Genomic DNA, 288,358 nt, shown 5'->3' with positions numbered 1-288,358 from the left:
GTGCTCAGAACATGTTGCAAGGACGTCTGTGTAAACCCTAAAGCACTGTGGAATTAAGGATGCAGTTAAATGGCTGTATTGATCGGACTACAATGCACGGACTGGCTGGTGGCTCTGCCGACCGGAGCGTGACAACCTCATGGAAATACATGAAGCTGGCATGGTCAGGTTAGGCTAGCCACCAGCCAGTCCGGTCCGATTTATATAACCACTAGCTGAAGAGCCCGGCGTTGCCTGGGCATAGTAAATATCTGTGGTTAGTTATAGCACCTCACTTCTCTTATTTTCCCATCACGCCTCTCATTTTCCCAATCACATCTTTCATTTTCCCCCTCACATCTCTCATTTTCTCCCTCACTCCTCTCATTCCCCCCTAACACTTGTCATTTCGACCTCACATCTGTCATTTTCCGATCACTCCACTATTTTCCCTCACTCCTCTCATTTTGCACTCACACCTTTTCATTTTCACCTCACACCTCTCATTTTCACCACAGTATATACGTGTTTGTCATCTCCCTTATATATAGTATAGACCTGTATGTCATCTCCTGTATATAGTATATACCTGCTGTGTGTCATCTCCCCTGTATATAGTATATACCTGTATGTCATCTCCTTCTATATATAGTATATACCTCTGTCATCTCCTCCTGTATATAGTATATACCTGTGTCTTCTCCCCTGTATTTAGTATATATCTGTGTCATCTCCTCCTGTATATAGTATATACCTGTATGTCATCTCCTCCTCTATATAGTATATACCTGTGTGTCATCTCCCCTGTATATAGTATATACCTGTGTGTCATCTCCTCCTGTTTTAGGCCTCGTTCACACGTTGTTTACTCAGTATTTTTACCTCAGTATTTGTAAGCTAAATTGGCAGCCTGATAAATCCCCAGCCAACAGGAAGCCCTCCCCCTGGCAGTATATATTAGCTCACACATACACATAATAGACAGGTCATGTGACTGACAGCTGCCGTATTTCCTATATGGTACATTTGTTGCTCTTGTAGTTTGTCTGCTTATTAATCAGATTTTTATTTTTGAAGGATAATACCAGACTTGTGTGTGTTTTAGGGCGAGTTTCGTTTGTCAAGTTGTGTGTGTTGAGTTGTGTGTGGCGACATGCATGTAGCGACTTTTGTGAGATGAGTTTTGTGTGGCAACATGCATGTATCAACTTTTTGTGTGTCGAGTTGCATGTGACAGGTTAGTGCAGCAAGTTGTGTGCAGCAAGTTTTGCGCATGGCGAGTTTTTGCGCGTGGCGAGTTTTATGTGTGGTTCCTTTTGAGTATGTGCAAGTTTTGTGTGAGCCAACTTTTGCATGTGTTGCAACTTTTGTGCATGTGGCAATTTTTGCACGTGTGCAAGTTTTGCGTGTGGTGAGTTTTCCATGAGGTGAGTTTTGCACTTGTGGCGAGTTTTGCGTGAGCCTAGTTTTTGCATGTGGTGAGTTTTGCGCATGGCGAGTTTTGAGCGGCGACTTTTGTGTTTCGACTTTTATGTGGCGAGGTTGGTGTATGTGTGGTGAAATGTGTGCTGAGGGTAATATGTGTTCAAGCATGTGGTAGTGTGTGGCGCATTTTGTGTGTGTTCATATCCCCGTGTGTGGTGAGTATCCCATGCCGGTATATGCTCTTTGGCGCCATCGCTCTCATTCTTTAAGTCCCCCTTGTTCACATCTGGCAGCTGTCAATTTGCCTCCAACACTTTTCCTTTCACTTTTCCCCATTATGTAGATAGGGACAAAATTGTTTGGTGAATTGGAAAGCGCGGGGTTAAAATTTCACCTCACAACATAGCCTATGACGCTCTCGGGGTCCAGACGTGTGACTGTGCAAAATTTTGTGGCTGTAGCTGCCACGCCTCCAACACTTGTCCTTTCACTTTTTTCCCCATTATGTAGATAGGGGCAAAATTGTTTGGTGAATTGGAACGCACGGGGTTAAAATTTCGCCTCACAACATAGCCTATGACGCTCTCGGGGTCCAGACATGTGACCGTGCAAAATTTTGTGGCTCTAGCTGCGACGGTGCAGATGCCAATCCCGGACATACACACATACATACACACACACACATTCAGCTTTATATATTAGATCTCACTGCATCCTAAGCAAGTAAAATAAATATTAAATAAATTATTACATAATATTGGCCTAACTCATATTTTTAAGAATTCATATCACATTAACATTTTCCTTGTTTCACAATGTTTGCTTTCTACTTTTATCACAAGTAGTGTTGAGCATTCCGATACCGCAAGTATCGGGTATCGGCCGATACTTGCGGTATCGGAATTCCGATACCGAGATCCGATATTTTTGTGATATCGGGTATCGGTATCGGAAGTGTAAAATAAAGAATTAAAATAAAAAATATTGTTATATTCACCTCTCCGGCGGCCCCTGGACATCAGCGGGAGGATCCAGCGTCCGGCACGGCTTCTTTCTTCAAAATGCGCGCCTTTAGGACCTGTGGTATGACGTCCCGGCTTCTGATTGGTCGCGTGCCGCCCATGTGACCGCCACGCGACCAATCAGAAGCCGCGACGTCATTCCTCAGCTAAAGTCCTAGAATGAGCGCCTTTTAGGACCTGAGGAATGACGTCGCGGCTTCTGATTGGTCGCGTGGCGGTCACATGGGCGGCACGCGACCAATCAGAAGCCGGGACGTCATTCCACAGGTCCTAAAGGCGCGCATTTTGAAGAAAGAAGCCGTGCCGGACGCCGGATCCTCCCGCTGATGTCCAGGGGCCGCCGGAGAGGTGAATATAACAATATTTTTTATTTTAATTCTTTATTTTACACTTTAATATGGATCCCAGGGCCTGAAGGAGAGTTTCCTCTCCTTCAGACCCTGGGATCCATGAGGATACATTCCGATACTTGATGTCCCATTGACTTGTATTGGTATCGGATATCGGTATCGGCGATATCCGATATTTTTCGGGTATCGGCCGATACTATCCGATACCGATACTTTCAAGTATCGGACGGTATCGCTCAACACTAATCACAAGTTCTTCTATAATTTGACTCTTTCAAATTTTCACAATAATCTATTAAACAATCTGACAAATCGCAGACAATTGATTTTTTACACAACTAATTGACATTCCAACTTAACGAATTTCCATTTCCAATCAAACATTTTTTTGATAAGTAGCGCAAGGCACAAACAATATATATATATATATATATATATACATATGTATATATATATATATATATATATATATATACAGGGTGGTTCAAAAGTAGGTGGACAGTATGTGTAATAGGGTTATGAAGGGGGAGATTCATCAAACATGGTTTTTGGGGTTCAAAGTTCTGACCACACATCTAGATAAGTTTCTTGGGGGGTCTAGTTTCCAAAATGGGGTCACTTGCGGGGAGTTTCTACTGTTTGTGTACATCAGAGGCTTTGCAAACGCAACATGACGCCCGCAGACCATTCCATCAAGGTCTGCATTCCAAAACGTCACTACTTCTCTTCCGAGCTCCGATGTGTGCCCAAACAGTGGTTTACCCCCACATATGGGGTATCGGAGTACTCAGGACAAACTTTTGGGGTCCAGTTTCTCCTGTTACCCTTGTGAAACTTAAAAAAATGTTGCTAAAAGATCATTTTTGTGACTAAAAAGTTAAATGTTCATTTTTTCCTTCCATGTTGCTTCTGCTGCTGTGAAACACCTGAAGGGTTAATAATCTTTTTGAATGTGGTTTTGAGCACCTTGAGGGGTGCAGTTTTTAGAATGGTGTCACTTTTGAGTACTTTCTGTTATATTGACCCCTCAAACTGACTTCAAATGTGAGGTGGTGCCTAAAAAAAAGTTTTTGTAAATTTTGTTGTGAAAATGAGAAATCGCTGGTCAACATTTAACCCTTATATCTTCCTAACAAAAAAATGTTGTTTCCAAAATTGTGCTGATGTAAAGTAGACATGTGGGAAATGTTATTTATTAACCATTTTGTGACACACAACTCTCTGGTTAAACAGAATAAAAATTCAAAATAAATAATAATAATAAATCAAAATAAAATGTTATTATTTTCTGTCCACCTACTTTTGGACCTCTCTCTCTCTCTCTCTCTCTCTCTCTCTCTCTCTCTCTATATATATATACAAGAAGTAAACACATCATGTTCGGAGCCCACTCCCTGGGCCTAAAAGGCTGAAAACTGTCTCCTAATTGGCCAATTAGGAATAATGTTGCATAGTGTTGACTGTTTCGTTACTTCATATTGTGTACAGAACTAATTGTAGTGAAAGCAAATGAATGGGGTAGATGGGGAAACAAGGCACTAGAAAATAATTATTTGGAGTGTTTCTTTATGGTACCTGTACTGTCTATTTTGTTTTAGTCAACAGCCTCTGAAGCAGCACGAAAAAGTGGTATTTGTCATTTTCATACAAACTTGATAATGGCATTAATTTATCTTAATGGTCCATTCTATTGTTGTAAATAGTAAAATTAGCTGAAATTGTCTTGCTTTTGCTGGTTTGGATGGCTCCAGAGGGCCCCACGCAGCAGATGAGTAGATAATTTGGTGTGCTTGACAGATATCCAATAATTTGCTATGTGGAACATGAGTAATGCTAGTACCATTAATGTCCATTTTCCTCAAAATTCATTACTGGCCTTTTCCCTTTTATCTTTTTAATGCTTAGGCCATTTCTCTCTGTTTCAAGTGGCACCACAAAGCCTATTCATATATTCAGCTGGCTATTAACATTCTGTTCTAGGGGAAGATTTTATGGAAAAACAACTCTTTATGGAATGATTAGAATGGTGGCGCTTTATGGCAGTGAGCAGACACAAAGGCGCGCTTACAGGCATTACAGCTCCTAGTTAACATTAAATAGGCAAATGCAACTTAACATAAATTTAAATACCCTTTTATGCCAACAGGGTGGGCTGCTGTTTGTATTGGATGGCGTAAAGTCCCCCATATTGGATCTTCTTTTTTTAATTTTCAAAAATGACAGTTTTAAATTAATTTTATAACATCTAAAAGTAATTTTAAAGAAAATAAATAATCACAAAATAAATGCCCACAAAAAAATCCCAAAATATGGCACCTGCCCTATGATATGCAGAATGGCGTTGGAAGAAAACGCATTAGCAAGATGATTTCACTGCACTCAAACAAGCTACACTCACACTCAAATCAGCTTTCACCTCTGCTAAACAGGCCTATTTCACATCACTCCTTCTCCTTTATCCCACAACCCCAAACAGTTGTTCAACACCTTTAACTCCCTCCTCCGCCCACCACTGCCCCCCCCGACTTCCTTAATCTCTGCCGATGACTTTGCCACACACTTCAAAAATAAGATAGACCAAACTAGGCAAGTCTTTGTTGTCTGACCACCACAACCCCTTTATATGCCAGACCAAAGCCCTAACCCCATAACGTCCCTCTCCAAAATCACTGAAGGACAGCTTGCTCATCTTCTCTCCAAATCACACCTCACCACTTGTGCACTTGACCCCATCCCACCCCCTCCCCAACCTCACCACTACATTAATCCCATCCCTAACCCATCTCTTCAATCTATCACTAACTTCTGGTACCTTCCCCTCTGCTTTCAAACATGCCACGTTCACACATATCCTCAAAAAGCCTTCCATTGACCCGAGCGCTATGTCCAGCTATCACCCCATATCTTTGCTCCCATTTGTTTTCAAACTACTTGAGCAGCACGTCCATGCTGAACTTTCCTCTCATCTTGCATCTAACTCTCTCTTTGACAACCTACAATCTGGCTTCCGTCCCCACCATTCCACCGAGACTGTCCTGACCAAACTTACAAATTACTTACAGCCAAAGCTAACAGACAATTCTATATACTCCTCCTTCTAGATCTGTCCTCTGCCTTCGACACAGTTGACCACTGCCTCCTACTACAGATCCTTTCTTCCTTTGGTGTCAAAGACCTCGCCCTATCCTGGATCTCTTCATACCTTACCAACTGCACATTTAGCGTTTCCTACTCCCATACCACCGCTTCATCTCGCTCCCGCTCTGTTAGTGTCTCTCAAGGCTCTGTCCTAGGACCTCTTCTCTTCTCATTCTATACCCTTGGCCTGGGACAACTCATAAAGTCCTATGGCTTTCAGTACCATCTATATGCCGATGACACTCAGATCTACCTCGCTGGCCCAGATGTCACCTCTCTGCTCTCCAGAATCCCAGAGTGTCTATCAGCTATATCCTCCCTCTCCTCTCTCTCCCTCAAACTCAATGTCGACAAAACCGAACTAATTATCTTTCATCCATCTCGCACACCTTCCCTACCTGATCTATCTATCACAATAAATGAATTCACACTTTCCCCATCCTGGTAATCCGCTGCCTCCGAGTAACCCTTGACTCTGCCCTGTCCTTTAAACCGCACATCCAAGCTCTGGCAACCTCCTGTCGCCTCCAGCTCAAAAATATTTCCAGAATCCGTCTTTTCCTCCACCCTCACTCTACCAAAATTCTTGTGAATGCCCTAATCATCTCCCGCCCTGACTACTGCAACATCCTCCTTTGTGGCCTACGCTCTAACACTCTCGCACCCCTCCAGTCCATCCTTAACTCTGCCTCCCGACTAATTAATCTCTCTCCTCACTACACTCCTGCTTCCCCTCTTTGCAAATCCCTTCACTGGCCATCCATAACCTCTTTCCTCCATATATTTCCGAATTAATCTCTCAATATCTTCCCTCACGTCATCTCCAGTCCTCCCAAGACCTCCTCTCCTCCATGCTTATTCGCTCCTTATCCAATCGCCTCCAAGACTTCTCCCAAATATCCCCCATCATCTGGAATTCTGTGCCCCAACACATCTGGTTATCAACCACATTTGGATCCTTCAAACGGAACCTGAAAACCCATCTCTTCAAAGAAGCTTACAACCTGTAATAACCACACAACCACCTAAATACCATTGGAGCTACTGCAACCCCCGAACTACTATCTCCTTCCCCACAATCCTGTAGAATGTAAGCCCGCAAGGGCAGGGTCATCTCCCCTCTGTACCAGTCTGTCATTGTTAGTTTTGTTTACTGTAAGTGATATTTGTATTTTGATGTAACCACATCTCATGTACAGCACCATGGAATTAATGGTGCTATATAAATAAATAATAATAATAATGATAATAATATGGTCTAGTGTAGGGGTCTCCAACTCAGCCAGGTACATGGGCCGCTCATAGAACAAATATGAATGCAAGTAATTTGGGCTAAAAATTAATTTTGCAATTGGTTTTCATTAGAAATTTTGCACAATTTGCTTTCTATAGCTTGTATGTCTGTTGTCCACTATGCTGGTCAAATGGGATAGTTTGTAAATCTCTTATCTGTCTTTTTCTGAGCATATTTTAGTTTATTTATGAAAACAGACTACATCAAAGTAGAATTTACAGAGAAACAAAGAGCCTGTAAAAGCCAAATGGTGAAAAAATTGTTTAAATGCATTTAAGTAAAAAAAAATTATCCACCGAGGTACATCTAAGGCTACTTTCACACTAGCGTCGGAATCTCCCCGTCGCAATGCGTCGGGCAGATATTCCGACTCTAGCGTTTGACGCACTGCACAACGGGTGCAGCGGATGCATTTCTCCAGCGCATCCGCTGCCCCATTGTGAGGTGCGGGGAGGTGGGGGCGGAGTTCCGGCCGTACATGCGCGGTCGGAAAAAGCGGTCTGTCAGGAGCAAAAAACATTACATGTAACGTTTTTTGCTCCCGGCGGTCAGCCACAACACGGCGCAACCGTCGCACGATGGTTGCGACGTGTGGCAAAGCATCGCAATGCATCGCTAATGTTAATCTATGGGGCAAAAACGCATCCTGCAAACAACTTTGCAGGATGCGTTTTTTTGCCATAAACGACGCATTGCGACGTCTGGCAAAAAACGCCAGTGTGAAAGTAGCCTAAGGCTACATGCTCACGATGCATTATACAATGTTTTTGTCCACTGCGTATTTGCATGCAGAGAAAAAAAATAACAGTGTATTACAATTCCAGCAGTGGATGAGATTTTGATAAATACTTTTTTTCGGTAAATCTGCTTTTTATTTGCATATTTTCCCTGTAGACTTGAACGACGTGCAAAAATTACACAGATGAAATACTCATACATTATTTTAATGTGTTTCCATTGCGGAAACACAGTCAGAAAGTATGTAATTCGCATATGACTATATCAATAAGACTTTAGGAAAATTAGGTCACTGAGCAAAATAAACTAGTTATATTAACTTCTTCCCTATTCTTGATCAAAAAAATAATAGTATTCCCACCAGTGACAAGGTGCACCCAATAAGGATGGTCCTAACCTTTCATAGAAAAACTTTACCATGTGTGAAAAATGACCTCAGTCTGAATTAGGGCATTGGCACTGGTGGGATGGCTTTCATAATGACCTTAATTGAAACCAAACAGCCCCCATTATAGTTAAGCTATATTAGTTTCCATGACTATCCTTGGGTCTGACATTTAAAATATGAGACGTCAGGGATGAATATCACTATTTGTCTCTTGTATTGTCTAAATGGTCCTCAAACAATGATCGATTCTATACTTTGAAGTTACGCTCCCTGTTAAGCCTCACCCCTAAAATACACCTCATTTGTTTACTTTCGCTGGTATCTGTGTTTCCTCCTCATCCTGCCCATTGCCCAGCCAGTGCTAGATGAGTATGCTGGTACATTGACCCAGACCACTACATTCCCCTTGCACGCTACACAGCCAGAATGTGACCCTGCTGAAAGTCAGGTTCCCCTTCCCGCATACTATACCACCTTACACGGGGACAAAGAGGAAGGTGCAGATGAAAGTGCAGGTTCCTTCATCAGGTGGGGGGCATACTCGTTGGCGACGTCACTGGCACAAAAGTGTCGCTGCCGGTGGGAGGCACCCCCACCGTGCAAACACACCGCCGTAATTTGAGGGGCCCTGTGCCAGTGCCAATGCGAATGAGTGGGCCCCCCCTGCTTGCTCAGGATCACAGCACTTGCAAAGTTGAAATACTTACCTCTCCCTGCTCCACCGCCGTGACGTAGTCCACGTTTCCTGGGCCCACTAAAAACTTGAACCAGCCCTACCCCCCAAAACTTTAGCCAAATGACCCCCAATTTCCAATGCCTAACTATTATTATAAGGTGAATTAAGATTGACAAGCTTCAGTAACAGGAATGGATGTTTTTGCCATTAAAATGGGCACTGTAGGTGTTTTCCTGGCCTCTACTCACTGCCGACTATGCTCCCCCATTGACTTGCATTGGGTTTCGTGTTTCGGTCGATCCCCGACATTTCGCAATAATCAGCCGATTTCACTCGACCCGACTTTTAAGAAAGTCGGGTTCCGCGATCCTAAAAAAGTAAAAGTCGCTCAACCCTAGCCACCACTACACCCCGTCTCACTGGAGGATTGTCCTGTGTTTTTTACGTTAAGCTTCATGCTCCTTTCTCTCTTTCCATTGTAATATCAGGCATTGTTTATATTCCTCCCAGGTGAGGACTCCGATATAGGATCCTCCCGTTTGGGCCTCCCCAGTGGACCCGCTCAACCTGGCTCTCGAAGCGTCCCATCGGAAAATCACCCCCTCAGGGCTACGTCGAGCGGAATGCCCACGGTTGCCAGGAGCGGAATTAGTGTCTTGTCGATGGTGTTGGGAGTCACTGCAGCAGGAGCAAAGGCTGGGGTCTGGTCACAGTCTGGGAGAGGGACTGTCACTGAAGCGGGATTAATGGCTGGAGGGAGAGCGGTCGCTGGAGTTTGACTGGCCACTGGGGCAGGGTCGCTTTCCTGCATCTGATGTGGTTCGATGGATGCCGATCCGCTCCGCTGATGATGATGCTGGAGTCAGCTGCTGCCCGGACTGCAACTCTTCCAGTACGATCTTCCTGCACAGGGCCGACTTCCATTTCTTCACTGCGGTCAGCTCTGCATCCAGGAGCTGGTGGCTCAGCTCCTCCACCTGCGGCTCCTGGAAGTTTGGATCCTCCAGCAGCGGTGAGTTCGGGTCCTCCTCCAGTGGCTTGAGCGGTCCTGGGTCACTTCGTCGTCGTTCAGGTACCCGCTGGTCGCCATCCCTGCTCCTGGATCTGCGGCTGCACACGCACGCTGCTCCTCCATTTTCTGGGAGCGGGACTCCTGCTTCTCCTTGTTCCCACCATTGCAAATCAGGAGACGAACCTCTTTGGCAGATGGGTAGGTCTTCATCGAGTAATAGCATTCGTGGGTGGTGTTCATCACTGTTCACGCCACTTTAGTAGTCTCCTCCCATGATGGCACGCCCTTCTTCTCCGGCGCTCCTCGTGGCGCTGTAATGGTGGCGGTTTTGGCGGCAAATCACGGTTCATTAGTCATACAGTGTTTTAGCACAAATCATGGTTAGGCACAGTTCTGGCACAGTCTCTAGGCGCACATGTCTCAATTTTCAGGCTTTAGTAGATCCTGTTTGTGACGCCAAAGTTGTATCACCCCCATGGGACCTTGGGGTACTCGGTACCGGGTCCTGCGGTTCACAGGGGGATGTCATGGTGGCTAACTCGGTCCGTGGCCCTGGGGGATGTCCGTGCAAAAGGGAAAGGTCTTTAAAGGGATAAAGTTTGTGTTCGCGACGCCACCTGTGGTATTCGGTCAGGGTGACCGACGCTGCTTTAAGGGGTCCGCTGGGGTGATGCTATGGCAGCTAGATGGTATACCTTCCCACAGGTGAAATATGTCCCCAGGGCTTCCTGGAGTGTAGATGGTGGATGGTGAGAGGCACAGAGAAGAACGAGGACACAAGGTTGCAGTCTCTTTACCTTTACTGAAGACTTCAGCATCCACAGTCCAGGGTACCGGATCACAGGGCAGACAGAGTCTGGCCAGTTTGGAGGCAAGTTCAGAGTCCCCTTGTCCAGGTGGAAATCAGTAGCCTTCCCTTGCACTGCAGTGGTGTAGTCCCTTACTGCCTATGGCTTCACATAAGGGTCTCACAGATGTAGTGTCTTTCTCTCTGTCCCCCGTAGTCTGATAAGACAAACCCGTATGACTGGTGGCTTGAGGCTGTTTATGGGGACTCTAGCACGCCCTGGCCTCCATGGGTTGCCACCATGCCTCCTGGGTGTAGGGCGGACAGGTAACTTGCAATTAGCTGTCTGGCCGGTCTTTGGAGCAGAGCATAAAGGTCCTTACTCCCTCGGTGTTCCGGCCACCGGGATTCTGTGCCTCAGAAGGAGGCAGCCTGTGTAGGGCTGGTCCCCTTCTGGTATCTTCTCCTTTGCTACGAATTCCTTCACGCTTGCTGCAATACAGTTCTGCCTTCTGAATGTCTCTTTCTGGGAGCTGCAGCTCTGAGGGCATGCACAGCTCCTTGGACCCTCTGTCCACCTCAGACTCTGGTCTGGAACTTACTAACTTTCCCTACAGACTACCAGTTATATATATATGGGAAGTGACCTAATAAATAGGAGCAAAGCTTCCCCTGGTGGCCTGGAGTGTGAAATGTGTTGCATGTTTGTGATGCCTGGATGCAGTTATCCTTCTTTGCCTCCAAACGTAGCATCACTCTCCCCGAGAGGAAAGCAATACCACTGCGACGACCAGGACCTGGTGCGCCACACATGCATGGGGCTATTTCTCTGCAAATGGACCAGGACGACTAATCCATGTACATAAAAGAATGAATGGGGCATCATGAGATGTTGAGTGTAAACCTCCTTCCAACAGCAAGGGTATTGAAGATGAAACGTGGATGGGTCTTTCAACATGATAATGATCCCAAGCACACTGCCAGGGCAATGAAGGAGTGGCTTCATAAGAAGCATATGAAGGTCCTGGAGTGGCCTAGCCACTCCAGTCTTTGGAGGGAGTTGAAAGTCCGTTTGCTCAGCGACAGGCCCAAAACATCACTGCTCTAGAGGAGATCTGCCTGGAGGAATGGACCAACATGCCACCAACAGTGTGTGCCAACCTTGTGAAGACTTACAGAAAACGTTTGACCGCTGTCGTTGCCAACAAATGATATATAACATAATATTGAGATGAACTTTTGGTAATGAACAAATACATATTTTCCACCATAATTTCCAAAATAAATCTTGCCAAATCAGACAAGGTGATTTTCTGGATTTGTTTTCTCATATTATAGTTGTGGTCTACCTATCATGTCAAGTACAGGCCTCTCTCATCTTTTTAAATGGGAGAAGATGCACAATTGGTGGCTGACTAAATACTTTTTTCCCATCTGTTTCTCATCAGTCCATAAAACCTTTGAAGAGCCTTTCATTAGATATTTCTTGGCCAAGTCTTGAGCTTTCCATGTCTGTGTCTTGTTCAGTGTCTCTGAGCACTGAACACCTTGTACTTCTGTGTCTTGCTCAGTGGTGACCAGGTTTTAGCCTCTTTTACCTTGGCCATGTCTGTGAGCACTAATCACCTTGTACTTCTCAGCACTCCAGGGAGGTTGCAGTTTTGAAATATGACCGCACTGGAAGATAATTGGTTGCTTCACGTTTGGTTCTTCTCAAATCTTTGGCAGTTAATGTTGTCATTTATTCTCAATATTTTTTTTTACATTCCTGTTTGATGGTTCATACTATATGACCTCCCCCACAGCTTAATCTACACAGTATAATGCCCCCACATTGTATGTGGTTCCCTCTAATGCGGTAACTGGAAGTTAAAGGAAACCTGTCAGCAGGATTGTGCACAGTAACCTGCAGTGTCAGGTCGGCGCCAATATACTGATTAAAATGACACCTGGGGATGAAATCCGACTTGTGGTTGTTGTTTAAAAAAGTTATGGCTCAGGCAAAGAATTCCAGATTCTCACTGCCCTAAAAGTAAAGAATACTCTTCTATGTTGGTGGAAAAACCTTCTTTCCTCCAGACGCAGAGAATGACCCCTTGTGACCATCACCTTCCTTGATATAAACAGATCCTCGTAGAGATATTTGTATTGTCCCCTTATATACTTATACATGGTTATTATATCGCCAGTCAGTCGTCTTTTTTCTAGACTAAATAATCCTAATTTTGCTAATCTCTCTGGGTATTGTAGTTCCCCCATCCCCTTTATTAGTTTTGTTGCCCTCCTTTGTACTTGCTCTAGTTCCATTATATTATTCCTGAGCACCGGTGCCCAAAACTGTGCAAAGTACTCCATATGAGGTCTAATCAGGGATTTCGTACAGAGGCAGTATAATGCTCTCATCATATGTATCCAGACCTCTTTTAATGCACCCCATGATCCTGTTTGCCTTGGCAGCTGCTGCCTGGCACTGGCTGCTCCAGGCAAGTTTATCATTAACTAGTATCCCCAAGTCCTTCTCCATGTCAGGTTTACCCAGTGGTTTCCTGTTCAGTGTGTAATGGTGATATTGATTCCTTCTTCCCATGTGTATAACCTTACATTTATCATTGTTAAACCGCATCTGCCACCTCTCGGCCCAAGTTTCCAACTTATCCAGATCCATCTGTAGCAGAATACTATCTTCTCTTGTATTGACTGCTTTACATAGTTTTGTATCATCTGCAAATATCAATATTTTACTGTGTAAGGGTATGTGCACACATTGCGGATTTGGCCCTGTGGATCCACAGCAGTTTTCCATGCGTTGTACAGTACCATGTAAACCTATGAAAAACCAAATCCGCAGTGCACATGCTGTTGAAAATTCCACCCAGAAACGCAGCAGATTATTTTCCGCAGCATGTCAATTCTTTGTGCAGATTCCGCAGCATTTTACACCTAATCCATTATAGGATTCTGCAGGAGTGAAAACGCAGGCGAAATCCGCACAAAATCCGCAATAAATCCGCAGGAAACCTGCAGGGAATCCGCAGGTAAAACGCAGGTCATTTTACCTGTGGATACTGCAGAATCCGCACGGAAAAATCCGCAAACAAATCCGCAACATGTGCACATACCCTAAACCTTCTACCAGGTCGTTAATAAATATGTTGAAGAGAATAGGTCCCAACACCGACCCCTGCGGTACCCCACTGGTCACAGCGACCCAGTTAGAAAATATACCATTTATAACCACCCTCTGCTTTCTATTACTAAGCCAGTTTGCGATCACATGATCACAGGCTAACAAAGGGGACTAACAAATACAGAGAAAGGTGAAAAAAAAAAGTTTTAAAAAATATGAAAAAAATACAAAAAATACAAAAGTTCAAATTACATCCCTTTTGCCCCAATAAAAATAAGACAAAAAAATACGCACACTTGGTATCAAGTTTGTAAATGTCCGATCTATCAAAATATAAAATAGATTAATCCGATCAATGAATGGCGTAACAAAAACAAGAATCTAAACAGCAGAATTACATTTTTTTTTGCCAACACAACATTGCAATAAAATTCAATAAGAGGCGGCCAAAACATTGTATCTACTCCAAAATTCTATAAATGAAAACGAAAGCTCGGGGTGCACAAAATAAGCCCCAAAATTGAAAACGTTACAGGTCTCGGAAAATGGTGAAAGAAGCCAAATAGGTTTTTTTATTCAAAAATGTCTGAATTGTTTTTCACCACTTAAAAAAACCCCAATCATTTGGTATCTCTGTACTCGTACTGACTTGGAGAATCATATTGCCAGGTCAGTTTTACCGTATAGTGATCATGGTAAATTAAAAAAAAATAAACAACTTTTTTGCAATTTCAACACACAAAGATTTTTTTTTCTGCTTTCCAGTGCATCATTTAGCAAACAAAATAAATGGTTTCATTCCAAATTACAACATTTCATGCAAAAAAACAAGCTCTCGTATGGCTATGTGGACGGAAAATTAAAAAAAAAAGAAGATGGAAACGAAAACGAAAACGAAAAAAAAAAATGGAAAATTGCCTGGTCATGATGTGGTTAAACTTTACTTATAAAAGGCTTGAGTTTCCAGTTTCGGAACCTGCACCCTACATTTATAGCACAAGGTCCTTAACAACAGGCACAACATACTTAGTTAAAAATGCTTCTTCTGACTATGACTTTGGAACTTGAACTGTTGCTGGACAAAGGGTAATGCCCCCCAATATGTCATTTTCCAATTTACCAGGATAAAAATCTGCCCTTCAGCATGCTCTAACATTTAATAAAGCTCCTTTTTCCTAGCAGAACTGAAGAGCAGCTTCATATTAATTTGATTTGAGATGTCCATGTCCAAATAATGCTGCACGGTGCTACAGACACATTATGTATCTATTTGAAACAAAGATTATCTCTTGAACTAGTTTATTACCCGCTGTGAAGTGCCCTGTTTTGTTCAATTAACTCCACTCTGAGTCAACTCGGGCACCGCTGTTATTAATTTCAATGCTCGGATGAAATGCAGTACATCATCTGTAATTGCAGGGTCACTGTGTAAAGAGGTAGTAAAAGCTTTTAATCGGAGGTATTTTGGGATTGGTATGATACGGAGTCCATTTAAAGTCTTGTAAAGGTGCACATATTCAGAAAGGATGGAGATGATGAGAACATCGGCAAACGCAAATGTCCATACTTAACAAAATGGATTTCTGCATAAACCAGAACTGCAACATTTGTTTTTCTGAAAACTGAGCACAATGGATGTGAAATAAATATTCAGGGTAATGGATCGGGTTATAGGAAAATCCCATGATGTAAAAGAGAAATCATTATACACTCTGTTCTCTTGTCTCACCATGCTTTGTTCTTACTACTTAACTTCAATTTAATTTGCATTCTGATACATATATTTTATATATGAATATCCATTATATAGTGCTTCGCGGTAAGATGAAACCCCTTCCCGGGACAGCTGATTTTAATTTTTGCTCTTTTATTTTTTTTCTTTGCTTTCTTATACATTGTCATAGCCATATGAAGACTTGTTTTGTTGCATGATGAGTTGTAGTAAAGCTAAAAAAATCATGTTGGCATTGCATTTATTTTACCATTACATCCCATTTGGATTTTTTTTCCTCGTTTCTAGTAATGTACCAGAAACAAGGAAATCATTTCCAAATAGGATGTAATGGTAAAATCAATGCAAATCCAACATGATTTTTTAGTTTTATTGGCATTCATTGTGCAGTAAAAATGACCCAATAACATAAATTCTCCAGGTTAGGACAATTACAGCAATACCAAAACTACATACTTTTTTTACCACTTTTAAAAATCCAAAACTTTGTAAAAAAAATTACCAACTTGTGTGGCCATTTTTTATTTTTCATATTTTCAGAGATTGGAAAAAGGGGTATGATCAGAAGTTTAAATCATTTTAATATTTCTATTTAGATATTTAATAATTATTTTCACGTTGTTAGCTCTTCCTAAGGTTTCATTCAGATTTCCGTGTTGCATGTGTGTTCTTGCACTTTCCTCCTCTTCTTCCAAAAGCCCAAACTTTTTTTAAATTTTTCGATAGTCACATAAAAGCTTGGTTTTCGAGGCACAAGTTGTAGTTTTGAATGCCACCAATTGTTTAAACATTCAATGTAGTGAAAAATGGGAAAAATTAAGTGAAATTGTAAAATAAATGCAATTCTGTCATTTTTTTTGGGGGGAGGGTGCATATATTTTTGGCGTACATTCCCTGTGAAAAATGACTGTGAATTGTGATTCTTCAGGTCAGTACAATTATGGTGATACAAAAGAAGATTTTATTTTTTTTAAATGAAGAAAACCATTCTGAAATTTGTTTACATAAATGTTTTGTGTCATTTTGAGAGACCAGTAACATTTTTTTTTTCAGTCTATGAAGCTCTGCAAGGATTTGTTTTTTTGTGAGGTGAGCAGACGGTATAATTAATACCAATTTGAGTGGATATGATGCTTTGACCTTTTAATATTTTTTTTTTTTTTTTTTACGGATGAGTGGTGAGTAGTGAGGAGCGGGCATGCTCGCCCACTACTCTGTATTTGTCCGAGCATCTCACTGCTCGAGATGCTTGGAGCTCGCTGAGTATTTCCGGTGTTGCTCGGCGAGAGCTCGAGTCCCAGTCCTGCATATTTGGCACTCTGTAGAGAGCCAGTGAGCATGCAGGGATTGTCTGCCACACACTGTAATGCTGCAACCATGTTGGTTGTGGCATTACAGTGATTGGCTGGCCACACAGCATCATCACGTCTATATAAGACCTGGCACCGCCATGCTCGTCACATTCTACTACGGAATCAGGCAGTGTAGGGAAAGTTGCTGCTGAACTAGGGAGAGTTGCTGCTGAGCTAGGGAGAGATTTGCTTGGTTGCATAGATATTAGTGCTAGGCAGGCAGTGTATGTAGCAGACTTCAGTGCGTATAGCAAGAGGGTCCATTCCAGTTCTGCCTGTTGCTGCTGCTATTACAGATATTTGTAGACATAGCCCCAGGTATCAGAGGCCAGGAATAATTTTGTTTTGGATCTTAATTCTTACTATTTGCTTAAAAAGCAATCCAGAGAACACTGTTTTTCTGCTCCATTCGCTTGTTGGCACTGCAGAATACAAGCAGATCCTTTCCATATTACATCGCTAGAAATCCAGCTATTTCAAACTGTGTTTTTTCCATCACACAGATCACATAAACGTGCGCTCAAAATTTTGCCATTTCTGGCCTCCCTTTAAATTTTGTTGCAGTGTGTTAGCAAAGTGATTGACACCAGTTTGCTGTTCAAAATAGTTGACTACAGCCATCTATTTCAAACTGTGGGTTGTCCGTCACACGGATCACATAAACATGTGCTCAAAATTTTGCCATTTCTGGCCTCCCTTTAAATTTTGTTGCAGTGTGTTTGCAAAGTGATTGACAACATCTTGCTGTTCAAAATAGTTACCTACAGGCCAGCTATTTCAAACTCTGGGTTGTCCGTCACACAGATCACATAAACATGCGCTCAAAATTTTGCCATTTATGGCCTTCTTTTAAATTTTTTTGCAGTGTGTTAGCGAAGTGATTGACACCAGTTTGCTACTCAAAATAGTTACCTACAGGCCAGCTAGTTCAAACTGTGGCTTGTCCGTCATACGGATCACATATAAGTTCGCTCCTAATTCAGCCATTTGTAGTAGAGGTGGAAAATATTGTCCTCCATTTAAAATACGCAAGGCGCGTGCAAGGGATGGTTAACTGGACATAATGGTAATGGTACATGCAGAGGCCGAGGGCAAGCTGAAACTGTGCCACAACAAACACCCACATCTTCTCGCCCAACCTTCCTGTCCCCATTACGGGGGGACCACAGCACACCACTATTGAACCCAGAGCAGTGTCAAAAGGTTGTTGGTTGGATAGTGGATAATGCTTCCAGTCACTTTGCCACCACCACCACCACCACCACCACCCTGTCTTCCAAATGGTCAATTCTCAGTAGCTGTGAGTCTGAACTGCATATTCCTCACCTTGATCCTGGAGACAACTTGGACACTCTGAAGAGCTGTTCACTTTTCCATTTACAGATTTGGGACTCTCACCAGGCCAACTTGAAGAGGGGCAAGAGGAGATCGCATGTAGCGATGCCCAAATATTTGAGCAGCCATGGTCACACGAAGGCGACGGTGTGAAAGTGTCACAAGGGGTGGACGATGATGAGACACATTTGCCAGAAAGTCAGGAGGAGGACCAGGATTTGGAAGTGGAAGATGTGGTGGATGATATAGTGACTGACCCAACCTGGAAGGATGACATGCAGGACACAGGGAGAGGGAGTCGTAGCACCCCAACAGGCAAGAAGAAGAAGTGTGGTGGCCGCAGAGAGAAGGCGGGCAACTGTTCACCGTAACACCAACACGAGGGAAGTTGCCAGTCCAACTGTTAGGTCTTCCCGAATCTGGTTATTTTTTAACCCCTTAAGCCCCAAGGGTGGTTTACACGTTAATGACCGGGCCAATTTTTACAATTCTGACCACTGTGCCTTCTTGAGGTTATAACTCTGGAACGCTTCAACAGATCCTGATGATTCTGACATTGTTTTCTCGTGACATATTGTACTTCATGATAGTGGTAAAATGTCTTTGATATTACCTGCGTTTATTTATGAAAAAAATGGAAATTTGGTGAAAATTTCGCAAGTTTCCAACTTTGAATATTTATGCCCTTAAATCACAGAGATATGTCACACAAAATACTTAATAAGTAACATTTCCCACATGTTTACATCACCACAATTTTGGAACCAAATTTTTTTTGTTAGGGGGTTCTAAGGGTTAAAATTGATCAGCAATTTCTCATTTTTACAACATCATTTTTTTTAGGGACCACATCTCATTTGAAATCATTTTCAGGGGTCTATATGATAGAAAATAACCAAGTGTGACACCATTCTAAAAACTGCACCCATTAAGGTGCTCAAAACCACATTCAAGAAGTTTATTAACCCTTCAGGTGTTTCACAGGAATTTTTGGAATGTTTAAAAAAAATGAACATTTAACTTTTTTCACAAAAAATTTACTTCAGCTCCAATTTGTTTTATTTTACCAAGGGTAACAGGAGAAAATGAACCCCAAAAGTTGTTGCACAATTTGTCCTGGGTACACCGATACCCCATATGTGGGGGTAAACCACTGTTTGGGCGCATGGCAGAGCTCGGAAGGGAAGGAGCGCCATTTGACTTTTCAATGCAAAATTGACTGGAATTGAGATGGGACGCCATGTTGCGTTTGGAGAGCCCCTAATGTGTTGTGAATTCTGTTGTTAAGCTCCCTCCTGTGGTCATGAATGGTAGTTTGGCTGGTTCTGTCCATGGGCTTCCTCTGGTGGTTGTGAGTGGGGCTGCGGCTTCTGAGGTTCCTTCCACAGGTGACAAGGTTAATTCGTTAGCTGGCTGCTCTATTTAACTCCACCTAGATCATTGCTCCATGCCACCTGTCAATGTTCCAGTATTGGTCTAGTTCGCTCCTGGATCGTTCTTGTGACCTGTCTTCCCAGCAGAAGCTAAGTTCCTGCTTGTTTTTCTCTGTTTGCTATTTTTTTCTGTCCAGCTTGCTATTTTGATTTTTGTCTTGCTTGCTGGAAGCTCTGGGACGCAGAGGGAGCGCCTCCGCACCGTGAGTCGGTGCGGAGGGTCTTTTTGCGCCCTCTGTGTGTTTTTTTTTGTAGTTTTTTGTGCTGACCGCAAAGTTACTTTTCCTATCCTCTGTCTGTTCAGTAAGTCGGGCCTCACTTTGCTAAATCTATTTCATCTCTGTGTTTGTAATTTTCATCTTAACTCACAGTCATTATATGTGGGGGGCTGCCTGTTCCTTTGGGGAATTTCTCTGAGGCAAGGAAGGCTTTATTTTTCTATCACTAGGGCTAGCTAGTTCCTTAGGCTGTGACGAGTTGCATAGGGAGCGATAGGAGCAATCCACGGCTATTTCTAGTGTGTGTGATAGGATTAGGGATTGCGGTCAGCAGAGTTCCCACGTCTCAGAGCTTGTCTGTATTATTAGTAACTATCAGGTCATTCCGTGTGCTCTTAACCACCAGGTCCATTATTGTCCTCACCACCAGGTCATAACAGTACAGGTGGCCCAAAGTATTAATGCATCTCAATAGAGGGATAAGAGAAGTTCTGAGACCATTTTTTTTTCTTTGCAGTGTGTTTTGTCTCTCTTTTCCCCTTTACCTCTGGGTGGTTCAGGATACAGGTGTAGATATGGACATTCAAGGTCTGTCCTCTTGTACGGATAATCTCACTGCAAGGGTACAAAACATTCAAGATTTTGTGGTTCAGAATCCGATGTCAGAGCCTAGGATTCCAATTCCTGATTTATTTTTTGGGGATAGATCTAAGTTTCTGAATTTCAAAAATAATTGTAAATTGTTTCTTGCTTTGAAACATCGCTCCTCAGGTGACCCTGTTCAACAAGTGAAAATCATTATTTCTTTGTTACGTGGCGACCCTCAAGACTGGGCATTTTCCCTTGCGCCAGGAGATCCGGCATTGCGTGATGTTGATGCGTTTTTTCTGGCGCTTGGATTGCTTTATGATGAACCAAATTCAGTGGATCAGGCAGAGAAAATCTTGCTGGCTCTGTGTCAGGGTCAGGATGAGGTAGAGATATATTGTCAGAAGTTTAGGAAGTGGTCTGTACTCACTCAGTGGAATGAATGTGCCCTGGCAGCAATTTTCAGAAAGGGTCTCTCTGAAGCCCTTAAGGATGTCATGGTGGGATTTCCCATGCCTGCTGGTCTGAATGAGTCTATGTCTTTTGCCATTCAGATCGATCGACGCTTGCGTGAGCGTAAAGCTGTGCACCATGTGGCGGTATTATCTGAGCATAGACCTGAGCCTATGCAATGTGATAGGACTTTGACCAGAGCTGAACGGCAAGAACACAGACATCGGAATGGGCTGTGTTTTTACTGTGGTGATTCCACTCATGCTATCTCCGATTGTCCTAAGCGCACTAAGCGTTTCGCTAGGTCTGCCACCATTGGTACGGTACAGTCGAAATTTCTTTTGTCCGTTACTCTGATTTGCTCTTTGTCATCCTATTCTGTTATGGCATTTGTGGATTCAGGCGCTGCCCTGAATTTGATGGACTTGGAGTTTGCTAGGCGCTGTGGTTTTTTCTTGGAGCCCTTGCAGTATCCTATTCCATTGAGAGGAATTGATGCTACGCCTTTGGCCAAGAATAAGCCTCAGTACTGGACCCAATTGACCATGTGCATGGCTCCTGCACATCAGGAGGATATTCGCTTTTTGGTGTTGCATAATCTGCATGATGTGGTTGTTTTGGGGTTGCCATGGCTACAGGTCCATAATCCAGTATTGGATTGGAAATCTATGTCTGTGTCCAGCTGGGGTTGTCAGGGGGTACATGGTGATGTTCCATTTTTGTCTATTTCGTCATCCACCCCTTCTGAAGTCCCGGAGTTGTTGTCGGATTACCGGGATGTATTTGATGAGCCCAAATCGAGTGCCCTACCTCCTCATAGGGATTGCGATTGTGCTATCAATTTGATTCCTGGTAGTAAGTTTCCTAAGGGCCGACTGTTCAATTTATCTGTGCCAGAACACGCCGCTATGCAGAGTTATATAAAGGAATCCTTGGAGAAGGGTCATATTCGCCCGTCGTCGTCACCATTGGGAGCAGGGTTCTTTTTTGTGGCCAAGAAGGATGGTTCTTTGAGACCTTGTATTGATTACCGCCTTCTTAATAAGATCACAGTCAAATTTCAGTACCCTTTGCCGCTGCTGACCGATTTATTTGCTCGGATTAAGGGGGCTAGTTGGTTCACCAAGATAGATCTTCGTGGTGCGTATAATCTTGTGCGTATTAAACAGGGCGATGAATGGAAAACAGTATTTAATACGCCCGAGGGACATTTTGAGTACCTGGTTATGCCATTCGGGCTTTCCAATGCTCCATCAGTATTTCAGTCCTTTATGCATGACATCTTCCGAGAGTACCTGGATAAATTCCTGATTGTGTATTTGGATGATATTTTGGTCTTCTCGGATGATTGGGAGTCTCACGTGAAGCAGGTCAGAATGGTGTTCCGGGTCCTTCGTGCGAATTCTTTGTTTGTGAAGGGGTCAAAGTGTCTCTTTGGAGTTCAGAAGGTTTCATTTTTGGGTTTCATTTTTTCCCCTTCTACTATCGAGATGGACCCTGTTAAAGTCCAGGCCATTTATGATTGGATTCAGCCGACATCTGTGAAGAGTCTGCAAAAGTTCCTGGGCTTTGCTAATTTTTATCGTCGCTTCATCAGTAATTTTTCTAGTGTTGCTAAACCGTTGACTGATTTGACCAAGAAGGGTGCTGATGTGGTCAATTGGTCTTCTGCGGCTGTGGAAGCTTTTCAGGAGTTGAAGCGTCGTTTTTCTTCTGTCCCTGTGTTGTGCCAGCCAGATGTTTTGCTCCCGTTTCAGGTCGAGGTTGATGCTTCGGAGATTGGAGCAGGAGCTGTTTTGTCGCAAAGAAGTTCTGATGGCTCGGTGATGAAACCATGTGCCTTCTTTTCTAGAAAGTTTTCGCCTGCTGAGCGCAATTATGATGTTGGCAATCGAGAGTTGTTGGCCATGAAGTGGGCATTCAAGGAGTGGCGTCATTGGCTTGAAGGAGCCAAGCATTGCGTGGTGGTCTTGACAGATCACAAGAATTTGACTTATCTCGAGTCTGCCAAACGGTTGAATCCTAGACAGGCTCGTTGGTCGCTATTTTTCTACCGTTTTGATTTTGTGGTTTCGTACCTTCCGGGCTCTAAGAATGTGAAGGCTGATGCCCTGTCAAGGAGTTTTGTGCCCGACTCTCCGGGTGTTCCTGAGCCGGCGGGTATTCTCAAAGAGGGGGTAATTTTGTCTGCCATCTCCCCTGATTTGCGGCGGGTGCTGCAAAAATTTCAGGCTGATAGACCTGACCGTTGCCCAGCGGAGAAACTGTTTGTCCCTGATAAATGGACTAGTAGAGTTATCTCTGAGGTTCATTGTTCGGTGTTGGCTGGTCATCCTGGAATCTTTGGTACCAGAGATTTGGTGGCTAGATCCTTTTGGTGGCCGTCTTTGTCGCGGGATGTGCGTTCTTTTGTGCAGTCCTGTGGGACTTGTGCTCGGGCTAAGCCCTGCTGTTCTCGTGCCAGTGGGTTGCTTTTGCCCTTGCCGGTCCCGAAGAGGCCCTGGATGCATATTTCTATGGATTTTATTTCGGATCTCCCTGTCTCTGAAAAGATGTCGGTCATTTGGGTGGTTTGTGATCGCTTCTCTAAGATGGTCCATTTGGTACCCTTGCCTAAATATCCTTCCTCCTCTGATTTGGTGCCGTTGTTTTTCCAGCATATGGTTCATTTACATGGCATTCCGGAGAATATCGTTTCGGACAGAGGTTCCCAGTTTGTTTCGAGGTTTTGGCGATCCTTTTGTGCTAGGATGGGCATTGATTTGTCTTTTTCCTCGGCTTTCCATCCTCAGACAAATGGCCAAACCGAACGTACTAATCAGACTTTGGAGACATATCTGAGATGCTTTGTTTCTGCTGATCAGGATGATTGGGTGTCCTTTTTGCCTTTGGCTGAGTTCGCCCCTAATAATCGGGCCAGCTCGGCTACTTTGGTTTCGCCGTTTTTCTGCAATTCTGGTTTCCATCCTCGTTTCTCTTCAGGGCAGGTTGAGTCTTCGGACTGTCCTGGTGTAGATACTGTGGTGGATAGGTTGCAGCAGATTTGGACTCATGTGGTGGACAATTTGACATTGTCCCAGGAGAAGGCTCAACGTTTTGCTAACCTCCGGCGCTGTGTGGGTCCCCGACTTCGTGTTGGGGATTTGGTTTGGTTGTCGTCTCGTTATGTTCCTATGAAGGTTTCCTCTCCTAAGTTTAAGCCTCGTTTCATTGGTCCGTATAAGATTTCTGAGGTTCTCAATCCTGTGTCATTTCGTTTGACCCTTCCAGCTTCTTTTGCCATCCATAATGTATTCCATAGGTCGTTGTTGCGGAGATACGTGGCGCCTGTGGTTTCATCCGTTGATCCTCCTGCCCCGGTGTTGGTTGAGGGGGAGTTGGAGTATGTGGTGGAGAAGATTTTGGATTCTCGTATTTCGAGACGGAAACTCCAGTACCTGGTCAAGTGGAAGGGTTATGGTCAGGAAGATAATTCCTGGGTCTTTGCCTCTGATGTTCATGCTGCCGATCTGGTTCGTGCCTTTCATTTGGCTCGTCCTGGTCGGCCTGGGGGCTCTGGTGAGGGTTCGGTGACCCCTCCTCAAGGGGGGGTACTGTTATGAATTCTGTTGTTAAGCTCCCTCCTGTGGTCATGAATGGTACTTCGGCTGGTTCTGTCCATGGGCTTCCTCTGGTGGTTGTGAGTGGGGCTGCAGCTTCTGAGGTTCCTTCCACAGGTGACGAGGTTAATTCGTTAGCTGGCTGCTCTATTTAACTCCACCTAGATCATTGCTCCATGCCACCTGTCAATGTTCCAGTATTGGTCTAGTTCGCTCCTGGATCGTTCTTGTGACCTGTCTTCCCAGCAGAAGCTAAGTTCCTGCTTGTTTTTCTCTGTTTGCTATTTTTTTCTGTCCAGCTTGCTATTTTGATTTTTGTCTTGCTTGCTGGAAGCTCTGGGACGCAGAGGGAGCGCCTCCGCACCGTGAGTCGGTGCGGAGGGTCTTTTTGCGCCCTCTGCGTGGTTTTTTTGTAGTTTTTTGTGCTGACCGCAAAGTTACCTTTCAAACTAACAAAAGCACAAGAAACAAGAGCCATCAAAATATCTGCACACCACCAAAGTTATGATAAAAATAATATAAGCTTTATTGGGAACATAATTAAAAACATCTAAAATCACACATAACCTCCGTGCAGATGCCCCTGTGAACACTGTATGCCAAAATATACATAGATATATAAACGTATGAAATCTTCCAGACGTGTCCCTGCCCTCTGCACTTAATATTATTAATGTAACTATATATAGTCAAAATTTGAAATGAACACGCTGTATACAACCATATAACAACATATATGCACACAGTCAAGTATAATACAAGCCACACAGCATGCAAATAGCATGCAACACCCCACCACAATATGCAGCTTCCAGCAAAAAAACCTATGGACCCAGAGGAGCAGATAAAATAAACTGCCCTAGATATCCAAAGAAAGGGACAGGGGAAGATGTCCAAATATATACCCTGAAATACCCTGCATAGTCTGATCCTAGGAGTGGTCAAAAGGTGAAAATAGTGCTGGAGAAAGCACCATAGGATAAATCCTGCTGCAGGATGCTGTGAGGCTGAATAGTCACAGGGCAAATGCGACCGGAGGAGAAGCCCAACGCGTGTCGCTGTTCTAGGACAGCTTCGTCAGGGGAAGTAGTGCAAATACCCCCAATAGCGCTTAAATACCTTATAATCAATTGTGTGGTCAGGTCTGGTGTGTGGCTGGCAGAGCATGGGGGCCGGAAAACCGGAAGTGACTCACCAGGAAGAAGGGAAAATGAAAGTGTCCTGAATAACACACTGCACATGTGCCAATGGAAGGTCAAAACAGCTGAATGGATACAGGCAAAAAGCCTGAAGAAACGTAAGTGTTTATGACAGCGCAGCTCCCGGGAGCAGATGTGGTGACAGTCCTGCGATGCATGACTGTCAGCACATCTATGGGCACAAGAGGGGAAGCATACTTGTACAGTCCATAGAGAGAGGCAGCAAGTACACAGCAAGGAAGAGAAAGCCGAACAAATCCTATAAGATTAATATAGAACCAGAAGATTAAATCCTGAAAAAAGATTTTATGATTATGTACATATGTATACCAATAAATAAGCACATATATAGATCATAGTGTTATAACATGAAATAAATATATATATATATATATATATGTATTCCGGTGTGCAGACTTCATTAGAACATACAGTACATTGAAGACAGAATTAAATACTATCAAACTATGCTGAATCAGATTATTTCATCAATATATATACAGCATCCTCACAATATATATGGATAACACTTCCATGATATGATATTACACAGGATTACAGGCGGATACTTCAATTGTCCTGTTATGTAGTATATGGTCCAATGGGGAGGAGAAGAATTGGATCCCTCTCCCTTTCCCCCATATAATGTTCCATTTAGGTCCAGAGTCTTTTCCTCTTCTCCGAAGTTTTGTAAAAAAAAAAAAAAAAAAAAAAAAAAACATATAAATTCTTCTCCAGACTTCCATATCACAACCAGAGGGAGTCGATGCCACTCAATATGCTGTTCGGGAAATGCATAACTCTATTCCAAACGTCCACCACCACCGCAGAAATCCTGAAGAAGAATAGCCGAGTTATCCCAAAAAACCTGTAAAAAGGAGGTCCTCGTTAATTCCATGGGGCGCCATAGAGTGGAGCTGGTAGATCCAACGGGATTCTACCTGTAGCAATTTCTTATGCAATGTGCCACCCCTATCGGAGGTCCTCAGATGTTCCAAACCAATAACTCTAGTATTGGTATAACTCCCAGCATGATGCGTCAAGTAATGAGCCGCCACCGTAGTAAGGGTCTTACCTTTGCGTCTATCAGCCACCGCTGTATTGATCGTGGAAAAATGTCCCTGAATCCTCCGGCGCAGCTCCTGTGTGGTCTGGCCTACATAGACACGAGGGCAAGTACATATGATGGCATAGATAACATTAGATGTTTTGCAATTAATGTAGGACTTTAATCTATGTGGCGTCTGATCTGTTGGGTTAATAAAGGAATCTCGCGTGGGGTGCATATATGTACATACCGTGCAATTCCCGCACGGAAAAGAACCTTTCAGGACAATACCACGATTCAATTTATGAGTGGGCCTAGAATAATGGCTCCTCGTAAGTATGTCCCTAAAATTGGGAGCCCTTTTTGCGGTCACTAAGGGTCGTGGGCTGATCACCTGTGCTGTTTGCGTGTCAGCAGTCAGGATTCTCCAGTGATTGTTCAGGATGTCCCTTACCTGGTTCCACTGAGTATGGTATCCGGTAATGAAGCGCACAAATTTGTCCGTTTCCTTCTTTGTAGGGACCAGTAAGGTGTCCTGTGTCTGTATTTTTGCTCTCTGATAGGCCCGAGAGATACATTTCTTGGGGTAATTCCTCCTCCTAAATCTCTCTGTAAGATCATGGGCTTCCCTACGAAAATCCTCGTCATCGGTACAGTTTCGTCGTGCCCTGAGGAATTGTCCCCTCGGAATGCCATCCCTCGTATGTTTTGGATGGAAGCTACGATACTCCAACAGACTATTAACCGCTGTGGGCTTGCGATAAAGACAAGTAGATAATTTGCCATTCTGACATTTAACCTCAAGATCCAGAAATTGCACTGCAACAGAAGAAAACTGGTGAGTCAAAAAAATATTAAAAGGATTATGATTGAGGACGTCCAGAAATTCCAGACATTCCTCAATAGAGCCTGACCAAATAAAGAAAATGTCGTCTATGAATCGCGACCAATGCCGTACCTTATTGTTGAAGAAATTGGAGACAAAGTTACCTTTCCTATCCTCTGTCTGTTCAGTAAGTTGGGCCTCACTTTGCTAAATCTATTTCATCTCTGTGTTTGTAATTTTCATCTTAACTCACAGTCATTATATGTGGGGAGCTGCCTGTTCCTTTGGGGAATTTCTCTGAGGAAAGGTAGGCTTTATTTTTCTATCTCTAGGGCTAGCTAGTTCCTTAGGCTGTGACGAGTTGCATAGGGAGCGTTAGGAGCAATCCACGGCTATTTCTAGTGTGTGTGATAGGATTAGGGATTGCGGTCAGCAGAGTTCCCACGTCTCAGAGCTTGTCTGTATTATTAGTAACTATCAGGTCATTCCGTGTGCTCTTAACCACCAGGTCCATTATTGTCCTCACCACCAGGTCATAACACTAATGTGCCTAAACATTGAAACTCCCCACACGTGACACCATTTTGGAACATAGACCCCCTAAGGAACTTATCTAGATCACTTTGACCCACCAAGTGCTTCACAGAAGTTTATAATGCAGAGCCGTAAAAATAAAAAATCATATTTTTTCACAAAAATGAGCTTTTCACCCCAAAATTTTTATTTTCCCAAGAGTAAGACAAGAAATTGGACACCAAAAGTTGTTGTGCAATTTGTCCTGAGTACGCTGATACCCCATATGTGGGGGTAAACCACAGTTTGGGTGCATGGCAGAGCTCAGAAGGGAAGGAGCGCCGTTTGAATTTTCAATGCAAAATTGACTGGAATGGAGATGGGACACCATGTTGCGTTTGAAGAGCCCCTGATGTGCCTAAACATTGAAATCCCCCACAAGTAACACCATTTTGGAAAGTTGACTGTTGTGAATTCTGTGGCTGAATTCACTCCTGTGGTCACAAGTGGTACTGCAGCTTCTGAGCTTCCTCCCTCAGGTGTTCTGGTGAGCTCGTTGGCTGTTTTGTTATTTAACTCCGCCTGATTCTGTCTTCCTTGCTCCTTGTCTATGTTCCAGTGTTGGATCTGAGCTTCTGGATCTTTCCTGTGGCCTGCTGCTCTGCTTAGATAAGTGCTTCTTTGCTTTTGTTGCTACTTTTTCTGTCCAGCTTGTCAATTCGTTTTGCTGGAAGCTCTGAGACGCAAAGGGTGTACCGCCGTGCCGTTAGTTCGGCACGGTGGGTCTTTTTGCCCCCTTTGCGTGGTTTTTTGCTTTAGGGTTTTTTGTAGACTGCAAAGTTCTCTTTGCTATCCTCGCTCTATCTAGAATATCGGGCCTCACTTTGCTGAATCTATTTCATCCCTACGTTTGTCTTTTCATCTTGCTAACAGTCATTATATGTGGGGGGCTGCCTTTTCCTTTGGGGTATTTCTCTGAGGCAAGTCAGGCTTGTATTTCTATCTTCAGGCTAGTCAGCTCCTCAGGCTGTGCCGAGTTGCATAGGTAGTGTCAGGCGCAATCCACAGCTGCCTTTAGTTGTGTTTAGGATAGGTTCAGGTATTGCGGTCTACAGAGATTCCACGTCTCAGAGCTCGTTCTATTGTTTTTGGGTTATTGTCAGATGACTGTATGTGCTCTGATTGCTGGCACACTGTGTCACTGGATTGCCTACATAACAGTACAAGAAGCCAACCTAATGATTCTCAATAGAGGGAAAAAATAAGTTCTGACATCATTTTTTTTTCTCAGCTCTGTGTTCAGTCTTTTTTTTCCCCTAGACATTTGGGTGTTTCAGGACACAGGTGTGGACATGGATATTCAGGGTCTGTGCTCTTCAATGGATAATCTCGTTACAAATGTACAAAGGATTCAAGATACTATTGATCAGAAATCTATGTTAGAACCAAGAATTCCTATTCCTGATTTGTTTTTTGGTGATAGAACTAAGTTTCTTAATTTCAAAAATAATTGTAAGCTATTTCTGGCCTTGAAACCTCATTCTTCTGGTAATCCTATTCAACAGGTTTTGATTATTATTTCTTTTTTGCGCGGCGACCCTCAGGACTGGGCATTTTCTCTTGCGCCAGGAGACCCTGCATTGAGTAATGTCAATGCGTTCTTCCTGGCGCTCGGATTACTTTACGATGAGCCTAATTCAGTGGATCAGGCTCAGAAAAGTTTGCTGGCTTTGTGCCAGGGTCAGGATGATATAGAAGTATATTGTCAGAAATTTAGGAAGTGGTCAGTACTCACTCTGTGGAATGAATCTGCGCTGGCAGCTTTGTTCAGAAAGGGTCTCTCTGAGGCTCTTAAGGATGTCATGGTGGGTTTTCCTATGCCTGCTGGTTTGAATGAGTCTATGTCTTTGGCCATTCAGATCGGTCGACGCTTGCGCGAGCGTAAATCTGTGCACCATTTGGCGGTATTGTCTAAGATTAAACCTGAGCCTATGCAGTGCGATAGGACTATGACCAGAGTTGAACGGCAAGAACACAGACGTCTGAATGGTCTGTGTTTCTACTGTGGTGATTCCACTCATGCTATTTCTGATTGTCCTAAGCGCACTAAGCGGTTCGATAGGTCTGCCACCATTGGTACTGTACAATCCAAATTCCTTCTGTCCATTACCTTGATATGCTCTTTGTCATCGTATTCTGTCATGGCGTTTGTGGATTCAGGCGCTGCCCTGAATCTGATGGATTTGGATTATGCTAAACGTTGTGGGTTTTTCTTGGAGCCTTTGCGGTGTCGTATTCCGTTGAGAGGAATTGATGCTACACCTTTGGCCAAGAATAAACCTCAGTACTGGACCCAGCTGACCATGTGCATGGCTCCTGCACATCAGGAAGTTATTTGCTTTCTGGTGCTACATAATCTGCATGATGTGGTCGTGTTGGGGTTGCCATGGCTGCAAACCCATAATCCAGTATTGGATTGGAACTCTATGTCGGTATCCAGCTGGGGTTGTCAGGGGGTACATGGTGATGTTCCATTTTTGTCTATTTCGTCATCCACTCCTTCTGAGGTCCCAGAGTTCTTGTCTGATTATCAGGATGTATTTGAAGAGCCCAAGTCCGATGCCCTACCTCCGCATAGGGATTGTGATTGTGCTATCAATTTGATTCCTGGTAGTAAATTCCCTAAAGGTCGATTATTTAATTTATCCGTGCCTGAACACGCCGCTATGCGCAGTTATGTGAAGGAATCCCTGGAGAAGGGACATATTTGCCCATTGTCATCACCACTGGGAGCAGGGTTCTTTTTTGTAGCCAAGAAGGATGGTTTGCTGAGACCGTGTATTGATTACCGCCTTCTTAATAAGATCACTGTTAAATTTCAGTATCCCTTGCCATTGTTATCTGACTTGTTTGCTCGGATTAAGGGGGCTAGTTGGTTCACTAAGATAGATCTTCGTGGTGCGTATAATCTGGTGAGAATCAGGCAAGGAGATGAATGGAAAACTGCATTTAATACACCCGAGGGTCATTTTGAGTATCTAGTGATGCCGTTCGGACTTGCCAATGCTCCATCTGTGTTTCAGTCTTTTATGCATGACATCTTCCGTGAGTATCTGGATAAATTCCTGATTGTTTACTTGGATGACATTTTGATCTTCTCAGATGATTGGGACTCTCATGTGAAGCAGGTCAGAATGGTTTTCCAGGTCCTGCGTGCTAATTCTTTGTTTGTGAAGGGATCAAAGTGTCTCTTCGGTGTGCAGAAAGTTTCATTTTTGGGGTTCATCTTTTCCCCTTCTACTATCGAGATGGATCCGGTTAAGGTCCAAGCCATCCAGGATTGGACTCAGCCGACATCTCTGAAAAGTCTGCAAAAATTCCTGGGCTTTGCTAATTTTTATCGTCGCTTCATCTGTAATTTTTCTAGCGTTGCCAAACCATTGACCGATTTGACCAAGAAGGGTGCTGATTTGGTTAATTGGTCTTCTGCTGCTGTGGAAGCTTTTCAGGAGTTGAAGCATCGTTTTTGTTCTGCCCCTGTGTTGTGTCAACCAGATGTTTCTCTTCCGTTCCAGGTCGAGGTTGATGCTTCTGAGCTTGGAGCAGGGGCGGTTTTGTCACAGAGAGGTTCTGGTTGCTCAGTGTTGAAACCATGTGCTTTCTTTTCCAGGAAGTTTTCGGCTGCTGAGCGTAATTATGATGTGGGCAACCGAGAGTTGCTGGCCATGAAGTGGGCATTCGAGGAATGGCGTCATTGGCTTGAAGGAGCTAAGCATCGCGTGGTGGTATTGACTGATCATAAGAACCTTACTTATCTTGAGTCTGCCAAGCGCTTGAATCCTAGACAGGCCCGTTGGTCGTTATTTTTTGCCCGCTTCGATTTTGTGATTTCGTACCTTCCGGGCTCTAAAAATGTGAAGGCGGATGCTCTGTCTAGGAGTTTTGTGCCCGACTCTCCGGGTTCATCTGAGCCGGCGAGTATCCTCAAGGAAGGAGTCATTGTGTCTGCCATCTCCCCTGATTTGCGGCGAGTGTTGCAAAAATTTCAGGCGAATAAACCTGATCGTTGTCCGGCGGAGAAACTGTTCGTCCCTGATAGGTGGACTAGTAAAGTTATCTCTGAACTTCATTGTTCGGTGTTGGCTGGTCATCCTGGAATCTTTGGTACCAGAGAGTTAGTGGCTAGATCCTTCTGGTGGCCATCTCTGTCACGGGATGTACGTACTTTTGTGCAGTCCTGTGGGATTTGTGCTAGGGCTAAGCCCTGCTGTTCACGTGCCAGTGGGTTGCTTTTGCCCTTGCCGGTCCCAAAGAGGCCTTGGACACATATTTCGATGGATTTCATTTCTGACCTTCCCGTTTCTCAAAAGATGTCAGTCATTTGGGTGGTCTGTGATCGCTTTTCTAAAATGGTCCATCTGGTGCCCTTGGTTAAATTGCCTTCCTCCTCTGATTTGGTGCCTTTGTTCTTCCAGCATGTGGTTCGTTTGCATGGCATTCCTGAGAATATTGTTTCTGACAGAGGTTCCCAGTTTGTTTCAAGATTTTGGCGAGCCTTTTGTGGTAGGATGGGCATTGACCTATCTTTTTCCTCGGCTTTCCATCCTCAGACTAATGGCCAGACCGAACGAACCAATCAGACCTTGGAAACATATCTGAGATGTTTTGTTTCTGCAGACCAGGATGATTGGGTGTCCTTTTTGCCGTTGGCTGAGTTCGCCCTTAATAATCGGGCCAGCTCGGCTACCTTGGTCTCTCCATTTTTCTGCAATTCTGGGTTCCATCCTCGTTTCTCTTCAGGACAGGTTGAGTCTTCGGACTGTCCTGGTGTGGATTCTGTGGTGGACAGGTTGCAGCAGATCTGGACTCAGGTAGTGGACAATTTGACCTTGTCCCAGGAGAAGGCTCAACTTTTCGCTAATCGCAGACGCCGTGTGGGTCCCCGACTTCGTGTTGGGGATCTGGTTTGGTTATCTTCTCGTTATATTCCTATGAAGGTTTCCTCTCCTAAATTTAAACCTCGTTTTTTTGGTCCGTATAGGATTTCTGAGATTCTCAATCCTGTGTCTTTTCGTCTGACCCTCCCAGACTCCTTTTCCATACATAATGTATTCCATAGGTCATTGTTGCGGAGATACGTGGCACCTATGGTTCCATCTGTTGAGCCTCCTGCCCCGGTTTTGGTGGAGGGGGAATTGGAGTATATTGTGGAGAAAATTTTGGATTCTCGTGTTTCTAGACGGAAACTCCAGTATCTGGTTAAATGGAAGGGTTATGCTCAGGAAGATAATTCCTGGGTTTTTGCCTCTGATGTCCATGCTCCAGATCTTGTTCGTGCCTTTCATGTGGCTCATCCTGGTCGGCCTGGGGGCTCTGGTGAGGGTTCGGTGACCCCTCCTCAAGGGGGGGGTACTGTTGTGAATTCTGTGGCTGAATTCACTCCTGTGGTCACAAGTGGTACTGCAGCTTCTGAGCTTCCTCCCTCAGGTGTTCTGGTGAGCTCGTTGGCTGTTTTGTTATTTAACTCCGCCTGATTCTGTCTTCCTTGCTCCTTGTCTATGTTCCAGTGTTGGATCTGAGCTTCTGGATCTTTCCTGTGGCCTGCTGCTCAGCTTAGATAAGTGCTTCTTTGCTTTTGTTGCTACTTTTTCTGTCCAGCTTGTCAATTCGTTTTGCTGGAAGCTCTGAGACGCAAAGGGTGTACCGCCGTGCCGTTAGTTCGGCACGGTGGGTCTTTTTGCCCCCTTTGCGTGGTTTTTTGCTTTAGGGTTTTTTGTAGACTGCAAAGTTCTCTTTGCTATCCTCGCTCTATCTAGAATATCGGGCCTCACTTTGCTGAATCTATTTCATCCCTACGTTTGTCTTTTCATCTTGCTAACAGTCATTATATGTGGGGGGCTGCCTTTTCCTTTGGGGTATTTCTCTGAGGCAAGTCAGGCTTGTATTTCTATCTTCAGGCTAGTCAGCTCCTCAGGCTGTGCCGAGTTGCATAGGTAGTGTCAGGCGCAATCCACAGCTGCCTTTAGTTGTGTTTAGGATAGGTTCAGGTATTGCGGTCTACAGAGATTCCACGTCTCAGAGCTCGTTCTATTGTTTTTGGGTTATTGTCAGATCACTGTATGTGCTCTAATTGCTGGCACACTGTGTCACTGGATTGCCTACATAACAGTTGACCCCCTAAAGAGCTTATCTAGATGTGTTGTGAGAACTTTGAACCCCCAAGTGTTTCACTACAGTTTATAACGCAGAGCCGTGAAAAAAAAAAAAATTTTTCACAAAAATTATTTTTTAGCCCCCAGTTTTGTATTTTCCCAAGTGTAACAGGAGAAATTGGACCCCAAAAGTTGTTGTCCAATTTGTCCTGAGTACGCTGAAACCCTATATGTGGGGGGGAACCACCGTTTGGGCGCATGGCAGAGCTCTGAAGGGAAGGAGCGTCATTTGGAATGCAGACTTAGATGGATACAGGAAAGAAATATATCTTGGTACCATGTTAGCCAGTAGATAGAAAAATATTGAGAATTGAGAGTCCTCAGTGGTTGATACCTTTTAATGGCTAACTGAAAAGATGGTAACAAATTGCAAGCTTTCGAGACTACACAGGTCTCTTCATCAGGCAAAAACTAAAACAAATTCTGAAGAATCACATATTTATGCACAACATAGCACAGAAAAAAGGGAAAAGCCATGGATAAGACAGGTGACATGAAGCAGAATTACCATGAGTGATAAATAGTTATGTCCATAAATATTGGGCCAGTTCTTAGATAAGGATTGTTTGATTGGGGTCTGGTTCTGTTGTGATGACCCCTCATAGTCTGAGGGGCAAGTTCCTTAGTTGATGTAAAAAGACATAAATCCATGCGACACATTCATTCCTGCAGTGAGAGTGTCAAAGGTCGTCATCAGTTTATATTCCCAGACTCTTCTGTCTCTCTGAGATTTGAAGCTACCTTTTAACACAAGTAATTTCATGTCCATAATGTTATGATTTGGGAGACAAAAATGTATTGCCACAGGTAGATCCATTCTGTTTTCTCTTATTGTGTGGCGGTGAGAATTCATTCTTGTTCTAAGCTTTTGCCCTGTCTCCCCCACATACAGACCCCCAGCTGGACATTTAGTACAAATAATTAGGTACACCACATTAGAAGTGACGCAGCTGAAAGTACCTGGTATCTTGTAGTCCATGTGAATTGGGGATCTTTATCTTGTCCGTGGTCATTATAAATGGACAGGTTTTACATTTTTTCTGGTTGCAAGGAAAGGTACCTGCAGCTGTTGGAGAAGACACGGAGCTCTTGACAATGATGCTTCTTCGATTTGGGGGCTGCCTAAAACACAGTAGTGGGGGTCTGGAAAAATAGATTGTAAGCGGGCATCTTTTTGCAGTAAAGGTTGTAATTTCCGTGCAGCTCCTCTTAGCACCTCCAGATTTGGATTGTAGGTAGCTACTAGAGGTACCCAGTTATTTTCTTCTTTAGCTTTGTAATGTAGCAGGTGATTCCTTGATATTCTGGTGGCTCTTGTGATCTGGTTTTCAATTGTTCTTGGATGGTAGCCCTGGTTCAAAAAGGTCTTTCTGAGGTGACCAAGGTGTTCATCCCTATCCATTGGATTGGAACATATACGATTGTATCTGATGGCTTGGCTGTAGACAATATAGTTTTTTATGTGTTTTGGATGGAAACTGTCCCATTTAAGGTATGTTGTAGTCAATCGACCGTTCAACATACCTTAAATGGGACAGTTTCCATCCAAAACACATCCGCTATGATGTACTATCCTGTCACTGGGAATGAAGTCCCTGGTCACCTCGACGGGATAGTACGTCATATGGGATTAAGGGGTTAAAGACTCTGCTGATAACCCTTAAAAGGCCATTTGCACCACCTGCAAGCCAGCATCAGTAGGGGTAGCAAAACTACCAGCCTGACCACCACTAGCATGATCAGATACATGGCAGCAAAGCACCCAACTTTGGGGACCGGACCCCAGGGTACATGAACAGTGTCACCACTGCTTCTTCCGCTGTTGTGAGTGAAAGTCAATCCGATGTCCATGGTGCATGTGAAGATGCCTCCTGCCCTGCACCTGTCGTTGCACACACTCAACTAGCACTATCAGCAAGCACGTCCACATCCTTGACCCAGAGCAGCGTTCAGTTTCCCACAACCCAGTCCTTAGAAAGCAAGCGCAAATACGCAGCCAATGCCTGACTGCTTGCGCTCAAAATGTTGCCTTTTAGGCTCGTGCAGACGGAAGCTTTCGCAACGTGATTGCGCGGCCGTCCCTCGGTACTCGGCCCAGAGCCGCCACTATTTCCCTCGGTGAGCCGTCCCCGGATTACACAAGCACGTGTCCCACAACATTAGCTGTGCAATGCAGTTACTGTGAAAGTCCACCTAACCATGGACAAGTGCTTGTGGGCAGGGATGGCACATCTCACTGATGGCACACTTTGTTAACATAGTGGAAGCCAGGACCCAGTCCGACCTTGGCATGGAACACATCCTCCCGACACCAAGGATTGCGGGCCTTAGGTCAATCAGGGTTGCCCCCACAGTCTACAGCTCCTGCACCTCCTCCTCTTCAACCTCCATCTCCGAAATGACCACATCAGTCACAAGCTGGAAGCACTGTAGCACTGCCTCAGCCAAGCGGCAACAGGCTTTGCTGAAGCTAATATGCTTATGTGACAAACCATACAATGCTGAAGAGTTGTGGACAGCTCTGAAATAACTGGCAGATCTGTTACTGACACCACTGAAACTACAGCCAGGCATTGTCGTGTGTGACAATGGCTGGAACTTGGTAGCGGCTCTGAGGTGAGGCGAGCTCACAGTACCATACCTGGCCCATGTGCTTAACCTCGTGGTTCAGTGGTTTCTCAAAACCTACCCTGAGCTGCCGGATCTGCTTGTCAAAGTACGCCACCTGTGTGCCCATTTTAGAAAGTCAGCTACAGCTTCTGCCGCCCTTGCCGTGCTTCAGCAGCATTTGCAGCTTATGGCTCACCGACTGGTGTGTGATGTCCCCACGTGTTGGAACGCTACACTGCAGATGTTGGAAAGGATTTGTAAGCAGAAGAGGGCAATTATTGACTACCAGCATCAACAAGGCCGTCAGTATTCAGTTCAGACTCCACACATAAGACCTCAGGAGTGGACATGGATGTCAGACATATGTACCATCCTCCAAAACTTTGAGGACTCCACCAAGATGGTGAGTGGCGATGATGCCATAATTAGCGTCCCTATCCCACTTTTCTGTGTTCTGAAACACTCTCTGCTCACAATCAAAGAGGATGCATTGCAGGCGGAGAACGATGAGATGGAGCAAGGAACCATACAGGGTGATTACACACAGCCCAGCCTCATCTCATCCCAATGTGGATTGGGTGACTATGAGGAAGAGGAGCAGAAGGAGGAAAAACAGAAGCTAGTGTCATGTGCTATAGATGGTTCTATCTGCATAACTGTCATACCGTCTGTTCAGCAAGGGGCATTGGGGTGCATCCAAATTTTTGGCAGCCCTTGCATTCACTGCATAGGCAAACACTATGGGAGACCCACTTCCTAATAATGGGAACATTTTTTCATGAGGCCCTCCTGTACGTCTCGTCAAAGGGGTATTGAGGTGTGTCCAAATTTTGGGCAGCCTTGCCACTCACTACATAGGCAAACACTATGGGAGTCCCACTTCCTAATAATGGGAACATTTTTCCATGAGGCCCTTCTGTACGTCTCGTCAAATGGGTATTGGGGTGTGTCCAAATTTTGGCCAGCCCTGCCACTCACTGCATATGCAATAACAGTATAGAAGACCCTCTGTTTAATAATGGGAACAACAAAGCATAGCCGGCTGTTGGATCTCTAAGAATAGTAAAGGCTGCCTCATGGCCCTATAAAAATAGGCTTTGTGACTCTCAGAGTCCCTCCTTCATAAATGAAACAGGATGTGTCTGATGATGTATCACATAACAAAGAAAGTAGCGTGTAAAGGCAAGGATCACCATTGAATATATAAGATTTAACAAAACTATCCTTATTCAAAATTAGACAAGCAAAACAACACGCAATTTAAAAACAAAAAAACCAAAGGTTTTTAGATGAATAACAACATAGAAGGTCATATAACTACCCTCCAGACTCCTCAATGCGGTTTTATTCCAACTGTCGGATTAAAAATGTTATCTACCTGCTTGTCTGCGGATGTCCGAAACTTTACATTGGTCAAACAAGCAGGAACTGCGCTTGAGGGTGCAACAACATATGTCTAATATTGCTTGTGCCAAAAAGGATAAAGCCCTTGGTAAGCCCATCACGCCAGTGGCATCTCATTCTCTGGATTTTCACAATGGCTCTTATAAGCAACAGCAAATTATTATGGTGTTAGCCAAAATCTCTACCTCTAACAGAGGAGGCAGTAGTACGGATGAACTCCTCAGACGTGAGTTCAGATTGGATTTACAACTTGAATAGCCTGGCTCCAAAAGGTCTGAATGAAGAACTTTTATTTACCGGTTTCTATAAGGAATGATGCTCTTACTGATTTTTAATTTTGGTTGATTTACTTGCTTACTTTTACTTATTCTTTTTCCATTTCTTACACAGGTCCATCATTGGTGATATCACTTTTTTGTCTATGACCATTAAAGTTTTCATTGCTCTTCTCTGGATCGGCCTGCTTCATTTGGACTTCATTTATACATAATATGCATTCTTTGATATGGTTAACTCATTTTGAACTTGTCCATTTGAAATTTGTTTCCTTCACTATGTGCATCTTTTTTGTAATGTTGTTATACTTCACTATGTGCTTCTTTTTTGTAATGTTTTTATACATTACTGTTAATACTTACCAAATTTGGAGAAGTTCACATTTGGACTTTTTACATATCTATCTACCGTCTAACCCAACTCAGACTATGTATTTTCAAAAATTGCTACCTCCACTATGTGGACCTTTTTTTTTACAACTAACGCTAATACTTACATAAGCAATTGGGAAATTTTCATCCACTGCTTCTCTATCTGAACCAAATAAATCTATTTCTTTCTATATATCTGTATAATATCTACAGCGTGTCTCTCGAGTTCTACTTTATACATCTGTGACCTTGCTCACATTCTGTTATGGGGAAACTGTTTTTGTTAAACTTTTTTTTTATTCTTTGCTATATTTTATTGCTTTTGAACTATTAGCGCCTATGCAGGTCGGGTTGCACATGTTTGTGGGGCTTAAAAAATACACGGTCCGTAATCTGGACCGAAAAAATTGGATGCAAACTATGCAATTGTCATGCGGATTCAATGCGATTTTTAATCGCACCATCCGTTTTACATCCGTATGACATCCGTATGCAATGCATTTTTTTTTCTCTGCAGCTATTTTTATACAATCATTTACAGGTCGATTTACAGTGTTCTATGCCACAGAATGGTAAGGTATCTGTAAAAATTGGATGGAATACGGGTGGTCTGTATTCCGTGCGTTTTTTTTCTCGCACCCATTGACTTGCATTGGCGAGACTCGCAGCAAATTGCAGCATAAAAAGCAATCAAAAAATGTCACGTGCCCGAAAATGGTACTAATAAAAACGTCAACTCGTCCCGCAAAAAGCAAGACCTCCATAACTCTGTGGACCAAATTATCGAAAAATTATGGCTCTCAAAATGTGGAGACGTAAAAACAATTTTTTGCAATAAAAAGCGTCTTTTAGTGTGTGACAGCTGCCAATCATAAAAATCCGCTAAAAACCCGCTATAAAAGTAAATCAAACCCCCCTTCATTATCCCCAGTTAGGGAAAAATAATGAAATTAAAAAATGTATTTATTTCCATTTTCCCATTAGGGTTAGGGTTAGGGTTGGGGCTAAAGTTAGGGATTGGATTTGGATTACATTTACAGTTGGGATTAGGGTTAGGGGTGTGTCAGGGCTAGGGGTGTTGTTAGGGTTATGGTTGGGATTATGGTTAGGGGTGTGTTGGAGTTAGGAGTGTGGTTAGGGTTGGGATTAGGGTTAGGGGTGTGTTGGGGTTAGGGGTATGGTTGGGATTAGGGTTAGGGGCGTGTTCGGGTTAGGGGTGTGGTTGGGGTTAAGGTTGGGATTAGGGTTAGGGGTGTGTTTGTGTTAGGGTTTCAGTTAGAATTGGGGGGGTTCCACTGTTTAGGCATATCAGGGGCTCACCACACATCTAGATAAGTTCCTATAAGGGGTCTACTTTCCAAAATGGTGTCACTTGTGAGGGGTTTCAATGTTTAGGCACATCAGGGGCTCTCCAAATGCGACATGGCATCCTATCTCAATTCCAGTCAATTTTGCATTGAAAAGTCAAATAGCGCTCCTTCTCTTCCGAGCTCTGCCATGCGCCCAAACAGTGGTTTACCCCCACATATGGGGTATCGGTGTACTCAGGACAAATTGTGCAACAACTTTTGTGGTCCAATTTCTCCTGTTACCCTTGGTAAAATAAAGCAAATTGGAGCTGACTTAAATTTTTTGTGAAGAAAAGTTAAATATTCATTTTTTGTTAAACATTCCAAAAATTCCTGTGAAGCACCTGAAGGGTTAATAAACTTCCTGAATGTGGTTTTGAGCACCTTGAGGGGTGCAGTTTTTAGAATGGTGTCACACTTGGGTATTTTCTATCATATAGACCCCTCAAAGCGACGACAAATGTGATGTGGTCCCTAAAAAAAATGGTGTTGTAAAAATGAGAAATTGCTGGTCAATTTTAACCCTTATAACTCCCTAACAAAAAAAAATGTTGGTTCCAAAATTGTGCTGATGTAAAGTAGACATGTGGGAAATGTTACTTATTAAGTATATTGTGTGATATATCTCTGTGATTTAAGGGCATAAAAATTGAAAGTTGGAAAATTGCGATATTTTCAACATTTTTGCCAAATTTCCATTTTTATCAAAAATAAACGCAGGTAATATCAAAGAAATTTTACCACTATCATGAAATACAATATGTCGAGAGAAAACATTGTCTGAATAATCAGGATCCGTTGAAGCGTTCCAGAGTTATAACTTCATAAAGGGACAGTGGTCAAAATTGTAAAAATTAGCCCGGTCATTAACGTGAAAACCGCCTTTGGGGGTAAAGGGGTTAAGAAGTAATTTTTGATGCATATATTGATTTTCTATTGCGCAGACGCATAGCGTCTATGTGACTATCGAGTCTTTTTATGACCCAATTATGATGTCTAGTATATTTGTTAAGCATACATAGGCGCAAATAATCGCATGCATGTTACTCCTGGATGCCTGACACTTGCCTTAATGATTTTTGACTATATATAGCTGACAAGTTTTCCTCTCCCTCACTTTCCTCTGAGGAAGCGACACTGTGTGGGGCTCTTCCCCCTCCTCTATGATGTGCCCGGGTGACCCTTCTTCTTAGATTCCAACAGGTCTTTTACAGCCTTATTTGCTCTTTCATCTCCTTCTTTCCCTCAGACTTGTGTTTATTATTTCCCTTTTATAGGGATAGTTAATTACTCTTTCTATTCTCAGGAATTATTATATTCCCTTAAAAGGGGGTTCAATTATTTACAGTCAAAGGAATTATTTTCATATTTTGTAATTTTGGAGTTTTTTTGAGCTTTGTATATTTTGTACTGTTTATATGTGGTTTTATTCTGTATAGTGTGCTTGACCTCAGCACACTCCCGGTGCACATAGTGGAGGAGTCTGGAGGGTTCTTAGATGACCTTCCATGTTGTTGTTCATCTATAAACTTTTGGGTTTTTTAATTGTTTTTAAATCGCGTCTTGTTTTGCTTGTCTAATTTTGAATAAAAATAATTTTGTTAAATCTTGTATATTCAATGGTGATCCTTGCCTTTACACACTACTTTCTTTGTTGTTTGCTCATATTTCTTTGGCATGTGATCCCATTTACTTATTTTTCTAGTAGTGCCCTCAGTTTTTGTCTCTACAATGATGTGCCACACACCACATGGCCAGCTAAGGTTGTAAAATGTTAAAATGACCTTTCCCACAGAATGCATTTGTCTTGGTTGAAAGCAATGGTAAAGTTCCAAAACGGTCTCGTATGTTGTAGAAAGTTCCTTCAATGGAGTTCCGGCATTGAGGAGAAAGGCCCACGTGATTAGCACTCCCACAGAAGAGAATTAATAAAAATAGAGCATTGAGAAAAATATTTCCAAATGATAAATTTAAATAGATAAAAACAGAATAAGAACCCAACGCGTCTCAGCTGCTGACAGCCTTCCTCAGGCACTTGTGTTGTGTTTGTAGGTGTGACTGGCGCCAGCCACCTTAGCTAATCGAATAGTGGTATTCGATCATTTTATTGATCTATTTTTTCATGAATGACGGCAAAAAAGACTTTTTTAAGAAATGTTCTACCATACAGTATATTATAATTGAAAATGATAAAAATTAGAACTACAGCACATATAACAGACCCACATTACATTTTATTAATTTCGTTGTAGTACATCATTCATCAAAGTTTCCTGTCCATATAGCAAACAATATCTATGCCTTTTGAAGAACAGTTTATTTCTTTGTATCACTTAAAATTTTCGCCCTTTGTGAATTGAGTGTGAAAGTTGTATTCAATTACAGGGGGCAAAATATTTTTATGCATCAATTTTTTTTTAAGATTTCATTTCTTGTGGTACATTACATTGTACATCGCGTTTCTCTATCACCAGCTAATTACAAACAATATACCTGAATCATAAAGCCTGGACAGTAGGGTTGAGCGAAACAGATCGGCACTTTTCAAAAGTCGCCGACTTTTAGCAAAGTCGGGTTTCGTGAAACCCGACCCGATCCCACTCTGGGATCGGGTCGGCGGTCAGCGATCTCTACCTAAAAGTCGGGTTTCGTTATATATACAGTGGGGCAAAAAAGTATTTAGTCAGTCAGCAATTGTGCAAGTTCCACCACTTAAAAAGATGAGAGGCATCTGTAATTTACATCATAGGTAGACCTCAAGTATGGGAGACAAACTGAGAAAAAAAAATCCAGAAAATCACATTGTCTGTTTTTTTAACATTTTATTTGCATATTATGGTGGAAAATAAGTATTTGGTCAGAAACAAAATTTCATCTCAATACTTTGTAATATATCCTTTGTTGGCAATGACAGAGGTCAAACGTTTTCTGTAAGTCTTCACAAGGTTGCCACACACTGTTGTTGGTATGTTGGCCCATTCCTCCATGCAGATCTCCTCTAGAGCAGTGATGTTTTTGGCTTTTCGCTTGGCAACACGGACTTTCAACTCCCTACAAAGGTTTTCTATAGGGTTGAGATCTGGAGACTGGCTAGGCCACTCCAGGACCTTGAAATGCTTCTTACGAAGCCACTCCTTCGTTGCCCTGGCGGTGTGCTTTGGATCATTGTCATGTTGAAAGACCCATCCACGTTTCATCTTCAATGCCCTTGCTGATGGAAGGAGGTTTGCACTCAAAATCTCACGATACATGGCCCCATTCATTCTTTCATGTACCCGGATCAGTCGTCCTGGCCCCTTTGCAGAGAAAGAGCCCCAAAGCATGATGTTTCCACCACCATGCTTTACAGTAGGTATGGTGTTTGATGGATGCAACTCAGTATTCTTTTTTCCTCCAAACACGACAAGTTGTGTTTCTACCAAACAGTTCCAGTTTGGTTTCATCAGACCATAGGACATTCTCCCAAAACTCCTCTGGATCATCCAAATGCTCTCTAGCAAACTTCAGACGGGCCCGGACATATACTGGCTTAAGCAGTGGGACAAGTCTGGCACTGCAGGATCTGAGTCCATGGTGGCGTAGTGTGTTACTTATGGTAGGCCTTGTTACATTGGTCCCAGCTCTCTGCAGTTCATTCACTAGGTCCCCCCGCGTGGTTCTGGGATTTTTGCTCACCGTTCTTGTGATCATTCTGACCCCACGGGGTGGGATTTTGCGTGGAGCCCCAGATCGAGGGAGATTATCAGTGGTCTTGTATGTCTTCCATTTTCTAATTATTGCTCCCACTGTTGATTTCTTCACTCCAAGCTGGTTGGCTCTTGCAGATTCAGTCTTCCCAGCCTGGTGCAGGGCTACAATTTTGTTTCTGGTGTCCTTTGACAGCTCTTTGGTCTTCACCATAGTGGAGTTTGGAGTCAGACTGTTTGAGGGTGTGCACAGGTGTCTTTTTATACTGATAACAAGTTTAAACAGGTGCCATTACTACAGGTAATGAGTGGAGGAAAGAGGATACTCTTAAAGAAGAAGTTACAGGTCTGTGAGAGCCAGAAATCTTGATTGTTTGTTTCTGACCAAATACTTATTTTCCACCATAATATGCAAAAAAAATGATAAAAAAGCAGACAATGTGATTTTCTGGATTTTTTTTTCTCAGTTTGTCTCCCATAGTTGAGGTCTACCTATGATGTAAATTACAGACGCCTCTCATCTTTTTAAGTGGTGGAACTTGCACTATTGCTGACTGACTACATACTTTTTTGCCCCACTGTATATATATATATATATATATATATATATATATATGTCATTCAGACACATATATATATATATATATTTATGTTAACTTCAGCGCAATATAGCAGAAAAGCCGGTAATTCAATTACCGGCTTTTCATTTCTCCTGCCAAAACCCGACATGATTTGAGACATGGTTTACATACAGTAAACCATGTCTCATATCATGTCGTGTTTTGGCAGGAGAAATGAAAAGCCGGTAATTGAATTACCGACTTTTCTGTTATATCGCCCTGAAGGAAATGTAAAAAAAAAAAACCATAGACTTACCTTGGGTTTTGAGTTTCGGCCGATACGCGACCCCGACTTTTCAATAGGATCAGCCGATTTCACTCGACCCGACTTTTGAGAAAGTCGGGTTTCGTGAAACCCAAATCGATCCTGAAAAACTAAAAGTCGCTCAACCCTACTGGACAGCAATGGGACTGCACAATTCGTAAAGCCAAATGCAACTTGGTGCAACTACTCAACTCCGACAGAAGTGAATAATGATCAGTCACACAATTTCTATTCAATTCTATGGTATGAGAAATGTGAGAAATACATTATTTCAGGTTACACAACAGTATGTTCTGTAGCACTGACCTTAAAAGCTAGGTTCACAATCATAACTGTATCTCAAATAAAAAAGGAATCAACTGTACACAAATCCTAATTGAGAATAGCATAGAATACATGAAGACCTCATTGGCAAAATACTCTGCCCTTTAAGATGGGACATATTTTGGTGGAACCAGCCAACCATCTAATGTCAGGGAAAAGATATGCCCAATCCTTGTGTTCTCAAAGGAAGTCTGTCACCGCAAAAGTGCTTATGAAACTAGCTATACAGAGAGAGAGAATCTTCAGAGAGGAAAAGGTGGATTGAATAAAGTCAGGAGCTACACGTATAGAATTTTCTTCTTCCTATTTGAAGCTGCTTACTATGGGTGCAGCGTGTGGTGGCCGTAAAAAAGAAGCCAGGGTTCTGACACCGTGTACCAGACTCAGGCTGTGTCAATGCACATACCCAAGCACGCGGGCTGAGTTCAGGCAGAGCATGTTTTTGGCAAATGAGCAATGTTAATTACAAAATGAAGGGAGCCTAACAGTGCAAAGAACCCTTGGCCATGGCTACGATGCACTGTAGACTCCCTTTAAGGGAGATATGCTGCTGCCAGAGTTGTTTGACAGCAATTTACCCTTTTTACTAATTGAGTTAAAATACAAAACTAGCTGTTCATGTGTATGGGCAAGTCGGGGGGAATAGCTATCCGACAGCTATCCTGTTCAACTCATATTACTGGTTTCCATTTAACATGAATGCCAGGAAAAGGGACCCTTCATATGTCTGTGTTTCCGGTATGTGTGTCATCCGTTTTCACACATACCAGAGACATGTATGCACACACACCCATTGCAAGGCTCAAAAGTCTCGTCTCTTTACATTGGCAATCCAGGCTTGGTATTTCCCTCCCCACAAGGTGAAACGGTACCCTTTGGACCCCGATCAGGCACCTCTCACACAGCCAAACCAGATCTCACACTTTACACTGATGAGGAGCAGCACCCCGAAACACACTGTCTGCAAATTGAGATTCTGGTTTGGCTTTTATCCTAATTCATGCAACAAGGCTCGATAAAGGGTCAATATTGTTAGGAGTCGAGTTTCCTCTGCTGCACAGGGGGAATCTCGATCCGTCTCCGCTGCGGTCTCCCATTCTCCTCCAGCCGCAGTGGAGCCTGCTCAGCAGGGATGTCGATCCCAGCGTCTCGCTCAGTCTGACTCTGTGAGAAGAGTTACTGCTGCTTCTCCAGCTTCTGCCTGTAAAGCCTATACTGGTCAGCAGAGAGTGGACTTCTCTGGGACTAAGTCCTTGTCTGCGCACACTGAGCATGCCCAGGGCAAGATCTCCCGTTGGAGATCGAGGGTCATGTGCTCAGACTCTGCAGCGCATTCTATTGGTTCTCTTGGCAGGTCTTGGAAGGGCAAAGTTTCTGTGGCCGCTTCCTGTCCTGCAACTATATAAACTGCGCATGACCGCACGGCCATGCGCTAGTGTACAATTTAATACGTGTGTTTGTTGTGAGTGCAAGTCGTTCTTTAAATACCCCTACCCTATTGTATGATTGTTCGCGTATGGAGTATGGCTGCTATCTAGCGCCCGACTTATCACTCAACGTGTCACACACGTGTCAGCGTCTACTGCTGTGACCGCCAGTGCGGTGCCACGCGACAGTGTGCGCTTCCTGACCCACGTCTGGGTGCTTAGTGGTGCCTGCCAGCACGGCACAGTTCGCACTTCGGTGCCTTAATTATATAATTCCTTTCACACCCAGTAGCGGTGTAGTGCCAGCAAGGGTCTAATCGGACTACAATCCCTGTTGGGGTTTAGTTCGCTGACCACTTGCTCGCGCTCTATGTGCGGTACCGCGGTCCTGTGACGCAACAGGATCGCTTTCTTCACGCTGGGTGAGGTTTAACCCACGTGTGTATACTTTTGAATACCGCCATATTGTCTGTCATTTCCTAGCAGCAGGTTTTACCTGCACGGTGGACCCCGGACTGCGAACGCATCTATATCATCTCTCTTGGTGCGTTCCGCCAGTCCTAACATTACACTAGCGCCAGGGTCTGGCTAGTGATGACAGACAAACAGCAATCTCTGCGGCATATCCAGCAGCTGGAGGGTAGGTTGGCGGCTCTCGAGAGCGCGACCTCAGCTGTGGATGTTACTGCAGTAGCTGTACAGGCTGCCAGCGTGGCTGCAGCTACTATGTCCATTGCCACCCCTGTTCCGACATTATCTCGCCTCCCGCTGCCAGAAAAATTTTCTGGTGATACCAAGTTTTGTAGGGGATTTGTGAGTCAGTGCTCTATTCACCTCGAGCTCCTGGCTAAACGTTTTCCCACAGAGCGGGCTAAGGTGGGATTTATTCTGTCTCTATTGTCGGACAGGGCGTTGGAATGGGCTACGCCGCTGTGGGAGCGTGGCGATCATGTGGTGCAGAGTGCTCCGCTGTTTCTGAGCGCTCTGAAACAGGTCTTTTTAGGACCTCAAGTCACCCATGATACTGCGCTCCAATTGCTGGCATTAACTCAGGGTGAGTCCTTGGTCAGTCATTTTGCCGTCCAATTCCGCACCTTAGCATCTGAGCTGGATTGGTCGGATAAAGCTCTTATCCCCATATTTTGGAGGGGCTTGGCTGACCACGTAAAGGACGCTCTGGCCACTAGGGAGATTCCTGCCACACTGGAGGAGTTAATAACTGTCTCCACTCGAATTGACCTCCGTTTTAACGAGCGGAGGTTAGAGCGAGCCCAGTGTAGGCAGAGGTTTCGGCTGGCTCCTACTTTCGCCAAACCTCTGGAATTTCCGGTCCTGGTTCCTGAGTCACATGAGGCCAGGGAAGTGTCACAAGCAGGATCTAAGTCCCGGACCGCTTGTGCACTCAGGGTCTGTCATGTTTGCCAGCAGTCAGGACATCTAGCCACCAGATGTCCTCAGCGGTCGAGGAAACGTCAGCGTCTAGTGGTAGTAGGTGGAGGTACACTAGACACGGCGACATTTGCCTCTAAGTTGTCCTTTAAGGGGACAATTACTATTGGCTCATTCTCCCACTCGGTAGAGCTCTGCGTGGATTCTGGGGCGGAGGGCAATTTTATGTCTTCTGCCTTTGCCCAACGTCACGCAATACCCCTGGTTATGCTTGCTCAACCAGTAACGGTGCGAGTGGTGAATGGGTCGACATTGCCCTCACAGATAACACACCAGACCATCCCTTTTACTCTGTCCATGTCGCCATCTCATCAGGAGATAATTTCTCTGCTCGTCATTCCGGAAGGAATTGATGAGGTCCTGTTGGGAATACCTTGGCTACAGTACCACTCTCCTCATATCAAGTGGTCCTCAGGCAGAATTCTGGGTTGGGGTGAGTCTTGTGGGGGTAGGTGTCAGAGGGAGTGCGTTCAGGTTGCTACTACTGAGGTACCCGCAGATCTATCCTCTCTCCCCAAGCAGTATTGGTCTTATGCAGACGTGTTCTCCAAAAAGGCGGCGGAGGTCCTTCCGCCTCATCGCCCCTATGACTGTCCTATTGATCTCTTGCCTGGTGCTGAGCCTCCCCGGGGTCGAGTTTATCCGCTATCTCTCCCGGAGACGGAGGCAATGTTACAGTACATCCAGGAAAATCTGGCAAGAGGATTCATTAGGAAGTCAGTGTCACCTGCTGGGGCAGGGTTCTTCTTCGTGCAGAAGAAGAATGGGGAATTGCGCCCATGCATAGACTACAGGGGTCTTAACGCCATCACCGTTAAGAATAAGTATCCTTTGCCCTTGATATCTGAGTTATTCGATAGACTTCGGGGAGCAAGGGTATTTACTAAATTAGATTTGCGGGGTGCTTACAACCTGATTCGCATCCGTGAGGGGGACGAATGGAAGACGGCCTTTAACACCAGGGATGGGCACTATGAATATCTGATGATGCCCTTCGGGCTCTGTAATGCCCCAGCCGTTTTCCAAGACTTTGTGAACGATATCTTCCGGGATATGCTTTCCACCTCGGTCATAGTCTATCTGGATGATATTCTTATCTACTCTCCAGATATTGACTCCCACCGGAGAGATGTTTGCAAAGTCTTCGACCTCCTACGGGCAAACTCCCTCTATGCCAAATTGGAGAAGTGTATGTTTGAGCAGGAGTCTTTACCTTTCCTGGGCTACATCATCTCGGCCCAGGGATTGGCTATGGATCCTGCCAAACTACAGGCAGTGATGGACTGGCAGGAACCCCATTCTCTGAAAGCGGTGCAGCGCTTTATGGGGTTCATAAATTACTATCGTCAGTTCATCCCCCACTTCTCAACCCTGGTAGCTCCCTTGGTATCCCTCACCAAGAAGGGAGCGAATCCTAAATCGTGGTCCGAAGAGGTCTCCAAGGCCTTCACTTCTATTAAGTCCCACTTTGCTAGTGCTCCCATCTTACATCGTCCCGATGTGGATAAGCCATTCCTAATGGAGGTGGATGCCTCTTCCGTTGGTGCAGGAGCAGTCCTCTATCAAAAGGATGCTCAAGGTCGGAAGCATCCATGCTTCTTCTTCTCAAAAACCTTCTCACCAGCGGAGAGAAATTACTCCATCGGGGATAGGGAGTTGCTGGCAATGAAGTTGGCCTTTTCGGAATGGAGACATCTCTTGGAGGGTGCTCGGTTCCCATTCCAAGTCTTCACGGACCACAAGAATTTGGTCTATTTACAGACAGCCCAGCGGCTGAATTCTCGTCAGGCCAGATGGTCCTTGTTTTTCTCCCGGTTCCACTTCACTCTACATTATCTCGCCGGGGAGAAGAACATTCGTGCTGACGCTCTCTCTCGCTCCCTGGTGTCAACTGTGGAGGAGGAGGACGAGCCTCGGCTCATTGTCCCTTCAGAGAGTCTGAGAACCGTAGCTCCGGTTTCGCTTGAGTCTGTGCCTCCGGGCAAGACTTTTGTCCCCATCAATTTGCGTCCGGAGGTTCTCTCGTGGGCTCATTCGTCCAGAGTGGGTGGACACTTTGGGGCAAAGAGGACATCTGAGTTGTTGGCGAGAATGTATTGGTGGCCACATATGGTTCGTGACGTTGGAGACTACGTTCGGGCATGTGTCTCTTGTGCCAAAAATAAGTCTCTCCGTCAACGGCCAGCTGGGTTGTTATACCCTCTGCCGGTGGCAGACAGGCCCTGGGAGATGGTCGGGATGGACTTTGTGGTGGGTTTGCCCAAGTCACGTGGCTGTACTGTCATTTGGGTTATCACTGACCATTTTTCTAAAATGGTGCATTTGGTGCCGCTTCCCCGGCTACCTTCTGCACGGGCCTTGGCAGCATTGTTTGTTAAACACATCTTCCGTCTTCACGGTATACCAGACAAAATTGACAGTGACCTGGGTCCCCAGTTTGAGTCTCGGTTCTGGAGAGAGCTTTGTCGCCTTCTCAGTATCGAGTTGAATCTCTCTTCGGCATATCATCCCGAGACGAATGGGTTGGTGGAGAGAGCCAACCAGACCTTGGTCACATATCTGCGACATTTTGTCTCTGCTAAACAAGATGACTGGGCATCTTTGCTACCGTGGGCGGAGTTTGCTCTTAACAATGCTGTAGCTGACTCCACTGGACAGACCCCATTCCTCCTTAACTATGGTCAGCATCCGCGGGTACCTGTGCCCATGCCCGTGTCTTCCGCCGATTCCAGGGTGGCAGACTGGGCTGTGGAGGCACGGGACATTTGGGATCGCACTCAGGATGCCATTCGGGCTTCCAAGGAGAGAATGAGGTCCTCCGCCGATGTTCATCGGCGCCCCGCTCCAACCTTTGCTCCTGGCGACTTGGTGTGGCTCTCCGCCCGTAACATCAGGCTGCGAGTTGAGTCCACTAAGTTTGCGCCTCGCTACTTGGGTCCCTTCAAGGTTCTCGAACAGGTTAATCCTGTGGTCTACCGCCTGGCTCTTCCTCCACGCTTGGGTATCACCGACACCTTTCATGTGTCCCTCTTGAAACCCGTATACATGTCCCGGTTTTCCGAGTCATCTGCCGGGACATCGGGTTCGTCTACGGACGATTACGAGGTGAACGCTATTTTGGGGTGCAAGGTGGTACGCGGCAAAAAGTTCTATCTGGTGGATTGGAAGGGTTATGGTCCAGAGAACAGGTCATGGGAGCCTGCTGAAAACATTCGGGCCCCACAGCTCATTGCTGCCTTCGAGCGTAGCGAGGCCCAAGGAGGGGGGGGCCCTAGGAGGGGGGGTAATGTTAGGAGTCGAGTTTCCTCTGCTGCACAGGGGGAATCTCGATCCGTCTCCGCTGCGGTCTCCCATTCTCCTCCAGCCGCAGTGGAGCCTGCTCAGCAGGGATGTCGATCCCAGCGTCTCGCTCAGTCTGACTCTGTGAGAAGAGTTACTGCTGCTTCTCCAGCTTCTGCCTGTAAAGCCTATACTGGTCAGCAGAGAGTGGACTTCTCTGGGACTAAGTCCCTGTCTGCGCACACTGAGCATGCTCAGGGCAAGATCTCCCGTTGGAGATCGAGGGTCATGTGCTCAGACTCTGCAGCGCATTCTATTGGTTCTCTTGGCAGGTCTTGGAAGGGCAAAGTTTCTGTGGCCGCTTCCTGTCCTGCAACTATATAAACTGCGCATGACCGCACGGCCATGCGCTAGTGTACAATTTAATACGTGTGTTTGTTGTGAGTGCAAGTCGTTCTTTAAATACCCCTACCCTATTGTATGATTGTTCGCGTATGGAGTATGGCTGCTATCTAGCGCCCGACTTATCACTCCTGTGACGCAACAGAATCGCTTTCTTCACGCTGGGTGAGGTTTAACCCACGTGTGTATACTTTTGAATACCGCCATATTGTCTGTCATTTCCTAGCAGCAGGTTTTACCTGCACGGTGGACCCCGGACTGCGAACGCATCTATATCATCTCTCTTGGTGCGTTCCGCCAGTCCTAACAAATATTGACATTACTACTTCCAATTGGTGGCACTAGAGTTCTAGTCCTCTTCCATTCTGAAGCGGCTATTTTCAAATTATGGGACTGCGCACATGTCTATGTTTTCACATGGACCGTGTGTCCGGGTAACTACTCATGTAGACATGTCCAATTTTTTCTGGCAGCCAAATAAATATCTCAAGCCAGAGATGGTATGTCACTCTCCATAAGGAGAAACAATACCCCTTAGACCCCAGTCCAGAGCCTCTCCCCTAGCCAAATCAGTTCTCATGCTTCTCACTGACGAGGGCCAACAGCCTGAAAACCGTGTCTGCGAATTGAGATATTGATTTGGCTTTTATCCTAAGTCATATTGCATGACTTGTTAAAGGGTTGATTGTGACTTGTAGGATCGCTACTTCCAACAGGTGGCGCTATAGATTTTAAGTCCTCTTTTTCTCAGAAGAGGCAATTTGCATATTATATTTCCCAGAGGAGCATTGCACGGCGAATAAGCCTCCTTACATTGACAAGCCAGAGATGGTATGTCACTCTCCATAAGGAGAAACAATACCCCTTAGACCCCTATAACTCTCAATGACACTTCTGCACTAGTCCATGTTGGCTGACTTCTCATGTTTCAGCTCCTTTCTCAGATGCACAATAGGATTTCAATCGGGGCTCATAGAAGCCACTTCAGCCAAATCCAGTGCTTTGCTCTTAGCCATTCTTGGATCTTTTTAGCTGTGTGTTTTGGGTTATTATGTCCTGTGATTCAGACCAAGCTTTTAACACTGGGCAGCACATTTTGCTCCAGAATTACAAAACAGTCTTCAGATATCCTTGTACCCTGCACAGATTCAAGACATCCTTTCCCAGGTGCAGCAAAGCAGCCCAAAACACAACCGAGCCTCCTCTGTTTCACATTAGGCACAATGTTCTTTTATTTGAAGACACAAAAGAGCACAGTAAGACCAAAAACTCTCTGTTGCAAAAAAAATCACAGTAATAAGCAAGTGCTAGTAAAAAGATGGAAAAAACAGGGTATTTGGTTGATACGTTTTTTGCAAAAAATGTATACTAAGCTGCTCCACCAAACATCAAGGTATACCCATATAGAGCAGTCCTAACTGATGTATGCAATCCCTATGTGATGTATTTAAAAACCTGATCATCTGTATATTGGGGAGTTATCCACCACTCCTTGTGGGCCATTTGCACAAAAGCTCTTTTGTGTCTTCAAGTTTCTTGGTGGTGTGTGAACATGTTTCTACAGACTTGTTCACTGTGCAAGTAGCCCATATGTTTCTGTTTCCATAATTGTTCTCTTGTGTCTACAAGACTGGGGAGTTATCCACCACTCCTTGTGGGCCATTTGCACAAATGCTGTTCCATTCAGCGTGTCCACATGGACATTTCCTCTCCAAACCCTGCTTATTCAGGTAATATACAGATGATCAAGTTTTTAAATACATCAGATAGGGATTGCATACATCAGTTAGGACTGCTCTATATAGGTATACCTTGACGTTTGTTGGAGCAGATTAGTATACATTTTTTGCAAAAAACGTATCAACTAAATACCCTGTTTTTCCATCTTTTTACTATAACTTGCTTATTACTGTGATTTTTTTTGTAACAGTGTTTTTTGGTTTTACTATTCTCTTTTGTGTCTTCAAGTTTCTTGGTGGTGTGTGGGCATGTTCCTACAAACTTGTTCACTGTGCAAGTAGCCCATGTGTTTCTGTTTCCATAAATGTTCTTTTATTTGTATGCTTCACTTTTGTGTCTGTGAAAATACAGCTCTGGCAAAAATTAGGAGACCACCGCAAAATGTTCAGTTTGCCTGATTTTTCTCTGTATAGGTAAATTTTTGAGTAAAATGTAAATTGTTCATTTAGTCTATAAACTTCCGACAACATGTCTCCGAATTGTCAAGCAATAATTTTTTTATTTTTCTTTCTGACAAAGAAAAATTGTCAAAATTGAAAAAAAAACCAATGCTTTCAGACCTCAAATAATGCAAAGAAAACAGGTTCATAATCATTTACAAACAACAATACTAATGTTTTAACTCAGGAAGAGTTCAGAAATCAATATTTTGTGGAATAACCATGATTTTTAATCACAGCTTTCATGCGTCTTGGCATGCTTTCCACCAGTCTTTCACACTTCTTCTGGTGCAAAAATGTAAGCAGTTCTTCTTGGTTTGATGGCTTGTGACTATCCATCATCCTCTTGATTACATTCCAGAGGTTTTCAATGGGGTTCAGGTCACGAGATTGGGCTGCCCATGATAGGGTTTTGATGTGGTGGTTTCTTAATTTTTGCTAGAGCTGTACAGATGATGTGACCTGCAAAAAAGCTCCAGTTTTGTCCTATCTGTCCAAAAGGACATTTTAGCAAAAGCTTTGTGGCTTGTCAATATGTATTTTGGCAAATTGCATTCTCGCTTTTTTAAGATTTGCTTTCAACAGTTGTTTCCTCTTTGGTCGTCTTCCATGAAGTCCACTTTGGCCAAGACAGTGACGGATAGTGGCATCTGACACCAATGTACTTTGACCTTGGAGTTCACCTCCAATCTCTCTGGAAGTTGTTCTGGGTTTTTCGGTTATCATTTGCATTATCATTCTCTTCAATTTGTCTTCAATTTTACTCTTTCAGGGATGTTGGCTACAGTCCCATAGACCTTAAGCTTCTGACTCTCTTGAGACAGCACTCTCCTTTGCTTTGTTTGGTACACGTTCAGTGTGGTACACACCATGATACCAAGCAGCACAGTAACTACATTACACTGTTTAAATAGACAAGACTGACTACTTATAAGTCTGTAGACACCGGTCATGCTAAGTACAGAACACACCTTAGTTTAACATGTCCATATGGTCAAATTGTTGTCAGTCTTTTTTCAAAGGGTACCATCATTGTTGCTAGGTTTTATTTTATTTTTTTGTTGACCCACAATTCAAAAGCAATCTGATTTTCATTAGTTGATATTCAGTAAATTTAAATTGAAAATTACTTTTTTTTTTTTGAGTTTCAAGTTTTCTTAGTGACCATTGTGGGTTTTTCTTGCTTTAACAGAAGGGTACCAACCATTTTGTCCATGTGTGTACTGTATATATTGGTTACTGCTGAAGGGAATAGCATTATCTACTACGCTATTCCATCCCCTATCTTGCGGTATAGTGACTGATACCAGCCACATGGAGGGCAAAACGTACTTGTTTTGACCACAAAGGGGCTAAAATAGCACTATGAATATGCTTGACATGTTCACTTGGAGCTTTATCGGTGTAAAGTCAACATAGTCTAAAGAGTATGACCAGTTTTTTTTAAAGCCTACCAAATGTATGATGGCAAGACATTGGTGAAATATGGAAAAAAAATCTGACTGCGGGATTAGACTACACAGAGTTTGTTTGCTGGCGTTACCATGAAAAAGTATAGGTCTGCACTGAAGCTGTAGACGTAACATAATATTTTCAAAAATAAATATTTTCAAAGTCACTTTATTTCTTTTTAATTTTATCTACACTGAAGCAACAAAAATGGTAACAAAGGTGGACCTTTAAAGTATACTTTATAGTAAAAGCAACCAATTGTAGTTTGAGATAACATGAGTATGTAGCCTACAGATACTAATTCTGCATGGGAACATCATAGAGATCAATAGCATTTCAGTACTTACATCAGCACTGTTAATGGCAGCTGTGGATGCTGAATGAAGGTGATGTCCTTTAAAGATGACCCATCCGCTCTGATGACATTTCTACTTTAGTAAATGCTTGAATTCTACATGAAATTACAAATCTGGCGCAACTTTCCTTAGAGCTCTGTGTTGTGCAGTTCCTCTGTTATTTTTCCCGGAAGTTTATGAATAAATTGGGTTATAGGATGTTTTGCCCCCAGCAGTTCGCCCCCAGCAGTTCACTCCCGGGTACATTTTGACCCCGCACATTTCGTCCCCAGCATTTCGCCCCCAGGATATTTCGCGCTGCACATTTCACCCCCACACATTTCTCTCCCAGCAGTTCGCACATTTCGCCCCCAGCAGTTCGCCCCCGGAGGCCTTCTTCTGCTCATCTTTGCCTGATCTTCTGGCTATGTGGGCTGGCAATCAGTCGCCATGCTGGATCCGGAGGCCACCACGAGTCCTCTCCTTCCCAGCTTCCTCATCTTCTGCCTGATCTCATCGCGGCACTGCGCATGTGCAGCAGTGTCTTGGTGACGGGAGAGGCATCATGTCAGTGAGCGGCCAGGAGACATTCGGCCTCACTGCTGCGGCATTCATCATGCTTCATGGATCAGTGATCCAGGCAAGGTGAAAAGACAGCCAGAAGCAGAAGAAGATCCAGGCAAGATGAAAAGACAGCCAGAAGCAGAAAAAGACATCATGGGGAACCGCTAGACTGCACTCCGTGATCCAAGGAGCTGCAGCTGTGACAGGTAAGTATGTCAGTTTTGTTGTATTTTAGGGTGATAATACTCCTTTAAGGCCAGCCAGAAGAGACACTGGGTGAGCTGCTGAAAAGGCAGCCACAGGAATCCCCAGCAATTGGGGTCCTGTATATTTTACCCCAGGTATGTTCAGGGGGCGAACTACTGGGGGCGATGTTATGATACAGTGGTCTAGGAGCAACATGGAACGAGCTCTGAAGGACGTGGTAACTGTACTGCCCGCAGTCCCTAAGCTCAACACAACACTAGAAGTAGCCGTGGAATGCTCCTAACTCTCCCTAGGCATCTCGTCACAGCCTAAGAGCTAACTACCCCTAAAGATAGAAGCAGGAAAACTATCTTGCCTCAGAGAACATCCCCAAAGGATAGATTAGCCCCCCACAAATAATGACTGTGAGTGGAGAGGAAAAAGACATACACAGAATGAAACCAGGATGAGCACAGGAGGCCAGTCTAGCTAAATAGATAGGACAGGATGGAATACTGTGCGGTCAGTATAAAACACTACAAAAATCCACGCAGAGTTTACAAAAAATCTCCACACCTGACTAAAGGTGTGGAGGGCAAATCTGCCTCCCAGAGCTTCCAGCAAGACAGAATAAATTAACACTGACAAGCTGGACAAACATAGAAAGCACAGAATGGATAAGTTCACAAACTATGGACAGAAAAAAGCAAGCAAAAACTTAGCTTAGCTGAACTGGTCAGGATAACAGGGAACTCCAAAGAGATGTGAATCCAACCAGGAACCAATTACAAGTGGCACTGGCTGAAGACAGAGCAGACATAAATAGCCGAGCAGAAAAGACGATCAGTAGAAGCAGCTGAAGACAGCTAACTCCAAGGAGCAGCCATACCACTTGAAACCACAAGAGGGAGCCCAAGAGCAGAACTCACAAAAGTGCCACTTACAACCACCGGAGGGAGCCCAAGAGCGGAATTCACAACAGGGCGACATGTGCGGGGGCGAAACGTCCTGGGGGCCAAATGCTGGGGACGAAATGTGCGGGGGCGAAATGTACCTGGGGGCGAACTGTGGGGGGCGAACTGCTGGGCGCGAATCATCCAAATCCCAATAAATTGGCAGTTGGTTGTTACCAGTTGGGGAGCTGTGTCTCGAGTGTCAGACACTTTTTAGCTACATGCAAATGTGACTTTATCCTCAATCACAAATTTATATAATAATGAACTAGGTAGATTGGTAAATGAATAAAATGCCGCCTTTGTCTGTACATAGTGATTCAAGTATATAATGCCAAATAATGCTCATATAAGAAGGTGGTGGTCCACTCTTATACAGAGGCCCACCAAGGGATTCTCCTATTCTCCGGATGGCCAGTCCAAGCCTGTGTGTCTCTGACCACTCCATGACATTGTCAGTGCTACCAGCTTCATGCTGTGTAGGGACACGCTCCTTTAATAAGGGGGAATAGAAACACCCAGTTGTCAATTTATCCATATAAATAAGGAGGAACATAGAGAAATATCACAGTGCGCAGTTTTGAGAAAATAATGCAAGACTTACTGAAACAGACAAGTCAGGAGCAGTGACAGATCCTCTTTTAAGGGACCCTATCCACTTAAAAATGCTGAGGAGCTAATTAGATCATTTTATAGAAATTTGGAAAAAAATCAGGATAACTTGTAATTCATTTATTGAAATCCCTGCTCAATTTGTGCTTAGCAGTCATCTGGGAGGTCCTAATCTTCCATATACAGTATATTCAGAGATAGCTTTCAATCACTGATAAGGACCTCCCACTTGACTACTAAGCCCAAAATGAGCAGGGATTTCAGTGAATAAATTACAAGTTACCCTGAATTTTTTCCTACAAATCCATATACAATCTGCTCAGCCCCTCCATCTCTATAACATGCTGCATGTTCGATGTCACAGGTTCCTTTTAAAAGGAAATCAAATGGAATTTTTTTTATAGTGGGTGAGTTTTATGATTATATGATCCAAACATAATTTTATTTTTCTACGCGAGGAGTTTGCTAGTCATCTCTTGGGCTCTGTTCACATTTGCGTTGGGGAAATTTTTGGCCATTCTGTTATTTGTGATGGCAGAAGAAAAATCAGATTGACCCTACTGATACCGATAGAGACTGCCATTGTCATTTTAGATCTCATTTCAGTCGGAGGTCTTGCCACTTGTAGGAACAGATTCACAAAATGATCACATATACTGTATAAATGGAACAAGAGCAGCCTGCACTAAAGAAATACCCCTCGGTGTTGAAATATATGCCCCACAACACTCATCACAGAAACTGTACATCTTTTATTGTCTGGTAGGAACAGGTAGGGAAGCCCCAGGAGTCCCAATCTTGATTGAAGCAATATTACTTGTCTTTATGTCCGACCTTGTAAAAAGTCCACAAACACAAGCACGTCCAAATAGAAATATTGCAGTAAAAATATCAAAAGTTTATCAGACTAACAAAAAAACCACATTCGTTATCAGGTAGGTAAACCTTGAGATGAATCCCCTTGTTCTTTGACAGGATACACTGTATTAAATTGACACCCCCCCAAAAAAAAGAGAGAAGAAACAGTTATTGCACAGTACAAAACCCAGTTATGCAAGTTTTTGCTTTGGCCCTCAATATTGTTTGCATTTGTATTTTGGGGGAATTTTCAAAGCCACCACAGGCAGATGAATGATATAATTCTATCAGGACCCAAATTATTGGCAATGTCCCCATGAGGTAAACCAATAAAAAGGTCCCACAGCAGCACAAAAGTCTATAAAGAAATGCAGCAGGCGTTGGGTGGTGGATTCGGCTTTTACATTTACAGAGAAAAATTCAGAATATTACAGGTAATTTTGTTGCCGACAATGTAGCGAGGGCCATCGAACACTATAACCGTGGCACAAAAGAAAACCCCCCAAAACAAAATATTTTCTCAATGTCTTGACATAACCTCTACGGCAAAACTTTATTGTATATGAGCCGATAGTGCAGCACGATCTACAGACTCCCGTCAACATATGGTTTTATGGCTGGAAGAAAAGCAATGGCGCCTTGATTCTGGACCAGGTGAGCATGTCCGAGTCCCATGTGGATCACTTCTGAACATCTTTCGATGAAGTGATTGACGATGAGATAAGGAACAGCTCTGGACTAGATTGAGAGCACAGAAGATGTATCATCGCGGCATTAGAGAGTTACTTAGACCAGGCTACCGGGCCATGAGATCACGCTAAGTGTGACTTTGCTCCTTTGTTCTTTCAGCATTGGGACAAGAGCCGAGTGGCTCATTCCCACGGTAGATAAGCCATTAACTGCAACAATCATGTCTCCACACCTGTAATAGAAGATACATCACATGTAGTTAGAAATAAGAGGTTCGAAAGTCAATCCATTGGAAAAAAAGAAAATAAAAATAACAACAAACACGGGGAAAACATGCAAATTAGCTCTCTTCTGGAAGGAAAGATATTTATCTTGTTTGCATACCCTAGCGGATGTAACAACCCTATATTTCAAGGTCTAATCCCTATAACCTCTTCTTGTCGGGGCCAATATTCATTTTTGAGCTTTTGTTTTTTTCCTTCCAACTCATCCAAGAGCCATAGCTTTTATTATTTTTCTGTTGAAATAGATCTATCAGATTTTGTATTTTTGGGAGGCAAGTTGTAGTTGTAGTTGAATGGCACAATTCATTTTACTATATCATGTAATGAAAACAAAAGAGAAAAAAAATTACATGTTGTAAAAAAGAAAAAATCCCTATTGTATTTTTGTTTTGTTTTTATGGTGTTAATTGTGCAGTAAAAATGACCTGGCACTATGATTTTATAGGTAAGTATAATTAAATCAATACCAAACGTATATATTTTCTTTTTTATTTATGTGAACAAAATATAAAAATAACAATTTGAGATATATATACAGTGGGGCAAAAAAGTATTTAGTCAGTCAGCAATAGTGCAAGTTCCACCACTTAAAAAGATGAGAGGCGTCTGTAATTTACATCATAGGTAGACCTCAACTATGGGAGACAAACTGAGAAAAAAAATCCAGAAAATCACATTGTCTGTTTTTTTTATAATTTTTTTGCATATTATGGTGGAAAATAAGTATTTGGTCAGAAACAAACAATCAAGATTTCTGGCTCTCACAGACCTGTAACTTCTTCTTTAAGAGTCTCCTCTTTCCTCCACTCATTACCTGTAGTAATGGCACCTGTTTAAACTTGTTATCAGTATAAAAAGACACCTGTGCACACCCTCAAACAGTCTGACTCCAAATTCCACTATGGTGAAGACCAAAGAGCTGTCAAAGGACACCAGAAACAAAATTGCAGCCCTGCATCAGGCTGGGAAGACTGAATCTGCAATAGCCAACCAGCTTGGAGTGAAGAAATCAACAGTGGGAGCAATAATTAGAAAATGGAAGACATACAAGACCACTGATAATCTCCCTCGATCTGGGGCTCCACGCAAAATCCCACCCCGTGGGGTCAGAATAATCACAAGAACGGTGAGCAAAAATCCCAGAACCACCCGGGGGGACCTAGTGAATGAACTGCAGAGAGCTGGGACCAATGTAACAAGGCCTACCATAAGTAACACACTACGCCACCATGGACTCAGATCCTGCAGTGCCAGACGTGTCCCACTGCTTAAGCCAGTACATGTCCAGGCCCGTCTGAAGTTTGCTAGAGAGCATTTGGATGATCCAGAGGAGTTTTGGGAGAATGTCCTATGGTCTGATGAAACCAAACTGGAACTGTTTGGTAGAAACACAACTTGTCGTGTTTGGAGGAAAAAGAATACTGAGTTGCATCCATCAAACACCATACCTACTGTAAAGCATGGTGGTGGAAACACCATGCTTTGGGGCTGTTTCTCTGCAAAGGGGCCAGGACGACTGTTCCGGGTACATGAAAGAATGAATGGGGCCATGTATCGTGAGATTTTGAGTGCAAACCTCCTTCCATCAGCAAGGGCATTGAAGATGAAACGTGGCTGGGTCTTTCAACATGACAATGATCCAAAGCACACCGCCATGGCAACGAAGGAGTGGCTTCGTAAGAAGCATTTCAAGGTCCTGGAGTGGCCTAGCCAGTCTCCAGATCTCAACCCTATAGAAAACCTTTGGAGGGAGTTGAAAGTCCGTGTTGCCAAGCGAAAAGCCAAAAACATCACTGCTCTAGAGGAGATCTGCATGGAGGAATGGGCCAACATACCAACAACAGTGTGTGGCAACCTTGTGAAGACTTACAGAAAACGTTTGACCTCTGTCATTGCCAACAAAGGATATATTACAAAGTATTGAGATGAAATTTTGTTTCTGACCAAATACTTATTTTCCACCATAATATGCAATGTGATTTTCTGGATTTTTTTTCTCAGTTTGTCTCCTATAGTTGAGGTCTACCTATGATGTAAATTACAGACGCCTCTCATCTTTTTAAGTGGTGGAACTTGCACTATTGCTGACTGACTAAATACTTTTTTGCCCCACTGTATATATATATATATATATGTATATATATATATATATATATATATATAATTAATTTGTTTCAGCAATTTCTGAGATATGTAACTTTTGTTATTTTTCCGTTCATAGAGCTGTGTGACGACTATTTTTTTGTGTGGCAAGCTGATGTTTCTATTGATATCATTTTGAAGTGCATAAAAGTTAAAAGTCTTTTTTATGGCTTTTTGTTGCAATTTTGTAAAAATTCTGGTATTTAATTTTTTTTCTCTTTATGGATTAATTAATTAAATGTTTTGATAGATTGGACTTTTGTGGATGTGACAATAGCAAATATACAGTACTGATTTTATTCTATCTTTAATGCGGGAGAAAGGCTTGATTTTGAAATCTCATATTTTTTAAACTTTTTTTTTTACTTTATTTTTTTAGACTGTTTACGTGGACTCAACCCTGTGATTATATTGCAGTATATAGAACAAGTAATGTCCTCCTCGTTCAAGCCACAGGCTTAGCTTGCAGGATGACAAAGATGGCAACTATGACGGCCTTCATCAGGAATCCAACAGAAGCCTGTGTGCGCGCATTGCCAATTGCATAATTTAATTTCAGTCTCGAGTCGTTGCATTTACAGGCAGATTTAGGCTGTGTAACACAGCTGGTGTCTGCCAGGTATGGTGCAGGCTCAGATCCTGAGGCCGCTCCATACATGGAACCTGACGTAGGACACACTGTTATATAATATGATAGAAACGTTTTGCAGGGGTTCTGTGGGAATACAAAAAAAAGGAGAAAGAGGTAATTATAAATAAATACCTTTGATAATTATAAAATCACACTTGTTTTTGTATGGAAGTAATCGTTGTGAAACATCAGAAAGGCCGCTGCCTTGTTACTACTGACAGAGACTTGTCCTAGAAGGTTAGGACAGGTCAGGTCCCTGGGAGAATGTGCTGTAAGAAGATAAAGATCTGCTGCTGTCTTTCGGATGTACTAAAGTGATTACTTCCATATAATAACAAGCTTTATTTGCTAATTAAAGGTATTTAATAACTTATTTCAAGTTACAAATGATTTCTGTTGCCAGGGAACACTTTTAATGGCACTTGCAACATCACTATGGATATTATCCAAGACATACAGCTGCGTGAAAAAGTGTTTGCCCCTTCCTGATTTCCTGTTATTTTACATATTTGTCACACTTAAATGTTTCAGATCACCAAACAAATTTAAATACTAGACAAAGATAACACAAAATGCAGTTTATAAATGAAGGTCTTTATTATTAAATGAAAGAGAAATCTAAACCTATAGGGCCTTGTGTGGAAAAGTGATTGCACCTCCCCCCCTTAAAACAAAGTAACTGTTCTGTAGTTTATCACATCATTGAGAAGCGGAGTTCAAATTCCCTAGCCATACCCAGACCTAATTATTGCCACACCTGTTCTCAATCACAAAATCACTTAAATAGAACCTGCCTGACAAAGTGAAGTAGACAAAAAGATCCTCAAAAGCTAGACATCATGACGTGATCCAAAGAAATTCAGGAAGACATGAGTGATGGAGTAATTGAAATCTATCAGTCTGGAAAAGGTTATAAAGCCATTTCTCAAACTTTGGGACTCCAGTGAACCACAGTGAGAGCCATTTTCCACAAATGGCAAAAGCATGGAACAGTGGTGAACCTTCCCAGCAGTGGCCAGACGACCAAAATTACCCCTAAAGTGAGGCGATGACTCATTCAAGAGGTCACAAAAGATCCCACAACAATATCCAAAGAACTGCAGGCAACACTTGCCTCAGTTAAGGTCAGTATTCATGACTCCACTATAAGAAAGAGACTTGGCAAAAATAGCTTGCATAGAAGCGTTCCAAGACAAAACCCACTGATGAATATTAAGAAGGCTTGTTTTAATTTTGCCAGAAAACATCTTGATGATCCCCAAGACTTTTGGGAGAATACTCTGTGGACTAATGAAACAAAAGTTGAACTATTTGGAAGGTGAATGTCCCATTACATCTGGCGTAGAAGTAACACAACATTTCAGAAAAGGCACATCATGCCAACAGTAAAATATGGTGGTGGTAGTGTGTTGGTCTGGGGCTATTTTTCTGCTTTAGGACCTGGAAGGCTTGCTGTGATAAATGGAACCATGAATTCTGCTGTCTATCAAAAAATCCTGAAGGAGAATATCCAGCCATCTGTTCTTGACCTCAAGCTGAAGTACACTTGGATTATGCAGCAAGATAATGATCCAAAACACAACAGCAAGTCCACCTATGAATGGCTTAAGAAAAACAAAATTAAGACTTTGGAGTGGCCTAGTCAAAATCCTGACCTTGATCCGATTGATATGCTATGTCATGACCGTAAAAAGACGGTTCATGCTCGGAAACCCTCCAATGTGGCTGAATTACAACAATTCTGCAATGTTGAGTGGGTCAAAATTCATCCAGAGAGTTGTAATAGACTCATTGCCAGTTATCAGAAACAATTGATTACAGTTGTTGCTGCTAAGGGTGGCCCAACCAGTTATTAGATTTAGGGTGCAATCATTGTTTCACACAGGGCCCTATAGGTTTGGATTTTATTTTCCCTTAATAATAAAGATATTCATTTAAAAACTGCTTTTTTGTGTTTTCTCGCGTTATCTTTGTTTAATATTTGAATTTGTTTGGTGATCTGAAGAAACATTTAAGTGTGACAAACATGCAAAAGAATAGGAAATCAGGAAGGGAGCAAACACTTTTCCACACATGGTACACCCATCTATAGATAGCTGTTTCAGTGTACTGTACTTGCCCTTCATCTGTGCAGAGCAGGGTTTGCTTGGCTGATTTTAATATCAAATACATCAAAGCTTGTGCAATACTTTGACAAGATAAAACTAATTAAAAGGCATTTTCCATCTATGCTATTTTCAACTTTAGGGCCATCAGCTCTCTGCTAATCTGTCCTATGCAGACAGGTCTTCGTGTGTATAAAAAAACCGCTTGGCAATTTGAGTAAGAGATGTAGTTATGATGCTATAGAATGGGGGGGCACTGCAGTGGGAAGTAGTGGGAAGTAGCCCATTGGAGAACCAAACATAATTCCTAAATTTTATTCCTACTGCAATTTTTTTTTTTACAAAAAGAGCTGCAATTTTTTTGCTACCTATTTGGATTACATAAAGCTTTGTGATGATCACTGCTTATTCCACTTTTTCTCTGAGTGAGAGAAAGGGGCACGTTGAATAAAAATTATACATTTTTATAGAGTTCACAGAGGTAAGGGGGATATTTCAGTAGTTTGACTATATCAATGGCAATTAAGTTTTTTTATTTTATATTTATTTAAAAAAAAATAGGAAAAGACAATCTGGTGCTGTAAATAGATAAATGTGCTGCAGTCAACAGGTGAATGTGCTGCTGTAAACAGGTGAATGTGCTGCTGTAAACAGGTGAATGTGGTACTGTAAACAGGTGAATGTGCTGCTGTAAACAGGTGAATGTGCTGTTGCAAACAGATGAATGTGGTACTGTAAACAGGTGAATGTGCTGCTGTAAACAGGTGAATGTGGTGCTGTAAACAGGTGAATGTGCTGCTGTAAACAGGTAAATGTGCTGCTGTAAACAGGTGAGTGTGGTACTGTAAACAGGTGAATGTGGTACTGTAAACAGGTGACTGTACTGCTGTAAACAGGTGAATGTGCTGCTGTAAATACATGAATGTGCTGCTGTAAACAGGTGAATGTGCTGCTGTAAACAGGTGAATGTGCTGCTGTAAACAGGTGAATGTGCTGCTGTAAACAGGTGAGTGTGGTACTGTAAACAGATGAATGTGCTGCTGTAAACAGGTGAATGTACTGCTGTAAACAGGTGAATGTGCTGCTGTAAATACATGAATGTGCTGCTGTAAACAGGTGAATGTGCTGCTGTAAACAGGTGAATGTGCTACTGTAAACAGGTGAATGTGCTGCTGTAAACAGGTGAATGCTGCTGTAAACAGGTGAATGTGCTACTGTAAACAGGTGAATGTGCTGCTGTAAACAGGTGAATGTGCTACTGTAAACAGGTGAATGTGCTGCTGTAAACAGGTGAATGTGCTACTGTAAACAGGTGAATGTGCTGCTGTAAACAGGTGAATATGCTGCTGTAAACAGGTGAATGTGCTTCTGTAAACAGGTGAATGTGCTGCTGTAAACAGGTGAATGTGCTGCTGTAAACAGGTGAATGTGCTACTGTGAATAGCTGAATTTGCTGCTGGTTCAACAAGAAGGCAGCAATGTTGTTATAAGCACGGTGGCTCAGCGGTTAGCACTGCAGTCTTGCAGCGCTGGGGTCCTGGGTTCAAATCCCACCAAGGACAACATTTCCAATGAGTTTATATGTTCTCCCCATGTTTGTGTTGGTTTCCTCTGGGTACTCCGCTTTACTCCAAAGACATACTATGAGCCCCAAAGGGAACAGTGCTCACAATGTCTGTAAAGCACTGTGGAATTAATGGCGCTAAATAAGTGAGTAAAATAAATAACTTTAAAGTAGCATTCTAGCACCACGCACACGTGCATCAAAGGTGAGCGGTGCAGACGACGTTACTTCCACATAACCTGACAAGGAGCGTGCACAATTGGCAAGTACATTACGCATGTCCTATTCAAGTGGACAGGACAAGAGCATGGTGCCCACGTGTTGGCCGGTGTGTGGTGTTGTAACATCATCTATATATAGAGAAAAGGGGAGCAGCAATCCTCTGCGGTGGTGGCGTCAATTCAATCAAAGTTATTTTCCTCATATGTGATTGTAATAAACACACGTTTTTTGCAAGATATCCAGTGTGTGCCAAAGGTTTTTCCTTAAGTTGTATCATCATCGGCACCAGCCACCTCCGATGCAGTAGTCATCAGCGTCAGGAAACCCCTTTATCTCATGGAAGGCAATGCACCTGATCAAAAAGCATTACCAATCCAAGCAAAGACGGCAGACACACAAGGGTCTCACGTGACCCTTCGGCAGGTAGCTGCCGGACAGCGCCAGTATAAACTCTATATTGTAGTATTGGTCACCAGAAAACCTATATTTGATGAAATGTCAGATTTTTCTTTTATCCTCTCCCTACGTGTGCATTTTTGCAGTCCGCTATACTACTTACACCAGACTGGAGATTTTCTGGCGGCTTTTACACGTGATTGGAGAAAGCGCTATAAATATAGTTACTTTTCTGCCATTTATTAATGGTTTCAACATACAGATATCAGGTGGAGAGTAAAAATAGTCTCTGCTGTTGCAGGTGGCTTCCTCTGCTGAGTCATACTCACTTAAGGCGTCCGTCATAGTACGCAGGTGTCCCCAAAACTATGGTTTTAATGAAGAAGGGCTGATTTGTGTGGTTCTCCTCATAACCACCAACTATGCTAAAGCCCCAGCTGCCCAAACTGCTTCTTCTTAAAATGACATCATGGCAGCTATGCAGACAGCTAAAAAATGAAGAAAAAATATTAGGATATTTACAGTTTGCATTAGCAATGTGAAGATTAACTCTGCATTTATATTATATTTTGGTCAATATGTACTAAACCAATCGAAGAGTAGCTTTCTTCCAGACACAGCGCCACTTTTTTCTGCAGGCTGTGTATGGTATTGCAGCTTTGCCCTTGTTTACTTCAATGGGGCTAAATGTCAGACACAATCCATGGAATACAGAATACAAGCGCAGTATTATGAAAGAAAGCAGATCTGTTTCTTTCTGTCTCTAACTCCGTGTAGGCCACATGTAGTGATAAACACGTTTATGAACACTGTCTTAAAAGAAAACCATGCCTTGTTTCCCATAGCAACCAATCACAGCACAGATTTCATTTTACCAGAGCTGTTTAGGAAATGAAAACTGAGCTGTGATTGGTTGCTATGGGCGACAAAGACAATTTTTCTTTTTAGACAGTTTTGATCTTGTTACGGAGGTCTGCAATATGGTGACCATAGAATTTTCTCATTTTTTTTTTCATATGAAAATAAAATGTGGCATGTTTCATCACATGCTGTATTACACAAATGTGATCCCTAGAGGCATGACGTACAAAAGTCTCTCATAAACAACAATAACATGGTCCCATGAAGACTCTGTGTGACACCACAGGGCACATGGATGGCTCCTTAATGTTGATGGTCAAGTAAATAACAGAACCGTAACACACGGGCCGGATTCACACATCAGTGTGTTGTGGTCCGAGAACGAGGTCCGAGTACACACTGTAATGTTTGGACCGGCCGCGGGTCTCCTGCCCCAAACTAGTCAGCCTCATATAAGGCTATGAAGCTGCTTAGCTCAGGTCGAAAGACCCGCGGCCGGTCCAAACATTAACATCTGTACTCGGACCACAATCCGGCCTCAGTCTATGTTCATACCAGTGTATCAAAGATCATTTGGGGTTTTATTATCCAGAAAAAAAGGACAATTGTTCTTCAGATGGTAGCTGTATGACATCCATTTTTTTACACACCTATTGAAATCTATGGTTGAGAAGCTAATCTAAAAAAATGGATGAGACCAGCGCCATCTGTGATTTTTTTTCCACACCGTCTGTCAATCTGTCTAAAAATGTTCACGAGATTGGTCTGTGTGTGGTCTGCTTTCCACTGTGACCTGTCATCAGCAAAAATGCTATTAAGCTACAGATATGGGGTTAATCTGCAGGAAAATAGCCCAACTTTTCCAACCTTTCATCATATGAGACGCCTTCTGTCCTTTGTAATAATCTAGTGGCCATATTTGAACTGACTAACTTCTGAATATGTTCAGTCACCGCTCTGATTATACAGAGTAATGCCTGTAACCGTGCCCCGGCCCTGACTGACACTGGCTCAGCATTATGGCCGGATGTTACTCAGGGCCGAGGGCGCGGTCACAGCTGCCGCTCTCTATTCTCAGAGCGGTGACTGAACACGTTGCGGGGTGACTAAAATCTGAACGCTGCCGGGGAATGAAGTTCATTTTGTCCCCGCAGCGTTCAGTTAAGTGTTGGGCGTCGGGCAGGTTAGTAACACTATTAACCTGCAGAATAACCCCATAACCCCATATCTGCAGGATAATAGCGTTTTTCTGGTGACAGGTTCCATTTAACATACCCTTACAAAGACACATTACTAACAGTCTGTGTGAAAAAAAAAAATCGCAAATGGCGCTAGATTCGTATTGGCCCACAGGAAAGCCGTTGAATCCCCTGGTGGCCCCTGTGCATGAGTAGGCCCCCAACATGAACGGTGTTTGGCACTGTACACATATATAGACAAATGCAACAACTCATCATTCATTTAACATACTGCATAATTTATTATATAGAACCGAATTTGTGAAAAGGCTGAACAGTTGGGCCTCAGCATCATTGTTACTGGTGACCCCCTGCCACCACAGATATCATTATGGTCTTTTGGTCACTTCATATGTCTGTGTTGTTTTGTGGACATTGGCCCTGATGCATTATGACTGGCGCTTCATACCCCAGTCTTATTGATGGGCAAGCAGAAGATGTGGCTAATTTATTAAGGAGGCACACGTCACTTTATGAATTAGCCACATATCATCAGTGACGTGCGCCTCAGTGCACCTGGCTACCGCTTATTATTTCTTGGACTGGCATCACCTCGCATCCTCTCGCCCCAATTCCTCTCCAGCTTTGCTCATCTTAGTGGAGCTGCCCAAAACTGGACAAAAGTTTAAACATTTTTAAGCAACTACTTGTTGCACCAAATTTTTGCAGGTGTTTTACGTCAACATTCAGGCATAAACACCATGATGAAATGGAGACCTTTGGGCAAAATATCTCCTGCCTTTGCCTGTGGAAACATACCCTTACTTAAATATAACACAAAAGTGCAGCCATTTTCTCCATTTCTTATCATGAAATGTAGATCCTAGATGTGAAAACTGCATTGTTAAAGGAAACCTGTAACCTGATTCATGCTGCCCAAACCACGGGCAGCATGAATCAATGCTGCCTGCACCGTTGCAGCCCGATATATTTTTTGTTCTGATGTGACATAGACAATAAAGTTAGATCTTCTCCAAGTGCAAACACATGTGATTGACAGGTCTCTCCTGTAGCAAGAGATCTGTCAATCAACTAGCTTGGTGCTGGGAAAAGTCATCCGGGGGCTGCGTCTGATTAGTTCAGTCTTGGCTATGCGTCCAAGATAGATCTTCTAACTATTTTCTCTGAAATGCTGGAGTGTTTCAGGAAAAAATATACCTGCTTGCCGTCATGCAGACAGGCTCTGATTCATGCTGACTATGGTTTTGCGGCTTTGGCAGCATAAATCAAATGACAGGTTCCTTTTAAAACAGCGTTCATATACATTTCCATACAAAGTAAATAGAATGTATAAAAACAGCCTGTTCAAGTGGAATAAAATATTCCTGTCTATGCAGCAAATTCAGTGTTCATCTACTCAGGCGGTCAATTATGCTAACAGCCGAGCAGTGCAGACCTCTTTGCTGCAGGCAACCTAATTGTATGCAAATAATAAGCAATAGTTAATGGGAAATATGACTTTTACAGTTACATTTTTGTTTATGCTTATATAAAATGTAAATTGTGTAATCACAGTAAAAAAGCCATCAAATTTACTTTACGACTGAAAATAGATATATATTTTACACCAAAAATATCTTTATATAATACACCGAAAACATCTTCTAAGATTATAAAAAAAAAACAGGTTATTTTTAAAGGCCATTTGGTGAAATATTACAGAAATATTCTTTCCCTTAGACAATGCTTCCAGAGAGCATACCTCTGTAATATGGCTTCTGACGTACATTGCTGCAATTTGTTTTGTTGCATGCTCTATGAAACCTTTATAACAAGACATTGGAAAGTGCGCTGGATGAATGAGCACCGGCTACTCGCAGAACAACCTGACACAGACATCCCTGGCACACGCTGTAAGCACCTTTTCTCCAGTGGTGCTCTAGGTGTGCTGAGCATTAGTGGAGAAAATAACTTTCAGAAGAAAACTTCATCTATTATAAATTCATGCTTAAAATGTATAACTCTATTCTCTATCTTACTAAACAAGCGACTTCACCGCCCTCATCACATCACTATCTGACAATCCAAGATGACTCTCTGAAACTTTCCACTCCCTCCTTAGGCCTAAAATACAAACCCCCATCATCAACCTCAGCACTGAAGATCTGGCCACTTATTTAAAAAAACAAACAAACATATCTATTACTATTTTTTCACCCAATCCCCTAAGAGCCTAGATCCTCTTCCCTCTTGCACATTAAGTTCCTTCCCACCTTCGAGCCTGCCACAGAAGACGTTGTTACCAGGCTCCTCATATCTTCTCGCCCAACAACCTGCACCAGTGATCCTATTCCCTCACACCTCCTCCAGTCCTTCTCCCCGGCTGTCACTGCCCACCTAAGTAAAATATTCAACCTACCTCTTTCTTCTGGAATCTTCCCCTCATTCAATATGCCGTCATTCCTTGACCAGAACTGTGGCGCTAACTACTGACCAGTCTCTAATTTTCCTTCTAGGTCTAAACTCCTGGAAACCTTGGTTCACTCTCCTCTGATCCACTATCTCTCAAATAACTCTCTTCTTGACCCTGTATAATCCGGTTTTTCTTCTAAATAATTCTAGTGAAAATGACATTATTAAAGTCTCTGACAATCTACTACCAGTTAAAGCTAAGGGCTTGTGCAGACGACCATATTTTCGTTCAGAGTGCGATCCGACAACATCGGATCGTACTCAGACCAATGTTATTCTATGGGGTGATGCACATGTCTGATTTTTTTCCCTCAGACAGAAACTGTCCAAAGAAAAAAATCGCAGCATGCACATTTTGCATCTGATATTGGGATCGCACTCAGCCATGCAAGTCAATGAGCATGGTAACATCTGAGTGCAGTCCGACTTTCATGGACTGACAGAATGGAGAAGACGAAGAATTTTTTTCCCATCATCTGAGAAAAATCGGATCACACTATGATTACACTCTGATCAAGCTCTTGTATAACCAGATATGCAAATTGCCTCTTCAGAGAGAAAGATGACTTGAACTCTATAGCGCCACCTATTGGAAGTAGCGATCCTACAAGTCACAATCAACCCTTTAACGAGTCTTGCAATATGACATAGGATAAAAGTGAAATCATAATCTCAATTTGCAGACACGGTGTTTCGGGCTACTGGCCCTTGTCAGTGCAAAGTATGAGAACTGATTTGGCAAGAGAGAGGCTCTGGACTGGGATCTAAGAGATAACCAGAGTGATTTTCTGATGAGAGAAAATACGGCTGTGTGACCCTAGCCTAATGGTCACTGCTCCCTGATGATTCTCCTGGATCACTCAACACTGTGGATCACCAGCTCCTCTTCACTATGCTTCGCTCTAGTGACCTCAAAGATACTGCTTTCTGTTGGTTCTTCTCTTACTCTCTGACTGCTTGTTCACTGTATCATTTGCCAGCTATTCTTCCTCTTACTTTCGGGGTTCCTTAAGGTTCAGTCCTGGGCCCCCTCCTCTTCTCCCTATATACTGCCCCTATTGGACAAACCATCAGCAGATTTGGTTTCCAGCATCATCTCTATGCTGATGACACCCAATTACACACCTCTTCATCATCTATCTTAATACAAAATACAAAATACAAGGGATTGCCTTTCTGCGGTTTCTAACACCTTGTCTTCCGCCTATCTGAAACTGAATCTCTCCGAAACTGAACTTCTCGTGTTTCGTTCCTCTACTAACCTACACATACTCAATAATCCAACTACATTGGATAGTTCAACCATAACTCCCAAGTAGTATGCTCACTGTCTAGAGATCATATTTGACACAGAACTTTCCTTTATTCCCTATATCCAATCACTTACGCACTCATGTCCCCTGCACCTTAAAATCAATTCTGTAATTTGACCTTTTCTCACCTTTGAAAATGAAATAACTGTGGCTCTTATTCTTTCTCATCTGGACTATTACAACTGTCCCCTGATCAGTCTCCCTCGCAATAAACTTTCTCCTCAGTAATCCTTCCTGAATGTGGTTGTATTTCTGTCCAGCCACTACACTGATGTCTCCACCCCTTGTCGTATACATACATGATGCGCCAGCACACTGCGACTAATAAATACATGAACTCCAATATTGCAATATTGCTGTAAATGTTAAAAACATAAGGAATCTAGTTAGCATTTTTTGATCAAAGAGCGCAAAATCCTTAGCACAACAACTCGGCACAAATGGTGACTACCCTGGCACATGCTGCAAGCATATTTTTCTACAGCGGTGCTCCAGGTGCGCCGAAGTCTGTGAAGAAAATCCAATCTGGTCGAAGATTTCATCCATTATAAGTTTATGCTTATACAACTCTGCCCTTCACCTCTCCAGACAAACTTACTTCAGCACCCTCATCTCCTCACTATCCAACAATCCTAAACGTCCCTTTGACACTTTTTATTCCCTCCTCAATCCAAGAGTGCCGGTCCCGAGAATCTGGCCAACTATTTAAAAGAAAAAATTGACTATATCATACTGGAAATTTTCTCCCAATCCCTTCATACCATGCACGGTCCTCCCTCCCCTACTGCATCTAGCTTGAACCAGTGACAGAAGAAGAAGGGATCAGGCTCCTTGCATCTTTTCACCCTACTTCTTGCACCAGTGACCCTATTCCCTCACATCTCCTTCAGTTCATTTCCCCAACTGTCACCACTCACCTATCAAAAAATATTCAACCTCTCTCTCTCTTCCGGTATCTTTCCCTCATCATTTAAACCTGCCACCATACATCGATTACTTAAAAAAACATCCCTCAACCAAAACCGTGCTGCAAACTATAGACGTGTCTCTAATCTTCCCTTCATCTCTAAACTCCTGTAAGGCTTGGTTCACTCCCGTCTAATCTGCTATCTGTCAGATTACTCTCTTTTTTACCCTCTACATTCTGGTTTCCGAGCTTTACACTCTACTGAAACTGCCCTCAGTAAAGTCTGTAATGATCTACTAACAGCTAAATCTAATGGTCACTACTCCATACTGATTCTGCTGGATTGCTCTGCAGCATTCGACACTGTGGATCATCAGCTCCTCCTAACTATGCTCTGCTCTATTGGTCTCAAGGAGTTCATTCTCTCCTGGTTCTCCTCCTACTTTTCTGACTGTTACTTCACTGTATCTTTTGCTGGTTCCTCCTCCTCTCCTTGTCCCCTTAATGCATAGGTTCCTCAATGATCATTCCTAGGTCCCCTCTTCTCCTTGTATACTGCTCCTATTGGACAAACAATCAGTTTGATGTGGTTTCCAGTACCATCTCTATGCTGATGACACCCAATTATACACCTCTGCTCCTAACATCATGCCTGTATTATTACAAAACACCAGTGATTGTCTTACTGCTGTCTCTAACATCATGTGTCCTCCCTATATCCGAAACTGAACCTGTCTAAAACTGAACTCCTTATGTTTCCACCCTGCACTAACCTGCTTATGTCCGACATTGCCATTTCTGTGTGTGGTTCTACCATTACTCCCCAGAAGCATAAAGCAAGGAGAAAAATAAGGAGCATATAGTAAATATATCAATAAAAAATCTTTATTACTACAAAAAAGTAAAAACAGTCATTGAACATCAGTCATAGTACACAGTAACCCACAACATAGCACATGAAAGGGGAAAGAAAACCCCCCCACAACTAACAACCCCAACCCACAGTACAAAATACTGATAATATAAAGGGCGTCACGCAATATGTAACCTAGGAGTAAAGGGAAAAAAAAGGGAGACAACCAAAACAGGGCCTAGAGAGTAAATGAGAAATCTATAATGTCAGCTAAAGAAACCTCTGTAGCCAAAGTGTCACCCCACCCAAAGCGTATATAGGACCTAATCAGCAAAAGATGGAGCGGATCGAAAGTGACAGCCATAGTGGCCCCTATACCCCAAAAATATGCAGCGTATCAGGAACCCAACAGGATGGGGGAACAATGGAGAAATGGGAAGTATGTCACAGCGGGACCAATGTCCGATACAGAGGTATAAGCCAACATGCGGTATCAGCTGGGATAACCCCAGCGACCATGGTGAGGCCCAGGAATGATTGCTTACCCGTATGGGTGGAGGGGAGGAAGATGAGGGGGGATCCCACCGGTGGAAACGCCCCGACGCGCGTTTCGCGGCGTACACACGCCGCTTCCTCAAGGGGAAGTGTAGTGCAGTGAGATAGGACCTGTCTATAACCTCCCTAACCCCGGTCACATGTCCGGGAACTGCCAATCCGAATAGCGCTGTCGGCGCATGCGCATTGCGGCGGAGAAGTCCGACGGGAAGACCCGGCGCCCAGCCGAGTACGGGGGCCGGGGAGGCACACCGCACCGGACATGAAGGGCACCTGTCCACACGCCAAAGCCCACCGCACACAAGGCGATGCGCACGGCCATAAGGAGGCGTGCCAGAGAATCAGGTGACCAAAAAGCAAGCAATGCAAAAAGGAGGTATATAATAAACGGGAGCAGTCCACAGATATACGTATCATAGATAAACAACATATGTACATGGTTACACAGAGAAAAGGTATACATAAATATCTCTATGCCAGTAAAACATCGTAGGTTAGTCCATAATGAAGTCAAAATCGTGCAATGTGTCCTGTGGGTCGCTCCATGGATATTGCAGAGAGACATATGAGGAAAAAGGAAGTCCTTCCAATAATATCCACACATATAGCTGGCACGGATAATTTTGGCAGCATGCCTGCTGTCTTGGGGTCATAATTGATTCAGATCATTTATTCACTCCCCACATCCAATCACTGGCTTGCTCTTGTCATCTACACCTCAAAAACATTTCTAAATTCGACCTTTTCTTACTTTCGACTCTGCAAAAGCTCTTACTGTTTCTCTTATTCATTCTTGTCCGGACTATTATAACTCTCTACTAATCGGTCTCCCTCTTACTAAAATCTCCCCTCTCGAATCTCTCCTGAATGCAGCAGCCAAGATCATATTCCTCACCAACCATTATACCGATGCCTCTACCCAGTGGCAGTCATTGCACTGGTTACCCATCCACTCCAGAGCTCAATATAAACTTATCACTCTCACCCACAAAGTGCTCCACAGTTCAGCACCATCATACATTTCCTCCCTTGTCTCAGTCTTCCACCCTTCCCATGCCCTCCATTCTGCTAATGACCTAAGATTAACATCCTCAATGATCCAAACCTTCCACTCCCATCTCCAAAACTTCTTGCTCGGAATGCACTACCCAGGACAGGATTTGATTAATCCCCAATAGCCACAGTTTTAAGCATGGCCTAAAAATGCATTTCTTGAGACTGGCCTACCGCCTCAACATATTTATCTAACTATCTCTATCTTGTCAATGTAAAATTTTCTTCAAAACCAGGACCTTCGTATCATCTGTTCTCATACCTTTATGCATTTAATAGCCCTCTATGTCTGCACTTTTACACATACTGGTTGGTTATTGGTTCACGCAGTATTACATGAACACTCTTTATTACATTGATGGCTGGACCGTACAATGAAAGCAATTGTTACCATCCACCTTTCGTGTCTCCCCTGTTTCCTCATAGATTGTAAGCCTGCGAGCAGGGCCCTCACTCCTCCTGTATCTGTTGATTTATGTGATTATTGTTATGTCTTTTATTGTCTGTACAAGTCCCCTGTGGAATATGTTGGTTCTATAGAGATAAAATTATTACAATTATTAAAAGCCATCTAACCACATCTGATGGGAGCTTAAACCTAATATTTATCAAACGTGCCTCTTCCGAGCTACAAGCCTACAAATTTAAGGGACAATATGCTCAAAAAGGGGAAACATGGGAGTTTAAGGTAAAAATCTTATAACAGCCTTAATTGAAACAAACAGTCAAACATATATAAACAGACAAGATTTAAAAGATGGGGTAAAAAAGGACACCAATACAGGTGGCACTCAGTACAATATGAAATACCAGTCCAAAGGACTTCAGTCAACAATGTATTTTAGAGACCCCATCTAATACAATGTCCATCCGCCTGCTCCCAAATGTTAATGGAGGGAGGACAAAAATCCATGTAACCTAGCGGGACAAGTAGGACAAGTAGGATCCAGCATTGTATTATCTTGTTTGTATATTACTCACTCATGGCAGCTTGCACCAGTTCACACTTGCTGTATACTGTTCGGAGGTGCTGGTCAATTTTTAGTTTGCCATTGGAGGTTGTGACTGCCTCCATTTCTGACTGTGCACTCCTCACATAAGCCTAGTTTGTAATCAATGCTGGATTCTACCTGACCCTTACATTTGTAGGCTTCTAGTCCAGGAGAGGCACGTTTGATATTTGGTTTAGGGTCCCATCAGAGAAAGGTCACCTTTCCATGGTTGATGGGTATATGTTATTTGACCAATTTATGCACTAAGTACCTTCATTTTTATAAATATCTATAATATAACGCTGGGAGCGTCACTCTGTCCGAAGCCTCTATAGACTTGCCAAGCGCCGGCGCAGTCGGGCCTCACAGAGCGACGCTCCCGGGAGATCGCGGTATGCGTAAGCACTGAACGCATACCGCGATCTCCACCGGAGAGTCAGGGACCGCCAGGAGGGAGGGTAAGTATACTCACCTTTCCCGGTTCCAGCGCTGCTTGCGGCTCCGTCTCCCGGCTCCTCTGCTCCCGGCTCCGGAGGGCGCGGACTGCGCAGGCGCCGATTCCTGCTGCCGGAATCAGCGCCTGCGCAGTCCGCGCTTTCCGGCGCCATTTTCTTGAAGACACACTCCGGCTCCACTGCAGGTGTGTCTTCAAGAAAATGGCGCCGGAAAGCGCGGACTGCACAGGCGCCGATTCCTGCTGCCGGAATCGGCGCCTGCGCAGTCCCCGCTTTCCGGCGCCATTTTCTTGAAGACATACCTGCAGTGGAGCCGGACGATAGGTGAGTATGGTATTTTTTTTTTTTTATATAGCAGCAGCATTCGGGGGCATACACACTGGAGCGGGGGGCATATAATACAATGGTGGCACAGGATGGGAGCAGCACATGACAGAACAGGCGCAGGATGGCAGCAGCACATGACAGAACGGGCGCAGGATGGCCGCAGCACATGACAGAACGGGCGCAGGATGGCCGCAGCACATGACAGAACGGGCGCAGGATGGCGGCAGCACATGACAGAACGGGCGCAGGATAGCCGCAGCACATGACAGAACGGGCGCAGGATGGGAGCAGCACATGACAGAACGGGCGCAGGATGGCCGCAGCACATGACAGAATGGGCGCAGGATGGCCGCAGCACATGACAGAACGGGCGCAGGATGGCAGCAGCACATGACAGAACGGGCGCAGGATGGCAGCAGCACATGACAGAACGGGCGCAGGATGGCAGCAGCACATGACAGAACGGGCGCAGGATGGCAGCAGCACATGACAGAACGGGCGCAGGATGGCAGCAGCACATGACAGAACGGGCGCAGGATGGCAGCAGCACATGACAGAACGGGCGCAGGATGGCAGCAGCACATGACAGAACGGGCGCAGGATGGCAGCAGCACATGACAGAACGGGCGCAGGATGGCAGCAGCACATGACAGAACGGGCGCAGGATGGCAGCAGCACATGACAGAACGGGCGCAGGATGGCAGCAGCACATGACAGAACGGGCGCAGGATGGCAGCAGCACATGACAGAACGGGCGCAGGATGGCAGCAGCACATGTCAGAACGGGCGCAGGATGGCCGCAGCACTTGACAGAACGGGCGCAGGATGGCAGCAGCACATGACAGAACGGGCGCAGGATGGCCGCAACACATGACAGAACGGGCGCAGGATGGCAGCAGCACATGACAGAACGGGCGCAGGATGGCCGCAGCACATGACAGAACGGGCGCAGGATGGCAGCAGCACATGACAGAACGGGCGAAGGATGGAAGCAGCACATGACAGAACGGGCGAAGGATGGCAGCAGCACATGACAGAACGGGCGCAGGATGGCAGCAGCACATGACAGAACGGGCGCAGGATGGCAGCAGCACATGACAGAACGGGCGCAGGATGGGAGCAGCACATGACAGAACGGGCGCAGGATGGCAGCAGCACATGACAGAACGGGCGCAGGATGGCAGCAGCACATGACAGAACAGGTGCAGGATGGCAGCAGCACATGACAGAACGGGCGCAGGATGGCAGCAGCACATGACAGAACGGGCGCAGGATGGCAGCAGCACATGACAGAACGGGCGCAGGATGGCAGCAGCACATGACAGAACGGGCGCAGGATGGCAGCAGCACATGACAGAACGGGCGCAGGATGGCAGCAGCACATGACAGAACGGGCGCAGGATGGCAGCAGCACATGACAGAACGGGCGCAGGATGGCAGCAGCACATGACAGAACGGGCGCAGGATGGCAGCAGCAAATGACAGAACGGGGACGCAGGATGGGAGCAGCAAATGACAGAACGGGCGCAGGATGGGAGCAGCAAATGACAGGATGGGAGCAGCAAATGACAGAATGGAGGCGCAGGATGGGAGCAGCACATGACAGAACGGGGGCGCAGGATGGGAGCAGCACATGACAGGATGGGGGCGCAGGATGGAGCAGCACATACCAGGATGGAGACCATATACCAATATAAATGCTCGCCACCCGGGCGTAGAACGGGTTCAATAGCTAGTATTTTATATGGCAGTAATTCAATTCAAATTTCATCTATTCAGTGTTTGGATACTTGCTAGCCCTTACAGAGTGCTGCTGTATTATCTTGTTTGAAAATTTCCACTTGCAAGACCAAGTCTAACCATCTGGTGTGCTGTTTAACAGCAAAATCCATATTACTTGGAGAAGCACACAGACTTCCAGATCGTAAAAAAAAAGTTTTTATCATGATGCAGACATCTTCATGGGCATTTTTACTTTTTTATTTATTTTTTTAAAACCTAAATACAAGTATTTTGGTTTACAAAATTTTTGGAAATTGGGGTTCATTAAAAAATGTTCACCATTTTGCTTTTAAAGAGAAACCATAACTTTACTTATTTTCTTTCGTAAATCAATAGTACTTGTGGAAATATCAGACGTTGCAATATATCTTATTATGCAAATCCCCTTCTTCCTCCTCCTGGACTGATCAATTATTTTTGAACATTCTGAATTCATGGGTAAACACAGACATATTTTCCAATTACTGAGATAGGAGATGACAGTTGGTGCTCATAAAGTTCTATGGAGAACTGTAACTGTCGCTTCAGGAGAATGTCCGTCTACCTCTAGCTCCTCCCTTCTTTTCCCACCTCCCGTCTCCATTGAATTTTAAAAGTACCAAATTCCATTTCCTATCTCAGTAATGGGAAAATTTGGGTTCACAAAACAGATTTTATCCATGAATTGCGAGTAAAAAATCGATCTAAGAGGTGAAAGAATAAAAATTCTCTGATAAGATATATTATGCTTCTTATTTTCATGTGCACCATTTATTTACAGAATAAAAATTAAACTGACGTTTATTCTTAAAGGCCATCTGTCCTTCCTCATTGCTGGCTGAAAATGAGACTAGCTCAGTTTTGCCAGGGGTTTGTAACACATTTATCTATCTTTTACGGAAATCCTTTCAGCCTATGTATTGCCACAGTCCACACCAAAGAGCTAAACTTTCATACAATCATAAATGAAAATAGAGAAGCTTAATAAAAGAGACATAACAGTTACATATTCTCCTCAAAATCAGCTGATTGATGGATTCTTACTTAAAGTCAACCCTTCACTTTTTAATTTAAACTGACTGAGTACCTCCCTGCTCCACTGATTCTGGAATAGCTTTACCTTGTTCTTCAGTGCCCCTCCATTTCAAAGTTATGAGCCTGTAATATAGAGTAATAATTTTTCCCTTCATCTGGGAATATGCCACAGAACTGCATGAGGAGAAAAAGCAACCGCTCACAGAGAAGGTCCCAACTGTAGCCTGGCAGTATTTCCCTCCTCTGAACCAACAGTATATTTCTCCTTTCTGCTCCCTGTAGACAGAGCTCCTTCCTGCAGTATATCTCTCCTCACAGCCCTCTGTATAGAGAGCCCCTTCCTACAGTTTAACTCTCATCTCAATCCCCTGAATACAGCCCACCTTTAAGTATATTATTCCTCTCAGCCCAATGTTTACAGCCCACTCTGTTGTATATCTTTCCTCTCAGCTCCCTAAATACAGAGCCCCATCTTGCAATATATCTCTCCTCTCAGCTCCTGTTTGCAGTGCATTCTGCAGTATATCTCTCCTCTCAGCCACTTATATATAGAGCCCTGTCCTGCAGTATATCTCTCCTCTTAGCACCATGTATACAGAGTGCCATCGTGCAGTATATCTCTCCTCTCAGCCATTTGTATATAGAGGCCCATCCTGCAGTAAATCTCTCCTCTTAGCACCCTGTATACAGAGTGCCACTGCACAGCATATCTCTCCTCTCAATCCTCTGTGCACAGAGCCCCATCCTGCAGTATAACGCTCATCTCAATCCACTGCATATAATCCACAGTATAGTATATCTCTCTTCTCAGCCCCTGTACACAGAGCCCCATCCAGAAGCATCTGTTCTCTCAGCTTCCTGTATACAGCCAATCCTGCAGTATATCTCTCCTCTCAGCCCCCTGTAAGCCTGAATAGAGAGCCCCCATCCTCCCACAGCTCTCTCTCCTTTCAGCCCTCTGTATACAGCCTATCCTACAGTACACTACTTTGCTTAGTTAGAAGACCGGCACATCATTGATTTTTGGTATCAGCTCTCAGCACGGTGATGAAGGAGGCTATCCCATACAGTAGAAGCAGTGTTCCAGATATGTCCCAGAGCAAGAAGCCAGCTGAGAGAGACCGCACTGCGTATGATCGACCATGGACTTTTGAACTACTAGAGGATTTTTCCAATATAACTGGTGGGTAAATAGAGCCTGGACAGTCATTCTTAGGGGGTAGATATGTGCAAAATGGAGCTGATTTAAGAGTGAGTTATATTAACACTAGAAATTAGCAAATTTCTTCACTTGACTCCGGCCCAGGTCAATGGTACCTGTCGTTAGATGGGAGTAACGCAAATATCTTACCTTCCGGCATCCCCAGCGTGGCTTCTGATTAGCTAGGGTGAGATGTTATCTGTGCATCATGTTACACACATGAGATTGTATCAGCCCTAACAAATCAAATACTGTGTCGGGGACGCCGGAAGGTAAGAAATTTCGAGACTTCCGTCTAGCCGCCAGATACCACTGACCTAGACGCTGGACCAGAGTCTCGTGAATCGATCAGCTCTTCTCTAGTTGGCACAAATTAATAAATACATATCACCCATTCAGTTAATGCGTGATAACTTATCTACACTGGAGAACCCTCATTAAACATTAAAAAGAAATTTCACAAATTGGCTAATAATCAGCCATATTTAGCATATCATGTCATGTACAAACTGCATGCTTGAGGCCTCACTGTAGAGAAAGAATGGCGCTTTCACATGACAATACTACCATCTACCTGGGGAGTCCAAGCCACATGACCCATGATGGAGACCAGCTTGCATCATATTCATTTTCACTGATTGTGCTCATTTCTTCGTTTACTTGGGTTTGTTCTTCTAGGACCTCCACTTCAAGGGCCTTAAGAGTAATGACTGAGGAAGCGGCGCTGGCTTTGAGCATAGCCACTGCTTCACTATGGCTCAGGTTGGTCAGGTCAATGCCATTTATACTCAGCAGGACATCACCTGGGAAAAATAATGTGTCACATAATTCAGACTTTAATTCTCAGCTTCTATTGTAACAGATAACTATTGCACTGCAGATAACATTTATTTAATATTATTGATTGATTGTTCTGTTATATTGAATATGATTTTGGAAGACCAGTTCAGTTATTCTGTGTTTGGCAAATGCTTCTTCAACTATATTGTCTGTAACACCTATAAAACCCAGAAGTGAAGAACTGAAAATCTCTTCAGCAACCTTTTTCAATGCAATAGACCAACGATATGACATACCATACATGTCTTATCCATGGCATCACTTCTCATTTGATAATTGTTTTGGGGACCCTTTTCTTAGGGTCATGGGTGAGATAGCAATTCATACACATACAGTAAGTGTGTAGCCATGTCATCTAGCACAAAGAACTTGGCAAATAGTTGGAAGGCATATGGAATATATAACCTACCATCAGATAAACAACAGAGTGCCATTTAAATAAATAAAATATCAAAAGCACTTATATTGCAACATATATATAAGTGCAGCTATGTAAAGTGGCAATAATAAGTCTATTGACAAGAAAATAAAGCCAAAAATAAATCAATCAATATAAATCTTTATTGAGTATATACAAAAAATCATTAATAAAAAGGCACAGTGAGCTATCACTAAGGGCAACACATAAGCAGTAGAAGGAGAGGAAAAAATTGTAGATAGTAATAAATTTAGCAAAAATACAAAGAGGATAAATATATAATATGTAGTAGCCAATAGGCCAAATATATTGTGCATTATTGCCATCACTATAGCCTTTTTATTAATGATTTTTTGTATATTCTCAATAAAGGTTTATATTGATGTATTTATTTTTGGCTATATTTTCTAGTGGACAGGCTTATTAGGCATATAAATGAGCAGGAAAATTAGTAGGAATGTAGTAGTGTAGCATGCAGAAGAATGTGGCAAATAGTTATTTAGCATATTGAAGAGCTGGGGATGTGTTATTCCGTCATAAATCAGAGATGAGGACATAGTAGAGTGACATATAGCCTGACATGTATAAAGAGTGGCTTAACGTGCATAAGCGATGGGTATGTAGTAGTGTGGCATGTAAAAGCTATGTTGAAGTAGCAGTGTGGTATGTAAAAGTGCTTGGGAAATAGCAGCGTGGCATGTAGAAGTGCTGGGAAAGTAGTAATGTGATATGAAGAAATTATGGTGAAGTATTATGGCATTTAGAAGAGCTGGGGAAGGGGTAATGTAAAGTACAACAGCTTGGAAAATAGTAGTGTGACATGGAAAAGTGCTGGGGAAGAAGTAGTACCACACATAAAAGTACTAGTGTGGCATGTAGAAGAAACAGGGAAGTAGTAGTGCGGCATATAGAAAAGACAAGGAAGTAGAAGGGTGGCATGTAGAAGACATGGGGAAGTAGAAGGGTGGCATGTACAAGAGACGGGGAAGTAGAAGTGTGGCATGTAGAGGAGACGGGGAAGTAGAAGTGTGGCATGTACAAGAGACAGGGAAGTAGGAAATAGAAGTGTGGCATGTAGAGGAGACAGGGAAGTAGAAGGGTGGCATGTACAAGAGTCGGGGAAGTAAAAGTGTGGCAAGTAGAAGAGACAGGTAAGTAAAAGGGTGGCATGTACAAGAGACGGGGAAGTAGAAGTGTGGCATGTAGAGGAGATGGGGAAGTAGAAGTGTGACACATAGAAGAGAAGGGGAAGTAGAAGTGTGGCATGTACAAGAGAAGGGGAAGTAGAAGTGTGGCATGTAGAGGAGATGGGGAATTAGAAGTGTCGCATGTAGAAGAGACAGGGAAGTAAAAGTGTGGCATGTAGAAGAGATGGAGAAGTAGAAGTGTGACACATAGAAGAGACGGGGAAGTATAAGGGTGGCATGTACAAGAGGCGGGGAAGTAGAAGTGTGGAATGTAGAAGAGACGGGGAAGTAGAAGGGTGGCATGTACAAGAGACGGGGAAGTAAAAGTGTGACATGTAGAAGAGATGGGGAAGTAGAAGTGTGGCATGTAGAGGAGACGGGGAAGTAGAAGTGTGACATGTAGAAGAGACGGGGAAGTAGAAGTGTGGCATGTAGAAGAGACGGGGAAGTAGAAGTGTGTCATGTAGAAGAGACGGGGAAGTAGAAGTGTGGCATGTAGAGGAGACAGGGAAGTAGAAGGGTGGAATGTAGAGGAGACAGGGAAGTAAACGTTTGGCATCTAGAAAAGATGGGGAAGTAGACGTGTGGCATGTAGAAGACGGGGAAGTAAAAGTGTGGCATGTAGAGGAGACAGGGAAGTAGAAGTGTGGCATGTAAAAGAGACGGGGAAGTAAAAGTGTGGCATCTAGAAGAGACGGGGAAGTAGAAGTGTGGGATGTAGAAGAGATGGGAAAGTAGAAGAATGGCATGTACAAGAGACGGGGAAGTAGAAGTGCGGCATGCAGAGGAGATGGGGAAGTGGAAGTGTGGCATGTAGAAAAAACGAGGAAGTAGAAGTGTGGCATGTAGAAGAGACGGGGAAGTAGAAGTGTGACATGTACAAAACCTGAGGAAGTAGTTATCTGACAAGTAAGAGGAGTGGGCTGCCATGTATAGAAAATTGGAAGGTGAAGGTCTAACATAAAGGAGAGCCAGGAGATTAGTAGTCTATTATATAAACGAACTGTGGTGGACAAATTTTGCATATAGAAGAGCTAGGTATACTGTACAAGCAAAAATGAAAAAAGGTACCCAACAACAGCGCTTTTCTTCTTTATTAACAATAATCCATGTGAAAACAATATATTAGCAGGGAGAATAGCAGAAAGCATCAGAGACGCTAGGTTCTTCGGTTCTAACTCACGCTTCCTCTAGGCTATTGCTTTATAGCGCTAACATGCATAACATATACACAGTGCTACCTGTTGTGAATTCTGTGGCAGAGCTCCATCCTGTGGTCACAAGTGGTACTTCGGCTGATTCTCTCTGTGAGCTTCCGTTGGTGGAGGAAAGTGGTACTGCGGCTTCTGAGTTTCCTTCCTCAGGTGATGTGGTGAAGTCGTTAGGTACTGCTCTATTTAACTCCACCTAGTGCTTTGATCCTGGCCTCCAGTCAATGTTCTAGTATTGGACCTGTTTCCTCCTGGATCGTTCCTGTGGCCTGCTGCTCTGCATAGCTAAGTTCCTCTTTGCTATTTGTTTGCTGTTTTTTTTCTGTTCAGCTTGTCAATTTGTTTTTTCCTGCTTGCTGGAAGCTCTGGGACGCAGAGGGTGTACCTCCGTGCCGTTAGTTCGGTACGGAGGCTCTTTTTGCCCCCTTTGCGTGGTTTTTGTAGGGTTTTGTGTTGACTGCAAAGTTACCTTTCTTATCCTCGCTCTGTTCAGAAAGTTGGGCCTCACTTTGCTAAATCTATTTCATCTCTACGTTTGTCTTTTCATCTTAACTCACAGTCATTATATGTGGGGGCTGCCTTTTCCTTTGGGGTATTTCTCTGAGGCAAGGTAGGCTTATTTTCTATCGTCAGGCTAGCTAGTTTCTCAGGCTGTGCCGAGTTGCATAGGGAGCGTTAGGCGCAATCCACGGCTGCCTTTAGTGTGGTTGGAGAGGATTAGGGATTGCGGTCAACAGAGTTCCCACGTCTCAGAGCTCGTTCTTGTTTTTTGGGTTATTGCCAGGTCACAGTATGTGCGCTGACCTCTATGTCCATTGTGGTACTGAATTACCTTTCATAACAGTACTGGAGGCCTAAAGTACTAATGATTCTCAATAGAGGGAAAAAAGAAGTTCTGAGACCATTTTTTTTTCTCTGCACTGTGTTTTGCCTTTTTTTTCCCCTAGACATTTGGGTGGTTCAGGACACAGGTGTAGCAATGGACATTAAAGGTCTGTCTTCATGTGTGGATCAGCTCACGGAAAGAGTACAAAGTATTCAAGACTTTGTGGTTCAGAATTCTATGTTAGAACCGAGAATTCCTATTCCTGATTTGTTTTTTGGAGATAGAACTAAATTTCTGAGTTTCAAAAATAATTGTAAACTATTTCTGGCTTTGAAACCTCGCTCCTCTGGTGACCCAGTTCAACAAGTTAGGATCGTTATTTCTTTTTTGCGTGGCGACCCTCAGGACTGGGCATTTTCTCTTGCGTCAGGAGATCCTGCATTAAGTAATATCGATGCGTTTTTCCTGGCGCTCGGATTGCTGTACGATGAGCCTAATTCTGTGGATCAGGCAGAGAAGAATTTGCTGGCTCTGTGTCAGGGTCAGGATGAAATAGAGGTATATTGTCAGAAATTTAGAAAGTGGTCCGTACTCACTCAGTGGAATGAAGGTGCGCTCGCAGCTATTTTCAGAAAAGGTCTCTCTGAAGCCCTTAAAGGGAACCTGTCACCTGAATTTGGCGGGACCAGTTTTGGGTCATATGGGCGGAGTTTTCAGGTGTTTGATTCACCCTTTCCTTGAAGTTCATTCTCTGTCCTCCGTAGTACACGCCTGCGCAAGGTAATCTTGCCTTACGCAGGCGTGTACTACGGAGGACAGAGAATGAACTTCAATCCAATATTTCGGCCAGCATGCAGCCAGCGGGTAAGGAAAGGGTGAATCAAACTGAAAACTCCGCCCATATGACCAAAAACTGGTCCCGCCAAATTCAGGTGACAGGTTCCCTTTAAGGATGTCATGGTGGGATTTCCTATGCCTGCTGGTCTGAATGAGTCTATGTCTTTGGCCATTCAGATCGGTCGACGCTTGCGCGAGTGTAAATCTGTGCACCATTTGGCGGTATTACCTGAGCTTAAACCTGAGCCTATGCAGTGCGATAGGACTTTGACCAGAGTTGAACGGCAAGAACACAGACGTCTGAATGGGCTGTGTTTCTACTGTGGTGATTCCACTCATGCTATCTCTGATTGTCCTAAGCGCACTAAGCGGTTCGCTAGGTACCATTGGTACGGTACAGTCAAAATTTCTTCTGTCTGTTACCTTGATCTGCTCTTTGTCATCGTATTCTGTCATGGCATTTGTGGACTCAGGCGCTGCTCTGAATTTGATGGACTTGGAGTATGCTAGGCGTTGTGGGTTTTTCTTGGAGCCCTTGCAGTGTCCTATTCCATTGAGAGGAATTGATGCTACGCCTTTGGCCAAGAATAAGCCTCAGTACTGGACCCAGCTGACCATGTGCATGGCTCCTGCACATCAGGAGGTTATTCGCTTTCTGGTGTTGCATAATCTGCATGATGTGGTCGTGTTGGGGTTGCCATGGCTACAAGTCCATAATCCAGTATTAGATTGGAAATCCATGTCTGTGTCCAGCTGGGGTTGTCAGGGGGTACATGTTGATGTCCCATTTCTGACTATTTCGTCACCCACCCCTTCTGAGGTTCCTGAGTTCTTGTCTGATTACCGGGATTTATTTGATGAGCCCAAGTCCGATACCCTACCTCCGCATAGGGATTGTGATTGTGCAATCGATTTGATTCCTGGTAGTAAATTCCCAAAAGGTCGACTGTTTAATTTATCTGTGCCTGAGCACGCCGCTATGCGGAGTTATGTGAAGGAGTCTTTGGAGAAGGGGCATATTCGCCCGTCATCGTCACCATTAGGAGCAGGGTTCTTTTTTGTAGCCAAGAAGGATGGTTCACTGAGACCTTGTATAGATTACCGCCTTCTAAATAAGATCACGGTTAAATTTCAGTACCCCTTGCCATTGTTATCTGATTTGTTTGCTCGGATTAAGGGGGCTAGTTGGTTCACCAAGATAGATCTTCGTGGTGCGTATAATCTTGTGCGTATTAAGCGAGGCGATGAGTGGAAAACTGCATTTAATACGCCCGAGGGCCATTTTGAGTATCTAGTAATGCCATTCGGACTTGCCAATGCTCCATCAGTGTTTCAGTCCTTTATGCATGACATCTTCCCAGAGTACCTGGATAAATTCCTGATTGTGTACTTAGATGACATTTTGATCTTCTCGGATGATTGGGAGTCTCATGTGAAGCAGGTCAGAACGGTGTTTCAGGTCCTGCGCGCTAATTCTTTGTTTGTGAAGGGATCAAAGTGTCTCTTTGGTGTTCAGAAGGTTTCATTTTTGGGGTTCATCTTTTCCCCTTCTACTATCGAGATGGACCCTGTTAAAGTTCAGGCCATTTATGATTGGACTCAGCCAACATCTCTGAAGAGTCTGCAAAAGTTCCTGGGCTTTGCTATTTTTTATCGTCGCTTCATCTGCAATTTTTCTAGTATTGCTAAACCATTGAGCGATTTGACCAAGAAAGGTGCTGATGTGGTCAATTGGTCTTCTGCTGCTGTGGAAGCTTTTCAAGAGTTGAAGCGTTGTTTTTCTTCTGCCCCTGTGTTGTGTCAACCAGATGTTTCACTTCCGTTCCAGGTCGAGGTTGATGCTTCTGAGATTGGAGAAGGGGCTGTTTTGTCGCAGAGAAGTTCTGATTGCTTGGTGATGAAACCATGCGCCTTCTTTTCCAGGAAGTTTTCGCCTGCTGAGCGAAATTATGATGTGGGCAATCGAGAGTTGCTGGCCATGAAGTGGGCATTCGAGGAGTGGCATCATTGGCTTGAAGGAGCTAAGCATCGCGTGGTGGTCTTGACTGATCATAAGAACTTGACTTATCTCGAGTCCGCCAAGCGGTTGAACCCTAGACAAGCTCGTTGGTCATTGTTTTTTGCCCGTTTTGACTTTGGGATTTCATACCTTCCGGGCTCTAAAAATGTGAAGGCGGATGCTCTGTCTAGGAGTTTTGTGCCCGACTCTCCGGGTGTATCTGAGCCGGCGGGTATCCTCAAAGAGGGAGTAATTGTGTCTGCCATCTCCCCTGATTTGCGGCGGGTGCTGCAAAAATTTCAGGCTAATAAACCTGATCGTTGTCCAGCGGAGAGACTGTTTGTCCCTGATAGGTGGACCAATAAAGTTATCTCTGAGGTTCATTGTTCGGTGTTGGCTGGTCATCCTGGAATCTTTGGTACCAGAGAGTTAGTGGCTAGATCCTTTTGGTGGCCATCTCTGTCGCGGGATGTGCGTACTTTTGTGCAGTCCTGTGGGATTTGTGCTCGGGCTAAGCCCTGCTGTTCTCGTGCCAGTGGGTTGCTTTTGCCCTTGCCGGTCCCGAAGAGGCCTTGGACACATATCTCTATGGATTTTATTTCAGATCTTCCCGTCTCTCAAAAGATGTCAGTCATTTGGGTGGTCTGTGATCGCTTCTCTAAGATGGTCCATTTGGTACCCTTGTCTAAATTGCCTTCCTCCTCTGATTTGGTGCCATTGTTTTTCCAGCATGTGGTTCGTTTACATGGCATTCCAGAGAATATCGTTTCTGACAGAGGTTCCCAGTTTGTTTCGAGGTTTTGGCGAGCCTTTTGTGGTAGGATGGGCATTGACTTGTCTTTTTCCTCGGCTTTCCATCCTCAGACTAATGGCCAGACCGAACGAACCAATCAGACCTTGGAAACATATCTGAGATGCTTTGTTTCTGCTGATCAGGATGACTGGGTGTCCTTTTTGCCTTTGGCTGAGTTCACCCTTAATAATCGGGCCAGCTCGGCTACCTTGGTTTCACCGTTTTTCTGCAACTATGGGTTCCATCCTCGTTTCTCTTCAGGGCAGGTTGAGTCTTCGGACTGTCCTGGTGTGGATACTGTGGTGGACAGGTTGCAGCAGATTTGGACTCATGTAGTGGACAATTTGACTTTGTCCCAGGAGAAGGCTCAACTTTTCGCTAATCGCAGACGCCGTGTGGGTCCCCGAATTCGTGTTGGGGATCTGGTTTGGTTATCTTCTCGTTATATTCCTATGAAGGTTTCCTCTCCTAAATTTAAACCTCGTTTTATTGGTCCGTATAGGATTTCTGAGATTCTCAATCCTGTGTCTTTTCGTCTGACCCTTCCAGATTCTTTTTCCATACATAACGTATTCCATAGGTCATTGTTGCGGAGATACGTGGCACCTATGGTTCCATCTGTTGATCCTCCTGCCCCGGTTTTGGTGGAGGGGGAGTTGGAATATATTGTGGAGAAGATTTTGGATTCTCATGTTTCAAGGCGGAAACTCCAGTATCTGGTTAAGTGGAAGGGTTATGCTCAGGAAGATAATTCCTGGGTCTTTGCCTCTGATGTCCATGCTCCCGATCTTGTTCGTGCCTTTCATATGGCTCATCCTGGTCGTCCTGGGAGCTCTGGTGAGGGTTCGGTGACCCCTCCTCAAGGGGGGGGGTACTGTTGTGAATTCTGTGGCAGAGCTCCCTCCTGTGGTCACAAGTGGTACTTCGGCTGATTCTCTCTGTGGAGGAAAGTGGTACTGCGGCTTCTGAGTTTCCTTACTCAGGTGATGTGGTGAAGTCGTTAGGTGCTGCTCTATTTAACTCCACCTAGTGCTTTGATCCTGGCCTCCAGTCAATGTTCTAGTATTGGACCTGTTTCCTCCTGGATCGTTCCTGTGGCCTGCTGCTCTGCATAGCTAAGTTCCTCTTTGCTATTTGTTTGCTGTTTTTTTCTGTCCAGCTTGTCAATTTGTTTTTTCCTGCTTGCTGGAAGCTCTGGGACGCAGAAGGTGTACCTCTGTGCCATTAGTTCGGTACGGAGGGTCTTTTTGCCCCCTTTGCGTGGTTTTTGTAGGGTTTTGTGTTGACCGCAAAGTTACCTTTCCTATCCTCGCTCTGTTCAGAAAGTTGGGCCTCACTTTGCTAAATCTAATTCATCTCTACGTTTGTCTTTTCATCTTAACTCACAGTCATTATATGTGGGGGCTGCCTTTTCCTTTGGGGTATTTCTCTGAGGCAAGGTAGGCTTATTTTCTATCGTCAGGCTAGCTAGTTTCTCAGGCTGTGCCGAGTTGCATAGGGAGCGTTAGGCGCAATCCACGGCTGCCTTTAGTGTGGTTGGAGAGGATTAGGGATTGCGGTCAACAGAGTTCCCACGTCTCAGAGCTCGTTCTTGTTTTTTGGGTTATTGCCAGGTCACTGTATGTGCGCTGACCTCTATGTCCATTGTGGTACTGAATTACCTTTCATAACAGCTACCATTATAACCATGAAGATACAACATAAACAGATTTAAAAAATCATACAAAAAGTTAAACACAATACAAGACTTCAGTAGAACCTGATTTATAGGAAAACAGTTAAATCATTTTTATCATTTAGACCCAGGTCTTCTTACCATAACAAGGGGAAGACCATAATAAGATTCTCATGCAGGTCCATGCTAAGTGGATAATTAAAACAGAATGCCTGGGTAAATTGTATCTAGATAATAAAAAAAGATTTCAGTATTTTCCTATAGATCAGGTCTTACTGCAGTCTTGAATTATTAACTTTTCATAAGACTTTTAATCTGTTTATTTTGTATATTTATGGTCACAATAGTAGCAACATGTATATATTACATATGTTAGTGCTATGAAGTAACAAGCCAGAGGAAGCGTCAGTTAGAGGTGAAACAGTCATTGCCAGAGAAGCGTCCTGCTACTCTCCCTGCTACTGTATTGTAGGCACATAGATTATTGTAAATAAGGAAGAAAACCGCCATTTGTGAGCACTATCTTCTTTCTTCTTGTATGGTAATTTAGACTTTGCTGGGAATATTTGACTGTGCACCACCGTAATGGCTTCTGTTTCCTGAGTGCTGTATATATTGGACAGATTATATTCTATGACAGGTGTAGTGTGGATCAAGCTGTTTGTCTTAAAAAAGGGAGCAGGAGAGCCGAGTATGTAGAAGTTCTCAACAGAATATTGAGTAGGTAGATGTCAGACAAATAGAAGAGTTGAGAAGCAGAAGTCAAGCATTTAGGGGTGGAGAAGTTAGAGAAGTTGGAGAATGAGAGGTGTATTCCGACTCTGCAGTGACTGGCACGCAACAACCTCTTTTTCACTGTTGCAGATGAGAATAGCAGAAGTTCCCACCTCATAAATCATGTAAGAAGATTGATTTTAAGAGGAGTGGATAAAAGTCCCATCAGTGATGTCTCACCAGTCTAGTCTGGATGGATTCAGCCCTGTGTGCCTGAATCCTATATAAATTACCAATTATTCCTACCAGCTTGAATTCTACATCTATCCTGTTCTATTTGTCTGCTAAAATGACAAATGTAGATCTAAACCTCGTTTAATTCTGCTGTCTCTCGCAAGACATCCGTGAGGCTGCACGCTGGTTACAAAGATTGGTAGCTCTCCACTTTTACTCCCTCTTCCTCCCGCTACTGTCATGCCTAATGATTCCATGGGAGCTTTCTTCACGGTAATATGCTTTTCATGGCATGTCACACACTGGGCAAGATCCTAAGACAGACAAAAAGAATATCAGTCAAAGGAAGAGTCGCTCAAACAATACATCAATTAAAGTAAGCACTGTACAATAGTCACTGATAGAAGATGCTGCATGTGCAGCTTCCACAACAGTACAGCAATTTACACAGTAACAGTGGATCGGTGTTCTACACTAGTACAGGTCTAGGCCCACAGTGGCCAAAATGGCTAGTAGGAGAGGTCACAGAACATACTGAACCCATACTTCTTAGTCTGATGCCCCCATCCACGCTCGGTGGCGATTATGTCTCAATGTATGGAGGGTTATGAGGAGCTTTCCCCTCGTGAATACACCGGACTCATAAATTATTGACCCCCATGTATTTTCTGATCACTTCTGTAAGTTAAAGAGCACACTATCTTTTCTATGCCTATAGTAGAGGGTCCTCATCCCATGCTGCCTTACGTAGACATGACAGATCTGCTTTACACATTGTATAACATATTCAATGGTCTGAATTCATGAAAGGGTTCGAAAACCTTTTGCCCCAGCGTTATCTGCTTTGGTGCTCTCCAGTGAGACCAGAAGCGATTACGTCCCATTCTGAAGTCAACTGACCAATGGAGGAAGATAGAGGCCATTCAATATCTGGTCACAATGCCATTACACTGAGGATGCAGCAGACCCCATAATACAAGACGGAGGTAGCAGAGGTACTCACATATCTATCATTCAAGGGGGAGCGGGAATGTGCTTAGTATTATAGATGCATAAGGATAAGGCCTGTATCAGGTGCCAAGCACACTGGTATGTGCAGTGCACCATGCTGGCGGACAGTCGATTAATGACACCCATACTATTAGATAGTATTACCTGATTGTACTATTACCTAATATTACAGCCTGTAAGCCGGCATAGTGCACTACACGTATCTGTGTGACTAGCACCTATTACAAGCGTATCCATGTGCATGGTAATATTAATCAGTCACCCCAATTGATATATGCGAGTGAGTGGCTGGTCAGTATTCTGGAACCTGCGTTGCCTCCGCCTTTTATCATGGGGTTATATTGGTATTGTAACTAGGTGTTGGTAAGTAATGCCTCTTTTTTATGTTGTTGTACAACAGCAGGGTCTGTAATCAGCTACAGCAGTCAGGAGACCGGATGGTAAGGCCACGTGCACATGTTCAGTATTTGGTGAGTTTTTTACCTCAGTATTTGTAAGCCAAAACCAGGAGTGGGTGAAAAATACTGAATTGGTGACGTGTTTCTATTATACTTTTCCTCTGATTATTCAACTCCTGGTTTTGGCTTACAGATACTGAGGTAAAAAACTGACCAAATACTGAACTTGTTATCATGACCTAAGCAAGGAAGTGGATATGTAATATAAATATGTAATTCCTTGGGGTCCCAGCACTGCATCAGCCACGAATCAGAGTGAACAAAGTACATGTCCAAATTCAAGTGCGTGCTGGGCTGGCTCCATGTATTACCGGAATAATTGAAGAACAAAGGGGGGACCCTAGTCCTAGTGAGAAATGGGACAACTAGTGACCAGATAATTATCATTGTCCACATCATTGTGTCGATAGGAAATGATTTTGGTGGAAAATGACTTGGAGTAAGAACTGTACTATAGGGCCAGAGTCATAATACAGACCCAAAGACGCTCTACAGAACCGCACAACAGACCAATAGGTCTATTACAGAGCCATACTACAGAGCCAAAGCTCTACTACAGAGCCCTACTACAGACCCAGAGTCCTGCTACAGACCCAGAGTCCGGCTACAGACCCAGAGTCTGGCTACAGACCCATAGTCTGGCTACAGACCCAGAGTCCAGCTACAGACCCAGAGCCTTGCTGCAGAGCCATCCTACAGACCCAGAGTCCGGCTACAGACCCAGAGTCCAGCTACACACCCAGAGACCAGCTACAGACCCAGAGCCATCCTACAGACCTAGAGTCCGGTTACAGACCCAGAGCCATCCTACAGACCTATAGTCCTGCTACAGACCCAGAGCCATACTACAGACCCAGAGTCCTGCTATAGACCCAGAGTCCTACTACAGACCTAGAATTATACTACATCCCCTTACTAACAAGCCAGAGTCATACTACAGATCCAGAGCCATACTATAGACCCAGAGTAATACTACAGACCCAGAGTAATACTACAGACCCAGAGTAATGCTACAGACCAAGAGTAATACTACAGCCTCAGAGTCGTGCTACAGACCCAGAGTCCGGCTACAGACCCAGAGCCGTACTACAGACCCAGAGCCATACTACAGACCTGGAGCAATACTACAGACCCAGAGTCCGGCTACAGACCCAGAGCCGTACTACAGACCCAGAGCTGTTCTACAGACCCAGAGCCATACTACAGACCCAGAGTCCAGCTACAGACCCAGAGCCGCACTACAGACCCAGAGACCAGCTACAGACCCAGAGTCCGGTTACAGACCCAGAGTCCGGCTACAGACTCAGAGCCGTACTGCAGACCCAGAGCCGTACTACAGACCCAGAGCCATACTACAGACCTGGAGCAATACTACAGACCCAGAGTCCGGCTACAGACCCAGAGTCCGGCTACAGACCCAGAGTCCGGCTACAGACCCAGAGCCGCACTACAGACCCAGAGCCGTACTGCAGACCCAGAGCCGTACTGCAGACCCAGAGCCGTACTGCAGACCCAGAGCCGTACTGCAGACTCAGAGCCGTACTACACACCCAGAGTCCGGCTACACACCCAGAGTCCGGCTACACACCCTGAGTACGGCTACACACCCTGAGTACGGCTACACACCCTGAGTCCGGCTGCAGATCCAGAGTCCGGCTGCAGATCCAGAGTCCGGCTACAGACCCAGAGTCCGGCTACAGACCCAGAATCCGGCTACAGACCCAGAATCCGGCTACAGACCCAGAGTCCAGCTACAGACCCAGAATCCAGCTACAGACCCAGAGCCATACTATAGACCCAGAGTCCGGTTACAGACCCAGAGCCATCCTACAGACCCAGAGTCCTACTACAGACCTAGAATAATATTACAGACCCATACTAACGAGCCAGAGTCATACTACAGATCCAGAGCCATACTATAGACCCAGAGTAATACAACCGACCAAGAGTAATACTACAGACTCAGAGTCGTGCTACAGACCCAGAGCCATTCTACAGACCCAGAGTTCAGCTACAGACCCAGAGCCGCACTACAGACCCAGAGTCCAGCTACAGACTCAGAGTCCGGTTACAGACCCAGAGTCCGACTACAGACGCAGAGCCGCACTGCAGACTCAGAGCCCTACTACAGACCCAGAGCCATACTACAGACCCAGAGCCATACTACAGACCCAGAGTCCGGCTACAGACCCAGAGTCTGGCTACAGACCCAGAGTCCGGCTACAGACCCAGAGCCGTACTGCAGACCCAGAGCCGTACTACAGACCCAGAGTCCAGCTACAGACCCAGAGTCTGGCTACAGACCCAGAGTCCGGCTACAGACCCAGAGTCCGGCTACAGACCCAGAGTCCGGCTACAGACCCAGAGCTGCACTACAGACCCAGAGCCGTACAGCAGACCCAGAGCTGTACTACAGACCCAGAACCGTACTACAGACCCAGAGCCGTACTACAGACCCAGAGTCCGGCTACAGACCTAGAGTCCAGCTACAGACCCAGAGTCCGGCTACAGGCCCAGAGTCCAGCTACAGACCCAGAGTTATACTACAGACCCAGAGTTATACTACAGACCCAGAGCCGTACTACAGACCCAGAGCCGTACTAACGAGCCAGAGTTGAACTATAAAGCCAGAGCCGTACTGCAGACCCGTACTAAAGATCTAGAATCTTACTATAAAGCCAGAGTCATACTAAAATGCCATCAGCTCCATATGAAATCCCCTATGCCTCTGTATGGAATAGGAGGCATAGAGGAACAGTAAGGGACCACATACATCTATGGGTTCCAGCTATACAACTCAAAGTTTCACCCAACAAGTTAATTAAACTCTGAGATCTGACAAACCAACAGTAATTGGATAAACTGTGTTGATAACTTCAGAAACTCCTCACCCTGTGTGCACTGGGCCTGTGATGATACACTTGCTGCAGATGGTGATGAGACTGGCTAATGCCGACTTCTCGGGTGATGTTAGCTGCTGGATGCTTTACAGGTCGAGATACCGTTAAATGGACTCGTTCTCCGCTACCCTGTAGTAGAGCACAGGAATGTCAGACGAACCTACACGAATCAATACAAATATCTCTCAATGTGGTTTCTGTAAGAAATATTCTTGCTTTGATTCTTAAGAGCCTGAGGGCAGAATAAAATTCTGCAATTTATTGTCCTACAGAAGAAAGAAATTGTAGAATACTTAGCACAGTATATAGAGAGGCTTTAATTTCAAGGTGATGGATTATCAGACATTCTGGATTATTAGACGGTAAAAAAATCTATTTCTATTATAGCTACAAGAGCCCAAAATAAAATGGAAATATAAAATCTGCTTTTGAGGGCGCACTTGTGGGAAAGTACCGTATATAACCAAGGCACCTGGCTGGTGTTAAAGGGGTTCTCCTATGCAAATAAAGTTATCACCTATCCACAGTAAAGATGATCACTTATTGATCGGTGGGGGTCCAACTGCTGTGACCCGCACCAATTGCCAGAAAGAGGCACTTTAATCCCTGTTAGAATGGAGCGGCAGTGTCCATGTCTGACCGATACTCCATTCATTCCCTATGGGAGGCAGAGCACTCTTGGCTTCTTCTGGCAGCTCCATAGAGAAGGAATGGAGTGGTGTTTGTGTATTTGAACTGCAGCTCCATTTTGTAACAGGTATAAAAGTGCCCCGTCAGATATAAAAATTCTCCCGTTCTACTGATCGGTGCGGATCCCAGGGGTCAGACCACCACAATTATCCGTTATAACCAATCCAGCAGAAATCCGTTGGCAAAAAAGTTGAGCAGATACCACTTTTTAGTTCATTTTTACATAATTGATCTCTGCTGGATTAGTTTTTTTTTTAACATTGATGTCTATGGACAACAGATCCGTTAATTAGCCATCCATTTTTCTTTCATTTGGAACGGATCCTTTTTTCACTTACTGGATCCAGTAAGACTAAAATGTTGTGTCTGCTCACCTTTTTTGCCAACAGATTGCTGCTGGATCCCTTCTATCTAATCACTACTGAACATGCGAGCATAACCAAGTATTAATGTAAGTAATTTCCATATATGATGGGCAGTACTATGAAAATACAAGGATATAGTGGGGAGATCCGTACGCAAGATACGCTGTACGGACCTAAGCAGTGTGGGCAGATCACTCCAGCAACTATTTTCTGCATGATGGCATCAAAATAGGGTAATTAACTCAAGTACAAAATGTCTCTAAATTACATTCCCAGCTTAAAAAGAAAAAGTTTAGTTAGTTACTCTTTAATATTCATTTATATGGGCTAATAATGAACGATCACATATAAGAATGCTCGTTCCCCATCGTCAGCCAATAAAAGAATGCCACCGATCTGCCAACAAACCTGCAAAAGGCTTCTTCCATGGCTGATTCGGTCATTTACCCTACTTTTTTTTCAGGCTCCCCATTGAATCTAATTGAAAAAAAACACACAGTTCGACAGCGTGGGCAGGTGTTTTTTTTTTAAAATCACATCCACTTTGCTTGGACAGATGAATGCAGCAGACTTTCTTCACAAAAAAAATGTGGTTCTTTTGCTACATGGGCACATATTCTAAGTTTCGAAATGAGGTTGTCATACAAGTAGGGAGAAAATTACAGGTAATAACCATAGAGGTGCCTCCTAGGAATGGGTAGAAGAAGTCTATAACAGGGGTGTCAAACTGCATTCCTCGAGGGCTGCAGACAGGTCATGTTTTCAGGATTTCCTTAGCATTGCACAAGGTGCTGGAATCATTCTCTGCAGGTGATTAAATTATCACCTGTGCAATGCAAGGAAATCCTGAAAACATGACCTGTTTGCAGCCCTCGAGGAATGCAGTTTGACACCCCTGGTCTATAACATAGTCAAGTGGAAATCACTTCCATCCAGTCACGATGTTTCAAGTGATTACACTAAATATCCACAGGAATATGTTATACTGTAGTTGATAAGTCACCTAAAATGACAATATGCAGAATAATCTACACGCACTTTGAGACATGATTATTGAAACGTTCCCGTAAGAAACACCACCATTTTTTATCAACTCTTAGAAGAAAAATAAAGCTTTTTGACTTTACACACTTGCTCTGATTACACTGTGTTACAAAGGTTTTGTCCCTCGGACAATTTTGAGTGTTCCTGATAGATTTTTTTCTTGCTGATTTCAGAATATTTCCTACCACGTAAGTTTTTTGAGAAATGACACGAAACATTATAATATTCTGTTATAATTCTAAAAACACGGGTTACACTGCGCAACAAAAGCAATTGTTCACAAGTGTTTTGCAGACGACTTTCGTAATCCGTGATTTTAGAATTACAACACAATTCGTTTCTGAAATCAGCATGAAAAAAATCTATCAGAAACACTCAAAATTGTCCGAGGGACAAAACCTTTGTAACAAAGTGAAACGAAAGTCGTCTGCAAAACACTCTTGAACAAATGCTTTTGCTACTGACATCGATGCACATGTATGTAGTGTCTCGGATGTCATAATGTAGACCATAAACTGTTGTTTCTTAACCCCTTACTGCCAGCTGACCGGCAGTGAGCTGACCTCAAGGCCGCAACATGTCAGCTGTTTTTAACATGTGCCAGCAATAGGCGTGAGCAGAATCGCACCTATTAAGTAGTTAAATGACGCTGTCAAACTATGATAACGGGCATTTAAATGCACTTCTGGATGCCAGTCCGGAAATACGCGCAGTGAGGACCCCCGTCACATGATCGGGGGTCTTCACTGCGTTGTCATCACAACCAGAGGTCTCCTCGAGACCTCTATGGTTGTTGATGGCAGATTGCTATGAGCGCCACCATGTGGTCGGTGTACATAGCAAGCCTGTAATTCTGCTGCATAGAGGTGATCTGAGCATCACCTCTATGTAGGTTTATTGCAAGGTATTGGAAGAAATATTAAATAAAATATAACTTTTAATAATTCCTTAAAAGACCCTATAGGTCAAGAACAAGAAACAAATAACAAATAGACCATGTACCAATAACAAATAGACCGTGTATGTGGAACTCAAAAATAGGTACTAATTAGTTGAATACATTTAGTATATATTCCTATTATTTGTTTGAGCTACTATCAAAACACATAGGACATGTAGGCAAGACAGTTATATACCTTGTGCCACAGTAAAAGCAAAAAGTGCACTTCGATATTCCTATGTGTGTAATAATAACAAGGAACGATTTCACCCAGTGTATATGCCACAGTCTGCGTGTGAGTCAGATCAGATAAACCAGTCCTGGTGGTCCGGGGATGGGGGGAGGAAAATCAAAGTCCTCAAACATATGGGAGATGATGGTGATACAGTCATATCATACCTGGGCATACAAGTGGATGGCTTTTAAGTGTTTGAGGCGTTTTGATGGTAGCTCAAACAAATAATAGGAATATGTACTAAATTTATTCAACTAATTAGTACCTATTTCTGAGTTCCATATACATACATGGTCTATTTGTTATTGGTACATGGTCTATTTGTTATTTGTTGTTTGTTTCTTGTTCTTGACCTAAAGGGTATTTTAAGGAATTATTAGAAGTTATATTTTATTTAATATTTCTTCCACTGCCTTCCTATAAACCATGAACAGGAGTGGTAGCTCTAATTTATATTCATCACCTCTATGTAGCAGAGGCGATCACGTTATGTCAGCTTCTAGCCTCCTATGGAGGCTATTGAAGCATGCCAAAAGTTAAAAGTTAAAACAAAAAGTGTTTAAAAATATAAAAAAAGTAAATAAAAAAAGTTCCCCAATCAAAATAAAAAAAAAAAAAAATTAAAACCTACACATATTTGGTATCACCGCATCCAGAATCGCCCGATTTATCAATAATAAAAAAATTAACATGATCGCAAAATGGTGTAGCGATAAAAAAATCAAAACGCCAGAATTACCCATTTTTGGTCGCCGCGACATTGCCTGTTTATTGCATTTTAATGCAATCAAAAGAACGTATCTGCATAAACATGGCATCATTAAAAACGTCAGCTCGTCCCGCAAAAAATAAGCCCTAACACGGCCATATTGATGGAAAAATAAAAAAGTTATGGCTCTGGAAAGAAGGGGAGCAAAAAACGAAAACAAAAAAAAAAATTGAAAAAAGCTCTGGGCATGAAGGGGTTACAGACTTTTGGAGCACATGTTCGTGTCCAACATATCAGAATCTATAAGATACAATAAAATTTTCTCAGGGGACAAGAACTTCCCTGAAATTTGTTGTGCAGTGTTACACAATCTATGGTGTGCTAGCATCCAGGTTTGGGTATTTCCTTTCTGCAGAACATGGAAGACATGAGAAGGTCGAAAGTAACTGAATGGAAGTTAAAGCGCTTCTCACAAAATTAGAATATCATCAAAGGTTAATATATTTCAGTTCTTCAATACAAAAAGCGAAACTCATATCTTATATAGAGTCATTACAAACAGAATGATCTATTTCAAGTGTTTATTTCCGTTAATGTTGATGATTAAGCCTTACAGCCAATGAAAACCCAAAAGTCATTATCTCAGTAAATTAGAATAATTAAGTAAGCCACATAAGGCCATTGCTAAAGAAGCTGGCTGCTCAAAGAGTGCTGTATCCAAGCATATTAATGGAAAGTTGAGTGAAAGGAATAAGTGTGGTAGAAAAAGGTGCACAAGCAACCGGGATAACTGCAGCCTTCAAAGGATTGTTAAGAAAAGGCCATTCAAACATTTGGGGGAGATTCACAAGGAGTGGACTGCTGCTGGAGTCATTGCTTCAAGAGCCACCACACACAGATAAGATAATGACTTTGGGGTTTTCATTGGCTGTAAGCCATAATCATCAACATTAACAGAAATAAACACTTGAAATAGATCACTCTGTTTGTAATGACTCTATATAATTTATGAGTTTCACCTTTTGTATTGAAGAACTGAAATGAATTAACTTTTTGATTATATTCTAATTTAGTGAGAAGCACCTGTAGATATAGTAAGTCTTGGGTAAAACCTGCTGAAGTTTTAGAAGAGGAGTCTTCTACACCCACGCAAAAAAAGTTACCGATCACATTACGACTAGACAGGTCTAGCCTCGCTCAATTCACTTGTATTGAGTGAGGACTTGCATGTCGAGTCAGAATTTGACCACATGTATGAAAATGGCACCTGTCCGATCCCAGTGCTGATGTCAGAGCATCCTGACAGTGTGCAATATACGCACCGCAAGGACCCACAACTCTGCAGTCACGTAGAATGACTGGAGACTTGATCCCCAAGCCCGGAGACCACAACATGGTCCAGACTACAATCTAAATTAGATCCATTTATCTTTGGTCCAAAGGTGCTGCAGCAAGCGCATGTGGTTCTCAATCTGACCGATAGTGGCTACACAATTCTGCAGGAAGACAGCAAAACCGGACAGTCAATAGCACTGGTGGTATTGGCAGTGGCATGTGTATTCAGTACCCTCAAAGAGGTAGTCCACCTTTTTTTTATCTCCTGCTGCTCCTTTCATCATTGCCTAGGTCTCTCGCTGGTATCTTTACTTTCTCTTCCAGCAGAGATTGCATCCAGCCATCAGAAGGTGCAACGATGACTGACGACCATGTGAGTAGTGGCCTCCATTAGCACATCTGTCCAAGGTGAGTTTATTACAGAGACCCCTTTGTCGACAAGCATTGTTGCCATATATTTTCTACATTTTTTTCTGTACTGAAGCACCTTGTTTTATTTATTTGTAGGAAGAATTGTCTTCACGGCAGTGTTCCTCAACTCCAGTCCTCAAGACCCACCAACAGATCATGCTTTCAGGATTTACTTAGTATTGCCCATACAGTATGATAATTCCATCACTTGTTCTAAGAAATCCTGAAAACATGACATGTTTGTGGGCCTTGTTGACTAGAGTTGAGGAACATTGCTATATATGCATTCTCATACAGGGCAAGCTGTCAATCAATTAGTTACTCCGCCCACTGGACTGCTAAGAGTATGTGCATGCAAAGTCTTTTTTAGGTAGCAAGAAACACTTAAAAAAATTAAACATAATGCGCTGCAATGTAAAAATTAAATTGCTGTGCACACCTTCAACCAACTGTTAGTTTGTTTTAACCTTTTCAGAGTTCAGAAACCATGAAGTGGTTAAAAGAAAAAGCATGTTAATTCTTTATAGTTCAAAGTATAGGGATAAGATGCCGGAGACAGAGGTGCCACAAAAAAAGACAGAAAAACTGCCAGAGAAGACACTTCAGGAAATAGAGCAGCTTTGCCTAGGAACACCTTAGCGTCTCTGTAGTTGAAATTAAGAAATTGTGTGCCCATACCCCAAGCCTGCCAACAGGAAATTTAAAGGGAATGTCAGTAGGGTCAACTCTCTTGAAGGAAATCTGTCACCTATCTTTTCGTATATAAGCTGCAGTGACAGATTCACTTTAAGCCGTCTATATGGGCTTGCAGTTTATAGAAATATGAATGATCCCTTGATATCTGCATTCCGATGTCAAATTTCAGAGAAATCCAAAATTTTTCTTATATCTAAATAGGCTGTTAAGATCTATGGGCTGGACATACATCTCCCAGAAAATCTACCTCCAGAGACTATTTTAAATGAAAGGCTGCATTACCAGTGTGAGATGTGTAATGACTGACAGTCTGCTCTCCTGATCTACGTCTCATACTGGTAACTCCCCCTTTAATTGAAAATAATCTCCGGAGGTAGATTCTCAAGGAGATCTATGTTCGACCCATAGATCTTAACAGCTCATTTACAAATTAGGAAAAAAGTGGATTTCTCAAGGATAAAATATAGGATCGCAGATATCCAGGTATCTTTTTATTCAATTTTATATGACCTACAAGACGATACAGATTGCTTAGGAGGATTTATCCTACTGACAGATCCCCTTTAATCAAGCATTTAAAGTGAACCTATATATCTGCCCAGTTTTCCTTGCTCTGTAGCATGAATTTTCACATCAGACACCACCTTTATTGTAGCAGGTTTCTTTAGAAAAAAGCAAAAGCGTAAAAAACGATCTACCTTTCCGAATTGTTTGTTAGGAGTGAAGACACACCATTGTGTTAGAAGAAATTTGGGCCACAGCAGCACAGCGCTGACCTCTAAAAGCAGTAAAGTACAGGTTGACCACAGTACGACACTTTTCATGATTGCAGTTCTCTGTAAAGATGTCTCGATAAGATGTAACAATGTGTTCTGGCACACTTACCCAATGTTGGCATGCTTCAAAAAAACAATTCACATCTCCAGTTAGCCAGATTTCATGATTTAATGAGTCCATCTGTGAAGAATTATTTCTCTGCTCGGTGTTATTTCATCTTATTTCTGAACACGTAATCTTTTTTTAACTTCTTAATGACCAGAGTATTTTGGTCATAAGTGAACAGACACTTTGATGCATGTGGTGGTTTAATGTCCCTAACTTTTTTTTTCCCCCTGGGATTCCAAAATAGTGTTTGCAGGGTCATTTTGGTGATGCTCACGTAATTATTTTTAATATTTATTCGGCATAACATTTACAAAAATGTACAGTACAGACCAAAAGTTTGGACACACCTTCTGATTTAAAGATTTTTCTGTATTTTCATGACTATGAAAATTGTACATTCACACTGAAGGCATCAAAACTATGGATTAACACATGTGGAATTATATACTTAACAAAAAAGTGTGAAACAACTGAAATTATGTCTTATATTCTAGGTTCTTCAAAGTAGCCACCTTTTGCTTTTGCCACACTCTTGGCATTCTCTTGATGAGCTTCAAGAGGTAGTCTCCGGGAATGGTCTTTCAACAATCTTGAAGGAGTTCCCAGAGATGCTTAGCACTTGTTGGCCCTTTTGCCTTCACTCTGCAGTCCAGCTCACCCCAAACCATCTCGATTGGGTTCAGGTCTGGTGACTGTGGAGACAAGGTCATCTGGTGTAGCACCCCATCACTCTCCTTTTTGGTCAAATAGCCCTTACACAGCCTGGAGGTGTATTTGGGGTCATTGTCATGTTGAAAAATAAGTGATGGTCCAACTAAACGCAAACCGGATGGAATAGTATGCCGCTGCAAGATGCTGTGGTAGCCATGCTGGTTCAGAATGCCTTCAATTTTGAATAAATCCCCAACAGTGTCACCAGCAAAGCACCCCCACACCATCACACCTCCTCCTCCATGCTTTACGGTGGGAACCAGGCATGTAGAATCCATCCGTTCACCTTTTCTGCGTCGCACAAAGACACGGTGGTTGGAACCAAAGATCTCAAATTTGGACTCATTAGACCAAAGCACAGATTTCCACTGGTCTAATGTCCATTCCTTGTGTTCTTTAGCCCAAACAAGTCTCTTCTGCTTGTTTCCTGTCCTTAGCAGTGGTTTCCTAGCAGCTATTTTACCATGAAGGCCTGCTGCACAAAGTCTCCTCTTAACAGTTGTTGTAGAGATGTGTCTGCTGCTAGAACTCTGTGTGGCATTGACCTGGTCTCTAATCTGTGCTGCTGTTAACTTGCGATTTCTGAGGCTGGTGACTCAGATAAACTTATCCTCAGAAGCAGAGGTGACTCTTGGTCTTCCTTTCCTGGGGTGGTCCTCATGTGAGCCAGTTTCTTTGTAGCACTTGATGGTTTTTGCCACTGCACTTGGGGACACTTTCAAAGTTTTCCCAATTTTTCAACTGACTGACCTTCATTTCTTAACCCCTTTCTGACATCTGACATACTATCCCGTCGAGGTGGGGTGGGCCCGTATGACCACCGACGGGATAATACGTCATGCCCTTTAATGCGACACCGCGACTTAAGTCGCGGTGATCGCATTAAAATTCCGACGACATCTTACCTGACGGAAGATGGCCTCGGCATCTTGGGGTATGGCGCCGCCCCCCCAGACTTCCGATCGCTGTGATTGGCTGTTCAATTCTGAACAGCCAATCACAGCCTTTGTCATTGTTTCAGCCAATCACATTGGCTGAAACAGTGAGGTCCCAGGCTGGGATCGAGTACCGATGTACTCTATCCTGGGGCCGGTGCCTGGCAATGGCAGGCATCGGCCAAAACCCCCGGATTGGCGTGATCAACGATCACGCCAATCGCAGGGCACAGCGGCGGTGTTACCGCGCTGTGCCCTGCCGGTAACTACCTGCTCCAGAGCCTTTAGGTGCCTGCCTCCTGTGCCCTGCCTGCTGTGCCCTGCTCCAGAACCTGCAGCTCTGATTGGCACGATCGATGTGATCGTCAATCGCGCCAATAACAGGGCACAGCAGCGGTATGACCGCGCTGTGCCCTGATGGTGACCTGCCGGTGACCTGCCTATGATCGGAGCTGTGAGCTCCGATCATAGGCTGGTACATAGCAACACCGGTGTCACCATGGCCTCCTCTGATTGGTGGGATCGATGTGATCATTCGATCCCACCAATTACAGGCCACAGCAGCAGTATGACCTCTCTGTGACCTTTTGTTTCTTTTCTTTTTTCCTCCACATCCACTCCACATTTCCGCGCACTCCCAGCCGCCGCCGAACTTTGATAAGTGACGCGGTTCACTTATCAGAGCTCTCGTGCCTGCCATTTTTTTCACATCTCCGTTCACACACCCAGCAGTCGCCGAACTTTGATAAGTGACGCAGTTCACTTATCAGAGCTAGGGCCTGCTGTTTTAGACTTTTCCTTTCACAGGTATTTTTTTTCTCCCTATTTGCTTTTTTTCCTTTAGCTTTTTCTTTTCAGAATAGTTTGCACCAACACTATCTCCCCCCACACGAACACATAGTTACCAATAAATTACAGCCAAGCACCATACTCACAAAAAAAATGTCCCGTTCTTCCCAGCAGCGCTATTCAGCGGAGGAGGCATATGCTTTCCTTGCCTCCGACACTGATAGTGAGGGAGAGGAATTCCACATTCCTTTACTCTTCAGATTCTTCATCCTCTTCCTCCTCATCTTCCTCCTCGGGTCCTGCGGAACCGCCACGCAGACGCCCCAGGACAGAAGATGAGGCAGCGCCCACTCCTGAAGATGAACCAGTGCGCCCCTCTTCAGACCCCATATGGACCTCGCCCCCCAAAAATTACGAGCCACTGATTCCTGATTTTGTGGCAGAATCAGGAATCACGTTTGACACCACCGGCCTCACAGAAATAGACTTTTTAAAAGTCTTTTTCTCTGAGGATTTTGTTAACCTCATGGTGGAGCAAACTAATTTGTATGCTCGGCAATTTTTGGAGCAAAACCCCGGTTCATCATTTTCTAACTGGTCTCCTGTAGACGCAGTTGAAATGATGCAGTTTTGGGGCCTGGTCCTCCACAAGGGGATCGTGATGAAACCAGAAATTTGGCAATATTGGAGTGTAGATATTTTATATAACACTCCAGTGTTCCAAATGGTCATGGTTCGGACGTGTTTTGAGGCCATCCATAAGTTCCTGCATTACAATGATAATGCACGGTGTCCCGCACGAGATGACCCCAATTTTGTTCAAAGTTCGGCCGGTCATCGAACACGTCAGCAAAAAGTTTGCTGAAGTGTACGTGCCCAAAAAGGGACATCTGCATGGATGAGTCCTTGGTTCATTTTAAGGGGCGGCTCAGATTCCGTCAATACCTGCCCAACAAGAGGGCCAGGTACGGAATCAAACTCTACAAGCTGTGTGAGAGTACCTCAGGGTACACCTACAGCTTTAGAGTCTACGAAGGGAAGGACACCAGGATTGAACCTCCTGAGTGTCCTTCTATCCTGGGAGTGAGTGGGAAAATTGTGTGGGATTTGGTGCACCCACTGCTGGATAAAGGTTATCACCTCTACACCGGTAACTTTTATTCCAGCATCCCACTCTACAAATCCCTCTCTGTGCGAGGTACCGCAGCCTGCGGTACTGTCCGCAAAAATCAGAGAGGCCTCCCAAAGACGCTACTTGGGCAGATGCTCAGAAAAGGTGAGAGCAAAGCCCAATGTAGCGACCACCTACTGGTGGTCAAGTACAAGGACACAAGGACAAGAGGGATGTTCTTCTCTTGACCACCATACACGGTGATGGCAGTGCCCTCAGCAGTGTACGGGGTACCTCTACACAGGTCTGCAAACCGGACTGTGTACTGGGGTACAACAAAAACATGGGAGGCGTTGATCTCAGTGCTTTGAGAAAGGCCAAGGTGTGGTACAAAAAGCTGTCCGTGTACATTGTACAAATGGCAATGCTCAACGCTTTCCTGCTGTCACGATGTGCACGACACACTGATATGTCATACCTTCAGTTCCAGGAGGTAGTGGTTAAGGCCCTGATATTTGGCACGAGGGAAGGAGCGGGCCCCAGTACTTCTGGAACTGAGGGTGCTTGTATCGTACCAGGTCAGCATTTTCCGGGGGTGGTTCCGCCAACTGATAGAAAAGGTAAGCCACAAAAAAGGTGCCGAGTGTGCTATAAAAGAGGAGTACGCAAGGACACCATCTATCAATGCGACACCTGCCCCGACAAACCTGGCCTGTGTATGAAGGATTGCTTCAAATTGTACCACACCTCCATGCACTACTAATTTACTTAACAGGAACCAGTAGATTAGTTCCAAAGAGGGGGCACATCTAAGTAAGTTCCTTGGGGGTCTAGGTTCCAAAATGATGTCACTTGTGTTTTTTTTTTTACTGTTTAGGCACATCAGGGGCTCTGCAAATGGAAAATGATGCCCTCAGACCAGTCCATCAAAGTCTGCATTCCAAATCGTCACTGCTTCCCTTATGTATCCCGAAGTGCCCAAACAGTTTTTTCCCACATATGGGGTACCAGCATACTCAGAACAAATTGGACAGCAACGTTTGGGGTCCAATTTCTCTTGTTTCCCTTGGGAAAATAAAAAATTGGGGACTGAAAGATCATTTTTATGGGAAAAAAATAGAATTTTTTATTTTCACGCCGGGCGTCATAAACTTTAGTGAAGCACTTGGAGGTTCAAAATTCTCACCAAACACCTAGATAAGTTCCTTAGGGGGTCAAGTTTCCAAAATGGGGTCATTTGTGGGGAGTTTCTACTGTTTAGGCACATCAGTGGCTCACCAAATGAAACATGATGCCCGCAGACCATTCCATCAAAGTCTGCATTCCAAAACGTCACTACTTCTCTTCCGAGCCCCGAAGTGTGCCCAAACAGTAGTTTTCTCCCACATATAGGGTACCAGCGTACTCAGGACAAATTGGACAACAACTTTTGGGGTCCAATTTCTCCTGTTACCCTTGGGAAAATAAAAAATTGGGGACTGAAAGATCATTTTTGTGGGAAAAATATAGAATTTTTTATTTTTAGTGAAGCACTTGGGGGTTCAAAGTACTCAACACACACCTAGATAAGTTCCTTAGGGGGTCTAGTATTCAAAATGGGTTTACTTTTGGGGGATTTCCACTGTTTAGGCACATCAGGGGCTCGCCAAATGCGACATGGCGTCCGATCTCAATTCTAGCCAATTTTAGCTTGAAAATGTCAAACAGCGCTCCTATCCTTCTGAGCCCTACCATGTGCCCAAACAGTGGTTCCTCCCCACATATGGGGTATCAGCATACTCAGGACAAATTGGACAACAACTTTTGGGGTTCAATTTCTCCTCTTACCCATGGGAAAATAAAAAATTGGGGACTAAACGATCATGTTTGTGGGAAAAATAGGATTTTTTTTATTTTCACGCCCGGGCTTTATAAACTTCTGTGAAGCACTTGGGGGGTTCAAAGTGCTCAACACACACCTAGATAAGTTCCTTAGGGGGTCTAGTTTCCAAAATGGGGTCACTTGTGGGGGGTTTCCTCTGTTTAGGCACATCAGGGGCTTGCCAAATGCGACATGGCATCCGATCTCAATTCCAGCCAATTTTAGCTTGAAAATGTCAAACGGCGCTCCTTTCCTTCTGAGCCCTGCCATGTGCCCAAACAGTGGTTCCTCCCCACATATGGGGTATCAGCGTACTCAGGACAAATTGGATAACAACTTTTGGGGTCCGATTTCTCCTTTTACCCTTGGGAAAATAAAAAATTGGGGACTAAACGATCATGTTTGTGGGAAAAATAGGATTTTTTATTTTCACGCCCGGGCGTTATAAACTTCTGTGAAGCACTTGGGGGTTCAAAGTGCCCAACACACACCTAGATAAGTTCCTTAGGGGGGTTTCGTTTTCCAAAATGGGGTCATTAGTGGGGGGTTTCCACTGTTTAGGCACATCAGTGGCTCGCCAAACGCGACATGGCATCCGATCTCAATTCCAGCCAATTTTTGCTTAAAAATGTCAAACGGCGCTCCTTTCCTTCTGAGCCCTGCCGTGCGCCCAAAAAGTTGTTTCCCCTCACATGTGGGGTATAAGCGTACTCAGGACAAATTGGACAACAACATTTGAGGTCCATTTTCTCTTTTTACCCTTGGGAAAATAAAAAAATTATTGCTGAAAGATCATTTTTGTGACTAAAAAGTAAAAGGTTAATTTTTTCCTTTCATGTTGCTTCTGCTGCTATGAAACACCTGATGGGTTAATAAACTTTGTGAATGTGGTTTTGAGAAGCTTGAGGGGTGCAGTTTTCAGAATGGTGTCACTTTTGGGTATTTTCTGCCATATAGACCCCTCAAAGTGACTTCAAATGTGAGGTGGTCCCTAAAAAAAATGGTTTTGTAAATTTTGTTGTAAAAATGAGAAATTGCTGGTCAAATTATAACTTATAACTTCCTAGCAAAAAAAAAAATTTGTTTCCAAAATTGTGCTGATGTAAAGTAGACATGTGGGCAATGTTATTATCTATTTTGTGTCAAATAACTCTCTGGTTTAAGAGTTTCAAAATTTGAAAATTGTGAAATTATCTAAATTTTTGCCAAAATTTCCGCTTTTTTCACAAATAAACGCAAGTTATATCGAAGAAATTTTACCACTGTCATGAAGTACAATATGTCACGAGAAAACAGTCTCAGAATTGTCAAGATCCGTTGAAGCGTTTCGGAGTTATAACCTCATAAAGAGACAGTGGTCAGAAATGTAAAAATTGGCCCGGTCATTAACGTGCAAACCACCCTTGGGGGTAAAGGGGTTAAAGTAATGATGGCCACTCGTTTTTCTTTACTTAGCTGCTTTTTTCTTGCCATAATACAAATTCTAACAGTCTATTCAGTAGGACTATCAGCTGTGTATTCACCAGACTTCTGCACAACACAACAGATGGTCCCAACCCCATTTATAAGGCAAGAAATCCCACTTATTAAACCTGACAAGTGTGCAAAGCAGTCATCAAAGCAAAAGGTGGCTACTTTGAAGAACCTAGACTATAAGACATAATTTCAGTTGTTTCACACTTTTTTGTTAAGTATATAATTCCACATGTGTTAATTCATAGTTTTGATGCCTTCAGTGTGAATGTACAATTTTCATAGTCATGAAAATACAGAAAAATGTTTAAATAAGAAGGTGTGTCCAAACTTTTGGTCTGTACTGTATATTTTTTTTATTATTTTTAGTTTCTACTGGTATTAGAATAGGTTCCTTATTTTGTTCTGGTCGCTTTAATACACCATATGTATAGTATTGTGTAAACAGGATGGCTTCAGTGATGTTTTCTGTGGGTATGAGTATGGTTTTTATTTCAATTTTATTTTCTATTTTATTTAGCTATTTGGTAACATAATATGTCATCCATGAGGTTATGGAAGATTTCTGGGGGATGTTTATACATTTTCATTTTGTAGTTTTTCGACTCTACCTTTGCTGTCTATAGGAGAACCAGGTTTGAGGAGCCCCTCGCAATCACATTAGAAACTGAAAGAGATGTTTGGGTCTAAGTCCCAGTAGATCTGCCATGCCAGGTGATCAGAACACCATAGGCAAGTCATTGAGTGCTGTATAGGCTTACAAAGAGAAGACAGAAGCATTTACAAACTGCTTCTGCCTTCTAGTTGGGGGATTCGACAGCTAGGTGCCTGACCGACTCTTGCTAGATTACATGAGAAAGAGCTTTAAACCAAAATTGTACAATTAAAGAGTAACCGTCATTTTAGTTTTTATTTCAGACATCAATATGACATATGAACATAAGCAACTTTGAAACATATTTTATCAATGAAATCTGTTACTTTCTCCTCCTGGACAGATCTTCTCAATTCAATGTTAAAAGCTGTAAAATCTGTGTTCAGTGAAGACAGATTTTCCAATTACTGAGATAAGAGATGACAATTGGTGGTAATAAAATTCTATGGGGGTGGTAATAAAACCTTTGAGGAGGTAGGTAGAGGCTCAGACAGAGGCTCTGCTGCACGTTCTCCTAAAACGACAGTTAGGGTACCGTCACACATGCTTTTTGTGACGTAGCAACGATATCGTTAACTAAATCGTTATGTGTGACAGCGACCAACGATCAGGCCCCTGCTGGGAGATCGTTGGTCGCTGGGGAAAGTCCAGCACTTTATTTTATCGCTGGATCTCCCACTGACATCGCTGAATCGGCGTGTGTGACGCCGATTCAGCGATGTCTTCACTGGTAACCAGGGTAAACATCGGGTTACTAAGTGCAGGGCCACGCTTAGTAACCCGTTGTAAATGTAAAAAAAACAAACACTACATACTTACATTCCTGGTGTCTGGTCAGGTCCCTCGCCTTCAGCTTCCCGCACTGACTGGTGAGCGCCAGCCAGCCGTAAAGCAAAGCACAGTGGTGACGTCACCGCTGTACTTTACGGCCGGCGCTCAGTCAGTGCAGGAAGCTGAAGGCGAGGGACCTGACCAGACACCGGAATGTAAGTATGTAGTGTTTGTTTTTTTTACATTTACAACGGTAACCAGGGTAAACATCGGGTTACTAAGCGCGGCCTGTTGTGAATTCTGTTGTCGAACTCCCTCCTGTGGTCGTGAATGGTACTTCGGCGAGTTCTGTCTATGGGTTCCCTCTGGTGGCTGTGAGTGAAGCTGCTGCTTCTGAGGTTCCTTACACAGGTGACGTGGTTTATCATTTGGTTGGCTGCTCTATTTAACTCCTCTCAGATCGTTACTCCATGCCAGTTGTCAATGTTTTTGCATTGGTTCAGTTCGCTCCTGGATCTCTCTGGTGACCTGCCTTCTCCTGCAGAAGCTAAGTTCCTGATTGTCATTATTTGTTCACTGTTTTCTTGTCCAGCTGATTATCATGATTTTGTCTTGCTAGCTGGAAGCTCTGGGATGCAGAGTGGCCCCTCCGCACCGTGAGTCGGTGCGGAGGTCCTTTTTGCACACTCTGCGTGGTCTTTTGTAGGTTTTTGTGCTGATCGCAAAGTTACCTTTCCTATCCTCTGTCTATTTAGTAAGTCTGGCCTCCCTTTGCTGAAACCTGTTTCATTTCTGCATTTGTGACTTTCATCTTTACTCACAGTCAATATATGTGGGGGGCTTCCTTTACCTTTGGGGAATTTCTCTGAGGCAAGGTAGGCTTTATTTTCTATCTCTAGGGCTAGATAGTTCTTAGGCTGTGACGAGGCGCCTAGGTCTGGTCAGGAGCGCTCCACGGCTATTTCTAGTGTGTGTGATAGGATTAGGGCTTGCGGTCAGCAGAGCTCCCACATCCCAGAGCTCGTCCTGTATGAGGTTTAACTATCAGGTCATTCCGGGTGCTCCTAACCACCAGGTCATAACAGCGGCCCTGCGCTTAGTAACCCGATGTTTACCCTGGTTACCCGGGGACTTCAGGATCGTTGGTCGCTGGAGAGCTGTCTGTGTGATAGCTCTCCAGCGACCAAACAGCGACACTGCAGCGATCGACATCGTCGGTATCGCTGCGTCGCTTAGGCTACTTTCACACTAGCGTTTTCTGCAATCCGTCACAATGCGTCGTTTTGCAGAAAAAACGCATCCTGCAAAAGTGCTTGCAGGATGCGTTTTTTCTCCATAGACTTGCATTGACGACGCATTTGCGACGGATTGCCACACGTCGCATCCGTCGAGCGACGGATGCGTCGTGCTTTTGCGGACCGTCGGGAGAAAAAAACGCTACATGTAATGTTTTTTTCTCCTGACAGACCGCTTTTTCCGACCGCGCATGCGCGGCCGGAACTCCGCCCCCACCTCCCCGCACCTTACAATGGGGCAGCGGATGCGCCGGAAAAATGCATCCGCTGCCTCCATTGTGCAATGCAGCAAACGCTAGAGTCGGAATCTCTCCCTGACGCATTGCGACGGGGAGATTCCGACGCTAGTGTGAAAGGAGCCTTAGTGTGAAGGTACCTTTACACTTTAACATTTATTTTTGTTTAAAACTATATATTTAAAATGTAACTGTCGTTTCCGGGGAACTTGAGGCGGAATGTCTGTCTCTAGCTCCTCCCTGCTTTCCCCTCTATTGAATCTTATAAGCACCAACTGTCATCTCCGATCTTAGTAATGTGAAAGTCTGTCTTCACCGAATACAGATTTTATCCATGAATGGAGTGAAAAATCAGTCCAGAAGGAAAAGGGAGCACATTTCTCTGATTATTAGCTATATTTCAAAGTTGCTTATTTTCACGTGTCCTATTGATTTATGGAATAAAAACTAAAATGATGGTTATATTTTAAGGCATATTGTCTTACACAAGTTACAATATTATTTTTTATCATTGGATCTTGTAGGCACAACATATGCAGTTTTAGCTTACTAGCATGTCTCTGACTTATTGTGAAATTTCTTTAAAGTACGGATAAGTTAGATCTTATTTAAAGTTATATTTTAATCTAAGCAAGTAATAATATACTACTAAGATAAAGCGGTATTTCACCTGTTAATCATACTCAAAGGACAACTGGCAATCACAAGATCAAAAGAGTCCAACTCTATAAGACTTACAAGAGGTTTATCATTGTGCACGGGGGAAAAAGAAAGTTTAAAAACACCGCACACAACTGAGTGTAATTTTGGGTGCAGGGGCTGATGATCTTTTACAGGATGTATCATGGTATATTACCTGGATAATCTGAGCAGCTAGTTCCGGTGTGCCATGCTTTAGATCAAGTCCATTGATTGCCAGGACGCGATCATTGCTGTGGAGTCTCCCATCCTGAGCAGCCAGTCCTCCTTCTAGGAGATCCAGAATAAAAACTCCAGATTCATCAGTTCTGCGGACAAGTTTGATGCCGAGCTGCTCATTGGTCCCCCTTTTATTTAGAGTGACATGGAAGCTTTCTTCCCTCTGTAAGTTGCTGTCCATGTGAGCTTGTGTTCTGCTTCCAAAGCGCCTCTCTCGGAGTACGGTGAGCTGGAGCACAGTACAAGGCTGAGACAGGACCACCCTGGCGTTATTATGAGATACATTGCTAATGTCGAAATTATTCACCTGAACATAAGAAAACATATTAATTAGGATCCAAAATGCGAAAAGTACGGTATGTCAACCTTTGTGACATTTTTTAACATTAACAATAATAAGATCAAGCAATTTGTCCTAAAGGGGTTGTCAATAGTCATGAACAAAAAATATCTTCAAGTCCCCGTGGCTACATGTCTCAAGGCTGTTAGACAGCCGCAACACATGCAGGGATTGTCTAACAAACAGGCGATCCCTGCATGTGTTACGGCTGTCTAATGGCCGCGAGACATGCATCCGTGGGGACTTGAACATATTTTTCGAGCATGCTGGAGACACTTGGTTGGCACCAGAGCATGCTCAGGCAACACTTTATTCGAGCACGTTCGCTCATCACTAGTTGTCAACTATTTGGTCAACCATTTTTTAGATGCCTGAGTCCTCTGAGTAAAATAAGAAAAGCTTATAATTGCCTCTTGCACTAGCGCCATTCCAGCGATGTCGTAGCTAAGTCTCCCGGCGCTCACATGACATTGTCAAGTAACCACTGCAGCCAATCAACGGTCACTGTTCGATTGCTGTTTATCAACATTTCGCTAGAGCAGACTTCTGCTCTGATGAAATAGTACAGATTGCAGCCAGCTAGCAGCAATTGATTGGCTGCAGCGCTCAAATAACATAACAATGACACATGATCGCCAGCAGGTCCAGCTCCGACATCGTTGAACAGACGATGGGATTGTTGTCCAAGTAGTGGACCACCTCTTTAAGCTTTTATATATCTCCAATACCAAGTATAGTCTGATTCTGCAGTTACACTCTCCTTCAACTGTCTCCTATGTCTTGGTATCTTACTGAATGAAAGAAGTAGGGGGATATAAGTAAGAATACAAGGAGTGAAGAACAGAATGGACACTATTGTAGGTGTTTACTATAGGCCACTTGGAGTGACTGAAGATATGGATGAACTATTTTCACATCAGATGTGTCTGTTCTCAAAAAAGTACGACATAGTGATCATGGGAGATTTTAACTATCCAGATATTTGTTGGAAATCTCTCTCAGGCAAAAGTACTGGGTCCTCAAAATTCTTATTGTCTCTTGCTGACAACTTTATCTTTCAAAAAGTAGAAGACTGATCAAGAGGATCTGAAATCTTGGACCTAATTCTTTCCAACAGGGAGGAAATGATCGAGGAAGGAATGGTGGCAGCGATGCTATCCTTGGATTTTGGATTACAAGAGGAGAAAGGCCTGCAAAGAAGATTTTAAGGTCAGACTTCAGAAAGGAAGACTTTAATGGACTCAGAAAGAGGGTAGGAAAGGTCCAAGGGCTAGATGTTCTAAAGGACAGAAATGTCCAAGAAGGATGGGAGATTTTGCTAAATTAAATTCCCACTGCACAAGCAGTAACAATGCCAAAAAGAAGGAAGAATTGGAAGCATTTAACAAGACCAGGACAGATGAACACAGAACTTAAAACACTTGATAACAAGGAAAAAAGAAATGTATATTAAATGGAAAGAGGGGCGGGCATATCTAAAGAAGAATATAATGCTGTTTGCAGGGAATGCGTTAGGAGAGCTAAAGCCAGTAATAAAGTGAGGCTTGAAAGGGAGGGCAAAATAAATACAAATGGATTTTAGGGGTATGTCAAACACAAAAGAAGTCAAAGATGCTATAGGATTTTTACAGGATGAAAAGGGTGAAGGGGTGAAAAATGATGCTGTGAAGGTCGAACTATTAAATTCCTATTTTCCATCTGTGTTCCCTAAGAAAGCAAATGTAACATCAACTGATCTTCACTGTGCCATCGAAGAAATAAAACAATCAAACAGAGTCATTTAAACAGGGAGATGGTGAGGGAACACTTAGCTAATTTACATGAATTTAAATCTCCTGGTCCAGATGAATTACATCCTAGGGTACTGAAAGAGTTAGCAAAAGAAATTGCAGAACCACTAGCCAGAATCTTTGAAAAATCTTGGAGAACAGGGGAAGTCCCAGAAGATTGGAGAAGGGCAAATGTTGTCCCTATCTTGAAAAAAGAAAAGAAAATAGAGCAAGGAAATTACAGGCCAGTGAGCCTTACTGCTATACCAGGAAAGATATTTGAACAAATTATTAAACAGCATGTATCTAAGTGGACCGCCCCCAAGGGCTAGGGGAACTCGGTACCGGGTCCTTCGGTTCTCAAGGGGGATGTCACGGTGGCTGACCCGGTCCGTGGCCCTCAGGAGGTCCATTGTAAAAGGGAAAGGTCTTTAAAGGGGTATGTTCGTGATGCCACTTGTGGTATTCGGTCAGGGTGACCGACACTGCTTAGGGGTCCACTGGGGTGATGTTATGGCAGCTAGATGGTATACCTTCCCACAGGTGAAGTGTGTCCCCAGGGCTTCCCAGTGAGTAAGATGGTGGATGGTGAAAGGCGCAGTGAAGAACGAGGACACAAGGTTGCAGTCTCTTTACCCTTTTACTGAAGGCTTCAGCATCCACAGTCCAGAGCACCAGATCGCAGGGCAGGCAGAGTCCAGCCGGTTTGGAGGCAAATCCAGTGTCCCCTTATCCAGGTGGAAATCAGTAGCCTTCTTCTAGTGCCTTGGTGCTGTAGTACCTTATTGCTAAGCCTCTCATAAGGTCCTCACAGATGTTGTAGATGTTATAGATGTTATGTCTTTCTCTCTGTCCACCTGATGGATAGGATAACCCGTATGACTGGTGGCTTGAGGCTGTTTACAGGGACTCTAGCACGCCATGGCCTCTGAGAGTTACCACCGTGCCTCCTGGGTGTGAGGTGGATCAGTAACTTGCAATTTGACTGTCCTGCCAGTCTCTGAAGTAAAGCGTAGAGATCCTTACTCCCTCGGTATTCTGGCTACCGGGATTCTGCGCCTCAGAAGGAAGCAGCCTGCTCCTGGCTGATCTCCCTCTGATGTCCTCTCCTTTGCTCTGCTTTCCTTCACGCTTGCTGTAGTATGTTCTGCTTTCTATCCATCTGTTTCCTAGGAGCTGCAGCACTTCATGCCACAGGGCTCCTCTCCCTCTGTCTTCCTAACAGGAACTGAACCCTTTCCCTCCAGATCAGGATGTTCTTATAGGGGAGTTCACCTTAAACAGGCTTAGAGCTCCCCCTTCTGGTCTGGAGTGTGAACATGTTGCATGCTTTGTGTTACCTGACAAAGAGTTCTCCTTTATTGCCTCCAAACGTAACATCACTCCCCCTAGAGGAGAATGATATTACTTCAACGACCAGGACCCTGGGGCGCTGCATAAGTCCTTGGATAAGTATACAGAAATTAACCAGAGCCAGCATGGGTTTGTAGCAAACAAGTCATGCCAGACTAAACTAATTTCCTTCTATGATGAAATCACTGACTGGGTGGATCAGGGAAATCTTGTAGATATAGTATATCTTGACTTCAGCAAAGCATTTGATAAAGTATCTCATACTATCCTTATTGAAAAAATTATCAAATATGGGATTGACAAGGCTATGGTTAGGTGAATTCATAAATGCCTCAGTGATCGTACTCAAAGAGTGGTAATAAATGGTTGCACATCCAATTGGAAAAGTGTTTCAATTGGGTAACCACAAAGTTCTGTCCTGGTGCCAGTGTTGTTCAACATTTTTATAAATGATCTAGATAAGGGAACTGAAGGTAAACTAATTAAATTTGCAGATGATGCAAAGCTAGGAGGGATAGCTAACACTAGAGAACACAGAAAAAGGATTAAAAAAGATCTAGATATGCTTGCACAATGGGCTGGGACTAATAGAATGGTATTTAACGGGGAGAAATGCAAGATTTTACCTCTGGGCACGAAACACTAAAATTACATCTACAGAATGGGAGGAATAGAACTAAGCAACAGCACGTGAGAAAAAGACTTGAGTATACTAATAGATCTCAGACAGCACATGAGTCAACATTGTTATGCAGCCGCAAAAAAGTGAAACACAGTTCTAGGATGTGTTAAGAGAAGCTTAGGGTCTAGATCTCGTGAAGTAATTATCTTTGGCCAGACCTCATCTGGAATAATGTGTCCAGTTCTGGGTACCACATTTTAAAATACATAAAAAAAACTGGAGCAAGTTAACAGAAGAGATACCAGGATGGTGCGAACTTTGTCCTACAAAGAACGGTTATATCTAGAAATGTTTAGCTTGCAAAAAAGAAGGCTAAGAGGAGACTTAATAGCTGTCTACAAATATGTGAAGGGATGTCACAGTGTAGAGGGATCATCCGTATTCTCATTTGCACATGGAAACACTAGAAGCAATGAAGTGAAACTGAAAGGGGAAAGACACAGATTAGATATTAGAAAAAACTTTTTGAAAATGAGGGTGATCAATGAATGGAACAGGCTGCTACGAACTTGGTGAGTTCTCCTTCAATGGAAGTCTTAAAAAAAAAAGAGGCTGGAAAGTCATCTGAGATGGTTTAGTGAATCCTGCATTGAGCAGTGGGTTGAACATCACGACCCTGGAGGTCCCTTCTAACTTTAACATATTATGATTTTATAGAAAGTATGATTGCACGATCAGACTACATAAAATTTGTCAGTAGTTTGTTATTATGGAGACACATTGGTCTGTAGTAAACACAGAGTCAAACAGAGATTAGTTTAGTTAAATTCTGCACGATCCTGAAAGAAATAATGTTGTGCTATGACCCATCGCATAAAAAATGATGGAGTTATGCTGCTTCAAGGAGGATAATATCTAATACAGAGATGTAACAAGGCACCATGCTTGAAGAGCTTACATATCTATGGCAAAAAGCTGCAGAGCCTCCATGCAACCTCCTGCCCATGGCTCTGTCTATTATGTAATTATGTGGGTGGCTCCAGCACAAAGTTGCAAACACCACCTCAGCGTTGGTACATTGCTGGTCAGCTATGTCATTTAAAGGGGTATCCTGGACTAGAAAAAAATCTTTCTATAAGATGCAGCTCTGCTGTTGTCCATGAACTGTGGCTATGTAGGAGCTGCAACACCTAGCACTGCCAATGTACAAGAAGCGTTGCTGTTCTTGGGGGGCAAAAAACAGACTTTTTTTGATCTTGGATAACCCCTTTAAAGGGTTATTCCCATAGTTTTTTTTCTATAGAGTTTGTAAGCACTGGTTTAAAGCCGGCCAGTACTAATGGAGCTTGTTGTTTTCTCCTATTCCAGGCCAGATTCAGTGTAGTGCTTACAAGCTAGACAACAGTGGTGGTCGGTCTCCTAGGCAACGGGCTGTCAGCAAAAATGTTATTATCTCAACAGCGACTTCAAATTTTAATAAACAGTAAATTGCAAAAGTGCTTGTTTTTTTTTCAAAGCATACCCAACAACACTCATTTATGAAGACAGCAACAGCCCTTTAACAAGGATGGATTTCTAAGACGATGAGCGTCGCCTCTTCCAGGAAGCTGCCATTTGTTTTTTCCCTGTTTTTGTTTTCTTCATACCATTATTATTATTGAGACAGATGTTATCCAACACAGCAACGTTAGGAACTGGGAACTATTTAAAGCCCAGACATCAGCAGACTCCATCGACCAGAGAATACAGAGCAATTAATAACAACTATTTACACTGTGGCATGTTTTCTCTTACTTGAAGTATTTGGTCACCAGCCAAGAGTCTCCCATCTCGGGCAATGATGCCATCACGATATATTTCCTGTATGACGATGTTTATTAAAGGGGTCTCATTACCGCCGACGATGCTGATCCCCAGCTCGATGTATGGGTTGCATCGGTGTATTTCAATGGTAGTGATTTCTCCTTCAGGCAGGCTAGCTGGGGGATGCAAAGCTGTCCAGTACACAAACAAAAACACAACAATATCAATATGATGCTTACGGTTCAGTGCCGTCCCGATCAATACACTGCAGAGATCAATACTACTCCGCATGCTGCATCACAGCTATACATTATGGACGAGAAGCGACTCAAGAAACATCTCAGTGGTTCATGTGCAGTGGTAACAAGTTGTATTATCGCCCAAAAATTATCAAATCACCCCAAAAATTATCAAATCACCCATGTAAGCAACATATCTTACTCTCCAGCCTAAAATTAAAAATTTATTATACACTTAGATGGCATTGTCTCCTGTGACTACAAACCATTTCTTTACTCATCTGTATATATCACACATTATATACAGTATACGTTTTTTTCCGATACAGTAAGTTTGACCATTAAACTTTCTCATATTCTATTTTCTTTGGACAACCAACAAGACTGTCCGCAGTCCCAGTTGTCCGGATATACTGTCCTAGATCCTTTTACACAGGGTTTTTGGGTGAACTTTAAATTGGAATTTAATAAATATTGTTTTTAAGAGAATATATATTAACTTTTTTGAATATTCCCTTATATATCTACTACGTCCAGATTTTTGTGAACAGTTAAGCAAGTTGTAGATGAAATGATCTTTAAAAGGCCTAAAGTTACAGATGATGCATTTCCTTTGTATTTTAGGCAAAAAAAAGGCTGTCAGTACGTCAGGCCGACGGTTTGCGACGGCCCCGTACCGACGGAAGTGTGAAAGTAGCCTTAGCAGGAAAGAAGCTGCAGAAAAAAGCATGTTTTCCTTGTTTTTTTTGTTGCTGCGGTTTTGGCATGCTAGATTTGTATCTTGTGCCTGCTGATAAAGTTTAGTGTAAAAAAAAAAAAAGTCCTAGTCTATAGACTGAGGTTTTGCCACTAAAAACGCAGCAAAACCAGATTTCTGCATTTTTGTTGCGTTTTTTTTACCATGCATTCATTCCAATGGGTGAAAAACGCTGAACAAACGCTGAAAGATGTGACACGCTCCATGTGCAAAAAAACATGCAAAGTACAAAATACTGATGACAATAAACCAATGAGTGTGCATGAGATTTCTGAAAATCTCATAGACTTTGCTGGTACTGTAAAACACAGCTAAAAATTTGCATAAAAATCGCAGCAAAAGCGACTGGTGAGAACGTAGCCTAAAACTTTCAGCTTGCACCTTTTGAGGTAGTCTATTGTGTGATTTTATCCTCATCAGTCCACAGGACTTGTTTCCAAAATGCATCAGGCTTGTTTAGATGTTCTTTTGCATACTTCTGATGCTGAATTTTATGGTGGAGACACAGAAGAGGAATTCTTCTAATGACTCTCCCATGAAGGCAATATTTGCGCAGGTGTCTGTGAACAGTAGAGGAATGTACCACAACTCCAGCATCTGCTAAATCTTTCTGAAGGTCTTTTGCAGTCAAGAGGGGGTTCTGATTTGCCTCTCTAGTAGGGTTGAGCGACCTTGACTTTTTTAGGGTCGAGCCGGCTATCTCAAAAGTCGAGTCGAGTGAAATCGGCCGATTATGGCGAAAAGTCGAGGATCGACCGAAACCCAATGCAAAGCCAATGGGATTATTATTATTTTTTTTTTCTCTCTCTCTCTCTCTCTCTCTCTCTCTCTCCCCTCCGTCCGTCCCTGAACTGAAAAGCTGGTGTTACACAGTGCAAATCGCTACAGCGCACAAGCGACAACATGGCGATAGGCGTCCACGCCCCTAAGACCTATGTCATCACTCTGCCCACGCCCCTTCATTGGCTGAAAAAAATGGCGCCAAGCGCGTCATACGAAACGCGACTTTGGCGCGAAAGTCGCGTACCGCATGGCCGACCCCACACAGGGATCGGGTCGGGTTTCATGAAACCTGACTTTGCCAAAAGTCGGCGACTTTTGAAAATGAACGATCCGTTTCGCTCAACCCTACTCTCTAGCAATCCTACGAGCAGCTCTCACTGAAAATGTGCTTGGTCTTCCAGACCTTATCTTGACCTCCACTGTTCCTGTTTACTGCAATTCCTTAATTACATTTTGAACTGAGGAAAAGTCAACTTGAAAACTCTTTGCTATTTTCTTATAGTTCTCCTGCCCTGTGGGTCGCCACCATTTTCATTTTCATTTGCTGTTTTTAGGCACAAGGTTAGAAGGGGCTGGGTTTTTATAAAGCTGGAAAATTGCATCACTTGTCGTTTCCTATCAATGATAGTGAACAAGCCATAACATTAACAGGCAAATTAAGGTCTGAACTTTTGCATCAGCCCATTTTGCTTTTTGCAATTTTTAAAATGTAAAAAATGACAATATATACACTGCTCAAAAAAATAAAGGGAACACTAAAATACCAGATCCTAGATATCTCTGAATGAAATATTCCAGTTGCAAATTTGTATTCATTGCATAGTGGAGTGTGTTCAGAACAAAAAAACATAACAATTATCAATGTAAATCAAAATGAATATCCCATGGAGGTCTGGATTTGGAGCGATACTCAAAATCAAAGTGGAAAATCAAATTACAGGCTGATCCAACTTCAGTCGAAATGCCTCATGACAAGGAAAAGATGCTCAGTAGTGTGTGTGGTCCCCACATACATGTATGACCTCCCTACTCTACAACGCCTGGGCATGCTCCTGATGAGGCGGCGGATGGTCTCCTGAGGGATCTCCTCCCAGACCTGGAATAAAGCATCCACCAACTCCTCGAAAGTCTGTGGTGCAATGTGACGTTGGTGGATGGAGCGAGACATGATGTCCCAGATGTGCTCAATCGGATTCAGGTCTGGGGAATGGGCGGGTCAGTCCATAGCTTCAATGCCTTCATCTTGCAGGAACTGCTGACACACTCAAGCCACATGAGGTCTGGCATTGTGCTGCATTAGGAGGAACCCAGGGCCAACTGCACCAGCATATGGTCTCACAAGGGGTCTGAGGATCTCATCTCGGTACCTAATGGCAATCAAGCCACCTCTGGCAAGCACATGGAGGGCTGTGCGGCCCTCCAAGAAATGCCACCCCACACCATTACTGTAGCAGGCAGCAGATCGCTCTCCATGGCATCTCCAGACTCTGTCACATGTGCTCAGTGTGAACCTGCTTTCATCTGTGAAGAGCACAGGGCGCCAGTGGCGAATTTACCAATCCTGGTGTTCTGTGGCAAATGCCAAGCGTCCTGCACGCTGTTGGGCTGTGAGCACAGCCCCCACCTGTGGACGTCAGGCACTCAGACCATCCTCATGGAGTCGGTTTCTAACCATTTGTGCAGACACATGTACATTTGTGGCCTGCTGGAGGTGAATTTGCAGGGCTCTGGCAGTGCTCCTCCTGTTCCTCCTTGCACAAAGGCTTAGATAGCGGTCCTGCTGCTGGGTTGTTGACCTCCTACGGCCCTCTCCACGTCTCCTGGTGTACTGGCCTGTCTCCTGGTAGCGGCTCCAGCCTCTGGACACTATGCTGACACACAACAAACCTTCTTGCCACAGCTGGCATTGATGTGCCATCCTGGATGAGCTGCACTACCTGAGCCACTTGTGTGGGTTGTAGAGTCCGTCTCATGCTACCACGAGTGTGAAAGCACAGCCAACATTCAAAAGTGACCAAAACATCAGCCAGAAAGCATTGGTACTGAGATGTGGTCTGCGGTCCCTACCTGCAGAACCACTCCTTTATTGAGGGTGTCTTGATAATTGCCAATAATTTCCATCTGTTGTCTATTCCATTTGTACAACCGCATGTGAATTTGATTGTCAATCAGTGTGGCTTCCTAAGTGGACAGTTTGATTTCACAAAAGTTTGATTTACTTGGAGTTATATTCTGTTGTTTAAGTGTTCCCTTTGGGGTTTTTTTGAGCAGTGTATATATATATTGTGCCTAAAATACAAAGAAAATGTGTCATCTTTAATTTTAGGCCTTTTAGAAATCATTTCACCTTCCACTTTCTCAACTGTTTACAACAACAGTAATTTTGACCAGGGGTACCAAGATATTTACATGTCACTGTATTTATGGCAAGTGGTAGGTCCTCTTGAAAAGGGTTGTGCCGCCTTTGTAAGTGTTCCTAGCTGAAGCTACAGCTCAGTAATATATCACTGCACCTTATAGGCTTTAGAAGGTTAACATCTTTCTGTCCATGTAAAGATTGAGTAACGTAAACCAAATAAATGATCCACATAATTATGAAGAGATGATTTCTTTTCCCTGAGAATTTACTGATTCAGCCCAATTATAGATCACACAGCAAGTTTATGTAGTATATTCCAGGAAAGCCCAGCGACTAATGACTCCCCAGAAACATAAGGACAGTATAATTTATTAGCAATATATAAAATTAAATAGAGCCAGTAGGAACGGGTTTATTGCAGGTATAGTGAGAGCTCTGTAGGGTATTTATGAATTTCTTGGACAGCACAGGATAAAACATAATGTGAAGTGGAAATCCGAACTGATTTTCACACTGGTGGAATAAAACTGTATGCATCAGGTTTGATGAGATCATGTAATGATAGTTTGGAAGGTTGCAAACTCCAGATTTTTATGCAATTACTGTAATGATATAGTAACATATAGTAACATTTTATACAGTATTTCTGGGAAGGATTTATCATTTAGAAAATTAATTAGGAAAACTCGTTTTGGGCTTTTATTTTTGGAGTGAACTACAGGATGGTAGTGAGGTGGTTCACTCTTTCCAGCCGGGTCTTACAAGTGGCCCATGGCCACAGATCTCATTTAAAAACCCTGCAGCAAAGGTTGGGTGTGTTAGTGTTGGTTTGCAAGCTACAGAGCAGGTGGCTCTGCAACATCTGGCTTATGTGTGCAGTCAACACAGAGCCAAGGGAAGCAAACGACTGGTGCCCCTCGGCGTGACACGGTGGTACAGTAGCCCACAGCAACCGGTCTTGGATACGGACTGTTTTGACACCTCACTGTTTTGATGCTCTGGCTGCGATCTGGAGGACACCGTTTACTTTTCATTTGTGAGTTTGGACATTAAAGACATTGGCTTTGAACTTTTCTGTGGTCCCTGCCTATCTGTTGCACTGCACCAAATCCGCTGCACTACAGGCCCGCATATTGTTCTTGCACAGGGGCCTCTTCTGTCGGTGTCCGCTTCTGAATTGGACCCTCACCAATCAATATAACATGACTTACTTTAGTGGAAAAATTCCTTTAAGATGTGATTCTGGACATGTTCTTTATAATTTGGTAGGTCCTTTCCTTTAATACCCCTGGAGAGACTAAAAAAGACCTGGAACAACTACTTCAATGAGACCCGTTAGGATAATTTTACTACTGGATCCAACTAAAAATAGTATCTGTACTGCAGTAATCCAATTTACCAGAGCTGAAAAATCAAGCTTTGAAGTCACATGTACAATAAATTAGCCTGGAATTGCATTGGGGGACATGTTGACACCCTCTCACTAATTTTTATGGACACGCCCCTAGTGCACCTCTAAGTTAATCTGCATATGATTTCAACGCTCAATACCTCAGCTCTGGCACATCGGATTAATACAAGACAGGCATCTTTTTTTTTTTTTTAAAGCACAAGGACTTTTACACTATCAGTTTCAAAAGTAAAATCATCCTAAGGGCAGGTGCAGACAGCCATATTATCATTCCTAGTGTGATCTGAAGAAACATCGGATCACACCCAGATATATGTTAGTATAAGAGGCCGTGCACAAGTCCAATTTTTTTTTTCTTTGGCAGAGACTGCCCGAGGAAAAAAAATTACTGCATGTCAGAGTTTGAGCCAATATTCGAATGACACTTGTCCATGCAAGTCAATGAGTCTGCGGAAAACATCGGACTGCACAGTATGGTCTTTAGAGTGTGGGAGTAAACCGGAGAACCCAGAGGAAACCCACGCAAATACGGGGAGAACATACAAGCTCCTTGCAGATGTTGTCCTTGGTGGAATTTTAACTCAGGACCCCAGCGCTACAAAGCAACAGTGCTAACCACTGAGCCAGCGTAAACTTTCTCTGGCGCTCATGCTCAGTTTTTCCAGAAGTGGCTGGAGTTTAGCAGAAGGAGAAGGCCACGTTTACTGTAGTTTGTTCCAGAATTTACCCGTTGCTTTGTTGCTGTAATTCTCACCTAACAGCATTGCTTTTAAGGAAGGATTTGGCACCTAAGACCGCACATGGAGTCCTGTACAGAAATCCATAGTTTGCTAATTAGCCTCTGAGCCTTGAGCATGAGGCCTTAGGCCTTCGAGTCTTTTTGCTTAGTTTCTGGAGCAGAAACTGAGCGGAAACTCAAAGTTTTGAGATTTATAGCATGATTTTGAAAGTTTACACTTTGAGTTGAATCAAAGTGTAAACTTTCAAAATCATGCTCTAAATCTCAAAACTCATCAAAACTTTGAGTTTCCGCTCAGTTTCTTCTCCGAAAACACTTTTTGCAATTTTACCACAAATTGACGGACCAAACTTTATTGAGAAAATATGGTAAAAATATTGGTGACTCTTGCCAGTTCTTTTAACCTCAGGACCTGTGGACCTATTCAGTGGTGTCTTTTGTGCTGCTTGTATTCGGCTTTAATGGTTTTTTGTGTAGATGAGGAAATCTCAGCAGTTGCTGTTATTCGGTAATTGCATTTCCCCTGTCTTTCAATCAGTAGAAGTCAAGGTCAAGTCCTCTTTGTTCTCTCCCTTCCTGTTTTATGTTGTAGAGTTATATATTTAGTCATTCATGATGAGGGAAAAGCTTCCCCAAAGAGAATTATGTCTAGCAAATGTTATATTTACCTAACAGAAAATAATTCTTCCTCTGTCTACTAATAAATCCCATGCTGAAATGAATATGAAAGTCAATTACAAGCATGAAGAGAAATGTACTCGCTCGCGAGGAGAATACATTCTCAATTATCCTAATTATTTACCATTGTCAGAGACTTGGAAAAAAAAATTATTTTGCGAAAAGAGAAAAATATGAATCTTAACTCTTCCATGTTATTTACTAGGGGGGGACGCATCACTGGAATGAGCGGATATCCAACAGACAGCACTAGAAAGAAGTATTTGTATAACAGGGAAATAAAAGAGACTCCTTATCTTTAAAGGAAGAGTTATCAAGTGAGCTATGATTAAGGAATTTATTTCCAGGAAGCGTCAGATGTTTGAGGATCTGTGTTCAATGGTTTAAGAACTTGGATTTAAAAACAAAACAACAAACACAGAAGAAACGGAGCGCCGACTTTTTCTTGCCCCACATTGGAACCTAATTCTGTAAGTTCCCTTCAAAATATGGAAACGTTCACCTATGCATAAAAGGTTGCCATCTTTCCACCCACAACGTTTCTAGTGGTTTAGTTTGGACAATGTGGCTTCATACCAAGTGTGCGATTTGCCACCTAAGCCTCATAATTATTCATTATTTGCCAAGAGATTTTATACGTTACTGATGTAATCACTGACATTCGTCAAGATGTCAGCCATGGCAATGGTTTACAATTTCACAACATATTGTAGATGCCTCCAAGAGATTTTGGGGGAGATTTATTAAGCCTGATGTATTTACATCTTGACTTACATGCAGCCACAATAAAGAGAAATAAGTTGCTCAGCAATCACAAGAATTATGTTTTGGTCTTTTCTCTACAACAACATTGAGTTATGGTAATTTTATAAAATCACTGCTTCTCTGGGGAGACCAAGTTTCAACATAGTGACCCAAAATTAACACAGTTGTTAGAGGAGAATAGACCCCTGATAGTGTAACATGGTGTGGGGTGGTAGTCGTGAGTGAGGTACTCTTGCATCACATCCGGACATGCAACATGAATAATGGGGGTCCTGGTTGGGTGCGTGGACTTTAGTGGTGGTGGCGATATGCCCTTGTAGACCACATTGTGCCGATGTATTTGGCCGGCCAAGACCAGATGTTACAGAGTACAGTGACGGAGACCATAGCTCATAAATAAACATTTTTAATTAAGAATAACTTGGTAAGAAGTATATACACCAGAAACTAGGTAGACATCCTAATGGAGGTTTCTTTAGTAACATGGAACATCATCACACACATTTCCTTCTCTTCTGGAGTCACTCTGTCTTTCTCCTTTACCATATCTTCTCTTAACACAACCGAGCACACAATTCCGGGAGCTTCCCTCATTCTCAGTAATGTCACTACAGTCTAGTAAGCCAGAGTCCTAAGCTCCAACCCATGGTATTGCTTCCTTCTCTCCATAGGAGAGTTTCTGTGCCAATATGGCGGCTACTCAGCTTCTTTTTCTACTGACGCCTCCAAACTACCACGCTTGCCATTTTCTCTTGTTCTTGCTTTCCTTTCTCTTTCATTTTCCGATACGTTTCCGGCTGCAAACTTCATTCCATCCTGATGGACTTACTGCCTCAGGCCCCAGCACTTCTTCCTTATCCCTCTCTATCTCAGTTCTGACTCAGGCTGCTCCTTGCTTCTTTTTCAGCTGTGTCTTCTATGCAGAGTCTTACTATCTGCCTCCCTCATCTCCCTCTTGCCACATGGACACCCACTACACGCGATTATGCTAACTAGCCAGACGGAGGTCTGATAAAGCTGCAAGCTTCGCCCTATCTGCTCTTCTATCAGGAAGTCATCTCCTGTACTCCTGTATAGCCCTTCCCATTCTGGGCTAGTCCCAACGGTAAACTCAGTATATGCTGTTGCTGGGCAGAACATAACTTCACATTACAATGTAAAACACTGAGCATGCAAAATAATATAATTAATTATACCAGCACAGATTCTCCAAGACGGGTGAGCACAGTATCTCCACTTCCTTTACAATAGTGTGTACAGGGCTCTCCCAACTGTCCCCCTGATATCGGTGGAGAGCAGGATTTGGCAAGTCTGGTTTTGGACTGATGATCCTTTTGTTCTCTGACAGATAAGACACCAACAGTAGCATCTGCCAGGGGTTCTATCATTGGCCGAGTGCTCATGTGTTTGGAAGAATCAGCAGCTGATCACTTGGCTGATAGCTATCTATTGTTTATGGGGGTCTATAGGCTGGATACACATTGCTTTATTTCTGCTTGATTTATTGTACACTTAGTGAGAGCTTTTGATGTATACTCTAAAGGGTGTTGTACAAGGTATGGCTGTAAAGGGTTAATCAGTCATATGCAATTTTTTTGGGGGTATGGCTTCATAAAGGCCGTTTGTGGCTGAAACGTTGCAATTTTCTCTTTGTCCTGTATAAAGAAGTTTATAGAGTAAGCTATCCGGTGACTTGGATAGTTTCTACTCTAGATTAATCAGTCAGAAGGAAGACTAAAGAGGTTCCTCTTCACCTCCATCTGGCTGATATATGTTAGTTTGCAGCAAAAAAATAAAGTATGTAGTAGCACAATAGACTATACCATTTTGTGCACAGGATCATGTAAAAAAACCTTACCCTTTAAATGGTACCATGATATGGGTGACAGATGCCACTGGATGGAATGCACCATAGGCAACTGTTTGATGAATACGTCATGATTTCAATAGCTTATTGTGAAGTATCCGTTAAATGGATTCTATTATAATCCATAGGTAATAATGCCCGTGATGGATGTATAAAGCTGGCCTTACATATGAGATAACTGTCCCCCCGTACACATGACCGCTTGACGGTTAGTTTAGAACTAAACCTATTCCTGTGTTTTCTTTCTGAGTACCAGGGATAATGATGGAAGCAGTGCTCCTGAATTGCTCCACATAGTAGTGTGCACCACAGGTAGGGCACTTTGCACTGGAGGGCACAGAATACCTACATAATGGTTTTACTTTGCATCTTTTCTCCTTTGCTGAGCCAAGAAAAAAATGTAGACAACAAAAATAAAACACTGACCAGCACCTCTGAACAGAATAAAGCTAGTGTGAACAGGTGCAAGTTGCTATGACTGCATAATATACAAATAAAAGAATACAACAGCACTCTGTAAGCGCTAAGATATATGCCAAGGTAATGTGGCACGGGGAGGTAGCCATGGGCAAGATACTCTTCTTCCATGCCTCGGCATGGTACATGAAAATGGGGGTCCTGGCGGTGTGTGTGGACTTTGTCTAGGGGGTGCTACACCTTTTCAGGACGCATGATGCTGGTGATTTAGTCTGGCCAGGACCAGATGTTGTCAAATTCAATGAGGGAGACCACCAGTCAAATATAAACTTTCTTTTTTACTGAACAACAACGTAGGCAGGGTATGTACAATGGATAACGGATGCAAATCTTCATTGCAATTTGTCTAAACCCCTTAATGACCGTCGATACATCTTTTAATGGCGGCAGTTAAGGGTACTTAAACCACAGGGCCGCTTTTTAACGGCGCTGAGGTTTGAGTACATAGCACCCCCAGCGTCGGAATTTCTCCGGGGTCTCGGCTACCGGGGGTAGCGGAGACCCCAGAGAACATGATTTGGGTCGGTTTTTACCGACCCCGGTGTTGTGATAGCCGTTATTAACGGTATAACGGCAACCACAAAAAAGTCCAATTTTCTATTCCATTTAATTTCTCTCTCCTCTGATGTGATCGCACATCAGTGGAGAGAGAAATAGGGTCCCCCGGATCACCCCATGGTACCTCTGGTGTCCCTGCATGCCCCAGTTAAGTTCCCCGGGCTGCTGGCATCTTCTTCCTGGAGAAAATGGCAGGTGCATGCGCAGTGTGCTCTCCGAGATCTGCCTGCCAGCACCCGGCAACAATAGGAAATTTTTCCTATTGGTTAATTTTGATCACTGTGATAGATCCTATCACAGTGATCAAAATATATAAAAAAAAACCTTTATCACCCCCTTAGTTAGGGAAAAATAATAAAATACAAATTATATTTATTTCCATTAGGGTTAGAGTTGGGCTAAAGTGAGATGGGCTAAAGTTAGGGTTAGGGCTAGGGTTATGGCTAGGGTTAGGGTTGGGATTATGGTTAGGGTTGGGATTACAGTTAGGGTTGTGATTACAGTTAGGGTTGGGATTAGGGTTAGGGATGTGTTGGGGTTAGGGTTGTGGTTAGGGTTATGGTTAGGGTTGGGATTAGGGTTAGGGGTGTGTTGGGGTTAGGGTTGTGGTTAAGGTTATGGTTAGGGTTGGGATTAGGGTTAGGGGTGTGTTGGGGTTAGGGTTGTGGTTAGGGTTATGGTTAGGGTTGGGATTAGGGTTAGGGATGTGTTGGGGTTAGGGTTGTGGTTAAGGTTATGGTTAGGGTTGGGATTAGGGTTAGGGATGTGTTGGGGTTAGGGTTGTGGTTAGGGTTATGGTTAGGGTTGGGATTAGGGTTAGGGATGTGTTGGGGTTAGGGTTGTGGTTAAGGTTATGGTTAGGGTTGGGATTAGGGTTAGGGGTGTGTTGGGGTTAGGGTTGTGGTTAGGGTTATGGTTAGGGTTGGGATTAGGGTTAGGGGTGTGTTGGGGTTAGGGTTGTGGTTAGGGTTATGGTTAGGGTTGGCATTGGGGTTAGGGGTGTGTTGGGGTTAGGGCTGGAGTTAGAATTGGGGGGGTCCACTCTTTAGGTACATTAGGGGGTCTCCAAACGCGACATGGCGCCACCATTGATTTCAGCCAATTTGGCATTCAAAAAGTCAAATGGTGCTCCCTCCCTTCTGAGTCCTGCCATGCACCCAAACAGTGGCTTTTCCCCACATATGGGGTATCAGCGGACACAGGCGAAATTGCAAAACAAATTTTGTGTCCATTTTCTCCTGATACCCATGTGAAAATAAAAAAAATTGGTTTCAAAGTAATTTTTTTGTGAAAAACGTAAAATGTTCATTTTTTCCTTCCACATTGCTTTAGTTCTCGTGAAGAATCTGAATGATTAATAAACTTCTTGAATGTGGCTTTGCGCACCTTGTGGGGTGCAGATTTTAGAATGGTGTCAAATTGGGGTATTTTCTATTATATTGACCCCCCAAAGTCACTTCAAATGCAAGGTAACATAGTAACATGGTTATTAAGGTTGAAGGAAGACTTCTAGTTCAACCCATAGCCTAACCTAACATGCCCTAACATGTTGATCCAGAGGAAGGCAAAAAAAAACCAGGTGGCAAAGAGTAAGCTCTAAATTGGGGAAAAAAATTCCTTCCCGACTCCACATACGGCAATCAGACTAGTTCCCTGGATCAACGCCCTATCAAGGAATCTAGTGTATATATCCTGTAACATTATACTTTTCCAGAAATGTATCCAGTCCCCTCTTAAATTTAAGTAATGAATCACTCATTACAACATCATACGACAGAGAGTTCCATAGTCTCACTGCTCTTACAGTAAAGAATCGGCATCTGTTATTATGCTTAAACCTTCTTTCCTCCAGACGTAGAGGATGCCCCCTTGTCCCTGTCTCAGGTCTATGATTAAAAAGATCATTAGAAAGGTCTTTGTACTGTCCCCTCATCTATTTATACATTAAAATAAGATCACCGGTTAGTCTTCGTTTTTCCGAACTAAATAGCCCCAAGTGTAATAACCTATCTTGGTATTGCAGACCCCCCAGTCCTCTAATAACCTTGGTCGCTCTTCTCTGCACCCGCTCTAGTTCAGCTATGTCTTTCTTATAAACCGCAGACCAGAACTGTGCACAGTATTCTAAGTGTGGTCGAACTAGTAACTTGTAGAGAGGTAAAATTATGTTCTCCTCATGGGCATCTATGCCTCTTTTAATGCATCCCATTATTTTGTTTGCCTTTGTAGCAGCTGCCTGACACTGGTCACTAAATGTGAGTTTGTCATCCACCCATACACCCAGGTCTTTTTCATTGACGGTTTTTCCCAGAGATTTAGAAATAAGCACATAATTATACATCTTATTACGTCTGCCCAAGTGCATGACCTTACATTTATCCCCATTAAAGCTCATTTGCCATTTATCAGCCCAAGCTTCCAGTTTACATAAATCATCCTGTAATACAAAATTGTCCTCCTCTGTATTGATTACCCTGCAGAGTTTAGTGTCATCTGCAAATATTGAAATTCTGCTCTCTATGCCCCCTACAAGGTCATTAATATGTTAAAAAGAAGAGGGCCCAATACTGACCCCTGTGGTACCCCACTACTAACTGCGACCCAGTCCGAGTGTGCTCCAGTAATAACCACCCTTTGTTTCCTATCCCTGAGCCAGCTCTTAACCCACTTACACATATTTTCCCCTATCCCCATTATTCTCATTTTATGTATCAACCTTTTGTGTGGCACCGTATCAAAAGCTTTTGAAAAGTCCATATACACTGCGTCCACTGCGTTCCCTTGGTCCAGTCCGAAACTTACCTCTTCATAGAAATTGATCAGATTAGTCTGACAGGAACGATCCCTAGTAAACCCATGTTGATATTGGGCCATGAGGTTATTCCTTTTCAGGATTTTACCCACAGTAGAGGTTAAGCTTACTGGCCTATAATTTCCGAGTTCAGTTTTTGTCCCCTTTTTGAATATTGGCACCACATTTGCTATACGCCAGTCCTGTGGTACAGACCCTGTTATTATGGAGTCTTTAAAGATTAAAAATAATGGTCTATCAATGACTGCACTTAATTCCTGCAGTACTCGGGGGTGTATCCCATCCGGGTCCGGAGATTTGTCAATTTTAGTGATTTTTAGATGCCGACGTACTTCCTGCTGGGTTAAGCACAGGGCCGCCATCAGGGCATGACGGCCGTGACTGGCGTATGGGGCCCGGTGAGCAGAGGGGGCCCGCATCGGGCCCCGTCTTATCTGCTCACCGGGCCCCTACCGGCAGCCGCAGGCTGAACCGGGCCCTTAGCGCCGACGCTGCAGCTGTTTAAAGCTATTGACGTGCGGGCGCGGGCCCGCACGTCAATAGTTAACAGTCGCGGTGCCGCCAGCCAATCTGAGGCTGGCAGGCGCTGACGTCAGCCGCAGCGTGCGTGCATGTCGCCGGCGTCTGACATCATTGTCAGTCGCCGGCGAGTGCATGCACGCTGCAGCTGCGTGGAGACTTCGCCCGCCGCAGGACCGCGGCAGGTAAGAAGAACTTTTTTTTTTTTTTTTCTTGAGAGCGGCGATCCGGGGGCCCAGGGAAGAACGCTGGGGCAGAGTGTGCTGGACGCAGAGGGGGCAGAGTGTGCTGGACGCAGAGGGGGCAGAGTGTGCTGGACGCAGAGGGGGCAGAGTGTGCTGGACGCAGAGGGGGCAGAGTGTGCTGGACGCAGAGGGGGCAGAGTGTGCTGGACGCAGAGGGGGCAGAGTGTGCTGGACGCAGAGGGGGCAGAGTGTGCTGGACGCAGAGGGGGCAGAGTGTGCTGGATGCAGAGGGGGCAGAGTGTGCTGGACGCAGAGTGTGCTGGACGCAGAGGGTGCTGGACGCAGAGGGTGCTGGACGCAGAGTGTGCTGGACGCAGAGGGGGCAGAGTGTGCTGGACGCAGATGGGGCAGAGTGTGCTGGACGCAGAGGGGGCAGAGTGTGCTGGACGCAGAGGGGGCAGAGTGTGCTGGACGCAGAGGGGGCAGAGTGTGCTGGACGCAGAGGGGGCAGAGTGTGCTGGACGCAGAGGGGGCAGAGTGTGCTGGACGCAGAGGGGGCAGGATGGATACGATGGAGACAGATGGGGCAGGATGGGGAGATCATATGGGGCAGAATGGATACTCATGAGGGCTGGATGGGAGAACATATGGCTGGAGCCTGCAATGAGATACACGGGGGCTAGGATGGCGAATATTACCATAGGGGCTAATTAAGGGATATTATTATTGCAGTGATGTATTTATTTTATTTTTTGAGTATACTGTTTTAAATGGGGGGAGGTCCTGTTACTGTGCAGAGTGATACTATGTCACCTTCTTTATGTGGTGTAATGTAGAGGCTGTGAAAATTAAGTAATGTATTCTGCAAGTGGAACTCAAGATAACTGTGTTATTTCTGCAGAGACGAGTCCTGGCTGGAAGAAATGATGGCGGTCTGTGCTGGATGAAAGATGAAGGACTTCACCTAGAGACGTCACTGGTGAGTCAGTGTTAACTATACACTGACACTATACACTGTATACTATATACAGAGCTCCTGTGTATAATGTCACCGGTGATCACTGTATTACCTGTAGACACTGCTTACTAATTACAGATCTCCTGTGTATAATGGCACTGATGGTGATAGTATTGTGGTTTGTTTTTTTTTATTACTGATCAGTATTGTAGTATTCAGTCACAATGTGGTGGTAATATGCGGTCTGGTCATGGTGTTGTGGTATTTGTTCCTTGTGTTTGATATTATTCGGTCACTGTGGTGGTAATATGTCATCTGGTCATAGTGCTGTGGTATTTGTTCCTTGTATGTAGTATTATAGGTCATTTTAAAAATTGAAAAATAAATAAAAATATACCTAAATTGTATTGCATATTTTAACAAATATTTAGTAGGTTACAGTAGAGTAGGGCCCGGCCAAAAGTGTCTACCGTGTTCTGGTGGCGGCTTAAAAAATCTTTTGGCCAAAACAAAAGCTGCCGGCTATATGTGTGATCTGGTGATGGGAACTGTTAATGTGTGATAGGTGAGAAGTGAAGATTTTCCAAGAGATGGCGGTGGGACTGTGGACAGTTCGAGGGGTGGAGCCTGGAGGCGGGGCTGGGGTGGAGCCTGGGCGGAGTCTCAAGGGGGCCCCGAAAATGTTGCCAGTATGGGGCCCCGAAATTTCTAGTGGCAGCCCTGGTTAAGCAGGTAACACTTAGGGTAAGTTCACACAGGATGTTTTTGCTGCGTATTTTTGCTGCTTTTTTATGCTAATTTTCAGATGATTTTTACAGTACCAGCAAAGCTTATGAGATTTCAGAAATGTCATGCACACACATTGGTTTTTTGTGTGATCAGTATTTTGTGCTTTGCTGCGTTTTTTTGACATAAAGCATGTCACTTCTTTCAGCGTTTTTGCTATATTTTTTCACCAATTGACTTGAATGGGTGTTGAAAAAAAAGCAGCAAAAACGCAGGTATCATTATTTGCTGCATTTTTGCTGCTAAAAATCCAAGGACATTGGCGTGGACAAAGAACAAAAAACGTGCCAAAAACGCACCAAAAACACACCTAAACCTGCGTTTTTGACACAGCTTCTTTCCTGCCAAGATGATCAGGTTTTGCTGCAGAAAAAAAAAGCAACAAAAATGCCCTGTGTGAACTTACCCTTAATGGGGAATTTTTGTTATCACTGATCATATTGTCTGCCATGGGATTTTCTTGTGTAAATACTCATAAAAAAAGTCATTTAACATATTGGCTTTTCCCTTATCCACCATTTCACCCAGACTATTTTTAAGGGGGCCAACACTATCATTTTTTAAAAAGAAAAAAAAGAGCATGAACCGCACATCCCAAAATCATACGATGATCTAAAGCCGCTAGGCAAAAATTAATATAACTGAATATGAGGTTTTCAGTTTAACATTCTGATCAGACTGTATGAAGCCCACTGCCCCGTCACGGCAAACCTCGTAGTGGGTCCTAACGCCCTAACGGAGCGGAGCCGTGCGGCGCCCACCGCCACAGCGGCCATGCACCAGCAGGGCGGACGGCCTGTTGCCCCACAGCACCCATGCTGCAAGACTGAGTCCCCACGACTCCAGACCGCGCCGCCCCACCAGCACAAAGCCACAGCAACAATGGACGCCACACAGCACCAACACCAAAATGAAAGGAGCACGTAAACTCACCTTCCTCCAGCTCTTCAGTGAGAGCCAAAATGGGCTAGACCCCTTACTTTGCAGTCTCCTGCTAATTAAAATCACCTGAGCCAAATGGGAGGAGTGCTGGTCCAAGAAGAAGACTAGAACATGCTTTGCAAAAAAGAAAAAAAAGAGCATGAACCGCACATCCCAAAATCATACGTTGATCTAAAGCCGCTAGGCAAAAATTAATATAACTGAATATGAGGTTTTCAGTTTAACATTCTGATCAGACTGTATGAAGCCCACTGCCCTGTCACGGCACTGCCCCGTCTCTAGCGGCTTTAGATCAATGTATGATTTTGGGATGCATGGGTGCTGTGGGGCAACAGGCCGTCCGCCCTGCTGGTGCATGGCCGCTGTGGCGGTGGGCGCCGCACGGCTCCGCTCCGTTAGGGCGATAGGACCCACTACGAGGTTTGCCGTGAAGGGGCAGTGGGCTTCATAAAGCCTAGCGGCTTTAGATCAATGTATGATTTTGGGATGTGCGGTTCATGCTCTTCTTTTTTTTTTTTTTTCTTTTTCTTTTTTGCAAAGCACTATCATTTTTTAGTTTCTTACTAGTTACGTAGTTAAAGAATATTTTGGGATTATTTTTACTCTCTCTGGCAATGAGTCTCTCAGTCTCAATCTTTGCTGCCTTGATTTGCTTTTTACAGAATTTATTTACCGTAATTTTCTGTATTTATTTAATGCCTCATCACTACCTACTTCCTTTAATTCTCTAAATGCTTTCTTTTTGTCACTTATTGCGCCCCTTACAGCTCTATTTAACCATATTGGTTTCCTCCTATTTCTAGTATGTTTATTCCCATACGGTATATACTGTGCACAGGTCCTATCCAGGATGCTAATAAATGTCTCCCATTTTCTTTGTGTATTTTTATGTCTCAGGATATCGTCCCAGCTAATTGCACCAAGATCATCTCTCATCTGATGGAAATTTGCCCTCCTGATGTTTAGTGTCCTTGTAACCCCTCTACTACACAACTTATTAAAGGATACATGAAAACTTATTATTTTGTGATCACTATTCCCCAAGTGACCCCCAACCCTTATATTTCTTGTTGGGTCCTGAACCAGTTATGAAAGGTAATGGTCTCTCATTGTTGTCAAAAACAACTTCATAGTTGAAGTCCCCCATAAGAATGACTTCCCCTTGAGTCGCAGCTTCATCTATTTGCTTTACGAGGATATTCTCCATTGCTTCCATTATTTTTGGAGATTTATAACAAAACCCTATCAGTAATTTATTATGTTTTCCCCCTCCCCTTATCTCCACCCACAGGGACTCTACATTTTGATTAGATTCACCTATATTATCACGCCGGATGGGTTTTAAGTATGATTTTACATATAGACACACCCCACCCCCTCGCTTATCCATTCGGTCATTTCTGAACAGACTATAATCCTGCAAGTTAACAGCCCAGTCATGGCTCTCATCCAGCCATGTCTCAGATATTCCCACCATGTCATAATTATGCTCCAACACCATTGATTCTAATTCGTCCATTTTGTTGGCGAGGATTCTGGCATTAGTATATATACACTTTATGTATCTCTCTGCACCTCTATTCTTTCTTAAATTATTAATAAGGTGGTCCCTAAAAAGGAAAAATGAGAAAACGCTGGTCATCTTTTAATCCTTATAACTTCCTAACAAAAAAAAATTGTTTCATATATTGTGCTGATGTAAAATAGACATGTTATTTATTAAGTATTTTGTGTGACACCATTCTCTAATTTTAGGACATAAAAATGAAAAGTTTGAAAATTGCTAAATTTTCACCATATTTCTGTTTTTTTTCATAAATAAACACAAGTCATATTGAAAATATGTTACCATTAACACGAAGTACAATATGTCACGAAAACACCATCTCAGAATCAATAGGATATGTTGAAGCGTTCCAGATTTTTAACCACATAAAGTGACAGTGGTCAGAATTGTAAAAATTGACTTGGTCATTAAAGGGAATCTGTCACCCCAAAATTCGCCTATAAGCTGCTGCCACCGCCATCAGGGGCTTATCTACAGCATTCTGTAATGCTGTAGATAAGCCCCCGATGTATCCTGAAAGATAAGAAAAACATGTTATATATTATACTCACCCAGGGGCGGTCCCGGTTCGGGTCTGATGGGTGTTGTTGTCCAGGTCCAGTGCCTCCCATTTTCACATGATGACGTCCTCTTCTTTTCTTCCTGCCGCGGTTCCGATGCTGGCGTACTTTGTCTGCTCTGTTGAGGGCAGAGCAAAGTACTGCAGTGCGCAGGCACCAGGGAAGGTCAGAGAGGCCCGGTGCCTGTGCACTGCAGTACTTTGCTCTGCCATTAACAGGGCAGATAAAGTACGCCTACACAGCAGCCGTGGCAGGAAGAAAAGATGAGGACGTCATCGTGTGAAGATAGGAGGCACTGGACCCGGACCGTGACACCCATCGGATCCGAACCGGGACCGCTCCTGGGTGAGTATAATATATAACGTGTTTTTCTTATCATGCAGGTTACATCAGGGGCTTATCTACAGCATTACAGAATGCTGTAGATAAGCCCCTGATGCCGGTGGCCTTAGCTCATAGGCGAATTTTGGGGTGACAGATTCCCTTTAAGAAAAAAATTGTCTGTCACTAAGGGGTTAACACATAGAATATCTTCATATTCATATTCATGTCTGTAGTTTGAGATCAGCACTGGAGTCATGGACAGTGCCTAAAATTCAGGACTGTCTACCCAACCCCATGACACTTGTTTTGCATTGAGTTGAATGAGCCATAATGAAGACATTGATTATAATGATTATAATGGTTGCAAATCCTTGCGTGACCTGCATCACACGAGTAGATATCTTACCTCGTCTTTGTCTACCTTCTTTTGTCCTATGCAAGGCAACCTAACCCATGATATTTCCCAGCCCCAATATTAGCCCCATTGATGGTTTAATATACATACTGTCAGACACCATGCTCTCCTCGAAGGCAGGGTTATCAAATCCCTGGTCATCTGACCACAAAGGCAGGACAGTTGGGGTGACGTTTCTTTCCAGCAATGCTGGCCCTGTTCCTTTGTCTACATCCGGAGATACAGCAGCTGGATGATCAATCACACCGGGGCCATTTTCTCCTTCAATCTCTATTTGCAGCTTGCTGGCTCTTCTCTGGTCCAATACTTGTCTTCTGCGAGATGCTCCTGGACATCTAGAAAACATATGATAGGCTTTAATATTTACAAATCTTTGTCAATCTACATTCTTTGGTTTATTACATTCAGGAGAGACCCACAGTGAGAAGTTTCCCAGGATATGATGCTAAGGACAATTTTGAACCCAATGGGGTAAAAATATGTAGTGTTTGATTTATGTTTCTTCCTCCAATTCTTCATCCCATTGCAGTTCCTCTGGACTAACCAAGGCTTAGTCTCCCCTCCTAAAGGGCAGCAGCAAGGTAGGATGTACAAGCTCCACACTTGCTAAATAATCTAGATCAAGGTAAAGAATTACCAACAATTACAAGTCTCCAAGACAAAAACGTTTCTGGGAGAAATAGACTTAGCGAAGAACGAGATGGAAATAACATACTTTTAGTACATTTATCTCATTATCTGCTTTGTCAGAATCTATATTTTTATTCTTCGTTCTGTACTCATCAATCCTCAGATAATCCGCACCTCAGCTTATCCGGAGGATAAAATAAAAAATGAGCGAGCACAGCTTACACAGATCTTCAGATACGACCCGTAACCTTTCTTTCATACAAATCCTGCAGATTCTCCCAGCATAAGCTGAAAATACTTCTTTCAGAATTCTTAATGGGGAACTAAGTTATTTTAAATATGTGCAAAGAATAAAAGGGAATTTTTCTAACATTACTATGAAGAGATGGAAGCTCCTTTGCTTTGATGGTATATTTACACAACCAGGGGTGTACATTGATATCCAGGAGCACTATGGTAAAGCTGTAATTGTAAAGGGGTGGGAGCTGATGGATTGCTCCCTGACACCCAAGGGTTGAATGTATTTGATTCCCATGTATGCGATAAAGGTGTTAGATTCCCTATGGCTGCAGTTAGCTGGGACAGGGTTAACTCTAGTGGCCAGCCCAGTTTGGTAGGGGGAACTGGGTGTTAGTGGCAAGTGCAGGAAGTGACAGGTAGTCTGTGTGAGGGTAGCAGTGAGTAACGCAGCAGTACTGAGGCTGCTAGGTACCTTCACACTGAACGATATCGCTAGCGATCCGTGACGTTGCAGCGTCCTGGCTAGCGATATCATTCAGATTGACAGGCAGCAGCGATCAGGACCCTGCTGTGCCATCGTTGGTCGCTGCAGAAAGTCCAGAACTTTATTTAGTCGCTGGACTCCCTGCAGACATCGCTGAATCGGCGTGTGTGATGCCGATTCAGCGATGTCTTCACTGGTAACCAGGGTAAACATCGGGTTACTAAGCGCAGGGCCGCACTTAGTAACCCGATGTTTACCCTGGTTACCAGCGTAAAAGTAAAAAAAAAAAACACTACATACTTACCTTCGGCTGTCTGTCCTCCGGCGCTGTGCTTCCTGCACTGTGAGCGCCGGCCAGCCGGAAAGCAGAGCACAGTGGTGACGTCACCGCTCTGTTTTCCAGCCGCTGTGCTTACACAGTGCAGAGAAGCAGAACGCTGGAGGACAGACAGCGGAAGGTAAGTATGAAGTGTTTTTTTTTTTTACTTTTACGCTGGTAACCAGGGTAAACATCGGGTTACTAAGCGCGGACCTGCGCTTAGTAACCCGATGTTTACACTGGTTACCAGGGGACCGGCATTGTTGGTCGCTGGAGAGCTGTCTGTGTGACAGCTCTCCAGCGACCAAACAGCGACGCTGCATCGATCGGGATCGTTGTCTGGATCGCTGCAGCGTCGCTAAATGTGACGGTACCTTAAGTGCTGTACAGACCAACATTCACAAAGTAAACGTTTGTTTTTTATGAACCTCGAGTCCCAGAAGAAGGATTCCTAGAGTCAGAAGAGGCCTGCAGGCCAGAAGTAAGTTGGAAGAAGCACATACTCAGCAGCACCCCAGGACTGGGACACACCTTGTCTGTAGGATGCCGGAGCGAGTGAGGACCAAAGTTCGCCCATGACTACCTCACTTGGGCATCTTACATAATGACATTCTGTGAGTGGTCACCTGACAGCTCTAAAATGGCTACCACACACAGGCTTAGCACAAGCCACTCAGCTTAGTAGAGCTCAGGGGAAGTCTTGGCTTTCACCTTTTAATACCTATCCCTGGACGTAAACAGCGGCCACTGAGCTGGGGCCAGGGAATAAGATGCGGTTTGGAGCAGTAGACCAGAATAAGTGGTCAGGTAGCTGGGTCAGAACCAAGAGGGCAGCAAAAGTACAATATCAAAATATGTGTGGTTAGTCAGAAACACAAACCAGAGGAGCACAAGGCTATATCTGGCTGCTTCCAGTAGTAACGCGGAAGCTTAAGTAGGGTGTGGTGCTTTCCAATTGACTGGAGCAGGGAGTTCTTAACTCCAACTGGACAACATACACACCTATATTGTGAGATTAGATGGCATTACAGATCTCAGTCATCCTCAACTAAATGGCTGGACAGAGCCTGCACTGTCTAGAGCTTGTATGGCTCCAACGTCTCTTCCATCACCAGTGCCGCCTGCAGAATGAATACAGCGGCCCTTGCCAACAGAAGAGCACGTCGCAGGGGCAGGTCCTAGTGGAGATGTCACAAAATGTCCACATTGAGCTCCTCTGCACCACCAGGAACCATTAATTAATCCAGATTTCAACAAATACTGAGCAGTGCCCAATGAGCGCAAATAAGGACTCCCACTATCTAAGCATTTAGACTAGAAACGTCCGCCACACATATACCGTGGAGTTAGAACAAGTGGGTACATGTCAAGAAGGGGGCAGATACAGAACCATTTGGCAAAGTCCCCCCAGCTCCTAGGCACCATAACAGTCACATAACCTGTCCCCATTGATGGTATGCCACTATACACAGATTTTTTGTCGCGTGAACATCAATGCATATTACATGCAAAAAGCTAGCTGGAAAAAAATGAGTGATGGGTAACCTAGGTGCATTCATGTAGAAGTGTGCGCTCTCTCTTTTTACAGGGCTTCAAACATAAGTCTCAAGAGAGCCACGCAATGTAGGGCGAAACAGAATGTGAACATAACCTTAATTGTGGCCCCTTCTGGGAGCGGAAGAAGAAACTATAAACCACTATTAAAGGAAAGCCCAGTGCTGAGCGTTCAGGGACATGATGATCACTGGCCTCCTATCAATTAGGCTGATAATCCAGACCCGTTTGGCAATGTAAAGTGATTACATAATCCTAAAATAAACGAGTCCATTGTCTCATCTTATGTAATACCACAATCTGACATGTGTCCTTGTGTTGGAAGCATTAGATGATTTACATCACATCAATCACATTCTGAGGAATGCAGCTCTCATCATATCACCATCTAGATATGAACTTTCATTTCTATGGAGATCACAATCTTATAAATCTTCCTTCATATATACAGCTATCATAGAGCTGGACTTGTCAAGGCACCAGAGCTCAGTTTAATATGTATTGCACCTCACAATCTGTGATCTCTGGTTCAATAAATTCGGATTTAGCGGCGGGCACAAAAAACAACCAGTGTTTATGACCCCCAGAAGCATTGGATTTATGCCCCTAATTTTGGTGAGGCTAGTCAATTATCTACTGTGTATGAGGAGGCTCTTGACTCTCCCCCAAGAGATTATGTAAAATCAGATAAGGATCGGCAGTATGAATTCATGATGTCAGGTCAGATAAGGATCAGGAAGTTCACATTCATGATGTTGGGCCAGATAAGGATCGGCAGTATGAATTCATGATGTTGGGCCAGATAAGGATCGGCAGTATGAATTCATGATGTTGGGCCAGATAAGGATCGGCAGTATAAATTCATGATGTCAGGTCAGATAAGGATCGGCTGTACGAATTCATGATGTTGGGTCAGATAAGGATCGGCTGTACGAATTCATGATGTTGGGTCAGATAAGGATCGGCTGTACGAATTCATGATGTTGGTTCAGATAAGGATCAGGAAGTTCACATTCATGATATTGGGTCAGATAAGGATCGGCTGTACGAATTCATGATGTTGGGTCAGATAAGGATTGGCAGTACGAATTCATGATGTTGGGTCAGATAAGGATCGGGAAGTTCACATTCATGATATTGGGTCAGATAAGGATCGGCAGTACGAATTCATGATGTCGGGTCAGCTAAGGAACGGCAGTACGAATTCATGATGTTGGGTCAGATAAGGATCGGGAAGTTCACATTCATGATATTGGGTCAGATAAGGATCGGCAGTACGAATTCATGATGTCGGGACAGCTAAGGAACGGCAGTACGAATTCATGATGTTGGGTCAGATAAGGATCGGGAAGTTCACATTCATGATATTGGGTCAGATAAGGATCGGCAGTACGAATTCATGATGTCGGGTCAGCTAAGGAACGGCAGTACGAATTCATGATGTCGGGTCAGCTAAGGAACGGCAGTACGAATTCATGATGTTGGGTCAGATAAGGATCGGCAGTACGAATTCATGATGTTGGGTCAGATAAGGATTGGCAGTACGAATTCATGATGTCGGGTCAGATAAGGATCGGCAGTATGAATTCATTATGTCAGGTCAGAAAAGGATCAGCAGTGCGAATTCATGATGTTGGGTCAGATAAGGATCGGGAAGTTCACATTCATGATACTGGGTCAGATAAGGATCGGCAGTACGAATTCATGATGTCGGGTCAGATAAGGATCAGGAAGCTCACATTCATGGTATTGGGTCAGATAAGGATCAGCAGTGCGAATTCATGATGTTTGGTCAGATAAGGATCAGGAAGTTCACATTCATGGTATTGGATCAGATAAGGATCGGCAGTACGAATTCATAATGTCAGGTCAAACAAGGACAAGGAAGTTCACATTCATGATGTCGGGTCAGATAAGGATCAGGAAGTTCACATTCATGATGTTGGGTCAGATAAGGATCGGCAGTACGAAATCGTGATGTTGGGTCAGATAAAGATTGAAATTCAATGCTTGATCCTTGATGTCAACAGTTTACTACAGTCCTTCTTAGAAAACACATTAACAATTTGGCTGAGCCACGTGTTCAAGAGAATTCTTTTTTTTTGGACTAGCCTAATTTCGAGATAGGTGATTAATTAAGGTTCGATGAGGGGGTCTGTTCTTTAAGGATCGCCAATATTGAAGGACCCGTGGTGCTTGCTGGAAGCATCTTCATTGGGATGATGGCGGATGGTCCCAGAGGCCAGACCGCTGCCATCTTTTCTCCCTGATCAAACATTGATTATTTAACCTAAGGATAGTTCATAAATTGTGAAGCCCAAGACAGAGCAAAACATTGTATTCAGCTGTACTACTCTTTGTACTTCCATTAACGGGAATATGTCATCTGACAGCAACATGATATAGGAAAAGAGATCCTGATTTCAGTGATGTGTCACTTCGTTTACTGGGTGCAGCAGTTGTGACACAATCAGCACTCAGGAAGCTGGCCCCCGTCCTCACCAAAGCTTTCTGTGTACATTGTCTATTAACAGTGAGCTGCTTATCAGAGGAAGGGGTGGAGTCAGAGCACTTAGAACATGGGAGCTAGTCTGGGCAGTGATAATCTCCTGGTGATAACATGAAAACAACAGCACACAACTTAATAAGTGACACATCCCTGAAATATGTGTCTCAGCCCTAACCTCATTCTGCCTTCAAATTACATAGCAAAAACCTGCTGACAGATTCCCTTTAAAGGGTACAAACTAATAGGGCAATACCAGTTAGTATTATAGTAAGAGCTTGAGCTTTAACATTATAGCAATTTGGCCACTGAGGACTCGCTTTATGAAGAGGACTACAAAACAAAGTCTGAAATGGTCACGTAATGGTTTACAGGAGTCTTTACAATAACCTTCCCTGGGATTTGTAGTGATTAGATGACATTTGAAGTAACCTGTAACACTGCGCTGCTCATAACAGGAGCATAATAATGGGTGGCTGGGGAATTCTGTCAATTCGTGTCTACAGTGGAGATGAAAACCTGCGAGCTGAAGAGAGAAGCAAAGAAGGTGGTGGGCAGTGAATGACCCTATGTGCTGCATCACAATGACCTCTAATGTCCGCCCTTAATCAATTTCTGCACCGGTGCACAGATTGTGTTATTACGTCAGTTCTGGTACAAAGTTCTGCTCTAAATATATAGATGCAACGTGTTTAGGCAGTGCGGTCTCCGGGCTCGGTGCTAGCGGCTGTCTGCCTTCTCTCAGTATTAATGGTATCCTCATACAGAACACTGCAAGCGCTGCTGCCGAGAACTGCTGACGGGACAGAAAACGGCGTGGATACATACGTTATGTGCTGCTGCCTTAGATACACAAATAGAAACTCTTACACAAATAGACTCTTCGGGATAGAAGTGTACGGAATCAGATGTATTTCAGGGTGACCTACTCTCCAAAGTCTCCGATGGGAAGAAGAAATTAACCACAAGATCAACGGTTTATCAAAGTCAGAGCTATGGCGTTATCTGACTCGTGATCATAAAGTCACTATAAAAAAAAAATAATAATTTTGGCTTGATGTTGGATCTCAAGCCTCCCTCTATGAAACACTTTTGTAATTTACTATTCATTAAAATTCCTCTCCATTCCCCTGATATTTTATTTTTTATTGCTTTTGGCTCATTGCAAAGGGGACTGGCTATCAGCGGAGGCAAAACATGCTCAGTGCTTACAAGCTCGTTCCTACTGAGCTTGTAAGCACAGCACTGAATCTGGCTGGGATTGCAAGAGGACGGTGTTGGCTCTCAGTCACAGCCTGCTTCAGTTCCACTCTGTTTCCAATGCTGCCTCATTGGTAGAGCACAGTTTTGGGCCACTGATCGGAACGGTCACTGTATCAAGAAATCTGAAGGCTAGCAAATGGAGCGCTCCTGAACGGAGAAAATGACACAAACCGTTTTAGGATGGCCGCACACCTTCACTGTCAGCAGAACCCTCATTTGGCTGATAGCGATACCTCCAGAGCCATACCATTCCAGCACTCAATCCATGAACAAGCTTATGCGTTAGCGGACTGTTTAATTTATGTGGGCCCTACAATAACCGTTAATGAGCTGCCAACAATTTCAAAACTATATGGGAACCATATGATTGATTTGTCTCCATACAAGTCTAGTAAAATGGCCTTAAAGTGTAACCGTTGTCTTTTTTTTTTTTATAAATCAATAGTACACATCAAAATTAGAAATTTGTAATATATCTTATCAGAGAAATATGATACTTTCTTCTCCGGGACTGACCTTTTATTTTAAAAAGTCTCAAATCTAGCGCAAAATTGTTCTTCAGTGAATGCAGATTTACCCATAACTGAGAAAGGGGATGACAGTTAGTGCTCATAAAGTTCTATGGAGAAATGTAACTGTTGTCTATCCGACTAGACGTTTCCGGTGACTCTTAACACAACTAGTTGGCATGTGACCTCATGCATGCAAATTACATATTTGCAATTACACGCCCACACCACAGAATCCTGACAGCCCTAAGTGTGCACACTGTGGGGATTCACAAGTCTGCAGTCACTTTGTCATGGGGTTACCACAACAGAGCAGAGCCAGAAGACCACAACATCTGGTGGCTCCTACTCCGCTGCTGAGAAGAAGCACTTCTCCAGTGTATTAAACGGGTTTATTTCTTCCAGCAGAACAGGGGTTAATCGGCCATGTTGGAAATTCCTGCATTAAACTGTGCTCGGTTAGCCACTCCTTTCCCCTATAAAATCTGGGCACGATGACCAAGTCCTTGTCTGAGTTAGAAATTGCTACAAGACATAGGAGTGGGAGGAGTTGGTTTTATGAAGGAGAGCTGCAGGAATTTATTAGCGACTGTTGCCTGGTTTGTAGGCATGGAAATTACTTATCCTTTCCTGTTTTACTTTCCTCCCCCTCCCTACACACCCTGGTGAAGACCTCTGTTATATGTGAGTGTATATTTTGTGTGTGTGGAGTTTTCAGTTTACTCTTGTCTTTGTTACCCTGTTTGTCGGGTTGGTGTACTTTGGTGCACAGTAGTGTCCCCTCTTCCCTGGGTGGGAGATGGGGATAGACGAAGGACTAATCTAGGAGATAGGGCAAGGGCGGAGGCCCCGGCGTCTTCACCATCTGAAGTATCTCGGGGAACAGGGCAAGCTAGGGCGCCCCCTAGTGGTAAGACCAGGAAGAGTGCCTCTGGTCCCCCAGGTCACTTGCCACACTTTATATGACTGCAGACTTGAAACCCAAGCCTGGACAACCCCTTTTAACTCACTGTCCAACACCTCTAAAAATGATTTATCTCACAAGAGAACAAAAGCATTGGACAATTAAACTGAACATGCCCCATCCTTCTTTCCCCTGACAGATCGATGATGACAGGTCCCCATACCCTTTAGATGGTCAGCCAGTCCTGTCACTTTACTTTGGACTTTTGGCCTTTTCAGAGAACAGGGCATGGACATCTACCTTTGCCCTCTGTTATTGCTCTACTGCTGGGCCACTGTCACCCCCTCCAGCTGTTATAAACTAAAAGAGCCACCTTGTGCAGCAGTAATGCTGCATTCTAACAAGCCTTCAGGGGCGCTGGGCGCCGCCCCCTCCGCGCTGTTTTCCCATGAAATCCGGCGCCTGCGCTGTGTAGTATTGTCTGGTGCAGGCGCAGTGAGCTTTGGCCGTCTGACCTCACATGCAGTCTTGCAGACTGCGCCTGCACCAGCCAGTACTAAACAGTGCAGGCGCCGGATTTCATGGGAAAACAGCGCTGAGCGGGCGGCGCCCCTGAAGATTTGAGTGACTGCAGTGTGGCGTTTCAAGCAGGGGGGTGAGGACCTGCCTCCCTGTCTAAAGACAGGTATTTTGGAGAAGTTATAAAACGCTTTATTTTGGGAATAACTGCACCAAACACTAAAAGAGCCACCTTGTTAGAATGCAGCATTACTGCTGCACAAGGTGGCTCTTTTAGTTTATAACGGCTGGAGGGAGTGACAGTGGCCCTTTAACTGAGATTTTTTTTTTTATACAGGAGACAGGGTTTCAGCTTTACTTATTAAAACATGGTAAAGCCACAAGCAAAAATGGGGGATGAAGGAAGGTTGAGTAGACACAAGGCGCTCTGTGACTGCCGAGAACTAGCACTGCGCGCCATATCTTTGGGTATCATGGCTTTAATAAGTTTCTTGGGAATTTGTAGTCATTAGAAGACAATTTAAGCAACCTGTAATACTGCTCTGATCACAACAGCAATATCATAATAAGCGGCTGGGGAATTCTTTCAATTTGTATATACACTAGAGATCAAAATCTGGAAGCCGAAGACAGAAGCAAAGAAAAATGTGAACAGTGTATGACCTTATGTGCTATGTAACAATGACCTCTACTGCCTGCCCTCGCTCATTTTTTTTCATCAATATAAAGATTGTGTCATTACATCAATTCTATCACGTGGCTATGCTCTAAATAACTGTTAACATATCTGTATTGAAAAACTATGCACAGAATTAAGGGAAAATTAAAAAAATATACAGTATATATTTTTGCTGATTAATAGTTTAAAGACAGAAAATATTAAAAGTACTACAAATTCAAAACTATTTAGCAAATTAAAAATAATGCAACAACACTTTGAGAATGCAGTGAATAAAAATAGACCCTATACATTACTGAATCCAAAAATGATCTAATCGATTTCCTGTTTTTCAAAAGTTCTATGAAAATATCCAGGAGATAAATCCTGCTATAGAAATTATTTAACATTGAGAGATAGAATATCAAAAATAAAATCCAGAAAATCACACTGTATAAATTATATACATTTATTTGCATTTTGCAGTGAGAAATATGTATTTGATCTCCTACCAACCATTAAGAGTTCTGGCTCCTACAGACCAGTTCGAAGCTCCTAATAAACTCGTTACCTGCATTAAAGACAGCTGTCTTACATAGTCACCTTTATAAAAGACTCCTGTCCACAGACTCAATTAATCAGTCAGACTCTAACCTCTGCAACATGGGCAAGACCAAAGAGCTATATAAGGATGTCAGGGACCAGATCATACTAATACAAGGTATCGTGCGGACAACTATATATAAGGGTGCCTGGGTAGGTTCCTACACCATGAATATATATTATAAAAACCCAGCACTCATCTTAAATAATCAAATGAGATTTAATAGAATTCACTGTGTAGAGAAACGTTTCGGTCTTGACTTCAGACCTTCATCAGTTACAGTGTATTAAGATGCGAATTCACTGTGAACCAGAGGTGATCCCATTTAGATAGGTATTTCCATACCGGAAGAGCTTTTTATGAAGAGATGGATGGCGATGTTGAAATCTGGGAGCAGACAAAGTGCTGCATACCGCCGTGGCGCTCATGGACGCGGTGTCCGCCGCTAGTCCAAATGATTTGGACAAGATCATTGGACAAATGATTAGGGACAAGATCATAGACTTGCACAAAGCTGGAATGGGCTACAAAACCATAAGTAAGACACTGGGTGAGAAGGAGACAACTATTGGTGCAATTGTAAGAAAATGGAAGAAATACAAAATGGCTGTCAGTCGACATTGATCTGGGGCACCGTGCAAAATCTCACATCGTCGGGTATCCTTGATCATGAGGAAGGTGAGAGATCAGCCTAAAATTACATGGGGGGAACTGTTGTGAATTCTGTGGCAGAGCTCCCTCCTGTGGTCACAAGTGGTACTTCGGCTGGTTCTCTCTGTGAGCTTCCGTTGGTGGAGGAAAGTAGTACTGTGTCTTCTGAGTTTCCTTCCTCAGGTGATGTGGTGAAGTCGTTAGGTGCTTCTCTATTTAACTCCACCTAGTGCTTTGATCCTGGCTTCCAGTCAATGTTCTAGTATTGGACCTGTTTCCTCCTGGATCGTTCCTGTGGCCTGCTGCTCTGCATAGCTAAGTTCCTCTTTGCTATTTGTTTGCTGTTTTTTTTCTGTCCAGCTTGTCAATTTGTTTTTTACTGCTTGCTGGAAGCTTTGGGACGCAGAGGGTGTACCTCCGTGCCGTTAGTTCGGTACGGAGGGTCTTTTTGCCCCGTTTGCGTGGTTTTTGTAGGGTTTTGTGTTGACCGCAAAGTTACCTTTCCTATCCTCGCTCTGTTCAGAAAGTTGGGCCTCACTTTGCTAAATCTATTTCATCTCTACGTTTGTCTTTTCATCTTAACTCACAGTCATTATATGTGGGGGCTGCCTTTTCCTTTGGGGTATTTCTCTGAGGCAAAGTAGGCTTATTTTCTATCTTCAGGCTAGCTAGTTTCTCAGGCCGTGCCGAGTTGCATAGGCAGCGTTAGGCGCAATCCACGGCTGCCTTTAGTGTGGTTGGAGAGGATTAGGGATTGCGGTCAACAGAGTTCCCACGTCTCAGAGCTCGTTCTTGTTTTTTGGGTTATTGCCAGGTCACTGTATGTGCGCTGACCTCTATGTCCATTGTGGTACTGAATTACCTTTCATAACAGGGAACTTGTTAATGATCTCAAGGCAGCTGGGACCACAATCACCAAGAAAACCATTGGTAACACATAATGCCGTAAGGGTTTAAAATCCTGCAGTGCCCGCAAGGTCCCCTGCTCAAGAAGGCACATGTGGAGGCCCGTCTGAAGTTTGCCAGTGACCACCTGGATGATTCTGTGAGGGATTGGGAGAAGATGCTTTGGTCACATGAGACAAAAATTGAGGTCTTTGGCATTAACTCAACACGCCATGTTTTAAGGAAGAGAAATGCTGCCTATGACCCAAAGAACACCATCCCCACTGTCAAGCATGGAGGTGGAAACATGTTTTATAGGGTGTTTCTCTGCTAAGGGCACAGGACTACTTCACTGCATCAATGGGAGAATGGATGGAGCCATGTACTGTAAAATCCTGAGTGACAACCTCCTCCCCTCCTCCAGGACATTAAAAATGGGTCATGGCTAGTGTTGAGCGATACCGTCCGATACTTGAAAGTATCGGTATCGGATAGTATCGGCCGATACCCGAAAAATATCGGATATCGCCGATACCGATATCCGATACCAATACAAGTCAATGGGACATCAAGTATCGGAAGGTATTCTCATGGTTCCCAGGGTCTGAAGGAGAGGAAACTCTCCTTCAGGCCCTGGGATCCATAGGGATGTGTAAAATAAAGAATTAAAATAAAAAATATTGATATATTTACCTCTCCGGCGGCCCCTGAACTCAGCACGGGTAACCGGCAGGCTTCTTTGTTCAAAATCAGCGCTTTTAGGACCTGAGAATCACGTCCCGGCTTCTGATTGGTTGCGGGCCGCCCATGTGACCGCCACGCGACCAATCACAAGCCGCGACGTCACCGCAAGCTATTAGCGCGCTCATTTTTGAAAAATGAGCGCGTTAATGACTTTCAAAGACGTAGCGGCTTGTGATTGGTCGCGGCCACGCGACCAATCACAAGCCGCGACGTCACCGCAAGCTATTAACGCGCTCATTTTTAAAAATGAGCGCGTTAATGGCTTTCAAAGACGTAGCGGCTTGTGATTGGTCGCGGCCACGCGACCAATCACAAGCCGCGACGTCACCGCAAGCTATTAACGCGCTCATTTTTAAAAATGAGCGCGTTAATGGCTTTCAAAGACGTAGCGGGTTGTGATTGGTCGCGGCCGCGACCAATCACAAGCCGCGACGTCACCGCAAGCTATTAACGCGCTCATTTTTAAAAATGAGCGCGTTAATGGCTTTCAAAGATGTAGCGGCTTGTGATTGGTCGCGGCCACGCGACCAATCACAAGCCGCGACGTCACCGCAAGCTATTAACGCGCTCATTTTTAAAAATGAGCGCGTTAATGGCTTTCAAAGACGTAGCGGCTTGTGATTGGTCGCGGCCACGCGACCAATCACAAGCCGCGACGTCACCGCAAGCTATTAACGCGCTCATTTTTAAAAATGAGCGCGTTAATGGCTTTCAAAGACGTAGCGGCTTGTGATTGGTCGCGGCCACGCGACCAATCACAACCCGCTACGTCTTTGAAAGCCATTAACGCGCTCATTTTTAAAAATGAGCACGTTAATAGCTTGCGGTGACGTCGCGGCTTGTGATTGGTCGCGGCCACGCGACCAATCACAAGCCGCTACGTCTTTGAAAGCCATTAACGCGCTCATTTTTAAAAATGAGCGCTTAATAGCTTGCGGTGACGTCGCGGCTTGTGATTGGTCGCGGCCGCGACCAATCACAACCCGCTACGTCTTTGAAAGCCATTAACGCGCTCATTTTTAAAAATGAGCGCGTTAATAGCTTGCGGTGACGTCGCGGCTTGTGATTGGTCGCGTGGCGGTCACATGGGCGGCCCGCGACCAATCAGAAGCCGGGACGTGATTCTCAGGTCCTAAAAGCGCTGATTTTGAACAACGAAGCCTGCCGGTTACCCGCGCTGAGTCCAGGGGCCGCCGGAGAGGTAAATATATCAATATTTTTTATTTTAATTCTTTATTTTACACATCTCTATGTATCCGATACCGATACCCGATACCACAAAAGTATCGGATCTCGGTATCGGAATTCCGATACCGCAAGTATCGGCCGATACCCGATACTTGCGGTATCAGAATGCTCAACACTAGTCATGGCTGGGTCTTCCAGCAATACAGTGACCCAAAACATACAGCCAAGGCAACAAAGGAGTGGCTCAAAAAGAAGCACATTAAGGTCATGGAGTGGCCTAGCCAGTCTCAAGAAAACTTATGGAGGGAGTTGAAGCTCCGAGTTGCTAAGCGACAGCCTCAAAATCTTAATGATTTAGATGATCTACAAAGAGTAGTGGACCAAAATTCCTCCTGACGTGTGCACAAACCTCATCATCAACTACAAAAAATGACTGACTGCTGTGTTTGCCAACAAGGGTTTTGCCACCAAGTATTAAGTCTTGTTTGCCAGAGGGATCAAATACTTATTTCTCACTGCAAAATGCAAATAAATTTTATAATTTGAACAATGTGATTTTCTGGATTTTATTTTTGATATTCAATCTCTCATTGTTAAAATTAACCTACCCTTAAAATCATAGACTTTTCATGTCTTTGTCAGTTGGCAAAGTTATATATATATATATATATATATATATATATATATATATATATATATATATATATATATATATATATATATATATATATACACATACACACACACACACACACACAGTGGGGGAAATGAGCATTTGATCCCTTGTTGATTGATATATATATTAAAAATCTAAATAATATCTCATTGATTTCCTGTTTTTCTAAAGTTTTAGGAGAAGACACAGAGTGGCTGCAGATTTATTGATTTTAACTGGACTACTCTTTTAATCCTGTTACACTAATCATTCAAGAATAGAAAATGGTATAAAAATGTTTTCAAGATTTACACATTGCAAGTAATACCAAAATATTTAAATACTTTGGATACAAAATGAGCTTTAAGTTTGTCTTTAAAATGCGTGTATTGTGGGGTCATTTTCCACCCCATCGCTGTTCCCATTTATTTTATGGCATTATGTTGTAGGAAAATTAAAAAAATATTGGTGATGAAATTGGCAGGTTGTAGCACAAAGTTTTAACACTTGTATTAGCTTCCAAAAATAACTGTGAAGCTGGTCGTCTGGAAGGAAAAACAGAAGCAAGGAAAGGTAAGGAGAATGAGGAAAGAACGTAGGAAATGTGTGACTTAAGGTCTGCAGAAACCACATACTGAGAACTTGGCAAAAATAAATCTTTTCTGCATTTCCGTGTGTGAAGTTTTCCAAACCTAATGCTCAAAATTATTTTCAGAAGGAGAGTAAAAATGAGAAAATAAGTTTTGAAGCAAATATGCTATCTGATTATGCAACCCATCATAAAATGAAAAACAGCATAAAAATCTTGTACTGTCTTTCTTATAAGTGTGATCAAATAACAGCATAGTCCTAGTTATAGCCACGGTATTCATGATCATTTTGTTTTCAGAAATCAGTTTTGTGCTTTATCGCAGTAGCAGCATCTGTACACTGCCCCTGATACTCTATACCCATACCCCTGATGAAGCATGCTGTGCGAAACATGCACAGGATGAGGTAGTTCTTTTATCTGCTGCTGGTTTGTTTTGCACATTTTATTATTTTTTTCAGGCTGCTGCCTTACCTACTTATGTAAAGCATTTCTCTTTGGTTTCCATTTTGATGCTGTATAGCACTATTTTGTTGCAAGCCTCTTTAAAGGAAATGTGTGTTTTACTGTACTGAGACACTCTTGTTGATTTATGGTGTTTTACTCATATCCAGCTACATGCAAGCATGGCATTTTTGTCATCCCCCCTCTTTTTTCTATGCGGATTACGGTAATTTTATAAATATACGGTACTTTTATGTATATTTTTAGTCATGACTTTTTTTTAATGATTGTATGTTTCTCTACTGCATCCCTTCTATCTGGCCCTGTTGATGCTTCGGTCTAGGTATCAGATATTTATGTAATTAGCACATAATATTTTCTGCAGGGAGGTTTATTTTTAGAGTATGTTCAGAATTGGCAGATTAGTTACAGTAGTAATTACACATTTATAACATCATTTACACTGCAGAGGAAAAAAAAGAAAATCACATTTTAGAGAATACTTCCATAAACCTTGCAGATTTTATCCAAATCGTGTATTGCAATAATGACATTTATGGCAAGATTTTAATGTAAGACTATGTAAGAATTTTGTTTCATATATCCTTAAGTGTTATATGTTGATTTTACCTTGCATTTTACTGCAAATTAACAATGGTGAAGGGTGCAGCAAAAATCACGTAATACTGTTATAAGAAAAAGTTTGGGCACCCCTATTAACCCCTTCATGACCCAGCCTATTTTGACCTTAAAGACCTTGCCGTTTTTTGCAATTCTGACCAGTGTCCCTTTATGAGGTAATAACTCAGGAACGCTTCAACGGATCCTAGCGGTTCTGAGATTGTTTTTTCGTGACATATTGGGCTTCATGTTAGTGGTAAATTTAGGTCAATAAAATCTGCGTTTGTGATAAAAACGGAAATTTGGCGAAAATTTTGAAAATTTCGCAATTTTCACATTTTTAATTTTTATTCTGTTAAACTAGAGAGTTATGTGACACAAAATAGTTAATAAATAACATTTCCCACATGTATACTTTACATCAGCACAATTTTGGAAACAAAATTTTTTTTTCCTAGGAAGTTCTAAGGGTTAAAATTTGACCAGCGATTTCTCATTTTTACAACGAAATTTACAAAACCATTTTTTTTAGGGACCACCTCACATTTGAAGTCAGTTTGAGGGGTCTATATGGCTGAAAATACCCAAAAGTGACACCATTCTAAAAACTGCACCCCTCAAGGTGCACAAAACCACATTCCAGAAGTTTATTAACCCTTCAGGTGCTTCACAGCAGCAGAAGCAACATGGAAGGAAAAAATGAACATTTAACTTTTTAGTCACAAAAATTATCTTTTAGCAACAATTTTTTTATTTTCCCAATGGTAAAAGGAGAAACTGAACCACGAAAGTTGTTGTCCAATTTGTCCTGAGTACGCTGATACCTCATATGTGGGGGTAAACCACTGTTTGGGCGTACGGCAGGGCTTGGAAGGGAAGGAGCGCCATTTGACTTTTTGAATAAAAAATTGGCTCCACTCTTTAGCGGACACCATGTCACGTTTGGAAAGCCCCCGTGTGCCTAAAAATTGGAGCTCCCCCACAAGTGACCCCATTTTGGAAACTAGACGCCCCAAGGAACTTATCTAGATGCATAGTGAGCACTTTGAACCCCCAGGTGCTTCACAAATTGATCCGTAAAAATGAAAAAGTACTTTTTTTTCACAAAAAAATTCTTTTAGCCTCAATTTTTTCATTTTCACATGGGTAACAGGATAAAATGGATCCTAAAATTTGTTGGGCAATTTCTCCTGAGTACACCAATACCTCACATGTGGGGGTAAACCACTGTTTGGGCACATGGTAAGGCTCGGAAGGGAAGGAGCGCCATTTGACTTTTTGAATGAAAAATTATCTCCATCGTTAGCGGACACCATGTCGCGTTTGGAGAGACCCTGTGTGCCTAAACATTGGCGCTCACCCACAAGTGACCCCATTTTGGAAACTAGACCCCCCAAGGAACTTATCTAGATGCCTAGTGAGCACTTTAAACCCTCAGGTGCTTCACAAATTGATCTGTAAAAATGAAAAAGTACTTTTTTTTCACACAAAAAATTCTTTTCGCCTCAATTTTTTCATTTTCACATGGGCAATAGGATAAAATGGATCATAAAATTTGTTGGGCAATTTCTCCCGAGTACGCCAATACCTCATATGTGGGGGTAAACCACTGTTTGGGCACACGGCAGGGCTCGGAAGGGAAGGCGTGCCATTTGACTTTTTGAATGGAAAATTAGCTCCAATTGTTAGCAGACACCATGTCGCGTTTGGAGAGCCCCTGTGTGCCTAAACATTGGAGATCCCCCACAAGTAACACCATTTTGGAAACTAGACCCCCCAAGGAACTTATCTAGATGCATATTGAGCACTTTAAACCCCCAGGTGCTTCACAGAAGTTTATAACGCAGAGCCATGAAAATAAAAAATAATTTTTCTTTCCTCAAATTTTTTAGCCTGGAATTTCCTATTTTGCCAAGGGTAATAGGAGAAATTGGACCCCAAATGTTGTTGTCCAGTTTGTTCTGAGTACGCTGATACCCCATATGTGGGGGTAAACCACTGTTTAGGTGCACGGCAGGGCTCGGAAGGGATGGCACGCCATTTGGCTTTTTAAATGGAAAATTAGCTCCAATCATTAGCGGACACCATGTCACGTTTGGAGAGCCCCTGTGTGCCTAAACATTGGAGATCCCCCAGAAATGACCCCATTTTGGAAACTAGACCCCCAAAGGAACTAATCTAGATGTGTGGTGAGGACTTTGAACCCCCAAGTGCTTCACAGAAGTTTATAACGCAGAGCCATGAAAATAAAAGAAAAATTATTTTCTCAAAAATGATCTTTTAGCCTGCAATTTTTATTTTCCCAAGGGTAACAGGAGAAATTTGACCCCAAAAGTTGTTGTCCAGTTTCTCCTGAGTACGCTGATACCCCATATGTGGGGGTAAACCACTGTTTGGGCACATGCCGGGGCTCGGAAGTGAAGTAGTGACGTTTTGAAATGCAGACTTTGATGGAATGCTCTGTGGGCGTCACGTTGCGTTTGCAGAGCCCATGATGTGGCTAAACAGTAGAAACCCCCCACAAGTGACCCCATTTTAGAAACTAGACCCCCCAAGGAACTTATCTAGATATGTGGTGAGCACTTTGAACCCCCAAGTGCTTCACAGACGTTTACAACGCAGAGCCGTGAAAATAAAAAATCATTTTTCTTTCATCAAAAATGATGATTTAGCAAGCATTTTTTTATTTTCACAAGGGTAACAGGAGAAATTGGACCCCAGTAATTGTTGCGCAGTTTATCCTGAGTATGCTGGTACCCCATATGTGGGGGTAAACCACTGTTTGGGTGCACGTCGGGGCTCGGAAATTAAGGGAGCACCATTTGACTTTTTGAATACGAGATTGGCTGAAATCAATGGTGGCGCCATGTTGCGTTTGGAGACCCCTGATGTGCCTAAACAGTGGAAACCCCTCAATTCTACCTCCAACACTAACCCCAACACACCCCTAAACCTAATCCCAACTGTAGCCATAACCCTTAACACACCCCTAACCCTAATCACAACCCTAATTCCAACCCTAACCCTAAGGCTATGTGCCCACGTTGCGGATTCGTGTGAGATTTTTCAGCATCATTTTTGAAAAATCCGCCGGTAAAAGGCACTGCGTTTTACCTGCGGATTTACCGCGGATTTCCAGTGGTTTTTGTGCGGATTTCACCTGCAGATTCCTATTGAGGAACAGGTGTAAAACGCTGCGGAATCTGCACAAAGAATTGACATGCTGTGGAAAATACAACGCAGCGTTTCAGTGCCGTATTTTCCGCACCATGGGCACAGCGGATTTGGTTTTCCATAGGTTTACATGGTACTGTAAACCTGATGGAACACTGCTGCGAATCCGCAGCGGCCAATCCGCAGTGTGGGCACATAGCCTAATTCTAAAGGTATGTGCACACGCTGCGGAAAACACTGCGGATCCGCAGCAGTTTCCCATGAGTTTACAGTTCAATGCAAACCCATGGGAAACAAAAATCGCTGTACACATGCTGCGGAAAAACTGCACGGAAAGTCAGCGGTTTACATTCCGCAGCATGTCACTTCTTTCTGCGGATTCCGCAGCGGTTTTACAACTGCTGAAATAGAAAATCGCAGTTGTAAAACCGCAGTGAAATGTGCAGAAAAAACGCGGTAAATCCGCCATAAATCCGCAGCGGCTTAGCACTGCGGATTTATCAAATCCGCAGCGGAAAAATCCGCAGAGGACCAGAATACGTGTGCACATAATGAAACCCTAACCCTAGCCCTAACCCTACCCCTAGCCCTACCCCTAACCCTAGCCCTACCCCTACCCCTAGCCCTAACCCGAGCCCTAACCCTAGCCCTAACCCTACCCCTAACCCTACCCCTACCCCTAACCCTACCCCTAACCCTACCCCTAACCCTAACCCTACCCCTAACCCTACCCCTAACCCTAACCCTACCCCTATTCTAACATTAGTGGAAAAAAAAAATTCTTTATTTTTTTATTGTCCCTACCTATGGGGGTGACAAAGAGGGGGGGTCATTTATTATTTTTTTATTTTGATCACTGAGAGATTATATCTCAGTGATCAAAATGCACTTTGGAACGAATCTGCCAGCCGGCAGATTCGGCGGGCGCACTGCGCATGCGCCCGCCATTTTGGAAGATGGCGGCGCCCGGGGAGAAGACGGACGGACCCCGGCAGGATCGGTAAGTATGATGGGGTGGGGGGGTAGCACGGGGGGGGGGGGATCGGAGCATGGGGGGGGTGAATCGGAGCGCGGGAGGGGTGGAACGGAGCACGGGGAGGGGGGAACGGAGCACGGGGGGGTGGAACGGAGCACGGGGGGGGTGGATCGGAGTGCAGGGGGGGTGATTGGAGCACGGGGGGGTGATTGGAGCACGGGGGTGAGCGGACAAGAGCACGGGGGGAGCGGAGCACAGGACGGAGGGGAGCGGGGCAGTGTACTGGGCAGATCGGAGGGCTGGGGGGGGCGGTCGGTGGGGTGGGGGCACATTATTATTTCCAGCCATGGCCGATGATATTGCAGCATCGGCCATGGCTGGATTGTAATATTTCACCCGTTATAATAGGTGAAATATTACAAATCGCTCTGATTGGCAGTTTCACTTTCAACAGCCAATCAGAGCGATCGTAGCCACGGGGGGGCTAAACTACCACTCCCCCTGTCCCTGCAGATCGGGTGAAATGGGAGTTAACCCTTTCACCCGATCTGCAGGGACGCGATCTTTCCATGACGCCACATAGGCGTCATGGGTCGGATTGACACCGACTTTCATGACGCCTACGTGGCGTCATGGGTCGGGAAGGGGTTAATCTTAAGCCTAATGTTTTATACAAATTGTTTTTTTTTGCAACAGCTATTTCAGTTTCATATATCTAATAACTGTTGGACACAGTAATGTTCTGCCTTGAAATGAGGTTTATTGTACTAACAGAAAATGTGCAATTTGTATTCAAACAAAATTTGACAGGTGCATAAGTATGGGCACCCCACCAGAAAAGTGACATTAATATTTAGTAGATCCTCCTTTTGCAAAAATAACAGCCTCTAGTCGCTTCCTGTAGCTTTTAAAGAGTTCCTGGATCCTGGATGAAGGTATTTTTGACCATTCCTCTTTACAAAACAATTCCAGTTCAGTTAAGATTGATGGTCGCCGAGCATGGACAGCCCTCTTCAAATGATCCCACAGATGTTCAATGATATTCAGGTCTGGGGATTGGGATGGCCATTCCAGCACAGTGTAATTGTTCCTCTGCATGAATGCCTGAGTAGATTTGGAGCGGTGTTTTGGATCATTGTCTTGCTGAAAGATCCATCCCCTGTGTAACTTCAACTTTGTCACTGATTCATGAACATTATTGTCAAGAATCAGCTGATGCTGTGTTTTTTAGCCGCCATGCATAACGCCTTTTTTTATGACCAAACAGCTCAATCTTGGTTTCATCAGTCCACAGGACCTTCTTCCAAAAAGAAATTGGCTTCTCCAAATGTGCTTTTGCATACCTCAGCCGACTTTGTTTGTGGCGTGCTTGCAGAAACGGCTTCTTTCGCATCACTCTCCCATACAGCTTCTCCTTGTGCAAAGTGTGTTCTATAGTTGACCGATGCACAGTGACACCATCTGCAGCAAGTTGATGCAGCAAGTTGGTCTGAGGATTGTCCTTGACTGATCTCACCATTCTTCTTCTCTGCCTTTCTGATGTTTTTCTTGGCCTGCCACTTCTGGCCTTAACAAGAACTGTACCTGTGTTCTTCCATTTACTTACTATGTTCCTCACAGTGGAAATTGACAGGTTAAATCTCTGAGACAGCTTTTTGTATCCTTACCCTGAACAACTATGTTGAATAATCTTTGTTTTCAGATCATTAGACAGTTGTTTTGAGGAGCCCATAATGCCACTCTTCAGAGGGGATTCAAACAGGAGAACAACTTGCAAGTGGCCACTTTAAGTAGCTTTTCTCATGATTGCATACACCTGGCTATGAAGTTCAAAGCTCAATGAGGTTAGAAAACCAAAAAAAGTGCTTTAGTAAGTCAGTAAAAAGTAGGTAGGAGTATTTAAAACAAGAAAATGATAAGGGTACCCATACTTATGCACCTGTCAAATTTTGTTTGAATGCAGATTGCACATTTTCTGTTAGGACAATAAACCTCATTTCAAGGCAGAAACATTACTGTGCCCAACAGTTATTAGATATATGAAAATGAAATAGCTGTTGCAAAAAAAACTATTTTTATAAAACATTAAGCTTAAGATTAATAGAGGTGCCCAAACTTTTTCATATAACTCTATATAAAGTGCACCAACATGCTTTAAAAGTCATACAGATTTTTTTCAGCCTTGGGATAGATAAGCTACTTCAAATAATCTGTAAAGGGGAGTTAGTCTGTAACCAGGTTATTGCCAACTAATCAGAGAGCAGCGTAATATACAGACAGAGACCCTGATTCCAGCAATGCGTCACTTATTGGGCTTTGATAAAATCACAGCACTATGATCAGGAGATGGTAAATCTGCTACCATGCAGACTTCCATATTCATGATCCCTGTATAACCCCAACCCCACCACTGATTGGCAGCTTTCTGCCTATGCACAGTGTACACAGAAAGTTGCCAATCAATAGTGTGGGCAGGGTTATGCAGAGCTCAGCATTCTGAGAACTGCAGATAAAAAAAAGGATTTTTTTTCAAAACCACAGCAGCCTACTAAGTGACACATCGTTGGAATCAGGGTCTCTGCCCCTACATCATACTGCTCTTAAATGGGGCAGCAAAAACATGCTGACAGATTTAATAATGGTGGCAACCTCACCTGTTTTTGAGATGAGCTTCCACATCGCAGCGCTGCATTGTGTCCTTGCAAGCATTGGAAAACGGACAAGACACGACAAGCTTGTCCAGAAGTTTGTGCACCAGGATACTGGATTTCTTGCACAGTTTAAAGTGCAGTCGTTTTCGGTCCAGTGGACAGAAGTCTTTCTCCTGTAGGAAGTTTCTGAGGCACTTGTAGCAGAAAGTGTGGCCACATGGGGTATCCAGCGGCTGTAGCAATGGTTGAAGGCAAATGTGGCATACCAGGTCATCGTCCACTTCATTCAGGTAATTGTACAGGTGGTTCTCTCTGGTCCAGTGCTGCTGACCACACTCGAAGCACAAAGGATTCAATGAGGCATCATCCTCGACCACCACTAGTTCTTCCGTTGCCGTTCCCATAGTGAAAAGTCCAATGCACCTCAACAACTAGGCTTCCGTCCCGTCCTCAGCAATCCACATAGCGAACCAACAGGGCCATCTGTATTCCTGAAAAATGTAATTAAAACATTGAATAACGCAGGTGAACTTATTGCAACTGTAAAAAAAAAAAAAACAGGAAAAGATTGGCTCGACCCTCGTGCGCGCAACATAAATGAGGTATGATAGGGCTTGTACTGTCGATGTCGGGGCGCGGAGTATTACAGCCGAGCAGGGATATTACTTGAAGCATCAGCTTGTATCTGCACATGGCAAAAGCAGATGTTTGTAAGTCTCTTAAGTCATAGTACGGCAGGGGTGATCGAGAAGTGGCTTAGTGAAGTCAAAGATTCACATGGCAATCTGTTAGCAAGACATCTGCCTGTCCTCGGATCCCCTGAGCCCACGTCGCTTTGCTTTCTTTGCATATTAGGAAAAGGAGGGATCGCGAGGATTTCAATTTGTCAAAAAGGTGTTCGCATCCATGTGTACATACCATAAATATCCTGCGTATATTCAGCAAGCTGATATTGGGCTAGGGAAGAGGGAACCTCATCACACTTGTCCTAGGGGGAGGTAAAGCTACATGGATGCCCCCTTCTTCACAGGACCACAAAAGACTGCATAATGATCACACCATGCTTCTCTACTGTAAATTATAGGGGGTAATGTTCTCCATATATACAAATATATGCATGTTAGCTTCCCTCCGAGAGGAAGAAAGCTGATGATATTGCCACCAAGAGAGAGTTTTTTCCACCTGGAGAAGAGAGATAATTTGCATACCTTCCTCCCAGGGAACATTGCCTGGTTATAATTCTTCCTACGTCAGGTTGATGGTCTCCACAAGAAGAACCGGAACGGAACCCCTAGACCTTTCTTGCTCTTAAATGAAGAACGTTGTCTCTTTAGTGCCACCACTTAGCCATATTCCTCTTGGAGGAGAGTTCATTTGCACCTTTACTTGGGAGCATTACCTGGCTCCTTATGCAAGTTTCGTAGTCTTGACCAAAAAAACAGTACCCCTGATCCTCGGTCAAAGGTCTCTCCACCAGCTAACCAATTCCCTCTTCTGAACTTTGAAGAGTCAAGAAGTCTATAACAACTGTTTTTTTTTTTCTTTTTGGAAACAAGAATCCTAACTTAAGGCATGTGGCAAAGACTTCTAACGTAGCTACTAGGGGCGGATATACCAATGGTGCAATGTGTGCAGCTTCAGCCCGAGAGGCAAGAGGTCCCACATCCACCTCCAAAACAATATGTAAGGTGACACGTGATGATCTAGTGGACTACAAAAGGCCAAGATACTGTTCTTCTTGGGTCTCTGTCCAGCCCTGACAGCTATCCTACCACCAATGAGTGACAGTAGACAGCCAGCTCCCTTCTCTTACAGCAGAGCTAATATGTCTCCACTACAACACATGGACCTTGGGGCAAGAACTTGGACCTCCTTCTTGGAATTATGAACAAAAATCCATAAATGTTTTACACCATTTAGCCCATTACCCTTTTAGTTAAACCCTCAGTGTTGGAAAATATTGTGCTCTATATTCCCATGTTAGAAAGTACCGTAATTGTAAAAGCTACATATGATCGGCCGGGTTCCCTGCAGAACCCGAGAATGAACCAGGTGGATGTATCCTAAATTTGTGGACATACGAGAGAAAGCTAAAGGTTTCGATGTCCTACCAGCATAGAGTTTTTTCGTAATGGTTTTGGATTTCTCCGCTTCAAACCCAAAACATGTATATGGGAGGACAAATTCACATTCAAACCCACAGATTTTAGGATGTTCCGGAAGACGAGGTTTTGGCTAGATGTGAATATGTCCTTAACGATTTTACTAACAGGGTAGCTATATTCTTGGACACAACATACAGTTGGCCATCATCCATGAAAGCTGCCAATACACAAACCTAGAATGGCTGTGGATATTTCAGCAGACAGTTCCAACAATGGTGCTATAATTATAGTACAGCATTGTTTTACAGAATTACATTCCCTCTCCAACCATCCTGGCTCCCGCTCTGCTGCTGTGGCTTCTCGAAATGCTGAGACGCTCAAGGAGCAGCACAGAGGGGGCCGAGATGGTCGGAGAAGGAGGTGGAATGTCATTCTGTATAGCTCTCTTGCTTCATCGGCCTGGGTGAGAACAATAATCGAACACATACATTAATTAAAGGCTCCCATTCATCTAAGATAGTGGTCATCTACCTGTCCTGACTCCTCAGTACACGCACAGGCTTGGCTAGGGCGAAGAAGCTAAGTGTTTCCAATGGGTGAAGAGGAGTAACACAGATCAGGTACAGGCTTACTGCTCCTGATACAAAAGGATTGGGGGGTGTAGTTCAACATGCCCGATCCCTCTCCTCGACAGGACAGAAAGAGACCCCATACATAGTAGATGGCTGTTGGGTCCCCCCGAATTATCAGAAAAGGACGTCATGAATCTAATTTGCATGGGGGGGCCTTTTGACCTTTTCGCTGACACAGGTCAGATCTTTTGACATTTCACTTTACCAAAGTTATGAAATAAGAAGACTCTGTGCTTTACTGGTACTCGATTATTCTTATTGGAAATATTGGAATAAACTGACAAGTAGCCCCTTCCATTACATTATCAATTAAAGGGGTTCTATGATATTGATTGCATAATTTTAGGATAACGAAGCAATATAAGATTGGTGGGAGTCCGACACGTTACACTTCCACTGATCTCACAGCTCTGGTGGTGACTGGGTCTAAATACTGAACAGAGCTCCTGGCTGGGATCTCTGGGAGGGCAGCCTGTTGGACCCCCACCAATTTGATGTTGATGCATATGCCTGGAAAATCCCTTTAAGTGTATTCTCATTTATTGAATATTGTAAGGGCAGATGCACACGGCCGTAGATTCAGTCATCTGAGATAATTGGGCGGATTATGCAAATGACACTGTGATCAGTGTTTGATCAGAGTGTTAGCATGGTGTGGTCTGATTCTCCCATATGAGAGAATCAGAGCACTCTGTGAGGAGAAGATGGAGAAAAAAATGTCTCCATCTTTTTCATTGTATCAGTGCGCAGAACTTGTACTGCACTCAGATGTCATCCAAGTGCAGTCCAATGTTTCCATGGACTCGTTACGGCCGAGTGAGATCCAATATCGGTTGAAACTCAGACATGCAGTGATTTTTCCTCGGACATGTGCCCCACAGCTTAACATTGGTCCGAGTAAGAACCGATGTTTTGTCGATAGTGTCACAGCACATATTCTCTCAAAGAATGGGGTCGATTATGCAAATTACACTCAGATCAAACTCTCATCAGAGTGATCGTAGTGTACTCCAATTCTCTAGGTTGAGGAGAAGATGGAGAAAAAACACATTCTCATCTGGTCTATTGCGACAGTCGGTGGAAATTGGCTGCACTCAGATGTCATCCGAGTGCAGTCAAATGCTTTCCATGGACTCGTTGACTTACATGACTGAGTGTGATCTGAATATCGGATAAAACTCTGGCATGCAGCGATTTTTTTTCTGCCACCGTCCAAGTAAAAAATTAGACATGTTAAAGGCCCCAAAGAATAACATTGGTCCGAGTATGATCCGATGTTTTGTCGGATAACACTCGGGCTGATAATACGGTTATCTGCACCTGCCCTTAGAATCTGGCCACGTTCTATTGTCAATGGGAGAGACACCCATTGGTCAATTAATGCAGAATAACAGAGGCTCATCGTATTGAGAGAATTCGGGGAAAAGATAACCCAGGACTGTTACACCATCACAGACTTCTCAGCTATTCTTTGAATAGATTAAATTTTTATTGTAAGATAAAGATCTACGAGGTTTGATCTTACAAAATCCTTTTGCCTTTTCTCCACAGCAACCAGAATACTAATAGATATTGGCCCCCTCCCACCCACACACACACACACCAAAAGCTTGCAAGATACAAATGACACACAAGTGTTAGTGATTTCAGCATGCTAATCTCACTTTCTGCGCTACTCGAAGTCTCGCTGCATTCCATTCAATGTGACATTATAAATGTGGCCCCAACGAACGCCGACGACTCCGCCGTTAAAATTGATCTGTTTATTTGCATTTTTAGGGAAAGCATAAATCCAGGCAGAGGCTACATTATTGTTAGTATTTATCTTAGAAACGAATGTGCATTTACAGCCTGCAGTGCGGGGTGGAAATAATGTTTGTTGCGTAAAATCCATTGCAGAAGTGAAGAAAACTACTTAGCAGATGTCAGATAGTCATAATATATTTCCGCAGATAGCTGTCGGGTCTAATTATATCCCCATATTGTTACATTATACAACGGCACCTCTGGGGAGGGAGAGGTGCACGCTAACACATATGTGCGCGTTACACAAATCTGTACTCGTGAAAAGAGAATTAAATTGAATCCACGCGCAAGAAATTCTGCCGAGATTTCTCATCATTACCCTGACACTCTTGATGCTTCACCTCCACCACTTTTAGGTACCCTCCTCCCCCTCTTTTTATTGTCACCTACCGAGGCACAAATATTTTCACAGCTTAGAATTAGATAGCAGTTTTAGCAGGAGATGGCGGCACTCATAAATATGGAGATTCAACTACATCAGAGACAAAGAAATAACATTAAATGCGACTTACAAGCTCCGCGTGCACCGCCACTGGCTCAATGCCATCCATATGTAGGTTCACATTTAGCATATGCACCAGGAAAGTTCCTGGCACACGGCCTATATTCATCAAATCTTGGACCCTCAGAAGGGCTGGGACAAATTTCCAAAGGTACCGCCAGATCTCCTCATAATCTCCAGAAAAGCAACATTTTTCAAAAAAATCTACTGTGGTGGGAGGATGGAAGAGGCATGACAGGGGTGTAAAGGGGCATGGCATGAAAAGTGTTGTGACTATGGGAGTGCTTAACTTGTCTAAAAGTTGGCAATTAAGGCATAGCCCAAATGCATGTATTGGGCTCTATTAAATCAACAAATGCCAAATAATGGAGTTGAGGAAAACATTACAGGACCTTCACCCAGTGGCCACATAATGATCCATGGCCACTAGACCAGAGCCCTGCAAACCTCCTCCGACAAGCCAGATTCTCTGGTGTCTCTTCTGCTTAGAAGGCCCTAACCAATGTGATCATTGTGGCATAACCCACACATGAAGTTGTACCTGGGCTACTTATCTCAAGAGCGTCGAGGCTACGACAGGTAAGACGAAGTTCAGAGGGCTCTATTCCACTGCTCACTAACTACAGATGTTGCCACCGGACCAGAGTTCTGCAAACCTCCTCCGACAAGCCAGATTCCCGGGTGTCTCTTTTGCTTAGAAGGCCCTAAGCAATGTCATCATTGTGGCATCACCCACACATGAAGTTGTGTCCGGCCTACTTATCTCAAGAGCGTCGGGGCTATGACAGGTAAGAGGAGGTTCACAAGGCTCTATTCCACTGCCCAATAACTACAGATGTTTCCACCAGACCAGAGTTCTGCAAACCTCCTCCGACAAGCCAGATTCTCTGGTGTCTCTTCTGCTTAGAAGGCCCTAAGCAATGTCATCATTGTGGCATGACCCACACATGAAGTTTTGTCCAGCCTTCTTATCTCAATAGCGTCGGGGCTACGACAAGTAAGAGGAGGTTCACAGGGCTCTATTCCACTGCCCACTAACTACAGCTGTTTCCACCAGACCAGAGTTCTGCAAACCTCCTCCGACAAGCCAGATTCCCGGGTGTCTCTTTTGCTTAGAAGGCCCTAAGCAATGTCATCATTGTGGCATCACCCACACATGAAGTTGTGTCCGGCCTACTTATCTCAAGAGCGTCGGGGCTATGACAGGTAAGAGGAGGTTCACAAGGCTCTATTCCACTGCCCAATAACTACAGATGTTTCCACCAGACCAGAGTTCTGCAAACCTCCTCCGACAAGCCAGATTCTCTGGTGTCTCTTCTGCTTAGAAGGCCCTAAGCAATGTCATCATTGTGGCATGACCCACACATGAAGTTTTGTCCAGCCTTCTTATCTCAATAGCGTCGGGGCTACGACAAGTAAGAGGAGGTTCACAGGGCTCTATTCCACTGCCCACTAACTACAGCTGTTTCCACCAGACCAGAGTTCTGCAAACCTCCTCCGACAAGCGAGATTCCTGGGTGTCTCTTCTGCTTAGAAGGCCCTAAGCAATGTCATTATTGTGGCATGACCCACACATGAAGTTGTGCCAGGCCTACTTATCTCAAGAGCGTCGGGGCTATGACAGGTAAGAGGAGGTTCACAAGGCTCTATTCCGCTGCCCAATAACTACAGATGTTTCCACCAGACCAGAGTTCTGCAAACCTCCTCCGACACGCCAGATTCCCGGGTGTCTCTTCTGCTTAGAAGGCCCTAAGCAATGTCATCATTGTGGCATGACCCACACATGAAGTTGTGGCAGGCCTACTTATCTCAAGAGCGTCGGGGCTATGACAGGTAAGAGGAGGTTCACAGGGCTCTATTCCGCTGCCCACTAACTACAGATGTTTCCACCAGACCAGAGTTCTGCAAACCTCCTCCGACAAGCCAGATTCCCGGGTGTCTCTTTTGCTTAGAAGGCCCTAAGCAATGTCATCATTGTGGCATGACCCACACATGAAGTTGTGTCCGGCCTACTTGTCCTTACCTGTCATAGCCTCAAGAGCGTCGGGGCTACGACAGGTAAGCGGAGGTTCAGAGGGCTCTATTCCACTGCCCAATAACTACAGATGTTGCCATATGCAGTGAATGCTCAGCCTGAAGTGTACGGGCCTGATTTATCAAGACTAGAATTGTCCACACTGGTCTCTGACGAGTGGTGGGACCCTCCGTGTGCGCCTCATCACAAATCCTACTCCTACCCCTCTACGGAGTAAGATTTGTGGCATAGAGAACTCTGTTGCTCATCATGAATTTGGCAAACAGCAGCCGTCCTGTCTCTGTCTCAGCTCCATTTTGGCAGAACTGGGAGAAACCGACGTGACACCGATGACGCCCAAAGTTGCAAAATTCAGGTGCAGCATTGAGATGCACCTAAATTTTGTGACTTTTCAAAGCTTTTATACCAAAATTCTTGGGTGAAAGCCTTGATGCAAACAGAACCTATGTGAATATACGTTACAAGAAATGTATATATTTATTCTTTCTAATTAAAAATAGATTCTTCTTTTTTAATCTGTTATTTTCTTATTTTAATTTTTTTTTCAATTTCTTTCCATGGTTCCAGAAAACAAAATAACAAAATAAGAAATGGATATTCTTCTCAGGTGCCACATGGACCATAAAAAACAATAGATGGGAGATGTTTAAGGGAGGGTGTTGTGAGCATGCTCAGCAACCTGTGCAGTGGTCATTGTGCAGGAAGGAGTAGGAGCTGAGCAGTAGCTGAGCGGGGTCCATCATCTATTGTGAATGGGGGATTTTGTGTAATTTTTATATAGGTGATAGCAGTCATTATAATTTTGCCTGGGATAAATTCTGAGAAGTGATCTCTACAGAACAAGAAATATATCAGTCAGTGAGAAAACTCCAAAATGTCAGGATTTTTTATATGGACAATATTAAAAATACATCTTAAAAAATATGTTACATAAAAACTTACTTCAAGGAATAGGTGATCTCCTAATAACACTTTTCTTTTAAAGGAGTTATCTCATAAACGATCACTTTCAAATAGGGGTGGCAAGGTTACCTACTACTGGCTCCAGGTCTCACTACCAGTACCCCTTTCCAACAGCTGCAGGTGAACAGTAGCAACATCTGCAAGGCATTAGACGTTCTCTCCATGTTTCCTTTGGGTACCCCCGGTTTCCTCTCTCGCATATCATACAACCAAACCAGATCTCATGCTTTGCACTGAAGAGGGGCAACACCCCGAAACACCTGTCTGGAAATTGAGATTCTGGTTTGGCTTTTTCTTAAGTCATGTTGGCAAGGTTCGTTAAAAGGTCAATATTGACTTTTAGGATTGCTAGTTCCAATAGGTTGAGCTAGAATTCAAGTCCTCTTCCTCTCTGAAGAGGTATTTTGCATATTTATTTTTTCAGGAGAATTGCATGGCCTTTAAGTCTCCTTACACTGGCATGCCAGGCATGTTACTCTCCACCAAGAGAAATGCTACCCCGCTCCCACTCCAAAGACATACCCATAAGAAATGTAGATTGTGAGCCCACTGTCAATAGTAACAATATCTGGAGTGCCATAGAATATGGTGGCCCTACATGGACCTCTGACCTGTTGATTGATGGGAGCCCCAGCAGTCAGACCCCCAATCATATATTTATCAGTCTGTAAAACCCTCACCAAATCTGCATGGTCATACATCTCTGCACGGTCATACATCTCTGCACGGTCATACATCTCTGCACGGTCATACATCTCTGCACGGTCATACATCTCTGCACAGTCATACATCTCTGCACGGTCATACATCTCTGCACGGTCATACATCTCTGCACGGTCATACATCTCTACACGGTCAGACATCTCTGCACGGTCATACATCTCTGCACGGTCATACATCTCTGCACGGTCATACATCTCTGCACGGTCATACATCTCTGCACGGTCATACATCTCTGCACGGTCATACATCTCTGCACGGTCATACATCTCTGCACGGTCATACATCTCTACACGGTCAGACATCTCTGCACGGTCATACATCTCTGCACGGTCATACATCTCTGCACGGTCATACATCTCTGCACGGTCATACATCTCTGCTCTCATCTTCATTGGCCAACTTACTCATGCTCCCTTTTAACCAATGACTTATGGTTCTCAGCCTCCCTTATTGCATGCTCTCACTCTCGTGTGTAAGGGTATGTGCACACGTAGAAAAGAGCTCTGCAGATTTTTCCACAGCGGATTTTTCCACGGCGTTTTACCTGCAGATTTACCGGGGATTTTATGCTTATTTTGTGCGGATTCCTATTATGGAGCAGGTATAAACCGCTGTGGAATCCGCACAAAGAATTGACATGCTGCGGAATGTAACCCACAGTGTTTCCGCGCTGATTTTTCCACAGCATGGGCACTGCAGATTGTGTTTTCCATAGGTTTACATTGTACTGTAAACGCATGGAAAGCTGCTGCGGACCTGCAGCAAAATCCGCAACGCGTGCACATAGCCTCAGGGTATGTGCACACGATGCGGATTTTGCTGCGGGTCCGCAGCAGTTTCCCATGAGTTTACAGTTCAATGTAAACCTATGGGAAACCAAAAACACTGTGCACATGCTGCGAAAAAAAAAAAACGCGCGGAAACGCAGCGGTTTACATTCCGCAGCATGCCACTTATTTCTGCGTTTTCAGCAGCGGTTTTACAGCTGCCCCTATGGAAAACCGCAGTTGTAAAACCGCAGTGAAAACCGCAGAAAAACCGTGGTAAATCCGCAGTAAATCCGCGATAAATCCGCAGCGGTTTTCCACTGCGGATTTATCAAATCTGCTGCGGAAAAATCCACAGTGGCCAAGAATATGTGTGCTCATAGCCTCAGACTTCTCCAATGCTGCAACCATCATCCGAAATTCACTGCCCTGGATCACCAGACTTTATTTCCAATATTCCCAGTTTTAAGTGTGACTTGAAAACCCATTTCTTCAAGGTGCTTTATGTCACATAATCACAGTCCATGGCTGTACATAACCTGACCTAGTCACAAATATTACCTGTGATGTATTACTCTGCACTTTGTATCCACATTGCCTCAGATACTGGAGGGATGATGGCTTTATAAAAACATTTTTTATCAAGTATTTTATTGATATGGTTGTATGAAATATTTCATACATAAAAATAGTATCCTATTTCCTCTCCCACGGCCCTTCCAATCCAAGGTAAGGAAAACACTAAGGGTATGTGCGCACGTATTCTGGAGTACTGCGGATTTTTCCTGTGGATTTATCGCGGTTTCTACTGCGGATTCTGCTGCGGTTTTACACCTGCAGTTTTCTATTGGAGCAGGTGTAAAACCGCAGCGGAATCCGCACAAAGAATTGACATGCTGCGGAATGTAAACCGCTGCGTTTCCGCGCGTTTTTGTCCGCAGCATGTGCACTGCGGATTTCGTCTCCCATAGGTTAACATGGATCTGTAAACTCATGGGAAACGCTGCGTATCGGCAGCAAAATCCGCAGCATGTGCACATTCCCTAAGTGCGTTTGGCTCATCAAAGTACAAGAAAAGAGAACATGCCATAGTTAGTAATTGAGATCCATGTATCAGATATTATAAAACAAGGTAAATATGATCACATCACATTTCAAAGGGGAAACTGTCACAAGGTTTTGGCTACTGCACCTGTGAGCAGCATAATGTAGGGGCAGAGACCCTGATTCACTTTGTATCAGAACTGCTGCACCCAGTAAACTATCAGAATTTGTAGATGTAGCAGAGCTCAGAAAGCTGACCGTGCCCACACCATAGATTTCTGTGTACACTGTATATTGACAGTAAGCTGCTAATCAGTGGTGAGGGCGGAGCTGGACCAGGATGCATGTGAGCTATAGTCCAGGCAGTGATAATCTCCTGGTGATAAAACTCTAATTGTATTGAAACAACAGCAGCCAGCCTACTAAGTGACACATCACTGAAATCAGTGTGTCAGCCCAAATCTCATGCTGCCGTCAGATTAAGTAGCAAAAACCTGTTTGCAGATTCCATTTAAAAGACATGTATTAATTCTCCTAGCTCTCCTTACATATATATTAAACTTTGATTTTATAGATCCTAGTTCTGACTCTAATGCTTACCAATGGCCAGTTATATTCCTTAAAATAGCCATAGGCAGTATCTCTTGGAGCCATAAAAGTATTGTCAATCCAGAGTGCCCAAATCTTTTCACATTTAGTTATTTCATTTCTCATTAAGTAAATATTCAGGGCCCATGCAACTATAACTCCAATGTCAACAGGGGCTGGTGCTGGTCCCCTGGACAAATTACTTTTCTCTTTCTATGTTATTTAGATTGTTAGCTATTAACCCCGTACATGTACTGCGCTTCCCTTTGATGTGGGCTTCGGCACTGAGCCCACATCTTTCCCAACACATGTCAGCTGACATGTGCCCCTAACAGCCGTAGGTGGATTGCTGTTAACCCGTTAAATGCCGCTGTCCATCTCTGACAGCAGCATTTAATGTGATCGCGCCGGAAGGGCACCACTAATCCAGCCCATTGGCGCACGTGTCATCCGACCGCGGGTTGCTGGTTGGTTGAGATGACATCTCGGGAACCCTTGTAGTTCTCGTTGCTGGATGGGCGGCGCTCATAGCAAGTGAGCATTTCTGCTACACACAGGAGATCTGATCATCGCCTGTGTGTAGCAGAGGCAATCGGGTTATCGCAGCTTCTCGCCTCCCATGGAGACTATTGAAGCAAGTGAAAAGTAAAAAAAATGTTTTTAAAAATATTACAAAAATAAAAAAATATATAAAAGTTCAAAGAAAAAAGAAAAAAGTTCAAATCCCCCCCACCTTTCCCCCTCATTCAAAATAAAACCATTAAAAAAAAATACACGTTTGGTATCGCCGCATTCAGAATCGCCCGATCTATCAAGCGATAAAAAAAAAATTAATCCGATTGGTAAATGATGTAGCGGAAAAAAAAAAGTGAAAACGCCAGAATTATGTTTTCTTTAGTTGTCGCAACATTGCATTAAAATTCAATAACGCGCGATCAAAAGATCATATCCACACTAATATGGTATCATTGAGGGTAGGTGCACACGTCAGTATTTTCTAGCAGAAATTTCCTGACAAAAACCGAACATTTCTGCCAGAAATCCGCATGCGTTTTTATGCGTTTTTGATGCTTTTTTTGCGCGCTTTTTGTGCGTTTTTTTTTTTTGCATTTTTTCCAAATGCACTAAATAGCAGGAAAACGCGAAAAAAACGCAAAATTAATGAACATGCTGCTTTGTTTTACCGTAATGCGTTTTTTTTCACGGAAAGAAACGCATCATGTGCACAAAAATTGCAGAATGCATTCTCAATGATAGGATGCATAGGTCTGCGTTTTTTAATGAGTTTTTATAGCGTTTTTATCGCGAAAAAACCTGAACGTGTGCACATACCCTAACGACGTCAACTTGGCACACAAAAAATAAGCCCTCACCCAACCTGAGATCACGAAAAATGGAGACGCTAGGTGTCTAGGAATATGATGCTTTCTTTTTTTTTTTTTTTTAAACAAACTTTGGAATTTTTTTTCACCATTTAAATAAAAAAACAACCTGTACATGTTTGGTGTCTACAAACTCATAATGACTTGGAGAATAATCATAATTGGCAGGTCAGTTTTAACATTTGGTGAACGTGGTAAAAAAAAAAAAAAAAATCTAAAAAACAGTTGTGGAATTGCACTTTTTTTTGCAATTTCACCGCACTTGAAATTTTTTTCCCATTAGTGAGTACACGATATGGTAAAAACAACGGTGTCATTCAAAATTACAACTCATCGTGCAAAAAAAAACAGCCCTCACATGGCCATACTGGCGAAAAAATAAAAAAGTTATGGCTCTGGGAAGAAGGGGAGCAAAAAGCAGAAAAGCAAATATGAAAAAGCACTGTGGCATGAAGGGGTTAAAGGAGTTGCCTATGCATTTAATAATCACTACCTATCCTAAGGATAAAGCATAAATCTTGGAATGGTGATGGTCCAACACTGACTGGATGTTATTAGCTCAGGATGTAAACCTTGTATATTTGGACCCACAGTATCACTAGGTCACAAGTGTCCAGTGTTTGCTCTTATTTTATTCCTGCAGCTCCTCTATTTTCTTTTGTTAAATTTGCCTTATGTTTCCAAAGATATGGGCCTTTTTACCTAGTACCACTTTTTATTGTTTTCATCGAGGGAGGGTTGCTCACAGGGTAATAATTCAGAGAAGCCTAAATACACGCCCCAGAGGATCCTGTGAGCCACGCCCCCTTGGTTAAAAATTAAAAAAAAATTAGGACCAGACAAAAAAGCCCGTATTTCAGGCACCGTTTGGCAGATTTCAAAAACAAAGAAAATAGAATACTCAAGGCAACAGCGGGAATTAAATAATAGTAAAATTTGGCCACTTCTGAGCTGGTGATGGCCCTTTTTTTTTGTTTTATTACTTATATAATACATCCCCCATTATAAAACGCTGCAAAATATGCTGACGCTGTATAAAGACAATTATTACTGAATAATAGCTAAGTTAGGCACGCTAAGTACGAATTTGTTACCTTCACTCATGTTATCATCTCTTGGGATGAAAGAGTTGCTGATCCCTGCGATTCTGCAGTAATCACCTCCAGTACAGCTCTCACCTATTACCGGTGTGATAATGGCCCTGGGAGATTTGAGAAGACCACTAAGAACAATGTGATGATTCTGTCAGCGCTGATCCAATCAAGAGCAGGCAGTTAATTATTCTATCCAATTTAAAGCTGTGTCTCAATTCTCTTTATTTCATTAGCAAGCCATCCATTATAAGCAGATCCGATAACAACGGCGCTTTACTAATTCCAAAAGAAGAGAGTGAACGGTGATCAGAGCCAGATCTCACAATCGATGCTGCTAGGAGTAAAAAAAAAAAACTAACAGCCAAAGAAAGCAACAAATCACACTAATTAAAAGAATATAAAATGCACAAAATATACATAAAATAAATCTACTATATAATTGTCTAAGGGTCACTTCCGTGTTTTCTGTCTGTCTGTCTGTCTTTCTGTCTGCCTGTCATGGAAATCCCAAGTCGCTGATTGGTCGTGGCAAAACAGCCACGACCATTCAGCGACGGGCACAGTCCGCCGGCAAAATGGCCGCTTCTTACTCCCCGCAGTCAGTGGCGGCTCCATACTCCCCTCCAGTCAGCGCTCACACAGGGTTAATGGCAGCATTAACGGACCGCGTTATGCCACGGTGTAACGCACTCCATTAACCCTGTGTGACCAACTTCTTACTATTGACGCTGCCTATGCAGCCTCAGCAGTAAAAAGATCTAATGTTAAAAATAATAAAAAAAAATAAAAAATCATTATATACTCACCTTCTGTCGGCCCCCGGATGCAGCCCAGGCCTTTCCCGCTCCTCGCGACGTTCGGGTCCATGAATTGCGGTCTCGCGAGATGATGACGTGCGGTCTTTCGAGACCGCTACGTCATCTCGTGAGACCGCAATGCACTCTTGGGAGCGACCGGCACAGTCCGGCCACGAAATGGCCGCTCCCTACTCCCCTGCACTTAGTGCCCCCTCCATACTCCCCCCCCCCAGTCAGCGCGACATTGCCGCGAGATTTAAATTCTGCCTCCCTGATTGCTCGCGCCCAGCCGGCGTGACCAATCAGCGACATTAGCGTGGGATTTAAATCCCGCTTCCCTGATTGCTCGCGCCCAGCTGGCGTGACTAATCGACGACATTGGCGCGGGATTTAAATCCCACTTCCCTGATTGCTCGCGCTCAGCCGGCGCGACCAATCAGCGACATTGGCGCGGGATTTAAATCCCGCTTCCCTGATTGGTCACACCCAGCAATCAGGGAAGCGTGATTTAAATCCCGTGCCAATGTCGCTGATTGGTCGCACCCAGCCGGCGCGACATTCAGACACCGCTCACACAGGGTTAATGCCAGCGGCAACGGACCGCGTTATGCCGCGGGTAACGCACTAAGTTACCGCTGCTATTAACCCTGTGTGTCCCCAACTTTTTACTATTGATGCTGCCTATGCAGCATCAATAGTAAAAAGATGTAATGTTAAAAATAATAAAAAAACAAAAACCTGCTATTCTCACCTTCCGTAGTCCGCCGAGCCACGCGCAGCCTCCACCAGCTTCCGTTCCCAGAGATGCATTGCGAAATTACCCAGAAGACTTAGCGGTCTCGCGAGACCGCTAAGTCATCTGGGTAATTTCGCAATGCATCCTGGGAACAGAAGATGGCGGCAGCCGTGCGTGCATCGGGACAGCTTTGCTGGATTGGATCCCGGCGGGTGAGTATAGAACTATTTTTTATTTTTTTTTTAACAGTACCCACACGGCTATATACTACGTGGGCTGTGTTATATACTGCATGGCTGCTATATACTACCTGGCCAGTGTGACATACTATGTGGGCTGTGTTATGTACTGCGTGGGCTGTGCTATATATTATGTGGCCAGTGTTCTATACTGCATGGGCTGTGTTATACTGTATATTACGTGGCCAGTGTTATATACTGTGTGGGCTGTTATATACCGCGTGGCTGCTATATACTACCTGGCCAGTGTTAGATACTATGTGGGCTGTGTTATGTACTGCGTGGGCTGTACTATATATTACGTGGCCAGTGTTATATACTGCGTGAGCTGTGCTATTACGTGGCCAGTGTTATATACTGCATGGGCTGCGTTATATATTACGTGGCCTGTGTAATATACTACATCACCTGTGTTATATACTGCGTGGCTGCTATATACTGCGTGGGTTGTGTTGTATAGTACATGGGCTGTGTTATATACTGTTTGGGCTGTGTTGTATACTGCGTGGCCACTGTTATATATTGCGTGGCCTGTATTAAGGCATTGGGTATTCTACAATATGTATGTATGTATGTATGTATATAGCAGTCACATAGTATATAGCACAGGCCACGTAGTATTTGTCTGCTATATACTACATGACTCCTATATACTTCTTGGCCTGTACATACTATGTGGCTGTTATATACATACATACATACATACATATTCTAGAATACACGATGCGTTAGAATCGGGCCACCATCTAGTAATAAATAAAAGTATGAACCTCCCATAACCTCAAGCATTTTCTGTTGGCTGACAGTAAGTTAACACTCTAATTTAGAAATATGATGTCTGTGTGCATACCATGGATGGGCTATGCATGGTAGAATTAACCATAAAAATTAAAGCTGGCCATACACATTACATGGCCATTATTATTATTATTATTATTATTATTTATTCATATCATTAGATGGTTGTCGGACAAAAGATTGTTCATCTAACAGCCATCTCAGCCAATTGTCCCATATACAGGAGAGCTCGTTCGGCCAAGTGCTCTTGTCTTCTCTATGAGATAGTCGCCGGCTGACATGTCAGCTGGTGGCTTATTTCATGGAGAACAATGTGATTGGCAGCCCACAATCGGACATTTTTCTCGACCATCAGTTGGTTGGTGCCCACAAATACATTAGACTGTGTGCTGAACCCGTCGATATTGATGGGTCCGGCCGATATAAGTCTAATGTGTGTAGCTTTCAGCTGGCCATTCACATTAGACTATCATCTGGCTGACGACCATCTTTCCCAACTCCCTCATGTACAGGAATGCTTGGCTCTGTGTCTTCTCTATGAGAGATTGACTGCCATAGTTTTGGAGAAATAGGTAGATTAGATGGGAATGCGACATTACAGGCACAACCCTGGTAAAGGCTTGTAGAATTTTGGCTTGTAGAAATTTGGGTCTGTCAGCTGCTGCTCCTTTCCTAAGTGATAATGGACAAAGAACACCGCAAGATACACATGATATAGCAGAAAATGCAGGTCATGGGAGTAGTTGCTGATATTGACTATCAAAAGAATAGAAGATGTAGTTGTCACGACAATGTGAATATGCCATGTTTGAGTATCTACCTAAGTTTACAAGACACACGCTGCGGGCCATTCCGACCCCCCCTCTTCTCACCCTGCCTGCTGCTTGTGTGTGTGTAATTCAAAACCCTCACTAGAATCACTGAAGAAGTTTATGGCTTGACCTGCACATACAAGTCTCCCTACACTGCCCCTCCCTCCTCCCAGGATGTCTTTGTGTGGTGACTCAAAAATGTAAATAGTAGAAAGAGGAGTGTCTGTCATAACTGAGGCCCTAAGTGATGTCACCACAGGGGGAATGCCTGGGCTTGAGGCTAGGAATAACTGTGTGAAGCAGGAGTTTTCAGTGTCTTTGTGTCCGGGGTGGAGCTGCTATATAGATGGGACATGCATTTAGATGTATGGATCCTACAAAGCCCACAGGCCAGCTATGATGATATGAAATGATCTGAAAACTATGTGTTTTGTTTTTCAATTTTAATCCTTCTTTTATTTGTAATTGTACTGTACACATATATTTGTCTTCTTTATAATATCTTTTTATACTTTGTAAACACTGCCTACCTTTTTTGGAGTAAAATATATAATTTACTAGCTTGTCTCTCCCTGCTCTATAAACGAACTTTCGCGTCATCTGAAGTGAATTACACTACTGATTTGGGGTTGGCTCCGGACCCGTTAATCGGAGCTGGTGGCAGCATACTTTGTTCTGTGCGATTGGGAATCTCTGTAGCGACCGGCGGCATTGATAATTATTGTTCCTGCCTGTGTGGGAGTGTCATGGTTTACTGTGCTCTCGGGTCAGGTAGTTGCAGGGTTAACTTGAATAGCCTCTTTCTGGGTCCTGGGAGGCTTTTTATAGCCTCACTCTGAGGTCAGTCCTTGTCGTTTATACTCTGACCCTTGGCTGAGTGTGTCTGACCCTGGTGTGCCTCTGCTTTGTGCAAGTACTAGTCTGTCTGTTTGGTTTCTGATCTGGTTCCGTCCCCATTGTGATTCCTGCCTGCTGTTTCTGTACCGTCTAATGCCCGTTCTGGTTTTTCTGATCTCTTGCTACGTCCTGACTATTCTTCTGATTGCCCCTGTGTACTGCGCCGCCCTCTCCGTGTATGACCCCCGCCTGTCCGACCTGAATTCCCCTCTCCTTTACTTCAGTTTCCCTGTAAAATCCTACATTCATCTCCAGACAGGTAAGCATCTCTGCCTGTTTTTGGTGTGTTTTCTTGAATTTTTCCTTTTTGGTGTTTTTCATGTTAGAGTAGGACTGGCAATACGTAAGGACCCTTGGCGCGGGTTGCCGGCTTGCATATTATGGCCAGAATATCAACTAATACCTTACATATATTTATATGTTTTGCTTTGCACGTATATTTTTTGCAGGGTGCAGTTGGACCCAAATGGTTCTGTACACTGTGGCCTCTGTTCACACAGGATGCATTTTAGCACTGGGCAACCCGCCATAGGGCGTTATTAACCCCTTTCTGCCAGCTGACGGAATAGTACGTCAGCTGGCAGATCCCCTGCTTTGAGATGGGCTCCGGCGGTGAGCACACCTCAAAGCCGCGACATGTCAGCTGTTTTGTGCAGCTGACATGTGCGCGCAATGAGCGCGAGCGGAATCGCGATCCGCCCGCGCCCATTAACTAGTTAAATGCCGCCGTCAAGCGCTGACAGCGGCATTTAACTAGCGCTCCCGGCCGCGCGGCCGGAGATACTCGCACTGCGGACCCCCGTCACATAATCGGGGGTCGGCAGTGCATCGCCATAACAACCAGAGGTCTCCTTGAGACCTCTATGGTTGTTGATGGCCAATTGCTTTGAGCGCCACCCTGTGGTCGGCGTTCAAAGCAACCCTGCATTTCTGCTACATAGAGGTGATCTGTACTTCACCTCTATGTAGCAGAGCCGATCGAGTTATGCATGCTTCTAGCCTCCTATGGAGGTTATTGAAGCATGCCAAAATTAAAAAAAAAAGTGATTAAAAATATTAAAAAAATAAAAAAAATATAAAAGTTCAAATCACCCCCCTTTCGCCCCAATCAAAATAAAACAATTAAAAAAAATCAAATATACACATATTTGGTATCGCCGCGTTCAGAATCGCCCGATCTATCAATAAAAACAAAGGATTAACCTGACCGCTAAATGACGTAGCGAGAAAAAAAATCAAAACGCCAAAATTAAGTTTTTTTGGTCGCCGCGATATTGCATTAAAATGCAATAACGGGCGATCAAAAGAACGCATCTACACCAAAATGGTATCATTAAAAACGCCAGCTCGGCACGCAAAAAATAAGCCCTCACCTGACCCCAGATCACGAAAATTGGAGACGTTACGGGTATCGGAAAATCGCGCATTTTTTTTTTTTTTTTTTAGCAAATTTTGGAAATTTTTTTCACCACTTAGATAAAAAATAACTTTGACATGTTTGGTGTCTATGAACTCGTAATGACCTGGAGAATCATAATGGCAGATCAGTTTTAGCATTTAGTGAACCTAGCAAAAAAGCCAAACAAAAAACAAGTGTGAGATTGCACTTTTTTTGCAATTTCATCACACTTGGAATTTTTTTCCCGTTTTCTGTTACATGGCATGGTAAAATCAATGCTATAGTTCAAAAGTACATCTCGTCCCGCAAAAAATAAGCCCTCACATGGCCATATTGACGGAAAAACAAAAAAGTTATGGCTCTGGGAAGGAGGGGAGCAAAAAACGAAAATGAAAAAGCGGAAAAAGCTCCGGGGGTGAAGGGGTTAATAGGCTGGAGCCAGATGCCTTGCATTCCTTGTGTGAACACGCCACATACAGAGTATGTATCTTAGTGCATTGGTGTACCACACGGCCAAACCCTTAGGCTGCCATCACACTAGCAGTATTTGCTCAGTATTTTCCATCAGTATTTGTAAGCCAAAACCAGGAGTGGGTGATAAATGCAGAAGTGGTGCATATGTTTCTATTTAACTTTCCTCTAATTGTTCCACTCCTCATTTTGGCTTACAAATACTGATGGAAAATACTGACCAAATACTGATAGTGTGACGGCAGCCTTATTGAAGGCTGGCTGTTTCATTAGGTATTGCACCTGTGCATTTGCTATTTTATTTGGGTCCGCTGCACCCTGCTTGTGCATTTGTATTGAGGCCCATTTAGACAGGTAAGCATCTCTGCCTGTTTTTGGTGTGTTTACATTCATCTCCAGCAGCAGGACGCTAAGCCCCACCTCCTGTGGTCACATGATCGTAGGTCCTTCTGTTCTCTACCATACTCAGTACGCTGTGCAGGTCCGGTCTGTCTGAGTTTTCCTTGTGGTATCAGACCCCGGGCCCTCCTGTAGTGTGGGTGATTCACCCTGTCCAGCCGTGACAGTTCTTCGGTGCTGACAGGATCCTGACAGAGAGTAGTTTCATCGCCCTCGCTGTAGCGCGCCCAATAGCCAGTACATAGCAGGCAGCCTTTCTGCCGACTAATTACCCTAGGTGCAGTACCCTGACTGACCTGAGGGGAAGGGGGCACCAGAGAGCTGCAAGTTCCAAACCGGAACTGGGAAGTGGGATATAGATAAATTCATTTCAGAAGGAACCAGGAGTAACCAAACAACCCCGATTCATGACAAATTGGTGTGAGTGGTGGGGATGATAAAGGTATCTTCCCCGGGATCCGTGACATATTGTTGGCAGCACGGTGGGATCCGTGACAGTAGCAAAGGTTTCTTTCTTGGTAAGATATTCAGGCTACGCTTTTCGAATTGGTGTCCACTGGCCAAAAAGTCAGAATTGGTACATCAACACTATTTTTCACCAAGCGGGGCAGCTGCCACCCCATAAAGTGATGGCATATCACATGAGAGTTTAACTAATGATCATGGCAGATGAAATAATGGATGGGTAAGAAGCTTTGAAGGAAAATATACTGTATTATGTAGGACCTCTAAGTCCTCCTGTCTGTTTTGGCAAATACACTGCATGAAAAAACAAGGCTGTGTGACATCATGATGTCATGACATGTGTCGTTCAATGATATCTTGGGGGCTGGGAAAAATAAACTTATTTGATATTTCCATCCGAAAAAGTCCGATTTATCAAAATATGAAATTAATTAACCTGATTAATAAACACCATAATGCAAAACTTTACAGAAAGTGACCAAAATGTGATATGTGACCTAAAATGGTAAAAATGAAAATGGCAGCTTGTCATGCACAAAATAAGCCCTTATACAGCTACATTGATGGAAAAGTAAAAATGTCACTGGTATCGGAAAATGGAAACACAAACTCACAATTTTTTTTTTTTTTAAACAAACTTCTGAATTTTTTCACCACTTAAAGTTAAACTTCAGCATTTTTTTATTGTGGTACTGGTGCGGTGCTTCTAATCTAAGTTCCCGGCACTTAGTCTCATACTTACCCACCGTCTTCAGCTGTACCCAGCGCCACTCCGGTCGGTCTCCAGCAGTTTGTGACCAAACTCACTTTTCAACGCAAGTCTATGGCATCATCATTCTGGTTCTTATATAGTTGCATTGAGAGCTTGTGACCATTACTTCTAACTTCCGACCTCTCAGAAATTGTGGTCACAAGATGGCACCGTGGGACTGGAGCGGCACCGGTAGAAGATGAAATGGTGGCAAGTAATTATAAGACTAGGGTCAGGAACCTTATTAGCACCACTTCAACGCTGAAAAAAAATGCTGGAGCCGTGCTTTGAAAAAAAAGTAAGGTAAAGTGAAATGTTATTGAAAACTACATCTCATCCAACAAAAATAAGTCCTTATCCTGCAATGTTGGATGGAGAAATAAAAAAAGATATGGCTATTGGAAGAAGAGTAGGAAAGAGCGAAAATGCAAAAAAACACAAAAATTGCCAGGTTCTGAAGGGGTTACTTAACCAAGGTGCTGTACATCGGTGGCCTAGGACAGAGCCATGAATACAATGCCCTTCATGTTAGTCGCAATAGCTCTGTATTTCATTACATCTTCTGCCATTTATAAGCGCCTTGAATTTTAAAGAATGCCCCTAAACTCCTGGATGGTGCTTTACCACTACCCTGGAATTCTGAAAATGACGTTTCCTTTTTGCATCTTTTTATTTAGGAAGTGTGTTCCTATGGTGACCGGCGAGACCAAGGATTATTAAGAGTTTACATCTGCATTTCAAGGTCACTTGTTGCATTTCCCGTAGTGATAGCGCACATAGAACATGAATAATGATTTTTCTCCTCAATATCAAGGTCACCGGTTAGAAAGTCACAATTATCCACAGCGCGCGGACGTACGGCATGGGCTCGGGGGCTTATTTATATTCTGCATGCACCCTCTTGTCAGTATGTCCCAGACGCCTCAATAACACTGTTTGAGAAAAAAGCATTTTGAAGAGGATTCTGGGACTGTCTAAACAGACAAAGGCGTCATGTAAAGTGATCTCTTCAAGGATTTTTCATGTTAAAAACAAGGGACAGACACTAATGCTCGGCAGTGTCCTCGAAGGAACCACTACAGGAATAACAATATTACTATGGGCTGTCTGGTTTAGAAAAGTGATTTTCTAATTCAAAAATTAAAAGGGATTATCCAGGACTTTAATATTAATGGCCTATTCCTAGGATAGGTCATCAATGTCTGATCGGTGGAGGTGCAGCACCCGATATCTCCACCAATCAGTTGCTCCCATTGTCGGCCGGAGCTGCTCAGTAACAGATCTGCACAGAATAGCTCTGACTCTCTAGTGGCCGTGGCTGGGTACTGCACATGCACGCCTACTCATATCAATAGAAAGCGGAAATGCAGTACCCGGCCACATCCTCTATTCCGTTGACGGAGCTGTGCAGCTCCGCAACTGAGCAATGCTGGCCCACACCGGAAACAGCTGATTAGTGGAGCTGCCGGGTAATGCACCTCTACTGGTCAGACATTGATGAGCTATCCTAAGGATAGGCCACCAGTATTGAAGTCCCAGACAACCCCTGGGTTCTTCTGTTTTGACCCAAGAGAAGAGCTCTTGTTCTGGAGGACCCAGCACATCTGTGCATTACAGGGATTCATATTAATGTAATAACTTCATTCTTCCTGCAGCGGCGCTACAGAGGAATCTGGGTGTCCGTACTGACAAACATCTGAGCTGCAAGACATTTTCAACATATTTTTGGCATATCCCAGCAACTAGATCATGAAAAAAAGGCATTTAAAGGAGTTATCCAGGACTTTCATATTGATGAGATAAGTCATCAATATCAATAATCGGGGGTCCGACACCCAAAACCACAAATCAACTGTTAACGGGAATCTGTAAGCAGGTTTTTGCTTTGGAATCTGAGAGCAGCATGACGCATTAGCAGAGACTTTGATTCTATCGATGTTGTTGTGAACGTATACACATTCACACACAGGTAACGGAAAAAGGAAGGTTAACCACAGGGAAATGAAACACCTACACCCAACTGGTCCATGTGCAGACTAGGAAGGCCCTAGCCACACAACTAAAAACATCACCTTGGACCTAACTCCCTAAAAGGCCATTGAGGGGTTTCTCATATGTCCTGAGGAACCAGAGTGGAGGACGCAACACAATGCCAACAAGGGGAGAGAAAGATGTAAAAAAAAATATGAAAATCAAGGGTGAGAAACTAAAACACATTCATATTGGGTAGAGAGAGAGAGAGAACTAAGGAGAACCAAAATAAAAGGACCAAGTAACCTCCCGGGAACATAACGGTAGTAAAAGGAAAAGGGGGCTGGGAAGGAAAGCAAACAGACTCACTGCAGGAATGCAACTGGAGTTTACAAAATAAGGTAAACCCCTTAGCTGAAGGGCTGGATCTCCTGAACACATCCACCAAGAGGTATAGCCAGCAAGGAAGTGCATTGAAGGGTGAAAATATAAAACCCCACCCAGAATGTGATGGGGCAAACCAAAACGGGAAAATGAGATACATCTGGAGAGAAGCAAACCTGGAAAGGAAAAGAAAGACAATAGAAACCAGCATTTTGAAAGGGAAGAAAGGAAAATAGCTCAGCAGATAGGGACACTGATTAAGCAGTAACAGGTCACTAGATCGCGTCCCCAAACCGAGCCATGACAAATGTATCACTTAAAATCCCTGTTTTCTTTGCTGTATATGTAGCAGTGCTAAACAATACTGCAAAGTGCATAAGCCCACCAACATTCCTGATCAGCAGCTTCCTGTCCAAAATGTACATTGTCAACAAGCTGCCAATCAGTAGGGTTGGGGTTACATAAATTAGCTGGGCAGTCTGGCACACGACAACTAGTCCTGCAGTGATAATCTCCTGCGGATAAGACACTGATTGTATTGAAACTACAGGAAGCTGTTGAGCACTGGAATTAGGCTTTCTCTGCCCTTCCCCCCCCCCTTACCATTATGGCTGCTCTCAGATTGAACAGCAAAAAGCTGCTGATAGATCCCCTTTATCTGGTTCTGTGGAAGCAGGATGTATACAGTATATGGAGATGGGACACTACAGCTCCATACACTTAGTAGTGCTCTTTTTTGAGTACTGCAATTCAGCTCCCTTTGAAGTGAATAGGAGCAGAGTTGCAACCTCACTGTCAATATCTATCAAAGTCTTAGACAGCCCCTTTAACAGGGTATATATTCACGAGTTATAATAGTTTAATGTCTTTCCATTATTTTTGCTCATGTACAATCTCGCAGCATATTGCAGTGAAGTAGTTAACAAAACACTTAAATGAATAGGAATAAAAGAAAAAAATTAATGTAATTTTTGAAAATCGAAAATCTATAATTATAGCAGCTATTAACATGGTGAGCAGCTTTGTCCCTTGATCTGTGCCACCTTTGTTTCTTCGTTCTTGTCTGTTCACATCATCTATCCTCCCACACACACAAACACAAGCTTTACTGCTATAGATTTTCGCTGATGCTGGCAGTTCCCCATTAATCTTGAATCATCCAAGCGCCAGATGTCAAGAAAATTGTATCCCAGCTGATTACATAACATAAAATTCCACTTTTTCAGCATTGATAGAGAAGTAAAGCTCTAAGTGCTCTGCAAGCTTTGCCCATCGGTAGGGTAGGCAAGCAATGGGATTTCGTTCGGTGTCCCTGCAGATGGCGACGACTTTACTACTGTACAACAGTGTCCCAAACTACTCCATAGCTCTACCGGAGGACGTCCTCATGGAGGCTATGACTACAACCAGACTTTAACGACCAACGACCGTAGACATTAGATTAACTTCGACCAAGTCTTCTGTTTACTTTGGAACTTGTGTGGGGGATCCCTTCATTGGGGTTCCCTATGTACACATCGATGCAGGAGGGGGCTTATGGGGATATGGAACAATGGTGACTTAAAGGGGTTGTAAGAAATGTGTTTTCGAAATAACAGGGCCCCACTTGTCCACTTACTCTGCCCAGTATTACAACTCCTTGTGACTCACAATGCTTGAAACATTTTGACAAAAGAAAAACAGTATCTGATAAACCCCTTCCAAAGTTGGATAAACATGCACTGATATGGCATGGGGGTTGGGGTGGTTGCCCAGGCATTATATTTTTTGGGGATACAAACTTTAGTTTTGGTTGGTGCCCCAGATTCCTAAGTAGTTTAGATTAATCTATTAGCTGGTGCACTCTGCATAGGCAGTAATCAAGAATACAAAACTCTCCGTATAACGAAGTGAGGTTTGTCGCGTTGATTGATATCTATGCAGTGTGCAGCAGCCGATGACAAGCTCATCTTAATAGCTGCACTCTGTTTAGGCAGCGACTGGGATGACAAAGGCTGCGCTGTGCTCTCCAGCTTCCGGTCTATCCTCGCGCTGAGAGGATAGAGAGAGGCTATCTGGTGGAGCAATTCTGTACTTAAAATAGTGTCCCCTGCCACCCTTCTCCCCCACTAATGTTATAATAAGCTTTTACATACTTTTTTAACCTTACTAGGGTTAGGGCTACGGTTAGAACTGTAGTTAGGGTTAGGACTAAGGTTAGGGAAAGGATAATGTTAGGAATAGCGTTAGGGTTAGGGGCAGGACTAAGGAGGACTAGAGTGGTCTACAGCTATGGTAATAAAAAATACAAAAATGTAATAAAAAAATAAAAATAAAATATCTGTATTTTTAACATTTTATAGGATATTACTAGAGGGTCAAAGACAAACTACAATTACATTAGCGTTTTCTTAAGACTCAATACATATACTTGGGAGGAAAGAGGAGTAAAATATTGGACTGGTGAGAGAGACTCAGGAAATGCTAATGGTCCATTGGTTAGGGGGCACAAAATACTCACCGTGCCCCAGATAAAAACAACCCACAATGTGCCACTATATACACGAGATATCCGTCAGCCAAACATTATTTCGGCAAGCAGCTATCTCTCCTGACTCCGCCATACACATGAGCGTTCAGTCCAGCCAAGAGTTAATTTGTCTTTAACAGGAGGAGGTAGTCACTGTCAGACACCTCTGGCAGTCAGTGGCTAATCTCCTCACATCTAACCTGAAAACCAATGCAAAAGCTTCAATGGGGCCCCCAATTATTGCAAGTCTCTAATTTTAACCGCTTAACGACCGGAGGGATTTTCGTTTTTTGCTCCCCTTCTTCCCAGAGCCATAACTTTATTTTTCAGTCAATATGGCCATGTGAGGGCTTGGTTTTGTGTGACAAGTTGTACTTTTGAACGACACCATTGGCTTTAACATATCGTGTACTGGAAAACGGGAAAGAAAAATTCCAAGTGCGGTGAAATTGCAAAAAAAGTGTAATTTCACAGGTTTTTTTTACCATGCTCACTAAATGCTAAAACTGACCTGCCATTGTGATTCTCCAGGTCATTACGAGTTCATAGACACTAAATATGTCTAGATTCTTTTTTATTTAAGTGGTGAAAAAAAATCCAAACTTTGGTTAAAAATAAATAAAATGGCACCATTTTCCGAGACCATTTTTGTGATTTGGGGCTTGGGGTGAGGGCTTATTTTTTGAGAGCCTAGCTGACGTTTATAATTTTATCATTTTGGTGCAGATACGATCTTTTGATCACCCGTTATTGCATTTTATTTCAATGTAGCAGTGACCAAAAAAACAGAATTCTGGTGTTTTGAATTTTTTTCTCGTTACACCGTTTACCGATCCGGTTAATTCTTTTTTTATATTGATAGATCGAGCGATACTGAAAGCAGCAATGCAAAATATTTGTATGTTTGATTTTTTTTATTGTTTTATTTTGAATGAGGCACAAGGGGGATGATTTCAACTTTTTTTAAATTTATTTTTAAAAAACTTTTTTTTCCTTTTTGCATGCTTCAATAGTGTCCATGGGAAGGATGTTCCCAACATTTCAGATATTATAGAGAGAATTTATACTCATAGACTTTTTGAATTCTCGCTTACTTTAAGAGAGAACAAATATATAACGTACAGCAGAGGTGTCAAACTGCAATCCTCAAGGGCTGCAAACAGGTCATGTTTTCAGGATTTCCTTGTACTGCACAGGTGATAATTTAATCACCTACACACATAATGATTACAGCACCTTGTGCAAAGCTAAGGAAATCTTGAAAACACGCATGGTTTGCGGCCCTCGAGGAATGCAGTTTGACACCCCTGACGTACAGTATACCAAGAGATGGCACATTTGGAATAACGTTTTTCCTCCTTAGCTTGATGTATGTGTATGTGTGTGTGTAGATATATATATATATATATCTACACACACACACACACACACACACACACACATATATATACATATATATGTATTATGTGAGATTGTAGTAGCATCGTATGTAGTGGAGACTGGAGAGGCAGTGACCCACAAAGTTCCAACGCAAAAGTCTCTTTAATGTGTTTCCTCACAGCATTAAAGCCCAATTCACACAAATGCATATAACTTCAGTGTATATTATCAGTGTTCAGTTCATACCAGTTGATAGCAATACATATCACAGGACTATCCACATCTGTCTCTTTCGGGCACAGGACATCAACCTCCAGGCACAGGACTGTCCACATCCGTCTCTTTCGGGCACAGGAAATCCACCTCCGGGCACAGGACTGTCCACATTCATCTCTTTCGGGCAAAGGACATCCACCTCTGGGCACAGGACTATCCACATCCGACTCCTTCGGGCACAGTACATCCACCTCCAGGCACAGGACTGTCCACATCCGAGACCAGTACCATGGATGACTTGCATCACTGTATACGCTGCGGGTGCCAGGCTATTCAGCTGCCCTGGGTGCTAACTCCACTGGCCCATGTGCCCATGTGTCCCATGTGCTCTGCAGGCCTCTGCTCTGCACACCAACACACCAGACTGACACTGAGGTTTCACCTGACACACCTGTCCCTCTTACTGCAGGGATTTTAACACACACAAACCTGTGGCCTTCAGCCACATGGAAAACCCGGACCGGAAATCCATGACTCCCATGCACACCTATGGACTTCATCCATCTGCATGCACAAACTGGAGAGCACAAACAGTGCCCCCTAGCTGTAACAGGGGTCACTGCCTCACAATGTTGATTAACTCGAACAGGACAAGACAAGTTTCATCATCCTCGACAAACTCAACTATTAAAGGACTTCTTCGGAATCAAAGTTCAATATGCTGATTAGGCATATGATCCCTAATGATACATGCAGTACTTGACTTTCTGTTTGAAATTAAATTGGTTATAAAGTGCAAATTTTCCAGTAGGACCTTAGTAGATTCCCCATTTCCCTTGTGGTTCCCCGTTCTTCCACCTCCTAATCCTCTCCTCCTTCCTTAACCCACCTTCTTCCCTTGCTTCTATTAGTATTATATTGTTTTACATTGGATTATAAAAAGTTCAATAAAAATTAAGTTGAAAAAAAAACCCAAAAACAAACAGCTGATATGTGACGGGAAAGGTGTGGGCTGAGCGCTGGAGCCTACATCAAAGGGAGGGATTCCGATGTGGGAGTATTATTAGGCCCAACTTCGGAAAGGGGTTAATAGTATTGCTCTTTTCCTATAGGCTAAAGGGACTTTTGGGGGCCCCTAGGGATTGCAATCCCTGCACCTATTGCTGTTACATCCCTGATTCTCTTCCCCAATCTGCCATACACATCAGATGTTCGTTCGGCCAAAATCTGCAGGTGTGTTTGTCTTTTACCCAATGGTAAGGGAGGGGGCTTAAGAAGGGTGTAGGTATAAAGACAACCGGTATACATTGTTGTTTGTGACTGTAATTTAACCTCAAAATGTTATTTTTTGATCTGTAAGGTCCAACCCCTGTGACCACCACTAATGATCATGATGAATTCTTTGATAATGGCTGAGCTGAAATATGAGACACCAAACATATATACGAGCTTCAGGGCCCCGGATAAACTCTAAAATGAAACACTGTGTTGAGGGTCCTAGGGGACAGACCACCAAAGCTGAAATAGTTGTGGTCTGCCTTTGCGTTGGGTAATCAGTGTTTTAGGTCTTTATATTGTATCAGAGGACGCTTCATTCTCTGTAAATGCGTAAAGGAGATAAAATAATAGCATAAAATGATAGCAATGTGCTAAAAGTAGCAGCTGTGGAAACCGAGTGTGTGGTTTATAAAGCAGTGAAGTCTCACTCATCCAATGCCTACACTTGTAATTTGAAGATATTTTCCTTTTCATTGTGTTATACATTTTATTCTCCAGGGAGCACAGGCTGGAAGTCAGCATCATTTCTAAATGGCAGTGTTAAGTAGCTCATTATTAAGTCTGGATTACGTAACTCCCTATGCGAAAAGTCCCCAGTGTGACTGTGAAGAAGAAATACTTTAGATAACATGAAAAGGTGTCAATAGCTGGAAAACTGTTTATGTTATTTATTTTATTAAATTAAAAATTAAGGGTACGTTCCCATATGGGTGGAGTATACGCACCAGACTTTCCAAGGCGAAACCCATGTTGCAGTAGTAGAATTGTGGATGAGATTTTACAAAACAGCCACAAGCAAAGTGACTGCTGCAAGTCAATTTAGACTACGAATTTCACCATTTGCAGAATTCAGGGCATCAGTTGTTGCACCAGACAGGTCCTGGACCCGCATGACAAAACGTTACATGCTTCTTGGAGGTCCTCCTTCTTCCACTGATTTTAGAGTAGTGTATTATAAGGCCATGTTCACACAGTGCGTTTTTTACTGCGGAACCGCAGCGGTATTGCCGCTGCGGTTCCGCAGCTGTTTTCCATGCAGGGTACATAACAATGTAACCCTATGGAAAACAGTCACTGCTGTGCACATGATCCGGAATTTCGTGTAAAAAGCCGCGCAGAATAGCTGCGGCAAAAAAGAAGGAGCATGTCAATTCTTTTTCCTGAACCGCAGCGGTTCTGCACCCATAGACCTCCATTGTGAGGTCAAAATCGCAGTAAAACCCGCAGATCAAAAATATATCTGCGGGTTTTACTGCGATTTGATGTGCAGAACCGCTGCAGCAGGAAGTGCGGGGGAGCGGGCGGAAGTGCGTGGGCGGAGTGTGGCTGCCCCCCCGTGCTCCGATCTCGCCCCCCCGTGCTCCGATGCCCCCCCCCCCGTGCTCCGATGCCCCCCCCCAGTGCTCCGATGCCCCCCCCGTGCCCTAATCTCCCCCCCTTATACTTACCCGGCGTCCCGGTGTCCGTCCGGCCGTCTTCTCCCTGGGCGCCGCCATCTTGCAAAATGGCGGGCGCATGCGCAGTGCGCCCGCCGAATCTGCCGGCCGGCAGATTCGCTCCGAAGTGCATTTTGATCACTGAGATATAACCTATCTCAGTGATCAAAATAAAAAAAATAGTAAATGACACCCCCCCACACTTTGTCACCCCCATTGGTAGGGACAATAAAAAAATTTAGAATTTTTTTTTTTTTTTTCACTAAGGTTAGAATAGGGGTAGGGGTAGGGTTAGGGTTAGGGGTAGGGTTAGGGGTAGGGGTAAGGTTAGGGTTAGGGGTAGGGTTAGGGGTAGGGTTAGGGTTAGGGGTAGGGTTAGGGGTAGGGTTAGGGTTAGGGTTAGGGGTAGGGTTAGGGTTAGGGTTAGGGTATTTTCAGCCATTTTAGCCCTAAAAAGCTTCCCAGGAAACACACAGTCTCTGCATAGAAAACTGCATAAAAAAAGGATCAAAAAACGCCTCAAAAAACGCATCAAAAACGCATCAAAAAAGGACCAAAAAAAGGACCTGCGTTTTCTGCCAAGAGCTGCAGTTTTTAAAAAAACTGTCCTGAAAAAAAAAGGATGGAAATCCTGAACGTGTGAACATACCCTAAATGTTCTCTCTATTTCACCCCTCCATCCTTTTTTTCTTTTCCAGGGGCATTTTGTTGGGATCGGGCATAGGATATGCAACTATACCAGCGTGGATACATTAAGGTTCTGTAAGGATTGTGTACTGCATTTGTTTTTTGGTTCTTTTTACTATGCTGTGATCTTCATGCTGATTGCTTATCCCTTTCATACGGCCGGACTCTTAGGACTTTCACGCCTGCCATTTTATTCATCAATTGATGTTTTTGCAGTTTGTAAACTTGCATTTATAATAAATCTTCTTTAAGTCCAAAACTAACATTGACTTGAATCCTAAATATTATTGGAGTGAGCCCACTGTCAGTGCACATTGTAAAGTGAAAACCTGACTATCAAGAAAGGCAGAGACCAGCTCCATCCTCAAAAAAGATGTCAGTTTCCGGTTTGGGGCAGGTCTCTATTCTCACTACTCGCCAGATTCTCTTCTTACAGTGAGCACTGACAGTGCGCTCTCTTGCCTGCCCATCACTTCTCATTAGAGGAAGTGCACTGTCAATATGGCGAACTCAGTCGAGGGGTTCAAGAGAGGCCTGGATGTCTTCCTGGAGCAGAACAATATTGTATCATACAATTAGGTTCTGTAGAAGGACGTAGATCTGGGGATTTATTATGATGGAATATAGGCTGAACTGGATGGACAAATGTCTTTTTTCGGCCTTACTAACTATGTTACTATGTTACTATTGAAAAGCCTACGTCACAATTGACAACCGACGCATGCTTACTAGAGCAGGGACTAGCCCAACCCCTGAAAACAGATGTCACTAATGAAGCTTCATTTCAGGGTAGGAACAGATGCTGTGGCAGTAACCGCAGCCTCTGCCCCGATGAGTTCTCATTTCAGTATCCCAGCATTGAATGAAGATTTTCAAAGTGTCATCAAACTGGAAAAAAGTGAAAAACAAATAACAGAGAGAGATTAACCCCTTAGTGATGTAGCCAAATTTTTTAAATCTGACCAGTGTCACTTTATGTGGTAATAACTCTGCAACGCTTCAACAAATCCCAGTGATTTTGAGATTGTTTTTTCGTGACACATTATACTTTATGATAATGGTAAATTTAGGTCAATATGTTTTGTGTTTATTTATAAAAAAATATCAAGAATTTGAGAAAAATTTAAAAAAATTAGCAATTTTCAAAGTTTTAATGATTATCCCTTTAATCCAGAAGGTCATACCACAGCAAACCATTAATAAATAACATTTCCCTCATGTCGGCTTTACATCAGCACCATTTGTAAAATGTTTTTTTTTAATTTTGTTAGCATTTTAGGAGGTTTAAAAATGTAGCAGCAATTTTTCATTTTTTCAAGGAAATTTACAACATTTATTTTTTTAGGGACCTATCCATGTTTGAATTGATTTTAGGGGTCTCATATATTGGGAAACCCCCAAATGTGATACCATTTTAAAAACAGCACCCCCTGACATATTGAAAACTGCTGTCAGGTAGTTTATTAACCCTTTGGGTGCTTTACAGAAATTAATGCAAAGTGGTATGACAGAAATGAAAATGTGTATTTTTACCACCTTTTTTACCAAAAACCTAGTCGACAGCAGAGGTGAATACAGGTGTTACTATCTTAGGCTACTTTCACACTGGCGTCGGTACGGGCCCTGTTATGACCTGGTGGTCAGGACAACAATGGACCTGGTGGTCAAGAGCACACGGAATGACCTGATAGCCACCGATAACAAGGACGAGCTCTGGGACGTGGGAACTCTGCTGACCGCAATCCCTAAACCTATCAAACACACTAGAAATAGCCGTGGATTGCGCCTAACGCTCCCTATGCAACTCGGCACAGCCTAAGAAACTAGCTAGCCCTGAAGATAGAAAAATAAAGCCTACCTTGCCTCACAAAAATTCCCCAAAGGAAAAGGCAGCCCCCACATATAATGATTGTGAGTAAAGATGAAAATACAAACACAGAGATTAAATAGATTTAGCAAAGTGAGGCCCGACTTACTGAACAGACCGAGGATAGGAAAGGTTACTTTGCGGTCAGCACAAAAACCTACAAAAATACCACGCAGAGGGCGCAAAAAGACCCTCCGCACCGACTCACGGTGCGGAGGTGCTCCCTCTGCGTCCCAGAGCTTCCAGCAAGCAAGACAAAAAATTAAATAGCAAGCTGGACAGAAAAATAGCAAACCAAAGAAATACAAGCTGGAACTTAACTTCTGATGGGAAGACAGGTCACAAGAACGATCCAGGAGTGAACTAGACCAATACTGGAACATTGACAGGTGGCATGGAGCAAAGATCTAAGTGGAGTTAAATAGAGCAGCAGCTAACGAATTAACCTCGTCACCAGTGAAACTCAGAAACACCCACCAGAGGAAGTCCATGGACAGAACCAGCCGAAGTACCATTCATGACCACAGGAGGGAGCCCGACAACAGAATTCACAACAGGGCCCGCCGCAGTGCGTCGGGCCAACGTACCGATGCATGCTGTGAAGTAAAAGCACAACGGGGGCAGCGGATGCAGTTTTACAACGCATCTGCTGCCCCATTGTAAGGTCCGGGGAGGAGGGGGCGGAGTTTCGGCCTCGCATGCGTGGTTGGAAAAAGCGGACCCGACGGACAAAAAAACATTGCAAGCAACGTTTTTTTGTCCCGACGGACTGCAATAACAACGTGTGGCAATCCGTCGCAATGCATCGCTAATGAAAGTCTATGGATAAAAAACGCATCCTGCAGGCAACTTTGCAGGATGCGTTTTTTCTTCAAAACGACGCATTGTGACTTGTGTCGAACGACGCTAGTGTGAAAGTAGCCTTACTGGTGGAAATATAGGGATTCAGAAGGGGTTGTAAGAGTAGTGGACAACATCTTTAAGATATTGATAGGTCATCAATATCAGATTAGTGGGGGTCCAACACCCAACGCTCTGATTGATCAACTGTTATCAGCTCCGGTGGCGGCCACATGTAACATGGAATGGATCCAGAACAGCACAGGTCGAAACAATGTGTAATGGCAGCTCCCAGGTACTGCAGCTCAGCTCCTAATCACTTCTATAGGAATTCATGTATGATCACTGCCAGAGCTGATAACACCTGTAGGTGCCTAGGTTTGGCACCCATGGTCTGATATTGATCTATATAAGGGTTCATGCCCATATATTCGGTATTTTCAGTTCGAGTGCTAGTCCTTAAAAAAACACTTCACACTCGGACCAATATTACTTAATGGGGCAGATTACTGATTTTTTTCATTGACTGAATCTGAATGTGAAAAAATCACAGCATGCATGGTTTCCTTTGAATAGCAGATGAGACTCAACCATTTAAGTCTATGGGTGTGTGAAAAAAATTGGATGCCATACAGAGCCACGGTGCAGCATTGGATTTTTCCGGATACATTGCAATTCTGTAACATAGGAAACTGTAAATGGTCTTGTAAATGATTAAAGGGAACCTGTCACCCCCAAAATCGAAAGTGAGGTAAGCCCACCAGCATCAGGGGCTTATCTACAGCATTCTGTAATGCTGTAGATAAGCCCCCGATGTATTCTGAAAGATGAGAAAAAGAGGTTAGATTATACTCACCCAGGGGCGGTCCCGGTACGACGGGCGTCGCGGTCCGGAACAGCGCCTCCCATCTTCTTACGATGACGTCCTCTTCTTGTCTTCATGCCGCAGCTCCGGCGCAGGCGTACTTTGTCTGCCCCGTTGACAGCAGAGCAAAGTACTGCAGTGCGCAGGCGCTGGGCCTCTCTGACCTTTCCTGGCACCTGCGCACTGCAGTACTTTGCTCTGCCCTCAATAGGGCAGAGAATTACGCCTGCACTGGAGCAGCAGCGTGAAGACAAGAAGAGGATGTCATCGTAAGAAGATGGGAGGCCCCAGACCGGACCGCGACGCCTATCGGACCGGACCACAGCGGGACCGCCCCTGGGTGAGTATAATCTCTCTTTTTCTCATCTTTCAGGATACATCGGGGGCTTATCTACAGCATTACAGAATGCTGTAGATAAGCCCCTGATGCCGGTGGGCTTAGCTCACCTTCGATTTTGGGGATGACAGGTTCCCTTTAATAGCTGCTGAGAAAAAAATGGATTAACTACAGAATGCACATGGATGACAAGTGAGAAAAAAATCATCCCACCACGTGTGACTTTATAAATTTTCTTACATAAACACCTGCACTAAAAGTGATTTAAGAAATTACATTCTTCCACAGAACGTGAAAAGGCATAAGGTTGCCGTGTTAAATGGTCACTGTTTCAGATAAATTTGAATAAATCAACAGAGCAAGAGACTATAAGAAACTTTGTAATATATCTTATCAGAGAAATCTGCTTTTTTCTCCACATATGAGCCACTTCTTTCCCTCCACTGTCTTTTTAACTCATCATTCAAGGGATTGTCCACTACTAAGACAACCCCTTCTCGATCTGTATGTCTGCCCCCATGAAAATACCTATTTTCACCTCCCATGCTGGCGCTGTTCCTCTTGATTACCTATATGTCCAAAGAAAAGGAGAGCAGCGCTGACTGGACGCAGGACTCATATGTCATAACAACTCCATATGAGCCCCGGGACCGTAGGTGCTGACATCGCTGGAACGACGCCGGCACGGAAGATGAGTATAGGAGTTTGAAATTTTCACAGGGGCTAAAATTCAGATCAAGAAAAGGTTGTCTCAGTAGTGAACAACCCCTTCCACTCTCAAAAACAGTTCAAGTCCATCTTGGTCAAAGCAAGACAAACTACCAGCACAGTGAGGTGTCTGGTTACAGAGCTTATAAAACTGTATAGGGAGTTGAGGAGGAGAAAGATGAGGAGCAAGGATCAGGGAGAGACACTGACACAGATACAGTCATGGCCAAAAGTATTGACACCCCTGCAATTCTGTCAGATAATACTCAGTTTCTTCCTGAAAATGATTGCAAACACAAATTATTTAGTATTATTATCTTCATTTAATTTGTCTTAAATGAAAAACAACAAAAAGAATTGTCCTAAAGCCAAATTGGATATAATTCCACACCAAACATAAAAAAGGGGGTGGACAAAAGTATTGTCACTGTTCGAAAAATCATGTGATGCTTCTCTAATTTGTGTAATTAACAGCACCTGTAACTTACCTGTGGCACCTAACAGGTGTTGGCAATAACTAAATCACACTTGCAGCCAGTTGACATGGATTAAAGTTGACTCAACCTCTGTCCTGTGTCCTTGTGCGTACCACATTGAGCATGGAGAAAAGAAAGAAGACCAAAGAACTGTCTGAGGACTTGAGAAACCAAATTGTGAGGAAGCATGAGCAATCTCAAGGCTACAAGTCCATCTCCAAAGACCTGAATGTTCCTGTGTCTACCGTGCGCAGTGTCATCAAGAAGTTTAAAGCCCATGGCACTGTGGCTAACCTCCCTAGGTGTGGACGAAAAAGAAAAATTGACAACAGATTTCAACGCAAGATTGTGCGGATGTTGGATAAAGAACCTCGACTAACATCCAAACAAGTTCAAGCTGCCCTGCAGTCCGAGGGTACAACAGTGTCAACCTGTACTATCCATCGGCGTCTGAATGAAAAGGGACTGTATGGTAGGAGACCCAGGAAGACCACACTTCTTACCCCAAGACATAAAAAATCCAGGCTGGAGTTTGCCAAAACTTACCTGAATAAGTCTCAAACATTTTGGAAGAATGTTCTCTGGTCAGATGAGACCAAAGTAGAGCTTTTTTGGGCAAAGGCATCAAGATAGAGTTTACAGGAGAAAAAAATAGGCATTCAAAGAAAAGAACACGGTCCCTACAGTCAAACATGGCGGAGGTTCCCTGATGTTTTGGGGTTGCTTTGCTGCCTCTGGCACTGGACTGCTTGACCGTATGCATGGCATTATGAAGTCTGAAGACTACCAACAAATTTTGCAGCATAATGTAGGGCCCAATGTGAGAAAGCTGGGTCTCCCTCAGAGGTCATGGGTCTTCCAGCAGGACAATGACCCAAAACACACTTCAAAAAGCACTAGAAAATGGTTTGAGAGAAAGCACTGGAGACTTCTAAGGTGGCCAGCAATGAGTCCAGACCTGAATCCCATAGAACACCTGTAGAGAGATCTAAAAATGGCAGTTTGGAGAAGGCACCCTTCAAATATCAGGGACCTGGAGCAGTTTGCCAAAGAAGAATGGTCTAAAATTCCAGCAGAGCATTGTAAGAAACTCATTGATGGTTACCAGAAGCGGTTGGTCGCAGTTATTTTGTCTAAAGGTTGTGCAACCAAGTATTAGGCTGAGGGTGCCAATACTTTTGTCTGGCCCATTTTTGGAGTTTTGTCTGAAATGATCAATGTTTTGCTTTTTGCTTCATTCTCTTTTGTGTTTTTTCATTTAAGACAAATTAAATGAAGATAATAATAGTAAATAATTTGTGTTTGCGATCATTTTCAGGAAGAAACTGAGTATTATCTGACAGAATTGCAGGGGTGTTAATACTTTTGGCCATGACTGTAGATCCCTGCTGCAGCTTCTCTTGCAAGTAATTTAGCTGACCCTAGTGCAGGACTCACAGCTACACAGCTTAGTACCCCTGTATAATGGTATCCATGCTACTGCTGCTTCTATCAGTGTGCTACCTAAAGAAATAAGAGACGAAATCGCTCTTTTGGTGCATGCAGTGTATGGGAGACACTATAGCATCTAAACTCCACCAACTAAGTCAGAAACAACAGAAAATTAGAGATGGAGCCCATAGAGGCAAAACAAATTGTGAAAAATGCAGAATATAAGTCATGGTCAAATATAATGTTATTTTTTAAGTGTACACATGAGAGATCGTGCCGAAAAGCTACCTGAAATGACTGGCACAGTTTATCCTTCATTCCATCAGCAGAGGCAGAACATGTACATCTCTGGCCTCTCTGAAAGGATTATATTGATTAATTCACAATGCTCTACAGCGGCGAGGGAATATGCAGATAGCTCTAAATGAAACACAATGTAACCACAGCTAAATAATGTACATAACCAACAAAGGAAAATGCAAGCGGTCCCAGGGTTCATAGTTTCATAGTCTTTAAGGTTGAAGGTAAACATAGGTTATAAGTAGTGATGAGCGAATATACTTGAGATTTCTCGAGCATGCTCGGGGGTCCTCCGGGTATTTTTTAGTGCTCGGAGTTTTAGTTTTTCTTGCCGCAGCTGAATGATTTACATCTGTTAGCCAGCATAAGTACATGTGGGGGTTGCCTGGTTGCTAGAGAATCCCCACATGTACTTATGCTGGCTAACAGATGTAAATCATTCAGCTGCGGCAAGAAAAACTAAATCTCCGAGCACTAAAAAATACTCGGAGGACCCCCGAGCATGCTCGAGAAATCTCGAGTAACGAGTATATTCGCTCATCACTAGTTATAGGTTGAACTCGATGGACTTAACATGTTGATCCAGAGGAAGGCAAAAAAACATGAGGCAGATGCTAAAAAATCCATAATAGGGGAAAAATTTGTTCCAAACTTCACATTTCGCAATCAGACTAGTTCTCTGGATCAACGTGCCATCACAGAATCTAGTTCCCATAATCTGTAACATTATATTTATCAAGAAAGTTAGTCAACAAATAACAATCCTTAGAATAGAAAAAGAAAATTTTTTGATAGGACAGCACTTCACAATATATAAATAAATAAATAAATCTGGTACCGTAATTACAAAATATAATGAGCACAAAAGACAATCAAATGATCAACGGAATAATATCAGCCACTAAATAGATGACCATTAGTTATCTGTAGTAAGATAAATTAGTAAATAACCTGCATATCGAAAAACATTTGCAGCCAGATAGAGCAGTGAACACAGATAGAGGGTACTAACTTTAATGTCTGCAGCAAAACTGAATCAAGGCACCGCGCATCCATCCACCCCGATGCGCGTTTCACCATGCTTGTTCCTGGGGCATGTCATTCTGGAGGGATAGATAACTAATTGTCATCCATTTAGTAGCTGACATTATTCCGTTATCATTTGACTGTCTTTCTTGTGCACTATATTTTGTAATTACCCCGTTTTCTGCTGCGTTCCCTTTTGTGAGGCACTTTTTTTACTGAATTGATGCATTGTGATATTTAATAAAGATGTATTTATTTTATGAACTTTTATGTTATTTTCTATCTTCTTGAGACTTAACTATTCTCAGGCAGTGGGTTTGATATAGTTTATCAAGAAAGGCATCCAGAGTCTTATCTTCCTACTCTAAACCAGAGAAACCAAGAAAAGACCTGCCCACGAGTCGCCACAAGTCACCCCGAAGCACAAACAAGTTCCTCATCTTAGAGATAGAGAGAGGCAGCCTCTGCCTACAGTCTGGCCTCGGAGCACGGGCATATCATTAACTGAAAACTTCTAACACTGATTACACAAGAACCACAAGACCTAACACTGATTACACAAGAACCACAAGATGGATTTCTTCACCCCAGGAATAATTTTAATCAGTGTAATAGCGTCAACCTGAGAGTGTTTGAAGTTTACTTAGCAAACTTCTGCTGACAGGTTCACTTTAATAACCTTGGTCGCTCTTCTTTGCACCCGCTCTATTACAGCCATGTCCTTCTTATACACTGGAGACCAAAATTGCACAGAGTATTCTAAGTGTTGCCGCATTAGTGACTTGTGCAGAGGCAAAACTATCTTCTTGTCATGTCATCTGTGCCTCTTTAAATGCATACCAATAAGATTAATTTTGCTCTGACAGTAAGATCAACTATTACCTAGCCAAGACACTTTCATCCACAACTCACAGATAAGATCATTGGACTGTGCTAGATATTCAATTCCCCATTCAGTATAAGAGCTTAATTTGTCTCCTGAGAGATTCACAAGACCATGATGGAAACTTGTCAGTGATGTGGTATTGATTAGTCAGAACGACAGATACTAAGCTTGTTAATTTGACTACGGTGAAATACATTCAGTCATTTGCTTTTCTGTGGTCAGAGTTCTGGAAATTGTACCTAAAGCAGATCTGTCACCAGATTTCACAATACTAACACCATACATTAACCTATGGAGCTCTGAAGCCTGACTTACCTTCAAAATCCATGCTAGAATAGCTTTACGATCAGGATTATGCAGCCTTTCTGACAAGGATTTTCAAAGTATGTACACCAGCCACATCAGGTCTATTTATTTATGTTATCAGCTTATATTTTGAACCCTGCTAACATATCCACTTTAAGGAACCTGAAATCATTTTAGTGACAGGTAGGGTTGAGCGACTTTTACATTTTCAGGGTCGAGTCGGGTTTCGCGAAACCCGACTATCTCTAAAGTCGAGTCGAGTGAAATCGGCCGATTATGGCGAAAAGTCGGGGATCGACCGAAACACGAAACCCAATGCAAAGTCAATGGGAATTTTTTATTTTTTTATTTTTGATTTTTTTCTCTCTCTTTCCCCCTCTCCCTCCCCCTCCCCTTCCCCCCCTCTCTCTCTCTCTCTCTTTCCCCTCCATCCCTGAACAGAACAGCTGGTGTTACACATTGCAAATCGCTACTGCGTACAATCGACAAGATGACGATAGGCGTCCACGCCCCTAAGACCTATGTCATCACTCTGCCCACGCTCCTTCATTGGCTGAAAAAATGGCGCCAAGCGCGTCATACGAAACGTGACTTTGGCGCGAAAGTCGCGTACCGCGTAGCCGACCCCACACAGGGATCGGGTCGGGTTTCATGAAACCCGACTTTGCCAAAAGTCGGCGACTTTTGAAAATGAACGATCCGTTTCGCTTAACCCTAGTGACAGGTAATGTCACGAAGTGACAATCCTAGCGTCACCGACCCGACGAGTGTCACAATACGGCGAAACACAAAAGGGTACACCAGGGACACTTTAACAATGGTGGGCCCTGTCGGTACGGAACGGGGAATGGACACCTACTGCACTCACCTGAGGATGTGCCCTTCTCTTACTAGCGTCCCTATATGGGCTCTTTCACCCCGTCGCAGAGCAGGATACCTAGTCCCTCACTTGCCCTGCTCTACTCCCTAGGTAGGGAGCTGGCAGGTGAGAGCGCTGGTCCCACCGCTGCACTAAGACAACACAAGGTAAGGTAAGACTAACACGATAAGGAAAAGGAAACACCAAACAACACTTAGCTTTCTATGCTGCAATGCACCGCAGAGGAGAGTAGGAGAGTAAGGCACCAGATATCAGTATTCAGCTGAAGAACCACTGCACTCAGCAAGCTCCTGTCTCCAGCCAGGTTGGTCTCCAAAAGGACCTGTATAACCAACAGTCAGCTGATGCATGAGGCGACCTTTTGAAGGAAGGTGGGAGTGGTCACCAACTGCATGATCAAACAAGGCAGCAAAGTAATTAGACCAGCGGCCACCGAGGAAAAACTGCATTAATCCCAGATAGCCTGAAAAAAGTTTTAATCGGAGAGGCCAGATCTGCCACAGATCCAAACATGGATCGTGACAGGTAACTCCTCCTGCCTAATATCAATAGATCGCATTTATGCCTTTTCATTGTGACGACAACACCTCAGGATATAAACTGAATAAAGGCTAGATCATAATAGGGTTCTGTGATGATAATTGGGGTTTTCAGGGATTTCTTAAAAATGCCTAGCATAGGGAATAGATAAAAAAACAACTATAGTCTCCTGATGCTTATTGGGAATCTGTCAAGGTTTTTTATACCCCATCTGGGAGCAGCATGATGTAGGGACAAAGACCATGATTCCAGCAATGTGTCCATTATTGGGCTGCCTGATGCAATTTTGATAAAATCCCTGTTTTATCTGCTGGAGATCTAGCAGTTCTCTAAATGCTGAGCTCTGTATAATCCCACCCACATCACTGAGTGGCAGCTTTCTCTGTACACGGTGCATAGGCAGAAAGCTGCCAATCAGTGATGTAGGCGGGGTTGCACAGTGCTCATGAATATGGAGAACTACATGGCAGCAGGTTTACTAATTATTTAGTAATAATGTCCTGCTGATAAAAGTACAGCAAGCAGCCCAGTAAGCAACACATAATTCTCTTTCTCTACATCATACTGCTCTCGGATTAGGTGGCAAAAGCATGGTGATAAATTCCTGTTAAGCGCTTCTTCTACCTTGGAAATCCCTACCGGTCTCTGCTTACCTCCTGCAGCAATCATATGCCATTCATGATATTGCTGCAGCCAATAACTGTCCTCTGCACGCACACATTTTTACTGCAATTTTTTTTTAATCATGGCAAAATTAAGCTTTTTTGCAACGATTTTGGCAAAAAAATGCAACATATGAATGCATTTTCAGCAGAACTATGAAGGATAGGGATGTTTATAAGCCAAAAATAGAAGTTGGTTAAAAACACAAAAGAGAGGCAATTTTTCTTTGTGAAGGTTCCACTGGTGTATTTGGCTTAAAATGCTAATTGCAAAATACTGACCAAGTTCCAGAAGTATGACTGAAGTCTATATATTTAATAACCTTGGCCTTGATGCAATTTATGAGACTTGCACACTTACATTTACCTATCTCAATAATTGAAAACTTTCCGTCCCCTTCTAGTCCTTCCAGTAATACATTTATTTATCTACCAACACACTTTTTCCCTTCGGTCAGTCATGGCCTACAATTCTTACCTTTTTGGTTACATCCTTTCACTCCCATCCTGTGAAACTCACTGCCTTAACCATTACACCTAATTCCTAATATTAAATATTTAAATGTAAAATAAAAAATATTTTGCTAAAGAAGGACTGTGGGACATAAATATGTGGTCTGTGCAGGCTAGGACTGGCCCACTGGGGGAGCGGGGAATGTCCCGGTGGGCCTCTGAGATGGGATGTAACAAGGCAGTAGAAGAGGATGCAACCATGACCGGGTCCGATGTGCCAGGAGCCGACCATTTCCTGAGCTATTTGCAGGTGACACAATGACATCACTAAACTGTACCAGTTGCACCAAACAATGGAGAAGGAAGAAGCAGCTGCTCATTGTGGGACCAGGGACAGGTGAAAGGAATGGTTGTTTTTTTAATTGTCATATAGAGATTGCCACAGAGCAGGACAGTATACTGTATGAGCGCCATGATGGAGGACATTTTACTGTACAGGCACCACAGGGGAGAACATTATACTGTATGGTGGCTAAAGAGGTGGACATATTGTATAGGAGCCACAGAGGACATTATATGGAATGGAGGCCATAAAAGGGGACATTATACTGTACGGGGACCGCAAAGGGGAACATTATAGCATATGGGGTTTTAATTTGAGACATTATAATGTATGGGGGCCATTATACTGCATTGGTGCCATAGAGGATGACATTATACTGTGCTGATACCAAAGAGTGATACATTATACTGTATGGAGGCCACAGAGGGTGAAATTATACTGTATGAGGGCAACAGAGTGGGACATTATACTGTATGAGGGCCACAGAGGGGGACATTACACTATATGGGACCATAGAAAAGGACATTACAATGTATAAGGGTTCAATAGGGGACATTATGTATTGGAGCCAGAATTGAGGACATTATGACTATATTATGCAGGGGGTAGGGGAAAGGGAGTCAGCTCACCGTTGATATGAAGGTCAGATGCAGTGTTGTGTCTCTCACGGAACAGCCCAGGGTGCAGCTTGAAGATAAATCAGGAAAGAGAGAATTCCAGCGAGACAGTGTGAGGAAGGTAAAAGTCCACGTTTATTGATTCATTTTAAAAATGTGTAAATTATCACCACGTCCAGCAACTATATACAAAACAGTGTATATAACTATGACTCCAGCACTAGCATGCTAAAACCATGAGTAAGGCTGGCAACAGCTGAAATGTGTAAGTTTATCATATGTACAGGGCTCCTCTGGATAATGTTAGTCAGGATTATTACATTGAATTATTATACTATATACTATTTACAGAGCTCCTGTGTATGTTAGTGAGATCATTACACTGACGGAATAACTACACTTTATACTATCTACAGAGTTCCGGTGTATAATGCTAGTGGGGTGTTGTGAATTCCGCTCCCTCCGGTGGTTGTAAGTGGCACTTTTGTGAGTTCTGCTCTTGGGCTCCCTCTTGTGGTTTCTAGTGGTTTGGCTGCTCCTTGGAGTTAGCTGTCATCAGCTGCCTCCACTTATCGCCTCTTCTGCTCGGCTATCTAAGTCTGGCTCTCTCTTCAGCCTGTGCCACTTGTAAATGGTTCCTGGTTGGATGCACATCTCTTTGGAGTTCCCTGTTATCCTGACCAGTTCAGCTAAGCTAAGTTTTTGCTTGCTCTTTTCTGTCCATAGATTGTGGACTTATCCGTTCTGTGCTTCTATGTTTGTCCAGCGTTATCAGTGTGAATTAATTCTGTCTTGCTAGAAGCTCTGGGAGGCAGATATGCCCTCCACACCTTTAGTCAGGTGTGGAGATTTTTTGTAAACTCTGCGTGGATTTTTGTAGTGTTTTATACTGACCGCACAGTATTCCATCCTGTCCTATCTATTTAGTTAGACTGGCCTCCTGTGCTCATCCTGGTTTCATTCTGTGTACGTCTTTTCCCTCTCCACTCACAGTCATTATTTGTGGGGGGCTAATCTATCCTTTGGGGATTTTCTCTGAGGCAAGATAGCTTTCCTGCTTCTATCTTTAGGGGTAGTTAGCTCTTAGGCTGTGACGAGATGCCTAGGGAGAGTTAGGAGCATTCCACGGCTCCTTCTAGTGTTGTGTTGAGCTTAGGGACTGCGGTCAGTACAGTTACCACTTCCTTCAGAGCTCGTTCCATGTTGCTCCTAGACCACCGTATCATAACAGTGGGGATCATTATATTGACTGAATTATTACACTATATACTATCTACAGAGCTCCTGTGTATAATGTTAGTGTGGATCATTACATTGATGGAATAATTACGCTATATACTATCTACAGAGCTCCTGTGTATAATGTAATGTTAGTGCGGATCTTTACATTGGCTGAATAATTACACTGTATACAATCTACAGAGCTCCGGTGTATAACTGTGACTGGTGATTACGGTATTACCTGTGGATCCTAGGCACCCTTGTACAACACTGGATCTGTACACAACCAGACCTGGGTCACAGATATCTACACAAAACTCTTTTCTCACCTAGCTACCCTTGTCTAGTGCTCTGCATTAATACTTTGGTCTCTGATACTGGTTGGTTGGTCATACAACATGGAATCACAGCTGATAAGAGAACAGTACTGATTTCTTTAGCCTCTGTAGCATGCAGAACAATGAATTCATATCAGTTACTATAAACGTCCCTACATAGAAAACACAAAGAAGATAGATCTGCTACTGGATCTATAGAAAACTACATCCATCTGCAATGGAAGCAACTTCTCAAACTATCCTAACCAATTCAACAAAACTCCTACCTCTGTGCTCATTACCATCTCTTTTCATTATTTATCTGCATTTTATCATCTAGTTCAAAGTCAACCACATATGATGACAGTTCTGTGAACACCACAAAAGGGGTAGGGTTTTGGCAAATCTGCATCGCAATACACATCTTAGGGGAACTGGAGGGTGCTCCTGGGAATGGGCTTTAAAATACCTGATTTGAAGAGTTTCAATGATGGTATGTTGGCAAGAATGAGGCTAGAAGTAATCGTCTATACTTCCTCCATGGTTGGAGTATTTCTGCCATGTATTTTTTCAGATATCTTTGTGAATTATCTCTAACCAGACTAGATAAGTCTGCTAGGTCGCGGACTTCATGGTTATTCAGACAGAAAGTGATGATATTTGATTTGATATTATCTAAAAAGACAATGACTACAATTGTGTTACAATCCATACTGATGTAAGCCACATAGTTGCCAACAGTGTAGAATTTTCAGAAACTATACCAGCATATTTAGATGTTTTCAATTTTTGGGCATCCTCAAGGAGGTCCTGTGGTGGGACTAATTATTATTACTATTTTTATTATTATTTATTATTATAGCGCCATTTATTCCATGGCGCTTTACATGTGAGGAGGGGTATACATAATAAACAAGTACAATAATCTTGAACAATACAAGTCACAACTGGTACAGGAGGAGAGAGGACCCTGCCCGCGAGGGCTCACAATCTACAAGGGATGGGCGAGTATGCAGTAGGTGAGGATAGAGCTGGCCGTGCAGCGGTTTGGTCGATCGGTGGTTACTGCAGGTTGTAGGCTTGTCGGAAGAGGTGGGTCTTCAGGTTCTTTTTTGAAGGTTTCGATGGTAGGCGAGAGTCTGATATGTTGTGGTAGAGAATTCCAGAGTAGGGGGGATGCACGAGAGAAATCTTGTATGCGATTGTGGGAAGAGGAGATAATAGGGGAGTAGAGAAGGAGATCTTGTGAGGATCGGAGGTTGCGTGCAGGAGAGTACCGGGAGACGAGGTCGCAGATGTATGGAGGAGACAGGTTGTGGATGGCTTTGTATGTCATGGTTAGGCTTTTGTACTGGAGTCTCTGGGTTATCTCTATTTAGCCAAGAGAGAGGATGGAAAGTCTCATTCCTATGATTGTTAGGCTATGACACATTCAGAAAATTCTGCTGCAAATCCTGATGTGTTGGGAGAAAATACCTCTGTAGAAAATATACACGTTTTTGACAATTGTTGTTTTTCTTGCATAATTTTCCCCACTGGTTAGCATGGGTATAATACACTGCAAAAACACTGAAAAAATTGATATGGTGCAAATATGAATCTGAGACAAATCTGTAAGGGAAAAGTATGCAGATTTCAGAAATTTCATTCACTTTGTTAGTATTTTCTGCACCAAATGCATATGGGAAAAAAAACGAAATGAAAAAGTAACGGTAATGTGTGCACATAGTCTTGCAACACCAGAAAATACACAGGGCTTTTGAAATTATATGATTAAAATATTCTGTATTTTTTAGTATTTTAGCAGCTTGTTTAGCAAAGACAATAAGTTTAGGGTTTTTTAGGTCAATTGGATTGATAAGTTTTTGGAAAATAATTTCATAATGAGGCATGGATTGCAGTAAAAGAAAAATGTAAAAAGTAAAAAAATAATATGCACAACCCTAGATTAAAGATTTTATTTAGTGTAGCAGGTTCAGTGTTCTTTTTATACACTGGAGACAAATGAAAGATTTGATGAAAGCATTGTGCGACGTGTTATAAAAAAGGTGTCACAATTGATCATGTTGTCAAATGTAACATAGTAACATAGTAACATAGTAAGGCCGAAAAAAAGACATTTGTCCATCCAGTTCAGCCTATATTCCATCATAATAAATCCCCAGATCTACGTCCTTCTACAGAACCTAATAATTGTATGATACAATATTGTTCTGCTCCAGGAAGACATCCAGGCCTCTCTTGAACCCCTCGACTGAGTTCGCCATCACCACCTCCTCAGGCAAGCAATTCCAGATTCTCACTGCCCTAACAGTAAAGAATCCTCTTCTATGTTGGTGGAAAAACCTTCTCTCCTCCAGACGCAAAGAATGCCCACTTGTGCCCGTCACCTTCCTTGGTATAAACAGATCCTCAGCGAGATATTTGTATTGTCCCCTTATATACTTACAGTGGGGCAAAAAAGTATTTAGTCAGTCAGCAATAGTGCAAGTTCCACCACTTAAAAAGATGAGAGGCGTCTGTAATTAACATCATAGGTAGACCTCCACTATGGGAGACAAACTGAGAAAAAAAAATCCAGAAAATCACATTGTCTGTTTTTTTAACAATTTATTTGCATATTATGGTGGAAAATAAGTATTTGGTCAGAAACAAAATTTCATCTCAATACTTTGTAATATATCCTTTGTTGGCAATGACAGAGGTCAAACGTTTTCTGTACGTCTTCACAAGGTTGCCACACACTGTTGTTGGTATGTTGGCCCATTCCTCCATGCAGATCTCCTCTAGAGCAGTGATGTTTTTGGCTTTTCGCTTGGCAACACGGACTTTCAACTCCCTCCAAAGGTTTTCTATAGGGTTGAGATCTGGAGACTGGCTAGGCCACTCCAGGACCTTGAAATGCTTCTTAAAAAGCCACTCCTTCGTTGCCCTGGCGGTGTGCTTTGGATCATTATCATGTTGAAAGACCCAGCCACGTTTCATCTTCAATGCCCTTGCTGATGGAAGGAGGTTTGCACTCAAAATCTCACGATACATGGCCCCATTCATTCTTTCATGTACCCGGATCAGTCGTCCTGGCCCCTTTGCAGAGAAACAGCCCCAAAGCATGATGTTTCCACCACCATGCTTTACAGTAGGTATGGTGTTTGATGGATGCAACTCAGTATTCTTTTTCCTCCAAACACGACAAGTTGTGTTTCTACCAAACAGTTCCAGTTGGTTTCATCAGACCATAGGACATTCTCCCAAAACTCCTCTGGATCATCCAAATGCTCTCTAGCAAACTTCAGACGGGCCCGGACATGTACTGGCTTAAGCAGTGGGACACGTCTGGCACTGCAGGATCTGAGTCCATGGTGGCGTAGTGTGTTACTTATGGTAGGCCTTGTTACATTGGTCCCAGCTCTCTGCAGTTCATTCACTAGGTCCCCCCGCGTGGTTCTGGGATTTTTGCTCACCGTTCTTGTGATCATTCTGACCCCACGGGGTGGGATTTTGCGTGGAGCCCCAGATCGAGGGAGATTATCAGTGGTCTTGTATGTCTTCCATTTTCTAATTATTGCTCCCAATGTTGATTTCTTCACTTCAAGCTGGTTGGCTATTGCAGATTCAGTCTTCCCAGCCTGGTGCAGGGCTACAATTTTGTTTCTGGTGTCCTTTGACAGCTCTTTGGTCTTCACCATAGTGGAGTTTGGAGTCAGACTGTTTGAGGGTGTGCACAGGTGTCTTTTTATACTGATAACAAGTTTAAACAGGTGCCATTACTACAGGTAATGAGTGGAGGAAAGAGGAGACTCTTAAAGAAGAAGTTACATGTCTGTGAGAGCCAGAAATCTTGATTGTTTGTTTCTGACCAAATACTTATTTTCCACCATAATATGCAAATAAATTGTTAAAAAAACAGACAATGTGATTTTCTGGATTTTTTTTTCTCAGTTTGTCTCCCATAGTTGAGGTCTACCTATGATGTAAATTACAGACGCCTCTCATCTTTTTAAGTGGTGGAACTTGCACTATTGCTGACTGACTAAATACTTTTTTGCCCCACTGTATACATGGTTATTAGATCGCCCCTCAGTCGTCTTTTTTCTAGACTAAATAATCCTAATTTCGCTAATCTATCTGGGTATTGTAGTTCTCCCATCCCCTTTATTAATTTTGTTGCCCTCCTTTGTACTCTCTCTAGTTCCATTATATCCTTCCTGAGCACCGGTGCCCAAAACTGGACACAGTACTCCATGTGCGGTCTAACTAGGGATTTGTACAGAGGCAGTATAATGCTCTCATCATGTGTATCCAGACCTCTTTTAATGCACCCCATGATCCTGTTTGCCTTGGCAGCTGCTGCCTGGCACTGGCTGCTCCAGGTAAGTTTATCATTAACTAGGATCCCCAAGTCCTTCTCCGTGTCAGATTTACCCAGTGGTTTCCCATTCAGTGTGTAATGGTGACATTGATTCCTTCTTCCCATGTGTATAACCTTACATTTATCATTGTTAAACCTCATCTGCCACCTTTCAGCCCAAGTTTCCAACTTATCCAGATCCATCTGTAGCAGAATACTATCTTCTCTTGTATTAACTGCTTTACATAGTTTTGTATCATCTGCAAATATCGATATTTTACTGTGTAAACCTTCTACCAGATCATTAATGAATATGTTGAAGAGAACAGGTCCCAATACTGACCCCTGCGGTACCCCACTGGTCACAGCGACCCAGTTAGAGACTATACCATTTATAACCACCCTCTGCTTTCTATCACTAAGCCAGTTACTAACCCATTTACACACAATTTCCCCCAGACCAAGCATTCTCATTTTGTGTACCAACCTCTTGTGCGGCACGGTATCAATGAAAAATGGAACGTGTAAGGATCTGAGGAATGTTTAAGGATCTGAGGTTTTGTTGGCAGGTCCCTTTTTCATGTGTAAATGCCGCTACAAGAAACTTTTTACATCTTCACTCACTTATCAGCATCAATCCGCTGGAACATATAACCGAGCAACATCTCAATTTACTGACCAGGTCTCCTATTCAGCCTCCGGCAGACAAATCTCCGTGTTTCATACCTGCCACTGGGCTTGAATAATTCAAAGTGAGACTTAAAGAATCCTCTACCTTCATGCGAATGTCACGATGAGACAAAAGTTTCCTCTTTATTCTTTTCCTCCAACGAGGAGAGAAACGTGGCCAATGCAGCTGGTGACTACCGTCTAGCCCTGAATGGCAACTATTCCCTAGAGAAAAACCAGTGTATGACTTTCCCTGCCTCCACCTGTCCTCTCCTTCAGACTCCTGGGGAGATGGACATGTAGGATTATCTTAACCTACAGAAGATGCCAGGCATTCAGATTTATTCGCTTGATGACTGTTTCCTGAATGAGATCAGTTCTTACTTAGGAAACAAAAAAAAAAGCCATCTTACGTCTCATGCCTGGAGAAGACTTTCTGGGGAATTTCAGCGGAATAATGGCAAATCGCTTGAATGATGAAGGTCATAAATCACTACGGCCAAAAACAAACATAAAAGCATTGTATGATACAGTTCTCTAGGGGAGGATTCATGTCTAGTGCGTACGTGAGCAGCTTACAAGTAAGGATTTTATTAATACACAATTGGATTAAAGGGAAATAAATGTTTTGTATGAAAGGCAAAATTATAGGGATGATGGTTGGTTGTGTATATTGGCTTGGATACAAAAAGGGATATTACATTTATAAATGGTCGGGCATATTCATGGTTTGTTGTACAGCTTCTTCTGCTCACATTATCCCACGCAGAGATGCTGCTTATGGTAAAAACCTTCGTACTTATGGCCAAATCTCCCTTTTATCAGAAACAGATCCAATCGTGTTCAAGTGACGAGACTAATCTGCAAGATCAGAGACAGAAGATGGACGAGAGTGGTGCGGTATTTTGGGGAAAAAACAGACATTTTTTGAGCTTAGAACATAAAAGGATTTTTGAGACATGTAACCTCATTTTAGGCATAAATGTGTATATACAGTGCCTCGCGAAAGTATTTGGCTCCCTGGAACTTTTCAACCTTTTCCCACATATCATGCTTCAAACATAAAGATACCAAATGTAATTTTTTGGTGAAGAATCAACACCAAGTGGAACACAATTGTGAACTTGAACGAAATTTATTGGTTATTTTAAATTTTTGTGGAAATTGAAAAACTGAAAAGTGGGGCGTGCAATATTATTCGGCCCCTTTACTTTCAGTGCAAACTCACTCCAGAAGTTCATTGTGGATCTCTGAATGATCCAATGTTGTCCTAAATGCCTAATGATGATAAATATAATCCACCTGTGTGTAATCAAGTCTCCATATAAATGCACCTGCTCTGTGATAGTCTCAGGGTTCTGTTTGAAGCACAGAGAGCATCGTGAAGAACAAGGAACACAACAGACAGGTCCGTTATACTGTTGTGGAGAAGTTTAAAGCCGGATTTGGATACAAAATGGTTTCCAAAACTTTAAAGGGAACCTGCCACCCCCAAAATCGCAGATGAGCTAAGCCCACCAGCATCAGGGGCTTATCAACAGCATTCTGGAATGCTGTAGATAAGCCCCCAATGTATCCTAAAAGATGAGAAAAAGAGGTTAGTTTATACTCACCCAGGGGCGGTCCTGGTACGATGGGTGACTCGGTCCCGTCCGGCGCCTCCCATCTTCTTACGATGACATCCTCTTCTTGTCTTCATGCCACAGCTCCAGCGCAGGCGTACTTTGTCTGCCCTGTTGAGGGCAGAGTAAAGTACTGCAGTGCGCAGGAGTCGGGAAAGGTCAGAGAGGCCCGGCGCCTGCGGACTGCAGTACTTTGCTCTGCCATCAACAGGGCAGACAAAGTACACCTGCGCCGATGCTGCAGCATGAAGACAAGAAGAGGACGTCATCTGATGAACATAGGAGGCGCCGGACCGGACTGTGACACCCATCGGACCGGACTGTGACCGCCACTGGGTGAATATAATCTAATCTTTTAGGATACATTGGGGGCTTATCAATAGCATTCCAGAATGCTGTAGATAAGCCCCTGATGCTGGTGGGCTTAGCTCAACTTCCATTTTGGGGGTGACAGGTTCCCTTTAAACATCCCAAGGAGCACTGTGCAAGCGATCATATTGAAATGGAAGGAGTATCATACCACTGTAAATCTACCAAGACCCGGCCGTCCCTCTAAACTTTCATCTCAAACAAGGAGAAGACTGATCAGAGATGGAGCCAAAAGGCCCATGATCACTCTGGATGAACTGCAGAGATCTACAGCTGAGGTGGGACAGTCTTTTCATAGGACAACAATCACTCGTACACTGCACAAATCTGGCCTTTATGGAAGAGTGGCAAGAAGAAAGCCATTTCTCAAAGATATCCATAAAAGGTGTGGTTTAAAGTTTGCAACAAGCCACCTGGGATACACACCAAACATGTGGAAGAAGATGCTCTGGTCAGATGAAACCAAAATTGAACTTTTTGGCAACAATGCCAAACGATATGTTAGGCGTAAAGGCAACACAGCTCATCACCCTGAACACACCATCCCCACTGTCAAACATGGTGGTGGCAACATCATGGTTTGGGCCTGCTTTCCTTCAGCAGGGACAAGGAAGATGGTTAAAATTGATGGGAAGATGGATGGAGCCAAATACAGGACCATTCTTGAAGAAAACCTGTTGGAGTCTGCAAAAGACCTAAGACTGGGACAGAGATTTGTCTTCCAACAAGACAAAGATTCCAAACATAAAACAAAATGTACAATGGAATGGTTCACAAATAAATGTATCCAAGTGTTAGAATGGCCAAGTCCAGACCTCAATCCAATAAAGAATCTGTGGAAAGAGCTGAAAACTGCTGTTCACAAACGATCTCCATCAAACCTCACTGAGCTCGAGCTGCTTGCCAAGGAAGAATGGGCAAGAATTTCAGTCTCTCGATGTACAAAACTGATAGAGACATACCCCAAGCGACTTGCAGCTGTAATCGAAGCAAAAGGCGGCGCAAGAAAGTATTAAGTTAAAGGGGCCGAATAATATTGCACACCCCACTTTTCAGTTTTTGATTTTCCACAAAAATTTAACATAACCAATAAATTTCATTCAACTTCACAATTGTGTTCCACTTGTTTTTGATTCTTTACCAAAAATTTACATTTGGTCTCTATCTTTGAAGCATGATATGTGGGAAAGGTTGAAAAGGTCCAGGGAGAAGAATACTTTCGCAAGACACTGTATGTGTGTGTATATTTATACACATACTAGCTATTGAACCCGTTCTACGCCCGGGTGGCAAGCATTTATATTGGTATATGGTCTCCATCCTGGTATGTGCTGCTCCATCCTGCACCCCCATCCTGTCATGTGCTGCACCCATCCTGCGCTCCCATTCTGACATGTGCTGCTCCCATCCTGCGCCATTCTGACATGTGCTGCTGCTGCCATCCTGCACCCCCATCCTGTCATGTGCTGCTCCCATCCTGCGCCCCCATTCTGACATGTGCTGCTCCCATCCTGCGCCCCCATTCTGACATGGGCTGCTGCCATTCTGCGCCCCCGTTCTGTCATGTGCTGCTCCCATCCTGCACCCCCGTTCTGTCATGAGCTGCTCCCATCCTGCGCCCCAGTTCTGTCATGTGCTGCTCCCATCCTGCGCCACCGTTCTGTAATTTGCTGCTCCCTTCCATATGCCCCATACACTGCTCCATAAAGGTTTATGGCCCCCATAAGATGCTCCATATTATATGCCCGGTACACTGCTCCATAAAGGTTTATGGCCCCATAAGATGCTCCATAGTATATGCCCCCATACACTGCTCCATTATGGTTGATGGCCCCATAAGATGCTCCATAGTGTATGCCCCCGTACACTGCTCCATTATGGTTTATGGCCCCATAAGATGCTCCATTGTATATGCCCCCGTACACTGCTTCATTATGGTTTATGGCCCCCATAAGATGCTCCATATTATATGCCCCCGTACACTGCTCCATCATGGTTTATGGCCCCCATAAGATGCTCCATATTATATGCCCCCGTACACTGCTCCATTATGGTTGATGGCCCCCATAAGATGCTCCATTGAATATGCCCCCATACACTGCTCCATTATGGTTGATGGCCCCCTAAGATGCTCCATATTATATGCCCCCCGTACACTCCTCCATAAAGGTTTATGGCCCCCATAAGATGCTCCATGGTATATGCCCCATACACTGCTCCATTATGGTTGATGGCCCCCATAAGATGCTCCATTGTATATGCCCCCGTACACTGCTCCATCATGGTTTATGGCCCCCATAAGATGCTCCATAATATATGCCCCCGTACACTGCTCCATTATGGTTTATGGCCCCCATAAGATGCTCCATAATATATGCCCCCCATAAGATGCTCTATAATATATGCCCCCCATAAGATGCTCCATAATATATGCCCCGTATGCTGCTGCGATATATAAAAAAAAAAATACCATACTCACCTATCGTCGCTGGGCGCCGAGTGCTGGGGGGCCTGAGCAGGCGGGGACACCGGTGCGCTGTGGGGGTCAGGTGCCGGTATCGCCATCAGCTCAGGCCCCCCAGCACTTGCTATACTCACCTGTCTGTCCTGTTCCAGCGCTGCCCGCCGCTTCTTCCGGCTCCTCTGGCTGTGACTGGTCAGTCAGACGGCGGCGCGCATTAAGCGCGTCATCGCGCCCTCTGAACTGTGAACGTCACAGGCAGAGGACCGGGACATGGAGCCGCACGCAGCGCTGGAACGGGGGACAGGTGAATATACTTACCCTCCTGGCGGTCCCTGCCTCTCCTTTGGAGATCGCGGTGTGCGTTCAGTGTTTACGCATACCGCGATCTCCTGGGAGTGTCACTCTGTGCGGTCCAGACTGCGCCGGCGCTTGCACTTGCGCAGTCTATAGAGGCTTCGGACAGAGTGACGCTCCCAGCGTTATATTATAGATATGGATATAGATACAGTATATGCAGTTATCCAGGTTTGGGCAAAATGTGCTCTGAAGAAGCTGCAAAATTGGCGGTACATATGGGGTCATCTTGGCCACGTCTACATGTGGTAATATTCATCTTGGGTTTTTTTTTTTGCCTGTGTTTCACCCTATTTTGTATCAGTGTGTTAGTGATTTTATACTGAATAAAGGATCTTTATGATATCCTTTGGCGGTGCAGTCTCTCTTTATAGGCACGCATCTTTTCTTCAAATATTTTTGGATTAGCACTCTGCTTGCTTATTTGTAATGCTACCTAACTCCTTTTTTTTCTGGTAAAATAATGGAAACCCAATGGACCTAATTATAGTCAATGATGTCTGTCTGGCGACATTTGTGTCTTACATGTAATGGATCCATCTCCTGAATTAATTCTATTCTTCAGTACATATAAAGAAAGAGAAAAAACAAACTCTGATGTGAACATAGCCTACATGTTTACAGTATATCTTCTACAGGTTCGGGTCACAGGGGATGATCTGGTGGAGTAAGTTGAGAAAAAAACTATGTTATTGAAGTGTAAATCGAGTAAAACAGATGATTCCGTTTGACAATCTCTATGATCCGTTATTGGACGTCTACAGACGATTTTTTTTTCTCCTGAAATTGCAAAAACCCCTCCATACAAGAGAGGTTACCTTTCATATTAACTGACACAGATCTTCAAAGAGAAACCCAGGGTTGGCAGAAAGCCTTGATCATCGCACATCGCAGAACGGAGGACACTTCCTCTGTAACAGAACTGACAATGATTCCTAACAAGTGAATATTTATTGGAACATTGTCGAGTAGAAAAAGGAAAAACCGAAATCACAGCAGGATCCTCGGAAAGCAAAAGAAAACGTGATCGTTGCCATATATTTTATGGTATTATTTACTGCACGTTATTGAAGATGACACATTAACTGATGAATAGGGGGCTGTATTTTTTTTTCTGGATGGATGTGATAAAGTGTTTTTGTGTTACTCTAACCTCACCGCAGGCATCCGCCAAGCCATTTATTTTATTCCTCTGCTGCGTGTGCCAGTGGAAATTACATTTATGCTTTACCTTCTTTATACAACATTATAAAATACAGCGGTAGCTGAGGTTTACTGTACAACTGTACGTGTGATAGCAGCAAATACAGGAACGCTATGGCTATGTGCAGGACTAGCCGAGGCCGCTGAGCATTTACTTATCTGCTGACGTGGGAGCATGTTAAAGGGCAAGTCAATACGAGGAGGGATGACTGGAAGGACTGCATGCTGGAATATTTTAAGCAGGTCGAGCCGTGAACATATCTAAACCTTATGTATTATCTGAAATTATAAAATCTGTAATGTAATAAACAGGCACTGCTATGAAAAGAACAAGGGAGCTACAAATGGATAAGGCATAATCCATAGGGAGATAAAATCCAGCATTCACAAAAAGAAACATGGAGAAAAATGTAACCTTTAAAATGGTATTCCACTACTAGGACAACCCCTTCTAAAACCAAATGTCTGGCCCCGTTAAAATAATAAAGCCTATACTCCCCTCCCGTGCCGTCGCAGTTCCCGCGGGATTGGCACTCGTTCTGCCTGGGGCTGTGATGCAGTGTTGTTAGAGGTGACTCTGGTGCCCAATCAGCGCTGGCATCGCTGTCTCTGCCTTCGGACAAACTGAACATGAAGAAAAAAGCCTAGGGTCAACTGATCCCCGAGTTCCTCTTTATGTTCAGTTTGTCCAAAGGCGGAGACAGTGACGCCAGCGCCAAATGAGCGCCAGCGTCATTTGTCACAACACTGCACGGGAGTCCCGGAAAAGCGAGCGCAGACACGGCGGGAACGGCTCCATGGTAGGTGAGTATAGGCTTGATTATTTTATCGGGGTATAACGTTTAGTTTAAGAAGTGGTTGTCATAGTAAACTTTAATAAGTCACAGTTAAAAATTAAAAAAAGACAAGATAGCGGTGGACTGCCTAGTTCAGGTATAAAGTGCAATATTCAGTGAATAATGTTACCCTTATTGAAGTCCACAAATTGTTAGATCACAAACCAAGAGATAATTTCATGACTTTGCTGTTTCCTACATCAATTGTTAACCCGCTCATTCCCTGAACACGTTCTCTCCTAGTGCCAAATCTCACCTATAGTGAAGCTAATCTACCATTCACTACCTTCTACTGTGCCTGCTGAGCGCCACCAAAATCACGCCTTTCCATCCATAGTTAAAAATTATTGAATATGCGCACAGTTAAAAAAAACTCTGGCTTTCTGCATTTCAGATTACATAATGATGAGTAAGGATCCTTATGAGATCCGAAACATGTAAGACCAGTCCAGGATCCACAAAAAGAAAAATATAAATAACTAGATGGTGGCCCGATTCTAACGCATCGGGTATTCTAGAATATGCATGTCCTCGTAGTATATTTCCCAGCCATGTAGTATATTGGCCAGCGACGTAGTATACAGCACAGAGCCACGTAGTATATTGCACAGCCCACGTAGTATATTGCTCAGTCACGTACTATATTGGCCAGCTACGTAGTATATTGCCCAGTCACGTAGTATATTGCCCAGTCACATAGAATATTGCCCAGTCACATAATTTATTGCCCAGCCACGTAGTATATTGCCCAGCGACGTAGTATACAGCACAGAGCATATTGGCCAGTTACGTAGTATATTGCCCAGTTACGTAGTATATTGCCCAGCGACGTAGTATACAGCACAGAGCCACGTAGTATATTGCCCAGTCACGTAGTATATTGCCCAGTCACATACTATATTGCCCAGCTACGTAGCATATTGCCTAGTCACGTAGTACATTGCCCAGTCACGTAGTATATTGCCCAGTCACGTAGTATATTGCCCAGCCACGTAGTATATTTCCCAGTTACGTAGTATATTGCCCAGTTACGTAGTATATTGCCCAGCGACATAGTATACAGCACAGAGCCACGTAGTATATTGCACAGCCCACGTAGTATATTGCCCAGTCACGTAGTATATTGCCCAGTCACGTAGTATATTGCCCAGCCACGTAGTATATTGCCCAGCCACATAGTATACAGCACAGAGCATATTGCCCAGCCACGTAGTATATTGCCCAGTTACATAGTATATTGTCCAGTGATGTAGTATACAGCACAGAGCCACGTAGTATATTGCACAGTGACGTAGTATACAGCACAGAGCCACATAGTATATTGCCCAGCTATGTAGTATATTGCCCAGCCATGTATGTCACAGGTTAAAAAATAAAAAATAAACATATACTCACCTTCCGATCTGAGGGCCCCTTGTAGTTCTGTCGCCAGCTTCCGGTCCCAGGGTGTGATGATGTCGCGGTCACATGACCGTGATGCCATGGCAGGTACTTCTCACGTAGGCACGCAGGACCTGTGATGACGTCACCGTCACATGACCGTGACGTTATGGAAGGTCCTTCTCGTGCAGGCGCGCAGGACCTGTGATGACATTATCAGCAAATACTGGAGGCAAATTTGCAGTCATCAGCCCACAAGCTGCGCATGGGACGTACTTGGATGTTCCAGCATGACAACGATCCAAAACTAAAGGCCAAGTCGACCTGACATTAGCTACAGCAGAACAAAATGAAGGGTTTGGAGTGGCCATCTCAGTCTCCTGACCTCAATATCATTGAGCCACTCTGGGGAGATCTCAAGCACACAGTTCATGCTAGACAGCCCAGGAATTTACAGGAACTGGAGGCTTTTTGCCAAGAAGAGTGGACAGCTTTATCATCTGAGAAAATAAAGAACCTCATCCACAACTACCACAGAAGACTTCAAGCTGTCACTGATGTTAGACGGGGCAATACACGGTATTAAGAAATGGGGTATGTGAACTTTTTATCAGGGTCATTTGGATGTTTTCGGTTGTCATTATGATTTAAAAAGAGAAAACACAGTAGTTTTATAATAAATGGCTTCACCCAACCACTAACCATGAGTGGAGAAAACGTTTTGTTGTTATCATTCATGTTCTCTGAAAAAAAAAGCCAAGAAAGCAAAAATTCTGCCAGGGTATGCAAACTTTTGAGCACAATTGTATTAAAGGTTAAGTTTTATATATTTTTTTGTGGATGATGGATTTTTCCTTCTTATGAGACCCTTTCTATATATCTGAGAACTGGCTCAGTGCCTCCTTTGCACCGTGGACCACAGCTGAGACTACTCTATGTAACTGCATCAGTTTACTACTGAACTAACCCTAGGCACGGTGAGCTGACACTCCATGCATTTTTATTTGTCTAAAAGCCATAATCTATACCAACAATTACAGAACATATTAATGAAATGCAAACACCATAAAATAGAGATGACAACTTTAGTTTTTTAGCCCATAGGCCATTAAATAAGATAAATAAAACAGATATAAAATACAATAGTACACACCCCTTATAAATTAGAAATGATACCAATGCATTATATACAGCTGATAAAAAATACAACAAGAAAGAAGTTATAGAGGGTGTCTTGTCCGCAGGTGGAGCACGTGGTTCGCTGAACCACTGTACCACAGGACCGGGCATGCCTAAGAATGGGCATATCTAAGCGGCTAACTGGTGTTCACTGGAGCTCCTGATGGTGGAGACAGGCTGGGCTTAAGGTAGCAGTCAGGTACCACTGCTAGGCAGTCCCCGATACTGCAGCTGCTGACCTCAGGGGTCAGGTTTACTGACCCAGGCTCGGGCTATGTTCTGACTGGACTGATTCAGGGACTGGTTTTAGCAGTCTGAATACACACAATATTAGGAGAAACATGTAGACATACAAGTCTCAGATATTGGTACTGGCACTAGCCGCATTCGGACCGGGAAACAAGGTTCAGGCACTGGTCGCACTAGGACCAGCGGCTTCAGGTTCAGGACTGACTGCGCACGGACCAGGGAACGAGGTTTAGACAATGGCCGCACTTGGACCAGAGACTTTGGATTTAGGACAATGGCCATACTGGGACCAAGGATTCATGTTCAGGACACTGGCCACTTCAGGACTGGGGGACCTCACACTGGTAGAAGAGCGCACTAGCTAATGACTAAATGTGTTGTTTGGTGACCTTTAGGTGGGAGTCTTTATACATGATGCCTCCCAGCCAATAGATGGGGGATATCTTTCAGAAGGACATACTCTAAATGCCTCAGCAATAGGCTGAGGACACTTCAATATATGCTCACGTTGCCTCTTTAAAAGCACAAGGCGTTCTGCCGGGAGGTCCGGCATGCACACACAGCCCAGGAAGCAGGCATCACGCCAGGAAACATGCCGCAGGGCCTGGGCGGTAAGTATGCCGGCGTCCCTGCATGGAGAGAGAAGGGGAGCTATCGGCATTATAGACAGTTATTCCCAACTGGGCTAGTTATCACCTCTCCACTCAGCTATGGCAGTCCCATAATGGATAGAGCGGTAGTGGGCACGCATGGGCACTAAGGAATTCCAACAGGACATTTATTAGGCCCTTTCTTGGGATTGGTGGGAGTCCCAGTAGTTGGACTGTCAGCAACCACTTGCAAAGTTAGTAATAACCATTTAATAGGAAAATAAAGGAATCATTTAGCTAAACTATTATTACACACAAATGACACCACATTCGATAATAAAAGTAAAATATACGACATATGTGTGGAAATACTCGATGTGTCTGTAATGACAAACTAGTATATAATGTGACATCCAGATGTATAAAAGGGATTGCTCAAAATGCAAGAAAGTAAAAAAGATGGTTAGAAAAATGACAACCCCATTATACTGCAAGCGGACTCCCCACTTGTCATAGAACTGGTAACATAATCTTATCCAAAGATGGCAGGAGTAGACCCTATGTGTGACTAGATCCCGGTTATCTTTTCCTGGTGATGTGTAATCATTCTATCCCTGCAGACACTTATTGCTGCTCACTTGTGCTGGGTTTGTGCATATACAAGATCATCAATCTGAAAAAGTAAAGCTGCAGTGTGAATGATGGCCAAGGGAGTCACAGAAGCATACCGATCATCTAACGAGGGAGAAATTAGATGTCAGGCTACCTCAAACTCCTGGATAGATAATACATATACACATCAAAGCTAATAAAAGAATACCCGTTAATGAAGAAAATAAATATAACAACCTAAATAATAAAGTGAAAGGGCTGGGAACAAGAATTTTCATGTTTCTAAAATAGAGTTGTGGTTAAAAGTCTGTCTTGTACTAGATTGAAATTCAGCATGGACAACATGCCTGATCCTTTGCTCCCATGAGAGCTACACCGCTTATTGAGAAAACATGCGCGCTTATCAAAGCTGAGCGTTCATGTGCATGAGGAAACGCAAGATCATCAACGGTAACAATATCTTTCAAACCTGACCTATTTTGCTCCATTGCAGCCAGAGGTGATATCATTGACTATGAGCAGAAATCCTATGGCCGTACTAGTACAGCGCATGTCGTGTCTCCCCTTTGATGGGCGCTCCGGCGGTGAGCCCACATCAAAGTCGCAACATGTCAGCTGTTTTGAACAGCTGACATGTGCGCGCAATAGCGGCAGGTGGAATCGCGATCCACCCGCCGCTACTAACTAGTTAAATGCCGCTGTCAAACTCTGACAGCGGCATTTAACTACCGCTTCCGGCCATCGGGTCAGAAATGCGTGCATCGCCAACCCCGTTCACATGATCGGGGGTCAGCGATGCATCACCATAACAATCAGAGGTCCTTGATTGAGGTTGATGCCGGATTGCTGTGAGCACCACCCTGTGGTCGGCGCTCATAGCAATGCATTAATTCTGCTACATAGATGCGATCAGAGCATCACCCCTATGTAGCAGAGCCGATCAGGCTATGCCAGCTTCTAGCCTCCCATGGAGGCTTTTGAAGCATGGCAAAAGCAAAAAAAATGTTTTAAAAAATATAAAAAAATTAAATAAATAAAAAGTTTAAATCACCCCCCTTTCGCCCCATTCAAAATAAAATAAAAAAAATCAAACCTACACATATTTGGTATCGCTGTGTTCAGAATCGCCAGATCTATCAATAAAAAAAATAATTAACCTGATCGCAAAACTGCGTAGCGAGAAAAAATTCAAAACACCAGAATAACGTTTTTTTGGTCGCCGCGACATTGCATTAAAATACAATAACGGGCGATCAACAGATCGTATCTGCAGAAAAATGGTATTATTAAAAACATCAGCTCGGCACGCAAAAGATAAGCCCTCACCCGACCCGAGATCCCGAAAAATGGAAATGCTACGGGTATTGGAATATTGCACTTTTTTTCTTAGCAAAGTTTTGAATTTTTTTTCACCACTTAGATAAAAAATAACCTAGACATGTTTGGTGTCTATGAACTTGTAATAACCTGGAGAATCATAATATCAGGTCAGTTTTCGCATTTAGAGAACCTAGCAAAAAGCCAAACAAAAAACAAGTGTGGGATTGCATTTTTTTTGCAATTTCACCGCAATTAGAATTTTTTTTCCCGTTTTCTTGTACAAGACATAGTAAAACCAATGGTGACGTTAAAAAGTACAACTTCTCTCGCAAAAAACAAGCCCTCACATGGCCATATTGACGGAAAACTAAAAAAGTTATGGCTTTGGGAAGGAGGGGAGCGAAAAACGAAAACGCAAAAACCAAAAAGAGCTGCGTCTTGAAGGGGTTAGCCACGATTTTGTGTCTTCAATACGGGCTGATCTGCAGTACCTGGGAGTAGTTACTAAACACTGTGAAAGCGCTGCCGTTTTCAACCTACCTCCAAAAACAGTTTGCATCCAGAGGTGTTCAATGGAGGTGCCAGATGTTGGACCACCACTGATCTTAGAGTGATGACCTATTCTTCAGATAGGTCATCAGTATAGACGCACTGGATTTGCCCTTTAGGATGGAGCACAACTCTGCTTATCATCACTCTAAGTAATTTCTGTTAATAATCTTAATGATCTTTATTTTTTATATAGTGCTAACATATTACACAGCGCTTGACAGGTTGCACACATTACCATTGCTGTCCCCGCAATCTAGATTCCCTATCAGTATGTTTTTGGAATGCAAGAGGAAACCGGAGAACCCGGAGGAAACCCACGCAAAAACGAGGAGAACATACAAAGTCCTTGCAGATGTTGTCCTTGGTGGGATTTGAACCCAGGACTCCAGCGCTGCAATGCTATCCACGTGCTGCCCTGTTATTTAAAGGTAGAACATAAAACTCACGGAACGCCTTTTATATCAATTTCCTTTTAGCGGATGATCTACACGGTTCATTGGAGATCTAAAGTTGTGTTTGTGGGATCACCACCATTATATGGACAGTGACACATTACCACCCACTAAAAGTGACCTTATTCTTAGAATAAAAATGTTAGGCTTTTCTGCCCAATTTCCCCAGAGTTTAGAATTGATGCAGATAAAGTCACAAAAACATGTTTTCTAGTTCAACTGTATCCTAGGCGGTATTTCAAGGCTGCCAATGCATGTGCAGGACAGGTGGATGCCACAAGGTCCATGTCTTAATGCGCTTTACTGGTTTGCATTAGATAAAGGGAATCAATTTCTTGTTTGGCAGGTTCCCCCTCCGGTAATCTTGCAATTGATAATCCATATTGATGGCTTTCCTATGCTGGCAGATTCACTGCCGAACGGGGGATAAACATTAACGTCGGTGAAGAATAATGTAGTGTCTCGCTTACGTAGGCAAAATCTAATGTACCTGATGTAATATGTCTTCGTATTGTTAAAGCGGCGGCCTCCTAAGATGAAGGTCATGAATGTGATAATACATAACACTTGTCGTCTATTGATTGCTTATACTTTTACATATTGCAAAATGATTTTAGCTACTTAACTGGAAAGATCACATAAAGATCCGATGGTAGATGGACACAGTATTGTGTATGTGAAATAACATCACAGTTTTGTCGTATATTTCATTTTCGCTAAAAATCATAAACCACGTATGACTTTTATATACTGATTTAATCTTTGCTGAAATCAACGGGGAAACAATTATAGCAAACCTCTATGACCGGATTCAGACGAGCCTATGGAAAATCGTCCATTTTTCACCCTGAAAAAAGCGATTGTACATCCGTATTGTGCTCTGTATGTCAGTTTTTCACATTTGTGTTGCATCCGGATGTCTGATTTTTACTTTCATGTGCCATCAGTATGTCCGTTTTGTACACCTGTTAGGTGAATTAGGTGACTTGTGTTTTTGAGTGCATTTTTTAATGGGGTTTTTTTGCGTGTGTTTTTGGTCTCTCTTTGGCATGTCATATTTTAAATAACACCTCCTTGTATTTGATACTTCCTTGTACTTGGTTTTAACAAATCTTCATGTGCAGATTGCACGCGTTTTTAATGTGTTTCCACAGCGTTTTTCCCTGCAGGTTTTCCGCATCTAATGCAGATCTAGGGGGAAAATCTGCACAGAAAACTCAGCGTTCCCACAAGAGAAATTGACACGTTGTGGATTTAAAAAAACGCACCGCAGGTCAGTTCACGCTGCATAAAAAACAAAAGTACAGTGGGCATGAGATTTCTATAAATCCCGTTCACTTTTCTGGAACTGTAAGTGAAAGTATGCAGCATCAAAAATGCACAAAACCTCATCATGAGAACTTACCCTAACAGAACATGCCAATGTAAACACAAAGCAAAATTCTTGACCGAGTCCAACTACCTACAGTACCACATGTTTTTTAACACTTGTGAACGTGGCAGAGGAGCCTATGGACACATACGGGAATTAGGACACTGGACTGCTATCAAACTTCAATTCTGCCAGAACCTGAGTTCTGTGTAATTTGATTCACTCAAATCAAGCAAAATGGTGATTGGCCAGCCAAGATCGGTAAGGGGCAAGGGGATTGTAATAATTTTTTGGCCCCAGAATTTATTATGTGCTGGGATTTGGAGAGACCTAAGAGACCTGCCTAAAATAAATTTAAAGCAAACATTATTTGCCCGGCGTCCCTTCTGATTAGTAAAACTGACATAACATCATGCTTGCATTATGCCGCAATAATGATGTCAAGAGGAGCCAGAGGCGTATCTGGGAGGGGCAGCCAGGGTATGTGCCCCAGGCGCAGCCGGCAGGGGGGCACAGTCGGGCTGCCTAATACGGCGGTCTGAAGCGTCTCCCCCAGCTGCTGCATTCTGTCGCCCCACGGACTAGAAGTCGGCAGTTCTCGGAGTCGGCTGTGGGTGTGTAATAACTGCGTGTCTGTATTTACTGTGTGTGTACATTTACTGTGTGTGTGGGTATTACTGTGTCTATTTACAGTGTGGGTGGTATTACAATGTGGGGGGTATTTACTGTGCGGGGGTATTACTGTGTGTATGTATTTACTGTGTGGGGGAATTACTGTGTGTGTGTAATTACTGTGTGTTTGTATTTACTGTGTGGGGGGTATTTACTGTGTGTATACTTACTGTGTGTATACTTACTGTGTGTATACTTACTGTGTGGGGGGTATTACTGTGTGTATTCACTGTGTGGGGGGTATTACTGTGTGTATACTTACTGTGTGTATACTTACTGTGTGAGAGGGTATTACTGTGTGTTGGCATTTACTGTTTGTATATATTTACTGTGTGGGAGGGTATTACTGTGTGGGGGGTATTACTGTGTGTATTCACTGTGTGGGGGGTATTACTGTGTGGAGGATATTACTGTGTGTATTTACTGTGTGGGAGGGTATTACTGTGTGAGGGGGTTTATTAATATGTGTGGAGAGTATTACCGTGTGTATTTACTGTGTGCTGGTGGTAATACTGTGTGTATTTACAGTGTGTGGGGGTTATTCCTGCGTGTGTGTATTTACAGTGGGGGTTATTACTGTGTGTGTATTTACAGTGAGGGTTGTTACTGAGTGTATTTACAGTGGGAGTTATTACTGTGTGTGTATTTACAGTGGGGGTTATTACTGTGTGCGTTTGTGGAGGGGTTACTGTTTGTGGGGAGTATTACTGTGTGTGTGTGTGTGGCATTACTATGTGTTGGTTACTTACTTCCATAGGGAAGGTATTTACTGTGTGTGGGGGAGGTATTTACTGTCTGGGGGTATTTACTGTGTGTGGATCAGACTTACTGTAATGGGCTTGGGGAAGATTTACTGTGATGGGGCATTTAGTGTAACGGTGGCATTTAGTGAAAAAGGCCTGGGGAGACTTATTGTGATGGGGTATTTAGTGTAAGGTATCTGGGGGAGATTTACTGTGATGGGGTATTTAATGTAACAGTCCTGGGGGACTTTTACTGTGATGGGGTATTTAGTGTAACGGGGCTGGAGGAGATTTAGTGTGGGAATGATTTGAGGGCACAAGTTTGGGGAGCAAAGAAGGGACAGGTGGAGATGTGCTGCAGAAACCCGCAGAATAATGGAAGTCTGCAGAGACGGGCTATGGATGAGGAAACTCATCATGGGGTCTGGACAAGATGAAGAAAAGGAAGTGAACGACTCCAGAGGCGACATGATCTATCAGGTACCTGGATGTATTTTTTTTGTGAGACTGACTAATTCTCACATTTTTTTTTTATTTAAATAGATTTTTATTGAAAGTAAACATGAACATTACATTTTATGCATTTTCCAGTATATTACAAAGTTTCTTCATTTTCCAAACCCCCAACAATCCCAACAAACCCCAAACCTCCCCCTCCCCTGACAGCTCCTTCCCAATTATACTTTGTTACCAGTGTTGATGGTTCTTTGAGCCGCTTGACTCACTTATGACCGCTTGTTCCTCTAGCAATCTCCTCCCTTCAAAGGCCCTCATCCTCCCATTTCCCATATCTACTCATCCCAGCTCGAGCCACGGAGACCACATTTTGTCAAACATTTCTGTTTTCCCACGTCTTTTGTAGACCCCCTTTTCCAGATTGAGACCATGTTTAACATATTTCAGGAATTCACCCCTTGTAGGCGGCTCCTCCTTGATCCAGTTCCTTGCTATCACCTTCCTAGCCATATATAATAGCCTAGCTATTGCTATCTTCCAGGTGTTATCCACTCTAATTTCCTCCACATATCCCAGTAGACACACCATCGGATCTCTCGGCACTCTGCATTTATACGCCCTTTCCACACGGCTCAGTACCACCAGCCAAAAAGCAACCAGTCTTGGACATGTCCACATCATGTGGTATATTCCTGCATTCTCAGACCTACATCTCGGGCATTCAGAGTCAGCACGCAACCCCGCTCTGTGCAGCACTTCCGGTGATTTATAGACTCTGTGCAAGATGTACAGCTGCGATAGTCTATACGGCTCACTTAGTGACACTCGTGGAACCCACTCCATCACCGACTCCCAGATTTCATCCTCCATTGGGCCTAAATCTCTTTCCCACTTAGCTCTCGCTTTTAGAGGGAAATCCAGCAAATATGCATGCAGTAGGTCCTTATAAAGGGTGGAAATGACTCCCCTTGTGGACCCTTCCCCACACACGTATTCCAGAACTATGTCCTCCTGGATCTCAATACCACCGCCCTTATTTTGAGCTTTAAAAGCGTGTTTCATCTGGGCATATTGATACTCCCCAGTCGGTCTCAATCCAAACTCCCCCTGCAGCTGCGAAAAGGACTTTAACACTCGTTGTTGAATTATCTGAGCAACCAAATGGATTCCTTTGGCCTGCCACTCTGTCAGCACTCCAAGAGCCGCAAACTCAACGAAATTATTATTAAGCCATATCGGTGTAAATTTAGTCAGTCCCGTAACCCCCCGAATCTGTCGCAGTCTGGTCCATAATTTATGTATCAAAAACATAGTTGGATACAATTTCCCCAATACGCTCAAGGAGCCATCCTCCAGACACTGCACCACCGGTCGTCGGTTTGTCACCCCCTCCATCAAGTGCTGTACCGCACCGGAGGACGCCTCCCGCGCCCAGCCCTTCAAATGCTGACTCTGGGCTGCAAGAAAATATAGCTCAGGGTTGGGCAAAGCCAATCCTCCATCTTCCTTGGGTCGCTGAAGCGTCTCCAGGCCAATACGTGGGTACTGCCTCCCCCATATCAGGCTTCTAAAAAGAGCATTAATCTGCCGGAACTTCCCACGTGGAATCCAAACTGGCGCGTTATGTAGGACGTAGAGTATTTTGGGCATCAGAACCATTTTAATAAGATTAACCCTACCCACCACCGATAGGTGTAATTTATTCCACGCATCTACTTTTGCCTTAAGGACGCCCATGAGAGGAGTCAAATTCCTATACAAAAACTCTGTAACTGGCATCGAGATCCATATTCCCAGGTATTTGAAAAGGGATGCCACCTTAAGCCGCCCCTCTCCCAATGGCTCACTTCCACTCTCCTCCGCCCCATCCACTTCAAAGAGGACCGATTTATCCCAATTTATCCTCAGTCCCGACAAGGCTCCAAATTTTTCAATGATCTCGATGGCCCCTTTCAAGGCGTCATCCGGGTCCGCCAGGAACAGTAAGATGTCGTCTGCATATAACGCAATCTTCTCCTCAACACTCCCATATCTGAACCCAGGGACCTCAGCCGACTGTCGGATCTTAGTGGCCAGTGGCTCCACAGCTAGGGCAAACAGAAGGGGCGACAGTGGGCATCCCTGCTTCGTACCTCTGGCCAATTTTATAGGCTGAGAAAATTCCCCATTCACTCTGATTCTAGCTGTTGGTAATGAGTATAGCAGTTGAATCCACGACACAAATTGCGGTCCAATACCCATACACTTCAACACCCGCCAGAGATATCCCCACTCCACACTGTCAAACGCCTTATGGGCATCCAAGGATGCAATGACCCTTCGGCCACAGTTGTCAGACCTCAGCTGCAGGTTCATATACAGCCTCCGCAGATTAACCGCTGTAGACCTGTCAGGCATAAAGCCGGACTGATCCGGATGTACAAGGTTAGTAATTACGCTGGACAGACGGGAAGCTAACACCCTGGCCAAGAGTTTGACATCGATGGTTAACAGAGAGATTGGGCGATATGACTCAGGTTTCCCCAGATCCTTGTCCTCCTTCGGAATGACCACTATAATAGCCTCCCTCATAGATGCTGGGAGATACCCTTGGCATCCAGCCTCCTCCAGTACTAACTTTAATCTGGGAATCAACACTTCCCCCAAGCTTTTATAGATTTCGGCTGGTAGCCCATCAACTCCAGGTGCCTTCCCATTGGCCATAGACTTCAGCGCCCGACTCAGTTCCTCCTCGGTGATAGGGGCACCCTATCCTCCTCACTCAATTTCGGGAGACCCAGACTCTCCAGGAAAGTCTCCGTATCTCCGATTGACTCATTGACCCTGGAGGAATATAAGTCCGCGTAAAAGTCCGCAAAGACCTTTATAATTTCAGGTGTTTCAGATATCCTGCTCCCCCCATCTGAAACCAACGAATGTACATACGAGGTACTACGCTGAGCAGAAGCTACCACCGATAGCATGTGTCCCACTGTTTCTCCCTCCTGAAAATAAGTCAACCTCTGAAACTCCCGCTTCCTTTCAGCTTTTCCCAGCAGAATCTTTTCCATATGAGTTTGCGCTGTTCTCAACCTTTTCTCTGCCTCGGAGGTCCCCAACACTACCATCTCGTCCTCTGCAGCCTTCAGCTCCTCCACCGCCACTCTCTCTGCCTCCCTTGTCTTCCGCTTACACCTACTAATGTCTCTAAATAGCAGCCCTCTCAGGTACGCTTTCATTGCATCCCAAACAGTTAGGGCATCTGTACTCCCATCATTTAAAGCAAAGAATTCCGTCACCTCCTTTCCTATACCCTCCAAGTCAATGCTCTGTAACCAGTTAGGATGGATCTTCCATTCTCTCCCGCTTGCGGTCCGTGTCCCCAACAACCTGACCTCCACCTCAATTGGACTGTGATCCGAAAGGGCCCTCGGCAGATAACGCACCTCCCCCACCATTGTGTCTAACAGGCGATTACCCAGCGCCATATCAATTCTGGACAGCGTAGCATGAGCCGGTGAGTAGCACGAGTACCCTCTCTCCCCAACATGTCTAACTCTCCATAGATCAATCATGCCTATTTCACGCACATAGGTACCAAATGTTGTAGTGTGCCCCTCCGACCTGTTCTGGGTGTTCTTATTTTTATCCCAAAAGTCATCACAAATATTGTTCAAATCCCCAATAATTAAGAGTGGTAGTGGTCCCCATCGTTCCACCTTCTCCAACACCTCCCTGATCTTCTTACTTGAATATGGAGGTGGAATATACATTGCCGCAACACACACTCTCACTCCATACATTATACATTGTATCACCACATACTGACCCTCAGCATCCACGCATACCTTCACCTCTTCATACTGCACTCCCACCGGCACCAACACTGACACACCCCTTGAGTACGTCGAAAAGGTAGACTGATACCCTTTCTGAATCCAACGTCTATTCAGTACGTCCACTTTCTCCCGTATCAAGTGCGTCTCTAGCAAGCATATCATAGAGGCCCGTTGATCCTTCGCGTACTGCAAGCTCGCAGCTCTCCTAGACTTATCCGCCAGACCTCTCACATTCCAACTCAATATCTTAAAGCGGCCCCCTATTATGTGACTCATCATCTTTAGTTATGTCGTTATTCCCGGTTCTGAACTGTCTAACTTCCCTCCCATCCCTTACCCCTCCCCCCCCTCCCCCCCCAATACTATACATTCTGCCTCTTATCAAGAGTGGGGCACCATCACTCATTGCGAACACTCTTGTTAACGTAACCTTCTCCTTCCGCCTCCCGCTACCGTTTATAATAGAATTCGGCGCAGTTCTTAAAAGAAAAAAAATATTTCAACATGTATTAACTTACAACTGCAAGAAACTAAATAAACTTTTAGTACGCTGCACACCCTTCCTCCCTCGTACTTCGCCGCCGCATCAGCACTCCCAGTGCGTTCCCTGGGTAATGCCCAGCTCCACCCTCAAACCTTCACATCTCAATTACCAATGTACTGTCAGTCAATCTCTTTTTCCCCTTTTTAAAGAAAGTAAAATACCTCCCGACCAACCCACCCCGCATTTTCAATCTCCTTTCCCTTTAAGACTTTAAGCGTTAAGATCTATCCACTGGGTAGCGTCCTCCGGCGTCTGGAAAAAATGAGTCTTATCCAACGCTACCACTCTCAGTCGTGCCGGAAACATCATGGAGTATTGCACTCCCAGTTCCCTCAGCCGTCTCTTGATACCCGTGAACATCATCCGTTGTTTCTGTACCAGGGCGGAATAGTCGGGGTAGATAGCGATTCTTTGACCTCCAATTGTCAGATCCGTCATGTCTCTAGCCTTCCTCAGGATAATGTCTCTGTCTCTGTAGTTTAGGATTTTGGCGAGCATGGTACGGGGACTTGCTCCAGGGACAGGTGGTTTCGGTGGGACCCTGTGGGCTCTTTCTACCGCAAATACTTTTGTCAGTGCTGCATCACCAAAAGTCTCAAGGAGCCAGCTTTCAATATACTCCGTGGGATTCCTCCCCTCAGTTTTTTCAGGGATACCCACTATACGAATGTTGTTTCTTCTGGACCTATTTTCCAGATCCTCATTTTTTGCAGCTAGCTCCGATATTGCTTGAGTAAACTTCCTCTCTGCTTTCTGCAGCTGCACTATATGATCTTCTGCCGTGCTCACCCATTCCTCCACAGCCCCACACGTTTGTCAATCTTTTGCAGGGCTGCATTTATCTGGGCTGTATCCCCCTTGACCTCCTGTAGCTGCTGGGTTAGGGATTGTTTACATGATGATACCAGTGCAAAAACGTCTCTAAGGGTGGGCTCTGCTCCTGGCTCCTTATCTTCAGATCCCCCTACTACCACTGCCATGTCACCATCCCTGCTCCCCTGTTGTACCTCCTGCTCCTCTGCTGGGCTTTCCTCCTCTCCTTCTGTGTCTGTGTCTGCTCCGGCATCCTCCTCTGCTTTTCCTGCGCTCCCTGCGGCCTCCACTCTAGCGAACTGCTGGAGCTTTGCCGCCGCCGCCATTCTCTTCTGGCATGCCGCGTTGTCTTTCTCCGCCTTCTCCCTGGCGTCGGCGCCATCTTGGCCGGTTCCAGCCTCGCCGGCTCCTGCGTCTCTTTGCCTCCTCCTGGTCATATTTGCTGACCTCGGGGCCGCCGCTGTTCACCGCCGCACTCCCGGGACTCTCCTGCAGCCGGTAAGCGCCTTGAATCGCCGCTCAGCTGCGGCTTATAAGGATAATTTCAGCGTTAGCAGCGGGAGCGCTCTGCCACACGTTCGCTAATTCTCACATTTTTATTTGTTAGGAGCAATAAAGGGGATGTCCAAGTTTCTGATGAGTCTGCAGTCATTCTATGTGACTGCAGACTTATGACTTCTCACAGTGCGCACTGCTTGCTGTCAGGATTCTCTCGTGCCAGGGATTTGCATACATATAGTCATGTGCCGACTAGACATGTGTGGCCTCACTCAATGAAAATGAATTTAGCGAGGCTGGACAAGTCTAGTTGGAATGTGGCCAGAAGTATACAAATCTCATACTTGTGCAAGGGAGAATCCTAAAAGTGTGCAGTGCATGTGCTGTGAGAAATCAGAAGCTGCAGTCACTTATAGTGCCTGAAGACTCATCTCCAATCTGGACGCACCCTTTAATTATAAAATGAAGCCCCGCAGCCAATCCCAACAGCATGTAATATACTCTCTGTCGAGATTCAGCTCTGCAACTTCCGAAGTCATCACACGGCCACTTCACTCATGCGATTTTTCACTGAACATTGAATTAGGAAGAGCAGCTCATCGGCACATGACTAAGTGAACACACACATCCCATATGTGCTTGGGGAGGGGGGTGCAGAAATAAATTCTTGGCCTATAAATCAGAAGAGGCACCATGGATGGCAGCAAGTAGGAGGTGAGACCAGAATCTGGCAATAAATCAATTTGCTCATCTCTAATTCCTAATAACATCTTATGTCTTAAAAATCTGTTGCAAATTGAATGGTAGGGGAGGCTCACACGATGACATGTTTAATCCTATTGAGTTACACCACAAGTTCACCATTTATGGCCAATCCATGGACACAGGCACTGGTAAAAGAAAAGAGTGTGACATTTCCTACTTTATAAATAATTTAATATTGATCACAATATCAGTCCATAAAACTAGTTGCATAGAACTCAGCAGTCACTGACCAAAGAAATAAATGGAACACAATAAAGGATATAGAACCGTGCCGCTCTGCACAATACATGAATAGAATATTGTGGACAGATGTATGATCCTACATCTGAAGACTTATTGATTACACCGCACTGATTGAACTTAAGTGTTGATCAAAGAACATGATTCCACTTATCTCCTTATCTTCTCTAGACGGTGGGTGAGGGCTCTCTTTAGAAGGTAAAATAAACTCCCGCTACGGCTGTGTGGTATAAATGTGGGAAGTATCTCTGGATGTATATACAACAATGTGTTCTTGAAGTGGTTGCCCATCTTTAACAGATGTGTTGGGGACATGATTTTATGCCATATACAGTATATCACCAAAAGTGAGTACACCCCTCACATTTTTGTAAATATTTTATTATATCTTTTCATGGGACCACACTAAAGATGTGGCACTTTAAAACAATGTAAAGTAGTCAGTGTACAGCTTGTGTAACAGTGTAAATTTGGTGTGCCCCCTAAATAACTCAACACACAGCTATTAATGTCTAAACCGCTGGCAACAATAGTGAGTACACACCAAAGTGAAAATGGCCAAATTGTGCCCAAAGTGTCAAAATTTTGTGTGGCCACCATTATTTTCCAGCACCGCCTTAATTCTCTTGTGCATGGAGGTCACTAGAGATTCACAAGTAGCCACTGGACTTTTCTTCCACTCCTCCATGACGACATCACAAAGCTGGTGGATGTTAGGGACCTTGTGCTCCTCCACCTTTCGTTTGAGGATGCCCCACAGATGCTTAATAGTGTTTAGGTCTGGAGACAAGCTTGGCCAGTCCAGCACCCTTACCCTCAATTTCTTTAGCAAGGTAGTGGTCATCTTGGATGTGTATTGGGGGCTGTTATGTTGGAATACTGCCCCACAGCCCAATTTCCAAAGGGAGGGGGATCATGCTCTGCTTCTTTATGTCACAGTAAATATTGACATTCATGGTTCTTTCAATGAACTCTGGCTCCTCACAGCCGGCAGCACTAATGCAGCCCCAAACTATGATACTCCACCACCATGCTTGACAGTAGGTAGGAAACATTTTTCTCTGTACTCCTCACCCAGTTGCCACCGCACACGCTTGACACCATCTGAGCCAAATAAGTTTATCTTGGTCTCATCATACCACAGGACATGGTTCCAGTAATCCTTGCCCTTAGTGTGCTTGTCTTCAGCAAAGGCTTTGTGGCCCTTGCATCATCTTTAGAAGAGGCTTCCTTCCGGTATGACAGCCATGCAGAGCAATTTGATGCAGTGTGCAGCGTATGGTTTGAGCACTAACAGGCTGACCCCCCACCTCTTTAACCTCCACAGAAATCATATGTCTATTATGAAAAGACATCTTCTGGAGCTGACGCTGAGACCCTGCACTCAACATCTTTGGTTGACCATGGTAAAGTCTGTTCTGAGTGGAACCTGTCTTGTTAAACTTCTGTATGGTCTTGGCCACTGTAACACCGTCACTCAGTGTCAGGGTGTTGGCAATCTACTTACAGTCTCGGCCATCTTTAACCCCTTACCGGCATCGGACGTACTATACCGTCCGATGCCGGCTCCCCTGCTTTGATGCAGGGCTCCGCGGTGAGCCCGCACCAAAGCCGGGACATGTCAGCTGTTTTGAACAGCTGACATGTGCCCGTAATAGGTGCGGGCAGAATCGCGATCTGCCCGCACCTATTAACTAGTTAAATGCCGCTGTCAAACGCAGACAGCGGCATTTAACTACCGCTTCCGGCCGGGCGGCCGGAAATGACGTCATCGCCGACCCGCGTCACATGATCGGGGGTCGGCGATGCGTCTGGATGGTAACCATAGAGGTCCTAGAGACCTCTATGGTTACTGATCGCCCGTCGCTGTGAGCGCCACCCTGTGGTCGGCGCTCACAGTACACATGCAATTCTGCTACATAGCAGCGATCAGCAGATCGCTGCTATGTAGCAGAGCCGATTGCGTTGTGCCTGCTTCTAGCCTCCCATGGAGGCTACTGAAGCATGGCAAAAGTAAAAAAAGAAAGTTAAAAAAAATGTGAAAAAAATGAAAAAAACATAAAAGTTTAAATCACCCCCCTTTCGCCCCAATCAAAATAAATCAATAAAAAAAAATCAAATCTACGCATATTTGGTATCGCCGCGCTCAGAATCGCCCGATCTATCAATTAAAAAAAAGTATTAACCTGATCGCTAAACAGCGTAGCGGGAAAAAAATTCGAAACGCCAGAATTACGTTTTTTTGGTCGCCGCGACATTGCATTAAAATGCAATAACGGGCGATCAAAAGAACGTATCTGCACCGAAATGCTATAATTAAAAACGTCATCTCGGCACGCAAAAAATAAGCCCTCAACCGACCCCAGATCATGAAAAATGGAGACGCTACGAGTATCGGAAAATGGCGCATTTTTTTTTTTTTTTTTTAATAGCAAAGTTTGGAATTTTTTTTCACCACTTAGATAAAAAATAACCTAGTCATGTTAGATGTCTATGAACTCGTAATGACCTGGAGAATCATAATGGCAGGTCATTTTTAGCATTTAGTGAACCTAGCAAAAAAGCCAAACAAAAAACAAGTGTGTGACTGCACTTTTTTTGCAATTTCACCGCACTTGGAATTTTTTTCCCGTTTTCTAGTACACGACATGCTAAAACCAATGATGTCGTTCAAAAGTACAACTCGTCCCGCAAAAAATAAGCCCTCACATGGCCAAATTGACAGAAAAATAAAAAAGTTATGGCTCTGGGAAGGAGGGGAGCGAAAAACGAACACGGAAAAATGAAAAATCCCCCGGTCATGAAGGGGTTAAAGGGAACCTGTCACCCCGTTTTTTCAGATTGAGATATAAATACTGTTAAATAGGGCCTGCGCTGTGTGTTACTATAGTGTATGTAGTGTACCCTGATTCCCCACCTATGCTGAGAAATACATTACCAAATTCGCCGTTTTCGCCTGTCAATCAGGCTGGTCAGGTCAGGTGGGCGTGGTGACATTGCTCTTTTCTTCCCCAGCTTTCCGTTGGTGGCGTAGTGGTGTGCGCATGTCGCAGTGACGAATCCACTGCGCGCACGTGAAGAAGCAGCGCGCGATCTGCGCTATTACCCCTGTCATCGGTGGGGGCGGCCATCTTCCTGGGGCCACGCGTGCGCAGATGGAGTGCTCTGCTGCACGGGGCTTCAGGAAAATGGCCGCGGGATGCCGCGCGTGCGCAGAAGAGATCGCGGCGGCCATTTTCCCAAAGCCGAGATGCAAACAATTCTTTTATTCAGATGCTCAGAGAATTCTTTGCATGAGGTGCCATGTTGAACTTCCAATGACTAGTATGAGAGACTGTGAGAGTGATAACACCAAATTTACCATGGCTGCTCCCCATTCACACCTAAGACCTTGTAACATTAATCAGTCACCTGACAACAGGGAGGGAAAATGGTTAATTTGGCCCAATTTGACTAAGTTCACTTTTGCCAGTGGTTTACACATTAATGGCTGTGTGTTGAGGTATTTGGAGGGCACACCAAATTTACACTGTTATACAAGCTGTACACTGACTACTTTACATTGTATCAGTGTCAGATCTTCAGTGTTTTCACATGAAAAGATATAAAATATTTACAAAAATGTGAGGGGTGTACTCACTTTTGTGATATACTGTACTATTTATTATACAAGTATTACAGGTTCTTCTCCTTTCTCACAGACTACACAGCTCTCCTGTCCACAGTATGACTCCTCCAATGACAAACAGGAGAGCTGTTCAGTCTGTGAGGAGGACCTAAATAAAAAGGTGGACATCCCCTTCAAGCTGGGTCTATGATTTAGATAGCTTTCAGTCTACAGATTCTCCTTCAAAACCCCATATACCAGACATGCTTGCTTGCGTCCGCGAAGTGAGTTCTTAAAGGGAAGAAGGGAGTAGATAGGGGCCAGAAACCCCTGGCAGCAACTGTTTTATGAAAATGAAATGACCGGGCATGGCAAAATCAGTTGTAGGAGAGTCGGAATACTCCAGAAACATTAGTGGTCAACCAGATCTCAAAGCAATAAAAATTTTTTAAAAAAATCTAAATTTTTTGAATCACCACATTTTCCAGGTTAAAAATAAAGAAAAAACAAAACCTATCTTGTGTTGCCATGTCCATAAAATTCTGATATATCGAAATCTAAAATTATGTAACCAGTATGGTAAAAGTCGTATAGCAAAAAAAAATAAATTAAATGACAAAATATCTTTTTTTTTTGGAAGGAGCCAAACCTTCCCCCCAAAAGTTCAAAACTTCTCAAAATGTTGCATGTACCTGAAAGTGGTACCAACAAAAATTAAGTAGGTCACGTCAACGAAAAGAGTGCACACAGCTCCACTACTGGCCTCTAAGCATGGCCACACAAACCAATTTTTTGTACAAATTTCTGAACTTTTTTGACCACAATAACAAAATGAAATAGACAATGAATAATAATAAACAATTTAAAAATATATACCGTATATATGTACAAGTTTGATATTGTCGTAAAAGAACTGACCTAGAGAATCATGTTGCCGTATCATTTTTAAAGCAGTAAAAACAATCACCGTAATGTGCCTAGATGTTTGCTGGGAGTCAATAGGGGAATATTAAATATAATACATATATGCTGTGTTTTATTTTTTAGGTCACTTTTTTTAGTGTTCGTGGCTTTTTTTCCCCAAGATTACAGCATGCTCTAGGTATGGTGTTTGTAGTCAGTTTTGTCTTTGTTTCGTAGACTTCCATTGATTTTTCTTTTTCTTCTGTGTCAAAAAAATGCACTTTACCTTTACACTGCCTTTACATCTTTATATAGGCTCAAAATAAGGCAAAGTTTTTCTGGCATGTTTTAATGCATTTTTTGGTTATTCAGCACTTTGAGAATATTCCACTCCAGATTTTGCACAGTTGCTGCAGAATGTAGTTTTATGCATCTTAATACTGTACAATAGTCAGACGCATTTCGCAGTTTACATTCAATTGAATAAACATAACACTACATACCATCGCCCGATTGCTTATACTATATACTGCAATACCACAGTATAGCAGTATATAGTATAAAATCACAGTTTCCTATGAAGCCAAGCTACAAGCTAGCAGCAGGCATGGGAGTCTTCAGAAGAGCTCTGAAACATTAGGCTCACTTTTTTTTCAGTGGTCACATAGAAATAATAGATCTGCCAAGATTAAACAAGTATTTTCTGTGCACGTTCAGAAATGGGCAAAGGTCATTATGCAGAAAGGTGGATGAGGTGAGCTGTGACATCAACCACTGTGAATGATGGAACCAGTGTCTATTGTGCACAGAGTTGTTATTTTTTTTTTATATCATGTCTGCGATGATAATGACACTGCTGAAAAGTCTTCTGAACAGAATACGAAGTATGAGTCTAGTATTTGGCCTAGTGGCCATTGAGAAAATTGCAAATTGCAAGATATATATGTATATATTGATCTAGAAAATTTAAAGAAAACTATTAAAACATAAAAAAATATATTTAACATAAAAATCATATTTAACCAGTAGTTCATTTTCTGATGGCACATTCCCTTTAACCCTTTACCCACGTGTGATGCACATGTATCTCACACATCAGGTGCTAATAGGGAGCAGACTCAGGAGCACAATGTAAACATGGTGAATGCCAGCTGTGTAATACAGCTATACAGCTGGCATTCACCTCTTAACAGCTGAGACCGGAGCTGACCGCGGCATATAAGGTCCATGTAGCGAGCCATTTTGGGAAGGTATAAAGAAAACACCTTGCTCCTTCATAGTTTTTCCCCTTACTACTGGCTTTGGCCAATAAAAAAAAGACATTTATAAAAATTGCTTTGTGTGACCCTGGCCTACAAATATAAGAACCAATAGCATTAAAGCCAATGTAAATTTACAGGGCACATTAAATATGGAACATTTTGGAAATACTCAAAAAACATAATTTTAAATGCAGGAAACATATTACTCTTTAAACTTGGAGCAAACCACTACTTTCAGTAACACATCAGCGTTAACATCTGTATAATCTCTATCATTATTAATATGAATTTCTCATATAATGTCTTTTATTTTTGTCTGGTAGAAAATAAACATAATAATACATGATGACAGAAACACGGAGAATTGTGCTGCTTTTAATATGTTTTCATACGAGCTTTGTGCTGTAATCCTTTCACGGCAAGCTGTTTAACCTAAGAGGAAATAGAACATGTCCTACTTTCCCCTCTGTTTAATCGATCATTTGTTTGGCTATGTGCACATTATTATACGTTTTTCTTCAAGGGAATCAATTATCTATTTGGATTTATCTTATCTACTCCTCAGCCAGTAGTAAAAAAAATAATAATAATAATAATCTAAAAATTATGAAACACTAGGGCTGAGGATCAATCAGTGTAAAAGTGGTGACAAAATCGGGAGCCAACAAAAATTTTCACCACCTGATAAAAGAAAAAAAAAAAATAGAGGGTTAAAGGGGTTGGCTACTTTACCTTAATTTTAACAAATATGTAGGGTATTACAGGTTCTCCATCCGCTATTTTCAGTGCCACCTTCCTCTCACTGCGCACATCTCTTGTCCACAATATGGCTGCTGATGGAGGAACATGTGACCAGACCTAAGAAAACAAAGAGAGATTGTTCCAGCTTCCAAGTAGTCCAAAAGGAATAATTTTTTGCTTGCATGGAAAACCAGGCTTATGGGGGCAAGTTCACATGACCAAAGAGCAGCGTATAGCAGCTACGCGTTTCAAACACACTAGGCGTTCTTTGACAAAGGTCAGGCTAACTTGCCCCCATAAGTCTGGTTTTATATGAAAGCAATACGTTATTCCTTTTGGACTATTTGTAAGCTGGAACAATCACTTTCTTTTTTTTTTCTTTGATCTTATCAGCGAGTAACTACACGTGCTCCTTGCTTCCCCACACCACAAGCCGCATCAGGTGAGCTGGTTTTTTGCTTTGTTTTCTACTATGTGACCAGACCTGTCCATCAGATTTTCAGCAAACGCATGCAGTCTTATAGTTATGGACATAAGTATTGAGACTAAAACAAATTTAGATTTTCACAAACTTTGCTGCTTCCATTTAGATCTCTTAGTTGGATATTTCTATGGCTACTGGAGTAACATTTCATAAGTTTTTACACTTTAAATCAACAAATACATCGTTTATGTAAAGACAGTGTTGTCCCTTATTTTTCCAGACCACTACCCTTTCACCTGGCAGCTGGATATTAGCTTCTGGGCCAAATCCGGATTGATGACCTCCTATTCTTGACTAGGTAGAGCTTGGAGTTTATCACAATTTCTGTGTTTTTGTTTGTCCACCGACATTTTGAGAATGACCAGAATGTAGGCCCCTTAATAAATAGTGAGGAAAGAATGGTTGTAGATGACGAGGAAAAAGCTAACATATTAAACACCTTCTTCTCCACGGTATTCATGGTGGAAAATGAAATGCTAGGTGAAATCCCAAGAAACAATGAAAACCCTATATTAAGGGTCACCAATCTAACCCAAGAAGAGGTGCGAAACCGGCTAAATAAGATTAAAATAGATAAATCTCCGGGTCCGGATGGCATACACCCACGAGTACTAAAGGTACCGCCACACTAAGCGACGCTGCAGCGATACCGACAACGATGTCGATCGCTGCAGAGTCGCTGTTTGGTCGCTGGAGAGCTGTCACACAGACAGCTCTCCAGCGACCAACGATCCCGAGGTCCCCGGTAACCAGGGTAAACATCGGGTAACTAAGCGCAGGGCCGCGCTTAGTAACCCGATGTTTACCCTCGTTACCAGCGTAAAAGTAAAAAAAAAAAACACTACATACTTACCTACCGCTGTCTGTCCTCGGCGCTCAGCTTCTCTGCACTCCTCCTGCTCTGGCTGTGAGCGTCGGTCAGCCGGAAAGCAGAGCGGTGACGTCACCGCTCTGCTTTCCGGCCGCTGTGCTCACAGCCAGTGCAGGAGGAGTGCAGAGAAGCAGAGCGCCGGGGACAGACAGCGGTAGGTAAGTATGTAGTGTTTGTTTTTTTTTACTTTTACGCTGGTAACCAGGGTAAACATCGGGTTACTAAGCACGGCCCTGCGCTTAGTTACCCGATGTTTACCCTGGTTACCAGTGAAGACATCGCTGGATCGGTGTCACACACGCCGATCCAGCGATGTCAGCGGGAGATCCAGCGACGAAATAAAGTTCTGAACTTTCTTCAGCGACCAACGATCTCCCAGCAGGGGCCTGATCGTTGGTCGCTGTCACACATAACGATTTCCTTAACGATATCGTTGCTACGTCACAAAAAGCAACAATATCGTTAACGATATCGTTAAGTGTGACGGTACCTTAAGAGAACTAAGTAATGTAATAGATAAACCATTATTTCTTATTTTTAGGGACTCTATAGCGACGGGGTCTGTTCCGCAGGACTGGCGCATAGCAAATGTGGTGCCAATATTCAAAAAGGGCTCTAAAAGTGAACCTGGAAATTATAGGCCAGTAAGTCTAACCTCTATTGTTGGTAAAATATTTGAAGGGTTTCTGAGGGATGTTATTCTGGATTATCTCAATGAGAATAACTGTTTAACTCCATATCAGCATGGGTTTATGAGAAATCACTCCTGTCAAACCAATCTAATCAGTTTTTATGAAGAGGTAAGCTATAGGCTGGACCATGGTGAGTCATTGGACGTGGTATATCTCGATTTTTCCAAAGCGTTTGATACCGTGCCGCACAAGAGGTTGGTGCACAAAATGAGAATGCTTGGTCTGGGGGAAAATGTGTGTAAATGGGTTAGTAACTGGCTTAGTGATAGAAAGCAGAGGGTGGTTATAAATGGTATAGTCTCTAACTGGGTCGCTGTGACCAGTGGGGTACCGCAGGGGTCGGTATTGGGACCTGTTCTCTTCAACATATTCATTAATGATCTGGTAGAAGGTTTACACAGTAAAATATCGATATTTGCAGATGATACAAAACTATGTAAAGCAGTTAATACAAGAGAAGATAGTATTCTGCTACAGATGGATCTGGATAAGTTGGAAACTTGGGCTGAAAGGTGGCAGATGAGGTTTAACAATGATAAATGTAAGGTTATACACATGGGAAGAAGGAATCAATATCACCATTACACACTGAACGGGAAACCACTGGGTAAATCTGACAGGGAGAAGGACTTGGGGATCCTAGTTAATGATAAACTTACCTGGAGCAGCCAGTGCCAGGCAGCAGCTGCCAAGGCAAACAGGATCATGGGGTGCATTAAAAGAGGTCTGGATACACATGATGAGAGCATTATACTGCCTCTGTACAAATCCCTAGTTAGACCGCACATGGAGTACTGTGTCCAGTTTTGGGCACCGGTGCTCAGGAAGGATATAATGGAACTAGAGAGAGTACAAAGGAGGGCAACAAAATTAATAAAGGGGATGGGAGAACTACAATACCCAGATAGATTAGCGAAATTAGGATTATTTAGTCTAGAAAAAAGACGACTGAGGGGCGATCTAATAACCATGTATAAGTATATAAGGGGACAATACAAATATCTCTCCGAGGATCTGTTTATACCAAGGAAGGTGACGGGCACAAGGGGGCATTCTTTGCGTCTGGAGGAGAGAAGGTTTTTCCACCAACATAGAAGAGGATTCTTTACTGTTAGGGCAGTGAGAATCTGGAATTGCTTGCCTGAGGAGGTGGTGATGGCGAACTCAGTCGAGGGGTTCAAGAGAGGCCTGGATGTCTTCCTGGAGCAGAACAATATTGTATCATACAATTATTAGGTTCTGTAGAAGGACGTAGATCTGGGGATTTATTATGATGGAATATAGGCTGAACTGGATAGACAAATGTCTTTTTTCGGCCTTACTAACTATGTTACTATGTTACCACAGGTTCTTAATGAGACTGAGATCTGGAGAGTTTCCTGGCCATGGACCTGGAATTTCAATGTTTTGTTCACCGAGCCACTTAGTTATTACTTTTGCCTTGTGACATGGTCTTCATCATGTGGGAAAAGCATTGTCCATCACCAAACTGCTCCTGGATTGTTGGGAGATGTTTTTCTTGGAGGATGATTAGATGACATCTGTATACATGGCAGTGTTCTTAGGTAATATTGTGAGTGAGCCAACTCCATGGATGAAAAGCCCCCACACGTGAATAGACTCAGAGTCAGGATGTTTTACTATTGACATGACAAAGGACTGGTGGAAGTGCTCACCCTCCAGAAGTCCAAAACAGTCTGAAGGGGCTTCATCAGACTACAGAATGTCTATCTTTCCTTGATGTTTTTCTTTGAGAACAATAGCTTCTTTGCTGCCCTTTTTTATACCAGGCTGCCTCCATAAGCTTTCACCTGACTGTACGTGCAGATTCCCTGACACCTGCCTGCTGCCATTGCTGAGCAAGCTCTGCACAGGAGTTGAACCAATCTCATAAATTAAACTTCTTTAGGATATGCTTCTGTCCCTAACTGGACTTTCTTGAGTGCCACTAAGCCTTCATCACAGCATTTGAAGTTCTTGATGATCTGATATATGGTTGATTTAGATGCAATGTTACAAACAGCAATACTCTTGCTCGTAAAATCTTCTTGACGCTAAGCAATGAGGACTGCACATGTTTAGTTTAAGTTAACAATGGTTAACAGAAGACAATGATTTCAAACACCAGTACACTTTTAAAACAATCAGTCTGCTATTATAGTTCAATCAGCATGCAGAGTGATATCTGCTGCCTTGTCCTTGTTAACACTTACTCCTGAGAAGACAACTGAAATGATGTATGCAGGTTAGTTTATGGCAGAGCTGAAAATCAGTGGGAAGGTTTTTTTTTTGTTTTTTTTTGTGGAGGGGGAGTTGTGGTTAAGTTTTCATGGCAAGGAATGACTTTTTATGCATTTCACAATCTAGAGATCATGCAAATTGCCACCATAAAAACTGGAGCAGCAACCTTTGTAAAAACCCAAATTCTCTGCTATACCAAAAGGTTGAAAGGGCTGAAAACCATTGTAAAAATCTGTAACAGAAATTGAAGGAGTTCAGATATAAAACATCCACTCCACATGTCAATTTTCACAAAAAAAGCATAGATCAATAGCATGTAGTCCACAGCCATTCTGAACAGTGTGGAATGACTCTTACAGAATACATTTTTGCTCACATTGTTGAGGCACCAATATGATGTCTGAGAAGGTCTTATTATATTTAAAGAGGACCTGTCACTTGCCATAAATATGTACATTTTTTACACTCAACTCCTGAATCTGGGATTGTTCCTTTTTTGTTCCTGCACCTCTCTGTTACTAGGATATGGCCCCTCTTCTGAGCATGTAAATCTAGTCTTTTTAACTAAGTGGGCATGGTCCTCAAGAAAACAGAGAAGATGTGAAAACCGCACCCATCCACTAAAAAGGCTATATTTACATATAGGAAAGAGGAGGTCACATCTCAGGAAGGTGGTATAAAATATACTGTGGCACTACCGTGATGGTGCTCAAGCGGGTTCCCAAACCAATGTGTATTAGAATAAAACTTGGCACTCAACTCAAAAGGAATCCTTGAGAAACATTTAATGCAGTCCGAATAACATAAAATGTTTCAGTCATACATAGTCCTTCGTCAGTCTACTGACTGATATAGAAGACAGTAAAATGTGCAGACAACATTGTCTAGCCAAAGGCCTGTAGCGTGTAGTCTGATATGAGTGGGACAGGCGTTATGCCCTTTATATGGTCACAAAAGACTGATGGTGGTATGCGAGTAGGCGTCCTGTTCCAATGAGGTATCCACCACTAGTTGGATGCATTTTACTTTCTTTTATAGCGGTCGGCAGACTGACGAAGGTCTATGTATGACCAAAATGTTTTGTTATGATTTTCGGACTGCATTAAAGTTTTCTCACAGATTCCTTTCGAGTTGAGTGCCAAGATTTATTCCAATACATCTCAGGAATGGAGAGGTGCACGAATAAAATAAAAATGCTGGATTCAGGAGAACAACAGCATTTCCACCAGGAAAAAAATGTCATACATATGACAATTCATAGGACCTTTATAATAAGACCCCTGCACAGATCGCTTTTGAAACAGGCTTAGTTTGCAAATTTTTCCCCATACAGCATTATTAAGAGACTCCATAAATAACTGGCCTGGATAATGACAAACAGTACTTTGCCCCCAAAATACAAGGTATCCCGCGAAGCAAGGAACACCAAGCTACGACTTGCCTACTTTGAACTCCTCAATTGAAGAGAGCAATCACTGGAGAAGGACAACATGGTTGGAAGAATAGAAAGGACAAGGCGAAGAGGAAGACCTTTAACCCGATGACTTGATGCTATCAAGATAGTGGCAGAGAAGACCCTGGTGGACCAATCTAGGCTTGCACAAGATCCATCTTCTTACAGATCGTTCATCCATCAAGTCGCCATGGCTCAAGATCGAGCCAAAGGCCATTAAAAAAAACCAAAACAACTGCTCCAGTATTCACCTGCTTCAAAACAATTGTGTCACCTTCATCTTCCATGGAGAAGAACATTCATCCAAATTCGTTACACATACAGCATATCCTGTGTGTACTGAGTTCTCATCTCTCAATCAGTGACTCCAGCGAGCTCCGTTAATAGGAGATATTCCCAGACTGCACTTGTTTACAAGTCTAATGTTGTGTCAAACATTTCACAGAAATCAACGCCAGATACATCCCATGCTAAGCCGCTGTCCTGGAAAACAAATGCGATCAATTCAATCAGCCAGATTTCCTGCTCTGTCCAGGGTGAGGACGCACAAACCTGCCCTACATTTAGGAACGGTATGAAACAACACATTCCAGTTATTTGCATTCTCACAACTTTTCTCAATAGTCATTGCCGGTAATTCTGACCGGCTCCACTGTTTTTGATAATACACAGAGTGACATTTTTTACTTTGGCTCTTGTTTTATATTTTCTAGAAAAAATGATATTGCTGCCAATAAAGCCCTTGCTGCACACAGTGTGGGTAGTGGCTGCTCCACAGCTGTACCCAAGACACAGAAGAGTCAACTGTAACAGTGCTGCTGCAATAGATGGGCTGTTTCTGAGTTTAAATAATGCGGTGACATTGCACCCACTCAATATGATTGTGCGGTGGCCAAGGGTTCCTTCAGCAAAAGTCTGCCATGATTATATGCCTATTGGAGTGGACCTGCGTGCTGCAGATTGCTTGCAGAATTTTCAGTGACTGTCTATTCTTTTGCATGGGGCTTGCAAAAAAAAAAAAATAGCATGCATTTACCACCAAAACAACCCCTTTCAAATGAAAATGAAGGTAACTGGTTTTCAGTCACAGAAAAAGATGCAACAAATCTGGCACATGTGATCATTATATATACTGTATGTAGCCATATAATTGATGTTCCTTGCAAACAGCCCATACACATACAGGCTAGTTCAGCTAAGCATGCATATCAGGGGAATAAAGCACTGTCAGATACCTCTAGGGGCTGCTTATCTGAGTGGAACAGGTTGCCACCAGAGGTGGTGAGTTCTCCTTCAATGGAAGTCTTCAAACAGAGGCTGGACAGACATCTGTCTGAGATGGTTTAGTGAATCCTGCATTGAGCAGGGGGTTGGACACGATGACCCAGGAGGTCCCTTCCAACTCTACCATTCAAGGATTCTATGATCTATCTTAGGGTAGGTTCACAAAAGAGTATAAAAAAAAAATCAGTCAGATTCGTCCAGAAAAGTGGGAATTGTTTTGTGCAATCTGTTTTTTACAGCAGCATCTATTAATCTTTTACAAGACCATTTACAGTTTCCTATTTTAGAATTGCAATGTATCCATAAAAATCCAATGCTATACTGTGCCATCCAATATTTTTTTACGCCACCATAGACTTGTATGGGTGAGTCTCATCTTATTTACGGACGGAACTAGTGCATGATGTGATTTTTTGTTTTGCACATAGATTCTGTCAGTGAAAAGAAATTGCTCATTTGCACTGACCCACTGAACATTGGTCCATGACTGGTCCATTTTTTCCACAGACCGAAAATACGGTCGTGTGAACGAGCACTTGCTCTAAATGGCCAATGTATGGACCACATTTTCTGGGTCTCATATAACAGTCTCATATATGTTTATAGGGAAGTTAGTTTGTTAGTTCAGGTCAAGTGACTTGCCTCTAGAAATTGAGGACCAAACATGAACTGTGAAATGCCTTGTGAATTTGTCCAAAAGAACAAAAAGATCTAGAACGTTGAAACTCAACATGCCCAATCTCCCAGGCATCTGCCAAATGAACTGATAGTTAAGTGGTCCCACTGAAAATGGATGAACCAAATGATTTTGTTGGATAAGCCAATCATTATAGCATGGCGACCTCCTGACTCTTCCCTGACAGATAATGTTCATATTTATTATTATTATTATTATTTATTATTATAGCGCCATTTATTCCATGGCGCTTTACATGTGAGGAGGGGTATACATAATAAAAACAAGTACAATAATCTTAAACAATACAAGTCACAACTGGTACAGGAGGAGAGAGGACCCTGCCCGCGAGGGCTCACAATCTACAAGGGATGGGTGAGGATATAGTAGGTGAGGGTAGAGCTGGCCGTGCAGCGATTTGGTCAATCGGTGGTTACTGCAGGTTGTAGGCTTGTCGGAAGAGGTGGGTCTTCAGGTTCTTTTTGAAGGTTTCGATGGTAGGCGAGAGTCTGATATGTTGTGGTAGAGAATTCCAGAGTAAGGGGGGATGCACGAGAGAAATCTTGTATGCGATTGTGGGAAGAGGAGATAATAGGGGAGTAGAGAAGGAGATCTTGTGAGGATCGGAGGTTGCGTGCAGGAAAGTACCGGGAGACGAGGTCACAGATGTATGGAGGAGACAGGTTGTGGATGGCTTTGTATGTCATGGTTAGGCTTTTGTACTGGAGTCTCTGGGTGATGGGGAGCCAGTGCAGGGATTGACAGAGGTGAGAGGCCGGGGAATAGCGGGGGGACAGGTGGATTAGTCGGGCAGCAGAGTTTAGAATAGATTGGAGGGGTGCAAAGAGTGTTAGAGGGGAGGCCACAGAGCAGGAGGTTACAGTAGTCAAGACGGGAGATGATGAGGGTATGGACTAGGGTCTTTGCAGATTCTTGGCTTAGGAATGTGCGGATCCATGAAATATTTTTGAGTTGGAGGCGGCAGGAAGTGGAAAGGGTTTGGATATGTGGTTTAAAGGAGAGATCAGTGTCAAGGATTACCCCAAGACAGCGGGCTTGTGGGACTGGGGAGAGTGGGCAGCCGTTTACTGTAATGGATAGGTTCGTTGGGGAGGTCGTGTGAGATGGGGGAAAGATGATGAATTCTGTTTTGTCCATGTTAAGTTTTAGAAATCTAGTGGAGAAGAAGGATGAAATAGCAGACAGACATTGAGGGATTCAAAACCTTTCCTCTTGTGTCCTGGCACATAAGGCGCCATCAGTGGAGAGTGAGAGTACCATACTCCTTTCACTCCATAGATGAATCTATGGCCAAGTCAAGATTTGTGAATCTTGTTTAGTATTTTAAAGGTGTACGGGTGTGGATAATAACTGTCGCGTTCCCACCCCTGCAGACAACAATCACGTCATGTGAATAGAGTCATGCATTTCATAACATGTGTTGTGTCATGTGAGTGTGACCTGTGTATTGCGGTTTTAGCTATACACTTTGTATAGTACTGGGAATTGCAAGGTATTGTGTAATGTGTAGTTAATGCTTAGTGTGTAGTGCAGGGTAAGCACAGGTCAAGACATTGGGTAGTTATGTCAGTAGGATAAAAGATAGGGAAGTACAGTAACTGCAGGTAGACTAGGACATTAGGATAGGAAACCGTAAATGTTTGGACCTAGCCCAGATTGCGAGGGGGATAGGGCAACTAAAGCGAGTACCACTTCCTGTTTTAGGCAGATCGTGTGAGAGTTCGTTGAGTGACAATAACGAGATCAAGTTCAAGATGCAGTGGGCTACTAGCAGAAGCGATTACATATTGTTCTAGGCAACGTCGGGAGCATAAGCCTCGAAATAGGTGCTATGGAGAGCACCGTAACCCTTCCCATACAGAGGAAGATGTACGTGGAAACGAGTGAGGGAAAGGTAACGGATCTTGGCAATACTGCGGGGCTGGAAAAGAAATCCCTGGGGCTAACAGGAGAAGTAGGGATAGTCCAGGTGGAACGGAAAGTAAAGCGGGAAATGTATTGTATTACTGAAACAAGAAATGGAGGGTGCTTTGCCAATACTGCGTGTACAATCTAATGTACTTGAACTGTCCAGTAGACTGTTATGCGTGGAAATGAACTGGATGTCGCCTGACTTATGTGTGGCTGTTCCTGAAGATGGAGAACACAAGACAGCGGAGGCCTATGGCTTACAAGTTAGTGTAACGTACCCTACACAAGGACACGTTTTTCCTGTTAAGTAACATGGAGCAGCAGCTCGACCACAGCTACTGCCCACTGGCACCTTACAAAGGGAATGTGGCAATCTATGTACCTTATATTTACAGTTAAAGAAGTTTTCTTATCATTTACTTTACTTGCGCACTGCTCCCCGGCCTTCCTGCTTGCCTGGGGGCCCTGAGCTCCTGATTGATGGGCAGTTTGGACCTACATCATGGTTGCACCTCTGACCTGAACTGAGCTTTGTCCTATGCTGGAAGCACAGATACCTAAGACTCTGTAGCATCAGAGGAGCGCAAGGATGCTAGAGCTTTTCACCTATTGTGTCCCCCCCATTTCCTTGTAGATTGTAAGCTTGCGAGCAGGGACCTCACCCCTAATGTCACTGTTTAACCCCTTAGTGACAGAGCCAATTTGGTACTTAATGACCAGGCCAATTTTTGCAATTCTGACCACTGTCACTTTATGAGGTTATAACTCTGGAACGCTTCAACGGATCCCGCTGATTCTGAGATTGTTTTTTCGTGACATATTGTACTTCATGGTAGTGGTAACATTTCTTCGATATTACTTGCGATTATTTATGAAAAAAACGGAAATATGGCGAAAATTTTTAAAATTTTGCAATTTTCAAACTTTGTATTTTTATGCCCTTAAATCAGAGAGATATGTCACGAAAAATAGTTAATAAATAACATTTCCCACATGTCTACTTTACATCAGCACAATTTTGGAAACAAAATTTTTTTTTGTTAGGGAGTTATAACTTATAAGGGTTAAAAGTTGACCAGCAATTTCTCATTTTTACAACACCATTTTTTTTTAGGGACCACATCACATTTGAAGTCATTTTGAGGGGTCTATATGATAGAAAATAATGAAGTGTGACAGCATTCTAAAAACTGCACCCCTCAAGGTTCTCAAAACCACATTCAAGAAGTTTATTAACCCTTTACGTGCTTCACAGGAACTGAAACAATGTGGAAGGAAAAAATGAACATTTAACTTTTTTTTGCAAACATCTTAATTCAGAACCATTTTTTTTATTTTCACAAGTGTAAAAACAGAAATGTAACCATAAATTTTGTTATGCAATTTCTCCTGAATACGCCAATACCCCATATGTGGGGGTAAACCACTGTTAGGGCGCACCGCAGAACTTAGAAGTGAAGGAGCGCCGTTTGACTTTTTCAATGCAGAATTGGCTGGAATTGAGATCGGACGCTATGTCACGTTTAGAGAGCCCCTGATGTGCCTAAACAGTGGAAACTCCCCACAAGTGACACCATTTTGGAAACTAGACCCCTTAAGGAACTTATCTAGATGTGTGGTGAGCACTTTGAACCCCAATGTGCTTCACAGAAGTTTATAACGTAGAGCCGTGAAAATAAAAAATCGCTTTTGTTTACACAAAAATGATCTTTTCGCCCACAAATTCTTATTTTCACAAGGGTAACAGGAGAAATTAGACCACAAAAGTTGTTGTGCGATTTCTCCTGAATACGTCGATACCCCATATGTGGGGGTAAACCACTGTTTGGGCGCACCGCAGAGCTTGAAAGTGAAGGAGCGCCGTTTTACTTTTTCAATGTTGAATTGGCTGGAATTGAGATTGGACGCCATGTCGCGTTTGGAGAGCCCCTGATGTGCCTAAACAGTGGAAACCCCCCACAAGTGACACCATTTTGGAAACTAGACCCCTTAAGGAACTTATCTAGATGTGTGGCGAGCACTTTGAACCCCCATGTGCTTCACAGAAGTTTATAACGTAGAGCCGTGAAAAATAAAATTGCATTTTTTCTACAAAAATGATCTTTTTGCCCACAAATTTTTATTTTCACAAGGGTAACAGGAGAAATTAGACCACTAAAGTTGTTGTGCAATTTCTCCTGAGTACGTCGATACCCAATATATGGGGGTAAACCACTGTTTGGGCGCACCGCAGAGCTTGGAAGAGAAAGAGTGCCGTTTTACTTTTTCAATGTAGAATTGTCTGGAATTGAGATCGGACGCCATGTCGCGTTTGGAGAGCCCCTGATGTGCCTAAACAGTAGAAATCCCCCACAAGTGACCCCATTTTGGAAACTAGACCCCCCAAGGAACTTATCTAGATGTGTGGTGAGAACTTTGAATGCCCAAGTGCTTCACAGAAGTTTAGAATGCAGAGTCGTGAAAATAAAAAAAATATATTTTTTTTCCACAAAGAAGATATTGCAGCCCCCAAGTTTTTATTTTCACAAGGGTAACAGGAGAAATTGGACTGCAATAGTTGTTGTCCAATTTATCCCGAGTACGCTGATGCGCCATATGTGGGGGTAAACCACTGTTTGGGCGCACGGCAGAGCTCGGAAGGGAAGGAGCGCCTTTTTGGAATGCAGACTTTGATAGAATGGTCTGTGGGCATTATGTTGCGATTGCAGAGCCCCTGATGTACCTAAACTGTAGTAACCCCCCACAAGTGACCCCATTTTGGAAACTAGACCCCCCAAGGAACTTATCTAGATGTGTGGTGAGAACTTTGAATGCCCAAGTGCTTCACAGAAGTTTAGAATGCAGAGTCGTGAAAATAAAAAATATTTTTTTTTTCCACAAAAAAGATATTGTAGCCCCCAAGTTTTTATTTTCACAAGGGTAACAGGAGAAATTGGACTGCAATAGTTGTTGTCCAATTTATCCCGAGTACGCTGATGTGCCATATGTGGGGGTAAACCACTGTTTGGGCGCACGGCAGAGCTCGGAAGGGAAGGAGCACCTTTTTGGAATGCAGACTTTGATAGAATGGTCTATGGGCATTATGTTGCGATTGCAGAGCCCCTGATGTACCTAAACTGTAGTAACCCCCCACAAGTGACCCCATTTTGGAAACTAGACCCCCCAAGGAACTTATCTAGATGTGTGGTGAGAACTTTGAATGCCCAAGTGCTTCACAGAAGTTTAGAATGCAGAGTCGTGAAAATAAAAAATATTTTTTTTTTCACAAAAAAGATTTTGTAGCCCCCAAGTTTTTATTTTCACAAGGGTAACAAGAGAAATTGGACCCCAGAAGTTGTTGTCCAATTTATCCCGAGTACGCTGATGCCCCATATGTGGGGGTAACCCACTGTTTGGGCGCACGGCAGAGCTCAGAAGGGAGGGAGCACCATTTGACTTTTTGAGCGCAAAATTGGCTGTCGTGTTTGGAGACCCCCTGATGTACCTAAACAGTGGAAACCCCCCAATTCTAGCTCCAACCCTAACCCCAACACACCCCTAACCGTAATCCCAACCTGATCCATAATCCTAATCACTAACCCTAACCATAATCACAACCCTTACCCCAAAACAACCCTAATGTCAACCCTAACCATAACCCTAATCAAAACCCTAAATCCAACACACCCCTAATCCTAATCTCAACCCTAACCTCAAACCTAACCCTAATCCCAATACACCCCTAATCACAACCCTAACCTTAACCCTAATCCCAAACCTAACCCTAATCCCAAGCGTAACCCTAATGCCAACCCTAACCCTAATACCAACCCTAATCCAAACCCTAACCCTAATCCCAACTCTAACCCTAACTTTAGCCCCAACTCTAACCCTAATACCAACCCTAATCCAAACCCTAACCCTAATCCCAGCTCTAACCCTAACTTTAGCCCCAACCCTAGCCATAACTTTAGCCCCAACCCTAACCCTAGCCCTAAGGCTACTTTCACACTTGCGTCGTTTGGCATTCCGTCGCAATCCGTCGTTTTGGACAAGAAACGGATCCTGCAAATGTGCCCGCAGGATGCGTTTTTTGCCCATAGACTTGTATTGCCGACGGATCGTGACGGATGGCCACACGTCGCGTCCGTCGTGCACTGGATCAGTTGTGTTTTGGTGGAGCGTCGGCACAAAAAAACGTTCAATGAAACGTTTTTTTGTACGTCGCAACCGCCATTTCTGACCGCGCATGCGTGGCCGTAACTCCGCCCCCTCCTCCCCAGGACATAGATTGGGCAGCGGATGCGTTGAAAAACTACAGCTGCTGCCCACGTTGTGCACAATTTTCACAACGTGCGTCGGTATGTCGGGCCGACGCATTGCGACGGCCCCGTACCGACGTAAGTGTGAAAGAAGCCTAACCCTAAATTTAGCCCCAACCCTAACCCTAAATTTAGCCCCAACCCTAACCCTAAATTTAGCCCCAACCCTAGCCCTAACCCTAACCCTAGCCCTAACCCTAGCCCTAACCCTAACCCTACCCCTAACCCTACCCCTAACCCTACCCCTAACCCTAACCCTACCCCTAACCCTACCCCTAACCCTACCCCTAACCCTAACCCTATCCCTAACCCTAACCCTACCCCTAACCCTAATTTTAGCCCCAACTGCTGTTCTCCTGCCGGCCGGCAGATGGAGACAGATGGCGGGCGCACTGGGCATGCGTCCACCATGTTCTTCTGCCGGCGGCCAGGAGGAGCAGCAAGAGGATCCAGGGACCTAGGTGAGTATGCTAGGGTCCCCAAATCCCCCTATTTCTCTGTCCTCTGATGTGCGATCACATCAGAGGACAGAGAATTACACTTTACTTTTTTTTTGCGGTCGCCGGTAAACAGTTAATTACCGGCGATCGCAAAACAGGGGTCGGTAATACCGACCCCGATCATGCTCTTTGGGGTCTCGGCTACCCTCGGCAGCCGAGACCCCAAAAATTCTCCCATTGCCGGCCGGCGGGCGCACTGCGCATGTGCCCGCCATTTTGAAGATGGCGGCGCCCACCGGGAGACATGAGGAGCATCGGGGGAGCTAGGTGAGTATTGGGGGGCTACCTGGGACCCCTTTTCTCTGTCCTCCGATGTGCGATCACATCGGAGGACAGAGAAATTAAAAAGAGATCGCGTTTTTTGTTTTTTTTTTGCGATCGCCGGTAAACGGTTAATTACCGGCGATCGCAAATGCGGGGTGGGTTAAAAACCCCCCGAATCATGTTCTCTGGGGTCTCGGCTACCCTCGGCAGCCGAGACCCCGGAGAAAATCGGCCTCTGGGGGGCGCTATGGACTTTTTCCACAGTGCCATTAATTAACGGCGCTGTGGTTTAAGTACCCTTAGCGGCCGCCGTTAAAAGGCGTATCGGCGGTCGCTAAGGGGTTAAATTGTCTTAACTCGTACCGAATTTATTGTTTGTACATGTCCCCGCTTAATTGTAAAGTGCTGCGGAATATGTTGGCGCTATATAAATAAAAATTATTATTATTATTAGAGCTGGCTGCATCGTGACATCCGGTCAGCTTCAGAGCAGCGCTTACAAGCTTTATAGAAAAGAGCTTCTAAGTACTGCACTGTATGGCTAGCAGACCAGCCACCTCTGATAGCCTGCACGAATGGCCGGAAACCTAGGACACTAAACTATAAAATTAAAAATCCCTCCGTTCTTACGAGCAGAGAGGATTTCTATAAAGAATACAATTGAATAGTTGCTTGTTTTTACAATTACTTTGTAGTTTAACCTATTAAATATAATGTGAAGAACATTTTACTTATTCTTTCCTGGGTAGCTGCCCACACTAACATTTATATTAGTATTTCACAATACAGAAAATACAAAATAATATGAAGATAATGAATCTGTGAACATAAATTACAATATCTAGGCAGCGAGGACCGAGCCGCGTGGGTCTCCGGTGGCTTCTCCCTGCCTGCTGCCCTTGAGTGACAGGTCTCTCCCTATACAGGTACACAGGAGAGACCTGTCACTCCAGAGCTGAGGGTTGGGAGACACCATTGTGGACCTGCCTATCTGACTAGTCTCCCTCGTGGATCGGTCCATGGTGACATTTAAACTATTTTTTTCCTATGGAACACTCCAGAGTTTTAGAGTTAAACATAAATGGCTAAAATCATACATCCAGAGTCGGACTCATGTATTGGTAGCTCCATATTGGTGTAGTTAACCAGGACTGGCATGTAAGCGCTAAGAATTGCAATATTTTTGCACAACTTACAAGATGAACAAAAATATTACGACTTATTAAAGTGTTTTACACCAGGATTCTGGCTTAACACCTTAATTAATCGGCCCCTTGATCTTCATTGCATATATATTATTTCCTATGGGATTTGGGGGGATTGCTAATAAAAATGATAATTTTATTGAAACAGAGAAGTGTTTTTTGTGCCATTTTGCCAAATTATCTAAAGTTCTAAGATTTAATTTTTCTACTGTTACTTTCAGAACTCTCAGAAACCTGTAAAAACTGGCTCATTTATTGTCTGGCAACAGTGCTTGTTAGTGGGGATGGATTGTGGCCATTTTATACACTGTTTACCTGCAGATGAAAAGCAAAATTGATTGCAGCAGGTTAATATTTTGCAGCCGAACTGCCTGTCAGGAAGGGAATATATATTAATATAAAGCAAAAAAGAGTAAAATGATTATTTCACCGGGGGAAAACATGAAAGTTAATACACATCAAATAGCAGGATAACCATGCCTAGCACCCCGGAGTGCATGGCGTACTGCTGAGATTGTAGGGTATAAAAATATTTCAGAGTAGCGCAAAAATGTACATAATATATGAAATATATGAAAAAAAATGAAATCTTTAGCTTGTTTGTTTGGACTTTTCAACATTGGACTTTTAGCAGATTATTTGTTTTTGGTGGAATTACCTTTTAATTGTACATATAAGAGTGACGACAATTGTGATTCTACAGACAGGGATTCTACAATCTTCACTTTATTTTCTTTAAAAAAAAAGAAGATTGTAAAAAAAGATCCCAATAGGCATTGTTTACACAAGGAATTGATGCCGTGTATTTTGCTGCAGTAAAGTGCTACATATGTATATACAGCTCTGTCCTGCTAAGGCCAAATTCAGACGTCCATGAAACAAAGTTCATGTGTTTGGATTGGCATCAGGCGTCCCAACTTGAATCAACAGTGTCCGATATCCCTACCAGCCAGGAAACCTGCATGCGGCCAGTCCATCTGTCATGAGTTTTATATGGGCTGTGTTTCCCAGATGTCTGAATGAGGCCTTACACACACCTGACCAATTTTAACCACAGAGTCTACAAGCCAAATTGGTTCTAATTTAACATAGCGTTTTAACCCTCAGTCAGTGGCTCTGTTGGGGATTACAATCGAACCCTCTGCAAAATGGGATTTGGGCTAATGCGCCGATGATACCATTGACTATAATGATGTAGACTGTCACTGTGCTCTGACGTGCATCATTTTCGGCCATAAACACCTAATGAGGCAGGCAGTAAGAGATGGTCTTCTACTTCTTGTTGCTCGCCTCAACTCGGATTACATGGGCAAAAAGGTATATCAGAAATCACACCTGACATCAACTCCAAGTCCGATTACCCTGATTGCCAACGCACTAGGGAAATTGGGAAGAACTGGGCAAAGCACCAGATACTATTATTATTATTTATTTATAAAGCACCATTGATTCCATGGTGCTGTACATGAGAAGGGGTTACATACAAGTTACAGATATCACATACAGTAAGCAAACTAACAATGACGGACTGATACAGAGGACGAGGACCCTGCCCTTGCGGGCTTACATTCTACAGGATTATGGGGAAGGAGACAATAGGTTGAGGGTTGCAGGAGCTCCTGTGTTGGTGAGGCGGTAGCTTTGGGGGTGGTGAGGAGGCAGCGGGGTCAGTGCAGGCTGTAGGCTTTCCTGAGGAGGTGGGTTTTCAGGTTCCGTCTGAAGGATCCGAATGTGGTTGATAGTCGGACGTGTTGGGGCAGAGAATTCCAGAAGATGGGGGATATTTGGGAGAAGTCTTGGGGCGGTTGGTTGTTGGTAAGTGTGGAGGAGAGAAGGAGGTCTTGGGAGGACCGGAGATTACGTGAGGGAAGATATCGGGAGATTAGTTCAGAGATATATGGAGGAGACAGGTAGTGGATGGCTTTGTAGGTCAGTATTAGCAATTTGAACTGGATACGCTGAGGGAATGGGAGCCAGTGAAGAGATCTGCACAGGGGGCAAGCGGAGGAGTAGCGAGGAGAGAGATGAATTAGTCGGGCAGCAGATATGGCGCATCTCATGTGATGCTCCACTTCTAGGGTGGCTGAAAACTGGTATTTTTAGACTGAGAAGGGCCCAATAACCAAGGACCTTCGCAGACTGATAAGACTGCAGCTGTCTACTTTACATTGGCTGGTTATAAAAAATATGGGGTATTTTTTTTCTAATTATTTATTAGGTTAAATAAGGCTAAACACCCTTTAGTGGCACATGAAAGGCGCTAAAGGCTGCTAATTTATTATATGTAGGGGGCTTGTGAAATTATATGTCTACAGGATATCTATCTATCTATCTAATATCTTTCTATCATCTATCTATCTAAGATCGCTTAATCATTTTTGTAAACTAGCTTTAGGTTACATAGAGCATTATAGAATGTAAAACATGATGTTAAAAACACATTGCATATGGATTGTATAATACGCATGTCATATGGATGCTAGGCGAGAAAGAAATCTCACACTCGCATGACATACGGAATGCCATATGCATGACTCTTGACAGCTTTTCTGGCTGAGAATCTGTACGATATTATATATGCAGATGTGAGCGAACCATTATAGATATGAAAAAAAAAAAGTTTCTCCACATTCTCCTCGATAAAAAAAACTGATGAAGATCTGACCAAGCTCTAATGATAATCACTGATTAAACTTGGGACGTTTTTGTCTTACGTGAAAAAAAATGATGTGTAAATGAGACCTTAGGGCTTAGGATATGTTACCACAATGAGGTGGGGAATTTTTAATGTAGATTTTCTGAAGCATTTCTGAACTTATTAAATAAATTACGGTAGGTTACTTGCGTTTTTTTATATGTATTATTAGCGTATTTTTGACTCTGTGGTTTTTATCTCTGGTACATTATGCATTAAATAAAGCTGCTTTGTTTTTGATACATCCCGGTATTTGACTTTGACAAAACTTTTTTGATGTGTTGTTAGTGCATTTGTGAGTTTTTTACCTACGGATGTTCCGCGTGTAATGCAAGTCTATGGGAAAATCCAAGCAGAAAACTCAGTGTATCCACAAGAGAAATTAACATATTGTGGATATGAAACACGCACCGCAGATCAATTTATGCAGCGCAAAAAAAAACACACATTGGGAATGAGGTTTCTATAAATCCCATCCACTTTGCTAGAAATGTAAAACGCTGATTTTTTTTTTTTTTGCCCAGCGAAAATAAGCATTGGCATCAGCTCACCAAAAACTAATTGTGGGAAATGACGGCAATCTTAGCGATCCTGCTGTCAGAACATGCTCACTGACAGATTTGTAATTAAATCATTCTGCAGCAAGTATGTACAGGGAAGCGTACAGGCTGTAGAAGCCAAACATTGTAAGGTTCATAATGAAACCCAATTGTATAAATGCTTTCATTCACGTGAACACAACTTTCTCCGAAGGTGGCAATCCTTAAAATTGTGCAAAACCTTCGAAAATGTATATTTTAAAATGGCTATAGAATCCAACGTCTGGCTCTTGCAGCAATGCCTACTATATGCTGGACCATATCCTGTGCCTGTGACCTTATCTTTCCTAGTTTCCTCTGCACCCAGAAAGGAAATAATTGTTTCCAACTCATGGAGACTGAAGAAAAATCAACCCTATTGAAAAACTGAATTATCCAATTTAGCCTTAATGACTTTCAAGACTCAGTTAATGCTACTGACCCATGTAAATACCATGATTATGTATTACAAAATATGAAGTAGTGCTGTAGTAGGACTTTGTAATGTGCCATTGTCATACTATGGCCCCCACAATATAATAAGATAGCCCTCGGAAAGTCAGCCGATTGTGAGAAATCCAACCTGAGTGCAAGATACAAATGTCAAGAGATCTGCAATATCCTTGCCAGAACAGACTGCGCACCGTATTTTACATGAAGGAACACAGGCTTTGAATCAATCCAGTAATCAATAAGTCAATCCTCAATATACCCTTTGCCACAACTTGTCAGACAAAGGGTTCAGCTAACAAAGCAGAAAAGGATGATTATGCAATGTCTTTTGGAATCTCAACTTTAAAATCTATGCCTCCAGTGCTGACCTCAGCTCCCCCGTTATATATGTTTGCCCATAAGCATTAAAGGGAACCTGTCACATGAATTTGGCGGGACTGGTTTTGGGTCATATGGGCGGAGTTTTCGGGTGTTTGATTCACCCTTTCCTTACCCGCTGGCTGCATGCTGGCCGCAATATTGGATTGAAGTTCATTCTCTGTCCTCCGTAGTACACGCCTGCGGAAAGCAATCTTGCCTTGCGCAGGCGTGTACTACGGAGGACAGACAATGAACTTCAATCCAATATTTCGGCCAGCATGCAGCCAGCGGGTAAGGAAAGGGTGAATCAAACACCCGAAAACTCCTCCCATATGACCCAAAACCGGGGCCGCCAAATTCAGGTGACAGGTTCCCTTTAAGGTTTTTGAGACATTCTGTTGTGTAATTATATGTCCGTGGTAATCAATAGAACTCAATGAAACTGCTTTCTGCTGGAAGAAAGAGAAAAAAGCCCTAGAAACCAAAAAGGTAAATTTGCAGTGTTACTACACTTTATTCCCCTGAGGGAGCTTACAATGCAAAACATGAGCTATTTAACAAAGACAGATCTTTTACTGTAGATGGATCGGGAACTTGGCTTACACTTTTGATCTACAGTATACTTCATATTACCCGTTATATGGCTCCCTAGTAGCCTGGTCGTTAGCTGAAAGTTAAGGTACCGTCACATTGAACGATATCGTTAACGATATCATTGCTTTTTGTGACGTAGCAACGATATCGTTAAGGAAATTGTTATGTGTGACAGTGACCAACGATCAGGCCCCTGCTGGGAGATCGTTGGTCGCTGAGGAAAGTCCAGAACTTTATTTCGTCGCTGGACTCCCGCTGACATCGCTGGATCGGCGTGTGTGACACCGATCCAGCGATGTCTTCACTGGTAACCAGGGTAAACATCGGGTTACTAAGCGCAGGGCCGCGCTTAGTAACCCGATGTTTACCCTTGTTACCAGCGTAAACGTTAAAGAAAACAAACACTACATACTTACCTTCAGCTGTCTGTCCCCGGCGCTTTGCTTCTCTGCACTCCTCCTGCATCCTGTGTCAGCTCCAGCCAGCCGTAAAGCAGAGCGGTGACGTCACCGCTCTGCTTTACGGCTGACCGGCGCTGACAGTGCAGAGGAAAGCAGAGCGCCAGAGGACAGACAGCTGAAGGTAAGTATGTAGTGTTTGTTTTTTTAACGTTTACGCTGGTAACCAGGGTAAACATCGGGTTATTAAGCGCGGCCCTGCGCTTAGTAACCCGATGTTTACCCTGGTTACCGGGGACCTCGGGATCGTTGGTCGCTGGAGAGCTGTCTGTGTGACAGCTCTCCAGCGACCAAACAGCGACGCTGCAGCGATCGACATCGTTGTCGGTATCGCTGCAGCGTCGCTTAGTGTGACGGTACCCTTGTCCTATAGATTAGATAGCTGCCAGCTGATAGCTATACCTCCTGTCCTTTTCCACCATAAACATTTACTGTCAGTTAGCTCATTGCTGGCAACTTATCTCCAGCAATAACAAAAGGATCAGGCATTAGGTTAGGTTCACATTGCGTTAGTGCAGTCCTTTCAACGCATGCATTAAACGGACTGCATTAACGCAAGTGCCGAAAAAGATTGCGTTATGCAATCGCGCTAGCGCAGATGCTCTATCTGCGCTAGCGGTGACGACCCGTGTCCAAAGGTCCATCACAGAATGATGACACATCGCTAGCGCATGCCGATTATGGCATAAGTTGGCGATGCGTCCGATAATAGGGGTTAATGGCAGCATTAACGGACTGCGTTACACCGCATTATGTGAACCCAGCCTAAAAAAATCAACAGCCCAATCCATATTTTCTCCAACATAAACTGTTTATGAGAAGTAGAAGACCACCATAGTCATCAGAAGGTCTGCTGGTCCCACCAAAATCAGCAGATATCTTGTCCTCATGTGTAGGGCCAGCTTTTCGATCCCCCCTACATGATTAGGAATGCATGTTTTCTCAGTAGGAAAAGGGGTGTAGGACAGGTCTGGCAGCGGCTTATGTCTATGAGAAAATGGAAGACTTGGTCAATCGAAATCTAATCTGCCATCTGGGAAGAGTATGCCCAATTCATTCACGAAAATGGGAGATAAACAACAGTACTTGGCCACAAACAATGTACGAAGCTGCCGTGTTTCGCTCCCTACATTGCTTGTATCAGACCGCAGATATCAGTGGGGTGCCAGGTTGTGACGTTAATCATTTTTTTAAGTTACGAAAACCAAAATTAGGCAGAAAATCTAGTCTGCGGGTGCTTAACATCAAATAAGAGCAATATACTAATATATTGTTATTGAAGGGACTGCTCCAGTTAGCATGTCAGTGATGAAAAAGTAGAGCACGGAGTCCCCAGGGAACTGGCCCACTATTATGTCACTTGTGCTATCACAAGGCTTAAAGGAAAGCCATCATCAGAAAATGATCTATTGTTTAAATCACATTTCCGTGTTATATTTATTTATTTTTTTTATTTGAAATTTTTTTTCTTTTAGATTATGATCTCTGTTAAAAAAAATATATAGTCATTTTGCAATTTCCACATGGGCTACTAGGGCTTTATTAGACTCGCTACTTGTGATTTCAGGGAGAAATTTCAGTAAGGCTTTCAAATTCAGGCTTACGATGGCTGATAACTAGTGATAACATGTTATCCGAGCTTACTCGGGTGTTATCCGAGTATCTCGGGCATGCTCCAAATACTCCCAGCAGCTGCCTGTGTTGCGGCCGTGGGGACTGGAACATATTATTCGAGCACGGCCAAGATACTCGGATAACACCCGAGCGTGCTCACTCAGAGTCATCATTACTGATAATGCCTCTATAAACAACTGATCCATCGATCACAATAGATGATGTTACTGCTGACCCTGCTTCCCTCAATTCGCAATGACCTTTGCACACACACATTAGATGCTTCAATTCCAAAGATAGGGTCGGAGTCTGACCACTGTGGCTGTGCACATGTGGATTTTCTGAATTAATAGGGTTAACCCGGTCCCTAACCCTAATTGCTAAAAAGCCCCAGTGGCCATGGTGTAAATTGCAATATTTCTATATCTTTAATACAGATTGGATATGTTAAAAAATGATTTTTTTTTAAACATTTAAGACAAAATCTTGATTTAAGTAATAAGTCACTTTCTGATGATAGCTTTCCTTTAAAGAAGAACTTTCTAAGCAATGGTGGGAAATTGAGACCACTCTATATCTATTCCATTGCTCTATAGATACCTTTAATTGGAATTGATGTTTAAAGTGAATAATTTGTAGAAAAATATTACGGTAATTTTTTGGGTATTTTTCTATGTATTTTCCTTGCCACATTCTATCTAAAATATCCAGAAATACAGTAGTTTTTCGCTCAGCATCATATTAGGTCAACACTGCCTGTTTTATAAAGATCATTATAAAGTCACTGTCTCATAGAGGTCACTGGAGGCAGATAATACAGAACCGACACTGACAATAAGGCGAGTATTTCACGTCAGTATGTGTAAGGCCATGTTCACACCATCCTTTTTTTAATGCGGAACCGCCGCGATTTTTCCCGCTGCGGGTCCGCAGCTGTTTTCCATGCAGGGTACAGTACAATGTACCCTATGGAAAACAGGAACTGCTGTGCGCAAATTGCGGAAAATCGCGAAAAAAGCCGCGCTGAATAGCCGCGGTAAAAAAGAAGTACCATGTCACTTCTTTTTGCGGAACTGCAGCGGTTCTGCAACCATAGACCTCCATTGTGAGGTCAAACCCGCAGTAAAACCCGCAGATGAAAAAAATATCTGCGGGTTTTCTGCGGTTTGTGGTGCAGAACCGCTGCAGTGTGGCTGCCCCCCCGTGCCCCAATCCCACCCCCCCATGCTCCGATGCCACCCCCGTGCTCCGACGCCCCCCCGTGCCCTCATCTCCCCCCCTTATACTTACCCGGCCTCCCGGTGTCCGTCCGTCCGTCTTCTCCCTGGGTGCCGCCATCTTGCAAAATGGCGGGCGCATCCGGCCGGCAGATTCGTTCCAAAGTGCATTTTGATCACTGAGATATAACCTATCTCAGTGATCAAAATAAAAAAAATAGTAAATGACCCCCCCCCCCCCCTTTGTCACCCCCATAGGTAGGGACAATAAAAAAATTAAGAATTTTTTTTTCCCACTAAGGTTAGAATAGGGTTAGGGGTAGGGTTAGGGGTAGGGGTAGGGTTAGGGGTAGGGTTAGGGGTAGGGGTAGGGTTAGGGGTAGGGTTAGGGTATTTTCAGCCATTTTAACCCTAAAAAACTTCCTAGAAAACACACAGACTCTGCATAGAAAACTGCATAAAAAAACGCACTAAAAAACGCATCAAAAAACGCACCAAAAAAGCACCAAAAAAGCACCAAAAAAAGGACCTGCGTTTTCTGCCAAGAGCTGCGGTTTTTAGTCCTGAAAAAAAGGAGGGAAATCAGGAACGTGTGAACATAGCCTAAGCCAAAAAAAGGAGTGGGTGAGAAATACAGAAGTGGTGACATGTTTCTATTACTTTTCCTCTGATTATTCCACTCCTGATTTTGGCTTACAAATACTGATGTAAAATACTGACCAAATGCTGCATGTGTGAATGTGGCCTGAGTGGTGGACTCCCCTCTCCCTGCGCAGTAAGCACTGCACAGATCACAGCCCATGCCCACAACACTCTGCACACGTCTCCGTGTCGATTTCTAATGTTCGTGTGACTGCTGTACAGAAAATCTCTAAAATGATGATCAGAGCAAAATGGTTGCTGCATAATAATACTAAAAAAAATTTTTTTTAAGTCCCCAAAAATGTGTAGATTATTAAAAATTTTTTTTAGGTTTGATACATTTCTATTGACATGTTCATACCCATTATTGGAATCTTGGCGTTTCCTATACTCTACTGATCAAATATAAAGCAAATATAGAAGTGACTCAGTTGCAGCTTCTCCGACACATAATATCGTGGGAGATGTAGAAGAAACGTGTAAAGAAAAAAAATGCTTGAGTTACAGGATCCGTGCAGCTGTTCTCTCACTCTGACAAAACCCCCGCTTGGTATCAGCACTGAGAAGGTGTGTGAATCGGAGGAGATGTCCCAGATTGCGCTGGTTCTGGTCTTAGTGGCTGAAGCTTTGTTGCTAAGGAGAGAAATGGAGGGGCTTCTCAGAAGGCCACTTTGGCACGACGAGTGGGGGAATTGAGGCTACAGTTCCTCTACCGATCACATTAAGTGTGACATAGGGTCATCGTCAAGGACCGGTCAGGTCCATAGACTGGTCAGGAACACAGACTGGTCAGGTCCATAGCCTGGTCAGGTCCATAGACTGGTCAGGACCACAGACTGGTCAGATCCACCAACTAGTCAGGTCCATAAACTGGCCAGGTCCATAAACTGGTCTGGTCCATAAACTGGTCTGGTACACAGACTGGTCTGGTCCATACACTGGTCTGGTCCATACACTGGTCTGGTCCATACACTGGTCTGGTCCATACACTGGTCTGGTCCATACACTGGTCTGGTCCATACACTGGTCTGTGTAGCTATGGAGGAAACATGAAATGCTCCGATTGAAGCTGTAGCATCCTCCAAGCGCACGCAACAGAGCATTATCTGGAGCTGGATCGGCTAAAGGAGACTCAAAAAGCATTTGTCAAAACGATCACTGAGAGTCCATTAAAAGAGTGATGTCAGGTGAAATGTGTGACGGTCAGGTATAAAAGCAAAAATGGCACCCCAATGCAAATCTATAAACTATGGGCACATAGATACCCTCCAAACGGAAATGATAGATTTTGTGGTAGAACAGGAATAGGGCTTGGTGTGCATACTTCTCTGACTATTTATCTGCTGTGACTGCTAGGGAAAAAGGAATATGAGATTGCTGTGACTACTAGGGAAGCAGAGGAAACTGCTATAACTACTGTGGAAGTGGAGGTCTGATGTGACTATTAGGAAGAAAAGGAATATGAGGTTTCTGTGACTATAAAGGAAGCGGAGGAGACTGCTAAGCCTACGACTAGTAAGGAAGTGAGGGTTTGATTTGACTGCTAGGGAGAAATATAATATGAGGTTGCTGTGATTTCTGGGGAAGCAGAGGAAACTGCAACAACAACTGAGGAAGTGGAGGTCTGATGGGACTACTAAGGAGAAACGTAAAATAAGGTTTCTGTGACTACAAGAGAAGCAGAGGAGACTGTTAGGACTACTAAAGATCTGGGGGTTCGATGTGACTACTAGGGAGAAAAGTAATAGGAGGTTGCTGTGACTACTAGGGAAGCAGAGGGGACTGCTATGACGGATAATTTAGTGGATGGGGGGTCTGCTGTAACTACTAAAGAAGTGAATGGAGGGCTGCTTTGACTACTGGAAAAGTGTGTGTGTGTGGGAGGGTCTGCTGTGACCACCAGGGAAGTCTTTTTGCTCTATGGATGTACTGCGATGACTAATGGGGAAGCCAAGGTGGATATTACTATTAGAGAGTAGGAGACAGACACTTGTGTGACTATCATTTAGAGTGGCTTCATTTCGACTGATGGGGAGAAGGCAAAACCTCCAGTGATGTGCAACGGTAGGCGGACTTAATGAACCGCTCCTGTTATCTTGTTATTCCTCCGTTATCCCTCTTAGAGGTTTATTAACAAATTGACAAATTGACAACTGGGTGTTACTAGTCGGGGGCGTCTCCCTACACAATCTGACTCTGCCCAATTAGGGTACTTTCACACTGGCGTTTTTTTTTAATACGTCGCAATGCATCGTTTAGGGGAAAAAACGCATCCTGCAAAGTTGTTTGCAGGATGCGTTTTTGCCCCATAAAGTAACATTACCGATGCATTGCGACGTATTAACACACATCGCAACCGTCGTGCAACGGTTGCGCCGTGTTGTGGCGGACCGCCGGGAGCAAAAAACGTTAAATGTAACGTTTTTTGCTCCAGACGGACCGCTTTTTCCGACCGCGCATGCGCTGCCGGAACTCCGCCCCCACCTCCCCGCACCTCACAATGGGGCAGCGGATGCGCCGGAGAATGCATCCGCTGCACCCGTTGTGCGGCGCTAACAACGCTAGCATCGGAATCTCGGCCCGACGCAATGCGACGGGCCGAATTCCGACGCTAGTGTGAAAGTAGCCTTAGTGCTAAGAGTATCCGACTCTGTAGAGACACGGCCCTTTGGCAAGAAAAATAGCAAGACCCAACAATCAATTTCTTCCCAAATTTCTAAAATGAATAACTAAGGAATGGCACAAAGCAATGAGTTATGAGAAAAGATTCTCCAGGATTGTCGTTTCATTAAAGGGGTTGTCTGGGGAGAAAGACGTTATCACCTATCCACAGTGGAAAATGATAGATCGGTGATGGTCTGACCATTGGGATCTCCACCGATTGGCACATTGGGGCCCTTTTATCCCTGTTAGAATGGAGCGCACGTGCCCGACTACCTCTCCATTAATTCTCTATGGAAATGCAGGAACGCTGTGCCCAGCTTTATTCAACAATCCCCATAGAGAACGAATACAGCGCCGGTTGAACATATGTCCCAATTCTAGCGGGATAAAAGTGCCCCATTCTGACGATCAGAGAGGGTCCCAGCACTGAAGATCATTTCTTTTCAGGAGAAAGCTCCATTAATAACGAAAGTATTTACTCACACTTACACATCTGTAGATCCCCTTTAAATGGAATTCAACACTACAAACTGCATCCACTTTTATATAAGTGTCTTGGACCTGATAAGCCTGGTGTATTTATCAAGTATCCATAGAAAAATAATTTTTCAGAGTAAGTACGCCAGCCTTACCAGCTCTAACATATCTATTTAATAACGCATGCACTTTGTATTTTGACATCTGGCAACAGCTAATACATCGATGTGCAAGAAGAGACATTATGGACGCAGCAGTCGTGCGACCGTCAAAGCCTTTACGGCAGCCGCAATTGTTTGCATGCTCATCAAATGTTACAGGGAGGTCACCCAAGGGAAGAAAAAAAATGGACTGATGAAGGGGTATCACTGAGAGTGACAACTTTTCATCTTATAACATGCTGCCATTAAAAATCCGCCAACCTGTTTAAAGTCCTCAATATGGTGACAGCATACATGGAAGTAGGCTCCTAATCATGACGGTGCTGTCAGCCGATGCAGCAGTTAAAGTTTTCTTCTGGCCCCAGAGTCAGCCAAGGTAAATGTTTCCATAAGTCGGCTATGTTTTGGCAGCAGGCTTCCTCCTGATCTGCAGCGGGGCACACACCTCTGTAATCAATGCTGCCAGCAACTCGCCAGCACCCAAAGATCAACAGCTGACACATCTCATCTTACAGCAAATATACCCACGGGAGAAAGTGGATCCTTTCCATGATTTTCACACATGGGACGGGGTGGATTTAACCCCTTCTCTGCCCCCTAGCTGTGCAACATCCTGCAGAGGCTTGGGGAGATCCAATGCCGCCTACTACAGAATTTTATTTTTTTTTTTAATCAACACATCTGTATTAGGATGTGTAATTATCATGTCATTTATAGAGCCAAGCCAACGATGCTCACAGAGCAAGCAAAGGAGTTGCAGGTACCCATTGCATCAGAGGGGACGCTGGCCATACTGCCAGGAGACCACAACAAAAGAATTCAATTAGGCATCACTGGTTCCAGAATACCAACCGGAGACACGGACCGCTCTGGTACTACATGAACGGTTCCAAGGATCCCTATGGTCATATGAACCCTAAATCGGTGTGTGTGCGACACGTCGGTTATGTCCATCATGTGCAATCAGCTGGATACTTTACATACTCGGAAAAAAAAAAAAAAGATGCATTTTGCATATGTTGCAGGTTTTTCCAAATCACAATTTCCCATACATCTTCCCCTAGACTACGCTTTCCCAGCGCAATACTCAACTTTCCCACTGCGCCAAGGAAACGAATTTACGGAATATCATTTCCACTTGTCACCCAATGAAAGTTCGCTCAAAGTCGATATTGGAGAATGGACGTTATTGGCGATTGTGCAGAATTTATAGAATATGTGCAAAACAAAGGAAGCGCCATCTGACAGTATGTAGGCAGCCCTGCCCAATGTCAGAGCTCATAATACACACCCCCACACATCATGCATCAATGAGCTGGAGACCCCCTTACCCCTCTCTCCTCCCCCCACCCTTAGAAATAAAGAAGTTAACTCACCCCCTGTCTGTGATATCCCCCTAGGCAACAAGCCAGGGTGGCGCTGGCAGCACATACATGTGTCAGATACACAGAATAGTCCTGGTCGCCCAATATGCCTGAGTGGGAGAGGTGACGGTCAGAGTGCCCCCTCCCTCCTCCTTCGCCTATTGCTGCTGCTGCTGCTGCTGACACACTCCTGCCAAGGCTCCGCTGCAGCTCAACCCAGACTATGGTTACCCAGGAAACCGAAAAACCCACCCCATCCTACTATAGAAAGCCTGTGGTGTCCTTGAGTGACAGTCGCTCTGGACCAATAGGCTTTGAGAAGGGAGTATGAGATTGCTCATGCAGTTGCTGTAGCCTGGTAAAAAGCAAGTGACAGGTAGGGATCAGAGTACTTACCTCTGGAGTTCGGATTAGTATTTATTATTATTATTTGTTTATATAGCACCATTGATTCCATTGGGTTCTATCAAAATACAAATATCACTTACAGTAAACAAACTAATAATAACAGACTGATACAGAGGGGAGAGGACCCTTACATTAGCATCTGTTAAATATAGTCAGCGGATTAATTTACTGGCTGGAATAATTACTAATAAATATATTTTTTTTTTAATCTATTAATATATATATCACCAACATGTTCTGCAGCGCTTTACAATTCAGAAATCAACAAAAACAATAAATGGTCTGAAACAAACCTGGAACGTTATATGTGATCTGCAAGAATCGCTAATTCCTTACGTAGCAGGAAAAGGAAAGATGATTTTGTGTCCACCTGGAAATAAGACACGTGTCATTGTTACAATTCATTGCATTCAATGCAGATTCAGTGGTAACATTTCCATCATCGGTAAAAAGAAAGAAATAAATAGTTTGGTGTCTGGCACCGAGCTTTATAATGAAATTGATTTCCCCCCCCCGAATGTACACTCAGACATGCATGACCGTTACATTACTGGTGGGGGAAGCTATCTGAAGAGCAGGCAAATTACATAAGTGTATGTTTTAATCAATAGATCGTAGATATAAAATGTCAATGCATACGAAAAATGGATCGAACGTGTGTAATTAATTTCATAATATTGTGACGCAGGGGGCTACAACCGTACACTCTAATGTCTGTCCCTGCCAACACATCCTGGCACCAACCTTTGAAAGCTATCCTACTAAAGTTTACAGTCTCTCTCCTACCACCTAGCAGTCCAGACATTTAAAGGGGTGGTCCGAAGGCAAAGTAATTTTCATTCTAAATCCCTATCTATCTAGTGCCATCATCTAAATTATTTTCTAATACCTTTGCATTAAAAAATTCCTTAACCTTCCCTAATTACACTAACTGCTTTTCTATTTTTTCCTACTTACTTTTTAATGATGCCTAGTCTGAGAATTCCAGTGCCTACTCAAGCGAAGTGTCATCAGGGGGAAGAGTCTGCGGTCACAGTGACGCTCATTTCAGGAGCTGAGCTAGTCAAGGTAAGATTTGCTCTGTGCACTGTTGCCGGCTCAGATCAGCACTAACGACCAGCACCAGAGCGGTGTCATAATACCAGCAGGTAGAGACCAGTGCCACCACCGCAATGGACATCACTAGTCTATGTAGTTGTGTACCTAAAGTCTGATGGGCCCCAATGCAAAATTTGGACTGGGCTCCGCCATCCTGAATACATTTAAAAAATATCCTGATCTATATATCTCCCATCCTGCTATATGTCCCCCATTATGCCACTGTTCTTTAATGTATAGAAAAAAATAATGCACTATACTCACCAGGGGCGTACATAGAAGTCATGGGTCCCCATAGCAAAAGTATAATGCACGCCTCACAGTCCGCCATATAGTATAATGCCTCCCCATAGTCCTCAGTATAGTATACTACACAACCCAGTCCTCCATATAGTATACTGCACCCCACATAGTCCTCTATATAGTATAATGCAAAACCTGTAGTCCTCTATATAGTATAATGCACAGCCCATAGTCCTCAGTATAGTATAATGCACTGCCCATAGTCCTCCATATAGTATAACGCACCCTGCATAATCCTCTATATAGTATAATGCACAACCTATAGTCCTCTATATAGTATAATGCACAGCCCATAGTCCTCAGTATAGTATAATGCACAACCCATAGTCCTCCATATAGTATAATGCACCCGGCATAGTCCTCTATATAGTATAATGCACAACCTATAGTCCTCTATATAGTATAATGCACAGCCCGTAGTCCTCAGTATAGTATAATGCACAACCCATATTCCTCCATATAGTATAATGCACCCGACATAGTCCTCTATATAGTATAATGCACAGCCCATAGCCCTCAGTATAGTATACTACATAACCCATAGTCCTTCATATAGTATACTGCAAAACCTATAGTCGTCCATGTAGTATAATGCACAACACATAGCCCTCCATATAGTGTAATGAACAGTCCATAGTGCTCCATATAGTATAATGCACAACCCATAGTCCTCCATATAGTATAATGCACGCTCCATAGTCCTCAATATAGTATACTGCACAACCCATAGTCCTCCATATAGTATAATGCACCCCCCATAGTCCTCTATATAGTATCATGCACAACCCATAGTCCTCTATATAGTATAGTGTACAGTCCATAGTCCTCCATATAGAATAATGCACATTCCATAGCCATACATACAATATACTGCACAACCCATAGTCCTTCATATAGTGTAATTTACAGCCCATAGTCCTCCATGTAGTTCAATGCACATCTGATAGTCCTCCATAAAATATAATGCACAGCCCATAGTTGTCCATATGGTATAATGCACCCCCATATTAATCTATAAAGTAAAATGCACCCCCATAGTCATCTATAAGGTATAATGCACTCCCATACTCACCTTCCCTTCGCTCCCCCGCCGCGCTCGTCCTCTTGTGAGCCGGCAGCTGACTTCTGCGTGCGACGGGAGTGCATGACGTCACTGCCATGCGCCCCAGATCACGTGCATGCCGACGTCAGCTGCTGACCTCTGCTCGGCCAGCAGAGTGCATTGGGGCGCATGGACCAATGAGGTCTGCACGGTGAAATACACTTCAGCTGGATGTGTGTCCACAGTCGTTATGCCACGGAGTCTATGCATGCCTGGTATTCTGACACCATTCTGGTGCTGGCTCATTAGTGCTGATCTGAACTGGCGACAGAGAGCGCAAAAGCAGGGACTAGCTCAGCCCCTGAAATGAGTGTAACTGATGATGCTTAATTTTAGGAAGGGGCAGGGTCTGCAGCATTCTCAAATGAAGCATCATCAAGAAAGAAGTAGGGAGAAAATAAAAAAAGCAGTTAGATAATGTAGTTTGGAAAATCTTTAACGCAAGTATATTAGAAAATAGTTTAGATTATTGCACTAAATAGATATGGATTTAGGATGAAGATTACTTTGACATCAGACCACCCCTTTAGTACAGAAACTGTTTTCCATCCGATATGGAGATACTTGATAATTAGCCTGCAGGATATTTGAGGTTCAGGTGATAATCTGTCATAAGAAGACTGTATCCGGTCCTTTGACAGACCTCAGGACTTCTGACCCAACTTACAGCCTTATATATGCCTATGAGGCTGTTCGTACGGGTCAGGAGAGACTCTAATGGATCAGTCTAAGCATTGCGGTCTACGTATGGACCTGCGTGAACCCGGCCTTAGGCTACATTCACACATCCACTTCATTTTTATATCTATCAAAATGAAATCGCTTTTTTCTCATGTATCGCACATTTTACATCTGTGCTGCCTCGATTTTTAATGAACCGTTTTTAAAAACTGAAGAAGATAAAAAAAATTTCTGACATTTCCTTCCATTTAGTCTCAGAAGTGGATCAGTTACAAACGGATGAAACATTGATGTAAAACACGTGCCTTCTGTTTTCCCCACCTTTTTCCATACAGAAACAGATAAGAATAAGACATGCTCGGAGTTTAACAGCGTAGCCTATTTCACAGTGGCATATTTGGACCAAATATGGATTTTCAGGCTTCTTTCATACAGTTAAATGTATTGAAAAGAAAGCCACTAAACTCACTTCCCCTGGCCACTGATGACCACGGCTTGAGACTGAAGGGGTCGCAAAGGCTAAACACCAATCACACCCTGATAACATGTCAGATATGATGGGAGACTAAATGTAAAATTGTTGTGATCCTTAATTTTACAGTCTTTCTATACAGTATCCACTGATCTGAATAGGATCCATGTCTTAATGTAAATACATCAGAACCCTAGAACAGGAATGACTGTGGGGAAAGCAAATACGTAGATAACAGAGCATTGGGGCTCTAAATTAGGGAAAAAGAAAACCAATGCTTAAAGGGAATCGGTCAGCGGCTTTTTGCTATTTATTCGGGTAGCAGCATGATGTAGGGGCAGAGTCCCTGATTACAGCAATATGTCACTTACTGGGCTGCGTTTAACTGTTTTAATACAGTGTTTAATCAGCAGGAGATTATCATTACAGGACAACGTAACATGTTAGGCCATGTTCACACGTTCCTGATTTCCCTGCTGTTTTTTCTGCACTAAAAACCGCAGCTCTTGGCAGAAAACGCAGGTCCTTTTTTTGGTGCTTTTTTGGTGCGTTTTTTGATGCGTTTTTTAGTGCGTTTTTTTATGCAGTTTTCTATGCAGAGTCTGTGTTTTCTAGGAAGTTTTTTAGGGTTAAAATGGCTGAAAATACCCTAACCCTACCCCTAACTCTACCCCTAACCCTACCCCTACCCCTACCCCTATTCTAACCTTAGTGGAAAAAAAAAATTCTTTATTTTTTTATTGTCCCTACCTATGGGGGTGACAAAGGGGGGGGGGGGTCATTTACTATTTTTTTTATTTTGATCACTGAGATATAACCTATCTCAGTGATCAAAATGCACTTTGGAACAAATCTGCCGGCCGGCAGATTCGGCGGGCGCACTGCGCATGCGCCCGCCATTTTGCAAGATGGCGGCGCCCAGGGAGAAGACGGCCGGACGGACACCGGGAGGCCGGGTAAGTATAAGGGGGGGAGATGAGGGCACAGGGGGGGGCATCGGAGCATGGGGGGGTGGCATCGGAGCATGGTGGGGTGGGATTGGGGCACAGGGGGGCAGCCACACTGCAGCGGTTCTGCACCACAAACCGCAGAAAACCCGCAGATATTTTTTTCATCTGCGGGTTTTACTGCAGGTTTGACCTCACAATGGAGGTCTATGGTTGCAGAACCGCTGCAGTTCCGCAAAAAGAAGTGACATGGTACTTCTTTTTTACCGCGGCTATTCAGCGCGGCTTTTTTCGCGATTTTCCGCAATGTGGGCACAGCAGTTCCTGTTTTCCATAGGGTACATTGTAATGTACCCTGCATGGAAAACAGCTGCGGACCCGCAGCGGGAAAATCGCGGCGATTCCGCATTAAAAAAAGGATGGTGTGAACATGGCCTTAAGGGTGGCACAATTACACCCCACCACTGATTAGCAGCTTTCAATCACTATACAATGTGCACATAAAGCTCAACAACTGGGCTCTGCTAACAGCAAACTGTGACTATCATAACTGCTGCACTCAGTAAACTAAGTGACCCATCACTGGAATCAGGGTCTCTCCCTCTACATCATGGTGCTGTCCTATTACATAGAAAAACCTGCTTACAGATTATCTTTAACCTATCATATTGGGAAGCTATTTTTTTTAATTCAAGGTATTTTTAATGACACCATTTTGGAGCACATATGATATAATGTATTAATATTTTATTATTAAAGTCTCCATATGACATATAGAATAAATACCATGAAAATTTTTGGTGTGCTCATTAGCCCCTTTCCGACCTTAAATGTATTCAATACATCCATGTGGCCTGGTACTTGCTGTCCTAGAACGTAGTGATACGTCCAGGTGATTTTGAACGCTCAGGGGCTGTGCATGCGCGATCGTTGAGCGCTTACACCATGGTTTCCGTGTAAATCTCTGAAATGCGTGATTCAGACAGAACCCCCGGCGGAAGATTCACTATAATGAGGCAGATGGAGGCACTGTTGACCCTCTCTGGCCTGTGATCCGGTGGTGTCCATCTTTTAAGGCCCCTTTCACACATCAGTTTTTGCTATCAGTCGCAATCCGTCGAATTTTGAAAAAAAACGAATCCGGCGACTGATGCCGCCAGATCCATTTTTTTCTCATAGACTTGTATTAGCGACGGATAGCCTCACATTTCATTCGTCGTTCGTCAGATCCATCGAAAATTGTTTGTCTGGCGGCCAGAGACAACGGAAAAAGTAACGTTTTTTGTGTACGTCGAAAAAACGGACAGCGATCCGTCGCCGTCCGTCGTTTGCTCGAATGGAAGCCTATGGGCGCCGGATCCATCAAATAATGGAATCCGGTGACGGATTCCGTTGTTTTTTTAAACTGAGCATTCTCCAATTTATTTAGCCGGATCTGTCAAAACAACGAATCCGTTGCATCAGTTTTTCACAATCTGTCGATCCAACAGATTGTGACTGACAGAAAAAAACTGATGTGTGAAACGGGCCTGTATAAAAGTGCAGGTAACCAGTTTTGTGCACTTCTGAAAAGGACCCGGCTGAAGAGAGGCCAGACTGAGTCCAAAGTAACTCTGCTGTCTCATTAGAGTAAATGGATCCTTCGGGGGTTTCATCTAAATCACGTCAATCAGCCATTTAGATAGAAACCCCAAAGTAAGTGCTCAATGTAGAGTGCCGGATAAATGCAATTACAAATGTTATATAAAATGTTGCCAATAAAAGCTTCAACTCAATCCACTAAAAAAGCAAGTCCCCACTCAGGTCCGTTATTTGTTAACGGAAATATAGGGGACTTCAATGTTATTGGTAGTAGGAAGGCTCTAGAAAAGCGAAATGGCTCCTCACCCTCCAAAAGAAATTCAGCAAATTCTGCGCGTCAAAATCCAAATGCCCCCTTCCCTTCTGAGACCTAGTGTGCCTAAACCACATATAGAGTCCACGTTTGGCATTTCTGTAGCGATGAGCGCCTGCCTAATTTATGGGTGTGCATCTCCAGAAGTATGAGCTGGGTATGTTAGTCAATGTAAGGTACTGGTCACTACAATGGCAATTTTCAATTTTCAATCAGCAACATCCACTGCTGCTTGTTTCTGTAAAACACCCATGGAGTCAAAATTGTCACAACACCTGTAGATAAATTCCCTAACTGGTTTAATTTTCAAAATGGGGTCACTTGAGGGGGGGATTCTGCTCTTCTAGCAGTTAGGGGTTCTGTATATGAAGTCCGCAAACTATTCTAGGAAAATTTGCGCCCCTGGAATCTTGCCAGGTGGCTAAGCAGTACTGTACAGCCACATATGGGGTACTGCCACATTCAGTAGAAATTGTGGGACAAATTTTAATGCCATTTTTCCCACTTCTTGCGTGAACATGTAAAGTCTGGGGCTAAAAGATTTTTTGGTAGTAAAAGTGTGGTCTTTTTTCTTCACAGTATAATGGTATTAAATTCTGTGACACAACCGTCGTGTCAACATGAACACTGCCCCCTAGATGAATTCATTGAGAGGTGTAGTTTGTAAAATGAGGTCACTTATGGGGGGTTCTGCTGTACTGGCATCTTAGAGGCTCTCCCAGTGGCTCATGGCACCTGCAAGTCATAACCTTAAAATCTGCACCATAATATGGCTCCTCTTCCCTTCTGAGCTTTATACTGTGCCTGAAAAGTATTTCCCTATTACATTCAGGGTATTGGGAAACTCGGGAGAAATTTTTACAACAAACTGAGGTCCATATTTTCCGAATAGCTCTTTGAAAAGTTAAAAACTTGGGGCTGAAAGAACATTTAGTAGTTCAAAATGTAATTATTCTTTCTTGACCGCTCAATGGCATAAAATTCTGTGAGGTACATGTGGTGTCAATATGATAACTGCACCTCTAGATTAACTAATTGCGGGGTGTAGTCTGTAAAATAAGTTCACATATGGGGGATTTCTGTTGTTCTGGCACCCCAGGCGCTCTACCAATGGGACATGGCACCCTCAAACCATTCCAGCAAAATCTGAACTCCAATATGGCGTTTTCCCTCCTGAGCTTTGCACTGTGCCTCAAAAGTAGTTTTCCCCCACATATGTGGTATCGGCGTACTCAGGAGATTGAAAAACAAATTGTATGGTGAAATTTCTCCTGCTACTCTTGTGAAAATAAAAAAAAATGGGGCTAAAATAAAAATTTTGTGGAGAAAATGTGACTTTTTTATTTTCACGGCTGAACGTTATAAACTTCTGCGAAGCACCTGGGGATTCAAGGTGCTCACCACACATTGAAATACATTCCTTGAGAGGTCTAGTTTCCAAAATGAGGTCACTTGCGGGGGATTCCACTGTTTAGCCACATGAAGGGCTCTCTAAACGGGACATGGTGGCCGCTGTTGTGAATTCTGTTGTCGGGCTCCCTCCTGTGGTCATGAATGGTACTTCGGCTGGTTCTGTCCATGGACTTCCTCTGGTGGGTGTTTCTGAGTTTCCTTCCACAGGTGACTAGGTTAATTCGTTAGCTGGCTGCTCTATTTAACTCCACTTAGATCTTTGCTCCATGCCACCTGTCAATGTTCCAGTATTGGTCTAGTTCTCTCCTGGATCGTTCTTTTGACCTGTCATCCCAGCAGAAGCTAAGTTCCTGCTTGTATTTTCTTTGGTTTGCTATTTTTCTGTCCAGCTTGCTATTTTTATTATTGTTCTTGCTTGCTGGAAGCTCTGGGACGCAGAGGGAGCGCCTCCGCACCGTGAGTCGGTGCGGAGGGTCTTTTTGCGCCCTCTGCATGGTCTTTTTGTAGGGTTTTGTGCTGACCGCAAAGCAACCTTTCCTATCCTCAGTCTGTTCAGTAAGTTGGGCCTCACTTTGCTAAATCTATTTCATCTCTGTGTTTGTATTTTCATCTTTACTCACAGTCATTATATGTGGGGGGCTGCCTTTTCCTTTGGGGAATTTCTCTGAGGCAAGGTAGGCTTTATTTTTCTATCTTCAGGGCTAGCTAGTTCCTTAGGCTGTGCCGAGTTGCATAGGGAGCGTTAGGAGCAATCCACGGCTATTTCTAGTGTGCGTGATAGGATTAGGGATTGCGGTCAGCAGAGTTCCCACGTCCCAGAGCTCGTCCTTATTTATCAGTAACTATCAGGTCATTCCGTGTGCTATTAACCACCAGGTCCATTATTGTCCTGACCACCAGTTCATAACAGTACAGGTGGCCAAAGTACTAATGCATCTCAATAGAGGGATAAGAGAAGTTCTGAGACCATTTTTTTTTCTTTGCAGTGTGTTTTGTCTCTCTTTTCCCCTTTACCTCTGGGTGGTTCAGAACACAGGTGTAAACATGGACATTCAAGGTCTGTCCTCTTTGATGGATAATCTCACTATAAGTGTACAAAACATTCAAGATTTTGTGGTTCAGAATCCGATGTCAGAGCCTAGGATTCCAATTCCTGATTTGTTTTTTGGTGATAGATCTAAGTTCTTGAATTTCAAAAATAATTGTAAATTGTTTCTTGCCTTGAAACCTCGCTCCTCAGGTGACCCTGTTCAACAAGTAAAGATCATTATTTCTTTGTTACGTGGTGACCCTCAAGACTGGGCATTTTCCCTTGCGCCAGGAGATCCGGCATTGCGTGATGTTGATGCGTTTTTCCTGGAGCTTGGATTGCTTTATGACGAACCTAATTCAGTGGATCAGGCAGAGAAAATCTTGCTGGCTCTGTGTCAGGGTCAGGATGAAGCGGAGATATATTGTCAGAAGTTTAGAAAGTGGTCTGTGCTCACTCAGTGGAATGAATGTGCCCTGGCAGCAATCTTCAGAAAGGGTCTCTCTTAAGCCCTTAAGGATGTCATGGTGGGATTTCCCATGCCTGCTGGTCTGAATGAGTCTATGTCTTTGGCCATTCAGATCGATCGACGCTTGCGTGAGCGTAAAGCTGTGCACCATTTGGCGGTACTATCTGAGCATGGGCCTGAGCCTATGCAATGTGATAGGACTTTGACCAGAGCTGAACGGCAAGAACACAGACGTCGGAATGGGCTATGTTTTTACTGTGGTGATTCCACTCATGTTATCTCCGATTGTCCTAAGCGCACTAAGCGGTTCGCTAGGTCTGCCACCATTGATACGGTACAGTCGAAATTTCTATTGTCTGTTACTCTGATTTGCTCTTTGTCATCCTATTCTGTTATGGCATTTGTGGATTCAGGCGCTGCCCTGAATTTGATGGACTTGGAGTATGCTAGGCGCTGTGGTTTTTTCTTGGAGCCCTTGCAGTATCCTATTCCATTGAGAGGAATTAATGCTACGCCTTTGGCCAAGAATAAGCCTCAGTACTGGACCCAATTGACCATGTGCATGGCTCCTGCACATCAGGAGGATATCCGCTTTCTGGTGTTGCATAATCTGCATGATGTGGTCGTTTTGGGGTTGCCATGGCTACAGGTTCATAATGCAGTATTGGACTGGAAATCTATGTCTGTGTCCAGCTGGGGTTGCCAGGGGGTACATGGTGATGTTCCATTTTTGTCTATTTCGTCTTCCACTCCTTCTGAAGTTCCAGAGTTTTTGTCGGATTATCGGTATGTATTTGATGAGCCCAAAGCCAGTGCCCTACCTCCTCATAGGGATTGCGATTGTGCAATTAACTTGATTCCTGGTAGTAAGTTTCCTAAGGGCCGATTGTTCAATTTATCTGTGCCAGAACACGCCGCTATGCGGAGTTATATAAAGGAATCCTTGGAGAAAGGCCATATTCGCCCGTCATCATCACCGTTAGGAGCAGGGTTCTTTTTTGTGGCCAAGAAGGATGGTTCTTTGAGACCTTGTATTGATTACCGCCTTCTTAATAAAATTACAGTCAAATTTCAGTATCCTTTGCCGTTGCTGTCTGATTTGTTTGCTCGTATTAAAGGGGCTAGTTGGTTCACCAAGATAGATCTTCGAGGGGCGTATAATCTTGTGCGTATTAAACAAGGTGATGAATGGAAAACAGCATTTAATACGCCCGAGGGCCATTTTGAGTACCTGGTTATGCCATTCGGGCTTTCCAATGCTCCATCAGTATTTCAGTCCTTTATGCATGACATCTTCCGAGAGTACCTGGATAAATTCCTGATTGTATATTTGGATGATATTTTGGTCTTCTCGGATGATTGGGAGTCTCACGTGAAGCAGGTCAGAATGGTGTTCCAGGTCCTTTGTGCGAATTCCTTGTTTGTGAAGGGGTCAAAGTGTCTCTTTGGAGTTCAGAAGGTTTCATTTTTGGGGTTCATTTTTTCCCTTTCTACTATCGAGATGGACCCTGTTAAAGTCCAGGCCATTTACGATTGGACTCAGCCGACATCTGTGAAGAGCCTGCAAAAGTTCCTGGGCTTTGCTAATTTTTATCGGCGCTTCATCGCTAATTTTTCTAGTGTTGCTAAACCGTTGACTGATTTGACCAAGAAGGGTGCTGATGTGGTCAATTGGTCTTCTGCAGCTGTAGAGGCTTTTCAGGAGTTGAAGCGTCGTTTTTCTTCTGCCCCTGTGTTGTGCCAGCCAGATGTTTCGCTCCCATTTCAGGTTGAGGTTGATGCTTCTGAGATTGGAGCAGGGGCTGTTTTGTCGCAAAGAAGTTCTGATGGCTTGGTGATGAAGCCATGTGCTTTCTTTTCTAGAAAGTTTTCGCCTGCTGAGCGTAATTATGATGTTGGTAATCAAGAGTTGTTGGCCATGAAGTGGGCATTTGAGGAGTGGCGTCATTGGCTTGAAAAAGCCAAGCATCGCGTGGTGGTCTTGACAGATCACAAGAATTTGACTTATCTTGAGTCTGCCAAACTTTTGAATCCGAGACAGGCTCGATGGTCGTTATTTTTCTCCCGTTTTGATTTTGTGGTTTCGTACCTTCCGGGCTATAAGAATGTGAAGGCTGATGCCCTGTCAAGGAGTTTTGTGCCTGACTCTCCGGGTGTTCCTGAACCGGCGGGTATTCTCAAAGAGAGGGTAATTTTGTATGCCATCTCCCCAGATTTGCGGCGGGTGCTGCAAAAATTTCAGGCTGATAGACCTGACCGTTGCCCAGCGGAGAAACTGTTTGTCCCTGATAGATGGACTAGTAGAGTTATCTCTGAGATTCATTGTTCAGTGTTGGCTGGGCATCCTAGAATCTTTGGTACCAGAGATTTGGTGGCTAGATCCTTTTGGTGGCTGTCTTTGTCACGGGATGTGCGTTCTTTTGTGCAGTCCTGTGGGACTTGTGCTCGGGCTAAGCCCTGCTGTTCTCGTGCCAGTGGGTTGCTTTTGCCCTTGTCGGTCCCGAAGAGGCCCTGGACGCATATTTCTATGGATTTTATTTCGGATCTCCCCGTCTCTCAAAAGATGTCGGTCATTTGGGTGGTTTGTGATCGCTTTTCTAAAATGGTCCATTTGGTACCTTTGTCTAAATTGCCTTCCTCCTCTGATTTGGTGCCATTATTTTTCCAGCATGTGGTTCGTTTACATGGTATCCCGGAGAACATCGTTTCTGACAGAGGTTCCCAGTTTGTTTCGAGGTTTTGGCGATCCTTTTGTGCTAGGATGGGCATTGATTTGTCTTTTTCCTCGGCTTTCCATCCTCAGACAAATGGCCAAACCAAACGAACTAATCAAACTTTGGAAACATATCTGAGATGCTTTGTTTCTGCTGATCAGGATGATTGGGTGTCCTTTTTGCCGTTGGCTGAGTTCGCCCTTAATAATCGGGCCAGCTCGGCTACTTTGGTTTTGCCGTTTTTCTGCAATTCTGGTTTCCATCCTCGTTTCTCTTCAGGGCAGGTTGAGTCTTCAGACTGTCCTGGTGTAGATACTGTGGTGGATAGGTTGCAGCAGATTTGGACTCACGTGGTGGACAATTTGACATTGTCCCAGGAGAAGGCTCAACGTTTCGCTAACCGCAGGCGCTGTGTGGGTCCCCGACTTCGTGTTGGGGATTTGGTTTGGTTGTCGTCTCGTTATGTTCCTATGAAGGTTTCCTCTCCTAAGTTTAAGCCTCGTTTCATTGGTCCGTATAAGATTTCTGAGGTTATCAATCCTGTGTCATTTCGTTTGGCCCTTCCTGCTTCTTTTGCTATCCATAATGTGTTCCATAGGTCGTTATTGCAGAGATACGTGGCGCCTGTGGTTCCATCCGTTGATCCTCCTGCCCCGGTGTTGGTTGAGGGGGAGTTGGAGTATGTGGTGGAGAAGATTTTGGATTCTCGTATTTCGAGACGGAAACTCCAGTACCTGGTCAAGTGGAAGGGTTATGGTCAGGAAGATAATTCCTGGGTTTTTGCCTCTGATGTTCATGTTGCCGATCTGGTTCGTGCCTTTCATTTGGCTCATCCTGGTCGGCCTGGGGGCTCTGGTGAGGGTTCGGTGACCCCTCCTCAAGGGGGGGGTACTGTTGTGAATTCTGTTGTCGGGCTCCCTCCTGTGGTCATGAATGGTACTTCGGCTGGTTCTGTCCATGGACTTCCTCTGGTGGGTGTTTCTGAGTTTCCTTCCACAGGTGACTAGGTTAATTCGTTAGCTGGCTGCTCTATTTAACTCCACTTAGATCTTTGCTCCATGCCACCTGTCAATGTTCCAGTATTGGTCTAGTTCTCTCCTGGATCGTTCTTGTGACCTGTCATCCCAGCAGAAGCTAAGTTCCTGCTTGTATTTTCTTTGGTTTGCTATTTTTCTGTCCAGCTTGCTATTTTTATTATTGTTCTTGCTTGCTGGAAGCTCTGGGACGCAGAGGGAGCGCCTCCGCACCGTGAGTTGGTGCGGAGGGTCTTTTTGCGCCCTCTGCGTGGTCTTTTTGTAGGGTTTTGTGCTGACCGTAAAGCAACCTTTCCTATCCTCGGTCTGTTCAGTAAGTCGGGCCTCACTTTGCTAAATCTATTTCATCTCTGTGTTTGTATTTTCATCTTTACTCACAGTCATTATATGTGGGGGGCTGCCTTTTCCTTTGGGGAATTTCTCTGAGGCAAGGTAGGCTTTATTTTTCTATCTTCAGGGCTAGCTAGTTCCTTAGGCTGTGTCGAGTTGCATAGGGAGCGTTAGGAGCAATCCACGGCTATTTCTAGTGTGCGTGATAGGATTAGGGATTGCGGTCAGCAGAGTTCCCACGTCCCAGAGCTCGTCCTTATTTATCAGTAACTATCAGGTCATTCCGTGTGCTCTTAACCACCAGGTCCATTATTGTCCTGACCACCAGGTCATAACAGGCCGCTAATGATTCAAGCAAATTTTACATTTAAAAAGTCAAATTGCACTCCTTCTCTACCCAGCCCTGCGCACAAACAGTAGTTTTCTCCCACATGTAAGGTATCACCATACTCAGGAGATATTTCACAACAAATTGTATGGTGCACTTTCTCTGGTTACCCTTAATAAAATGCAAAATATGGGGATAAAAAAACATTTTTTGTTGGGAAAATGTGATTTTTTTATTTTCACGACTCGACTTTATAAACTTATGTGAAGCATCTGGGGGGGTTCAAGGTGCTCATCACACATATAAATACATTCATTGAGGGGTCTAGTTTCCAAAATGGGGTCACTTTTGGGGGGTTTCCTCTGTTTAGGTACATCAGGGGCTCTCCAAACACAACATTGTATTTGCTAATTGTTCCAGTAAATTTTGCACTCAAAAAGGCAAATGGTGCTCCTTCCCTTCCAAGCTCTGCCGTGCAACAAAACAGTGGTTTTACCCCACATATTGGGTATCAGTATGCTCAGGAGAAATTGCACAAATGTAATGTGGGCCCTAAAAAAATGGTTTTGTAAATTTTGTTGGAAAAATGAAAAATCGCTGGTCAACTTTTAACCCTTATAACTTTCTAACAAAAAAAAAGTTTAAAAAATGTAGCTGATGTAAAGTAGACATGTAGGAAATGTTATTTATTGACTATTTAATGTGACACATCTCACAGATTAAAGGGCATAAGAATTCAAAGTTTGAAAATTGCTACATTTTCCAAGCTTTTGATAAATTTCCGTTTTTTTCACAAATAAACGCAAGTCAAATCAAAGAAATGTTACCACTATCGTGAAGTACAATATGTCATGAAAAAATAATCTCAGAATCTGTGGGATCTGTTGAAGCGTTCGAGTTATTACTTAATAAAATGACACTGGTCAGAATTGTAAAAATTGGCCTGGTCATTAACATACAAACCACCTTGGGTGGTAAAGGGGTTAAAGATGAGTAGCGATCATTTTTAACTTATTACTTGAATGTGCAATTGTACGATTGCTTTAATAATACATTTAAAGGGAATCTGCCAGCAGGTTTTTGCTATGCAATCTGATAGAAGGATGAGATAGGGACAGAGACCCTGATTTCAACGGTGTGTCACTTGTTTTACTGAGTCCAGCAGTTATTATAGAGTCACAGTTTTCTCTGCTGCAAGCAGAGCTCAGCTGTTGAGTAGAGATGGGCGGACACCTGGATGCTCGAGGAGGTAGCCTTTAAATGTCCGGGGTCCCTCTTCCCCGACACGCCCCCTGAGGAAGTGTTACGAAACACGCGTCGGGGTAAAGGAACGGAGACACGAACATCATACCTTATGTAAGTCACCTTCAGCTTGCCCATGCTTTCAACTGTGTGACCTACAAGTGTTATGCTA

The 288,358-nt window shown here is 43.5% G+C and overlaps 1 protein-coding gene and 1 long non-coding RNA gene across 4 annotated transcripts; both read right to left on the bottom strand.

The window, feature by feature from the left end:
* Positions 1–26,190: 26,190 nt before the first annotated feature.
* On the bottom strand, positions 26,191–27,840 carry LOC138671116 (uncharacterized). Its single transcript, XR_011319430.1, has 3 exons — positions 27,348–27,840; positions 26,921–27,001; positions 26,191–26,713 (listed from the first exon to the last, which is right to left on the bottom strand). It is a non-coding gene; the product is annotated as an uncharacterized lncRNA (long non-coding RNA).
* A 27,846-nt stretch (positions 27,841–55,686) lies between these two features.
* LNX2 (ligand of numb-protein X 2) lies at positions 55,687–272,940 on the bottom strand. Of its 3 annotated transcripts, none has more exons than XM_069759035.1 (10): positions 272,734–272,940; positions 163,571–164,058; positions 140,890–141,134; positions 121,090–121,289; positions 115,150–115,518; positions 97,138–97,275; positions 92,914–93,091; positions 82,618–82,846; positions 67,410–67,568; positions 55,687–59,968 (listed from the first exon to the last, which is right to left on the bottom strand). In XM_069759035.1, exons 2-10 carry the CDS (start codon positions 163,969–163,971, stop codon positions 59,833–59,835), a joined length of 2,055 nt encoding a protein of 684 aa, XP_069615136.1. In that variant the 5' UTR covers positions 163,972–164,058; positions 272,734–272,940; the 3' UTR covers positions 55,687–59,832. The 3 variants fall into 3 exon arrangements, with proteins under 3 accessions (XP_069615136.1, XP_069615137.1, XP_069615138.1); XM_069759036.1 differs by lacking the exon at positions 272,734–272,940 and adding an exon at positions 249,534–249,645; XM_069759037.1 differs by lacking the exon at positions 272,734–272,940 and adding an exon at positions 207,383–207,447.
* Positions 272,941–288,358: the final 15,418 nt, after the last annotated feature.

Source organism: Ranitomeya imitator, chromosome 3 (assembly GCF_032444005.1).
Source record: "Ranitomeya imitator isolate aRanImi1 chromosome 3, aRanImi1.pri, whole genome shotgun sequence".
Lineage (NCBI taxonomy): Eukaryota > Metazoa > Chordata > Amphibia > Anura > Dendrobatidae > Ranitomeya > Ranitomeya imitator.
Note: the sequence above shows the minus strand (reverse complement) of the source record. Positions and strands in the feature narration are given on the sequence as shown.

Bases quoted from the DNA above. Each gene is read 5' to 3' on its own strand.
- LNX2 (XM_069759035.1), bottom strand. From the start codon at position 163,971: ATGGGAACGGCAACGGAAGAACTAGTGGTGGTCGAGGATGATGCCTCA. The intron at 97,276-115,149 runs GTAATATACCAT...GCTCTACTACAG, and splicing joins TAGCTGCTCAGATTATCCAG to GGTAGCGGAGAACGAGTCCA. The intron at 67,569-82,617 runs GTAGATGGTAGT...TTCATTTTTTAG, and splicing joins ATGTGGCTTGGACTCCCCAG to CTGTCTGCATAGCTGCCATG.